Source organism: Callionymus lyra, chromosome 3, assembly GCF_982586985.1.
Source record: "Callionymus lyra chromosome 3, fCalLyr1.hap1.1, whole genome shotgun sequence".
Taxonomy (NCBI): domain Eukaryota; kingdom Metazoa; phylum Chordata; class Actinopteri; order Syngnathiformes; family Callionymidae; genus Callionymus; species Callionymus lyra.
In genome coordinates this window covers 36,357,565-36,644,977 of record NC_141820.1, presented here as the reverse complement: position 1 = coordinate 36,644,977, position 287,413 = coordinate 36,357,565, and the positions used below count along the sequence as shown (strand labels likewise).

At 41.0% G+C, this 287,413-nt stretch overlaps 7 protein-coding genes across 7 annotated transcripts; 3 read left to right on the top strand and 4 right to left on the bottom strand.

Annotated features, from left to right (window-relative positions):
• Nucleotides 1–11,411: 11,411 nt before the first annotated feature.
• ifrd1 (interferon-related developmental regulator 1) lies at nucleotides 11,412–17,147 on the top strand. The gene is made up of 12 exons (XM_087787769.1): nucleotides 11,412–11,627; nucleotides 13,268–13,372; nucleotides 13,950–14,031; nucleotides 14,631–14,755; nucleotides 14,835–14,992; nucleotides 15,061–15,111; nucleotides 15,178–15,356; nucleotides 15,425–15,533; nucleotides 15,599–15,733; nucleotides 16,455–16,583; nucleotides 16,644–16,739; nucleotides 16,803–17,147. Exons 1-12 carry the CDS (start codon nucleotides 11,597–11,599, stop codon nucleotides 16,887–16,889), a joined length of 1,287 nt encoding a protein of 428 aa, XP_087643895.1. The 5' UTR covers nucleotides 11,412–11,596; the 3' UTR covers nucleotides 16,890–17,147.
• A 24,211-nt stretch (nucleotides 17,148–41,358) lies between these two features.
• Nucleotides 41,359–50,275, bottom strand: tmem168a (transmembrane protein 168a). Its single transcript, XM_087787768.1, has 6 exons — nucleotides 50,015–50,275; nucleotides 48,509–49,404; nucleotides 47,327–47,602; nucleotides 45,997–46,139; nucleotides 43,277–43,554; nucleotides 41,359–42,979 (listed from the first exon to the last, which is right to left on the bottom strand). Exons 2-6 carry the CDS (start codon nucleotides 49,343–49,345, stop codon nucleotides 42,429–42,431), a joined length of 2,085 nt encoding a protein of 694 aa, XP_087643894.1. The 5' UTR covers nucleotides 49,346–49,404; nucleotides 50,015–50,275; the 3' UTR covers nucleotides 41,359–42,428.
• A 25,119-nt stretch (nucleotides 50,276–75,394) lies between these two features.
• Nucleotides 75,395–78,073, bottom strand: gpr85 (G protein-coupled receptor 85). Its single transcript, XM_087787767.1, has 2 exons — nucleotides 77,715–78,073; nucleotides 75,395–77,195 (listed from the first exon to the last, which is right to left on the bottom strand). Exon 2 carries the CDS (start codon nucleotides 77,021–77,023, stop codon nucleotides 75,890–75,892), a length of 1,134 nt encoding a protein of 377 aa, XP_087643893.1. The 5' UTR covers nucleotides 77,024–77,195; nucleotides 77,715–78,073; the 3' UTR covers nucleotides 75,395–75,889.
• A 2,692-nt stretch (nucleotides 78,074–80,765) lies between these two features.
• On the bottom strand, nucleotides 80,766–81,325 carry LOC148084650 (small integral membrane protein 30). The gene is made up of 2 exons (XM_087785995.1): nucleotides 81,013–81,325; nucleotides 80,766–80,950 (listed from the first exon to the last, which is right to left on the bottom strand). Exon 1 carries the CDS (start codon nucleotides 81,242–81,244, stop codon nucleotides 81,062–81,064), a length of 183 nt encoding a protein of 60 aa, XP_087642121.1. The 5' UTR covers nucleotides 81,245–81,325; the 3' UTR covers nucleotides 80,766–80,950; nucleotides 81,013–81,061.
• Nucleotides 81,326–104,067: 22,742 nt separating this feature from the next.
• On the bottom strand, nucleotides 104,068–110,291 carry ppp1r3aa (protein phosphatase 1, regulatory subunit 3Aa). Its single transcript, XM_087785617.1, has 4 exons — nucleotides 109,621–110,291; nucleotides 107,762–107,802; nucleotides 107,642–107,691; nucleotides 104,068–106,719 (listed from the first exon to the last, which is right to left on the bottom strand). The coding sequence occupies exons 1-4, from the start codon at nucleotides 110,289–110,291 to the stop codon at nucleotides 104,068–104,070; spliced, it is 3,414 nt and encodes a 1,137-aa protein (XP_087641743.1).
• A 4,849-nt stretch (nucleotides 110,292–115,140) lies between these two features.
• Nucleotides 115,141–228,133, top strand: foxp2 (forkhead box P2). Its single transcript, XM_087787772.1, has 20 exons — nucleotides 115,141–115,485; nucleotides 129,195–129,256; nucleotides 130,001–130,062; nucleotides 168,623–168,818; nucleotides 186,879–186,968; nucleotides 197,919–198,050; nucleotides 199,136–199,213; nucleotides 201,024–201,201; nucleotides 201,389–201,677; nucleotides 203,612–203,716; nucleotides 209,844–209,931; nucleotides 211,460–211,543; nucleotides 213,057–213,267; nucleotides 214,036–214,139; nucleotides 214,243–214,344; nucleotides 218,454–218,575; nucleotides 218,686–218,755; nucleotides 219,019–219,320; nucleotides 219,920–219,970; nucleotides 225,349–228,133. Exons 4-20 carry the CDS (start codon nucleotides 168,630–168,632, stop codon nucleotides 225,491–225,493), a joined length of 2,340 nt encoding a protein of 779 aa, XP_087643898.1. The 5' UTR covers nucleotides 115,141–115,485; nucleotides 129,195–129,256; nucleotides 130,001–130,062; nucleotides 168,623–168,629; the 3' UTR covers nucleotides 225,494–228,133.
• Nucleotides 228,134–249,974: 21,841 nt separating this feature from the next.
• On the top strand, nucleotides 249,975–281,961 carry mdfic (MyoD family inhibitor domain containing). Its single transcript, XM_087787766.1, has 5 exons — nucleotides 249,975–250,189; nucleotides 250,330–250,473; nucleotides 253,987–254,097; nucleotides 271,273–271,629; nucleotides 280,331–281,961. Exons 2-5 carry the CDS (start codon nucleotides 250,392–250,394, stop codon nucleotides 280,579–280,581), a joined length of 801 nt encoding a protein of 266 aa, XP_087643892.1. The 5' UTR covers nucleotides 249,975–250,189; nucleotides 250,330–250,391; the 3' UTR covers nucleotides 280,582–281,961.
• The last annotated feature ends 5,452 nt before the right edge of the window (nucleotides 281,962–287,413 follow it).

Below are 287,413 nucleotides of genomic sequence, written 5' to 3'. Positions count from 1 at the left end.
GTCAACGATGAAATTTATGTTCAACCTCCAACCAAGAAAAGCCTTTTTTTTCCATACGCAAATCTCCCTTTGGCACTTAAATGGAAACATCTGAGTATTGATGTGAGAAAATGTTTACGTAAAGTAAAAACAATGGAGAAATGTGTTGAAATAAAATGAAAACAAATACTTAAATGAGAACAGAGACTGGATGAAGTATTCGGATGTTTCAAAGGTGAAATAAATGTAGTGATAATGAAAGAAGAGAAAAATAAATAAAACATTCATCAAGTGGATAGATAAGTGGAAGCAGTATGTGGGTGGACTTATCATGAACAGATGGATGGCTTCAAGGGTGAAAAAAATAGATGGATGAACATAAAGTAATTCAGTTATATAAATGTATAAAGATAGAGGGGGAAAAGGATTCTAGGCTGAATAAATGAATGGTCAGGAAAAAGGCCAGTGTATGGATGGTAGGATGTGTTGATTGATGGGTCGATAAAGCGATACAATGATGGCGTGAGTGGAGGCATGGATGTTTTCAAGAAGTTAAGCGGATGTTTTGATAAACCTGCGCGAACACATGCGCATGGCAGCAGATGGATGAATGAATGTTAGATGAGTTGAGACTGCAGATAAGTTCCTCATCACGGATGCTGTGATTGGTGTGTCGTGGTCCTTTTGAACTGAGGTGTCTGTGTGTTTCATCACTCATGTGAAGCCACTCAGGTAAGTCACGCACACAAACACACACACACACACACACACCTTGACATTAGGCGCTCACAGGTCTGTGTGTGAGTGCAGGGTGGGGGTTGTGTGTGAGCAGGGTTGGGGTGCGGCGGAATGTTCTGCTCTTCAAATGAATAAATCATCAGCCAGAGTGAGAGAGGAGCTGCAGATCTGTCCCGGCGAGGACGACGTGTGAGTGTTCCAGAAGCAGAGCTTGAATGTTCTACATCTGCTGTCACAACACCATGATGACGGTAAACAAACAGAAATGAAGAGCACAGTCATGTGACCAGTCTAGCTGAGCTTGAAAACATTGAGATGGTAACCTATATCATCATCAGTCTAACTGTTTCCCTCACTGGGAATTGGACCCATAACTTACGGCTGCAGAGACATTATTGCTTCTGGTTGCTACACAGTGAACCAACTGATGTTAGTCAGTGGCCCAGCTGGTGCTTTAACTCCCTCGTCAGAGAGTGGGTTCTTGCTCGGCCCACTAGACTACTCACCTCTATATTTAGACTATGAGAAGGTGAGGAAGGTTCCTGCTGAGCAGCAGCACCCTGGAGAGGAGATCTCCGGTGAGGAACAGACGTTCAGAAGGGAGGAGCTCTAGACATAACCCACTCACTTGTACCTGAACTGAAGATAGCATGAACTGAAGACTGGACTGAAGATAAAATCTGGACTAAATAAAGAACCTGGACTGAAGATAAAACCTGGATCAAAAAAAGAACCTGGGCTAAGGATAGGATCTGGACTGAAGATAAAGACTGGACTAAGGATCGGATTTGGATTGAAGATAGGACCTAGATTAAGGATAGGACCTGGACTGAAGATAAAGACTGGACTAAGGATAGGACTTGGATTTAAGATAGGACCTGGATTAAGGGTAGGACCTGGACTGAAGATAAAGACTGGACTAAGGATAGGACTTGGATTTAAGATAGGACCTGGATTAAGGGTAGGACCTGGACTGAAGCTAAAGACTGGACTAAGGATAGGACTTGGATTTAAGATAGGACCTGGATTAAGGATAGGACCTGGACAAAAGATAATAAATGGACCAAATATTGGACCTGGATTGAAGGAAGGACATGGATTGATGATAGCACCTGGACAGAAGATAGGTCCTGAACTGAAGATAAAACCTGGACTAAAGAAAGAACCCGGACTAGAGATAGGACCTGGAATAAGGATAGTACCTAGATTGAAGATAGGACCTGGGCAAGATAAAGGACCTGACCTAAACATAATAACTGAACTATAGATAGGACCTGGACTAAGGATCATAACTGGGATAAGGATAGGACCTGGACTTTAGATAGGGCCTGGACTAAGGATCTTAACTGGGATAAGGATAGGTCCTGGACTGATGACAGGGCCTGGACTAAGGAAAGGACCTGGACTAAGGATTATAACTGGGATAAGGATAGGACCTAGACTAAGGAACTTAACTGGGATAAGGGAAGGACCTGCACTGAAGACAGGGCCTGGACTAAGGATAGGACCTGGACTCTATCTATGAAACCATCTATTTTAATATTCTGATCATCTATTGATATACATCATTAATGGTTGATCATCCCTCTACTCGCCCAAGCCTCCATCCCTTCATCTGTCTATTGGATTTCCAATCCACCTGTCTGTGCTTCTCCTGCTGAAATCACCTCCTCACTGTCACAACTCTGTTTCTCACCTGAAGAAGTTAAAGTCGTATTTGTTGTCCAGCGGTGGCCACTTGACCTGACAAGCTTCTGTCTTTGTGCTCAAACTGGAGGTAAACACAGATCACACAGATTCAAGTTTGAATCACAAACCTGAGCCGCGAAGCAACAAGAACAATATCCAGCACAGAAATCCATTCTGCCACGTACAGTATAACTGTTCTCTGTGGGACCCCTTTGCTGCCCCGCAACTCCCTCCTTGATGTCTACTGTCAGAAGATCCCTGAGTCATCAGAACACTTAGGTCCAATTATCCTCATCCTTGTCTCCCGCTGCTTCACCTTTGAAAGAAAATCGCTTTCAGATCCATGTGAGTGAGCAAAGACAAGTAGATCTGACCTGGGCTCAGGTTTCAGGAGCTTCTCCAGCACCTCTGATGTGGCTACTTTCATCTGCTCAGCCTCCAGCGGTTCTTCTATAGCTGCTCCTACAATCCAACCAAGAGATGCTTCAGGGTCATCAAAGTTGAACTCTGACCTCTCCAGTGGTGGGTGCTTCAGAATGAAAAACCTTTGAAACAACAAGTCTGAAACATGATGTAAGTTTAACAGTTTTCTAAGGTGTGACACATCCAGCGTGGAGGAGGAGGCAACACTCTTTGCAGGTGCTGGAATTGTCTGGTTGTCCATACACTGGAGCTTCTCTTCGGGGGTTGATATTTTAGTCTCAAGCAGACAAAGGAGGATTAACAATAAAGATACAGTTTAATAAAACAATAAAGTCCAAATACACAATCAACAAGAGTACAATATCTCCACACAATGTCCAAAAATGTAAATGTCCACCAACTCTGGGAATAAACAGGAAAGGATATAAGAACTTGGAATCACTGCCCAACTTATTGGGCACAGTGAAAGCAGGTGATGGAAATATTGCAGAGGATTGCTTGATCAGTTCTAGCCATGTGCCCTTTGTGAAGTTCACAGGGAGACAGAAGGAGAAACAGAAAGTGATAAACCAAGTACTAAATAAATAGCATTACAATAAGGCCATTATAATAGCATTTCCATCACCAAACAGCATATGAATCAACTGACCTGGGCCTGCTTTGGTTTGGGGTCCCAAGGTTGGGGTACAGCTGTGACATGCCCACCGCCACCACTTATTGTACAAGGATGAGTAAGCAAAATTTGTGTCGGCAGTCGTTGTTAGCAAGCGTCTTCCCACAATAACCTTAGGCATATCACTGTAGGAACCTTTGAAAGATATTTTTAGTCAGACTTCTTAGAGTGCGACTTTGAAGCAGCTGTTAGAAGCGTTAGAAGTGTGGAAAAAGAAACCAGGTGTCAGGAGGTTCAAGTGGGAATCAATATATCTGAAAAGTCACACATTTATTTTGAAGGAGAAGACAGTTTTGAAGAGATGTTTCAAGACTCCCACATCTGATTTGCCGCCCCCCTCTGTGCTGGATTGATCTGGACGTGATGTGGAAGCAGGAGCAGCGTGTTCTCCGGCTGTTGTCTTCCAGATTGAGTTTGTTTTTGTGACTCGCTGATCTGCGTGTCTCCCACTCTCTGCTTCTCAGCGTGGGTGAAGTATCGCAGTGAAGAACCACCTGGACCCCCGACACCCACCACCACACACACACGGACAGATGGCTACCATGGACGGTGTCAACGCGTCTTGAAAGTGTGTCTTCTCCGCCACCGACCTACTTACCTGTCTACCTGCAACACTCACGTTCACGGATGCAACACTGGCGCTCGCTTGTAGATGTCACTCATTGTCGTAACCAAAGTAATTACATTTACTATACAGAAGAAAACAATCCAAACACTTGACATCTCTCTCAGCGTTGGTTTGGAATCATTGTCACCAGGCACCGGCTGGTCTGTCCTCACTTAGGCGCTCTTTTTCTGCTGAGTGGGTGAAGGTGTGAGGAGCCAACACGGCGCCACCTACAGTCTGTTTAACATTCATGAAGCAGAGCTGCTGTCATCTCCCTGACCATGACTCAGCGGATTATGAGGCATGACTTCAATTTTCTTGAGCTCCATTCATGTTCATGCCCTCTTCTTCACCAAACTCAACATATACTATATATTTTGTGTACAACTTAAGGCCAGTATTGAAATGTCACATCTATAAAACACAGTCAAATACAATGTAAAGGTTTTTCTCTGAATAAATGTTCATAAATAATACATGTGAATTGCTACACGTCACTGAAAAACATACATTCCATATCTCCATAAAGTCTGAATATTAGATAACATAAGGAGAAGGATTTAAAACAAACCTACCTACAGAGTAAACAATTGTGTAGTTCTTCTTATGTTGTTGTGTTCAGATTACATAATGTATTTATTTTTCCAAAAAGTTCTTTCTTTTCTCATTTCGAAGGTCATAATATCTAAATTTACAATAGCGTTGACATTATTGATCCTAAAAGGAGGAAAACAAAACATTGATTGTTTTGTATTACTACTTTTTTTGAGGGCGAAGTCACAACGTTAAGAATAAAAGAAACCTAAAACAAACACTTTTGCAAAGGTGCAAATGCTTACATAATGACCCACATTTCTATAGCTTATTTAAACTTTACTTTAAACATGCTTTTAAAAATTTTCCAAAAAGGTTAGAGAGTTGTCGTGTGTAAGTCCTAATGCGTACATTTAACTTAAATAAATAACAAATCACACATATTTGAAATAATGAAAATGAATGTATGAAAAAAATGTTTCACAGATTTAATGAAATATAAAAATAAATGTAAATATTAAACATAAATAGGTAACAGGTGTTTGAAAAAGCCGTTAATATAAAGTCCTTGATGAGAAATGACGAGATTCTGAATCTAAATATGTATGTAAATGTCAGAGTTGGAGTCAAACATGTTTTGTGTGGTGTAGCTTTTATACTATCTTGAACATATGACATTCATGGGTCCCTCCTCCCCCAGCTAGCTAGGTGTGCACACAACCGCAAAGAGATGCCTCGTCTCCCTGGAGATCTTTTGATTCTTCTCTCACCATGAATCATGCATGCAGTGGGATCAAAGGTTCATACGTGATGTTTCAGGGAGAGCACATACATGTGAGCTGGTAACCATCCTCATCAAAAAGCAGCTTTTACTCGCCCGAGGGTACAGAGGGAGGAGCAGGGCCCAGCTAACGTGGCCCCGGTGAGAGCGTGCGACCTGGAGGACTGTCAATGCTGCTCTGACCACATGAAGAATCGTGGATTTTATCTTCATGGAAAAAAGTCTGATGTCAGAGTTTTTCTTTGGGAGATAATGGGTTTTCAGCACACACACACCTGGAGAGTTTATCATCATTTGAAGTTCACCATCATTTCTGAATCTTCTGCTGGCTGGTAGACTCTCTGTTAGAGATAAGAGACTCCCATAAGAACCAATGCTCCTCTCAATGGAGAGAAGTCAGTTGAGGTGGCAATTTTTTTCAAATTCCTTATGGTTGCCTTTTTTCAGAGTTGATTCAATTCAATTCAATTCAATTTTATTTAAAGTGTCTTATCATAACAAAGTGATTTCAAGACACTTTACAGTTGAAGTAAGACTATAGTTGATTAAGGAAAAACAGATCCCAGCAATTCAACAATGAGCGAAACACTGTGCACTGAGCTATGGCGAGGAAAAACTTCCTTTTAGAAGGCAGAAACCTCGAGCGGAACCAGACTCATTGTTAGCGGCCTCCTACTGTGACCGGCTGGGAGGAAGGATGGTGGGGTAGACAGATCGATAAGGAGAGGAGTGAGGGAGGATATAGTGAGAAAAAAAGGAGTGTAGGAGGGTCCATGGAGGTGCTGGAGAGAAATCGGGATCTGATGACGTGGTGAAGATCCTGGATCAGCAGCAGCTCTGGAGGTGGAGCCCTATGTGGGTTTAAACTGCACAGGTGATGAATGTAATGCAGAAAAGAAGGATATACAGAGCTCGGTGTCTAAAACTCCTCCAGCATTCTCAGCCTATAGCAGCTAAGATAAACAGTATACAGGACACGTATATCTCCTGTTTGAACTGGAAACACTTGTGTGTTCTTCCAGAAGATAGGAAAGTCTGGACCTCTTTGCTCCGGTTGCTGCCCCAGCAGTCTGACTTAGGATGAGCAGAAGATGGATGGGAGGTTAAACTCCCTACTTTTACAGTCACGTGCATTTACACAGGAGGATCACTGAACAGTGTGTTTAGTTGATTGATATCTTCTGGCTCGTGGGTAAGATTTGGGCTCAGCGGGGGGACTCCATGAGAACCTCTGTGATGACTCCATCAGAGGGTCGAGCCACCTCCTGCAGAGCTCAGAGACGAGGTGAAGCATCTCATCTCCTCTGAGGGATTAACCGGCTGATGAGCGGAAAAGTGTATGGTTTAGACTCACACCCACACTAGTTCACTGAAGAGATCCATACTGAGTCTGATATAAAATGCGAAAGTGAGTTGACATCACTTCCTGTCCGTGCAGTACAGTGTGGGTAAACAGTTTCTATCATCCTTCAAGAGGAGACTTTGAGTCTTCTGTGGGTGACACAGTGAGTTGCACGTCATCGCTGCACACATCACTGGAGCTAAATGTGTCGGCGGGAAGCAGAAGTTCAGATAGAGAACAGAAACTGTTTTTCAGACGACGGAAGGAATTGGAAAAGATGTCTGCATTTGTGGAGCAACTGAAGACTTGTGATCGAGTGACAGATGCTTCTGTGGTTGAAGACTTCCCTCTTAAGTCCTGACTCAGGCATCCGTTCTCCTACCCTGGTCTGTGAAAGGCTATTTACAAATGAAAATTACTTTCTTTTTTAGTAAGTAAGTAAAGATTATTTGTAAAGCGCATTTCTAGACCAGGTTCACAAAGTGCTTTAACAATCAAAACAATATACACTTAAAATATATAATTTAAAAGCCAAGACACATAAGAGAAACAGGAGTCCCAGAAAATCAGTGAAAAGCCTGCACGAATAAAAATGTCTTAAGATGTTTCTTGAAGGAGTCAGTAGATCCATCAAACACAGAGAGAGAAGAAGATCGTTCCAAAGCTAAGGAGCAACAGCCTGGAAGGATTTCTCTCCTTTGGTCCTGAACCGTGTGCGAGGAACCATCAGTAGATTCTGATCACCAGACCTCAGACCCCGAGCTGGGGTGTACGTCTGGATCAGATCAGTGATGTAAGGAGGAGTCTGACCATGAATAGATCTGAAAGTAAGAACCAGAATTTTAAAGTTGATCCTGAAAGAAACTGGAAGCCAGTGAAGAGTTTTAAGGATCAGACAAATGTGAGTTCCAAACAAGAAGACACAGATGCATGGTTTACAAGCTCCATATCGTGTTGTGACATAATTTGTTGTGAGATTTTACTCAGTTGAAGGAAACAGTTTCTGGTCAGTTTTCTGCAGTGTTGAACTAGATGCATGTCTTTATCAAATACAACACCCAGGTTTCTCAGGCTCAGTTTGACAGACTGACCTAAGTACCCGAGTAGTGACTCAACCCTGGAATCTTATCATCAGGTGCAATAACCAGAGTTTCAGTTTCGTCCACATTTAGCTGAAAAGTGTTTTCACTCAGCCATTGTTTGATTTCTAGCAAACAATTGACTAAGCTGTTCAGCCTCTGGGGCTCAGTTGGATCAAAAGAGCAGTAGAGCTGGATGTCATAAGCAAAAATATGGTACGACACATCAGGAAATCTCTGAATGATTTTACCGAGGGGAATCAAGTACAGCAAAAATAGTAAAAGGACCCTAAACAGAACCTTGAGGGACTCCACACAACAGATCCGCTGATTCAGAACTTAAATTTAATTACTTACTAATGCCACACTTACGTCTATCGTCCACCAGCCCCTGTGCTGCTTGATAACTTAGTTATACTGAAACAAAGAAGTCAAGATTTCCATCTTATTGTATTTAAAAATACATTTAAATTATTTTTTTTAACTTAGCTAACTTGACTAACTAACTCTGTTCTATTTAGTTATAGGAAAAAATATATGTTCATTTTAATGTAGGACTGGAGCTCAGTTGTTGTCGTCCTGATCTTTGTCCAAATAGACAAAATATCGAATAACCTGTATACTGCTCGTCTGTAATGTCCATCTTGTCATGACACCTTGACAAGAGGAATTGTTGGGAAAGAATATCCTATTCTATATTTTAAGATAGCAGAAGCTAAATGGCTAACATGCTACACAGACAGAAAAACACTCTGAGCTCACAGTATAGACAGTCGACTAGGAAATGAGTCTACTACAGGATTAAACTCAAACCATACTGAGAGAGAGGCCGGTTGTAAATATGAGATGTACCAACCAGAGTTGAACCAGAGCTGCGAGGAAATCCTCGACAATGACATTTCAGTATCTGCCTCTGGACACAAGGACATGCAACATCAGAGCCACTTGATGTGTTTTTAATCCAGTGAATCGGAAGCCTCGGCGACAATAATGTTCCTTATCAGCTCTGGGCAAGAGTGTGTGTTTCGGCAGGAGTGTGTGTCGAGGAGTGTGGGTGCGCTCCAGGGGCTTAATGGATTTTCCTCTGAACTCAGATAAGCTTGTATCTGAGGTGTAAAAAGCCCTCTGTGCAGATTTTCTGTCCGATCGCGCAACAAATTGATGGGCACGCCTTTTAATAATCCTCAGAAGAAGAAGCTAAGAAAACAATCGGACAGCCAAGTGTCACACCTGGACATGACCTGGGAGCATCCAAATAGATCAGTCAGGTGTAACTTCAGTCACTGGTTAATGAAACAAAAGCAGGTTAATCTCTCAGTTTCTCGATTTGATTGACTGAGTGTTCTGGCCCCTCTTCTTCATCCACACATCAGACTTCAGGTCCAGGTCCAATCAGAGCCACATCCAGAAGTTCTCTAATGACATGGTAGGATGCATCAGGGACAGCGAGGTTAGGAACTTAAATGAGTTACTTTGTACAGAGTGTATGTGCAGCTGAACATTTGGATTGACGGTTCAGAGTAAAATGTACTTTCTGACGAGCATGTGATCATTTATCATCTTCTGGAACCTCCTCTGCAGCGGTCTCTGTCGGCCAGTGTTCTATGCTGTGGTGTGCTGGGGTGGGAATGTGTCTAAGAGGGACTCTAACAGGTAGGACAGGTTTATGAGGCTAGCTGTCTCTGTGGTTGGCAGGAAGTTTCTGGTGACAGTTGCAGAGAAGAGCTCTTTGAACCAACTACTGTCCATCATGGATGATGTCAGCCATCCCCTGCACACTGTCATCGATGAACAGAGAAGCCAGGTGAGTGGCTGCTCCTCACAAGGTGTAAAACCAACAGACTCAACGAATCCTTCATTGCTATTACATTGTAGAACTTTGCATTTAGGTGTTGAGTAGATGACCTAAGTTTATGTTTATCATTTTTCCTGATAAATTAATGTACATTTTCCCTTTTCACTGTTTTATTGAGACGTTTAAGATCGTTAATAAACATTCAGACAGGAATTTCCATCTGACAAACGAAACCGAAAACAACAATAACAGAGTACAAAGATTCATACATTTTGTTGTCCTTAATTCAGTAAGTCATAAGTAAAGGTTTTTTTTTAGTATTGTTTTGATTGTTAAAGCGCTTTGTGACCCTGGTCTGGAAAAGCGCAATATAAATAAATATTACTTGCTTACTTACTTACTTACTTACCTCCAATAGATGTGAAAAGTCTGTCTTTGTGGGATATTCCAAAAAGGGTCCCAAATTCTTTCCAAAAACTTTTCTTTGTCCTTGAATGTATTTGTGTCTTTTCATATGGAAACATGTGTGACAGTCCTTGCATCCAGAAACCAATACTGGGTCCAGAAGTCCTCTTCCACGTCAGTGCCATACATTTTTTGGCCTGTAAAATATTTCTTGATTGATAAATACAATTTCACTCTTCGTGTAGATGTGGTTTTCCGGCTGCATACCAAGCATACATAGTAAAGGGACACATTAAAATATAATACCTTCTTCTTTGCAGTTTGTTCTTCTGTGCACTGCTTTGGTGTGACTGGAACCCTTATTTCCTAAAATAATTCTTATTAGGGAACTAATACATTCATTTATTCATTCATTGTCTACCGCTATAGCCCGGGGTCGGGGTCGCGGGGAGACTGGAGCCTATCCCAGTGTCATAGGGCGAGAGGCAGGGGACACCCTGGACAGGACGCCAGTCTGTCGCAGAACACACAAAGACGGACAATTTCCCCAAAGTTCTCAATCAACTCTGTATGTTTTTGGACTGTGGGAGGAAACCGGAGTGACCGGAACTAATACAATTACCATATAATCTAAATTGGTTTATATTAGTATATAACAGTATATTTTATCGTGTTAATTGGCTGATCTTATCTAATGGCAATGAGCTATGAACAAAAGGAACCACGAGGTGAATTTAAGCATTATGTCGCCATCTTGAGTTGGATCTGCTTATTGCATTGCTAAAAAAAAAGGCGATTAATTCGAATAAATGTTCGTCTTGATTCGGGTTTTACACATCTTAAAACTTATTTGTAACATATTCTATTCTAGAAGATGTTACATATGTTGTTTTGTTGTCACTTTTACAGGTTGGTATTACTAATAGAATGTAATGTATGAAAAAGATAGGAGCAGTCTTAACTAAACTCTGAGGCACATTAAGTATAAACGACACAAAAATAAAACGCGCTCCAGTAAATATGTAGTTGTAGAAAGACGATACTACAATAGCACGTTGAAACACCTCAGCCAGTGACATGCATGTGATGTTATGTAACCAAAGACTATTCTGATTATTGTTCTTGTTTTACTCTCGTGACTGTTATAACGTACAAAACTTCAGCTTGAATGTAGCGTTTTAAATAAGGGAGAGATCTACATTTCACACGAGTATTATTTGTTTATAGCAACAACTCACACGTTTCCCATTTGCCTCACGCTCAGACGCACGCGATATCTGTTCCCGTCATCTCATTGGGCAGCGATGCCGGGAAAATCCCGCGTGACCAGGCGCCGGTATAAATAGCGCGGGCTCCAGGATGAGAACCACAGCCCTGTTTCATGAGGGAAGATGTGTCGTCTCGGTCAACAGTTTATCGCCCAGATCGCTTCCCAGTCCTCTCTCTCCGCCGTGCCTCGAGAGTGTTTTCGTTTTACGAGACAATACAATAAAGGTTGGTCGTGTATTGGCTGATTTTCGGTGACATTTTTATACTTCTCTGCACGGAAACATGCCGAGGGCCAAGAAGAAGAACAGCCGCGGTAAGTCGCAGCGCCTTGGCCTAGCTCCCCTTCCCTGATGGGACTTGTAGTTCTCTCGTGTTGTTACGCTGTGCGTTCAACGGATCGGATTGACTAGAAAGACTACAAATGCTAACTGCTGGGTTGCGTCAAAACAAAGCACAAAGAAACATCGATTTAAAGTACTAAACGCAAAGAATGATGATTCGTTTCCTCTTTTTGGAGTCAATGGAGCTTTTTTGTACATATATGCTAGTAGTGAAGTGAGTGAGATGAGAGAAATTTCAGGTTCAAACGTTATCTGTTACTTTGCTAGCTTTAGCAACATAAGATAAACAAGCGCACGTCGCTGGTTTGTTACTTTTGTGTTACACATGGTTAATGTTGTCAAGATCTCAAGTTGTTTGAGTGAGATTCTGACCATATTAGATTTAAATCAACTTAAGTGAAAATGCATAGGGATGCTAACTGTATTATAACAAACGTGGTGTGTAGTGCTGTTCAAATCGAAGTTTAATCTAGAATCTTTTTTATAAATAGCGTTATTGTGGTGTTTTATTGTCGTGTTTTGGACTCGATGAACCTAAACAGAGGCGGGCCTTGGATCAGCTGGAGTCCACGTCAACACACCAGCAGCTGTCTAGACCACATGTCTCTTCTGGTCATGACGGAAACATTCTTCACGATTTATTATACGTGTCCACGCGTTTCTATTTGCCTATTAAACACTTTTACTTGACCAATAGATTTGTCCTAATGCTACTTCTATTGTTGCATAAGTAAAAGCTTCATTGATAAAGGAAAGTCTTTGTTTGACTGGTTTGGGCAGATTGTTGTGAATGTCAAACAATAGTTTTTGATCTCTTCGAGTTTAGTTTTGATTAAAATATTTTAATAAAAATACTGTGACCTTACACCTTTAACAAGAGTGGAGGGAAAATAGTATATTGTTCAGAGATACTTAGTTTTTTTGTTGAAAGTGACTAAAAATAACAAGATCACAAATGATTAGATAGATAAACTTTATTAATCCCTCTGGAGATCTCATTTGGAAAATTATTTATATCATGTGGAGCAGTTTAGAGATAACGTTCATGAGTCAAACCCTGAAGGACATGTGGCGAGAAGAGGAGGAAAGCGAAGAAGTTTATTTGGTGGCCTCCTCTTTCCTTCACAGGACTGTCGTTGATTAAACTTCAAAATGGCTTAAGTGTAAAACAAAAACGTGGAGGAGGAGACAAATCAGATTTTGGTCCTTGATGCCATTTCCATTTGGGCTTTTGGCTGCAGACTGGAAATATTTTTTTTATTATGTTTTTTAAATGTAGTATTCTATTCAACATAATTTCCTGGAAAAATAAATACAAATATTCATGTTTTAATTTTAGTTTACAAACAGAGGAGGTGTATAATCGCATTTTAGGAACCTTATTTTTTGTATTGCATCTCTGTTGGGATGACGGTGGTTCTTATCTCATATCCGCGTTTGTCCACCTTGAACTTGTTTACTCAGCTGACAGCGCTGGGGCCTCAAAAGTTCAGATGAACTGTGGCACTTAATCAGAACATGCTGACGATTAGATAATCTCTACCTGCAGTGACATAACACACCTGCCGAGCCTCACGTGTGCTTGTATTGACGATCTGCCATTTTTCTCCAGGGGGGCAGCACGGAGGTGTGCAGCCTTTCAGCGACGAGGACGCCTCAGTGGAGACTCTGAGCCACTGCAGCAGCTTCAGTGATCTCGCCAGTGTGGTGGACGAAGGTGAGTTTGGTCTACCTGTGGTCAGCAAACGATGACTTCCATTGAGACTGAGCTTCTATTCCTTATTCACACTGCTAACAACCTTGTGTAATTATTGTGCTAGCTTCTAAATGTTTACTCCACTATCATAATATAAAAGTCCAATATTTTAGTAAATTATACAACATGTAGAAACAAGTTGGCACACTTTATCAAAGTTTTGACTTCCATGTTTGTTTTTGCATACCCAAAACCATGTAAATGATGTCAACGATGCCAATACAATAGGATACAAAAAGCTGACTAAGGACTGCCACTTGAAATGCCATTAAGATGTCTACAACAATGGACTCGCAGTCATTGACGCAGGTTAACACCTTTGTTGTGCTTTGAGGGCAAAAAAAACGCCCAGGCACTCTAAGAATTTTGTTTGGTGCATTAGTCAAATATTTACATTGTTGCATTAACCTAAGAAGCAACACTAGTTTGACAAAAACTTAATTTTTTTTCTTTTATGTGGCATTGAATAGAATCATTACCTTGTAATCATGATGAGAATAAGCTCTAATGTTTAGTTATCTTTTTTTTTTACCACCAGGTGGCGATGTAAACGAGGATGCAGCTTTGGAAGACTTCCAGTTCAAACTGAAGGGTTTCATTGACAGCACAGTGGACAAGAGGTACAACAACCCTCTATCATTCCAGATCACGGTCACCTTGCTGACCAAACACTAGAAAATGTGCTTCTAATAAATGCATTTCTGATTGCCTTAATTGAAGATGGAAACATGTTCTTAACCTTTGTTTGAACATTTTATTATCAAGATTGAAACTTATTTATTTTATTTTTTTATTTATCATTTATTTTTTCCTCAAATTAAGAGCAAAAAGCAGCTGCTCAAGTTATTCCAGAACCTGATTTGTTCAGATTGAGTTACCTTAGTGATGATAACAAAGGGACACTAAACTGTGATTTGGTTGTATTTCTGTGGATATAATATGTGAACTAAATAATCCCGTTAGGAGCCAACAGCCATTCAGTTAAAAGGAGGAAGAGCTAAATGATAACTTCCTGTAAAACGATGTTCGTTACAGCTAACGATTAACCTGAACACATGACTTTAAAAGTCTTACTAATTGCCAAGGTTTGCTGCTATAAAGGCCAAACGATAAACTGACCTGCTGGTCAGAATTATTAAAAATACTTGGCTGGTAAACTACCAACTTGCAATGCAACCTGTTTTCTACTTGCCTTAATAATAAAAATGTTTATCCTCAGCGCAAAGACCAGACAGGGGGCGCTGGATGGACTGAAGACCGCAATGGCGACACGAATCCTGTACGAGTTTATCTCTGAAAGAAGGATGACGATCACAGACAGCATTGAACGCTGCCTGAAGAAAGGTATACCAATCTGGAGCTAGTTGTCTGTTTATATCTCATAGATTGCAGTCTTGGTAACTTGTCGCCCTCTGCTGGTCAGGTAAAGGTGATGAGCAGCGTGCTGCAGCGTCTCTGGCCTGTCTGCTCTGCATCCAGCTGGGCTCAGGCATCGAGAGTGAGGAGGTGTTGAAGACCCTTAAGCCAGTTTTCAAGAACATCCTGGCAGACGGTTCTGCTAACATCCAGGCTCGCCAGGCGGTAAGTCTTGTTCTTGCCTCTCTGACGGTGACCTTTTAAGCCATGCTAACACTGCTGTTGGCCTCCAGGTGGCGACAAGCCTTGGTCTGTGCACGCTGGTGGCAGAAGATGACATCTTGGTGAGTTCTGGTCCACATTCCCCTTGTTTCATGAAGGACAGGAAGTGATGAGTTTATCATTTGCAGGATGTGTACAGCACCATGGAGTGTTTCGAGAGTCTGTTCACACGCTCGTACGTTCGAGGGGACGGTTCCTGTCCCACCATCAGTGCCCCGACTAGCCAGCTCCACACCAACGCTCTGCTGTCCTGGGCTCTGCTGCTGACCATCTGCAGCGCCAGCCAGCTGCGGGACATCTTTCACAAGTAAGAGCAGGCTTGATTTCACGAAGTCGGGAAAGAAAATGACCATGAAATCTCCTTTTTTGTTCAAGACATCTTCCAAAACTGCCGAGTTTGTTGGACAGTGACGACGTCAACATGAGGATCGCAGCAGGGGAAACTATCGCTCTGCTCTTTGAACTCGCCCGTGACCTGGATTCTGTACGTTTGTCTGCCATAACTGTCCTCTGGTTCTAAGTGTCAATATTGACGATGTTGTTGTGCAGGAGTTTGAATACGGGGACTGGGAACAACTGTGCGACAAGCTCACCGCCCTTGCTACAGACTGCAACAAGCACAGAGCGAAGACGGACAAGAAGAAGCAGCGCTCTGTATTCCGTGATGTCCTGAGAGCTGTAGAGGTCAGAGATCACTCTATTTGTACTGTACAGTGTCATGTTAAAAAGGAGACTACAGTAAAAGGTTAAAGTAGCAATCTTGATCAGAAAACCACTTGAACAATGTTACCAACAGCTGAGGGAGTTTGAGAAAGTTACACATTGGAAGATAAAAATACTAATTGTGGCAGCCGATTTGGGTGGGTTACTTTACCCACCTAGAGTTTATACATCAGTGCCAGTACATTTATCTGCCTATACGGTGGCAAAACAGTCCAAACTAGTGGACTATATTAATTTCATGCAGAGATCAACACTTCCAGCTAATGATTATAATGATGAATGTTTGTACTTTCTATCTGACCAATGAGAATAATGAATGGGTTTCAATAATACTATGGTGGCATCATACAGAGATGACCAAATTATTAAAAACTAAAATGGCCCCTGCATCAGAGACACTTTCTATCTACTTGCCACAAAAAAAACATTTAAAAATGTAAATGTGGATGTAAAATCGAATTGGGAGGGGGAACACTTTGATGTTCAAGAATGGTGTGCACTACTAGGTATGCTATGGTTTATGATTGGAAGTCCAGTGGAAGAAAAGTGGAGTGTAGGGAGGGCCAAAGTCAATTAATCATATCCGGGCACAAAGTCTTGAGACAGTTGATGATGAAACCACTGTTTAATCACCTGACGACCTTGGTTTAAGATGGCTCACAATTGTGATTTGTGCTTCCAGGAAGGAGACTTCCAGTGTGAGAACATTCGGTTTGGAACAGAGCGCATGGCCATCGACACCTGGCAGAGGAAGAGGACCTATGATGCCTTCAGGGAGTTTGTGGGCGCAGGGATGAACTACCACCTGCAGGTATGTAACCTGATCCCGTCCTTGATACATGTGTAGACCAACCTTCATCTCTTCTCCCAGGCTAATGACTTCATCAGAGACGTGTTCGAGCTCGGCCCCCCCGTCCTGGTGGACTCCGCCACCATTAAGGCCATGAAGATCCCACGCTTTGAAAGGGTATGTGGCTCCTGCACTCTGGTTTATAGAATGTTTCCCTAAAATTCCTGGTTCTCCCAACAGCATCTCCACAACTCTGCCGCCTTCAAGGCTCGGACCAAAGCTCGCAGCAAGTTTCGAGACAAACGGGTAGATGTGGGCGAGTTCTAGACCCTTTTATCTACGTTAATATTTATCATTCCACCCTCCGCCATTCCCGTCCAGTCGACTCCTCAACATCTAACGTGATGAGGTTAATTTAATGTTTTTGTGTTTAACTTTGTAAATATGATGGTGTTGTGGTCAACTCCCTCCAATTCACCTTGTGTTTCGATGAACTCTGTTTTCCTCCCACTAAAGGGTTTTGACAAAGTGGTGTCATGATGAACTGACCGGTGGCGTTGCCTGAATAAACCATGAAAAGTTAAATTGACCGTCTCAGTCTGTTGTTGGACATCTGAATGTAAAAATGTAAACAATAATTTTTGAATGTTTGACAAAAGCATAGCACAGAAACCCAGACTGTCTTCTCTCAGTAGCAGTGACTCTAGTCTCTCCTGGATGACTGAGTCCTCCCAGAGAAAACTTCCTTTCTTTTTTACTCACTGACGGCAGGAATGTTAGTTTACTAGTCATGACTGGATCTTGCTTGTGCTCGGAGATGCTACATTATGTTACTGCAAACCCTCAGACTGGTGCGTGCCTGAGTAGGAGTGTGCTTTACAAGGTTGTTTTTGTCTCAGGATGTTCTTAAACAACACTTTGTCCAAGGCTTGATCATGGAAACCTACAGTAGAAGAGTAGGTCTTCTCTAACTCGACTATAAAAACTTTTTTTTTTTTTTTTTTTTCTGCTTTCAGTCATGTTCCGTTTTTAACGCAGGTTCTAAAGTTTCCCTTCGTTTGTGTAAAGAACTGTAACGGATTGTCAAACATGTTCCCCAAACCTTCATGAAGGTATCTAGACCTTCTCAATCAAAGTGATCATTTAATTATTACTTAATAGGTTGAGATCTCGGCAAGACCGCCTGGAGGTCCAGATGTTGCTGCTTAAGAGAAAATATCGAAACCAAATAACTGTCAGACTCGAACCTCTGTCCCATCTTGTTTTGTTTTTTTTCCAATTAAGATTTATATAAAATTCTAATGTTCATGATTCGCTTCCTCTCCTCATTACTCCTGAAAAATGACCTCCAGTCCGACAAAGGATTTCTCGCACACGCACACAGCTGTTCTTCATCCCTCACCAGGTTAATGTGATTCCTCCCTCAGCAGCTGTTTCACCTTCACATCATATTTCTCAACACCTCGCACACAAACGTCCTCCCCCTCAGTCGTCGACGACAGACACGAGCCTCAGCGGTCCTCGACGTCATTTTCGCTGATATTTGTGAGGATGATTGACGACTTCATCCATCTCCATGGTAACCCGTCATTGTGTTTTCTTGACAGCGCGTCTTCTGTCAACTTGAACACAGGATGAGTCGTTGGAAGGTTTTCCATTGATGTGTCTGTCTGCTCTCTATTGTCTGTGGCTGCACGTCAACGGCAGTGAGTCAGTGGCGACTAAAATACAATAGTAATGCAACACACTGTCAGTTATCTCATCAACATTCAGATGTTCGCATTCAGTCCTCACACTCGTCCTCATTTAATTACATGATATTTAATTACTTACTTACTTTAATTACTATTTTTTTTTCTAATTTTCTACCCACTCTGATTTTTTTCTTTGAGTATATGCTTTGATAGAAGTTTAAATTGTTAATTCGGGTCAAGAAAGCAATTAAAGGTGAACTAGGTGCACATTTAAATCAATCCATTTTATTTATAAAGAACTTTAAAAACAACAGTCAATACAAAGTGCTGTACGATGACATAAAACTGCTAAGAGAGCACAGTTAAAACGCAAAGATAAAACAATATCAAATAAAACAAGTAAAAAGCACGAAAAACAGCTCCGAGTCTCATGCTGTGTTAAAAGCCAGAGAATAAAAGTGTGTTTTAAGACCAGATTTAAAAACATTTGATTAAAAAAGTTTTCTTTAAGCTTCAATAATTCAATTGATTAAGGGATGTGTTTTAAAAAATGTTTTTTCCTTAATTTCAAACATGCCATTTTCCCGATCATAATGATTTATTTGGTTGTTTCATATTTTCTCACCGAAATAATTGTTATATTATTCCTGAGAACGAAAACATGTAGCTCCGTATCTGACCGAAAGGGGGCTCTCTCCACTAACATCTGCCTCACTGCTGCTAAAAACGTTTTGCACAGATTATTTTCTTCTACTACATTATGACCACCTCTGTACTAACGCGGCTGTGAGCACTGATGTGGGAAAAAAAGCGATTGGACGAAACTTTCACACTAGAAATGCCTCCCCTCCCTGAAGAAGTGGTTTGGACCGGCACCATATGGAAACAGAATCAAGCGATGAACATTTGTCGTGCTGAGCTCAGATGCATTACAGCCCCCACGCTGAGTGACTCACAGCTACTGTACACACACACACACACACACACCTCCCACTCAACATCCACCTCCCCTCCCCCACTCTCTCATCAGACACACCATCACGTCCAACAGGAGCTGATGAGGATGAGGATCCGCAACTATTATTTCCGAGTAAGGGAAGTATTTTAACAATATGATTTACTCATACAAACAAACAACAGCTTCAGAGGTATACTATATGACTTAGTTGCTGATTAAAAAAATCATCTAATAATAAGAGAGAGAAAAAAAGTATAATTGTTAATGATTTTTTTCGTGTTGTGTGGAACAAAAAAAACCAAAATGTTTATCTTTTTGGCGATTAAATGAAATTGAGAAATAATACATAAAATATATATTTTTTGTTTAATATTATTTACAAAGGTGTTTCTTTTTTAAATATATTGTATAAATTAAAGTATTATTATTTGAATAAATATTAAATTTTGGGGAAAAATTTAAAGATTTCTAAACATAAAAGAACACAAGAACAAGAACAGTCAATTAATTCGATAAAAACACAAATAACATGAAAATACATCAAGACTAAAAAAAAACAAGAGCAAATTAATTAACATTAAATTCTTTCTTTTTTTCTATTTATGGGAATAAAATGCATAATCTTTGATCAAGTTTTTATTTATTATAGAAATTCTCATGATTAATCATGAAAATTGTCAGATAGATTTAATAATGAACTATATTTTGTGGATTCAAGTAGTGATGGTCCGATGAAGCTTCATGAAGCAGTGTCATGTTGTTTAGAGGTCAGTAGGTGGCGCTATCAGTTTTAAAATGATGAAATGTTTCATTAGAACAGTTATTCAAAACAAAGAAAAATAGTGCAGAGACCGCCATCTAGTGGACTCTGAGAATAATGACACTGCTTCATGAAGTTTCATCAGACCATCACTATATTCAAGTCTCAAGTAAAGAAGAATAAAAAAAACGTTTTAATGGCTGTAAAGTGAGGTTGACACTAGCGCCCACTAGTGTGTCTTCTCTCGCCTACAGCCTCACACCAGCTTCACAAGAAATCCTCATGGTTTGTCAGTAGAAAGAAGTGAAATGTTGAAGAGTGCAGATGGTTTCCCTCCATGTTTCTCCTAAATCAACCCTCAATGATCTTGATTGAATCTGACGACTGTTTTTCCGGCGGACTCGACTGAGCGCTCGAGGTTTGTCAGCGTAACGAATTCACCAGGTCATCAATTAATCCGTCAATCACTCCAGCTACGTCTTCGTGTAAACAGAGGATCAGAGGAGGCGAGCCAGACCTGAATACTGAGACTCTCACGCTGGCTCTGCTTCTTCGCTGCTGAGGTTGTTGCCAAGGCTCGAAGCAAGCCTCCCGATTGGTCCGCTCGCCTCCCCGGCTGCTGGATTGGCTGCTTCTAAAAAGGAAACGACTCTGTAATTAGTGCGAGCGCTTTTTAACGAATCGTTCCTAAATAAAGAGGTACGTGTGTGTTCAAGTGTGTGTGTGAAGGTAAGATATGTGTGCGCACCATCATGACAGTGGACATGAACACACTTTCTCCGTCTGATACTCACTGATAAGCACCAATGACAAAATGTGTCCTCGGCCTAAGGGTGTGTGTATTTGTGTGTGTGTGTTGACATGCAGGACAGCGAGCATGTGTGCGAGTGGTTGTGGTAGAGCAGTGGGTTGTGTGTGCCGGATGCCTCTGGCTGTGTGAGAAGAGTATATGTGCTGAATTAAACAAGGTCATGTAGTGGGGGGTTGGCTACACACACACGCACATGCACACGCACTACCACACACACACACACACACATTCATCCTCATTATTAAAAAACTCAGACAGACTTTAAGGCAAATTCGTGAAGAGCATCCATAAAATTCTTTTTCACATCTGATGTGGGACAGACTGAAGCAGAAGTGAGAGCTGGATCCGACTTGACATTAACCTGTGAGTCATGCGTCTGAAACCTGCTACCTTCGAGTCCTACAGGCTGCAGGTTAGAGCCGCTGTTTATTTGTTTAGCAAAAGTCAAAACTTTGGGTCCCAGTGAGACTCAACCAACTCAAGTGATTCTTTACCACTTGGTCTAAAAGTGAGTTTTGACCCCGAGTGACCACCGTGGTTCGCTCTAGAACATCACGTTGGATTCTGAAAGTGGCGCTCTACATTTTGGCCCCCCGTGAAACTGAACGTCCATCAAGCTGCTCACGTTTCCTGTGAGCCGTCGAACGCACCTCCAGGTTTACGTTCAAGAAAATGGCATAAGTGGAGTGAACGTGTGATCGATGGCGCCACCGTCAGCCTCGGCTTTACTGCTCTGTCAAATGGCGGCGAACAAGATAAGAGATTATCAGCAGTAAGCTGTGCGTCGTATTTCTTTCACTTCATACCCGAGTCATTGTCACAAGCGACGACACCTTTATCGCCACACATTTACCTTTCCATCAAGTCAGACGGGGCTGCACCTCTGCTGTGTCGTGGTCGTTATGTAATTCCGTTCTGTGTTTGGAAATGGCATCGTAAAGCGTATTCACCGTCTCAGAAACAAGCGCTGGTAAATCCGGGAGAGAGGTTTCTGACTTGCTGTAACCACCCTCGTTATTCTTATTAAGTATTTATGCCTTGGTTATAGTGAACCATGACCTAAACGACACTCACGTACATGTTCACTCTCTAGGTGAGTTCACACTAAACATGGTAGTATATGTTGAGACTCACATTTGTGAGCAAAACAGACTCTGACCTTGTACAGTAAAAAAAACGCAATAACCTTAACGCCGCCTATCATGACCTAGTGAGAGTAGGACCCGATAGTTCGCCGGTCTCTGACAACAGACTCACTTCCTCATGTCAGTGGAGAGTCAAAATGGCGGATTTATCTTTGTCCAATGTGGACGTTTAAAGCAAAAGACTTGGGCTGTCTCCCATTCATCTCCTTATTACTCAAACATGTTCCTCAAGCTCAAAATTTCACCTTTGAGATTCTTCGGGACCTCCCTTGGTAATAAGTGGTATCCCAGAATGCCCTGCGCATCAAGACTCATCACTTATAGAAGCAAATAAGAATAACCCCAAGTTCTTATTCAGCACTGTAGCCAGGCTGACACAGAGCCATCAGTCCATTGAGCAGTCCATCCCTCCTCATCTCAGTAGCAGTGACTTCCTGAACTTTTTTAATGAAAAAAACGTAACTATTCGGAGAAAAAATTCAAGACCTTTTAGATTCTTCTAATACAACCGGTGCAGCCTCACTGGACACTGATTTAATTTAACTGTTAATTTTGACTCCTTTTTTACCAGTGAGTCCTCGACAACTGTCCCCGATTGTTTCCTCCTCAGAATCCACAACATGTCTTCTGGATCCTATTCCCACATGGCTAAATAAATAATTAATTTAAAATAAAATTAAATAATTGTTCCCCTTACTTAGCACTTTCATACTTGACATTATTAACTTGTCAATAACATCAGGCTATGTGCCTCAGATTGAAGTTATTAAACCTCTGCTTAAAAAAACTGCACTTGATCCAGAGGTTCTCACTCACTATACTATCTGGAGAAACACCACAGCACAGAGACCGCCCTGGTAAAGGTAAGTAACGACCTGCTGATGGCTTCTGATCAGGGTCTTGTTCTTCTAGATCTCAGTGCTGCATTTGACACGGTTGATACCAAATCCTCCTACAGAGGCTAGAAAACCATATAGGCATACGTGGAACTGCTCTAAACTTGTTAAAATTCTACCTGTTGGATAGAAAGCACTATGTACATGTCAACCACCTCTCATCGACACACACTAAGGTCAGCTATGGTGTCCCACAAGGTTCTGTTCTTGGTCCAATCCTTTTCACAATCTATATGCTCCCACTAGAGGACTTGATCAGAAGACACTCTATTAACTTTCACTGTTATGCTGATGACACCCAACTCTACTTGTCAATGAAGCCAGATGAAAGAAATCAGCTAACACAACTACAGTCCTGTATTTCAGATATCAAGTCCTGGATGACCAAAAACTTCCTTTTACCGAACTTCCTGTAGAATTTAGAATACAATTTAAAATCCTTCTCTTAACCTACAAAGATTTACATGGTCTAGCACCAACATACATTAAAGATCTAATCCAAACTTATCAACCCTCTCGGACCTTGCGATCCCTAAACTAAGATTAATTAGATATATCACAAATCTCTAAATGTAGATTTGGAGTCAGGGCCCTCAGTTTTCAAGCCCCTCTGCTGTGGAACCGACTACCGGCTTCAGTCCGGAGGGCAGACCTCCATGGACTCTCCTATACTCTCCACCTTTTTTCTCTCTCCCGGTATCCCCCCTCACTCTTCTTTCCGTCCATCTGTCTACCCCCTCTATCCTTCCTCCCAGCCGGTCACAAAAGGAGGCCGTCAACAATGAGTCTGGTTCTGCTCGAGGTTTCTGCCTTCTAAAAGGAAGTTTTTCCTCACCAACGCCACAATGTGATTTACTCATTGTTGAATTGCTGGGACCTTTTTTCTTTCTCCACTATAGTCTTACTTGAACTGTAAAGTGTCTTGAGATAACTTTGTTATGATAAGACACTTTAAATAAAATTGAATGAATTGAATTGAATTGAATTGAATTGAATTAAATTGAATTGAATTGAATTGAATTGAATTGAATTAAATTGAATTGAATTGAATTGAATTGAATTGAATTGAATTGAATTGAATTGAAGACTGAAATCAATGGAAGCTAAAACCAGGAAAACGTAGAGCAACAAATGTAAGTATTTTCTTTGTAAATAGGGAAGAAAGAATAACGAGATAACCATGTGGTTGTCTTAGTTTAATGTCAATTAATGGATCACATTCCTCTTTGTAGCTTAACCTTTTTTTTTTTTTTTTTAATATAACGATCTTTAGCCGGATGCTAAATGAGCTTCAAAATGTATTTTTCCACCCTAGTTTAATTGTTTCGTGAAGAAACAGCCAACATGCAACGACATTCATTTTAAATGTAATAATAATAAGCCGTTATATGTGGAGTTAACGATAGATTTTCACTTTAACGTTAGCGATCTTAATAGCCATGTTATAAATGTCCGTATATGTATTATTTTCTATAGGTTATTTAGTTAAATACACTGTAAACTTGTAATAAACTGAACTAATGTAAAGGCTACAGAAATAAACTTTATAACTGTAGGGTTTGACTACAACTAGTTCATAAAACCCATGTACCTACTTTGGAAGGGTATGATTCAATTGTAAAGTATGTTAATATTATATATAAATAATGTGTGGCTTGTGAACTGTTCATATTACGAAGATACTGCTGCTCTAGTGAGAAGTGACTCTGGTCCATCAGCTCGCTATGATTAATTTAATCTGTTCTTTATTTTCCTCTCTCTTCATACGTAAAATCTGGGCTCTGGTTGGTTAATTAAAATTGTCGGAGTTCAGATTTTGTCACTTTGGTGTTGTAACTACAGATTTCGTAAGAAGCCAGGTTGCCACAAACATGTATTATCACCAACTCCCATACAGTAGTGCAACAGTTTGTATAGGAAGTTCTACATTGACATGTGAACACGTTTCTTGTAGCTTTTGGTGAGAACACCCTTGAATTCTCACAATTGAATCACATGACTAGTGGTGTGAGTAGGTACTGCAGGGTTTAAGATGACAGATCTTCATTTCTTGGACAGAACCACATGGGAAATAACCTACATATCAAAACTATTTCTTGCAGTTTCTTCCAGTGATCCGTTCCAGCAAATGTACAGAAAGTCATCTCTCGTACAATCAGTGGTGAGACTCGTGGACAGAATCCTTTGGAGACAACAAGCGCTTGAGAACCTTCAAAACAAAAGAGTGAATTGAAAGAGCAATATGAGTCTGCTGGTATCGTCGATCAAAACTTCCAGAATCCATGTTGTCTGCCGATGTGGACATGAATGTGAAGATTCCCCACACCGCCGAGGACCCCTGCGAGAGCCGCGATCGATGCCCGAGGACAGCAGCAGATAAGACGCCTGAATTACTTCTTATCTTTCCAGCTGCTGCTCTTGAATTTCAATGACTCAGTCTGAGAAAATAAATCTTTCAGCGTTCTCTTCTCTGTTCTTCACAGGTGGCCTTGAGAGGGACTCTTGGGTTGGGGTCCTTCTGATGGAGGGGCCCGGAGAAAGAAATGAACTGGATCAGGAAGCAACCACCTCAGCGCTGGGAATAACACAACACCAAGTTAAGGCCTAAACATTTATTTATTATTTGAAACTGGATACTGCTGAGTCAGCGTTTGTGTGACTCACAGCTGGTCCTTCTGTCCTAACTCCTCCTCAGAGACCAGCCTGAACATCTCTCACAAAAGTTGCCTCACCAATAAGACCATAGAAGACATTCCGCTGACTCATCATGTTTGATTCAATGACCGTGCTGAACATACGAGTCACAACTTTTCAGCTGACTCAGGTGATTCATTTAAGACGGAAAAGTTACGTTTGTGTTACAATGTGTCTGCTGATGTTCGTGTCCATATCTCCACCATAAGACGCCCTGGTGGAGACGTGAGTAGAGCTTCATGATTTCAGGAACTTCCTTCAAGTTTATCCTACTGAGGTGAGTTTCTCAGACTGTTGACCGGGTTTAACTTCCTCCACAGCAACACTAACAAGTGGCACGATCACTCACTGATGTTCATTTCATCTCAACTCAAAACGCAATGCAGCCTTCAATGCAATCTTGTTTTCTTCAGGTGTTTTACTGCATCATCGTTTCCTCTCCATTACAGATGATGAGTCAGCAACATTTTCAGTGCTTCACTGCAATTTAAAGCAACTTCTATTGGAAGTTTGTTTGACTTTGTTCTTCTGTTTTCTCTTCTACGTCCGGAACCATAATGGCTGAGTCATCAGGCAGAGACACAGAATAACATTTTGGAATGTTTTTTTTAAGTTATTACCATGGCAACCAAGAGCCATTTACACAACTCAGGAAAGAAGAGAAGATTCTAGAAATGAAAAAATGGAGTTTGTCTTCATATATAAAATACTCTAGGGGGTGACAAAACGTGGAGATACAATCTTTTATAAGTGTTGTTCTTCGCCGACGGTTGGATCATCTTGTCTTTGCAACCATAACTAGAACTGACACCCAGCAATGCCAAGTATCTTATCATCGCATTGTACTGAAATTCTCTCTTTAGATCGTGAAAAAACTAAAACATAAGAAAGTTAATTTTACAGCTATGCATTGTATTTTTTGGTTAATTTCTTTCATAGGGTTGCAGGAGTGTGTTACTAGAGTCTATTTCTTTATTTAAAAAAAGACGAGATTTTTGCCACCTGTCGTGAAGAGAAGGTAAAGAGTCTGTCAGAGCTAGCTCACGGAAACAACGCGAGATGATTGACGATTAGTTCCAGAGAGAGAAAAAAGGGAAGGACAGGACGTATACATTAAAGGAAGAAGCGATGATGGACGAGATAAAGGAGGACATCAAGAGAGTGACTCGTGACTGTTCACTTGTCGATTTATTGATTTGTTCCATCCTGATCACACACTGACACCTTTGTGTCTTTTCAGGTGTGTAGTTGTGTGTCACTTTAGCTCTCAGCAGCCTCCGCGGTTAATCCACATGTATGGATGAGTTTCACTTCCTCCACCAATCCAGCCAAAGCCCAAAGGTCCGCCTGGATCAAACCTGTGGGACCAGCACTGGAACTGTGGACATGATTCAGTGAACAGAGACGAGCCGACACAGACCATTTCCACTGCACACCCTTCTTCCAGAGGACACTTGTGTGTGTCTGCGAGTGTGCATATGCATTTGTGTGTTTGCATACATATGTGAGTGTGTGTATGTGTGCTTTAGGGTGAGTGTGTATGCATGTGTTTGTCTGTTAATTTTTTCTGTGTTTGTTTATTTTTGAATGTGTGTATCCATGCATTACTCTGTGAGTGTGTATATATGTGTATGTTTGTTTGCATTAACGTGTGTGGTTTGTTTGTTTGAGCGAGTGGGCATGTGTTTGTGTGTATCTGTGAGTTTATGATTGTGTGTGTATGCATTTGTTTGTGTGTGGGCATGTGCATATATGCATGTATTTGTGTGTGGGTACACGTGTGTGTGTAAGTGTTTAATGCTTTCTGTGTGAGAATGCTTTCGTCCGTGTGTGTAGGTGTTTAAGCATGTGTTTCTCTGGTGTTTTTCGGAAAGCGTGTACACTTGGTTATTGTGTGTATTTGTTTTGATGAGTGTGTGTGTTTGTTTGTGTGAGTACACTTTGTTTGTATGTCTTAGTGTGTGTATGTGTTACAGTAAAGACTGGAATCCAGGAGAGTCCGGAACTGTACTAGTAGAGGATGGAATTCTTCTAGTGAATCGGGATCTGAATATTGGGAATCCAATCTCTACTAGGAGAATTCCAGATTCTCCTAGTAGAGATTGGAATTCTACCAGGACAATCTCCAATTCTAATAGGAGAAATCAAATAGACTGAATCATTTCACACCTAAAATTCAGCATAGGTAAGCCTACATTCAGCATTACTATTTTAGGTGAATTACTTTATGTCTATTTTTTCTATTATTCTATTCTATTCTATTTATCCTGCTGAGAAGACTGAGGGATGAAGTGGGACTGTCTGGGTCTGTGTTACAGTGGTTCTCATCATACCTTTCTGGGCGGAGTTTTAGTGTATCTGCTAATCAAATGACGCCTGAATCGGCGCATCCAGCTCTACTGCTCCTTTGATCCAACTGAGCCCCAGAGGCTGAACAGCTTAGTCAATTGTTTGCTAGAAATCAAACAATGGCTGAGTGAAAACACTGTGCAGCTAAATGTGGACAAAATTGAAACACTGGTGATTGATCCTGATGATAAGGTTCCAGGGTTGAGTCACTACTTGGGTGACTTAGGTCAGTCTGTCAAACTGAGCCTGAGAAACCTGGGTGTCATATTTGATAAAGACATGTCTCTAGTTCAACACTGCAGAAAACTGACCAGAAACTGTTTCCTTCAACTGAGAAAAATCTCTAAACTTAGGAAAATGTTGTCACAACATGATCTGGAGCTTGTAATCCATGCATTTGTGTCTTCTCGTCTGGACTATTGCAGCGAGAATTCTGACCCACTCAAGTAGAAGAACTCCCATTTCTCCGATCCTTAAAACTCTTCACTGGCTTCCAGTTTCTTTCAGGATCAACTTTAAAATTCTGGTTCTTACTTTCAGAGCTATTCATGGTCAGGCTCCTCCATACATCACTGATCTGATCCAGCCTTACACCCCAGCTCGGGCTCTGAGGTCTGTGGATCTAAAACGGTCAGAACTGGAGTACGTTCGTCGCTCCAACACGTCACTTCCGGGTCTTAATACTTTGCTTTGTGGATTTAAATGGTCAATGCAGAGTGTCACGGGTCGTTTATTCGCCACTTCAAGTCAAACAAAATGCAAGCTATGATCGATCAGACACACTTTCTGCCGGCAGCTCTACAGTTCAATAGCTCCGGGAAAACGGTCTCGAACTGTAGGAACATCGCTATATTTAAGGAAAATTTCCCCGGCCAGGGGGTCCTCTATTTTCGGCAAATGGCTCTTTCAAGTTGTCTATGTCTCGATAACCTGCAGAGAAACTTCCTAGCTTTCCATCTTGCTTGGGTGGGTGCCTTTGTCTTCCAGCCCCCCCCCTCCTGGGTGTGTCCCGCTTCGCTCTTTGTTTCACGCCCCCAGGTGTGAAAAGGCAGACGAACAGATGTTTAAATAACCGGTGTCATTTCTCTAATTCTGTTCCAATTCTGCTTGTCTTGAAAACAGTGTGTCAGTCTGAGTGAAATGTTGATTGTGAATGTGTATTCGTTAAAGCTCATAGATGAAGCTAGTCATTTATACTTTATATTTTGATTATCTTTTAGCATTCATTTAAGTATGGCGTATACGTATAGTGTGTAATAATTTTTAATCTAACAATCAGAATCTACTGATGGTTCCTCGCCCACGATTCAGGACATGTGACTCTGGAGGGTTTTATATACATTAATATACACAATAATAATTTTATCATCATTATTATATCATTATTACTACTATCATTTCAACAATGCGGAATACAAAATAATAGAACATTCAAAACGAAACTATTTGATACCAAACTTAACCTAATTTATTATAACGTACACGTTTGTAACTGACTTGCGGAAAAATATCAAATATTTTCTATGTAGGCAGAAATAAATTATAGTTCATCAAGTTTTTTTCAGGTCTGCACAAATTTGAAATTACATTTTTGAACAAACCAAAGTAAAATACGATAACGAAATAGGATTGTTTTGAGTGTCACTGTTCCTTTAAGAATGAGACAGGTGAGGGAGGGGGGAGCGAGGAGTCAGAGTTCTGATGATCCTGAAGAACTGATGTTGTTCTTATATCAGCGTAGATTTATCTTACTGTAACAGTTTTGGTTAAATAAAAAGTAAACGTAAGAAGAGGTTTGCACGTTCCCAAAAAAAAAAATCCCAAATTTATACTTTTCTTTTTTCAAAAAACTGGATTGGAATAGAATTGGAGATTGTCCTGGTAGAATTCCAATCTTTCCTAGTAAAGTTCCAGACTCTCCTGGATTCCAGTGTCTACCGTGACATATGAATGTGTTCATTCATGTGTGTGTGTGCATGCGGGCATTGATTTTGTGTGTATGTGCTCTTGTTTGTTTTTGTTTGTGTGAGTGATTGTTTGTGTTTGTGTGAGTGCATGTATTGTGTGTGTGTGTACGTTTGAGTGTATGACTGTGTGTGCCAACATCTCCATCAATCTTTGTCCATCTAATAAATGCACAAACCTGCAGCACAAAACAGTTTTTCGTTTACAGTCGTATTGAAGGTGATCGATCCACGTCTTCTGCAGCGTGTTGTCCTCGTCTGATGAGTTTCCAAAGTTGACCTTGAAGCTCTGCCTCAACATGCCTTTGAGAGGGGGGGGGGGAACAAATATGCCAGCAGAGCGACACTTGCAGTGTGTGCAGTAAGCAAGCGTTTTCGTGTGTGTGTGTTGGTGTGTGTGTGTTTGCATTTGTGTGTGTGAGATGCCAGAAAGGTCAGCAGGCAGGAATGATGAAGTCATCTGGATGAGATTCCGTTATGAGTAGAGCTGGCCAAGCACCAGAGACAAATTCACCCAAGGAGGGATTATAATCCTTGAATTCAATCTTTCTGTAGGTCACATGTATTAATGTTTGTACAACAATGATGGGTTTTATAATCTGTAGATGTTTCTAATTAACATGTGATCATCAGCAAAACAACTAGTTCTAATCCTAATCTGGTAACATTAGATCGTTGTTGTAATTTAATTTCAAATTCACTTAAAGTTACCATAAACCTAATTAAGTCATAAACTCAGATTTATAAACAGATCAGAATTATATCTTTAATCTGACTGAGATTATAATATTTAAAAGAATTAGAATCTTATTTCTGACTCGTTTATCGATAAAGTGAGTCATTCTCACAGGAATACCAAACAAATGTTGAATCCATGATGAGGTTCAGATTATATGTAACATTGAAATATGTAACATTTACAATGTTACAAGAAAAACAATGTGTGTCTATTTTCCAAAACATTTTGATGCAATCTGAATTTCTCCTACTAGAATTGGAGATTGTCCTGGTGAGCTTTTTCATTAATTCAGAAAATTTGAGAATCAACATTAAATTATTAATTGTTATTTGATTTTTGATAACATGTCATTATTTAATGAATTCATTTAACAAAGTCTTCAATTTGAAATTTATTATGATCAGATTGAAGTTTTTGAGGGTTGATTTAAAGCAAATTATTTGTAAGTAAAAAATCTTCTTTTGTTCTAAATCTTTTAAGATTCTGGGATTATCAATATCATCTCAACAGTTCTGGTTTGGTTACCATCATCTCTCTTCTCCCAGGACAGTAATTGTTCCCAAAAAGTCACCAGACAGTTTTCCTTCAGCCTGACGTGCCCCCAACCCCAGTCGTCGCGGCAACCAGAAGCACTGATGCAGCAAATAGGCAATCGTCCCCGAGCGGCCAGAACAACGACTGAAGTCGTCGGATTCATAACTCAGACAAAGTAACGACGTCGTGAAGAAACAACCTCAAGACTTTCACTCCAACACAGACCAGTCCGCTTATGGGCCTGCAGAGATGAGATGAATCTATTCATCTGATTCATTCACCCATTCATCCGATTGAATCATCCATCCATCTGTTCATCTGATTAATTCACCCATTCATCCGATTTAATCATCCATCCATCTGTTCATCTAATTCATTCACCCATTCATCCGATTTAATCATCCATCCATCTGTTCATCTGATTCATTCACCCATTCATCTGATTTAATCATCATCCATCTGTTCATCCATCCATCTGTTCATCTAATTCATTCACCCATTCATCCGATTTAATCATCCATCCATCTGTTCATCCATCCATATGTTCATCTAATTCATTCACCTATTCATCCGATTTAATCATCCATCCATCTGTTCATCTGATTCATTCACCCATTCATCTGATTTAATCATCCATCCATATGTTCATCTAATTCATTCACCCATTCATCCGATTTAATCATCCATCCATCTGTTCATCTGATTCATTCACCCATTCATCTGATTTAATCATCATCCATCTGTTCATCCATCCATCTGTTCATCTAATTCATTCACCCATTCATCCGATTTAATCATCCATCCATCTGTTCATCTGATTCATTCACCCATTCATCTGATTTAATCGTCATCCATCTGTTCATCGATCCATCTGTTCATCTGATTCATTCACCCATTCATAAGATTTAATCATCAATCCATCTGTTCATCTGATTCATCCACCCATTCATCTTTTCATCCCTTTTACTCACTAATCTATCTGTTCATCCATCCATTCATCGATCTGTTTATCAAATATATTCATCGATCCATTTGTTTATCAAATGTATTCATCTATACATCTGTTCATACAATGTATTTATTAATTCATGTTGATCCATCCATCCATCCAATTTATTAGTAAGTCAATTGCTGTCCCATTCATTTGTTCATCCATCCTTCCACCCATCATCAGTTCATCTATAATTCTGTCTTTCATGTTGCTAACTTTCATTCATGAAGACATTTATTTGTGCCTCTACGGTCCTGTGCATATGTTGTGTCCTGCACATAATGTTTTATGTGGACGACATGAATCTGTTCATTAAAGACGTCAGAGTGTGTTTTCCGACGGCGACACTTAAACGGCAGCAGAATCCTGGCCGTCTCTCCCTGATTATCGTCTGCTAGCGTGTTGCTCCGCATCGCTAAGTAGCAGCTAAACGCGTCTGTCGTGCTTGTAATTTCCGATAATGGCTTTGACATTTCAATGTCGGAGCGGCTGGGGAGTCGCCGAGCCAGCGTCTCCAAAAAATGAGAGGTGAGCGGTGGCATCAAAAATCCCTCATCCTATTACTGATCCCAGAGTGCGGGAGTGAGGGAGGAGGGAGTGAGGGAGGAGAGGGCGAGGGAGGAGAGGGCGAGGGAGGGAGCAGACAATCAGCACTTTTCAGTTCTGCTAGCTTCAGTTTACGACGAATGCTGGAGCAGTAAAACTTCACGAGGGGGTCGATAAAATTCAAGATCAAAACTGGTATTTGAGAAGAGCTTCTAGAGCAAACTATTTTGTATCAATGTTGACATAGATGTTTGACGCACGCTTTTATAAGTGATAATAAACCCAATGTAGTGTTAATGTTTGACTTGATTACAAACGTAGTCAATACTAGCTATGAAGGCTAGAATTATATGCTATGAATCCTTTTTTATCCGTTTATCCAAGAAGAAAGTTCCTCTTGGGTCAAAGATCATCTTGACGATGCATTTGAAAAACGTCATCAGTGATGGAAGATGGGATCATTGGGTCTATTTTCAGACTGCGGCTTATGTCTCAGTTCTCTTGATCCATAGCCACCTTTCTGTTCTTTCCATGGCTTCAGGTGTGGACTTGATGGCCTTCCTCTTTGTTCCCCTGTGAGTCACAGCCCTGTGGGAACTTTGCAGAAAGACTGCCGTGACTGACAGCCCACCTCCAGAGGTTTGCAGTAGGTTTTACAGTCTGAGTCTCACAAGCTCCTGGTACTTGTCACGCTTTCTCTTGTTGGCCTCGTCTGTTTGCTCTACCCATGAAAGTGAGTTCAAGAATGATCACATCTTGGCAAAGCTATTTTGTTTTGGATAGGCCTGGTAGGACGTCATTAACAACCTGGACTAAGAACCTGACCATGTACGTCTGCTTTCCAGATGTTCAACCATGTGCAGAACATTCTCCCATTTAGTCTGTGCTTCTTGTTGTTCCCACCATCCTGCTGGCTTGATCCTTCTCCACACCATGTTCATACAACTGTACAGCCATCATCCATGTGTTCATACAACTGTACATCCATAAACCATGTGTTCATACAACTGTCCATCCATCATCCATGTGTTCATACAACTGTACAGCCATCATCCATGTGTTCATACAACTGTACATCCATAAACCATGTGTTCATACAACTGTCCATCCATCATCCATGTGTTCATACAACTGTCCATCCATAAACCATGTGTTCATACAACTGTACATCCATAAACCATGTGTTCATACAACTGTCCTTCCATCATCCATGTGTTCATACAACTGTCCATCCATAAACCATGTGTTCATACAACTGTCCATCCATAAACCATGTGTTCATACAACTGTCCATCCATCTTCCATGTGTTCATACAACTGTCCATCCATAAACCATGTGTTCATACAACTGTACAGCCATCATCCATGTGTTCATACAACTGTCCATCCATAAACCATGTGTTCATACAACTGTCCATCCATAAACCATGTGTTCATACAACTGTCCATCCATCATCCATGTGTTCATACAACTGTCCATCCATAAACCATGTGTTCATACAACTGTCCATCCATCATCCATGTGTTCATACAACTGTACATCCATAAACCATGTGTTCATACAACTGTCCATCCATCATCCATGTGTTCATACAACTGTACATCCATAAACCATGTGTTCATACAACTGTACATCCATCAATCACGTGTTCATACAACTGTACATCCATCATCCATGTGTTCATACAACTGTCCATCCATAAACCATGTGTTCATACAACTGTCCATCCATCATCCATGTGTTCATACAACTGTACATCCATAAACCATGTGTTCATACAACTGTCCATCCATAAACCATGTGTTCATACAACTGTCCATCCATAAACCATGTGTTCATACAACTGTCCATCCATAAACCATGTGTTCATACAACTGTACAGCCATCATCCATGTGTTCATACAACTGTCCATCCATAAACCATGTGTTCATACAACTGTCCATCCATAAACCATGTGTTCATACAACTGTCCATCCATCATCCATGTGTTCATACAACTGTCAATCCATAAACCATGTGTTCATACAACTGTCCATCCATCATCCATGTGTTCATACAACTGTACATCCATAAACCATGTGTTCATACAACTGTTCATCCATCAATCACGTGTTCATACAACTGTACATCCATCATCCATGTGTTCATACAACTATCCATCCATAAACCATGTGTTCATACAACTGTCCATCCATAAACCATGTGTTCATACAACTGTCCATCCATCATCCATGTGTTCATACAACTGTCCATCCATAAACCATGTGTTCATACAACTGTCCATCCATCTTCCATGTGTTCATACAACTGTCCATCCATAAACCATGTGTTCATACAACTGTCCATCCATAAACCATGTGTTCATACAACTGTACAGCCATCATCCATGTGTTCATACAACTGTCCATCCATAAACCATGTGTTCATACAACTGTCCATCCATAAACCATGTGTTCATACAACTGTCCATCCATCATCCATGTGTTCATACAACTGTCCATCCATAAACCATGTGTTCATACAACTGTCCATCCATCATCCATGTGTTCATACAACTGTACATCCATAAACCATGTGTTCATACAACTGTACATCCATCAATCATGTGTTCATACAACTGTACATCCATCATCCATGTGTTCATACAACTGTCCATCCATAAACCATGTGTTCATACAACTGTCCATCCATAAACCATGTGTTCATACAACTGTCCATCCATCATCCATGTGTTCATACAACTGTCCATCCATAAACCATGTGTTCATACAACTGTCCATCCATCATCCATGTGTTCATACAACTGTACATCCATAAACCATGTGTTCATACAACTGTCCATCCATCATCCATGTGTTCATACAACTGTCCATCCATCATCCATGTGTTCATACAACTGTACATCCATAAACCATGTGTTCATACAACTGTCCATCCATCATCCATGTGTTCATACAACTGTACATCCATAAACCATGTGTTCATACAACTGTACATCCATCAATCACGTGTTCATACAACTGTACATCCATCATCCATGTGTTCATACAACTGTCCATCCATAAACCATGTGTTCATACAACTGTCCATCCATCATCCATGTGTTCATACAACTGTCCATCCATAAACCATGTGTTCATACAACTGTAAATCCATAAACCATGTGTTCATACAACTGTCCATCCATAAACCATGTGTTCATACAACTGTACATCCATCAATCACGTGTTCATACAACTGTACATCCATCATCCATGTGTTCATACAACTGTCCATCCATCATCCATGTGTTCATACAACTGTCCATCCATAAACCATGTGTTCATACAACTGTACATCCATCTATCACGTGCTCATACAACTGTACATCCATCATCCATGTGTTCATACAACTGTCCATCCATCATCCACGTGTTCATACAACTGTACATCCATAAACCATGTGTTCATACAACTGTCCATCCATAAACCATGTGTTCATACAACTGTACATCCATCAATCACGTGTTCATACAACTGTACATCCATCATCCATGTGTTCATACAACTGTCCATCCATAAACCATGTGTTCATACAACTGTCCATCCATCATCCATGTGTTCATACAACTGTCCATCCATAAACCATGTGTTCATACAACTGTACATCCATCATCCATGTGTTCATACAACTGTCCATCCATAAACCATGTGTTCATACAACTGTACATCCATCAATCACGTGTTCATACAACTGTCCATCCATCATCCATGTGTTCATACAACTGTACATCCATAAACCATGTGTTCATACAACTGTCCATCCATCATCCATGTGTTCATACAACTGTCCATCCATCATCCATGTGTTCATACAACTGTACATCCATAAACCATGTGTTCATACAACTGTCCATCCATCATCCATGTGTTCATACAACTGTACATCCATAAACCATGTGTTCATACAACTGTACATCCATCAATCACGTGTTCATACAACTGTACATCCATCATCCATGTGTTCATACAACTGTCCATCCATAAACCATGTGTTCATACAACTGTCCATCCATCATCCATGTGTTCATACAACTGTCCATCCATAAACCATGTGTTCATACAACTGTAAATCCATAAACCATGTGTTCATACAACTGTCCATCCATAAACCATGTGTTCATACAACTGTACATCCATCAATCACGTGTTCATACAACTGTACATCCATCATCCATGTGTTCATACAACTGTCCATCCATCATCCATGTGTTCATACAACTGTCCATCCATAAACCATGTGTTCATACAACTGTACATCCATCTATCACGTGCTCATACAACTGTACATCCATCATCCATGTGTTCATACAACTGTCCATCCATCATCCACGTGTTCATACAACTGTACATCCATAAACCATGTGTTCATACAACTGTCCATCGATAAACCATGTGTTCATACAACTGTACATCCATCAATCACGTGTTCATACAACTGTACATCCATCATCCATGTGTTCATACAACTGTCCATCCATAAACCATGTGTTCATACAACTGTCCATCCATCATCCATGTGTTCATACAACTGTCCATCCATAAACCATGTGTTCATACAACTGTACATCCATCATCCATGTGTTCATACAACTGTCCATCCATAAACCATGTGTTCATACAACTGTACATCCATCAATCACGTGTTCATACAACTGTCCATCCATCATCCATGTGTTCATACATCTGTCCATCCATAAACCATGTGTTCATACAACTGTACATCCATCAATCATGTGTTCATACAACTGTGCATCCATCATCCATGTGTTCGTACAACTGTCCATCCATAAACCATGTGTTCATACAACTGTACATACATCAATAATGTGTTCATACAACTGTCCATCCATCATCCATGTGTTCATACAACTGTCCATCCATAAACCATGTGTTCATACAACTGTACATCCATAAACCATGTGTTCATACAACTTTCCATCCATAAACCATGTGTTCATACAACTGTCCATCCATAAACCATGTGTTCATACAACTGTCCATCCATCATCCATGTGTTCATACAACTGTCCATCCATAAACCATGTGTTCATACAACTGTCCATCCATAAACCATGTGTTCATACAACTGTAAATCCATAAACCATGTGTTCATACAACTGTCCATCCATAAACCATGTGTTCATACAACTGTACATCCATCAATCACGTGTTCATACAACTGTACATCCATCATCCATGTGTTCATACAACTGTCCATCCATCATCCATGTGTTCATACAACTGTCCATCCATAAACCATGTGTTCATACAACTGTACATCCATCTATCACGTGCTCATACAACTGTACATCCATCATCCATGTGTTCATACAACTGTCCATCCATCATCCACGTGTTCATACAACTGTACATCCATAAACCATGTGTTCATACAACTGTCCATCCATAAACCATGTGTTCATACAACTGTACATCCATCAATCACGTGTTCATACAACTGTACATCCATCATCCATGTGTTCATACAACTGTCCATCCATAAACCATGTGTTCATACAACTGTCCATCCATCATCCATGTGTTCATACAACTGTCCATCCATAAACCATGTGTTCATACAACTGTACATCCATCATCCATGTGTTCATACAACTGTCCATCCATAAACCATGTGTTCATACAACTGTACATCCATCAATCACGTGTTCATACAACTGTCCATCCATCATCCATGTGTTCATACAACTGTCCATCCATAAACCATGTGTTCATACAACTGTACATCCATCAATCATGTGTTCATACAACTGTGCATCCATCATCCATGTGTTCGTACAACTGTCCATCCATAAACCATGTGTTCATACAACTGTACATACATCAATAATGTGTTCATACAACTGTCCATCCATCATCCATGTGTTCATACAACTGTCCATCCATAAACCATGTGTTCATACAACTGTACATCCATAAACCATGTGTTCATACAACTGTCCATCCATAAACCATGTGTTCATACAACTGTCCATCCATCATCCATGTGTTCATACAACTGTCCATCCATAAACCATGTGTTCATACAACTGTACATCCATCAATCGTGTGTTCATACAACTGAACATCCATCAATCATGTGTTCATACAACTGTGCATCCATCATCCATGTGTTCATACAACTGTCCATCCATAAACCATGTGTTCATACAACTGTACATCCATCAATCATGTGTTCATACAACTGTCCATCCATCATCCATGTGTTCATACAACTGTCCATCCATCATCCGTGTGTTCATACAACTGTCCATCCATAAACCATGTGTTCATACAACTGTACATCCATAAACAATGTGTTCATACAACTGTCCATCCATCATCCATGTGTTCATACAACTGTCCATCCATAAACCATGTGTTCATACAACTGTCCATCCATCATCCATGTGTTCATACAACTGTCCATCCATAAACCACGTGTTCATACAACTGTCCATCCATCATCCATGTGTTCATACAACTGTCCATCCATAAACCATGTGTTCATACAACTGTCCATCCATCATCCATGTGTTCATACAACTGTCCATCCATAAACCATGTGTTCATACAACTGTCCATCCATCATCCATGTGTTCATACAACTGTCCATCCATAAACCATGTGTTCATACAACTGTCCATCCATCATCCATGTGTTCATACAACTGTACATCCATAAACCATGTGTTCATACAACTGTCCATCCATCATCCATGTGTTCATACAACTGTCCATCCATAAACCATGTGTTCATACAACTGTCCATCCATCATCCATGTGTTCATACAACTGTCCATCCATAAACCATGTGTTCATACAACTGTCCATCCATAAACCATGTGTTCATACAACTGTCCATCCATCATCCATGTGTTCATACAACTGTCCATCCATAAACCATGTGTTCATACAACTGTCCATCCATCATCCATGTGTTCATACAACTGTCCATCCATAAACCATGTGTTCATACAACTGTCCATCCATCATCCATGTGTTCATACAACTGTCCATCCATCAATCATGTGTTCATACAACTGTCCATCCATCAATCATGTGTTCATACAATTGTCTATCAATCATCATGTGTTCATACAACTGTACATCCATCAACCATGTGTTCATACAACTGTCCATCCATCAATCATGTGTTCATACAGCTGTGCATCCATCAATCATGTGTTCATACAACTGTCCACCCATCAATCATGTGTTCATACAATTGTACATCCATCAATCATGTGTTCATACAACTGTCCATCCATCAATCATGTGTTCATACAGCTGTGCATCCATCAATAATGTGTTCATACAACTGTCCATCCATCAATCATGTGTTCATACAACTGTACATCCATCAATCACGTGTTCATACAACTGTCCATCCATCAATCATGTGTCCATACAACTGTCCATCTATCAATCATGTGTTCATACAACTGTACATCCATCAATCATGTGTTCATACAACTGTCCATCATAAATCATGTGTTCATACAATTGTACATCCATCAATCATGTGTTCATACAAGTGTCTATCCATCATCATGTGTTCATACAACTGTGCATCCATCAATCATGTGTTCATACAACTGTTCCATCGAATGTGCTAATTTAAGATAACTTAATAATTGAAAAGAATATATAAGTTTATGTCAGCTGCAATTTTCGTCATAATCAGAGTCAAATGACTGTCGTTTTGTAAAGGCAACTATCAAAGCTGCGACGCCACTGAAAGAGTCTGGCGTGGAGTGATTCACCTCGGACTGCGGGGACGCTGGTTGAAAAGAGCGTTCTGACTCAGCACATCCGAGGCGGTGCAGGCTCGCTTATTAGCTAATCCAGTTTAGGAGCTGAATCCAGTCGTAATCTAATAATCTCACAAATGATTCGCTCCGTATATACAAGTCCCTCTGACCTGAGCTGCTGCTGAGGATTCCAGAGCTGCAGCAGCAGGAGCTTCTCTCCTCTGTGCACACAAATGTACCAAGTCGTTTTTATCTTTAGCTTTATGTTTGTTTTGTCCAGTCAGATTCCTTCCAAGATTCCTGGTTGACAACAGCTTGTTACTGTGACGTCAACCCTCACTTTGATCAAGCAGGAAGCTGGAAACAGACTTGATGTACAGGTTTGTTCACAAAGAGTACAATGAAACATGATTCTAATGATAAACATTGAAAGTTTGAAAGAAAAAAACAACCTGAAGACTAGAAAGTCCTGAACAGATCTAATTTGAGGGGAAGTCTGAAGTTGAAATACTTCTATCCATTCACAAATTCTAACATCAAGACATATGAATTAAGTTTGAAACAGACTTGGTGTTAGTGTAAACCAGAATATCCTTGGTGGGCCAAAGGTAGACTGAAGTCAAAACAGGAATAGAAATGAACAGAACAGTCAGTAACTGAACTGATAAGATAGGAAATAGACAGACTTACTAAACTAGGGAGATGCTTAATTGGGTAGTGGCCCCAGGGCAGACCGAAGACATCATATATCAAAGACCATCTCCCATTGTTTTTCCCACTTATGCTAATAATCTAATGACTTAGTATATAACTAATTTGTGTTTGTGTTTCATTGAAGCCTTATGAGAGTAAACTGAACCTTCGACCCACAAATACCAGCGTCTAGTTTGGAAGAACTTACAGCTGTTGGAGACCTCATGGTTCAGAACCAATATATGTCACTTTATTACGCTGACATGAAACAGAGGCTTATGGGAAATCCTGTATGCATTAAAAAACCCTGCTTGACCCCGACAGGCAAACCACTGAGCGTTACACCACCGAAGAAGATGAAGATGAAGTCAAATCTCATGACAAAAAAACGACAGTGTAAGTCGAGAGTTCATTTGCAGATGATGAAGTGCGTCAATTATGATTCAGTCACAAACACATTCATTTGGTCCTCTGGCTTTTAAGAACACAGTGTTTCTCAAAGGCACTTAAAAAGTAACTGTTAAATAAGTAAACAAACATTTAAACGATTCATTTGATTGTTAAAGATACATTAGATCAGTCCACAGAATGTTCCAGAACCACCAAGTTTGAGTCTGCTAGCCATCATGCTATTGTCGACATGTTAGACATACCGTTTCAGATCCACGAGAGGCTTTGCTTCATTATTACAATGTTTCATTAGATTGTATAATAATCCCATAATGCTAATTCCATCAGGATTTACTTCAATGCATCAACAACCAGAAGAGCATCCATTAAATTGAAATTTGTTGTTGCAATAAAATTTATTAAATTGAAATTAGAGTTCATTAAAAAAAATGTGAAAAGTCAGAAATATTGCCACAAACTGTGACAATATTTAAATAGAATATTTATTTTCTTTATTAAAGAAGAAGAAATGTTGTTGTTTGATTGCATCAAAATAATGAAGTTTAACTTCAATAACAAAACCACCAAAACCATGAATATTCTAAAATTAACTATGCATTTGTATACTTAAGACATCTACCACACACAGTAGCAGGCAACTTTCATGTTGAAATTTATGAAATTGCCTGGAACATTCCGGAAAAATGCTGATCTACATAATAGAATTAGGATTGAAAAGACTTTTGATTTATAAAATATTGACAAATGGCAACAGTGGCTCCTGTGAAATATTACCGTGGTCGTACCAACAACATTCTGTGGACTCCAAAAACATCTATGTGGCTTACATGACACACTCTTGTACCACATATGAAGAGTCTACACGTCCACGTTGCATTGGAGCGCGTCTACGAATGCACCAGTTTGATTCCTTGCCCGGTGTCCAGGACAGCTGGGGGGAACCAGGCCAGTTTGCACCTCCTAAAGCAGCGCAAACAAACGCTGCACAGCCAGAAGAGGTTGAGGCCGCAGCACCAGTTGGAGAGGTGCACCATGGGATAGGTAGCCTTTGGGAAGTGCGTCTCCCAGTGCTTGGCTACGTCGCTACCCGTGGGGAGGTGCAGTGTGTAGTCGCTCCAGCGCTTGGAAACGCCATATATGGCTGTGACTGAACGACCCTTTTCTGACCACTGTGTGTCGCTGTCAGGGTTACAGTTGAACTCCACCCACTCCGAAGTGAAGTCCCCGAGCAGGGGCGCGTCCCCCAACTCGGTGTCGACGCCAGAGGACGAGAGCTCGGCCGACTGCACCGCGACATGGATCCCCTGGACCTTTCGCACCTCCTTCACCCAGGGGCCAGAGTTCTCCGTGTCCAGGACCAGGATAAGGCGGGAACAGTGGCCCCCATTCTTCTCCATCCACAACTCCAGCAGCTGGGACAGACGGAGACTCTCACCTCCTGCAAAGTTTGGGAAATTGTAGAGTTGAGCTGTAAAAGTCGACTGTTGCTTTGACAACATCGACCTTGACTACATGTCTGTCGAGGAAGACCAAAAAAGGCCAACAGTCAACAGCTTTAGAAACTTAATGTGAGGAATTTCGGAGAAATTGTTGACAAGTTAAAGTCCCACATAAAGGTAAAAAAGATCATGTTGATTTCTTGGGATCTAGCTCTACTCATGTTTTAGCTCTGAGATGAAACATTGCAGCTAAACCCCCCCTAAACTTAAGGTAAAGTGCTGAATGCAAGTGTCACCTGAGAGAGCCCAGGCCCCGGTTCCCTTGTGAGTGTGTCCACTGTAGTAGATGAGATAGGTGTCATGACGGGGTCCGTCGGCGGTGTGGAGCTCCAGGAAGCTTCGCAGTTTGTTGAGCAGGACCTCGAGCGTGACCCCGCTGGTGGAGTAGTCGCAGCCAAAGGTCTGGATCATGTGATGGGAGAAGAGACGCTGCACGTTGTTCAGCATGGCGGTTGAGCGGAGGTTCAGCTGTTCGACATGCTCTGGTGGCAGCAGGTTCGGCTGACCACTGGCACTGGGAGAGACACACAGGAGATCTTTGGATTGAAGTCAAGCAACGGGAGACATGGTCTTAGAAGTGCAAGTCTCTGATGGCAAGCTTTGCATTTTTATTCATGGGTTAAAGGTCTTGAAATGTAACTCTTGACCTGTTTGACTCTTTACACATCAATCGACCAATTGTACACAACTACTAGAGCTCCTCAGATAACTCACAGAACGGACATAAAGAAGTGGTTCTTCCCTTAGTTTGTCCTGGATGATCATTCCCCTCACCTCCATCGACAGTCTTGTTTCGTTTTATGTCGCCGTGTTCTCTGAAATGATAGCTCTGGCTCATTCTACTGGAGCTAGTTGGATGGGGGGGTGGTTGTGGTCCTCGATTAGTTATGTTGTATTTATTTTCTACAATACAGCTCAATAGTGTTTGTGAATCAACAAATGTTTTGGAAAGATCACTAGTTCCTCCAATCTCTTACTCTATGCCTTCTTCAGCCATAACTCAGAGGTCTGTCCGTCCTCAGAGATTCTACGGTTTAGGCCACTCTAGGCTTTAAGAAAAACACAAATAAAAACTGAACATGGGCCCCTTACAGGTTGGAGCCAAACGCTCCAAAACCAACCATCAAGATAGTTGTGTCTCGACATTTCCCTAAACAACCCATGATCACAGCAAAGGCCCACTATACTAGTTCCACCGACAAATGCCAGAACTTATTAGTGGTGTGAGTCCATAATGGGGGATAGATACACAGAAAGCTTCACAATCCACGTTTTCATGTTTTTCATGACCTCATGCAGGGCAAAGTCATCTTTGACCGCAGGAGACGTTTGCATAACTCGCGTTACATCACAGCCTCACGCCGCCATGGTCACCTTCACCCCGGCGGCCGACCTCGGCCCAGACTGAACCCTGATGAACATGAGGCCGTTTTGGTTGATGCCTTAACAACTACTTTGTGGAATTAAACCTGCACTTCCATTGGGAGTTAATCCTGTCTCATCAGAGAAATGAGGTTGTGGAACGTTCGCATCGAAACATTGACACTGCGGACACAGACAAGCAATACAAGTGGGTTCGTGGTCAATTTGAATTAACCTCTGGCTATAATAGGAAGCCATAACATTTATGTTGCCCTTCTGGTCTCAGAACTACAGGCTGACCCCAGATGTTCTGGGTGCGTTTGGAGTAGTTGGCGTCCACTCACAGAGGTGACAGGCTATACTTTAACATTCAGGAGACATCTTGTGCAGTTTAAAAAGAGGATGTATTTTTCCTCCGCCACCTGTATTTGCTTTTATAAAACCTCCCGCAGAGCTCTGAGCCGGACCCTCTTGTGTCTTGTGTTCTCCTCGCAGCCCCCCCTGCCCTCCCCACTCTCATCTCCCCATGGGGCTCTTGTCATTGTGGAAACACGATCTGCTGCCATCAAACTGCCGATTATACACCTCTGTATTCTCGTCATGCTCCCGGCCGTCCCTGCGGACCCCGCGAGCAGTCGTGCATACCGATCGCGGCGGCCGCGCCAGGACTTGCATTGCAAATCACCGCCGCTGCTCCGAGAGCCCGGCGATCAATAAACAAAATCTCGCAGTGACATCTTCGGAAGCCTCCGATGAGTCTGGAGATGATGAAGATGTTAATTCAGCAGCGAGCAGATGATGCTCCGAGGAAACAGCAGCGACATGTCTGCATCAGAAAACTAACTGAGCTCTGCAAACACAGAGCTTCTGGCCGCAGTAGCAACTTGGTATGCCGCAGCAGCAGCGTGGCAACGATCCCTTCAGGGGCCAAACATTAGCGCGGTATTTACGCTCAGTTATTGGCCGATTCATCCAATAGGTGCCGTGTTTACGGGGGAGAGACAGAATCAGCTCCGTGTTTGATGCCGATGCCAAAAACAGAGTGATTGTAGATGAAGGCGGCGCAGAGTCAGCAGAAACTCTCATTGAATGCTACAAAGATTAAAAGATTTTGCTTTTCACCGGGTCTGTTCTGTGTTGAGCTAAAACAACCAAGTCTTAACTCTAAGCACTTGAGCTACGTTTGCATGTTAGCTATTAAAATGGGTCACGTCATGTATCATCAAATTATTTTCTGTCATCAAGATACTGTTTCTATGATGTTTTTACTTTTCTTACCTAAACAATTTTAAATATCTACTTTAGCAATTTAGCCTTTTATTTCTATCATTGATCAATAAAGAATAAATACATTAGGCCAATTGTTTGCTCAACAAATACTGAAAAATCAATATTGGTGGATAAGGCACTGCTGGTATTTGAACCCAGGATCTCGTGTTTACACGACAGGCACTTTGACAAAGCCAAAGCGCCATATTTTATGGAAGAAAAAAATCTATACATTACGTCAACTGGAAGATATATTTGGACAAACTGGTAAAAAAAAGGTTAATTAAACACTTCTGGGCAATTTAGCTCTTCCTATCCCCAGTACCTGCAGTAGGAGGTTGGCACCACCATGGCATAGCCCACACATGTTCCTCCCAGGCAGCTGCCCAGTTCATGGAAGAGTCCATGAGCCAGGGACTCCAGGGGTAGAACCACCAGCAGGGCGGCCAGGAAGAGTCCATTGGTAGGCTGAGGACACAAACTATGGTCAAAATCTGCTGCAGCTAATGTCTATGGTGTTGAAGAAGACATGAACATATGTGACAAGACTTTAAAGGATTGATGCAGAGGTATCAGTGTTTTGTTTAAAAGGTGATGTAATGTAAGGAAATAAAAATAATGTAATTAAGCTTTTTTAATGTTGAATGAACAATAAATCATCCACATGTGTTTTTCCAAAAGATTAAAAGATAGTTATAATCCAAAAATGTTATCATATGAAAAAAGAAAGCAACTGAAATAAGCAAGAGTAAATATAAACACAAAACAAGAAGAAAAGGCTAAAAAGAAACACATACATTGAGTAGGCTTTATACAACTAATGTTATAGTTTGAAAGGTAGGCACAATTTTAATGTATCATTGCTGTATAATGTACAATCAACAAAATAAAATAAGTAAAAAATAAAGAGAAACCAAAAGTTGATCAAAGCATCACGTAATTTACATTTGATTCATGTTTATTTGATGTTGGTTAGTAGTTTTAAAGAAAGATATCATGTACATTTGTTCTTTATTTATACAATTTCTCAGGAAATAAATTGGGCAATTAAGATGGAAATCACAAAAACATAACATTTGACAAAAATTGGACAAAAATTGTAATTACACAATTTAGTCCCTGAATATAAAAAAAACTGGAGAAATGAGATACGATTCAAGTAGAATAAAAGAGTTGAAAAATAACATTTAGCCAGACGAGCAGTTTGACAACTCATTGGTTCTAGGGAGAAAATAAACTCCTCCAATGTTAAATAAAAGTCCCTCTGGAGTTTGTGGAGGGAAACATTCAAGTGAAAATGGAAATAAATGTTTAACGGCTCTCTAAAGTTCATAAACGTCTCTGTTACAGTCGAGTGCAGACTGAGGTGGACGGACTATATGGTGTGTTCAAGTGTGAGGTTATAGCTGCAGGAGTTTAAAAGTGCTGCAGATTCATTATTTATATGTAGGGGAGCATGACTCAGCATTTCAGTGCGTCGCCAATAGAACTGCCGTGGCTCTTTATTAGTCGGTTTTCTACATAAACCCATGAGTCTCAAATCTGCTGAATCAGTCTGACAAATTAAGCAATGCGTTTGTAATAAATCCTTCCAATCATGCGTCAATAAGTAGAAGAAGAAGGGAATTATTTCCTGGAAAATGGCCGCCACCTACCTGCCAGGACACGGCTCCTAGGATGACCGTGGACAGCAGGCTGAAGAAGACCAGGCGCTCAGAGATGAGGCAGAAGTGTCGAATCCCTCTGGAGGCCATGACCTGGTCCAGGCTGCGGCTGCCGGACCTCTGGGCCTGCCACACCTTCTGACAGTCGCTCAGTTTGCTGTGGAAGCCCCAGATTGTGATGACGAGGATGACATGGCAGATGGACCAGAAGAGGCCGAACAGGCAGAAGCCAGGGATGACCAGGTACCACAGTTCCAAGTGACCCAGCTGATGAGAGATGGCAGAAGATACTGAGACCAAGACTTTTTCCCCACTAAGCCATCGATCCTACTCAGAATGCTAGACGTGGTTATATTTGCAAAGTCTCCGGTTTAAAGTGGGACTTTCAGAGCCTACAACATGAAGTCTCAGAACAAGATCCATCTATGGTGAGTAAGGCTGTATTATAAGGTCTGACTGGAGCCTCGGGTAATTCATGTTATGGTTTTAGCCAGTGGACAGTTTTTCGTTCATAGATTCAAAGAAGTATCCAAATACCCTCTTCAAAAACCATACAAAGATACTTGCACAGATCACTGAGACCTTGTTGGAATCTCTGCTTATAGACCCACCACGAATCGTGATGGCTGGTTTTACAGCAAATAGATACTAGATTGATCATTGCACAAAAAAAAAATCGGGAACTCTACATATTTAAAGGTTCCGTTGGTCACATAAAATTATATGTCAGGCCCGATTTTACCCCCAAGACCTCAGGTTTGCTGTGGAATGTGGTGCTTTAAGTAATAAGTAGATGGACTGTGGCTCCTTGAGATATCTACAGAGGGAACATAGAAGAATCAAACTGTTTTGAATCAAAGGGTGCATCGTGGTCATCTAGCACATTGGGAGATAAACAATGTTCCTCAGACAACAAATTGTCGGCACATATTTTCCAGTATGAGATCAGATAAAAGCTTGCTCCTCCATGCCCTGGATGAAATATCTTAGCATCTCAGTTGTCTATTGTAGTGTTATGTGGGGCTCATATTTGGGTGGATCATTTAGATATGAGCCTTGGGGAACTCCTGCGGCTTAAAATAGCCACTGTACGTTTCAAAACAGTCCGGTTGGATTTATAAGGTAAGTCTGTAGCGTTTGTTAAACAACACTTAACACAAAAGCAGTTATTACCTTTAAGGCTGCCAACACGAAGTAGATCACTTCCACCAGACTCAAAGGTAGAAGGGAGAACCGCCTCCACAGGTTACCCATGGAGAGCATGGGCATCCAGCGTTTACTCGGCCCAAGTCCACTGAAGTACAGATCCAGTACGGGCTCACACAACAGCCGGCCCAGGAAGCAGCCCAAAGCGAATGGATTTGCGGCGATACCCAAGGCCTGGAAGAACACCAGCGAGGTTATCAACGCAAAACAGAGCAGGTTTGGTACAGCCAGGAAGGACTTCATCCTCAGGTCCACCATGAGGGCACCCAGTGCCACCACCAGGGTCGAAATTGCCACGGACTTTTGCAGCAGCAGGGTGGTGCTGGCCACCCCAAAACCCAGAAGCTCCAGGAACTCATCAGACCTCAACAAGACAGGTTTGTAGCGGACGGCGCAGCACACCCTCTCTGTGACGGCCCAGACTGCTTTCATGACAAGGCTAGCCAGGAGAAGGTAGTTAGTGACCCGTTCCTTGATGTTGCGATCCAGCGCTGGACTGTTGAGGAAGCACAGAAGTCCGAGCAGGAAACCGAACCAGAGCCTGAACAAGCTCTGGCTGGCCTTCTCCATTGCAAAGTAGTAGTGAAGGATGCTGGCGATGCCGAGTACAACAAGGCCCAGGATGAAGATGACCAGGATCATAGGCTCGCTGGTCACCTCCCAGCGCACGTACATGCCCAGACACACGGCCACCAGCAAGTTGAGGCTGGACAGGTAACCAAGGCAACGGACTGATGTAAACATGTCCATTTCTTTGGGCTTGTTTCCCGCTAGCGCCTCCTCTTCCTCCCTGTCTGGATCCATTATGAAGAAGGTGTAGGACTTGACTTGACACTTTTGGTGAGGTCACATGGCATCAGCCCCTGGAAACCACCAAAAAAAATACAAAAAGTTGAGCTTCTTAGAAGCATCACCACGATTTCATAATAGATAATACATTTTCATTTAACATGGTATTACATAAGCACACATAAGCAAAGCTACACTGTAGAAGACAAACACCAAAGTAAAGTTGTTTACCAAGCAATGATAAGTTGGAAAGCTTTATGACTGTAAAGATTTTGAATCCTACAGTGCTTGGGACTCTCATAAGTCAGTCATCAAGAAACGCTAAGAAGAAGAAAAGTTTGATGTTTAAACGTCAATATTTGGAAACTAAAACCGTCCCTTGCTTTAGAGTGAAATTAAAGGAAAAGAAAGTCAAAAGTCAAACAGGTTTAAATCCAATTAAGCTAATATTTGGGTGACATTGACTCTGTGCAAATCAAAGATTCTTCTCCCTACAAACTATTGATCACTTTAGTTTTCAATCATAAATGTTATTAAAATAAAGTTGAGTTGAGAATTACTATGACAGTTACTGTTAACGTCATTTACTTTGTAAAGTATACACATCGACTGTCTTCCCATCCTTTTAACGACTCAACTCTGTAATGACACATCCAAACGAGCACATGATCGCAGCAAACACACCTTTTTGTGCTGAAATGTCGAAGTCTGTGTTTTGTTCTACATGACAGCGGGAGGTTTCCAGAGTTGACGATGTGGCAGGAAGTTTGCTAACTAGTTAGCTTCGCTCGGGTAGCTCGCTCGATGACGACTCACGTCATCGTTATTCAGACTTTAATTAACCACGTCTGCAGAAGGAGATAAAGCTGTAAAAGTTTACTTTTAAGATTATTTTCTTACATCTTGTTTGTTTAGATCACAGCAAATCTATAGAGTTTCCGTATTCCAAAACAACGGCGAGCAGCAAGGGACAAAAATAAGGGGTTTGCGTTTGGGTTGACGTCATAATAAAACGTTTTTATCGTATCAAGATTTTATGATGTGGAATTTTAATGATATAACAAATAAATATTAACATAATAAATATATTATTTATTTAAAAATAAAATATATTGATTTAGTTCAGAACAGCTGTGGAAAGCGTCACCAGCTTCTACTCACCAAAAGCCCTCGGAGGTCAAGGAAGCAGAGGTCAAGGTCTTTGGAGACGTTCGATTGCTCTGTTGTCAGAGTGGGGTCCTAGAGATGGGGCTCGGCGTCTGGACAGGATGACGAGAGCATCAACTGAAACTATTAAAAGGAGGTGGTGGACAAGAGGACCAGAGACAACACTGAAAGCTTCATGACCAGCCATATATAACTCCAACTGCTGTTTCAAACTCCATCATGTAGGGGCCAACATTTTAAAGCATGCTGCTGGCAGTACAACATATTTAGAATGAGAACAAGAGTGTGAGAATTAATAATTCCCTGCTAGTCTCAATTTTAATCATTTATTTATTAATTGTGTCACATAAATCTTCTACAGTTATGGTCCAGATGCTAATAATTGACTCTCATAGTCTCCAGATGAATCCAGAGGCTCTTGGTTTGTGTTTTCTTTCTGAAAACAGTTTCTGAAAAAAGTAGAAAATTTAAATATAAAGAAATAACAATCATGATGAATGTTAAAAGATGCCCATTCATTGACGAGTTGGGCCGGAACTCTTGCATAAATCCTAAATTATTAATTAGTTAATACCTCTCTAGAATAACATAAAAATATAATTAAAAAAACAAATTAAAAAAACTACAAATAAAAAAATTAAACTAATATGATTGAATTAACAATTAACATGGATGTTATTAAAGTTTTGATTTTGTTCATAGTTGTTCCTGGAAAATTAGGTCTAGGTACATCTGATTCCAACATATACATCTTATATTCTTACTATCACCTTTACCTTTTCTTTTTAATTGCTGTGACACTTTCTTATTTCTTGGTAACTTACAATAAACTCTCAACTTTCTCAAAAGGAAAAATGAGCTCAAAGTTGTGGTGTTCTTTCTTCTTTGTCGCAGTAAAGTCCAGAAGTGGACCATGACCTTCTGACACATAATATTGGTTATTGTATCACCAATGGAAATATAAAAAGACTCAATCTGAACTCCATAACTCAGGCAAGTGTCTTACCCCATTTCTCCCATGTAGTTTGTAATCACGCAATCTCACGCTAATTACTTCTGCTCTGCTTCAGTTGTGCAAACACTGTACGTCCTCAATTATGGATGTTGATTTGTTGGTTTCAATATTTTAAATAGTATACTTAAAGCTTTTATCTTGCATGTTCTTTCGCCAGCATCTATTGTGTCCTCCCACTTGTGGAGATAAAACCTTCTGGTTCTGATCGCCGATAAACCCGCTCGCCTCCCGGATAAGAAGGTTATTTACCGCGTAGCAGAGGAGAAGCCTTTTAACGTTTATTTAGGCCCCTCAGCCGATAAGCGTAATGATCAGGGGATCGAGGAGAAGCAGGATTACTCAGCACCCGCAGGGGCTTTGTCAAGAATCCGTGTGTGTTCTGTAGAGATGACATAAGACATGAGTGGGAAAACTCACTTAAAAAACCATCTGAGAGGAAAATGTAAATCTGACGAGGCTCTTGGTTTGTTATCATCACAGAGATGTTCCATTAGGCCTGTCACAGTGATTCTTCACAGCAGTGGAGGAGCAGGTTTCTGGGCCTTCATGGACCAACAAAGAGAAACAATCGGGTCGCAAAAAAATGATGAGTCACATCTGAAAATGTGATGATTTAGACGCTAGAATTAAATCTCTCTTCTCTCTGACTGCTCCTCCTCCCGGGTTATCTGGAGTTGGGGGGTTCTGGCGGTCTGTCCCGCCAACAGCTGCTCATTTGTCAAACCTGAGAAAGCACAGTGGGACTCAGGAGCCCTGCCACTTTCACTGGCTCTCCTCTCCTACACATTCTGTCTTTCCACTGCTGTAGGTAGGAGCAGGAAATCTAGCGGAGCAACAGCTCCGATCCATCTGCCACCTGGGAAGGCTGTTTCCAGAACGTCCAACAAAACGCTGACTAATCTCGGCTAATTACAAAAGCAGCAGATTATTTGTGCGGCATCAAACGGAGGGTTTACATTCGGGACCCGCTGTCTTGTTAGCGTCAGTACGATTATTGCAGCGTTGTGGTTAGGATGAGGATCAGCACCTCCAAGTTCCAAATCATGGCTCAGAGCAGGATTTAAAAAATGGCGTTTATTTGAATAAATGATGGAAGTGTGTATGTACAGCAGCTATTGACATGTGATACTAAGTACAAGAACGTCGCTAACATGCTAAAGCAACTTGCTAAAGTTTGTTTACAATCATTTGTTGTTCCTTCTCTCTCTTTTTTTATCATCAGTAAACAGAGAAGTATCAGAAAAAAAGTACTGGAAAAGCTTAATTCATGCAGCTTTGTATTTAAAAATGTTAGAATAATGCCTTGCTCGTGCCCCTGACAAAGTTCACAATATTTGGAATCGCCTCATTTCTCATGTAAAAAGTAATAATACATTCAACTTGGCATGTGATTGAAGTTGTTTTTTTGTATTTTAATTTCTTTCTTAGGTTATTATTGTTTTTTAGACTTTGAATGGCTGTAATGATGCATCATGTTGGTTTGTGTGCATGTGTGTGTGCTCCATTGAACATGTTGTGTTGAAGGACATGTGCCACAATGTTGGTAGGGAAGGGTTTTTGTTTACTTTCTCTTTGTTTTAGGTTTCTTTGTGTAGTTTTTTTTTCATATATAACTACAACAAATTAAAACTTGAAAAGAAAAAAACAACACTTGATGCACCTATTTTGAATCTAACATGCCTCACTCAGAAATATTTATTTTTGTGTTTTTTGAACATTTCTTGTATCTGAGCTTGTTATGTTAGCATTTGTGTAATATATGCACCGTGGACGTTAGCCAATTGCTAACTATGTTCATTCCATCCCTATTGTTGGAAGACAACTAATGCTGCTTTAGCATTTCTTCGATTTGTTCACCACTCTTTCAGACCAGCTGGTATCAGGATGTTATAATTGTCCGTGAGACATGAAGAAGATATCATCCTCAGGATATGTCGTGGTTGATAGTCACAGTACAAATCCAAGTTGATGGAAGTCGCAGAGGGGACGAGTTAAATTAAAAGTAAAACGTTGAAATGTTGCAGTGGAGGTGTGTCGTCAGCCACAACGCTCCTCCCCCGCCCCCTGTGTCCTCGCGTCCCCCCGCTGCTGCCGTATACCCTCATGACTATCTCTATCTTCTCTTCTGTCTGAAGTTGTTCCAGACAAATCCTCGCTGCAGCTTTAGTTTCGCTTCACACCAACGCTTTTGGCAGATTATTCCATTAATTACACAACAGTGCTAATGAGGTACAAGTGGAGGTACTGAGATGGGTATCTGGGAATCGAGAGCTGAATTAACAAATGGTTTTGTCACCCAGAGACTGTGTGATGCAGAGAGGCTCTGCAGGCCTGAACCTCTGTCATTTAGTTCATGATCCACCTGCAGATGTGTCTCTTCTCCATGTCTCTGCCATGTGACTCAGCTTTTCTACCATGAGTACCTGGAGGTGATGATGTTCAGATGAACTCTTTGTGGGTCGATTGACGTATAAAGTGGAGAAATAACAACAACAAAAAATCTTTACAAATTTTACTTTGAACAGTTGATTCATGTACATCTGAGTGAGTCTTTGGGATTGGAGAGATTCTTCCACAGTACAAAGCAGACCTGAGTCACTAGAATGACTCAGAGCCGGTTCCAAGCGTTGGATCCAGCAAAAGACTCACTTGATATCAAATGAACAGCTGCTGCCAGATTCAAAGACTCACTTAGCTGGTGATGGATTAAACAATTCCATCTGAATACCAATCCAGCAAAGTGAGTCACTGTGATTATTTCAGATGATTAAATTCAGTTCATTCTGATGGACTCAGTTTGTCTCCAGCAAACCACAGGGAGGCTCAAATCCTGTCCCGCAACATACATAAATACCATTGACTCACTCCGATTGAGCCAGGAGTTTTTTTTTAGTCACAACTGATTCAGATATGTGAGTCAGTGAGTCCATAAGCCTGCTTTCACTGTGTGAATTTTCTTGCAGTAGTTGAAAAACGTGTGGTGTCCAGTGAAAGCCACAAGGATCACTCCAATGTGTATAACTTGTAAACAGTAAAATGACCAGTAAATGAGTCATGTCCACTTCCTGTCCTTAGTATTTCTGTTACTTAGGACCAGTAGAGCTTTGTAGTTCACTATACTCCCAATCAGGTATTGTTCATGCGTCTAAAGCTATTGGTTTGAGTGAGTTTACCCATGACATGACTCATAATTTCAGCTACTTTTCTGTTTTCTTATTTAACGTATGATGATGGCCACTGTGTACCACAGTTCTGAGACGAAAGATAATGAATCACATACATTTTCATCTCATCAAGATTTGATCTGAGTACCCAGAAATGCCTTGAAATCGAGGGGCTACTTTTCTGGTCCTTGTTGAACGACCTGGAACTGGTAATATATCAGCATCCACTCCTCCTGTCGGGATAACATCATCACTCGTCTACTCTCTTTCTGAGACGCAGACGAGCAGACGCTTTAATGACAGTCGACTTGCGTCAGGATGCTTCGCTGACTCCAAACACCACAACATTTTTAGAAGCCAGCAGTTTTTTTGGGGGTTTTGAGACATGGAGGGCGAAGTAGGCTGTGCTTGCATCAGGAGCAGTCAGAGGGAATGCTAAATGAGCTAATTAGACCGGGCTAACGAGAGGAATCGCTCACGCATCAGGAAAGTGGGCTGATGACTCAACCAATCTGGTTTCCTCGTATGACACACTTATTACGGAGTGTTTCCTGCCAGTGCAAGGTGAACCGTGATTGGTCGGCCATTCCTTTGGGGATTTGAGGTTTAATGGAAAACAGTTTTTGCCACTGCAAAATGAAGATTATGTAATATTGCTAACAACAAAACATGGTTCAAAACCTTTAATATAAAACATCTATATATGATGGACATGGTTTAGTCTGCACCTTTATTTGATTGGATTCACATCGCTTGCAAACTCACATCATTTTGTGTGGCCCACAGATGATTAAAGGTATTTTGTGACCTTTAAAGACGTTGAAGATAAGATAAGGAACAGTGATTATTGATGTCAACAGTCAAACAGACTTGTAATTATGGTAAAACTAATGTCCAAAGAAAGTAATTTGTTGGGAAAGAATAACAAACATAAGGTTAGTAAGATAAATAGAACTAACATCATCTAAGTCACTCTCTGCTACAGAGGGTTTGGTTAATATACATTTTGTTCGCCCCACAACTCACATTGTTAAAAGATTTTGGCCCCTTGTGTGACGGAGTTTGACACCCCTGGCTAACAGGGTATTCCACTGAGTCATGCTCACAGCCATCGCCATGACGACATGAGCTCAGAACCAATCAGGTTGGGTTAAGATCTAGGAATCTCTATCAGATGACAAACATCGAGATTTACATTTTTAAAACCAATGTCGGGTCCTGATGTCGTGAGTCATTTTGTGTGATTGTGTGAGTTTTTGTGAGATTCAGTTACTTGTGAGTAGGTGTATGTTTTGTTATTTGTCTGAGTACATGTAAAGGACAAGTGCTAGTGTTGGTGAGTGTTTAATCAGGATATTGTGTGTGTAAGGTCTGTGTAAGTTTATAAAGCTGTTAATGACTTACGTTTGTGTGCACGTGTCTCTGAAAGTGTGTGTTCAGGAGTGGTTGTGTGTGTCTCTCTGCATGGCTTAAGGCCAGTCCTTGCACATAGTAGTTTGTTTATGTGTGTGTCCACGGCTGCAGCAGCCCGGGTAGCGTCCCACTTCTCTCTCTAGAGTGCTGGTCAGCGCCGCAGGGTCATGTGAGAGGTAATAACTCAGGGAGGTCGAGTTCATCAGAACCAGAACAAACATTTGGGCTGAAGAGACTCACCAGAGTTCTGTCGTCTCTGCGGTCACTAATGGAAAACAACAACAGCAAAAAAAAAGAAACATAAAAAAAGGCTCTGAAGCGTTCAGGGACGGGTCAAGTCAGAACAACAGCTGGATGTGGACTGATGTAACGACAAACAATGTTCTACTGAATATGATTATTTCTTTGCATGTGGATTGATGCTCAAGATGTTTGGAACATAATATTTATTTCATTCAAAAAGCCAGTAATAAAATGAAAGACCTTGAAATAGCAGCGAAAGATTGATGAATAGGTTTAATTGTTATTTTTGTCCGTACTTAAGATTATGACCAAACTCATGGCCTGGATTTCTAACAATTTAAACCTTTATTCTAAAAGATAAAAAAATAGCAAAACCAATAATCATGGACATTAAGCTGTTTTAACTTTTTAACTTAACCATTAACTTGTTTTAGCATTATTGGGCTAAAATGCTAACACTTGCTGCAGCAGTAAAAAAGCAAATAAATAAACACAAACATACTATCTTGCCACCAAGAATTATTGTTACTATTGTAGAAATAGTTTGATCAGTGAGTGAAGCCAGAAACCAGTCAGACTGTCGACAGTGTGTAAGAAAGCCTCCGCCCTCAGCTCTCCACTGCAGGCGCTTTCCTTTCTCATCTTGTTTTGTTCTTTGAAGAACTTAAGATTCTTTGTTTCACTCAGGAACAGCTCAGAGCAGTGTGGGCGAAAACTCACACAGACACACACACACACACACACACACACACACACACACACACACACACACACACACACACACACACACACACACACACACACACACACACACACACACACACACAGACACACACAAACACTGGCACTAGACTTTCTCTTTATAAGTCAAACACACACGAGCTAGAAAGTATCTCAGTGGAGTGAGAGTATAAAATATTCTATCGCGGCTGACAAGCTATTTCTCTGTCCCAGTCGGGAGGATGTCCACCAGTGAAAATTGTAATTCTTTCAGCCAAGTAATAGCCATATAATTGATGTTGACGTTCATCTCTTGTGTGTTTGTGGTCTTGTTCATCACTGAAGACTCCTAACTGGAGATATTTTTTTGGATCTCATTTGTGAAAATCAGAAATAGATCCTTCAATAACTCTAGTTAAAATATGTTTTGATTAGGGATTGTGTTGGGAAGATTCTGGTGATACGACACATCACGATACACGGCCAAAAATACGATATATTCCAATACTGTAAGAACAATAATACTTGTAATACTTATATTTATCTATACATACAATAATATATACATATAATTGAATTATTAAAAAAACACAGGTGTCAAACTCATTCACACAACTGGCTAAAAACTGATTTTTTATTTTAATCTTACATTACTGTCTCAGTCTTTCCTTTTGCATAGGTTTTGCTGATTGTCTTTCCTTGGAAAGTTCAATGCACCTGGCTGGATCAGAACCCTGGCTGCTGACTTTTAAACGTCTTGGTTCCAGTCCGCAGTGTCAGAATGTACTTGCGTCTCTGCTGGTAAAGTTCCTGATTGTTCCTCCATTGTTGTGTTTTCTTCTTGGTGTTTTTGAGCTTTTTAGGGTGTATTATGTGAATATAATGTTGACCCATCCTGTGAGTATCTCCTTCAATGTTTACTTTTTGTCTGTAAGCCCCTGTTGACAGCTACATTACTTTTGATTTGCAGTACTATCTGTGTGTTTGACTGTTAAGATTTTCGAACATATTTTCGATGGTGTGTTTTCGTCCTGGTTCGGCGTCTCTTTTTGCGTCACTTTATTTTGGTTTTGGGTTCGTTTTGGCTGTTTTGTATCCTCTCTCTTGTGAGTCTCTCTACCTCTGTCAGTACAGGAATCTGGAACCTTGCAATTGAGAGATGATGTAGGGGGATCGGTCCTCATTATATAATATAAGATAAGATTACTTTATTGTTAGGGTTTTGTGGAATTACATGATTTATCTTCAAGAAAATTCAGGGACAAGTCAATGTTTAAAAGCATACCTGAACCATTTTATCACAGTTAACTCAGAGACATGGACTCTCTGATGGGTTCATCAACCCTTTATATGATTGTATTTCCATCGTTGCAGTGAACAAAACAAAACAAGCGTCTGATAAGTGTGATATCATTTATTTGTAAACTCTAAATCACTGAAAGTATAAAGATATTTTTTTAGAAGGCAATTAACTCTGGACAGAACTCTTACTAGTTGACCTCTGACCTTCTCTGCAACCTCTTTATCTTCCTTCTCTGGTCGCTGTAGCAACATTATTCTGATGCTGCCAGATATTGTTTATGCTGAATCTCAGTGTCAGATGTGGACCGAGAAAGCTCTGTGTTTGTGTACTGACAACTCTTTGTGTACTCTGCCTACTATTAGTCGTAGTTCCTTGCATGCCGTGAGATCTAGATGGTGTGACCTGCAGGAGCGAATCATTGTATTGAGTGGAACAAACCGCCCTGGAGCGTGCTCAGATCCCTGTCAGAGTCCCACTGAGGACTTTTCTGACAGACTTTCCACTCTGCTCGCTGTTGTGACGTGATGTGTGCACGAGGCTGAGAGACAACTGGTTTGAGTCTGTCTGTGGGAAAGATGATCTTGACATGAGCTGTGTGATAGGTTTCAAACTCCAGTACAGTCAATGTTTCGTGATGAAAACGAGATGCTTGGTAATTCTACTCATCTGTACCAGAAAAGTGTGTGACAGCAGTGTTACAATTTGTACACACAGGAGCGAGAGGTTTACATTAACCTGTATGAAGGTTCTTCAATTTGTAAATGTGGTTTATCCTGAATATGCATAAACTGGATTTTCTGAGCACATAAGAGTTATATTTCAGTTATATTTTCTGTGCACAAGAGGTTCACTAGTGTAGATATGAGATGAACAAATGAACATGAGAAGTTTACAAGCGTGCAAAAGAGGTTCACAAGTGTAAATATGAGATGAACAAATGAACATGAAAACTTTACAAGCGTGCACAATAGGTACACTGGTGTAGATATGAGATGAAAAAATGAACATGATAAGTTTACAAGTGTGCACAAGAAGTATATTGAATATTGTTTTGATTGTTTAAGAGCTTTGTGACCCTGGTCTAAGAAAAAAATTACTTACTTACTTAAATATTAGATGAACAAATGAACATGAGAATTTAAACATTTAAACATGCCATTGTGGAGCCTCTGCTCAAAAAGCCAGGCTCAGACCCAACTGGTCTCAGTAATTTCAGGCCTATTTCTAAGCTCCCTTTCTTGTCCAAGATCTTGGAGAAGGTGGTGTCTGAGCAGCTGTCTTTGTTCCTGGATCAGAGCGACATCCATGAGAAGTTTCAGTCTGGCTTCCACAAACATCACTCTATGGAGACAGTCTTATTGAAAGTGTCCAGTGATATCATGATGTCGGCTGACTCGGGTCAATTCACTTTTCTGGTTCTCTTGGATCTGTCCTCAGCCTTTGACACAGTTGATCACCAGATCCTGCTGAGAAGACTGAGGGATGAAGTGGGACTGTCTGGGTCTGTCTAGAATGGTTCTCATCTTACCTTTCTGGGAACAGTTACAGTGTATCTGCCAATCAAATGAGGTCTGAATCGGCAGATCTGTTGTGTGGAGTCCCTCAAGTTTCTGTTCTTGGTCCTTTATTGTTTTTGCTGTACTTGATTCCCCTCGGTAAAATCATTCAGAGATTTTCTGATGTTTCTTACCACATTTTTGCTGATGACATCCAGCTCTACTGCTCTTTTGATCCAACTGAGCCCCAGAGGCTGAACAGATTAGTCAATTATTTGCTAGAAATCAAACAATGGCTGAGTGAAAACACTCTACAGCTAAATGTGGACAAAACTGAAACTCTGGTGATTGCTCCTGATGATAAGGTTCCAGGGTTGAGTCAGTACTTGGGTGACTTAGGTCAGTCTGTCAAACTGAGCCTGAGAAACCTGGGTATTGTATTTGACAAAGACATGTATCTTGTTTAACACTGCAGAAAACTGACCAGAAATTGTTTCCTTCAACTGAGAAAAATCTCTAAATTTAGGAAAATGTTATCACAACATGGTCTAGACTCTAGAGCTTGTAATCCATTGGTTTGTGTCTTCTCGTCTGGACTATTGCAACAGTTTGTTTTCATGTCTTAACAAGAAGGAGATGTCTCGCCTGCAGTTGATTCAGAACTCTGCAGCGAAAATTCTGACCGGCTCAAGTAGGAGAACTCACATTTCTCCGATCCTTAAAACTTTTCACTGGCTTCTTTCAGGATCAACTTTAAAATTCTGGTTCTTACTTTCAGGTCTATTCATGGTCAGGCTCCTCCATACATCAGTGATCTGATCAAGACTTACACCCCAGCTCGGGCTCTGAGGTCTGTGGATCAGAATCTACTGATGGTTCCTCGCACACGGTTCAGGACCAGAGGAGAGAAATCCTTCCAGGCTGTTGCTCCTAAGCTTTGGAACGATCTTCCTCTCTCTTTTGCACTTGATGGATCTACTGACTCCTTCAAGAAACAACTTAAGACGTTTTTATTTGTTCAGGCTTTTCCTTGATTTTCTGGGATTCCTGTTGTGTTATCAGTTTTATCTTGCCCTTTAAAGTATATAATTTAATGAGTATTGTTTTGATTGTTTAAGCGCTTTGTGACCCTGGTCTGGAAAAGCGCTATATAAAAAAAAATTAGTTACTTACTTACTTACTATGAGTAGTTTACAAGTGTGCACAAGAAGTTCACTGGTGTAAATATGATATAATAATAATAATAATAATCTCTATTTATATAGCGCCTTTCTAGACCAGGGTCACAATATGAACAAATAAACATGATAAGTTTACAAGTCTTTACAAGAGGTTCGATGGTTTAAATATGAGATGAACAAATTAATTTGAGATTTTTACAAGTGTGCACAAGAGGTTCACTGGTGTAAATATAATATGAACAAATGAACATGAAAAGTTTACAAGTGTGCACAAGTGGTTCACTAGTGTAAATATGAGATGAACAAATGAACATGAGACGTTTAAAAGTGTGCACCAAAGGATCACTGGTGTAAATATGAGGTTTACTCGTAAGTGCACAAAGCCAATTTTGGATTAACAGTTTCACAGGTGTCTCCATCAAGTTCACAAGTCAGTGAGAGCTTTAGTGTTTGATTAGGTTTGAACAAGTTCACCTGAAAGGTTTTCATCGGTATGTGTGGTCTTTACATTTGGTTTCATGAATATGTTTATTAACAGCCTTTTCTGTTTGGGAGTGATTTTTTATTTTTTCATTCCTTACAATATATATTTAAATAAATAATTATAAAATGATTATTATTATTTGCATTCATTTATTCACCTTAGTTTCATCACAGAGACTGATTTTTATCAAATGTATTTTAAAACATGTTCTTTTCATCAATGTTACCCAAGAAAACCTAATTCTCTTTTCCCCTCTTTGCCTGTTCAGAGACGACATCTATTTCTCGCTGCACTCCGATTTCTTCCCCTCGACTGCTTGTGTCACATGAGATTACGACCACAGAGACCAAGACTCAGAGAGTCAGAGATGAAAAACACTTTCCACTCCACTTTTCTCCTGTTTGACAAAATACGCAGAGCTGCATCAGAACCATGTTTGGACTCTGACAGTTGAAATATCTTCAAGAATCAGAACCTGATCCTGAGTTCATCTGTGGGTCAAGTGCCTCGGTTCAGACAGGTGCATGACCCTATGGTATCAAGTCTTAATGATATTTGCTCAGCTTTATCTACTTCATTTCCCCCAAACACATCAATGTAAAAGTTCCTACTTATTTAGAAAATTAAATCAATCGTGTTAATTCAATTAAAGCATTTTTGAGTCTGATATTTTCACTTTGTGTTATTGATATATGTTGCTTTTAATCCCATATACATTTTCTAACGACATTTTTGCTTTAACTTCCTCGGACCAGAACTCTAGTGGGTTCTCTGAGCACTTCAGGCATATATCGACTCACCTTGTTTCTGGAACAATGAGAAGTGAGCGTGAGTCTGAGTCCGGGGAGAAGGCCAAGCCCTGGAGCATGTTCAGGCCAATTCTATTAACTCGGAGTAGGACGGAGAGCGAAGAAATCTGGATGGGTTTAAGTTTGGATGCTGACGCCGCCGCTCGTCTACATTATCTCATTTAAGGATATTGATTGACCCGCGCGCCGCTCACCTTTAAACACCAGCGAGGTTGTTCTCTTTAGGTCGCCATGGCTACCAGAGCTGCTTCTGCTGAGGTTTGAGGTTCACTTCTGTGAGTCCTCATTAATGCCAGAACATTTTCCTCTCTGGACCACACTGTTATCTGGTGCCACCACTCTTGTCAACGAGTGCTCTGTTCCGGCTGTTATCTCCGGTCTCTGCAGGCCAGATAAGGACGACGGCGACACGTTCACCCGCCCGTGGATTGAGCTCGCCCCGGAATCTAACCGCTTCCTCTCTACGCCTGATTTTTCCCATGGATCTGATGCTGATGTGACTCAGAGTTGACCACACTGCGATGGAACCACCAGATTGTTATGACTTCAGCAGGTGTATGTTGTCGAACATGCACCTGAGCATCGACATGAAGCCTTGACTGACTTTGTCTTCTTTTCTTGAGGACAGGATTTAAAATGTAGCTTCAAGATGAGAACCTTGTGAACTGAAGACTTGATGCTGTGACACATATGTACGTTCAGGGATATAAATACACATTTGGGCAACAGGACTTTTAGAATTTCGTTGTATATTTAAGGAGATTTAAATTTGAGAATATGCTTGAAATCTAGATCTGGATCTGAAAACTTTGTAAACACGACACTGGAATTTGTTGGGATTGCTTTACAGAAATCTACGAGTGATAATAAAACAAATGAAACAAATCAAATCAAATACAATTTATTAAATAAAATGTCAAATAAATAAATAACAAATAATTTATAAAATAATCAAACAGTCTTCATGATCCAGACAGCAGAGTGGTGAAACGATGATGACTCAACTACAGAAAGAACATCTGTGTGTCATCACCATGAATTGGAACATCTAACAATGACTATATTTCAGGATAAAGGTCTAGGTTTCATTCAAAGACCATCACTGAGACGAGGTCTCTGCATCGTCTGTCAGGGCGAAGGAAGAGTGAAGCCAGGAGACAAATGTTCATGTGAGGATGAGAATGGCTGTTCAAGGAATGGCTTCTACGATTGTGCGACAAACAATGTGAGCCTCGAGGGAGAAGCCCCTGAAGTCAGAGACTGATGAGATAAGAGAACGTCAGCGACCAGACAGGACGAGACACGAGCGGCTGATCGACACTCGTCTGACAGTCGTTGAGTCGACGCGTTTGATCAGCATCGACAGCGACGCGCCAACAGCCATGAAGACGCAGTCGTCCGTGATTGACTGTCAGATGATGTCATGTGTGTTTTCCCGCTTTAACCAAGTCTCTTTGCTGTTTACCTCATCCTGACATGGTGTTTTCTGACGCAAGGAGAACAGGATTCTCTAATATGACGGCGGAGGAAATGTAAAAATACAAGTCCTTGCAGCTGTGACTCCATCTTTAATTTCATTAATCTGGATTAATGTGGCAGCAGAATTCTTAAACGTATCATTAAATAATTAAACAGAAATGTTTTCCTATTTATTAGCTATGTATGGGTAAAAAAGTTTAAAAACCTGAGGTGAAAGATGTGCATGAGAGCGTTTGACTGCAAGTGTGCAACATTAGTGCAGATTGCCTAAAATAAACCAGGACACTCTTCAACAGCAGCAGCTTCACTGTCTTGTGTGCGTATTTGGGTCAGAGTCTGTTCGTTTGCTGTCGTGTAGAACTCACTGGAATATTACGTTTCCTGTGGTTCCCTCCATGTTTCTACTGTTTCGGTACACATGTGTATGACTAGCGCTGTACAGAACCGGCTCTGAAAGTGTACGTCACATGTCTATCCACAATCATGGGATGTGACTACTAAGTTTAAGCCGCAGTACAAATTCTCTCTTGATGTCCAGATGATCCACAATATTTCTAGTTCATCCTTTGATCTAAACTCCCCCATAGATACATTTCTCTATTTTTATCTCCTTCATGAGTCTAAATGAAGCAAACCCTCACACATGATCGCTGCCAAACTAAGCATGGTCACATATTAAATGCTTTTAAAAGTGTGCATCCCTTTTAAACATCTCATCCAGCTTAACAAGTGTAGCTAGTGTGAACTCACTACAATATCGGGACAGCAGAGAGGGACTGAAGTATATTTTACATTGGGTTGCAGGGATAAAAATATATATATATATAAAAAAAAAAAAAACATTACTTGTTGTGACTAATGAAGTCTGATTCATCAATAATGTAATGCGTTTATATTTACATGTATTTTTGTCTGGGGAAGGATGTTCTCATAGTTCAACCATACGATAAACAAACACATTTCCTTGAATAAAATGATGGTAAATCAAATTCTTATTTAACTTCCTAACCATATTTCTGATGGGTGGGTCACTAGTAGACGTGGAGAGCCTTAAAAAACAAATCTTGTTTTCGAGCTATACGTCAGTGTTGGTGGAGCGAAGTTGGCTGATGAATAATTGCAGAGCGGCAGTATTCCACCTGCCACGACAACACTGTTCTCAGGCTTCCTGATTGAGAAGACATATTTGGACACATCTTTGCACTCAGAGCGACTTAAATATTTCAAACCATCACAAACACTCGTCCTCGCGAGGATAACTGACTCAAATCTTTGGGAAAACTTTCTGGACAAGTTTAATTTCAACACGGTCTGATGACATCATGGCAACATTTGACCTGGTGAATTCCATGATTCTCCTTATTGTGATGAGCTCAGTCATCCAACACTCAGAGTAGAGCCTTTAGCACAAACTAACTTTACTTTTGTAAAATGTATCTAAATATTGTATCTAGGACAAAAAGAAAATGTTTTTTTCCACTATCACATCAGAATGTTAAGCAGCTATAATACTCTCAAATGCAATTCTACAGTCGTGAAAGAGAGACGCCCTTTGACCTCGGATAAGTGGTTAAGGATAGATGGCGGTGTAGATGGAGTAAAGGATGAAAGGAGGGTCAAAATCAGGGCTCTCAAACTCAACTACCCTACACAAGTCAACTCTTGGAGCCTGGGGGCTTTCAGTAGTGATGCTCTGATGAAGCTACATGAAGCAGTGTCATGTTGTTTAGAGGTCAGAAGGTGGCGCCATCAGTTTAAAGATGATGTGGTGTTACATTAGAACAGTTGTTCAAAACAAAGGAAAATAGTGCAGAGACAGCCATCTAGTGGACTCTGAAAATAATGACACTGCTTCATGAAGCTTCATCAGACCATCCCTACCTTTTGGCATTTTTTAATTTGTGATTTCTTTAAGTCATCTTTACTTTATTATTTAAGCTTTATATATAATTTGGTCTTTATACCATCTGACGGGAACAAAATAGAGTCCCTTGCTTTGCCCGTGCTCATTAAAACTTAATTAAAATGGAGCCGAGTATCAAATGTCACAGGCCACGAATGGCAAATTTGAGACCCCTTGACTACCTAAATTGCCCTTTACAAATAATTCAGAAAGTAGTTTGTTGAACTCGCTCTACAAGATGTTTTGCATCATCCATACTTTCAATAGTCTACCTAAGGAGTGTTGAACTTATTCATAAAAGGAAGTATGAATCTAATTGTGATATTTTCATTCTTAGAGGCTCAATCTAACCTAATTATCTTAGCGTAAGTGAGTAAGATTATTGTAAAGCACTTCAACAAACTGTTCAACAAACAAATAGTTCAGTAATAACTCTGTTATAGTTCAACAAATCAACATGAACATGAATCTACTTCATTTTATCCAACCATAGAATGGGCCTCACAAAATGACTTGGAGGGTCGCAGATGGTCTACGACATTCTTGCTCCATATTTTAAATGACCTAGTGTCTGAGAATGCTAACTTTTAGTTGGCCACGCACTTTATTATGCATATTATTTATGTGCATCCTGCCTCAAGAGAACACTTGATGAACTGCAGCTTTTTGTACATTTGCGTTGGCTTTACTTTTAAAATCCTAAAGTCGCTGGTTGGCAAAGACGATAGCTGCAAAAGGTTAGTATTGGGAAAAAACAGTTCAGGGTTATCTTCAGTCATGTTTTTCATTTTTATTTCATGATTTTTCTACTTCCGGTGAGCCTCTGAGCAGCTGCTTCGAAAGTGGGCTCCTGCTACTATTGCTAAAAAAAGTTGTTTTAACGACTAGTTATTCTCATAGTATCCTCATATATCTAAAGATATGTCTCAACATCAGAGATTCCATGGAGGAGTTTGACACTCCCGCGAGTCTATTTCCTCCTTCCCTTCTCATGGACACGGACTCTGGAATATCGAATGATCTTTCGGGTAGCAGGCGATTTCCATAAGAGATCGAGAAGGAGATCTGGAGTTCAGGTCAGGAGACAACGAGCTGCTGCGAAAAGTTGGATTTATATGTGGCGGAGAGAGGAAGAGTTTATTCATCTAAACCCCAGGTGTCAAACCGGTCCAGAAAAGGGCCAGGGTGGTGTAGGTTTTTGTTCCAAACAGTCAAGCCTGAAGACAGTAATCAATTAATTATCAGTCAGGTGTTGCTTGTTTAAGCCGACACCTGATTGGTTAACTCATATGTGCCTGACTGGTTGGAACAAAAACCTGCACCACCCTGGCCCTTTACTGGACCAGTTTGAAACCCCTGATCTTAACAAACTCTGTCCAGTAGGGAGCGCTGTCTTAGGGAAGCCTCTCTGGTCGTGGGGGAGGTCTTGCTACAGTTTATAGAGAGAGTTGTTCTTGCAAAGTATTTCAGACTCAGGAATTCACTTCTTTTGAGTCTCAGATGATCTTGGTTGGTTCTACAAGACCTTTCTATTGTGTGTCAATCTACCGTCCGCCTGGTCCTGCGGCGGTGTTCTTGAAAGACTTTAGTGACTTCATATCTTCCATTATCCTCCTCTTGGTCTTCCTTCACTGCTGTATCTTTGGGTGATATTTCGGCACTAGTGAATGAGATGAAACCATCCTCTTGCTCAGATGACGTCCTTCCTTGTAGGCTTTTTATCAAAGTATTTGATGTAATTGGCCCCTGGGTTACCAATATGGTAAACCTCTCCCTTTCCACAGGGGTTTTTCCCAATGCATTTAAATATGCCATTGTGGAGCCTCTGCTCAAAAAACCAGGCTTAGACCCAACTGACCTCAGTAATTTCAGGCCTATTTTTAAGCTCCCTTTCTTGTCCAAGATCTTGGAGAAGGTGGTGTCTAAGCAGCTGTATTTGTTCCTGGATCAGAGCGACATCCATGAGAAGTTTCAGTCTGGCTTCCGTAAACATCACTCTACAGAGAGAGCCTTACTGAAAGTGTCCAGTGACATCATGATGTCGGCAGACTCTGGTAAATACACTGTTCTGGTTCTCTTGGATCTGTCCTCAGCCTTTGACACAGTTGATCACCAGATCCTGCTGAGAAGACTGAGGGATGAAGTGGGACTGTCTGGGTCTGTGTTACAGTTAGTGATGGTCTGATGAAGCTTCATGAAGCAGTGTCATGTTGTTTGGAGGTCAGTAGGTGGCGCCATCAGTTGTCAATGATGTGATGTTTGATTAGAAAAGTTTTTCAAAACAAAGGAAAATAGTGCAGAGGCCGTCATCTAGTGGACTGGAAAATAACTGCTTAATGAAGCTTCATCAGACAATCACTAGTTACAGTAGTTCTCGTCTTACCTTTCTGGGCGCAGTTTCAGTGTATCTGCCAATCAAATGAGTTCTGAATCGGCGGATCTGTTGTGTGGAGTCCCTCAAGGTTATGTTCTGGGTCCATTAATGTTTTTGCTGTACTTGATTCCCCTCTGTAAAATCATTCAGAGATTTTCTGATGTTTCTTATCACATTTTTGCTGATGACATCCAGCTCTACTGCTCTTTTGATCCAACTGAGCCACAGAGGCTGAACAGCTTAGTCAATTGTTTGCTAGAAATCAAACAATGGCTGAGTGAAAACACTTTGCAGCTAAATGTGGACAAAACTGAAACTCCTGATGCTCCTGATGATAAGATTCCAGGGTTGAGTCAGTACTTGGGTGACTTAGGTCAGTCTGTCAAACTGAGCCTGAGAAACCTGGGTGTTGTATTTGACAAAGACATGTCTCTAGTTCAACACTGCAGAAAACTGACCAGAAACTGTTTCCTTCAACAGAAAAATCTCTAAACTTAGGAACATGATCTGGAGCTTGTAATCCATGCGTTTGTGTCTTCTCGTCTGGACTATTGTAACAGTTTATATTCATCTCTTAACAAGAAGGAGCTGTCTCGCCTACAGTTGATTCAGAACTCTGCAGCGTGAATTCTGACCCGCTCTTGTAGAAGAACTCACATTTCCCCGATCCTTAAAACTCTTCATTGGCTTCCAGTTTCTTTCAGGATCAACTTTAAAATTCTGGTTCTTACTTTCAGAGCTATTCATGGTCAGGCTCCTCCTTACATCAGTGATCAGAATCTACTGATGGTTCCTCGCACACGGTTCAGGACCAGAGGAGAGAAATCCTTCCAGGCTGTTGCTCCTAAGCTTTGGAACGATCTTCCTCTCTCTTTTGCACTTGATGGATCTACTGGCTCCTTCAAGAAACATCTTAAGACGTTTTTAGTAGTGCAGGCTTTTCCTTGATTTTCTGGAACTCCTGTGTTTGTCTCAGTGTTATCTTGAGCTTTTTAGTATCTATTTTATTGGGTATTTTTTTGATAGTTTAAGCGCTTTGTGACCCTGTTCTGGAAAAGCGCTCTATAAATATTACTTACTTACTTACTTACTTATGTATATATATATATATTTTTTTTTGTTACTTCATATCAAATTTCTAAACCATATTACAGGTGGCTCAATGTGTTTGTTCCACTCCGGCTCAGGAATATGTCTTGCCTCTTGAGTCAGAGTAGCTCTTCTGAAAATTCCGCTCTCTGCTTTTAGAATATTTTATCACATCCTTCGACCTACATTTCCCAAAACCACCTTTTTTGTGAGAATGACTTTCTGTTTGGTTAAAATAGAAAAAAGTAATTCCTTTGTTCATTTTCTGCTATAATCCTGTCGCCGGCGTCAAACTAAAATTAATCAGGGTACGTCGGGAAGCTCCAGAGACTTTTGATAAAATTGAGATTAAAAACGTTTCTCATCATTTCTCCTGTCGGATTAGTGCCCGTCAAGGAAATGGGACAGTCGAGCGAAGATCACGGCGGCGAGCTTGTCAATGTCCGCGAGGTCAAGAGAGGCCAGTGATATATTGTTGGGTCGTGTTCATGGAAGGAGGTGACACGAGGAAACAGTTTGAGAGGGCAGTAACCTTTTTCAATTGAGTTCAATTACTTTGTTGAGAATATTGCTTTTATGAATCATAACATTTTAGGACAAAATCGAATTAAATATATAAAACAAGTATAATATCTTCACCTTTAAAACATTCACAAATAAAACATTATATCATGCATTTGTATAAAACTCTTAGTTCTAAAAATATTAGTAAATAAATAGAAAAAAAAATCTCTCACCTCGTCATCAAACAAAAAGGGGGAAAAGGAATTGTGTAAAATAAATTAAACCTGTGGGACGTATTAAACCTTCATTAAAACTTTTTTGTCAGCTAAAATATTGAGAAATATGAACATCTCAACAAAAAGTGAATCCAAAAGCTGAAGATATAGACGTGAAAAGTTGATATGGTAAGATTTGATGGGAAAATTTTGAAATATTAGAAATTTACTTAATTTGATTTACTTAAACGTTTTCTCATAACTCTAAAGAAAAATTAGGAAACAAGGAAAATAATATCGTAAAAGCACAAATTAATTGCAAAAGAAATACAAAACTTACATTTTACATTTACAATTAAAATATAAGGTAATCAACATAGGTAGAAAAAAAACAATCAAAAATATTTACTGTAAAAAGTGAGAAATAAACATAAAATTTAAATAAATATAAAAAAAAAATGCAATTATAAACTAAGTTAAAGACAGTGAAAACAGTGAAACTGGAAAAAGTTTCTCAAGATAATCAAAATTGCACAAAAAGTAAACTGGCCAACACTTATATGGGTCTGCCCCAGGGACTCCTCACAGTTGGCACGCCTGGACCACCTGGGAGACAAGTCACTTTAAGAAAGTACCCAAGCTTCTTCAACTGTCTTCTCTGCCTGTGGAGGAGCAGCGGTTCTACTTTGAGTCTCTCCTGAATGACAGAGCTTCTCACCTCGAAGGCACTGACGGTCCTCGTTACATTCAGAAGGTTGAGAATAGAGAAAGTCGAGGTTAAAGAAGTGACTCATAATCTGCAGCCTCGGGTAAATTTTGGATCAAGAGATTATAATTTGTCAGGTAGAATCTGCAGTGAAGACTCCTTTTGTTATCTGGCGCGTCAATTTCCCATCATGCTCGGCTGCCCAGTATCATGGGAGCTGTAATCCCGCATGAAAGACGTCTGTAATCCCAGCTGGAGGATTAATCCCAACCTCTCCGGCAACTGGAGTGTCCACTGACCCTCCGATCATCACTCATCCTGTCGCTCTGTCGCTGATCCGGAGTCTTAGTGGAGTAAACCGCCTGTTTACTCCTCAATCCCAGATTGATCGGCTGAGAAAGAACCTGCCGTATTAAACTGTGGCGACACAGATGAGGCAACATAAAGGTGTCTACTCAGCAGGTGAGAAACACAACGGACTCAAACATCTTTGAACATCTTAAATAAAAAGTGTTATGAAACTTGTAAATAAAGTAATATAATTCATAACATAATTAATTTAATGTATAATTGTAATGGTAATGCAAACACACAATGTTTATTGAGTAAATTAAAAACAGTTTTTTGTGTGGGAATAGAAATGTTTACATAAACTTTGAAAATGAAAACAAAAAAAGATGATTGTAAGAAAACTTAATCAAATCAGGGTAAAAATGACAAATTATATTAATGTGAGGAAATATGAAGTTACATGAGTTACATATATATAAACATGTCATAACTGCGACCTTGAGACACCAACAAGTGTACTCAGTTCATACAGCGGTTGCCTGGCAACAGGAAGAGACTGAAGTGTTGTTCCCTGCCTCGCCCAGCCAACCTCTGTCAGAATCTTTGGACCAACAACCAGGGCAACACTTTTCTGAATCAGCTTCTCATCTGAGTGTCTCACAAATGACCAGAGCACAGCAGGAGTCTGCATCATGCAATTTAACCTTCAACTAAAGCCCAATTAGTCACTTTTAATTTAGATAGAACTTATAGAAATGGTCTTAAATAAAAAATGTAACATGAAAACAGATTAAAAAAGAAAATCACAATTTATATTTAAAAACGTAAACTACACGGTGTTCAGCAACAGTTGCTTAATTGAGAGACATTGAACGTGAATGCATGCAGATACAAGGAGAATTGTTTGTACTGAATTGCATGTGTATTATTAGAATTATTACTTAGAAATTAAATTAATTTAAATGAACCACTACTTTACAATGGTTTAAAGTGTGCCTATATTTTTGGGACACCCTGCATTTTAGGTGATGAAACCGAAGATGAAAAAATGGTAAAGAAAACAAAACAACAACAAACATTCAAAGCAGAATTAAACCCCCAAAGTCCAATTATTAAAATTGAAATATATTAAATGATCTATAATAATAATAAAAATGTTAAAAAAAAAAAAAAAAGGTTTTCGTTTTTAATAAGGTTATTCGATAAATAGTTCAAATATCTAGAGAATCATTAGATGATAGGAAAAAAATGAATGTATTATTATAAAGTAATTAAAAAATATCAATACAAAAAATCAGGATAACGTCATTATAATATATTACATATTTCAATAAGAAAGTTTAGTAAAAATTATATAAATTCAAATAAAAATAAAAATAAATTAAAAAAGATTTTAAATGGATCAATATTTTGCATTTTTTCCGCACATCATATAATATAGTTTATCTTCATCATACCGTTTTTATTCCTTCCTATGTTTAATTTCTGTTTAACTGAGATTTTTTTTCCTTTACGATGAGGAAAGAACGATGAAGAACTAATCATCAGTGAGTTCGCTGAATGTTTAGACCTTTGGTTTTCCATTCCAGAGATTCAAAAACTGCACGTCATTCTATGTTTATGATCGTTCATTTCCCTTGCTTCTCTTGAGGGAGAGGTTCTACTTTGAGTCTCTCTTGGTCGACAAAGCTCACTGTACAGTCATGTAAACAATCATTAGAGCAGTTTTGTTAATTTCAAACAAGGTTATGCAACTAGTAGTAACTCCTGTTTCTATTATGTGACTAAATGAATGTAAGAACTAATTATCAACAATATCTATATATCAGTGATTAAATGAAATATAAGTATATTCTTCTCATTATATTTGTAAAAAAAACAAATGTACCTTTAGTTGTACCACACATTCGAATCAACAACACATTAAAGTTGCCAGAATCATTTTGGAATTTGGTTCAGTTTTCTTGCCACCATTGACCAAAACTGAACAGTGTTTGTGTTTGAACCTCAAAAGCTCAGAATCACCAGTTTAACAAACGTTTACATTTTGGAAAATTGTTTTTTTTTTATTGTCAAAAAAGCAACAGGTTACACAGTTAACTTTCAGCAAATGCAAATCCCAAACTGCCCTAACATTCGGGACTTTTTAGGAATCCAAAAATCCAAAAAGAAAGACCAAAAGGAAAGACTCACACACGTACACACACCATCTATCGATAATATACAAAAGAGGAAACACAGAATAAATATTAAGAATGGCCGCGAGAGAGAATCAGTCAGGATGTCAAACACCTGCTGCGCCTTCAACTGTCTCCACTTCTTTGACTTTTACAGTTTTTACAAATTGTGCAAGTTTCATACTAAGGCTCTGGTCTTGAAGTGGTCTGATACACACACACACACATACACACACACCCCCACACACCCCCACCCACACACCCCCACACACCCCCACCCACACAGAAACACACACACACACACACACACACACACACACACACACACACACACACACACACACACACACACACACACACACACACACACACACACACACTCATGTATACACGCATGCACACATGCACACATGCACACACACACCCCTGCACAAACACATGCACACACACGAATGCACACACTTGTATACACACCACACACCTACACACACACACACCTATACATGCATGCACACGTGCACACATTCCCCTACACACCCCTGCAAAAACACATGCACGCACACATGTATACACACACTCACACACCTGCACACACAGTCACGGGCACAGTCACACTGACAACTGACAACCCTGGCTCGCGGTGCAGCAAGCAGTCATTGAGGTGTAAACAATCGCACAATCAGGATTTTGCCAGTGACACAAATATGCCCATACATAGACACATACGCAGAGACACTCTCACACAAACGATTCAAACACATTCTGGGCACTCTTCTGATACACTCTCATGCACAAACACACACACAAGCAGGTTACTGGCAACCTCATTTAGAAACCTACATTGTTACACACAATGACACACAGATCCACAATGAACTGTGTACAAACAGTCAATTCAACAATATCTGACACACATGAAAACAAACACATCCACTTTTGTGTGCACACATTCTGACACACACTCCCTGCCACACAATTAGTCAGATACACACTGGCTTATTTTGAGACACACTCAAAAACAGGCTAAATACACAACTGGTTTAAGATAAAAAAGTCAGGCTTTAACACACACACAACAAAACCACACACAAAAATAGGACATCTTGAAATCCATCCCTGCACACACTCAGTACACACACACACACAATCTGACACACTTTAACATATGCAGTGCACAAACACACCGAGGGACTAACACACACAGGAACACACTCAAACAGCTGAGGCCAGTAATGAGAGACACACTCTGACACACTTTCCAATTTGGAATCTTAAGAGACACACACAGACACACAAATTAAATAAATATACACATAGAGGACACACTCTCCAGACACACATAAATACATTCACCAAAGGATTCACACACCTTTACACACAATGATTCACACATGCTCTCATAAAATAAAGTACACAATCACTTACCCAGCTGACACACCACTCTCACACAACATACACATACTTCACACCATACATCCCTGATTCCATATATACAGTCAAGAAAACACTTAATCCACTGTAACGCACACACACCTTTACTCCTGGATATTGATGCATACTGACATGCTACACTCTCATACCCACACACACACACATGCATACCTTCATACACACAAACTCATACACATACACAGGCACACACACATACCTACCCATGCATACATAAAGACAAACGCATACATGCACACACACACACAAGCATACACATACCTGCACACCTGCACACACACACACACACACACACACACACACACACACACACACACACACACACACACACACACACACACACACACACACACACACACACACACACACACACACACACACACACACACACACACATCTCTCACTTGGTTTCATTGTTGTCACAATATGGAGTTTTTGGGTTGTGAGTCCCACACAAACACGGACCATCATCAGTTTCCAGCTTCACAACCAAAACAAACAAGAACAAAAAGTTTGTCTCGCGTCATTAAAGCCAAAAATTTCACGTCAATCCTCCGGAAATCTTCAAGAACCAGATCCAAGAGTTTAAGGCAAACACACCCGGAGTGACATTGGCAAAACTGGAACATGATGTTTGGAGATCTTAACGTTTAATGTCAGTGTCTCTTTTGTTTGTCCTTCAAAGCAACATTAGGAAAGAAAACATCCTTCAATCTTTTTTTCTTTTTTTTGATCGTCAAAATAATGTCAGACAGGACGAATGGATCGTAAAACTACAAGAAATCATCGCAAAGTTCAAAAGCACACACTGTATACCCACGCCCACGCCCCCAACCCTAAACCCCGCCCACATCTGTCAACCACCCCACCACCTTCAAGCCCCGCCCACCACCCCAAACCGTAAAAAGATATCACTTACATCGAAACCATTTAAATCCTCTCGTGACGTATTCCAACACGTTTGCTCTACTTACAGCGATCGTGGAGTCTGTTGCGAGTAATTGTTTTTGAAAAATGTTTGACAAAGAAAGAAAAAAAAGCATCTTTACATCTTCTTTTAGTGCAACTCTTAAAAAATGTAAAACCAGAGATTCCTCCAGAGTTTTTTCAGACAGGATCACTCAAAAATATCCAAAGGTTTTTTTTGTCTTTTTTTTCCCCCACAACGACAGCCTGGTGTTGGACTCCAAACCCAGGAGACTCCATGATACTGTATTCCTTATCCAGGCCCCGTTTCTAGCCACCCCTGGTGGAGGGGGTGGGGAAGGATGTCCTAACCCAACCAGGGTGAAGAAGTAGAAACGTGCTGTACAACTGGGTGTCCGAACCCAGATCAAGATCAATCAGGGAAACCAAAACAAGAAAAAGCGTAAACCTTCATATAACGCAATAGGGTTCCCTGGGTAGCCTGGATTTTCTGCAGTACAGCAGCGTTGTGCTAAAGCAGCGCCGCAGCTCTCGGTTGGAGAAGATGCAGATGAAAGGGTTGACCCCGGCCTGCGCGAAGCTCATCCACACGGCAGCTGTCAGGTAGCCCGCAGGGACAACTGGGCCCCTGGCAAACACTCGCCAGTAGCAGGCGACCAGATAGGGGCCCCACAGTGCCAAGAAGAAAAACGTCATGATGTAGAACATCCTACTAATCCTCTTCTCAGTCTTAAACTCATCCAGAACCAGAAGACGGCGTCTACCAGCCGCGTTGCTGTTCTGACGGATTCCCAGCAATGTCGGCGGCGTCGGGCCTCTTCCGAATCCAGCTAGCCAGTTGGCCGCAGCTTGCCCACTCGCCCCTGGACCGTGGAAAGTCCAATTCTGGCTCACGGCGGGTACGAACTGGACTGGCTTCATCTTCCGACGGTCGTGTACGAAGAATATGAGCTTGAGGTAAACTAGCTGTGTGGCGAGAAGGATGAGTGCCAGCAGAAGCATAAAGCCTAGTGAGTCGTTGGCCCGGAATGACCGGTGCTGGAAAGTGCACTGGTCCTCCTCGTGGATGAACGAGTATGTCCCCACGTCTAGAACTGGAGGGAACGCCATCGCCACGGACAGCGTCCACACCATGCAGATGATGGCGAGGCAGGTCCAGAATGTCAACCTCTTGGTGTAGAAGCGGTGGTGGGCGATGGCCAGGTAGCGGGTGACGCTGACGCAGAAGAGCATAAACGCTGTGTGAAAGCAGGACAGCACGCCCAAGAAGGCGATCACCTTGCAGGTCAGCGTGCCGTAGCTCCACGCCGAACCATTCTTGACCGATGTGAAGACGAAGGGGAAGCAGATGGCCGAGCGGAGGATGTCGGAGGCGCACAGGTCCAGCAGGAAGTAGTAGGGGGCCCGGTGAAGACTCTTGTCCTTGACCAGCAGGATGGAGATCAGGAGGTTCCCGACCACTCCGACGCCGATGATGAAACCAAGCGAAGTCAATTTGAGGAAGGTGGCGAGAGGAGAGACATTCTGCAAGATGGTGTGGTCCCCTGCATGGCTATAGTTCGCCATAGATGGAGGAGGGATCATAAAGATAGTGGAACAGCTTCAGCCAAGTATCATGATCTGGAGGCGGCGATGGTGGTGTTGGTGGTGACGGGGGGAGGCATTAAATCCATTTGGCGCTGGGCTTTGAAGAGGTTTCCATGCATGTATGCCACCTCTCCTCTAAGGCATCCTTTGTTCCTTTGTCTCATCACACCTACAAAGAAAACACAATCCCTGAAAGATCATCATCCACCATCAGCATCTGCCGAGTCAAAGCGTCGCACATTACGCGGGAGGGAACCAAAAAACAGAAAAGCACCTCGGGTGGGATTTGAGTGGACATTTTGGGCGCAGATGCAGCGGTTGTAGCTCACACCCTGCAGAGGAGAAGCAGTAGAGAAAAGCCTCGACTAAACTCGCCCTGGCTGTGTGTGCGCGTCGTGGAACATCGACGGAGGGCGAGAACATAACAAAGCCTCCATGTTTGCGTCTGACTGAGATGATCTCATTACACTGTGTTTCGATGATGGAGCGACGATCGAATCATACGCAGAAATATTCAGATGTGTGTTCGTGAAGCGTCGGCCGAGCGCTCGCATCTCCTCGCGTCGTTATCCTCAAGTCAAAAGCGAGCGTCGACAAGAATTTCCCGGAATCGTCGCGGAGTAAAAGGCCGAGAGAAAATCAAAGCGGCAAAATAATCAAACTGATCGCCATCGATCCGGAATCTTACCTGTTGATGACGAGATCCGATCCCTGCTGGCGCTTATTTACATGGCACGAGTCTCGTTTTGGTGATTTTAAAAACGCCTGGTTTGTTGTCTGCCCCCCTTTTTTCCTCCACGGTGAATATCATACAGTAAACGGCGCCCAGTGCGCATGCGCTCTGCATCCCTATTTGTGATCCAAGACGCGTCTTGTCTCTTGTTGCAGCAGCAGCAGCAGCTCCGTCTCTCTCATCCACCGCTGCTGCTGCCGGACTGTAACGCGTTACTCCGGCATTTACCGTCTCCCCTGGCAACGGCAGCTTGTTGGGATCGATGATTGGACCTCGACTTATCAGCAGAATCCCCCCAAAACACACTTGACTGGCTCATGCAGATCCGTGGAGAGTGGACACGAGCAGAAGGAGGAGAGAGGGAAGGAGCGCCTGCAGATGTGATGTCATGACAACAACGTGTAACATGACGACACGCGACGTTATTGATGCAGAAAGAACATTATTGCGGTTTATTTAAAAGTGAGAATGAGGTGATGAAATGAAAATAATATAAACCATAATAAAATGTTTAATTATGTTGAAGGCCTGGTTTAAGAGATTGAATCGTGGGGGCGGCGGGTGAAGTTAAAAAGCCCTAATTTTCCTTCCAGTTCTAGTGGTCAAATATTGTTCCCAGAGAAAAGTGAGAGATTTATACCCCAGAGCCTCCTCCCTGTGGAACATTTAACCAGAAGGGGTTCAAGCAAAGTAAACCCCCATCCCATCCTGGTCACAACAGGGGGCGGTCAACACTGAGTCTGGTTCTGCTGGAGGTTTCTGCCTTCTAAAAGGTTTCTTTACGACAATATCATCTTACTTAGACTGTAAAGTGTCTTGAGATAACTTTGTTTGTTGCTAAGTATCTTGAACTAAGATCAGATATTTCTACAGAGCCCTCGTCACTGATAACTCTAGAATGATCTGTCTGTTCCTCTCACAGCCTCCTCCAATCACTAGACCCAAAGACACGCTTTGAGACCCTGGTCTAGAAAAGCGCCCTACAAATATAAATTAGTTATTTACTTATTTACACTTGAACTCCTGCATCCTCAGCCGTGACAGATCGTTCCAACCTTTTCAGACACACCTGGGCTGATGAAGCTTCCTGAAGCAGTGTCATTGTTTTCAATGAGAGAGTCCACTAGATGGCGGTCTCTGCACTATTTACCTTTGATTAGAACAAATGTTCTAATGAAACAAAATTGTTTCGACACTGATGGCGCCACTTTCCGACCTCTAAACAACGTGACACTGCTTCATTAAGCTTCATTAGCACATCACCCCCCCACAGAACCATGGCCACAGACTTAGAGCAACAGATTCTCACTCTTTTATTATTCTAATCAAAATCAAAATAAAAGACGATGATGTAATTCTTCTAAAACTGCATCAACACTTCAGTTTGAGTCTTCCTGTAATAGCCTGGCTGCAGTTAGAAGATCAGAGGGATCTGGACCAGGAGCACGACAGCGGGGCTAACCAGGGCGAGACTCTTCACCCCCAGTTGGAGCAGTGTTCTGGCTGCTCTGTATTATTGACGAGCTCCTCGTTGTTTCCCTGCATCAGCCGGCATGATGAATTCATGGACCGGTCTGACCCGAAGTCTCAGGGACACGGGTCGCTGTTTGTCTGAAAGCCGCGGCTCTTAAACACAAGTATCATACATGCAGCAGATGTGTTGCCGCTCCCGGAAAACCAGGACGCCACCGATGCTTCTGCATTTTTAACCAGTGAAGAGGAAAAAGACTGTTGTTGTCACTGCTGTGCAGCCCTCCAGAGCAGCTAGTCGAGGACTGGATTCAATGAGATGACACGAGGTTGACACACCAGGCGCCTCCTGGATCCAGATAAAGAAAACACATTTCCCAGCTTAGTTTACCAGTGACCTTTGATGAGGGTAGTCTTCCTCCTCTTTCCAGCAGGGAAGTATCTTTACCCTGGATAACACGGATCTGTGGATCCAGATGCTAGCATTAGAGATGGGTCAGTCGCCCTACAGCCTGATTTCTTTGCTCTGTAGTAGAAAAAATATTGTATTGTTTTTAAAAAAAAAAATCAGATAAATTCCAATATATTTCGTTTTAAATGAATTATTCTAAATAAAGTTTTGAAGAAAAAAACAACATCTCGATGACGTCACGGGTTGGATCCAGTTTGTCCTCCAAATAATAAGAATCCTTGGTGAGCTTGCAAAAGTGAACAATCACTCTGGCAAAGCTTGTAAACATTTGAATCCATCATCATAATTCCAAGGTTGAGACTCCAGACATCCATCAGCCGAGAGGCCACGTCCTCATATTGTTCGTCGTAAAAAAAGTGATTTCATCTGGAAAATTAATTTGGCAACACGAAGGGTTTGAAAATTAAAGCGCTGATTTTATTTGGACGGTAGAGTTTGAGGTGAACGAGAGTAGTGGTGCGGAGCGAAAGAGATTTATCTTCAGGGTGAAGCTGCTGATGAGAACTGAGGAGGAAGATTCTCGGGTCTTCAAGTGTAAAAGTATAAACCTAATGTGACCTTTTGGTGTTGAGAAAAGTTACATTGTATTAGATCAAACACTCGGGTTCTCCAATTATAACGTTGGTCATGGGCCACCAACTTTTTCAAGATGAAACGAATATGCTCGAATACATTCATTCAATTGTTTATTTGGGCTTTAGTCAGGCTTCTTTGGGCTCAAGGCCTGGATGGACAAAAAAGATCACACATACACGGACAATTAAGAATCATCAATTAATCACCTATTGTTTTTGGAAAGTTCATCAAAACCAGTTTTAAGTAAAAAGATATTGCAACATGAATTTCTGACAGAAAAGTTAATGTTTTAAGAATGCTTTTGCAGGTATGAGCATTAAGATATATAAATAAAAGACAGGATGTTTCAAATGACAATGAATGAACCCACAGTTATTATAAGAATCCCGTCTGTGAGTCTGTAAGTTCAAATTACTTTCATTCACATCATTTCTTATCAATTATTGTTGTCGGTGTCAAAGTAAAAGGTCAAATAATCAGGAAAACAATTGTGTAACACTGTTTATTTGGCTGCTAACAGTGTTCTTTGGTTGCTTTGTTGTTCTTTAAGTTCACACAATAAAGAAAAAGGAAACATAGTGAGTGATTGTTGGTCTTTGGTTTCTTTTCTGTTCTCTTGTTGTTCACTGGAACTTCCGCGTCCGCAGATCACGTGATAAAAGTTGATGGCAGTCTGTGGACATAAAGTTCAGATCCTGGTCTCTGCGTGTTTCAAACTCCTCGCAGGATTCAAACCCTCTGAACGTCTCCATGATGGACTTCCCGCCCGGGAGGAGCCGCTCCTTCACAGCCGATCAGAGCGCCTCCGGGAGTACCAGCCGAGGCAGACGCAGACCCCCACCAGGGTCAGCACGGTGCCCAGCAGCAGCGCCAGAGCGTCCCCGGCATCGTAGGCCTCCACCGGGGAGATCCCGCAGAGAAACATCAGGCAGATCGCCGCGATGAAGCGTGAGAGTCCCGCAGTCATGCTGGAGCCGTGTTGACTTCCTGGAACAGGCGAGTCACGTGACTGTCGCGTCAGCTTCCGGGTTCGTCGCGACAATTTCAGCAGTTGATGTAAAAAACTGTCGAAACAATTTAACTTCTCAAATGGACGTTATATACCCTTTCTTTTGTGTTGTCATGAATTATTTCATCTTTTGTTTCGATGATATAATATTTTATATTTCATCTAAACTTTTGTTTTAACCTGGATATTAAGGTATGACATTAAAATATTTTTGGAACAATATTTGAAATGTTCTTTTCTTAGTGAGTTGTTTTTAGTTTCCCCATTATCTTTGATTATTTTCTTCCATAAATAATAATAATAATTATGATTATTTCTGCTATTTCTTGATAGTTAAATCTTTTTAAATATTTATCTGACATATTTTAAAGGATTCAATGGCATACATTCAATTCTCTTGAGCAACATTGATTTATTAGGCCCTAAAGAGACAGTAATATAAATGCTAAACCTTATTATAAAAATAATTATTTGAAAGAATTACAGTTAAAAATATGTTCATTTGTTATTTTTACTTTACCTTACTAAGTAAATGTGTGCAAAAGTGTCATTTTTTTGCATGACTGCATGGTAAAACATTGTAAATTAAGTAGTTAGTATAATTACAAAATTACCTTTACATTTTTTTTCAAATGCCCCAAATTGCATAATCATCTGCAATGAATGTACAATTTGGGGCGTTTGACACAACTTTTGGAGTTTATAGAGGAGATGTAAATTAAAATATTTATCAGGGTGATTTTTTTAAATCCGTGTAAAATTTTGTGGATGATGATTTGATCTTAACCGGTCTCAAATGTAGGTCAAACAAACAACATATCACAACAATGAAAGACATCCATGGGAGAGAGAAATAACTCGTGGTAGACCTCCCACTGAGTAGAAGTTCAGGCAAACATTCACCTCTCTAGACTTAAGTCTGCGGCCAAGCGCTGTCCAAGGTCCTGAACACTGGGAAGCGTTGTTAAGTTGTCTTCAGGTCCCCATAAACCCCCAACACTAGACCATGAACAGTCTCTCTGTAACAATATCAACTGCACATGCTACAAGGTTCAGGCAAATTGTTTCTAATTTATTAATATGTCATGGTTTTTTACTCTTTTATTTCTGTTGGAAATTATGACGGTAATCACCATGATTTATGTGAGTGTTATTCATCAACCCTGCATGTGCCCACGTTCAAACCCGTGTGTGTATCAACGTGTGCGTGTCCTCAGCAGGCACCTTGTTTGTAATTAAATGAGCACAGACGAGTCAAAGTAAACACAGTGACTTTGTGGAATGTTGCGCGTCCGGTCAACCTGTTCGCAGTCGGCTGACGAAGAGGAACAAAATGTCCCACTGCTTGCACTTCACACTTCCTCGTCGTACAGTGGAGCTCCAGCAGAGTGTTTGGCTGTTTGACTTATACACACACACATTGGGAGCAAAGAGACACACACTCACGAACAGGCCTACCTATTCAGGGCAGCTTCACGCCATTCTCCAACTTTGACTTGGGTTTCACTCCTTCATATTCCATAGCTGAATCCAATGATGAGTTAACGGGGCTGTACCCTACATGTGTTTGATGCAGAGACTAGGCTGCCATATATTATCAGCTCCGCTGATGATGAAAAATGGGCCAGTTCAGTTATTGGGTCAATTGTAGATGCAAAAGAAAAGATTGTTATTATTATTATTATTATTATTATTATTATAAGAAGATGTTTTTGTAAAGTTGTGGTTGTGGTGGTTCTAGTCACACTGGTAGAAGGTCTATTGTCTGTGTCAAAAGGAGCTGGAGGTTATGATGAGAAAAAATTGTAAAAAGGTACATTGGAAGAAGGAAAAGCATGTTTCTCATAACAAAAACATGTCCTAAATCAATATAAACGGTGGATCCACAGAAAGAAGAGCGTGTTTTGGTATGATTTTGACGGGTTAAAGTCAATTAAATGTCATTTAGGAAGAAAAAGTTCTGGATTCAGTAGATTGAAGCGTTAAAGACAATTGAGCGCTTGAGGAGCCTCTGGCTTTCGGATAAGATAATACCATGATGAGGGTTTGGCATCGAGAACCGTTTTCAATTAAGAGCAAATGACATGATGATAAAAGAGTATATTGTGTTAGAACTGTGATTCTGGACTCTCTTGTTCATCTTTAAAGGCTAACACGAGGTTTGGCACCTCCTGTCAATTATAAATCAAATCAAGAATATTGTTGATTGATTTAACACAACCCGTGAAGAATTGTTAAGACTTGTACTTGAGCATGATAATAGGAGCCAGAACAGTTAAATTTCATGAAGACACCTGAAAAGATTCATGCCAAAGAGAAGTTCAGATGAATCAGGCTTGTGTACTTGAGTCAGAACCAATGTGGGTCCCTAAACTGAGAGCCAACAAATAGCAGCGGCTCCCCGGGTGGTTATTCTACTCTTAGCCAGAGCCCATGAATCAACATAGTAGTGGAAGAAACACAACTGCAACATTTCTAATCAGAAGAAGATGTCTTGCTCGCCCCTCCAATACTCATATACCAGCGCTTTCCATAAGTGACGAGTCTATAGGGCTATCCTCCCTCAGGATCACTCTTTATTTAAATGTACCACGACATCGACATCTTAACACTGTAACTTTCAGCTCCTCTCAAAATCCTCGTGCACGGATGGATACATTTTGTTCACAAATCCTAATTACAACGTAAAATTCAACCACTGTTCTTTTTTTCTTCCATGGAGCTATTCGCAATCCCCGACAGATTCATTTTGTGGTTTTTGAGCACGGCTCGCTGCAGTAGCAGTGATTATCCCAATCTCAGCAGTGGTGGTAATTGATCAGTGGGAGGATGAGAGATTATCCACAAATGTGTTTGTTTAACAGGCCAGAACATTGACATTCATCCGTCCTGCTAATGTGTTTACGATTAACCGCTGCTCCTGAAGGCCTCGGATCTGTTTGTGTATTTCCACGAAGCCATTCTGATGCAATGTGAAGAGTGAAAGAAAGTGCAGTGTTTGGTTTCTCTCGTCTTTTCCTACAGGGAAAAAATCATCCCTCAACGTCCTTCAGCAAACGCCAATTGGGGTTCTGTTCAGTTCCAGTTAAAATCCCTTTTATGATCCTTCTAAGTTGTGCTTTGACTTTAAGAAACTTCCCCCTCTGTAGATTTGGCAGCTCGTTGGAATCCTTGAATGGAAGACACTCAATAAAACTTCCATCTCAATTTTTCTCTGGCATGGAGAGTTAATCTGGCTGATGACGCTCTAATAAAAACAATAAGACACGAGCACTGACTGTGTTTCAGAAGCGGTTTGCTATAATCTATTTATGGATTCTATTTATTCTTTCTAGTAAACAGACAGCCAAGATTAATTTTTTGTGCAGTCAAGAGATCCAGATTTCTCTTTTCACAGATGCCTTCTTTAGGGCTTTCCTGGAATACCGTGTATTCCAGAAGAAGTGTATTCCTGGATTAAATGATTCCTGGATTACAAATTTCCTGGTCAACTGGGAGACATTATCTGTCCTGAGTAGGTCAGGGACTCATCCTGGTTAAACATAAAAAAAGGCTTCCAGGAGACATCCTGACATGGCCTTATTGGAGAATATGTCCAAAATATTGATAGTATTCAAGTTCGTTACAGGCTCACTTACTGTGTTCTGATGTCTCAACATCTTACTTTTTGTCTGTACATACTTTGATCTTAAATTATTTATTTTGCCATTTATTTATTTGGGATAAAAACATTTTTATACTATTGTTTATAATTTTGCTTATTAAGTATTTAAAAAAAAATATCCTGCATCACACAATACTAAAAGCCCCCATATTCGGCTTCTTTTCATACTTTGAGCTCCTTTAAAAAAGAACAAGTTAAGGATCAGGATGGAGCCTGGTAGATTTTTTTGTTTCTACTCTGTCTGGTCATTGGTTTGGGTATTTGTTTCCCCTTTATTGTCTGAAATCTCGACTTCACATTTTTATCGTGCTTTATCTTTCTACAACCCCCTGCTGTGACGCTGGCCCATTCACCGACCTTAGATATTAAATTAGACATTAAATCAGAAGCTCATTAATCTAGGACATTGGTCCTCAACCCCTTGTCCTGGGACCGGTACCAGTCCGTGAGAAATTTGTTACTGGGCTGAAAGAAAGAAAAAATTCCCCCCCAAATAATCTTTTCTATTGATTATTACTGCAAGTGTTATATTTTGACAAAAACACCAAAAAAACATTGACAAGGGAATATGAGCAAAAGACAAAATATTTAGAGAATACAAAATTTGTTTTAGAGTCCAGATGGATGGAGAAAATAGTGAGGGAGGATACAGCCAGAAAATAATGCAGAAAAGAAGGATACACAGAGAGAGAGAGCACAAAATTAAAACTCATCCAACAATCTAAGCCTATAGCAGCTAAGAAAAACAAAAAGGGCTGATTCAGGAAGAGCCCGAGTAAGTACAAATTTTATCAAGATTAAAGTTTTAAGATTGTTTTTAAACATAGAGAGGGTGTCTGCCCTCCAGAATGAAGCCGGTAGTTGGTTCCACAGTAGAGGGGCTTGAAAACTGAAGGCCCTGGCTCCAAATCAGCATTAGGGGATTTTTACTGACCCTCTTAATGGTATTTTAGTGGGATAGCACCGGAATACTTTCTGGTAGTGATGATCTGATGCAGCTTCATGAAGCACTGTCATTTCTTTGACGTCTCTTCACTATTATATAACTGTTCTAATGAAACATCACATCATGTTTAAACTGATGGCGCCACCTACTGACCTTTAAACAACATGACACTGCTTCATTAGCACATCACTTTCTGGGTAAGGTTAGTCTGGAATTATTTTCTTCAACTGCTGCACCTGCAACCTGACATTGTATAAGACAATAAAATGAAAGGTGTAATTCTCCATCACGTCTACCCTCCTGAGTTAACAGCTCAGGTGATTGTGTCTTCTCCAAAATCCAATTCAAATGCAGCAAAAATCATTGACTCGAGATTAATTATGCCCTGAAATTGGTTGCTCAGGAAACTCTGAAAAGCTGACCCTGTAAGCGATTGCTGCCTTTGTGTTGCTTCACTGCACTATCCATAATGAATTGTACGGAGTGGAAAATGACCACTGATGAAATGAATGGATTTTTCCTTGTCTCTCGTCGCTGCCGCTGTACAATGTACGACTTAAAAGGCCATGAATCAACAGCAGGAAATACAGGCTTGGATTTAACTAACGTCGACTTTCTTTGTTCTCAAGCAGACATTTCGAAGAATATCATAAAACCGAATGTGATGCTGATAGGGCTCTGCTCCAGAGTCAAGATAATTATTTAGGTGGAGATATGCAGTGGAATCAAGAAGAGACGTAGTAAGTCATAGTAATGGATGAGTGAGTCACAACAGGATGGGCAAGCTTGACAAAAATATCTCTGAATGATCTCTTATTCAGATAAAATGTGAAAAATAGCTTCGCTCAAACTTGACAGAAACCAATCCACTAACTCTTCTCAAAGATGCTGGATCACAGTTCCTGTCGTCTGGCCGTTCGGATGCATGTGCTGAGCTCGTTGCAGAGGCGATCGATCCGAGCCTAAAGAAATGAGATGAGATCCAGCCGACGATCCACCTACAGAGTAATTGGGCTGAGTGAGCCAGCAGAACCGGTCTCGATAAATAGGTCAAAGAAACAAGTTGTTTACAGCAGCGACCCGACAAGATACACGAGGGACGAGCGAGCTCCGGTTTGGCCTGGAAAGCACAATACGGTGGTGAGTCAGTGCTGGAATATTTAGGACATCTCCACTCCTACAGTCCCAACACAAATAACTGCAACTCTCAAAAAGGGTTTAGAGTCTGTCAAAAGTGGCTCTAGGAAATAAAGAAGTCAATCATGGGGAAAAAAAGGTGGTCATACTAACCTTTTAGCTCCTAGAGATGACATGATTCATTTGACTGGACCAATGACAAATGGCCAATATTCATTTCTAGGTCAGGTGTCTTCAACCTTTTATTGCAGAGTGTTAAAATGGAACTATTATGGAAGGAAGAACTGACCTTAAAGGTCCATCTGTTCTCTACTGCTTATCCAAGGTTCTGTTGCAGGGGCAGCAGCCTGAGAAAAGAGGGCCAGGCTTTGCTTTATAAGGTCAAACATGCCTGGGGTCTACACCCATGTCTTGAACATGCCTCAAGGGAGGCTTCCAGTAGTCAACCATTGTTAAGTACATCTCACCCTAACAGCGTGAACTTGTTCCTTTGATTTGAGAAAACCACAGTACATTTGGAATAATGGCAAGCTGGACTTCTCAAGAAGTGAATGTTATGAATGAATAATATGCATAAAATAAAATTGTTTTCAGACTTTCATCAGCGGAAATAATTAAATTATCTATTTTCTTTGTGCAGCCTCAACCTGTACTGGGAAATAGACGTGTTAGGAGCCTATAATCTGGGCCACTGGGTTCTAAGTTATTCATTATCAAGCTTCTTTGTTTAACTCAGAGGTCCCAAATTTGCAGCCAGCTGGCCACTTTAAATCCATAAAAAGTTATTCTACGGCCCTGCATTTGATGTCTTATATTTTATGAATGCAGTCTACAATCTTCTCAAAAATGTTATCATCAAAAAGGTTAAATAAATAATAAATAAACACATACAAAAAATCCACAAGAAATGTAATCAAATTTGAATCAAAGATATGCAGAAAAAGCTACTTGAAGATCGCCAGCCTGGTGTCTCGACGAGAGTTTATCTCTGGTGACAGACCTTGGTCTAGGTCATCTTAAAGGAGCTGTAATATCCAAGCTTGTTGCTGAGTCAATCGTAAGATACTGTTGTGACGGAAGTTCAAAACATAAGAGAAGAATACATTTTCAATCTGACAAAACCTGACTTGCATAGTCTGTCTCTTGATTCCCTCCCTGATAGACACACACGTCCTGTCTTGGATCAGATCGCTGCAGAGCGTCGCCTCCATTTACTCCTGAACTCGTTCCAGTGCATTTTCTGCAAATGAGCCGTCAGCGTCTGAAATTAACGAGGCACGCTGATCGCTCTGCCTGTAATTAGAAAGTGCAGCTGGACGACGGCAAGCAGCCTTTTTTCCCCTAGATTTCAGCTGACGTCTGTTCTCTCTGCAGGTCAGCTGATGTAGAGGACCGGCGCCCGTGACTGCCCATGTCAGAGGAGAATGTCTCTCAGAACTCAGTGAGGTCCGTTAAAATTCCGATGAGTCAAATGAGTCAAACTATCAAAAATAATGAGTCACACTAACCATGAAATGAAGATACTGGGTTAAGAACTTAAAGATGTTGAGATAATGAGTCAAAATATCAACCTAATTGATGGCATCACTGAGTCTTTCCCTCTCACTGGTCTCACATGCTGAGCGAAGAGAACGTGCTCAGCTGAGAGAGATTGAACCTGACCTGGGAGACTCGTGAGGCTTCGGGCCGAGTCAGCAATCACACTTGCATCCGCTGTTTGTGTTCCTGTCCAGATATCAGCCTAACTGAACATTGTCGAGACCCACGGGGGGCTACACTCACGTAGAGGTAGTTGGCAGAGGAGGACGCAACCTTGAAAAAAAGCTGAGATCTCATGGGAACTCCAGGGAACGGCGAGCTTAAGAGAGCAGAACGATCGCTACTTCTTTTCATGCAGCGCTAAGTCTGCGCTGGGTTGAGGTCTCGTACCGGATCGGACGCCTGAAGTGCATCACTCGTGTTAACAAGGTTATTTTATTTTCAGTCGTGGGAAATATGAATATGATGATATTATCTGGTGTGACTCAGATCTGTGGCAGTGAGTGATACCATTAATAAGGCTGGTTTGTCACTTCCTGCTCCCTTTAGGCCACTTGAGTAGAGATCTATATAATTTTATCAGAAAACATTACAACCTTATTTCATGTATTTTATGTCCCTATTTGGATCATCTCATAAACTGCATCTAAATGCCATTCTCTTCCACATCAGATACAACTCCACCCTGGATCATACTAGAACCCGTTGTTGCCGACCTGTTTATTTCCTGTCTGCCTCACTCTCACACGGATCTCGAAGTTACAACTCGTTCTGTTCTCAGACTCGTCTGCTTGACAAATGACCTTGTTCCCAGTTCCTGCTAATACGTACTCTTCCTCCGACACTTCTACCTAACTGTGTTAAATCGTCATGTGTCTTGACTCATTCTACTGGAAACGGATTGTCATTTCCTTCTGGGTCCTTCTTGGCCCGCTGAATATTTTTGGGTCCAGTGGTTCAGACATTTTGTCATCATGACACCTTGTCTTCATAGTGAGGTTTTAAAACTGATAACTGGGTGTTGAGATTTGGGTGATATCATTGACTAGAAAAGAAAAAGGGATTTGATTAGAAGGACTTGTCCAATTAAAGCTTTGCAACGGCAACAGAACAGCGAACTTGTCAGACTTATTTGGAGGGAGGACGAAACGTGACATTTCAAAAGTTTAAAAGGTGGTCAAATCTGGCATTTCACAGACTCCACACGTCTGTATCTCTGCAATGGCCCGACTTAAGAGGGACATACTCTCTGTAAAGGGCATCCTTACAAGAGTCATTCATAGTCTTAAACTCACATTTGCTTTCGGCTGGTTTGACTGTTTTAAAGAGGGCCTTTCCTTTTGTCTCAGCTCTCTTTTTATTGCCACGGATCGGTGCAGCCTCTATCCACCTGTCGATCTGCCACTCAACTCTTCATTAGTCTTTACTCTTGGGGCACGATCTCAATTTCTGAATAGTTAAAAGAAAAACAAAAGGTTATTAGTAAGCTGTTGGAACATTTTTGATGATATTGTTTCTGACCTCATGTTGGCCACACAATTACAGTAAAAAGGAGTATAAGGATTAAAGGAGCAGGTTGACATCCTATAAACTTCTCAGTTACGCTGGGAAATGAGAAGGCGTAGGACAGATGTCCAGAGTTGGGAGGAAGCTTAGCCATCATTTTGGACGATGACGATCAAGTGTTTCTGTCCAACATGTCGGACCGGTATCACTTCAAAATAAAGAACATGCAGGCTATTTGGATTGGACTGCACGACATGGTCATAGAAAACATATTTTACTGGGTTGATGGACACCTCATGACCAGAGCTTACTGGCGGGAATACGAACCTAACAACTGTCAGGCCGATTGGATCAGCGACAACTGGGATGATATTTGTCGGAATTCTCGTCATTATGTCTGACAGGCTAAAGGTTTTATATAAATATATAACATGTGTGTTATAATGTCTTAAGTTTACTGTGTGTAAGTACACTTTCTAATACAATTCGATTATTATATTATTATTACTTACTTACTTAAAAGAGCCTTGTGTGGCCCCCGTGCTTTGTGCTGGTCTCATATAAAATTACCTGAAAGTGATAGCTCACCTATAATTTACTCATTTTCTACTCACCATCATGACGGCTAGGGTTTAGGATTAGGAGGAGTAATCTGTTGCTTTTTAGAGTGATAGACAAAATGTATGTTCATTTTACTGAAGCGACTGGAGCTCAGCCGCTTCATCTTCGACCAAAATGACACTTAAAACATCCAAATACCTCCGTACTGCTCGTCTGTAACGTCCATCTTGTATTTAAGCCTCAACAAATGGAATTGTTCCAAAAAAAATTGAACAAGTCTGTATTTTGAATGTAATTACATTTTTGCCAATAACTCTAAAAAGTAACATTGTAATATTGTAATATTGCTATAAGTCATATTTCTATAAATTGTAGATGTAAAATACCAAATAAAAGTCAAAGGGGGGGGTCATTAGTTGAGGGCAGATGACGGTGAGTGGCAGAATTGAGGACAGCAGTACTGACGGTGGCGTTGTCGTTATTTAAGTAAGTAAGTAAGTAAGTAATTTATATTTATTGAGCGTTTTTCCAGACCAGGGTCACAAAACGCTTCAAACAAAGCAACAATCAAACAATGCCCAATAAAATATCTACTTAAAAGGTCAAGATAACACGGAGGACAACACAGTCTTACATTTGACCTCCTACACACCCTCCTATATTTTTTCACAAAGTTATTTTCTGTGAGTACAAAAGTAATTTTGGTTCTGAGACCATATGTTGAGAAAAGCTAATTCCAAGGCTCCTGATTGGTGTTTTTGCTTGAGGGAATGTTGAAAGTGGCTTCCCTGCTTTTCATTTCTGCAGCTACAGACTCTCACTCAGCTTGTTTTGGCACCTTCACACCTCCTAACTGCGCTTGAGGAACACACATGGCGGCAAGGATTAACGGAAGTCGTGTTATTCCAGGTGACGCCCGCCACCGTCGATATCATCTTCTCTCCTCACGCTCGGATCGTGGAGTCGTGTAAGGTTATCTCCGCGACGGTTCAATCCCGGTCGTAATGAGGCCGAAGCGGCGAGCGGAATATTAAGGATGTTAAGATGCCCTCGGTGAGCAATCTGGAATTAAAAAGTGATGAATTACTTATAGACATTTAAGGTCCTATACAACCCGCGTTCTGTGCTGGTGGGTGTGGATCTGTCTGTAGAGGTACGAGTTTGAAAAACTTGAGTAACGCCTAACAGCTGAGATCAAATCTTTATTTCCATCAGCGATGGTTTCTCTCTCTGCTGGCGAGCGTCTGTCCTTGGTTCAACCTGCCCCCGAAACGAGTTTACATTTGCATGCATTAGCGCTCTCCCGTGGCTCGCCTGTTACCCGCTGTGCCATCGAGTCTGATTAATGATCCAAGTGTGCCACTTCTCACAGCAGCGAGCGCCCGCCTGCCTTCTCACATCAAACATCTGAGTTTGGGCAGAAACAGCTCCAATTTCATCTCACAGTGAATCTGAAAAACATTCGCTTGCCTTCACAGACTGATGTTGGAGGCTTGGTGAACAGTTACTTTAAATTGCACCTTCACAAATCAACACAAAAACAGTCCAGGGAAAAGGATCAGAGCATCTTATTTTCTCCAATGTCTTGTTCATTTTAATGGCTGGTACAACATGAAGTATCATCGCCGAGACGGACGATTATGAGGTTTTTCGTTGGAGTATTCTTTCTTGACAGTTTGCACTATAGAAACCTTTCATATTGGTCCAAGAACTTTCCTTTTTTCCACTGTGTCTCAAATAAATGTTTGATCTCAGTTCCTTGTTGTCAGCGCAGACCACATTCTGTTGTACGGTTGTTGGTGCTTAGTGTGCCTCCTCTTTTTGGCCCCCAATCCGGCTTGTTTATATCAGGGATTTGCCTTTTGAAAATACTTTTGGTACTTACATTACCATGACAAGTGGCCAGTTCATCAGGTTTAATCTAATTTTGAATTTTTTTTGTTTAGTCTTTTAAACAAGGGACTCATTTTAAAGTCTGGTCTTAATCATCTTAAAAATATATTTCTATTATATTGTAAGTAAGCAAGTAAGTAATTTATATTTATATAGCGCTTTTCCAGACCAGGGTCTTAAAACGCTTAAACAATCAAAACAATACGAAAATATATACTTATTGTATTTTATCAAGAATATTTGCAAATCATCAACTTTTAATCAAGAAACCTAAAAGAGATAATGTGTAAGGTACAAATTAAAATCCCAAGATGCTGTTTCAAATAAGTAATGTTTTTCCTATATTATATATACTCATTCATTCATTTTCTTTACCGTTTAATCCCTTACGGGTGTCTCGACGGGGCTGGAACCTATCCCAGACTCTATATAAATCCTAATCTGTATTAGATACACAACATCTTGACCAGATGTCGAATCTGTGGCCCGCAGGCCCTTTGCGGCATTGGATATGATATTCCGTGCAGGAAAATCAAAGAACAGTTTAGGAATAAAGATGATCACTTCAAATCTCATCATTTTCTTTGATAATTAGATTAAGAGTAGTTCAGATGGAACAGAGTTCTAATTAAAGCTTGCATTAAATTAAACAATAATGGCCCATAATCACAGGTCACACAAAGATCCTCTAGACGCTACTTTTTACAACAATCTGTTTCAAAGTTGTACAGAAAAAACAGTTGAAAGACGCTCCAGCCTCTACAATAATTGACCTATGGTGGCCCCCCGGCCAGTTGAGGTTCAGACCCCTGACTGAGATGGTCTTCTGATCTTTGTTGTCCAATGTTATTGCTAATGACTGAAGCTAGTTCAAACTAGTATGACTGGTGCCATCATCTGATGAGTAGATCAACCTACACCCACAACGATCTTCGTTCTGATCGGATAACTTCTCCATCAATGTTCACTGCTCATTATAATTTGACCCAGTTATCGTCATAAGAGAAGATTTGTTTTAAAATGTTGTTTAGTTTGATAAACACAAACTGTTGCTCTTAGTTAACAGATCTGTTCATAAACTACTGATGTTTTCCTGTAATTTGTTTGAAAATAATTATCTTGTTCACAGCGAGGCTGTTGTGGAAAACAGAGAACCAACAATGCAGACGAACATCCATCACAGTGTCATCATCTCCTAGTGTGTCGCGCTGGTTTTATGTTGCGTGTACAAATTGCCTGACTGCAGCGGTCATTAGGCGTCACCGTCCTGGTGTTTATGAACCATGTGGCATTTGTTCCACAGCTGAGGTGGGAGATGGAGACTGAGGAGGAGGAAGGTTTGGGGTAGCCGTGGAAACCCTTCCTTCGTTGGATCATTAGTGTGCTGCGATTGGTGGAGTCAATGCCGTGCTCTCGGTTGCATCATCTGCTACACGGAATATACCTCTCACGTTCTTGGTTTTTCTCTTTCTCTCACTCTCTCCTTCCCTCTGCTGTCTCCCACGGGTGAATCTTCAGATGGAATTTCCATCCCCCTGTAAAAACAAAGAGGGGAAAGAAGGAAGACGGAGGCTTCCTTTCCTCTGTATTTCTATTGTCGTCACAATCACGGCTCTCAAACCTGTCCTGGCTGCTAGGACCGAGATGGTCTCAGATGCTGCCTGGTCTGCGTGGACTGGGCTGAACCCTGTCGAACTTGGGATGCTGCGTGCTCTGATTTCCAGGTGAATCATTGGACTAATCCAGAAGTGAAGATGTCTGTTGCTATGCAACCAGATCAGTCATGCCTGGCTTTTAGGCATGAATTTGCACTAATAGACCGTTTTACTCCAGTTTGTGACTCACTTGGTTCTCCTACAACAAAGTTTGTGGGTTGAATGGTTAAAGTTCAAATTCAGGACAGGAAGATTCAAAGTGCAACTAACTGATTTAAGTGTGTCTTAAATAGATGTTGGACCCTATTGTGCTCATCAGTATGTGTCTGTTTGTACAGAACCCCCCTATCATTGATATATTTACATTAGAAAATGTGCTGAAGCCCCGTCCGCTTAGTTTTTTTGGAGATGAAATCTTGTTTACCATAACCACACCCACTCTGCTGTGATTGGTCAAGCATCAAGGTTTGTCACTGCGCATCATCAATCCTGGAAGTCTCCACCTTCAAGGGACTCATTGTATAAACAAAGCTGGTGTGATTACAGCTGGCGGCAGAAGAAGTGAAGCAAACTCAACTCTCGTAACCTCTCGTTCGCCCAGAATTCATACAGGGAAGAACTTTATAAAGTAATAACGTGAAAACATGCTCATGAGGGGACTTTTGTAGCAGAATAAGAGGTTTTCACATAAGTTGTCTTTTAAAGTTTACTTTCTACATAGTGTAGTTAAAGTGGCTCAGAGTCGTTGCTGCTAAAAAAATAGTCATTTTTTGCTTATATTAACAAGTAAGATCTTGCAAGAGTGCAAGCGATTCAAACCATATACAGGTTCTTCAGTTGGGGTTGTTTGAGTGTTCAAATACGACATCAATGAAAGATAGTAAACGACAAAGGTGGCTGCAGGGTCATTACAGTCTATACACTTCAGTTAGCAGTGACCCCCTGGACAGTTACCGTTACTGTGATGTCAGGAACATCCTGTAACGCTGATGGCCCTGTAACAACTGAAGAGGTTGAAGGTCTTATGTTGAAGGGATGACACCAAAAATGAGAGGATGAGAAAGCTTGGTAATCTTCTTCAGATTGAGTTTTTAGAATGGCTTGTGAGGCGGTGACTGACTAGTTATGCAATGTAGTTGTGGCGATGAACACACTGTGTTGCCATGGTGAGAATGGTGAGGCTCTGTCTAATGAGTCATTTAGCTCCGTCCACAGCGCCGCTATGTTCTGGACTCATCTTTGGCCCTCTTTGATCCGGCACTGACACTCTCTGACACCTGAAGCCTGATGTGTTATGTGTTTCGTGACATCATTATCGTTCGATCTGAGTGGCAACGACGGATGTCTATGAGGAAAAACCTCAAAGCTAATGTTTAACAGCCAGGCCGAGAATCAGCTCCTACTGATCCAAGGGTCGAATATCTGGTCCAGGTCAGAGGAGATAATCTTCAGCCTTGTGGCGACTTCTAGTTTTTTGGGGTCTTTGACAAATTGTATGATCATATTTTTTTTCCATATTTTGTGTTTTTTAAATCAGCATTTATTTTCTCAGTCAAGTTTAATTTCCCTCCTTCTCAATAACTTCTATAACTCAGACATTCCAAAGATGCTGGTGTCACTATTGTGAAGGTTCTCGTGGTGATGTGGTTGATCATTTCTCTCACATGAGCTGAGCTCTAAACATCAGTGTGAAAGTGAAGCACTGAACTGAAAAAGTGTCGGAACACAGCGTGAAGAATAGAATAATATTTCCCGTCCTTGTTTCACCTCTTCATCCCGACACCGCTCTGGACCTTCAAGGGTTTCGTTATTTTCTCATTATTCAGTTCTCTTCACAGTTCCTGGGTTTAGGAGCATGATATGTGTTCGCTGTAATCCCCTCAGTGTTTGATTCATCCTCAGTTGACCCCACTTCTTTCCCCATCGTTCCTCTGCAGCGCCACGATGGCTGTCTTCAGACTTCAAAAGCCTTTTGTTTTCGGTTCTTGTCATCTCTACCTGCTACCTGAGGCCACCTCGCTCCACTTCTCCACTGTCTCCCCCCAAATGTGAACCCCAAAGGTGTTTCTGTGATGTTGAGGTGAATGGAGAGAAGAAAAGAGAGATAAATAAAGGGTGACTGAAGCCTTTTCTATCGATGCAAAGACAGTCGCCATGGCAACACAGCAGTCTTCTCCTTCCCTCTCCCTCTTCTTATTCTCATTATGAAATGTTTCCTCTGATGGAGCATTGATAGACGTGGACTTCATAAGCTCCACCTCATGTTGTCGAGGTGAAGATGGAGTGCAGGTCAGGGAAGCTGACAGCAGCCAGCTAAGGAGCTGTTTCCTCTCACCTGCCACTCAAGTCTGAGGGGAGAGTGCTCAAGTCTCAGCTCCACCAAATCTGTCAGACTTCCGCTTTATACCATCACACACACACACACACACACACACACACACACACACACACACACACACACACACACACACACACACACACACACACACACACACACACACACACACACACACACACGCACATACACACACACACACACACACACACACACACACACACACACACACACACACACACAAACACGCAAGCACCCACACACAAACACACACACACACGCAAACACCCACACACACACACGCAAGCACCCACACACACATACACACACACACACACACACACACACACACACACACACACACACACACACACACACACACACACACACACACACACACACCCCACACACACACACACACGCACACACGCAAACACCCCCACACACACACACACACACACACACACACACACACACACACACACACCCCACACACACACACACACGCACACACGCAAACACCCACACACACACACACACACACACACACACACACACACACACACACACACACACACACACACACACACACACACACACACACACACACACACACTTACAGTCGTACCCGCATTTGACTGCTGAGGCGATTGCTTGCTCAGCTTGCTAAGTTGCGCTGGGGAGAAACGTAAAGAACAAAATCTGTAGCATTCTCCATTAGGTTATAGTAGAAACATCAATAATTATAACAATAGTTTATTATTAATATTAATATTTTAATTAACTTTTTTCTTGTTTGTGTGTTTGTGTCCAATAATAACAAATGCATTTTTTTATATACTAAAGGTTCATGGGATAAAATTAAATGGTTGATACAATATTTTATTTTATTTGGATTTTACAAAAACGTTTTAAAATATATATCTAACTCTCCATGTTTCAAATCTTGAAGTCTTCATCTCCAAGAGGCAGTAAATCCCTCATCATGACCTTGTTTTGAAGCTATTACTATAACATTTTGACTTGTTTGAAATCTCAACGAAGTCCATAATGACGTAATAAGGGTATTCACTCCTCTTCCAGCCAGCTGTAATCACGCCCACTTTGTTTATACAACGATGGAGGTGGAGACTTCCGGGATTGATGACGCATGGTGAACATTGATGTTTGACCAATAACAGCAGAGTGTGTGAGATTATGGCAAACAAGATTTACTCTCCAGAAAAACAAAGTAATGTAAAGTAAGTAATGTAATAGAGTTTTGTACAAACAGACACATACTGATGAATAACTGAACTGAAACATCAATTTAAGAGGCACTTAAATCAACACATTAGTTACTCTTTAATATTTTCAAAACACTTATTATTAATCATTTTACTTCTATCGTCAGCATATGCAATTGATGAATGGCAAACATTTTGTTCAGTTGAATATTTATAATTTATTTTGTCAACTGATGATTTTTGCTTCTAAAGTTCAAATTCTTTTTTTTTACTTCAATCCAGCAGTTTCATTTTCCAATACTCGCTCTTGCTCTCATTGCTGTTTCTGGTGTTGCCATGGTAACTGCAGGTAGATGTTGAAAACCTTTTGATGAGTGTTTCTGATGTAACGCAAAGACTTTATTAATAAATGTTGCATGAAAGTCTTTGGTATAAAATTATTTCTTAAATTTTTTCTCAACGTGTGAGAAAAAAAAACAACCTTTAAAGTTCATAAAGTATTGTTATTGAATAAAAAGTCTAGTGGAAACTGCAATCCCCAGAGGAGTGTTAACAAAAGAGGACACTCAGTGTTCTTGAGACGTGGTACTGAAAAGCAGGTGGTACTGGGACGGCCACCCAAACTAACACACTAACAGGAAGTAATGCGTGGGAAGATGCAAAAATGCAACGGGACCTCAGCATGCATGAAGCCACAACCACCTGCAAGAGAGGGCAAAAAAAGAAGGTAGTGCATAGCGGAGAGGCAGAAGACGGAGAAGGACGCCAGTCGGTAGGTACTGGTCCTCTCAGTGTCTGTTCCACTCCTCAAGCCAAAGGAGCGTCTCTTATAACTCTACCCCAGGGACCCAACCTTTGAGAGAGAGGGTGAAATGGCCCCCAGCAAATAACAACACAGCATAGAACAACCTGGACCTTGGCAGAGTTCTGAAGTCCACATCGGCAGGAACAGCCAGAGGAAATTCGACAGTGTGACGACTCTGATCCTCACTGTGGCTCAGAATGACTGCAACCGAACTCCTGGTGTACAACCTAACAGGAGGGCAGGAAAGAACATGTAGCTGAGAGAAAATCGAGACTCTCACCATCAGTATAGGCAAGCTAATGCAGAAAAAAGAAGGCCATAATACAGCTTAGCGCCGAACTATGAGAACAGAAGCAAGGACTCAGTAGAGCAGAGAAGTCTCTTCAAATGAGAAATAATTATTTCAAGTCAGCTCAGTTGATCTAGGACCTATACAGGTTCAACAAACCCTGTTGGGCAAAGCAATGTCTGGGGGATTGACTAGCCTTAAAGCAGCTGTGGATGAGTACCTCAAAGAGAGCCTCAGTGACACCCTTAGGAACCAAACCTTGCTTATTCTCCCAAAGATCGGAAGAATTGAGCTCATCTGGATAAGCTTGACCACAGAGAGCGAAAGTGGATGTCCAGAACATTGCACAGAAAGCCCATGATCTGCTGAATTGCAAAATATATGAGTGAAAGATATAATTCCATCATCCTGGAAGGTAGCAGGATCCAAGGAAGCATTGCAAAGCAAAGGGAAGCTCATTCAATTGGCTCCTGGTTATTTCATCTCCCATCAGCTTTCTTCACACACATATTAAAAAAAGAGAAAAAGACTGAATTAATCATTTCTCAACATGACCGCACATCCTTGGAGGGGGGACTTTACCCACTTTTGACAGTGGGGGAAAACAGGTTCTAGACATCGTTTAATGCCTAGGCTTATCATACTTGAGAAGTTTGTGTCTAGAGATGATGTTAACGACTGTGTCGCTTGTGTGAGAGACTGTGGTGTCAAAGCGTAACAAAGTTTTCTACCGTTTCTTCAGAAAATGACTTGTATCTGTGACGTGAAGAGCAGTTAGCTACAACTCTTTCTGTGTCCCGAACTAATGAGACGATTAATTCTCCACTTTTAATTTAGAGTCCAACTTTAGTATTTCAGTTTGCTTGCTTGTTCATGTGCGTCTGATTGTGCTTTAGACTGTGTGTACCTGTGCATATGTATACGTGTGCTTAGATTAATAAGACTTTGACCGTCTGTCTTTGTGTGTCTAGACTGCAGACTGACAGATAGAAGTTAAGTAGCAATTTAAAGAATCTTATTTTAGATCAAACTCCACTTCAAAGTTCTTAAAGGCAACCACACGCATGCATGCACACACACACACCTATACTCACACATGCGCACACACAGACACACACACACACACCTAACTACACACAGACACACTCACTCTCTCGGGAATATGAAAAGTAGCACACACTATAAACACTCCTGTGTGATCTTTTAAGATTTAACAGAACTCTAACAAAACAGCAGAGCCAAGTCTGAGGTACTGATAATAACTCCAGCCCAACACACACATGGAGGAAGACACACACACGGACAGATGAACACACAAACACAAATTAGGACTTAATTTCTGGTTCTTGTTTTGCTCTTCACAGTTGACTGAGAACACCAGGACGAGACGTTCCCACAGAAGCGACGTGTGTGATTCAGTCTGTTAGTGTGTGTCTGTGTGTGTGTAAGCTTTAATTTACATTTTGTTCATGCCTGTGTGTGTTTATTTGTGCATAAATGTAATACACACTCCTTTACATGAAGGTGTGAGTCGTAGTTGCTCTGGGCGACAAACACATGGAGGACCACCATGTTGTTGGCACACACACACAAACACACTCATTGTAGTTGTGTGTCAAGTAAAGGTAAAACAGAAAACATTGTGTTTTTCTTCTTTATCACTTGGTATCACTGGGCCCTGACAAGCTGCCATCAAACACATGAGACATTATACACAAACTAGCGACACACATGATGTAGAACATGAAAGCTGGGATCATACCCGATTCATTGACAGATGTCGACAGCTTCATTGCCTGCATTAGACGTTTATTCACAGCAGAACCAAAAAGAAAAATAGAAAAACAAAAGCGTGATGATGCAGAATTACAGTTAAGATTTAGTGTGTTTTCTCCTTCAGCTCAAGGAGAGATTGATAGAAAGACAAAATGAGTAAATGTTTTTTATTCAATAATATCATTTTTCCTTATTTGTCACCAAATAACTAAACTTCAACTGTATATTTTCAGATTACTAGTGTTGATGGAATGTTTAGCATGGGTTTATATAGAAACAAGAATAATTGGAAAACCAAATAACAAGAAAAGAAAGAAAGAAGGAAAAGCAAATAAACTAAGAAAGGGGGGAGAAGAAGAAGAGAAGAAAGTAAGTTGAAGATGATAATAATAATAATAATAATAATAATAATAATAATCATATTCAATAAACAAAATGAATATATAATAACACACTTTTAGATGCTAAATATTCATTCAGTATTGCACTTCAACATTTATCACACATTCTTATGGTGCGTTCAATGACACGACCGGCGTTCTCCAGCACCTAAGATCACTATTATGCCATCATGATTGACAGATATTGTGCCTCTTTTAGGGTGTTGATGGTTGTTGATGGATCTGTGGGTTCCATCGTGACCTTCAGTCTCTCGACAGCCAGGAAGCATTTCTGAAAGTCGCCCAGGACGACCGTGACGTCCCCGCAAGTGCTCGCCAAATCCATCGTGTCAGGATTCCTGTCCGTCCCAGTGACGGAGAAGCCAGCGGACATCTGGGGACGTCGAGGTTTTTCGGGGAGAAGTTATTTTTGTCAGAACAAACGTGGTTCCCTTGACCTGCGATGGTCGACGCACTGTCAGGTCCTGAGCTCGTCATCATTTTAGGCCCCTCAGGGCCGCGAACATTCGAGTGTCCCCGTCCACCTCCACGTCCCCAGACTGGTCGCTCGACCTGCTGATCCACTCACTCTGAACACATCCAGAAAAGCGGGTCAGATTTTCTGTTCATGAATTTACGTGAGATAAACAAGGTGGTTCGTCGCAAGCAGGTCTGCACTGACCTCTGCTGGATAATAAGCGACATTGCATAACCAGATACAAAACGGGCAAAAACAATTTGTCCCATACAATTGATACATAAACACGTCCCCATGCTTTACTTGGCAGACGTTTGATTAAAGAGTACATTTGAAGACTAAACAATGAAAATATAAGCTGTAAGTATTTATTAAAAGAACCCAAAGAGCCAACATGTTATACAATTGTATTTATAGTGTCAAACCATAATAGATTTTTTTCAAAATGTTCTGTTTAAATAACACTATATTTACTGTTATGCATGTATGGTAAAGAAGAGAGGGGACTGTAGAGCCATGGAGAGGATCCTAGATCGTAAAGAAGGTCCTGGATCTAGCAGGTGCTCCAGAGGTGCTGTGACATTGGAGCACTTGAGATGGAGAGGAAGAGAAAGAGCTAGGAGTCTAAAAACTCATCCTCCAGCAATCTGAACCTTTATCATCATGACTAATAGCTGGTCCATGCAGAACCTGAGTTAGTCCTGAATATAGGTTTATGAACAAAGGGAAGTACTCTTAAACAAATTTAGCAAATTAAGTTTGAGTTACCCTTGACATCTATTCATAAAGTTACTTATTTCACATCAAAAAGTGATTAAAATATTGAATTATGCGTAAAAGTTTTTTTTAATAATAATCATTTTTAATTCTTATATAACTATATTTCCAATGTTTAAAATATGTCATATATTAGCCGTAACTTTTACATTATTCCCTTTCCGTGTATTGTCTCTTTCTCTATGTGCACTTAAACTTAGATTCTTAAACCTAAACACAACATGAACCAAATGTATATTTGCATTTAGTAGATAAGCAGGCACAATCCACATGACAAATGTCAGTATTTATGCTTATCCTATATACATTTTTAATAGCATATATTTGTTATTGTAAAAATGAAAATTCATGATTAAAAGAACATTTCAGTCTAGACCTTTAGAGGGCTAAGGTTGGAGGGGAGGGTTGGTGATTTGAAGATGTCTGAGATCTGTGGATATACAGTATGTATGATGGTGATATGTATGTTTACAGACATAATTCAGTTGAAAAACATGCAGATGGAAATGTATAAGTCGATATTTCAGAAGGTTCAATTGGTTGACGATTGACAGTGATGTCTCCTCCCAGCACAAGTAGCTGATAGAGATCATGAAGGGAATACATAGATAAACTGGATATTACTCACTACTTACTATGATGATCAACTTGTTAAGTCATCACTCCTCTGGTGCAAACATGGTTCTCAACCACCTCCACAGATCTGTTGCTCTAACCTTTGACCTGAATGTCCCCTCATGTAAGCTCTTGGCACTGCTGGCTCCGCTCCAGCTTCAACATACCTCAGACAGGATCAAGTGACTCTGAGGTCCAGAGTCACAGAGTCGGAGTCAGTGCAGAGTATTTCGACCACACTACAGTAGTGTTGTACTAACTGCCCAATCATGACCACTTGGTTATAAAGCCATGGCCAGGGCTGAGATGAACCCATGAGTCACACAATAGCTCGTCTGCTTTTCAGTCCTGGAGCTGCAGAAAAAACATCTTATATTTTGTTTGTTATGGAATTGATATGTGTGATGACAATGGAGTCCACTAGAGGGCTATCTGGAGCAGTTCCACAGCATCAAACCATGAACTTGTTGATGCAAATAATAATAATCGTATAATAATTATTGTAATATAGTGGTTAGGTGAGTTCATAAAGTGAAGAAAGATTTATTTATTATGAAAAAAAGTGATTCAATCATTATAAACCACAGTTGTAATTTTCATATTTTTAATTAACCCTAGTTAATTTCACACCATCAAAAACCAATCAAAAACAAATGTTCACAATTCTTGGGTCGCTCCACTATGTTTGCAGTGTGTCTTACAAACCCAGGTCAGCATCCACTAGAGGGGGCACAGGCTGCAGTCAGTGGTTCAGGAGCAATCCGGGTTATTGTTGTGAAGATTTTGCAGTGATATGGGTAGTAGCTGGGTTTCTAGCTTTTCAAGAGTTCACAAGATGGCAGAAGTGCTGTTTTGATATGTGCCAGACATGGAGTGGTAATGAGTCATGCAGCTGTTGAATTCCTTACATCCGAGATGCAATAACAGATGGGGTTCTCAAGGAAAACATTTGGGTATTTTCCGGATATCACATATTGAGGTGGTCCAAAGTGAATACTCCAGGCGCTGTCTATACGCCTGTTGAGCAGGTTAGTGATGCTAAGCGCAGCGCATACTTCTCTAAATGTAACTCTTACTAACATAAGGTCAATCTTTAAATGCACTGAAATGTGTTGGAAGATTTTAATGACACGCTAGCGTTAGGGCTATTTTGGACAAGAGCTTGTTTAAACATATTTCCGGCCTATACCGGTCATCTCTCAAGTCCCTCTACTCTTGTCCATTGGAACCCCCCTCCACTTGTAGAAGCACCAGAAGGTTGATAAAACGTAGAGAGCAAAGAACACCTGAAAGTCAAAGATCCAGATGAAGACAAAGAATCCGGTGACAAACAAACCTGTGATGAAAGCGTTAGTGAGGTGACTGAATATGTATAGTAGGCTCCACCACATCAGTCCTTTATCCTCTTTGGATTTCTTTATTGGTGGACCATGATGGGGGGCAGAGTCAAGTGAGTCCTGGTCAACTTGTAAGGTAATGACTCTTTCTTGTAACAAGGTACTCTTTATTTGGTCTTTAAACAAGTTGGATGTTTGGGCACTGGGACTCAACCCCAAGAGGTTAGGACTTAAAGAATCTATTGCTTTCAACTTGGATTGTTTTGCGTCATCCAGGGCCTCATTTGTCGTATCCCTCTTTGAGAGTGGTATTTGCTGGGTGCTTGACTGCTCAGCATTCCCACGTGATGTATCTGTTACGTTGTTACATCGTCCAACAACATTCCCGGTCTGTCTGCTCAGAGGAGCCAAAGAGGTGTTGAAATCTTGACTTAGATGAGCTCTTAAAGTCAAGTGCGACTGTAGTTTGGGGTAAAACGTATCAGGTTCCACTCCGGCCCTTGTGACTCTCTGGGCAGATGAGAAGTCATCACGACTTGACAGCGATATCATCTGGCTAGATAAAACAGATCCACTTAATGTCTCTGATTCCTTCTCCAGATGATAATACGCCTCAGCTGGTTTACAGTTTGAGGCATCAGTCATGTGATGATGTGCCACAAAGTTTCTGTCATGTACAACCTTGCTCTGATTCCCTGCAGGCGTTGATTGATTTTCTTCGGTCTCCTGAACAATATTGTTAAAGACATCATTGAAACTTGTTTGGTGATGACATGTACTATGTCTACCTGTGATCTGACCAAAAACCTCCTCCCAAACCCCCCTGAAGAGATTTTCAACAAGGCTTACAATAAAAGACTGGTCTGGTGCTGCTTCTGTGGTGCCCTTTAGCAACATTATTTCAGAGCCAACAATGTCCTTTGCTTTTCTTTGAATCGATGTGTCCTTCCTCTCACCTGCAGCCTTGAGCCCCTCCCTTCCTTCTTCTGTTGTGCTGATAACCTCCTGGCTTGTGTGTGATGTGTCGAGCTGAAGCCCTGCATTTGTTTTACCGCTGACGTCCTTATTCTGACTCTTTATTTCCTCCTCCAAAAAGGTCCATCTTGTTTGTAGCACCTCTGGTGGTTTAAAAGTGCATTTATCTGCTGAAGGATGCTTGAGAGACTCTTTATCGGAGGCTTTCTGGATGAAAACCTCTTCCCAAACCCCTTTGATAACATTCTCTACAAATCCTTCCAACCACTTTTCTGGTTTGACTACCGTGAACATCTCTTTCATATCTGTTTCACACGGACCGCTGACAATCGACCAGGCTTCCTTTGTTTTCCTAAAAGTATTATCCTTGCTGCCATGATCCATAACTATTCTCTCTACTGTTTTGGTTGTTGAGACTGTTCGGATCCTTGTTTTTCCAGTTACTTCGTCATTTGTGACGTCCTGAATCTTTTCCAGGACCTTAGACTGGGTTGTACGAACCTCTTGCTTCTCTTGAATTACTCCACTGAGGTTAACATCTCCTGGCTGTGTGTCTGAGTTCTCCACTTTCTGTTTTAGTCTGCTGTCTCCTTGCTTTTCATTTATCCTCTGGAACACATCCGCTCCCAACTGAGTTGCAGTCTTTGTTTTAAAATAGGCTCCTCGCAAAGCTCCTTGTCCACCGTCCAAGTGTTTATCCAGTGAATGGTATCCAGGCTTTGAATGTTTTGATTCTCTCTGTTCTTTAGTCTCAGCCATTTGATTGTTTTCTTGAGACACACATTGTATCTTGTGATTCTGAAAAGGCATTTCTGCGCATTGGTTTTCAACAACTGTACCATACAAGATCTGCTCAGGTAGGGCTGATGCCTGATCCTGGGAAACTTTCTCAAATTTTACTTTGTGTAAAGGTAGGTCATCCAAATCTGTTTCATCAGCCTTGTCACTTGAAGGATGAGCTGCTTGGGTTGACCCCAGTGTGAATTCACTTTCACTCAAACCTTGGTTCAATAGCTTACAGTTCTTAGCTATACCTTCATCCCATTCTTCTCGTGCTGATGTTTCTCCAGTTAAAGATTCTTTCTCAGGCTCTACAAGGAGGAAGTCTTTCAGCTCTTCAGTCTTGATCTGTTGACTAACTGATCTTTTAGAAGGACTAACAGATGTAGCCATCTGCAGCCAATCAGATTCGAGGGCGATTGACTCTTCCCTGTCAGCAGGCCTGTTTAAGAATGCCCGCCACGAATCGTCCACCAGTGTTCCCTCACTGCTGTTCTGAATTGGCTCTGACTGTGTGTCATTCGTAGCAACTTTGGAAGGTTCTCCTAGGATAGCAGCTGATTTAGAACCGTCCCCATCTCTCCAATCCAGTGTGAGCAAAGGAATCTGGTGGTAAGTTAGAATCTGTGAAGGCTTGTCCTGTTTCCCGTGACTCTGCAGGTCTCTCAGATCGCACCTCTTTTCTCCACGCCTCTCCGACAGCAGGTCCTGCACGCGTGCCAGTCGTGCTGCTCTCTGCCGTCGCTTCTGGCATTCCACCTGTTGGGGGAGGACACAAGTCACAGGTCAGTGCATGATCAGGGGGCGTGCAACACAGGGGGCGTGATCTATTTGGGTTTAGGGGTCAAAATCGCATCTCACGTGACTGACTGGTTCTACTCTGTAACCGCTCTCAGGAAAACGAGACTTCCAGAGCGTTCTTTGCCCAATTACTCACAAAAGTAGGATTTTACATCATATTTTTTGCTGTTACGTTTGTTGTTGTTAACAACTCTGATTGTTATAGTCAGATTTCAGTGTTTATTTCTGCTGATCCATCTCCAAACACTTATCGATAAAGCTATATAGTTTAGCTGCACACAGTGTGCGGTGCACGTGTTGGCACTCTGCATATATATTAATAGTGTCATGGGACCTGTTTCCGTGGCTTCAGGTTTGCTGACCTGCCACGACCCTTTCTGACCGACGTGGACGCGATCCAAATCTGTCTGGCACTTGCTGAGGTTCAGCAAGGGTTTTGAACCCGCTGACCAGCCGCGGGGTGACCTGGACTCGGTTGAACTGATGTCATCATGATGCTTACGTCAACTATTTATTGCATTTAGGATATAAGTGTGTGGTTTAAGTGGTCAGATGACAGAAAACAAACTTGAGTCTCTTTCTTTTATCCTAATGAGTTCCTGTAGCACAAGTTCCTTTAACAGGTTGAGGTATACCTAGGGCAACGGTCCTATAGTAGAATCCCAAATTCCCCTTTATCATTAGCTCAAAAATAGGAAAGCCACCTCTGGAAATGCTTCAAACAATCTCCACGCAAGAAAGCTGACACAGCAATACTGCAGAGAAGATCCAGAAGGTCCTCGACACGTTGAGTTTATACTTTTATTCATATTTTTACTGAAATCACTGAGCGGGAATGTCTGTGACGTCTCTGAAACATGTTGTTGGTCAGGATCCTCACCAAAGTCCTCTGATCCCTGAGGAGTAATGTGGAGTCCTGCATGGTCCCCCCTGAGACATAAAGTTGTTGTTAGAGCTCTTTTAAAATGTGAACGGGACAATTTGAAAGGCTCAACATTACCATTAAAGCTGCTCCGGCTTTCTCTTTCAGTGCTTCTTTTCCTGAAACAAAAAAATATAATAAATAGGTCATAGTAAGAAGAGTTATCACATTTACAAATAAAGTTCCTTGTTCTAGATATAGTCGAGTTATTTGTAATATTCTTGATCTTTAGCATTTTATTTTCCATTTTTATGTTTCAGTTACATTTGTTTTCTATTCAAGCCATCCTCCACTACCTTCATTGAAAATAAATAAATACATTAATTAAAAAAATGTGATCTTTTATGGATATTTGCTTGTGACTCAGACCACCCTAGGAGATATTCTATCAAATTGTGTTATTCATTGATTTTGACAATGTTTCTGCAACATTCTGTCTAGTAATGTAATTTCAATCCAAAGAAACAGTCCAAATTAACTTTATCTGTTTACCTTTTTTCTCAAAACTACTCATTATTATCTGGTGCCCTTTGTGTATTAGTTGTGGTTGTGTTTACTGACATCGAACCATATTCATGTGGTACTCTGGTAAATCTGTTTAGTATGACTTAGGAAGACTATGAAACTGCACTGCGAAACTGCATAGTATTACCCTGAAAGGCTTTTTTAGTCAGGAGCCTTGCAGAGTAATACTACTGTAATCATATGCGTCATAGCTCAGATGGTAGAGTGGTTGCCTGCAGTCCAATAGGTTGCAGGTTCAATCCCAGCTCCAGACAAGCTTGTGTTGTTGTGTCCCTGAGCAAGACACTTTACCCTGATTGCTCCTGAGGGCAGATTCGGCGCCATGTGGTGCAGCCTACTCCCATCAGTATGTGTGAATGGCTGTCAAAGCGCTTTATGACCCTGGTCTAGAAAGGCGCTATATAAATAGAGATTATTATTATATATGAAAATAGGCCTGTTTATTGATATTGTCCCTTATTGTGAGAACATGAATGCATTCATGAAGATTTTCTTTTCTTCTAAATGTGTTTCCTTCTGCCTTAAACAATTACAAGATTGTGGTCAGTGCTGCTGTGTATGAACATCAAGTTAAACACGGTCAAAAGTATGAGAGACTCAAGCCTGTGTATCACAGGAGGACCAAATATTCACAGTTAAGCGAAACCATGTGAGAGTCTACAAGTTAAATGTACATTTCCCTGTGGTGGGCCCTAATGTCACCACATTTATACATCTTCTAAACAAACACATTGTTATCAGAAAAGTCAATACCCAGCATTTAGTAGATGTTTTTGAATTGGCTCTTTTTCCTGTTTACCAAAGTTGAAACACCGGAGCAACATGACTGCTAGCATCAGTAAAGACACTCAAACCCTTTCACTACATTAATGATTCAAGGATAGGATCGAATTCAAGTATCTGAGATCCTGTCCTGGAGTGAGGGCATGGTGGGAGACCAGTCCATATACTTTTCTCCTCCCACCTGTGGTCACAAACTTTTAGAAGTGACTGAAAGGGGATGGCTGGTGTTTTCTTGGCAGAAGATTGAATCCTCTCCTCCAAGAGGTCCCAGATAAAGCAACTGATAAGAGCGCTTACGTGACAGTCACAATGTAGAACCTCAGCTCCTCTGCATTGAGACGTAAAGATAGGACTGTCACAGGAGTCATGGGAGAACGTGGAGAGTGAGGTCTGAGGTGATTGACAGATTTATGTCTGTTGTGGAAACTGTGTTTTAAACATCCCAAGCTCTGTGCACCTAATATTAAAGGAAAACATATGTTTGTCTTTTTCTATCATAATATAATGATATAAATGTTCTGTTGAACCTTTAGTAAAAATAAACAAGTGATTCCATCAGCTATTATGGTTTTCTGGTGTCTTCAACTTTCTGACAGTCATCATGAAGTTTATGTTGAAGCATTTCTCACCTGTTAGCTTTCAGACAGCTTTTTTTGCCTGCTTGACCTTCACTGTTCTCCTGCCCCTCCTTTGCTGCCCCCCTCTGATGGCAGAATATCACATAGTTCCCGCCATTGTTGTTGGCCCAGAAGCTTCCAACGGGCGTCTCATATCGCAGACAGAACTCCAGCCTGGTTCCTTCCCTCTCGAAGGGAGGTACCAGTGTGTAGCTGAAGGTGAACCGGTCCGTCCTGCGATCACTCGATCCCGGCACGTAGTCCGCGAGAAGGTCAAAATAGCTGCTCCAGTCGTCCACGGTCACACGGGCGAAGACAGATTTGTCGTAGCAAAGGTTGACCACCCGGACGAACCCCCGTAGTGTGGTGGTGCCACGGATCAGCTCGATGCTCTCCAGCTCCACCTGCTGCAGCTCCAGCTTCTGATCCAGCTCCTCTGGATTTGAGGGTACCGTGAACACACACGACACATAGTAGTCCTCTACCGCAGGTGACCCTGCAGAGCTCGCCTCGATGTCCTCAAACTCCTTGACAGATACCAGGTCCAATCCGAAGGCATCAGCAAAGGAGACCTTCCTCCGCACGACTGGGGCGGGTTCTGGTTCTGATTCGTCCTCTGTGTCCTCTTCTGTGGAAGAGCAGACCGGAAACACCTTCTCTTCTTCGCGCTCTGAGGCCTCCATCGTCCCCTTTCTTGAAGAGCTGGCACACTGAACTTCTCTGGTCAAAGTCTCAGGCTGCAAGTCCAGACTGAGAGCCCAGTGGAGGTGATCTGGTATAAAAGGCAGCAGGAGGGACGTGACTAGACAGATGGAGTCTGGTTACACAGCCCAACAGTGTGAGGCTGAGCCAGAACTATTATTAGACTTCTTGTAGCTGACCTGGGAAACAGAGAAACAGTAGCAGGGGGGTGTTGGGGGGATTTCTTAAATGACCTCAAACATGCTAAAGAAAGTTGTGTTACTGTTTGACGATATCTTTTAGATAAAGCAGCAAAAACACATCCACTTCTAGATCCTCATCGAGACCAAGTCAAGTCCACAGAATGACTCAGCATCTTTGTATTGATTCACTGGTGTTCAGCTGTTGAAATGGTTCCGGTGAAAAGTTCTGAAAGAAATCTTGTAAAAATGTATTTTCATTATTATAGGTTTGATTGCCTTTTGAAGATGTTTCCATTTTTACAGACTTTTGTGGCTAAACTGTGTGTGTATGAGACAGCAGGCGTAATGAGTACCTGGGTTCAGGTGTGAAGCACAGGTGCTGTGCTTCAATACAGGGATTCAGTTACGACTCTTTATATACATGTTTTTTATTATGAACTTTTGTATTGTCAATTCACAGCAAACACAGATGACATATCCATAATATGTAGTATACATACACCCAGGTACTCCTAGTTCAGGTCACCCATCAAGTAGATATAAGAAACACAGTAATACAAAGGCAAATGAAACGAAAAAAAAACAAACAAACAAAAAAGACAGAAAACAGAAAAAAACAAAAAAACAAAACATCAAAAACCTTTACCTTGAGACAAATTAAGATATAGCTAAACATTCAGTTCGACAATATCTGTATTCAGATTGGGCATCTCAATTATACTTTTAGTTCTTCAGAACTGAAACAAAAGAAAAGATGAGGAGGAAGAGAAGTAGAACAAATCCACAAAAACAAATCACAACTGTATTACAATGCTATTACAAAGGTAATTGCTCACCAACCAACCAGTTCTTGACCGTAATAATGAATGACAGGGGACCATCTTTTTTCAAACAAAGGGACTTTAAGTTGCAGTTGGGCAGTCATTTTTTCCATCTGGTAAACCATGTTTCCATTGATCCAATGTTGGTGGGTTTATTTTCATCCAGTGAATTATGATCATTTTTCTTGCAGTTAACAACAGTATGTGTAGTAAATAGAGTTGGTCTTTGGTATACAAATATTCTTTTGATACATCAAGAAGATGTAGAGGAACAGTAGAGGGTCCAGAGGAATGTCTTTTGCCATGATAGTCTTGATCTCGCCCCCAATATTTGTCCAACATGTCTTTATGTTTGGACAGTCCCAAAATATGTGAGAGTGATCACCAACCATTCCACACTTCCTCCAACACATATCATTGGTGCCATCTTTAAACTTACTGGCCACTAACGGAGTTCGAAAGAACCTCATTTTTATTTTCCAATCAAATTCTTTCCATATTTGGCTTCCGATTCCTTTATGGCAGCCTGCAACCTTATTTTCCCAAATGTCATCTTCCAAAATAGTATTCAATTCAAGTTCCCATTATATACATGTTTAATGTCCATTAATTAAGGATTATCTTACGAGATATTAAGAAAATCCTGAGGAAAATCATTCTCATCATCAATATTTTCTTGAAAGTTAAATTATATGGTGTTATTTTTCAAACAGATGTGATCACATGGTCTTGAAATGTCATTAATAAATAAAATCAGGAACTATTTTGTTGTCAGCAGTAATGTACTGATGATGACGTTGACGTGTGATTGATGGCACCAAGTGTGTAATGAGTTATAGAATTATTCCATGACTTCCTGTAAACGAGCCTACAATGATGAATTGAAAGTAATAGGGAAAAAATATTGAGGACTTATTTTTAAACACATGTCCTCACTCAACCTGAGGTCAGATATCTTGACTGTGGTGCTGTTGGTTGGTCAGCATGAGGAGACAGGTGGACAGAGAGAGCACCGAGAACATAGACAGGAGGTCTAATCAAGAGAAGACAGACAGAAAAATGTAAATAATAAGACAGGTTGAGAGGCAATGAAAAGAGAGGTTGTTCAAGAGAGAAAAGTGAGACAAACATGTTATCTATGAGGGGATGGGTGGACGGACAGATCCATGGGTAGAAGGAGAGGATGTTAAGAGACGGACAGATAAAAAAACAAACAAAATGATGGATAGGTAGACAGGAGGAAAGACAGGCAAAGGAGAAGAAAGGCAGATCAACATTGACAAGCAGTCAGAGAGACAGGCAGATATGTCTGGTCAGACAGACGGCAAGACCAACAGTACGACCGATCAAAAGATAGTCAACAGGTAGACAGGTTTTTTTTTCTTACAGTTCAATGTATTTTAGTGTTTTGTGATTTTCAAGACATTTCCTATTAGCCTCCAGTCGTGGTTCAGCAACAAATTTATTTATTTAAAGGGACTTAGCATGTTCATCAACATAAACATGTAAATACTCCACCATAGTTCATGGCACATCAAAATATAAAAAAGGATTAGAAAAGCAATGACAATCAAGGACAAGATCATCCTCGAACTTTTAAAAAGTTAAAAGAGTCATTGGTGGACACAACCCTGGTTCATCTTTGGTCAAAGTTCAAGTTGAATTTCGAATAGAGTTTCTAATATGAGCTGTTATGTTCTTTTAAACTTTTTCCTTAGTTCCTTTAACTTATAGAACCTGTTGACCGAATGCTGTGTGCCTGAAAGGTACTACACAGTCACCATGAGCAAAGGTTTTGGTACTTTAACACTGGTTCTGAATTTACATTGAGGGATGTTTGAATTTCTTTTAAATTAAACATGCTGGTTTAATTTTTTTTTGGTAGAATTTTTTTAATTATAAGGCGATGAGGAAATGAGAATTTTTTTTTTTTTTATCAAATATTTTTTAAGCTTTTGGTCTTCACCCAAGTGTTATCTCTGGGTCAAGGTGACCCAGGAGGAAAAATGTGACCCAGAGACAACACAAGGGTTAAAAAAAAAAGTTAAGATTTACAATTTCTGATTTTTAAAAGATACAATGATCTTCAATGTTTTTATTCGTATTGTTCTCAATGTTCGTTCTTTGCATTACTGACTGATTTAATTCCAAAACAAACAATAAAGTACACATTTTTTATGCTTAAACAATCAGTCACACACCATAATCATCAGGTGCCCTGAGATTGTGTAAATGGGGAGGGTTATAGTTGTGAGGGTCACGGTTACATAACAGAAAGGTCAAATATGATCTTGTGTCTAATTTTGCTTTCAGGCCCAAACAAACATCTCGTCAAGAGAACAAGATGACAGAGTAGAACAATTGTGGAAGTTTCTCTTACTAATGTCTCTTTACCAGTTAGTAAAGTAATTTGAAAAGTAACATATAAAAAAATAATTTACAGTTTTAATTAACATGTTGCACAAAAAAAACGTATTTTCGCCTGTTTATTATATGAATACTAAAGTTAATACTACAAACCTAAGATATAATTATATATTTATGATATCTTTTCATTACTATTGAAAAAGTGATTGTATTTTGGTTTGTGACGCAGACACGCCAGTAGATGGTAGTATATGACCAGAGCAGGAATCCTCACAGACACTCCGCTCATCTAAATGAAACCGCATTTCTCTGAATACGTACATTTCAAGAAAATAGCGATAAATCAATAAATCATTTACAGAGACCACACATATGTTGCTGTTTTACACACAAAAATAGTGGATTTAATGACGTCATTGAAGTTGAACTAATGCTTGAAATATAAGTAAGAATATGATCCGATTTAGTAAAATCTCAGTGTTTGACTGAATGTTAAATGACGAAACCCTCACTCTGACTTAAAGTAATTATAACAATAAAAAAGGAAAATACTGGGTGATTTGGCGGTTTTATGTTCCAGTGGCTATTAAAACATTAAATTATGAATCATGTGGTCTGAGCAGCAGGATTCATGCAACAGTCACATTTATCAAATACATAATATAAATAATATACATCAAATATAATGTGAGCAGCACTGCTGGAGAGCCTTGCATTTTTAAAATCCTTCCCTTTTCCCACAAAATCATCTGGATGTTAATTTCACTGGAAGTAAAATGAAGAAAAGACAGATGAGAATTTTTGATGATGTGGTATTAATGATTTAACGCATTGAGGGATCTTTTTATGTCCTGCCAGTGTGATAAAACCGGATTAATAAAGCTCATTTATGGTGTAATATAACATTCCCTGCAAATATATGTTTTGAATTTAACTAAGAGCAATCGAGTGAGGATGAAGACAACAAAAAAAACAATATCTACTTACCTGGTGTGATGTGCGTTTATAGCGATGATCCATATTAAAGTAAATGTAAAGGTTGTTTTTCTTATTTTTGTTACACGATTGTTTATGTAAGAATTTAAAGCTAATAATTAAACAACTTGAAAATCCCCAAATAGCTGGCAATTGAAACTTGTGACAAACTGATATAAATACAATGAAAAACACACAAATGTCAAGTCGTTGTGGTGTACGTTTTCTGGTTTGCTTTATAAAAACATCTATACATTTACATTTAATCAATTATTTGCACTCATTGCCGGAAGTGAATTTAAGATAACACGTACACAAATACATTTTGTAATAAAATCAATAAAAAGGCAACTAAACATTTTTATTTGAATGATCTTTTTAAGTATAAATGATCCTAAACATTTTGGAATCTTGGCAACAATTAACTTTTAATGCCTTAACGAGCAGGTGGTCCTGACGTCACACGGGGTCGCAGTGCGCCCAAAAATAACAACACACCTCCGCGCGCAAGCAAGTGCCTCCCTGAGGTGCTTCTCTTAGTCCCAAACAGTGTCTGAAACAGCCAAAAAAAATAACAAGCCGCGTCTTCATCTTCGTCAGTCATACACTTTTCTCTCAGTTGGAAGCAGAGAAAGTGTGTGTGTGTGTTTGTGTGTGTGTGTATATGTGTGTGTGTCCGGCAGCGGAGGAATATACGAGCCGCCGTTACCCTCCGTTTATTTACTCACCGCGCTTGTTGTCGGCTCTCGCTTCGTCATGGTCAACCCGGACAGTGACGTGTGAAGGAATCTCACCTGGACTCGGACAACTCATCCTCACCTGCCTCCACGGTCAGTCATCTCTCTTTTAACTCTTGTCTTTTAATATTTACTACAAAAAAAGCCGCGTCCACTTTTCTACTGAGAGCGGGAGCAAGTTAGCGGCGGTGTCTCCACTCTCGTGCTAACTTCTATTTCAACACATGTTTTTCTTTAATTCTAAATAAAATACAAACTTTAGCTCCTGAAATGTCTGAATATAACTGAACTGTAATTAAATGCACAATGTGGTTGGATTGGTTTCTTATTATTTTATTATAATCCTAGTTTAAAAGCATTTTATATTTAGCATAAATATTTCAAAATGGAGATCGTACATAATGCTGGGATCTTTGTGGAATAAAATGTGTACACTTTTCATTACACTATCTCAAAAGATAATTTAATAAAGATTAAATATACAACAAAAAATATGTTTGTCCTAAAAACAAAGTCTGGTGTGTGACTTATTTTAAATATGTATATTTGAAAGGTTTTAGACGGTGAACTGTAGAGTGTTATTACGACAATATTATTTTTCAGTCAGTGGTTTAATCTGAATTATTGTTTGAATACATTTATCAAAAGTAAGCATCATAAATACAAATAATGTGTTGTTTGGAAAAACTAAAGTTAATTTCTCGGTTTTATGATGTAAATCGTGCTACAGAGAAATGTATAATTTAGTTTGAATTAATGTCTATCATGATTTTAACTTACACCCACGTTTTGTGATTTGGTAGAAGTAAATACAATTTTTCAACAAATAAATATTTAAGTGTGAAAATGGTAATCATAACAAAGTGTCGTAAAGGTGTGACAATCACTCTAATAGGTTTTTTCTTCTCTTTTATAATGTTCTGAATCCTATCGACAGCTATTCATGTGTTGCTTGGACAGTTATTTTCTTAAAATATAATCGAACATTTAGTGGATGTAACTGTCCTTAAAACTACAAATATAAACGTCATTCTTGACTATTTTACCGTAGCATATACAGTCTCATATCCTAAAGCGATCAACTTCATTTTTTCTGAAGCAAAATGTGAGGATTAAAAATGCTTCTTGATGTGCTGTCCCTTCTGTGGAGACATTCATGTGTTGAATCAATAGTTCTCCCTTTTTCATTTTATATCTAAAAAAATATATCTTTATTTAAATGTTATTTTCCGAGTATTAATTAATAACAGGATCTGATTGATTTACTCCAAACCTTCATTTCAGCATTTCAGCTCCATTTCTAAAAAGACAAATTCTTCATTCAAATGTGTATGTTTGCTGAGAGCTGGTAACTGCAGAGTGTGTCAGGAGGGCTGGGGTCTCCTGATCTCTTTTAACCTCTAGATCATCCTAAGAGCCGTTCAGGTGTTTCCTCCCGGTGGTGCAGGTGTGCGCCGCTTCTCCCCTCGGCACCTCAGACGACCGCCTCGACTTAAAACACAAAGCCCCTTGAAGACCCACCCGACCTTCCCTTCCCTCTGTAGTCCTAATGTAAAACATGCGTGCGCTCCATTCTGCTGTCTTCACTTAGTGAAATCAGCTGTAATGAAATAATTAGTCGTCCTTCTTTTCAATTAACATTTCATTTCATAAAGATGAAAATCGCCAAAGTAAGTCTGCCTGAGTTATCAAAAATGAAAGATTGAATTTCTCATTTAAAGACGAATATAGAACACTTTTATTAATTATCCCCTTTTTGAGAAGACTACAATAATCATAAACTGTAAACAAACATCATCCTAGACATTCCTTTGTGATTTTTTAATATATTAATTATTAACAAATTTAATGGAGTTCAGAATTATACAGTACTGCACAAAAAGGCAACAAGAATATGAATTCTGTAAAATCTAATACAAATTTCAGAATCAACTAGAAATGAGAAATACAATTGTTTTCATAAAAAAAATGTTTTAATGATAATTATAATTCTTTTTATATATGATGTTATTATTATTGTATCTCAATGTTTTAATATTTCTATTTCCAATTGTCATGTTGGATTTTGCATTTACATTTTGAACACTCATGTTGACATCCCACACGGTAACTGGAACCTTCTTTGTAGCACATGAACGCATCATCTGTTGGAAACGTTTCCTTAATTCAACAAAATGGAGACCAACTATCCCCTTAGAAGAACAGTACAGTCTGAACCACGCTACTTCTCACATCTATTGAATATGTTTCATCTTTGTTGAATTTCCGGCGAGGTTTTACCTTGACGGGGTCATTTATTAAAACCAAATAATAAAAGAGGATTTATTTTTACCTCCATCAGGATGCTCGTTATGACCGTGACTCTCTTGTGTCCGGTCTGCTTGATTGCTGCATTTATCATCCAGCGCTGCTGCTGTACATTATGGTAATAGCAGAATAAATGTCCTCCACTGGATTAATGCTTGTAACCTGTCAAATGTTCCGATCGTTTATCAGGATTAGGACTTGGCTCGTTGGTTTGATGCTATGAGTTAATCTGGAAATGAACCGGGTGGAAAATCTGGTAGTTGGTGCACCACAGCAGAAGTTTAAAGAAGAGAGGTGATTATCTGGACGAGACAAGACAATAATGTTGTTGGAATCCAGCCATAAAAAACATGGCCACACATGGAGTAGCTTTCATTATCGGGATTGATTTATATAAATGGTTTTGTAAATGTCACAATTCACTTTTGAATCCAACTTTGTTAAATTGTCCAACTGAGACAATGGACTTCGACAATTAGAAGAGCTTGTTGGACACAGGACTGCGGGGCAGAGGTCAGTCATTGGTAAACTGGTTGTCTCAACAGGAATTGGGGAATTTAAGGTTGTTGTGCTTAAGTCAGGAGTCACTGGGAGCTCTGGCAGTATTAAGTGTTTTTTTTCTGTCTGTGTAGCATTTTCATAAACTTGTCGGAACAATTCCTAATATTAAGGCTTCATTATGAGACGGACATTACAGACGAGCCGTACGGAGGTACTTGAAAAATTTTGTTCCATTTGCGACACTAAAATGGACATTTCTGCCTTTAACTCCAAAACAGATTACTGAAATAAAATAATCCCAACCCCGAGTTGACATGACAGTGAGTACAAAATGAGTGAAATTTGAATTTTGGGTGAAGTATTACTTAAAGGTACCCAATGATTGCTTTATTGTAACAGTTGTAGTTGTCTGCTCATTTTATCTTAAGTGTTCAATTATACATCACCTATTGCTGTTCGTCAATCACTTCATGCGGCTTTTCTGATCAGGCAAAGAGACACTTCAAAGAGGAACTCCCTCTCCCCGGATGCCTGATCCAAGTGTCTTTGGAAAGGGTCCCATCTGAGCGGACAGATAAAATCCCCTGGTGTGTCCCAACCTTGTGCCTACACTTCCTCACTGTTACCCAGAACACTCCACACCGTATGGGTTTATGGAAACTTAATTAATGCTATTCCCAGGTTGAAAAAGTTCAAGAAAGGAAACATTAAGAAAATGAAGTTTACGGAACATTATATGGTACACTCTGGATCTGAGGTATCACAAAGTCACAGTGATCGTCTTAAAACTCCAGTAAATAGCTTTCGGAAAACCCCAAACCTTCAGCATTTACTTGCTAAATTCCCAAATATCTTAAGACTGTCTCAAACTGTTACTTGGTACTGGATCGAATCGGAACAAACATACTGTACTTAAAGAACTTTGACCAGAAATCTACATGATACTTGATCATCCAAATGAAAAACATTCTGCTATAGAACATGAAAGTGTGTACAGTCATTATTCTTTATGGATTATACGATATAATCTCTCCTGCGTGTCCTGGGTCTTCTTTTTGAAGAGCTGGAGCAGGGCATTCTCAAACTCGGGTATTCTGCCTCATTAAAACTGAGAAACTTAGTGCAGGACTTTGATCTTCTGTTTTCTGATGAGATTAATTTTCTAAAACAAAACCAAATACATCCAGTGGTTGCAGCGCCCGGCCATGTTTTCTGATGAAGGAATGTCCAGAAAATCTTTGAGTAATTCTGTATCTCAGGAAGGCGAGGTCTAGATGGTGGTTGTCAATTTGTTAGTCAAAAATTGATTGAATATACTTAGACATGTAGCACATGATACTTTTAATGGAGGCAACTCAAATTAAGCATGAAGGGCTGGTCTGTTTTTTTATTCATATGTAAGCTTGTCTCTCGAGGAGTCATTTTCATTCCAGTGATGGACAGCCGGATGTCATGCTAAAGAAGATGGTAAATGAACAGAGCTGAAATTACACTACAAGGTCTTTAAGGATATGACAAATGACCATTTGAAAAATAAATGTATGTGCTCCACACCACATTCCTCTGTTTACTGACCCACCACTTCACTCTCCTTTCATTTGAAATATGACAATCAAAGTTAAAATGTGTGTTCATAAGTCAAACTATACTGTTGTAAGTGGTCACTTCATTTATCCGATTCAAATGAATCTTCCTTTTTTTTGGATTTCTCTTCTGAGCTTAAGGCAATTAAATGTCAAATCTTCAGATTTTATCGCTTCACAGCAACGTTGCCATGACAACCTCCGTGCGAGTTAAAGCAACCAGAAGTGATCAAGTTCTTTCCTCCTTCCTCTCCCTCCCCTTCTCCCGTAAGACTGGAATTTATGTTGACAGTTTTGGCCTTTTATTGCACTTTTGTGCTGCGCAAAAGTATTTGTTTACCGGGATCATATGCTTGGAGCTGTCAGCCTGGCAGAGGCTGACGGGAAGATAAAAGAGTGTTTTACACGCTTAAGAGGCGCTCGCTGTAATTACCCACATCGCCATAATGATGTTTTGTGTGCCCCAGTTAGAGAGAGTCTCGAGACTTTTTTAGTTCCGCTCTGGGTCACCTCTTCTTAAGCTGGACTTGCAACCCATAAGACCCAGGAGAGGGGCTTTGTCAGTGAGGGGATCGGGATTAGATGTTAGATACTGTCCGATGAAAGTGGTCATAACTACTCAATATTAGACCTTTCCTGTTAGTGTTTTGTGAGATGACGTATTCAAGATTATGCTTCTTGATTTACGATACAAAAGGTTGGTGATTTGTGGTGCCAGTCAAGATAACTCCCCACATTGGGGAAATAGACGGTTCAGTGGATATAATCTGATGTTTTAAACACCTGGTACCCACGGAACTTTTCTATAGTCCTGGAATTGTCTCTTTGACAACCAGAGAATGCAAAGTGGACGTTTTTGAATTAAATGTGAGAAACGTTGATTAAGGTATTTTTTGTACGAGTATCCTGGTCATGTGTTTTTAATAAACTTAAAATCTCAATTATATTTACCTATCAATATATTAAAAGTAAAGTTTTACTTCTGATTACATCCTGATTACATCCTTACATCCTGCAATATGAAATTCAGATATGAGACTTAAAAGACTTTAAACATTTTCTTTTAGAAATTATTAACGGACTGAGGTCTTGGAAAAGGCAATCTTTTGAAATGCAAAAAGAAACACATCTTCCCTTGTTCCCTGTTAAAAGTATGAAGATGAAACAAGGCAGTGACTGATGCACGTTTCTGTCTGTCATAGTAAGGAAAGAGTTAAGCTGAAATAAAAACATGAAAAAAGAGTATTTATTGGTCCATTACTACAGTACTGTAAGCAGTGTCCGGACTCTCTTGGAGAGAGGGTGAAAAGCTTATTCAGAGAGACAGGAATTAGAACCAGTGCTCCTTCAAATGAGGCCAGTTGTGGTAACTTGGGCATCTTGCCTCCTCTTGTGAGGTGTTCTAGGCAACTGGAATTAGGTCTTTGGGAACAGCCAGGGAATATTTGAACGCTTTGGTATTCCTCCAAGGTGTTTCCTCTTGACTTCGAAGGCTTCCGTCAACCTCCGATGGATCCTTTTGCTTTCTTTCTTGCTTTGTTATGTACTTGTTTTGGAGTTTTACTCTTTAGGTACATTATAAACAAATTGCACAAATACAAATGTAACATCCACCACCTATAGTAGGAATAAACAATATGGTATATGGATACCTCAACGTTTCCACCCGATATCTAAATACAGATATGAATTTAGTGACTTTAATTAAAACTCACTAACAGTTATAGATAAATGAAGTAGACACCAACAGCTTTAGTCAGCTTTTCCTTAACCCTGTAGCCCAATACAAGGGATACCAAACACATTTGTTTTCGGGCCTCTGGGTCACCTTTACCCTGAGAAAACACAAGAGTGTATATTAAACTAAAACTACTGGGAAGAGAAACAACAATGCAATATTTTATAGTCTTCAAAAGTTAACATTACAAGTAAAACTACTCTTTTTACTATCGTACTTACCTCTTTATTAATGGTATACTTAATAACGTCTGTCATGTCTTTGCGTCGGCTGGGCCAAGACAATAAAAACCTTTTAAAGTGTAATGTTTCTGAATGCGTAATGTTCATTTCCTTTGTGTTCGAGCAATAGTCTCATGGTATGATGGACCTGGCGTGAGTTAATGTGAAAGACGTGAGGGTCAGTTGTGGTGGAAGGCAAGGTCGTTGTGGTGGGGCTGCGTTTAGCCGCTAGCCTGTCACTCGTAAATAGTCCAGTGAGACAACACAGCGCCTGCCAGCAGTGGTGACTAATCATTGAAGTCACAACAGAATTGTTTGTTTCCCAAAAGAGGCAGAACCCAATTAATTTGTGCATTATTTGACCTGACGGACGTCAGTGATTGATTGTTTGAACTAAGCTGCCGACAAACGAGCGTTAAATATTGATTTGTTGTATTCTGCCTCTCCTGGTGCGCTGACATCTCCAAGGAGCTTTTCACTTTACCAGAAGAGAGAGAGAAAAAAAACAGTGTGTTTGAGAGATGTTGTTGTGTGAGGAGAAAAAAACACAGACGTGGGGTGGGGGGCATTGGAGGGTTTGTGACAGTAAGGGTTTTTGACAAGCACATTAGGCTGCAGAAAGAGCATCCAGCTCCAGGCTGAGGGCATATGGTGCTGCCTTCTGCTGGCGTTGCTGGAGACCAAGTTACAACACTGGCACAGGGTCACGACTGTCTCAGGTTTGTTCCTTCTGTCTGGCTCATCTAAATAAAAACAGGAGGTAGAAGTAGGGGGTGGAGCAGTTGAAGTAATTTTTTCGGGGGAAATTATCAATGTTTCTCCAATTTGTCATTCTGATAAACCCTATCTGGGCCACACCAGAAAAAATAGCGATTAACAAATTCCAGAGATAATGTTGATCTATAGTTCCATAATATAATTGAAATCCTGAAGTTGTCAATATTATTCGCAGTTTCAAAAATAATATGAGGGGATATTGGAGGAGAAAGTCATTGTAGGGCTGGAATTAAATTACATCCATAGACTGTATAATATATGGACTAAGTATGTGTGACATGACTGTCTGTAATTGAACTGTATTTTTGAAATCAATGAGCCATCTTGGAAATGTCATCTTATGGTCTGGCCAGACTCGGGTCATAAGACGTAGTTTAGAAAGGCGGATTTATAACGTTTAACCCTGAGCCCATTTAGTTTTAGCTGTGAAGGCGAATAGGCTCTTTTGACAGTCTAGGCAACAGACAGCATCAGCAGGATATCTACTTTGTGCACTTGCACTTTGGGCTCACTCCTCAAAACCAGATGTTAGCCATCAAGCCAGTCATATATCAAGTTCAAAAAGTATTTTACACACAAGCTCATGCACCGAGCTATAATTAAAATACAAAATCTGCAAAATGTAAAAAGTAAGCTGCAGTGACTGTTTGCAGATCTGGACCTTACTAACTATTAATGACTTCTGTAGATGTGACCTAGCTGATCTTAGGGTTATATTTACGATAAAGAAAACATTGCCCTGAATAAAAAGATGCCTGGTCTCAATAACCCAGTTATTGACTATATATTTTAATGTTCTTCATTTTGTTTAGTCTAAAACGTGTATGCAATAGATCTTTGTAGTAAGTAGACGAAAAGAAAATCTAAAATTTAAACTTTACTATAAGTTAAATCACATAATCTTTAGACAATGCATCCATAAGGGCTTAAGGTCTCAAAGTTATTGACATTGTCTCCTACGTAGCTCCCTTCAGGCTGCAAAGTTTAAAAAGTTGACCAAACTGTAAAAAAAAAACTTTTTTAGATTGCTACAGATGGAGTACAGGTCTGGTCTGATGCATTTGGTCTGTAAGTACTTTTTTCTTTATAGGTAGAAGAAAAAAAAGACTTTACTTTAAAACTCTTCCATAATTCCAAAATGAAATGCAGGGACGCCACCGCAAAAACAAGATCAGTTTAGTGAATTCTGTCTGAGCACATCAGAACAACCACGTTGTGTTCTCAGATTACGGACTCAAATCCTTCTCCAAACAACACTCTCACCGCAGCAGCTCTGCCGGTGCTTCATCTCTCATGTGTAGAGGATGGAATCGGATGATGTGGGAGACGAGTCAGGGTTGCGGTCTGAAGACGACGGATCGCCGGGCAGCTAATTACAGGCTACCGTGTACATTTTCCCCCAGATCACAGCTACAGGCTCGGGTGCAACTCCGGAAAGGCCACAACATATGGTCGCAGCAAAACAATGGTTTATTTTTATGATATTTGACGAGCGTTTTTTAATTCAGATTGTCACTTCTGGCAAGCGGCGAGGCAGATGGTGCAGACCGGAGTGCCCATCAGAGCCTAAATACCTCCAGGCAGCTGTTGGCCATAAACTTTTTTTTTTCCTTCTCCTGTTTTTTCCTTGCGCTTCCTCTCTTTGACACAGCTCAGGTCAAGAGGAGTCAAACCTGTTACAACACCTGTTTCTGCATATGCAAATCTGTTGTTTTGTCATTTCATTAGGCAGGGCAAAAAGACGGGGGTCCCTTGTGGTTGCAAATGCGGCTGGCACCGGGCCCAGTTGGCAGAAGAGCGCCGCTCCAGGCTAGAGCGAGGGGAGGGAAGTCGCTATTCAGAGTGACTCAGATGCCTTCACACTGCCTTCATCTGAATATCTCATTCAGCAGTTACCGCTAGATCATGGAAATATTGAGTTCTTTTTATGAATGAGTTTGGATGATGACATTCAATTACACAGTGTCTGCTAACTCCATTAGTAATTGGTACATTTGTTCCCTTATTATAGGTCATGTCTACTTTCTAGCTAAAGACCAGGGACGTCTTATTGAAAATATATTCCAAAAGAATGATATTCTTCAACAACAATCAACTTTGAACTATTTCTTACATGTGCAAAATGATATTGTCAACTCCCAACTCTTCAATAGACTTGGACTAAAAATGAGGTCCTGTCCTGACCTGAGGTCACTAGTTTTATCTGATGCCCTCTTTGTACACAATCTATATTGAATACACTGAGTACCACAAAAATTACATATCTAATGTCATTTTGGTTGCATGCTTATTTGAATGTTTGTACCTACAGAGCTCTCCCACTTATTAGAAGCTTATCAAAATTCCACAGTAAGATAGATTGCCAAATTAATATTCTTCACTGAACTTAATCAACTCTTTCTCCGTATTCCCTCTAGTTTCTTTTTCCCCCAACTATAACAAGCTGCTTTTCACCACGCATAAAGTACGAATCCCAGCCCTTTCTCCATCTTCCCCGCGGCTGAATGACAAGGGACATACCCACCCACCTCCAAAATGGGTCCACGCGTGTCTGGCACACGCCACATCCCGACGCCCCTCCTCCTTCCATCCTCATCCCTTCATCATCTGGCGCTCTCCCGCAGCGTACGCCTCTTAACCACATGTGCCAGCACCAGGTTTGCTCTTGCTCCAGGGCTAATTGTTCACTGGTAAACTGCATGCTTGTTGGTCGGGGTCCCCCGCCTTCATCCAGACGCACTCAGATGCCGGTGTTTGTCAGTAGGAGGGGTACAGATCATGATCTCTCCATGCAGTTTATTTTCTCTGCCTAAGTCTGCAGATTGTCGGTTGTAATCCGGCCTCTGCGCTGAATGCAACAAATACACCATGAAATTAAAGGTTATTGCGGCAGCGTAATGTAAAAGCTCTGTGCAAGATTACTGGAGCCGCTGGCAGACCTGCCGAGGATCTGGGAGACATGACGGCACAGTGTGCTTTTTCCGAAAATCTCCTGACAGTCCAGGAATCTTCCTCCCCCCCCCCCCGTCACAGCTGGTGATTATCGTTTCTTACCAGATATCTATTAAACTGCTTTGATTTTCTCTCGCTTGAAAAGTCTTTTTGAAAAGTGGCTTAGCTCTTCTGAAGCTATTTTCCTCAGGTTTTCCAGATGCAGGTTCTATCCTGAGGACGGGTCAATGTCGCTCACAGGTTAATGTTCTCGTACTCGGAAAATGTTACCTATTTAATTCCAATGAGCATTTTGCTTTACCATGGTCTCGTCTGTCCAGTTACGGTCCTTATTCTGATACTCTGATATCTAATGTATTTATAATATTTGCATATTCTTGTTATTTTACCTTTCATACATACTGTCAAATATGAACATCCCTCTTGCTCATTTCTCATCGTCCTCTATGCTTTTATTACACATAGTCAGGAGCCAAACGTTTGTTTTGTTGCTCTTCTACCATGAAACCTATAATTTAGCAGTTAAATATGACTCCCTGATATATCTTTTGTTTTCATATCGCTCTCACTGTTTCACTTTCCTATGCCTTGGTGGGTTCGATTTGCACTTCTTGTCGCCTCTTTCGCCACACAGGCAGCTTTAATGCCCGGCCTCACAAGCCCCTTCTGATAGGGGAGAGTTCATTAGAGATGTGCCTTTGATGGGCAGCCTTTTCATGTGACTACCGGATTCTCAAATACCTTGATGTCGGAGCTTAAGAAGGCATTGTGCAGTAAGCCCTCCATTTGATGCGACTTATTTAGATCTGCATACTAAATCAGGGGGGAGTAAATAACCAGCCAGCAGATGGAAGCAAGAAGATAAGGTGATGCCGAACAATCGCATTTGTATTTTGTTATGATGTTGACAGCAGCTAAAATTCACTAATCTAGCACTACTGATCTGCATTTCAAAGAAATCTCATTTAGCGGCCGGGAGGATAAAGTTCCACTCTTTGTGTCCGTTTTATTGCATTCTTCACTAATTTATCTGGCTGCAGATTTAACGTGCGAGGGCCCGGTGGTGGGAGTGGGCACCGGCACATTGCACAGGGGGTCTTAAATACTGTGAAAGCAGTTACGTCTAGACTGTGAGCTGAGGGTAATTACACGTCTGACCATGAATAGAAGGAGTTTGAAGACTCATCTTTCTTCAAGCAGGCCTGAATTGCTCGACGGAGGAAGATAAGGAGTCCCCACTGAAATTTCACAAGTGACTTTCCACAACGCCCCCTTCCTTTTCTCCTCCTCCCATCCAACACAGAGGATGGTATTTACTTCAGAGATAAAGTTATTGTGTACAGTAATCTGACTTGTTAGCATAATGTCCTCTTTCATCTCAGGTCCTCCTTTTTTTCTGCCATGTGGAGGTATTTGTGGTCTGGGTCTTTAAATAGTTTATCTTGACTTAGAGCGGCGCTTCTTTATGTAAATATCAGCCTATTGCATTGTTAGTCCTTCATGAATCTTCAATGGTTTTGCCGCATTGACGAGTAGATAGAATTTACCAATGGGTTTCTATTTGGCACAAAGCTGCACGCCGTGTTTGTAAGTCCCCAACAATCTGAGGTCATATGGGCTGAACAGTATTTTAATTTATTTATCGTTGAATAAATTACAGTGGGGAAAGTTGACTGAATAGACAGTTTTTAGATTACAGTAACATTTGATATAAAACCTTCAAAGAGCTTATGGTTGTGTCCCTCTAAAGACATCTCAAACCTGGGCTTGTTGATCCATTATGGAAAAGGATTTTATTAGTTAAAAAGGCACAAGCCTCTTTGGGTGTCCAAAACATACAGTATTTTACTTTGTCACCCTTTGTTGAGTTGCTGGGATCTGTTTTTCTTTTCTCCAATATAGTCTTACCTAAACTGTGTCTTGAGATAACTTTGTTATGATAAGAAGCTTTAAATAAAAATGAATTGAATTTTGGTTAAGGAAATAATAAAACAAATACACAGTTTCATTTTAGAGATACTATACAGACACATCTTGGTTCGTAAGTATATATTGAACCTGGTGTCTTGCTTCAATCTTCCATGTTTGAATCCATTTTGTTCTCTGAGACTTTGTGGGTATTAATGACATTTTGGCCTTCATTCTGGCTAAGATGGGGAAGGTAAAGTGTATATGATAATTCCATTCATCTGCCTTTTCCAGGGAAAAGCTTTGAAACATTTAAAATGTCTGATCTTTACGAAATGTTTTATTAATGTAAAAGAAGAAGCTTGCGTGGACAAGCATGTTAACTTTGGAATCACAGATAGATATATATATATATATTTTTATTTTGTTATTACCAGTGATTTTAACAGGATAAAGAATCTGGCTGACTTTAAAACAAACTAAACACTAACCTTTAATGGCCTGGATTTTCTTTAAGTATTTTTGTAGAATTAAATAAAATGTTGCATATTTTATTAAAAAAAATACTTTGAGCTGCTCAAGTTTGTTAACTCGCTCTAATTAGGGGAAATGTAGTGGAGCTGGACGGAAACCATTTCCTACTTGTACACATGTGTGCCTGTTCAAACCCAAGATATTTGCCCAAAACATGAAAAGAAAAGCTCAACAGAGCACATCAGAGTAAAGTTGAAAACCGTGCTGAATATTTTTTTTTTTGAAAATGCCCTTGCGGCCCCTGAGGTCACATTACAAAAATGTGACCCGGTGCCTAAAACTGCCAGCATATGCTTGTGTGTACCCCGCATCTCAGCTTGTGCGCAGCTCTGAGACAAGACCTCGCTCATTTAGAGCACTTTCAGTCATGACAGACCCCTGGGCCATGGGACGTTTCATCTGAACAGTTGGTGCTGACACAATTGAGAAAACAAAGTTGCTTTGCGAACGATACTATAAAATATGGGGACAAAATGTGGTTTTATTGTCGCAACTAAGAAAGTGCTTTAACCTTTTCTACATGTGTTTTTCTCTCGCACACAACATTCCCACCCCCTCCTCGCTCCGCTCCTTCATCTCCCACTCCACCATGCAACATTTTCCAACGACTCAAAAAATGAAAAATTATAGCAGTTGGCATGTTTTGTTTTCAACTGAGGGCCTTTTTTACAGTTCAGAGAGCACATTCCTTAGAATTCTGCCGTCACTGGTTGCCTGTAGGGGTCATTGGAATTCTGGGAGAATAAAGCTGAAGAAGCCTGGTGTGCTGGTTAGTTTCAGACTTGGATGATAAAACTACTTTTTTCACATCAGATTTGGCAGTTTAATTGATGAAGAGTCACTATCAGATGTGGTGTGATTAACACACACGTCTTAAATTAGTGGTTTGGTCAAACATCTAAATGGTGGAAAAATCAATGTTGTGATTTACTCGATGCCCAGAGCTCCAGCCTTCAGGCAATTTTTTTAACGATTGTGTGTGCTCGCGTGTGTGTGTGTGTGTGGGAGGAGGGAACATCGCTCACACTTAACTGTACATTTACAGTTTTTTAACACACACTCAAATCCAGGTGCTCTTTCTTTTTCAAAGAAGTTTAAAGCTTTAACCGTCAGCCTTAGTTCAGAATGTGCAACATCCCTCTGCCACATGTCAGCACAGCTACCCGAGGTTCTCAGGAAAAGTTTCGGATAAAAAACAGAAATCACAGTAAATAATGCGGCTAAGCTATTTCAACATTCTTTGCAACTTTTAACATTTCATTATCTCTTTGTTCTCTTTAGGTTTCTGACTCAGAAGACCAATCCTGTCCTAGAGAGACGCATGTTTGAAGTTTTCCTGTCAGGTGAGTGTCTGACAAATGCATATTGACTCAATTTATGGAACCAGTAAGTAATGCACTTTAGACACCTTGATTTCATAAACTGTCCTAACCCACAGATCCAGTCTCGTATCATAAGTTTTGGACTGCAACTGGAAATGAATAGATTCCTAATCGTATTACAGAGACATTAACACATTGAAACCAGACCTTATGAGTTACTTAAGTAGATTCTGGGATGAAAGCCTAAACTGCAGACTAGTCAAAATCACTGTTAATCTTCCTCCAATTGTGTTTTTGACTCACTAAGAAGAAAATGTTCCAGTTGATTGTCAGAATTACAAATCGGCATCAGCAGCAGGAAACTACTGGAAATACTGGAGGTTGTTTTTGTTTTGGACTTATAAGTCCGAGAGTTTTCTCGAATGCACCTTTGGGTGTGTTGATGTGGGAAAAACACTGCGAGATGTTCAGGTTGTTGTGGTTGAGAATCACAGTGACCCTTACTGTTGTAGATAAAGAAGGAGGAGAGATGCTCCCTCGACACATGAGTTGGTATGTTGGCACAAACAAACATGTTGAAGAGGATAAAGAAGATCATACTTGACGTTTCGCCCTCCGTCAAGAACCAGAAGTTGAATGTGTTTAATTCTGATTTAATCAAAAGCACATTTATCGCACATGACAACACCCCCCCCTATCTGTGTGTACAGCAAAAGTATATAACTTTTCTATTTTAAAATGAATAATCTCTGTTTGTGCCTCCAGGATGAATATGAAGAGTGTGCAGTAATCAAAACAACCAGACATTGAAGAACCGTAAAAACCCGGTATGTGGATTGACCTTTCTCTGATTTGCCTCAATTGTTTTGCCGTCTGTGAGACATAATGACGTTTGCGGGGTCTATAACAACACAACACATGTCGGAAGTGATTTAACGAAGACATGATGCTAAGTCATTCAGCTGTCAAATAACTAATTTAGATGGAATTACTCTAAGAAGGTGGGAGCTTTAGAAAAGTTTCTTGAGTAGGATTTACATATATTCACTTTCATACATACATACGTACTTTCATCTTACCTATGATGCAGTTTTACTTCATCACGTGTGATAATATGACATCATTCTGAATGTGATAAACAAAACGCATGTGTTGAAGGGAGACTATTTCTGTAACTTGTAACAAAGGTATTTTTTAACCTACTTTATTTGAAGATGTATATGCTGATATTAGCTTAATGAAATGAATGAAATTTTATTTAGAAAACTTTGCTTTACAGTGCACTTACTTGCGCAGTGCGCACATTTCAACTGTCTCAAATCAAACACTGCTGCTACGCACTTAGCAGAAAGGACCCGAGAACTTCTACTACTTTCAAATGTTGATTGCACCCGGCCATTGGAACCCAATCGTCGACACTTGACAGCGCTTTTTTCGCCATTTGAAACAATTAAGTTGTGTTTCATTGTGTTATTATTGTTGTTTTGTTTCATTTTTGCTGGTATCGGCTCTGGAGATGTGTCATCCGCATCCTCCTAGTGACGTATCTTCGGTTTAGCAACGTAGCTCTAGACGTAGAATCATCTACGTCACTAATATGGCGGCCGTTGAGGGTGGAAAGTGTCCATTGATTTACACTCTGTTTTCTGACCATTTAAATTCGCCAATTGAGTGCCCATAGCGCACAAAATCTTTGCACACTATTCAGTGTGAATGCAATTATACTCAAAATATTAAGTGTAAGTGCAGAAGAAGATTTGGGACACACCACTGGTCTAGAGATTAAGCTAGCATTTAGCCAAGATAGTAGAACTGGATTTCAGGTAGACTGAAATGTCGAACTTTACACAGTGAAGGTCCATTTGCTACTGATTCCTTCTGAGCTCAGTTACAGAAAAACAAAAAATTCCATTTCACAAGCCAACTCACTTTTTGGGGAGCTTTTAATCTTAAAAACATTGGATTTTGTGTGCCTAATAATTGGAAGAATATTCATGAATAAAGGTAGAGTACAAACAGTTGCCTCTAGTAAAGCACAGCTTTCCCCTCAAGAAGAGAGCTGTTCTTCTTCTTCCTTGTAAAATAGCACAATTGAATCGTAAAAGCAGAGGAAGAGAAAGAAAGGTGTGCAAAATATGAAGTTGGGGAACACTCCCTTACACTGAGTTCCTGACTGAAATATTTGAAAAGTTTCCAACCAGGACCTCATCTATGCTCCTCCACTTCCAGGATTTAAGCTCTCAGCTTCTATCTTCAAAGACAAACTGGAATATGTGCTCGCTCCAAAATCTCTTATCACTGTGGTCGGCTTGACTTTCCGACTTTAGATATACATTGAAAAAAATCTGCGTCAACTAATCTGTGGCTGCTTCGCTGGGACTGCTCGTCTCTCTGCTCACATTTCCACTCAGGAATTGATTTCTTGTCGAAGATCAGAGCCACAGTAGTTCCTAGCGGATTGTAGACCTCCTTGGGTCTTTACCCGGGGCACTGGGAGGAGCGAATCAAAGTGAGCAAGATGATTCCCCACAGACAGAGTCCATTGTCTGACTCCGGATTGGCAGTCAAGGTGAAACTCCAGGGTGGGGGTGCGAGGCTAAACGGAGATCAGGCAAAGAACCCCCACTTTTTTTTTCTTTATCCTTATCCACCATTAACCCCGCTGCCCCCGGTGTGTGGCAGAGATCAGGGCCAGTGGTCAATCCCCTATTCACTGACGCCCTTGAATATTTTAAGTTAAGCCCCTCGCGTAACAAAAAAGTCATCAAAGGTTTTTCCCTCCTGGTCTCCTTCCCGGGGAATCTGCCACCAACCTGCCGCCCCCTCCTCTCTTTCCCTCCACTGTTTTGTCTTCACACTTCTGGAGAAGTTCTCTGGAAGTTGCCCAAGTTTCCATATTTTGAATTAATGAGGTTCTGGGTCGGATGGTGTCACTCTGTGAGCAAATTGGAGCAATGGCGTCCAGAACTCGGCTCAGATCAGGTTTTTTTGTTTTCACTGGACTTCAAGTTGTGCAGAGAAAATGTTTTTGACACATGATCTGTTCTTTCTTCACCGTTTTCCCTCTGCTCTTCATTTGGGAATGTTCCACATGTGACCCGTCACCGCTCCAAGACACGGCATATATCCCATGACCTAATGCGACATTTACAAATTTGATCTTTTTATTTTTGTGGGTTGTTTTTCAAAAGCGCCCTATTTATTTTGAAAACCAAATGACTGAAGCTGTTTCAACAAAGTCTTCAGTTACTGAGCATATTTACACATCTGGCCTCATCTGGACTGAATGTTTATCTGAGACAGCTGTACATGTATGTGATTTTAGTATTTTGACATATCTCAGAGCTGGTATAGAGTTCTCTAGGTTTTGCTACCAGTTCAATATGAAACAATTTAAATGTGTGTTTATATATGAAAGTATGTAGAAAATATGTTTTTAAATACAAATACTTGATCTAAAATAATAATAATAATAACATGTTACTTATGAAAAATACTTTTTAAATGTAAATGTGCATCACAAATATTTCTGGAAGCCAGAAGGAAGACATTTGTTTTTGGGCCTTCGGGTCACCTTGACCCTGAGATAACACAAGGGTTAGAGACAAACATACATGTATATCGATTGTTTATGCATTGATTTCTTATTTACTGCACATTAACAAACACACCAAGTCAATGGTGTTGTGGCTTTTTGTTTTACTCATTTACATCATACAAAAAGCTTTAAAATATTTATTACAAATAAAAAATTGATCTGACCTTAGATGAATGGATAGATGGATTTATATTCTTATAAATTTGAAGTGTTTGAAGCAAACACTTCCTAAAAGGCCAAGTTATCTCACTTAAAGTCAAAATCTTTTGTGTCGATTTAAACTTTAAAATATTGTTTCATATGAGTGTTATTATGTGTTTAATTTGGCAAAAGCTCATGTTGTTTGAGTCATTTATGAATAGCAGACATGCTGTCATCCTACACTTCTTCAAGATGTTTAAAAGTTCCTACAGAGGAAAGACTTCATCTGTGGATGTAAAAATATCAGAATCCTGCGGCATGTCATCTCAACTCTCCAACTTATCAGCTCCTTTAAATAAACCTTCCGAAAATGACGGATCACTAAACCTCCTCGCAAAACTTTTTATAAACAAGCGGCCAGCTCCAGTTTCATCAGTTATTCTTCCCTCTGCAATTAAATGGTCGTACTCTGCCTAAGAAGCTCCAATTGGATGGCTCTCGTCCACAACCTCAGCTTCTTGTGTCATCAGAGCAGCTTGACTTCAGCGTGAACTCCCACGTCAGGTGGTAAGAATTACGAGGGACGCAGGTGATGGCGTTGGATGACTCGGTCAAGCAAACTTCTCCGCCGCTGATTGTCTTGACAGGTTGAACTAGTGTGTTATCGCCAAACTGTCACGGCGCCTCGTTTCTCTTGTGCTGCGTTTATGTTAGCTCCTCACAGCCTCTGCTTAAGAGAGACGTCGTCGTGACATTAACCAAAACTACGGCTTCTCAGCCTGCCCTTTTTTTTATTCCCAGCCGTGATTGGGTGACAAATCAGTAGGTTTTGTATCCCGAATGTAAACATGAGTGGAAGTGGTTTCCTGGAAACAAGAGTCTATTTTTGCAAGTTCATTCAGGGCAGTGTCACACTGCCAAGATCTTTTTTTTGATTCCACCCAAGCTCCAAGTTGTATTCTGATAATATCTTACAGGCAAGTAAAAATATCAACTATTATCAGAGCTGCCAAGTGTCACGTTTTGAGTGCGTTTTAAACTATAAACCAGTCTAGTTTGAAGAAACGTATATTATATATACATGTATTCTGATTCATTTATTTCTTTTTTTGTTATTATTCATAATTTATATAAAATTTGATAACTTAATAGACAGATGTTTACGGTACTATAAATCTATAAAACTTACCTTCACCTAAAAAAAGAAAACTTCAAAACGTCGTCTTGACAGACTTACTGCATCTTGTAGAGGAAGAATTCAACATTTGAAACATCGAGTGAGTCAGGAAAGTTGGGTGTAAATTTAAGTTTAATTGACATTAAATATATTTCTTTGCACAGTTCGTCCTGAAGCCTAAATCTCACTCTTGTCATTTTCTGAAACTTAATAGATCTGCATTGTAAACCCTCCTGAAGTCACTAGTTACCAATCCAGCTAGCTATTAGCTTGCAAGCCTGTATTAGCGCAGCAGTTGGTGATTCATACATTTACCTGGAGAAAGTTCTTTTTTCAATTTAATTCATTATGACTAGAGGAAACTCAATCACGACCTATCCATTTCCTCATATTTCTTCCTAACTTCTTCATCTTTGTGTGTTTTGTCTATTGTACTTTCAATCTGACAACTTAAAGAGAGGGAAAGCAAGAGAGGCTGAGTTAGATGATGGGAAAGATAAACAGTGAGCGAGAAAGAGCAGGAAAGTGGGAAAGAAGAAGACAGAGAGCCAAGCAGAGCAGGCCAACAAGGAAGAGGAGAAAAGGATATTAGAGACACGCATCAAAAAAAAGGGTGACAGCACAGACAAGAGAGCAAGTGTGAACGATAGAACATGTGAGATAAGGAGATGTAGCAAGAAGTAAAAAAAAAACAGTGGGTGAAGGAAGTGCAAGAGTAAAAGTGGTGTGATAGAAAGTAAGAGCGTAGGTACCAAAATAAAGGAAAGTAAGAGATTAAGCTGGAAGAAGAGGGCAGTGAAAGTAGAGGAGAAAAAGCAAAAGAGGCACAAGGATGGAAACCTCACCTCAGACCCGAGTCTCTCATACATTGGGTAGGTTTAACTATACAAAGCTGCTCTAACAATCTATAACATATACTAATAAGATGTCTTACTGTTTGTAGTCATTAATGTAAACATAAAACAAGGTTTATAAAGTGCAGTATAAATCCAACGTTAATAATATTTTATGATTCCATGACACAGTGACTATTGGGTTTGTCTGGGGGTAGATATTACAAGATTATAACTGAAATAACTTAATCTAGTTTCAAGATTCTGAAATGTCATTAATGTTAGGGTTGTGTAATGTTAGTATCAGAAATACGTTTAGTCTACAGTATAGGAGGATTGAAGGATTATTGTAAGGCATCACAGTCTTTACATATTTTCAAAATAAAACAATGTAATCATTTATAATAATAAGATTTATCACTAAATATTAGAGTGCTTAGATTTAGTGCCTGTAATACTTCAAAAAGCTTCTTATTAGTTTACATACTTTTTAAAACTCTTGTTCAAGGTTCAGTCCAAGAAACTAAGTCATTATCTGAATGTGATTTAATACTTTTAGCATTAACAAGTGATTCATGGATTTTTGACTTGTTCTAACCAACATCTAACTTTCTATAAAGGTCTAAATATAATGCATTATTAGCACAATCATAAGACAAATACATTCTGATGTCTCTCAACTAATTGATAACAGAACGCAGGAGTCTGGACTTCAGTAAACCTCCAGCCAAGACGGTGCAACTACCTGTATGTCGCTGGGAGGCACCCGAGTGTGTGACACTACACACACACACACACAGACTCAGCATTCTGGATTTGGGTCACAGAGCTGACAGACAATGGAATGTGAATGTGTGTATGTTGACAAACTCCACTGCACTCTGAATGGGGTTTGTGATTACACCTCATCATGCTCCCTGCTCTCCCCCCTCGCCACGACTCTCCCTCTCTCACCGCTCGTGCCTCCCGGGCAATCATGTGGTCACACTACCTGACTCCTCGCTGCTCAAGAGTGCAGTTGACAAAAACAGCCCGAGGCCCGTCATGTGGAAAAGATTCAGTCGGCGCACGGCATATATATTGAAGGCCCCCCCGCCCCTCTTCTTCTCACCGTCCACCCTCAACTTTCCCTCACTCACTTCACTCACCGATGGGTGTTTCCTCCTCCCGCTCACCTGTGAAGGGAAACATCCTCTCCAGGATATTTTTGTGTTCTCAAACTTCATCTCGCACCTCTCTTGTCATGTTCCACACAGCCGGCAGGCAGGCAAACACGCTCAGCTGTCAATCATCTGGGCGGTCCCGGCCTGTTGAGCTGCTCACCTGTGTTTATTGGACACACCGCCGGGGAGAACACCTTGTCTGCTTCCTTCAACACCTTTTTTTTCTTTTTAATTTCCCCGGCTTCTGTCTATGGCTCTAGCTCCCGCCTTTCTTTGTTTCCCCGTTTTCTTCTGCACAGTTGTCCGTTTATTTTCTGGACGGCGGCTGAGAGCGAGTGATCATCTGGCCGCCGCACCTGACTGAGCACATACATGCGCCTCCACCGCCAGAGTGATTGAAACTAGTGTCCCAAAGTTAGGAATGTTCACTCAGGCATCGTATTGCAGGCGCAGTAAATAAACTGGGCCGTCGTGGGAGAGATGGCGACCGATACCCTGGTGACCAGTAGACAAGGACTCACAAGAGATTTTTATTCCTACGTTAAATCTATCGATTAAGGACTTCAAACTTCAACGGACAGACTTGCCTGTAACGCTGCGATATAAAATCTATAGTCAAATGACTCCATCTTGAGTTTTACGTTCTTTGTCAGGAAAGCTCGTGTTCAGAAACCTTAAATCATTCCTACAAACTAAAGATAACACTTAGCCATTGTCTTAAAATGTACATGTCAAAATGTGTTCCAACAGAAACAGAAAGATGTATCAAAAATACTTCCTATTCCTAAATTATTTAATGATTTATTATTTGTAAAATATTCAAAAGTAGTATATAAATATGTTTTAAAAATATAATTGCAAATCACCTTCATACATGTGCAGCTGCATTATATATTTATTTTTATTCAAACATGCAAATTAAATATAGTCATGTTAATTATTGTTATTATAAATATATTTTTCTTTGTGCCATCACAACACAATTTATTATGTAAATGATTTTCTTTACATGACTTCCCTCTGATAATCTCTGATGCACTGAATTAATCATTTGGGTTGAACAACCTCGTCATCAACTGGTAGATCACGATTGACATATTGAGCATTGCTGGTCTGAATAATCTCTTAAATTTCCAACCATCCATCTTGCTGATTTCACTTTGCTGATTGCACCTGCCCCTGTTTCACAGCTTCTTGTTAAGAATTCAGTGAAGGTGACATGGACGTCTTGAAAACTAGGAGTCATTTTGACCCTTTATTCTCCTATATGTCCTGGTGGTTACCAAGCAACTTGATTCAGAAACATAATCAACATCAGCATCTACTGTATTAGTTATTTTACGTGTTGAACAAAAGTTTGTTGGAATGCTATTTACCAGTGGAATATTCATCTGGAGCTAAAGCCATTTGTCTTTAAGACCTATGTCTTCTTTTGCTCACCACTAGGTTAGTCTGAGTAACTAGTGAACATCCAGAAAGAAACACAAATGGATACTTGGGGATTGTCTATGTCAGTGTGAAAAACTCTTGAACTTTGTCGAACATTTTGTGTGAATCTTCATGATTAGTCGCTGAAAGAGCAGCAACCTTTCACCCAAGGGGACATCCACCTGAAATCCATTTTGCTCTCAAGCTCTTTAATGCGTCCTTTCTTCCAGAACTTCTTTCAAACCTTCTTTCAGTCAATTGAAGCGCTGGTTAAGCATATTGGTTAAATCCAGGCGCTGACCCTGTCAGGTTTGAATCTCCAGGTCCTCAGAATGAAGCCTCAGTTTTTAGAGTGGTAGTGAAGCGGACGACAGCGTTCATAATTCCAGGCTGTATTATGTAAAAGCACCTTGTACTCACCGTTGTTCCATTCTCCGTGGTAAAGTGGTATAGGTGACATGGTAATACATTTGCTTTGTGCCTGGTGATAAATACTCTGGTGGCTCTTTCTCACTCGGCTGCCTCTGAATGTCCTCGGACAGTATTGTCAAAGGCACACGGGGTCATTCAAAACCGCCTTTTGTCAAATATTTTTTCTCATTTATTTAGTGAATAGTCAGCGGGGCCAAGAAGAAAGAGACTTTTACATTATGGAAATGACGGAATGGCTCATAATCTCCCACATATTCATCACGACAGACATTGGACCCCTTGTGATAGCGGCCCGCTATCAGCCATTGTTCCCGCGCCGGCGCACTGTTCCCCTCAATGGGCGAGTACGAGCCGTAATCCTGTTCTCCTTGTAGAATGACAATGTTTACCAGCGATCGTTCAATACAGAGCCGGCGGCTCGACACACATCCGCCCGTCAGTGAAAGAAGCTGGTTATTGTCGCTCCTTTTGGGATTGAAATATTTGCCTTTTGGTTTTTCTTTCGATTAGTTGAAGCTTCAACATTGTTGCCTGTCAATTTAACTTCAAATTAATTACTGATTTGCCCTCTAAAAACTTGGAATGCCTCGAATAACATTCCAAACCAAATAACGAAATAAAGAAATCTGTTTAGTTGAACAAATAAATAATTTCATTAATCATAGCAACTAATTGAAGCAAGATTGTTCACTGACATGTAGAACGTATTGACTTCCAACAAAGTTCCTTGTTGGTTGCTGTTCATTATTTATTTATTTAAATATCTGTGGGAGGCTTTTAAAGTGTTTTAAAATACAATCTAATGATTTATGTAAATGTGTGTCCAGGACCATGTACATTAAAGCCGCACTCAGACTATAACCTTGGACTGTCTGACTGCAGCTGCAACGTTGACAGAAATGGTCGTAATGGTACAACTTTCATTCAAAATAATTTGACAGACAGTGACAGACATCCATGCAGAGCACAAAGTTGCCTTTTCGTCTATCAACCTCATATATTTAAATCAGCCATCATTATGACTTACAAGAAACATTAATGTTTCCTGTCAAAGTTTAGATTTTTCTGGAGGTTCTCAAGTGATCCTATAAAAACATTAAAGTAGTTAAGTGAGGAAATTGAGTTTATACCAGTTATAAGTGAAGCCATCATATAATACTTCCCTCACTGGCCTGTTTGGTTCCTGACAGCTTCTGGGGAATCCCTGTCCGTCAATAGTGTTTATTTCCGTGTTTGTGACAACCAGCCCAGTCAACCCCCCCCCCCCAGTTGTCTCCTGCAGAAAATGAATAGCAGTCGCTGCGACCCCGGGCGAACCCTCCTCGCGTGCAGTCAGTTAAATGGTTTGTAAGACGTTTAATTACCAAATGCTATAATCGTTACTCATCTCATCATTAGACGTGGGATATTAAGCGAGCGGGCTCCCCTGGGCCCCCCGTGTTTCACAGATCAATAGATTTAGATGGCGCTCGCAGGGGGGCTGAGGGGGCTTGATGGAGGGGAGCCGAGGAGGGTGGCAGTTAAAAACACTTTTGATATGAACATTGTTCCTGTGATGAACACTGGTGACATCCACTCATTTATTTATGCAATTAGCTTTTGTATCCTGTTAATTACACAAATGTTTCTTTCTGGGCCACGTTTGTGTCTCATAATGGTCGGTAGCACCGGCGGTACACTCGGCCAAATACCTGCTGAATCCTTATATGAGGAAGTCATGGTGGTTGTTGAAAGACCCCACAAATAGTGCTTGTATCTAAAGTGCCAATGAAGAAGAATCTCAGTGGCAACCTGATGAGCCAATGTTTTGTACCTAACATAGGCTAAATATTTATCTTGCACCAGATAAAGCCAATGAATGTTTTTGCAAAAGCATGTTTGTAGCCATGGTGAAGATGTAGCATTTGAGGAAAAGGTCATAGCTGACGTTTCGCTGAAACATTTTTCTTGGAATAGTTGACATGAGGTGTAGTTAAAGGCTCTAAATGTTGAAGTGCTAATGTAGTTCAGCTGCCATTAAAGCGCAGTAAGCTAAGTTACAGATCAAGCTGACACTAGATCAGTGCAGGTACCTGAAGCTTAGATGTAACAATATTGCTAAGACGGCAGTTTTTTCCATTCATCATAGGCGTATAAAAAATAGAACAATAGTTTCCTGCTCCGCTTTCTAGTCTTTACCACGCAGGCTAACGTCCCTCGCTGCAGCAGGGACTGTCTAATACTTCATTTCCGTGGAGGCACATGAGACAATGAAGACAAGGTTACCACACCCCGAGCCTCTGTCGTGGGATGCCCACTAGCTGCCAAGCTTTGTCTGAAAGCATCGCCTAGATTACTAATGTGGCTCACACACGCCACTGAGATCCGCAGTGCCCGAACATCCCAGCGAAAGTTGGGCTGAGTGGCGTTTTGGGACTTGAGTCACTATTCAGTGCAGCGACCGTCAGGAGCCGAGTTAATTGTCCATTATCTGCTATTACCTCCCCCCTCTGTTTCTCCCTCACTCACCCCTCAACACCAGCCCTGGCTTAATGTTAAGATTCTAATGCTCCAAATGGGGATGGGTGATATGAAAAAAATATTGTATCACGATATGCAAGATTTGATATCAACATAACATACCATATACCACGACATACTGTTCAACATACAGCGGAAACAACTTTTATTTTGGAACCATGTTGTCATGATTTCAAAATTTCAGTATTAGATATAAATACTAGTAGATTTTTTGATGCTTCGATAACATTTACTATGGGGTGTTTTTATTTATTAAATAACATCACCAACAATGAATAATATTACTATTACTATTACTATATAATATTTATTATTCATTCATTATTCAATATCATTCAAACTGTGGCAACGAGCACCTCAAGTATAAAATGTCTTATAAATGTGCAAGGAAAGTAAAAACTATGTACTGTAGATGGAATTTGATCCATCCACAGAAACTGTTCAACTTTTAACTTGAATGTAGGTCATATTTTCTTTGCCTTTCAAAAACTTCTGTGACTTTTGGCTGCAGTCTGTGACTCTCTCGTTGCAGGTTTCTGAGGGTTAAGAATAAGTCCACATTCATTCGCTTTGAATCTCAAGTATTTTTAAATGTGAAAGCGTGGCAGGTTTATATTATTATATAATAACAGGAGGTGTCATTGTTCTGAAGACAACGCGGTTCTTCTTTGGCGCTCACAATTGACTCTTGTATTCGGTACTCACAGACTCGATATGATTTACCCAAGTTGTATCAAAGTGTCTGTTCTTCACTGGGAAAAATGGCTTGAGTTGAGAAAATGACGATGGAAACGACAAAGAAAAATGAATAGACATTTTTTATCTTTGTCTGAAAATGTATTTGAATTTGTTGATGCACAGTTTAAACATCTAAAATAAACTGTTGTTTTTATTAAATATTTTATTAAAAACTTAAATGAATGAAAGTAAATGAAATAAATCGATTGTATTAAGGTTACTTTTGTAAAAAAAAGTAGTAGAAAAAGGAAATTTCTGATTCTTCCATTAGATTTTGTAATTTGGTAATAAAGACATTAACTGTACTGCAGAGCAGGAAAGCTGCCTCATACATTTATTTTGGTCTTGATGTTTTCTGCATGCATGAGGGTTAACTGAGCTGGAATAGGTCTGGATGGATGTGCCTGGGGAGGAGGGGTGAGGAGGAGGAGGTCAAGATCATATGAAGTGCTCAGTAGCAGGACGTGTTGGTCTGGTGGCTTCGTCTCGTAAAGAGGCGATACATCACAATGAAGAATAACTGGAGCTTGCATTCTAGTGCGGAGCGCGTCATAAATAAAGGTGTAGCGCGTATAATTGGGCCTCTTTCACTGAGTGCCGTCGCGGCGGCGGCGGGGAGGGGGATCGCTCCACTGGAGATGAGAAATGGAAATCTGTGTACTGGTAAATAGATAATCACACAAAAGTAATTGAGGTTTTCAAACCCCAATCTCGCCTGCCAGCGTGAGCTCGTTTGCATGTTAATCACGCCGTCATCACAGGGAAGTGCCTCGCCCGCCACCATCATCGGCTTTTTAATTGCATTTAAAATGTCGCGGAGGTGGAACACGTGTAATTCAGGCAGAACCGTGTCCGAATCAATGGCCAGTACAGAGACGCTCCGGCCGGCGGCCATTGTTGGAAGAGCCCCGGCTTCCAACAGTGTTTTGTCACGACTCCTCTGGGATTTTTGTAAATGGATCCTTTCGTTTTCTAATAGAATAATCACACTTGTAAGTTTATTAAGGACACGTTAGATTTGTATTTATTTTTGAGAACTATAGCTACTTCTTCTTCAGTGGTCTTCAACTGTTAATGGTGATCAGTGGTAGCTGTTGCAATGGCAATATAAACAAACAAATGAAATAAGTAGCTTACACACGTAATAAATTCACGAGCACTGTTTACCAGTGTGTAAAAGTGAAGTTCAAAATAAAAACAAATTACTTATTGAGAAGGCAAAGGCCTGTAACCCACTAAAAGTCTCCAGACCAAACCTTGAAGAACCACTGCTTTACAGTACATTAGTTAAAAACTTAAATACACACAATATTTCTTAAGCTCATTAATGTAATGGTGACTTTCTCTCAAGCAAAGACCCACCTTTTGTGCTTTAGGCAGACCAGACAGTTAGTGTAAAAACGTAAACACAGTCATGTCCATGCCAACACAGCTTAGGTATGATTTTCCAATAAATATTACGCAAACCAAAGGATGTTAACAACATGTAGGTGAAAGGCCGTAGACAGTTCCAACATAAATAGACCAGAAACATCGCTGAAAATGTAGAAGTTAAGTGGACTTGCATGCCTGTTATACTACAATAGTCGCACTTACGATTGAAATCTTGACTTGAAAACTTGATCTCCTGCTGGAGACATGATAAACTACTTTAGGAGGTGTTTATTGTTCCCTTCTTCATCATCACATGCTCAAACAACTTCTCTGTGATGTTCCCTCAATCCCTACAGCTGGTCTAGACCTGGTCCCTTGCTGGTGCCAGCTCTTCAAACTGTAGGATTTCAATGACTTTTTAAGGACATCTCAGATCCAGTTGTTGTTATTCTCCAAAGCTTTAAAAGGCTCTGAATTAGTGAACTCGAGACTTCTCAGCACATCAGTGTTTTGGGAGAATCTATCACAAGCACCCTGCCGCTACAAAAGCTGGAAAAATAAAAGGCACAACGAAATATGGCCAATGGTTTATTTTCTTTCATCAGCAGCTGTTTGGGCGTATAAATTACCAAGATGATGTTTCCATAACGCAGCCGAGGGCACTCCAGAGAGGGGAAACCTGCAAAACAGACCTGTTTAATTTTTCATGGAGGTGGACCATCAGGAGCAATAAGCCAATACCCCCGCACCTCCTTTTTTTTTTCCAGACGCCTTCCATACCACTGCATCGCACCATAACCAAAGCCCCTCTTACTTTCTCAGATAGAAAAAAAGTTCTGCCGAGACCTACATGAAAGGAAGGAACTGTTGAAATGTTAATTTTACCATCTGCTGTCGAGGCCCGCTACCTTTTTTTTTTTTTTTCTTTTTTTTTTTGGTGTGTGTTTTCTTTCTTCCCTGCCTTCTTTAATCCCCAGTAGTTCTGTTCTGTTTCATGAACGTGCCGCGATTTTAGCTGTTTGAAGTCATAGGGTCTTGCAGGGCAGTCGAGTCCTTTGACTGTCAGAAAATACAAAGTCACAGGCTCAGTGGTGGAGACTGTCCCATTAGTTTCCTGTTTAGACCGGCTCCCTCTTGGTACACACAGCTTTCGTATGATCATCTCCAATACCAGGCCATATCTGGTGTGTAATAAAGGGCAAAAAAAAAACAATACAAATTTTTTATACAAGAAAAAAATATGATCTATCGTTTTCTCTAATAATATTTATTTATTTACATTCTAACTCTTCCCTCCTATTATTTTTAAATAAATAACCTAACCTAAAATACATCAAACAAAACCATTACTATTTATTTACAATATTTCAAGTCAGTTTGTTGTTTCAGTTTTACTTAAAACCGACCTCAATACATTTGTTTTTCTGATGCAATAATAAGGTAGAAGCATCAATGTGAACATTTTTTGTAGTTCCATTTTTCCAATTATTTAATACCTGTTAGTCATTAACTGTAGTCCAAGTGTATATTTTATATTTTTTCTTTAATTTAGCTGTCATTAATGTTTTTTTTTATTATAATATTGATCTTGGTACTCTAATGAAAATTTGTGAAAATTAAAGATTTATTATCGTGAAGCTAAATATAATCGTAAATCTAAGAATGGTGAGAAATTCATTTCATTGCTAAAACGTTTCCTCACTTATTCCCACGAAGACCACCAAAAGGCTTTGAACATATTTGGGCAACATGGTTTAAAACTAGTTTATTCCATCCACCCATTTTCCTAATCATCAGTCGGCCTAAAACATTCATATCTGCATTGTATTGCCACGTTCAACAAATTGTGGACAACCTTATGAGCAATTGCACCGACAGGTGCTTCGAGGGAAACATCTGTGGTGGATTAGTGTCACTTCCTCATGTTCTACTCCTTTCACATATTACATAGAGACACGTCTACATAATCATTTGTCGTCATTTCACCTCAGAATCATCGCTCCTCTAGGATTTCCCTCCTGTTATTTTTTTCCAACAAGTCTTTGGGGACTTATTTAGTGTGTTTATCTAAATGCTGACGACTTGAATGGTTTGTTTACAAGACCCCAGAGCTTTTTATCTGCCTTTTTTCTTCCTCAGTAAACATTATTGTTCCAGTAAACCTCAACAATTCACTTGAAGTACATTTTTTTTCCTTCTGTGAATACGACAATGTGAACATTTAGCCAACGTGAGTAGATGCCATCTAGATCGTTGGCAATTAGGCCGAGATATCCTGTGTGCGAAGTTGCTTAGCATTTTCTTTGGCCGAGAGCGGATTGTTTAGTCTGCTCTCATTGTGAGCCGCTTCAGTGTTTGCAGAGCGCTGTGGGGGAAGAAAGAAGAAAAAAAATAGAGCGGGGGCCTTCTTCTCTATTTATTTATTTCCCCTCCCTGGCCGGCCTTGGAGCTCGGAATCTGAATTCTCTCTGAGCGTTTTTTAAGTGTGGCTGCTGAAATCTAGACTCTGTATGACCTCACCGCGCCGCCTGTGTTTCATTAATGACCAGCCCTGTGGTTTTCTTTTTTTTGTAAAGGGGGGAAGAGGAATATTTTTCATATGACACCGCCTTGCATTAGTGCCGAGCGGCAGCTGCACCGCCCGCAAAACCATCCAATTTTGTGGCTTTGAAAGGTGTGAAAAGTTCAGCTCCCTATAGCAAGCCTTGCATTTATAATTACAGTTCATGCACGTGTGAGCGCCAGTCTGCGGGAACTACTGAAGACTAGTAAAAGCACCCCTGTTCTTAAAAAAAGAGAAAAGTCACCTGCTAATGAAACATTTGTCTTTCATTCACCCACTTGTATATGGAGTTCAAAGTAAGACATCCAGCTAACATCTACCAGGTAGCGCTCTGACGCTCCAACATCTGGCAGATGAAGTATTTTCTTTGCAGATTGATTGATTTCCCAGGATTTTTTTGTCTTACTGGAAGCTCCTCTCACAGCAGCCATTTACTTAAGAAGTATGCAAAAATTTTGCAGACACATGCGGGAAGGCTTTGCACCCCTCCTCTGCTCTGCAACCCAGACACTAGACTACTGTAACTCTGTTTGGTACCTTGCAGGATATTGAATATCCAAAGGGAAACCTCAGATTTGTCCTGAAAACAAAGAGTCCTTGTGCTGCCCTCCTCTTTTTTCTTTCTTTTTTCCTTCTCTCAGTGTCAACACCATTTAAGGAATGATACTTTGTTCGCTGGGTTTTGGTTGATCGATTTGTGGCGTCTGGAAACGGACATGTCCATAACCTTTCTCTAGATAAAACCAATCATCACTTTTAGCCTGATACACCCTTGCATACCAGATGAGCCACACATGCCTAAGGCAAGTGCACCTTGTGGTTAAGGCAATCTCAATGATCCTTGGAAGGCCCAATCTTTGTGTATCATCAACTCAAGAGGCCACCAGACCAGACCCACTTATCCCACCTGTAAAAACTCTTTACAAGTATACAATCCCAGTTGCCCAAATCATTTTTCATTGTTTATATACCTCTTACTTAAGAAAAATGACAATAGAGATTCCTCAGATGAACAATAATATAGGTTATGCAAGTGTAAAGGGACACTAACGGACCACATTTAAAAATGTGAGTCCATATTTTAGGAGCAGGATCAGGGGATATTATTTTGCAGAGTCAAATGTGGGCTCTGAAAAAAGAACACACCAGTATGCAACCGATTCATCTTCAAAGATCTACCTACAAAGACAAGGTACTCCAGGTAAAGGAAACCTCAGCCATGTAGATAACTCTCCTGCCAGGAGCTTTTTCGGATGAGGTAATCAGGTCAAAAATGTATCACACAAGTGCCAGAGAATATTCTTACCATGGGAGTCAACAACAACTTTCTTATCAGGGAAATGCATATGCAAGTAAACCAGGTACATACAAACACGAAGGGCCAAATATACACATTAAAACACCTGCGTTGATAAAAGACCACTCTTCATTCTTCACCTGTGTGGATTGTTGACAGCTGGTATTACTCTTCAGGGAAAAAGTAAAAACAAAATTCCTGAGATTGAGCGTGGGGCTATATCAGTGCAGTCAGTTCCGGTTGATCCGTGCAAGCGTGTTCTTGTCACCCTGGATACAAAGATTGAAGTTTAGGGAAAGTGAACGAAAGCGATGACCTCATGGTCCCGCTACGCGCCTCAAGTGGAGCCTTCTGTTTGTTTGGGAAGTCGTTTCCCAGAGCAGCCGCTGACACGCTCTCCAACGTCGGAAACTTTTCCCATGTTTTCCCAAACAGTTGAGATGCAGGAACAGAAGTTAACAACTGTTCGAATGATAATTGGGTGCCAATTGAGAATGATCTCTGGTGACGGCAGTCTTGCACAAATAGCAGTGTTTGTGTCTTAGATGTGAAATGTTTGCGCTGGAAACAATTTTGTCTTCTTTGGTGCTCTGAAGTAATTTGTAGCTTCTGCATAAACACCATCAACCATCGGTAAACTAATTAAACTGAAGCCAAAGAAACATTAATATCATCAATAACTCGTGCTTTTGTCTTTCTATTAGCTTGACCTCATTAAACAAGTTGGATTTCTGAAACTTTATCAAGAAAAACATTTTCTTGTTCCCACTTTTCGCATGATCAAGTAAAAATAAATGTCCAACACTATCGCTATAAGATTTTTCCAAATGTTTATGATTTTAAATATATTATAATATGAACGCAATGAAAGCACCTTTTTGCCATTTTTGCACAGTATGTGACGTATATTATCAAATGACCAGTTCACTTTATGGTAGTGCTGAAGATGAAAAATGTACGGGTATTGATACCAATACCTTTTCTCTGATATCGGTTCCTGAACGTTTTTCTGATACAATTTTCTTAAATATTTTCTAACAAAAGGAGAATGAAATTTCATGGAGTACAAATCTTCAGTTTCATTTTAAGCATTGATAAATTTCTACTCCACTCCCTTCAGGGGCTTCCAAGTGTCACGGATCAGCCTCAATATCATTTTACAATCCTGTTTCAATGTGGTCTGGAAATGTCCCTCATCTTCTCGCCAACTTGTGCTCCAAGAGGTTTGAAGCACTTTGTGATTATCTTCAGCCCACGTTAGCAGACTACTCAAATGTAGCTTCGCTTGTCAACATATGTTGAGCAGTTTTTCACGGTCTCAGAGAGAGTAGATGATGTGTTGTTCAGCTTCAGATATAAAATGGAACTGGGTACCTAAATTCTTGTCCTCTGACAGAAAAAGCTCTGAATCCTGAGAAGAAGAAGAGGGTTACTATATTAAGAAGCCCTGTGTCTGCACTTGGTCCAGCACAGACTTTGTTTGCCTAATGGGAGGGCAGGCTCAGGCTTTGAAGCTCAGGTGCAACATTAGTGAATATGAAAAACCAAACAAGGATCAGATCTTTGAGTGGAATTTTTCATCTCCTCTGTGTTTTCAATTTCTTCGTCCGCTGTCCACTTTCTTCCCTGGCACTTTGAAAATGGCCACCAGCTCGATTCTGTTTTGATAAATTGAACATCTCGTCCTATTTCTTTTTTTTTTAAAGTCATCAGCCTTTCTCACCACTCAGTGCGCCAAACGCCAGCGGCTTTTAGCAACCGCAGACGGCCTGATAAGTGGCTCAATCCTGGAGCATTTTTTTGTTAGCAGAGGTTTAATAGCGACCGTATAATGAATTATAATGTATTCTCTCGCATTGCAAATTTCCTTTAATACAACTCTGCTGCCTAAGCAGGAGCTGCAAGAATAAAAACCTTGTTTGATTGCAGCTGCCTTTTAAAAAATACAAATCAATTATGTGATTTTTAAGTAGTTGGACTACTTTTTCCACTTCTCTTTCTGCAATTGGCCAAATGGAAGCAAACATGCACCGTTTCCAGACTTTGAAAGATGGTTTGTGGTCATGTGTGGACACTCATTCATGTGTAGAGAAAAGAAATCTGAACATGTGGCGCTGGTGAAAATCGGTTTATGAATTATCTTTCATTGAAATATCTTTGAATAACGCCGTGTACACGCTCATCATCTCCACAACTGCGGGAAAAGTTTAAACTTGTTGCTGAAGTAGTTTTTTAGGGGGGGAAAATTGGTGTCTTCAGCAGGTGTATCAGGGAATCACAGTTGTCTCGGCTGGAGCGCTTGTCTCGCCCCCGGTGCTGTTTAGGCGAATATAAAATAGTAATTTTATTACTCGCCACATCTTCTCCTCAGAAGCCATTTCGTTTCCGCCTTTCACCGCCGCTGAAGACTTCATTTGATCTGCCGCCTCCGACCGCTCGGTTTATTTTCATTTGGAAAACACATTTACAGGTGCAGGATAGGATGTGAAGAGGGTGGGGGGGTCTTTTTATCACACGAGAGGTCCTCCTGCAGGAATCCTACACGGCAGATTGTTCCCAGCTAAACTTTTGATTTCCTTTGGTTTGCGGCACTTTTCTATAGAAAAAGAAACTTGCAGTGAGACGTCGGGTCTGTCCCACCGAATATTTGAGGGAAAGTGAACGTCCTCAAAACCCTGCCACACTTTTGTCCGCAGTGACACATGTCTGACAAAACTCATCGTAAAATGATTCAATATACTTTCTATATTTTTACTTTAACAGGAAGAGTGTTATGACAAAGTGCAATAGGAGGGAATCAAGTGAAGGGAAGGACGAGGTTAGGGAGCGGTCTTCATGGACGATGGTGTTGGTGATTTGTTGTGAGAGTAAAGAGGACGTTAGAGATGAAGGAAGCTTTAGAGTAAACTTTTAGAGAGATTGACAAAAAGAAAAAAAAGGAACTAAAGTTGTACTTTTTTAGAGATGACGATACTTGGGAAATTGAGATGACAAATCAGCTAATATGGGTCAATAGATTTGGTAAATTAGGGAGTATGAGCAAGATCAAAAGAGAAGGTTTTTTTTGCTGTGGCTTCCGTTTTTAGCCTTTGAGGAGTCAATGTTTTCCTTTTTTTATATATATTTTATCTCTTTCCCTTCACTATAGCACATTTTTTTATACATTTAATTAAAATATAAAGTTTAAAAGTATGGAGAAGAATATGACTTTTATGGAAATTTTAACAAGGTGGCATTGTATAAGGAAGGACAAGTGTGTTTTTTTTCTTTAAGTTTTCCAATGCTTTTATTTAGTTTAAATGATGGTTAGAGATTAGAGCAGTGACACAATTCATGATTCGCCCTGTAATAAATCCTTCTTCCGTCATACTTAAATCATTTTTCAGGAGTCCGCCGTGGCTCTCAGACACCGGTGCATCTGGGTTTCCTTTAGCTTCCTTTGAAAGTTGCTTGCAAAAGCGCGCGGTTTATTAGCCAGCCCACTTAGCCCATCCAGATGTAGCCAGTCACTTGAGAAGTTCTCGTAAACTTTAAATCGGGCACATCGTCCATCGCACAGCTGAACCTTTCATATTTAAGTCCACGGACTGAATCCTGAACAATCTGGCCACATTTTTATTCCCAAATCCCCCCACCCCTCCCTCCCCACCACCTTTACCTGCTCCAGCGAGTGACAACATCCTTATGTCACAGTCAAAAAAACCCTCTCGTCTCAATTCTCTATGTCTTCTCTGCCTTATGTTATTACTCTTTTTTTAAAAGGTTGGAATGAAGGGAAGGGACGCTGGGCTTGGTTCCACACAATGAATTACCTCCAGATGTAATCCCCCCCCCTCCCCGCCCTTCGCCCTCAAATTAGTGGCTAGTAAAAATTAGGTCTAAATTAGCGGAGGTGTGGAGAATAGAGAGTTGAAATTTCAATTTAATGAGTTTATTATTCTTCGCAGGAACACCGTTTTCCCGAATTCATTTGACTGCTTTTTTTAAAGGTGTAATTGGTGTCTTGTTGAAGGCTGTTTTTTGGATGAATGGACTGGCGCCTTGTCAGCAGTAAGTCAGAAGTCAGTCAGAGGAAGCTTCATTCCCAAACTCTTCCCATTATCTCTCTCCTGCTGGTGCTTTCCTGTCAATCTTGTTTTTCTCAAGTGTTTGGTCGCTTAAGAATTCAGTGTGAGGTGGTTTTTGTGAAATTATTAATTAACAAGACATTCATATTTAAATGTCTTTATCCGTTTTTTTTTTTTATTGAATTGTTATTGGTGTAATATTTGAGTGTTGAATTTTCTGTCATATAACCGTTTTATGTCAATGAAAATGATAGAGAACGGTTACATGACATAAAAAGGGCAGAAGCCTCTTGATTTTTCTGGGGCCCTGGTAGTTGAGAGTCATAGTACTGTAGAAGTGTCAGCACCAATAAGTAGCTCACATGGTTCAATTAACCAGGATTTGTGTATTTGATTTCCTACATTTGAGTATCCTACGCACTGTCTAGAAGATTCTATTGCTCCTTTTTGTGGTTTGACGGTTGACGTAAAACCGTGGTATAAAACTTGCGGCCCTTGAAAATATATTTTGATGTCTACGTTGTTATAAGTGCGGGACGAGCAAGAGACTCCATCTTTGTACACTATCAGATGGTTGAGGAATGAAAATCCTCACGTCAAATGTTGGATTTGTATAGTTATTGGTTCTATAGTTAAGATGGTTATAAGGTATGAGATGTCTGAACCACCAAGATTTCTTCAGAGGAGCTTCTATTTCTAGCTGAGCTGTTATAACAAACTCTGATCACATGTGCTTCATAAAGATACTTTCTTCAGCCTTTGCTCGAAAATACAAGGAGGATTTTCGCTTCCGACACCATCCAGGTCGTCTCCGCGTCGATTTTCAGTCTGCACCCATGTTTGTAATCAACACGTCCCTCACAATCTGACGCTCAAATGTTCTTCTGCAACTCTTTCTTCTAATCGGATCTGCTTGTAGAAGCGAGAGTCTAGGCTGAGAGAGAGATTCCTCAGCGCCGTCTGTGATTGGAGCCTCGCTGTATTTGACTCTGATCTAGCAGGAAAAAAGAGGGAAGTAGGATGCCGAGCGTTTTCTTTTCATCTAAATCCCGGTGAACAGGTAAACTGCTGTGAGCTGCACTTGCTTGGCCAAGTCCTCCCGTCTCAGCTTTGATTCTCGCGACTCGTTTAATTCCAACACGCCTTTTGAAGAAAAGCTTTTGTGTGGCCGAGGGAGGGATGAGAGAAGAGGCCAATTTAACCTGGAGTGGCCGTTCTGCCAGCTCCTTCGCTTCAAGAGCCGCTGCGAACCGTCAGAGTTCTGTCGCTAGAATCTGATTTTTATTCTCCGCCGTAATGTATACTTTAATTCCCGTTCTGTACGCCGTCAGGAACAGAGGCATATCCAGATGTTGCTTGGATGAGCTTTTGTCAGTTCTTGGTCCAGGCTCTATTCACAACTGAAGCATCATGTTGGGTCTTTGGACTTGTACACAAACAAGAATTTCATAGTGAAAATTAAATCAATAAATATAACCAGATAAGCATGGACACAATGCATATCACTGCCAAGGAGATATGTGCTTGAGGTGGAATTATTTTTAATTTATTTTCGTACATACAGATGAAACTATGGACCCCTTTCTCCTCCTCTTTTTTCTCTTCTGGATATGACGCCTCAGAAATACATATTGCTATTGTGGATTAATTCATCTGTTTCAGTTTCATATTTGCCAGCAGATGTGATACTACCAAACAAAAATCTGAAAACTAGATGTTTTTAGAAAAAACTATAAGAGGTTTTAAATAAAATAATTTAAATTTAAAATGAAGATACTATGCTTTGGAAAACCGAAAAAGAAAGATAAAAAAAGTGGAATTGAAACCTTAAACCAGAAAGGTTTCACTTCTTAATCTAGTTTAATGTTCTATAACACCACCTTTAATACATCCTCTTATTTCCCATTATCCACTACCTGCTAATAACTACTTCCTCAAAAATCTATTTTCATATTTTAATATTTTGGCAAATGTTTGTGTTGTTTTGCTTATGACCAGACGAGAGGTAGATAAACATGGTGGAGGCGAAGCATCAGTTCAAGTCTGAAAGATTAAACACAACTAGCACCTGTGAAGAGGAAATAAAGTGATGAATAGAAGACGGAGTAGAAATCAGTGGGAAGAGACAAAGAAAGGCGTCTGAGCACTCCACATCTCATCGGCGCCACCTCCCTCGCCATTGAGAGCCAAATGAAGTGATTCCGTCTGAAATATGCGGAGCAGCTCCTGACAACTCTCACGCAAGCATAACAAATATTTCTCAAGAGCCAAACACACTCACTTGTGCCTCTTCCTAAAAACGGCCCAAAAGCGTCTCGACGGGTCACCGCGGCGCTTTGGGTCACATGATCGTGTCCGGAGAGGAGAGTCTGTTAAGACGGTGATTATATAAGTGCTCCAGTGGCGTTTTTTTAATTTGCTGTATCCATGGCAACCTCCCGACCCCCCGCTCCAAATGAAATGCCTATTAAGTGGCCGATAATGACGGCGCCCAAATATATTTGCATATGCAGGAATAAAGAGCCGTGATGAAGAGAGGCTCCGCCGTGAAGAGATATTTTAGGAAAACATTATCTCTATTGAGAGCGTCGATGAGAGGACTTTAGGAGCAGATTAAAAAAGGATAAAAAGGTTTAATTGGTTTAATGTCAGAGAGGTTTGAAAAAGAAATCATATTGAAATAAAATATTTTTGATGAGGAGGTTAATGACATTTAAATGTTTTTTTGTATTAACTCTGTCTGGAATATTGAAATGTTTTACTCAATTAAAAGATAAATAGTGAATTAACACTGTTTATAATATAATAATTAAATAAAAACTATTTAAAACCTAGATCTTAAATACATTTGACACATGAAAATAAGATATTTATTTAAAACCATATCTTTATTTGTCTGAATTATTCTGCTGCAAAAGATACAATGGTCACAATGGTTACAACATTATTGTATTATTAAATAAATAATACAATGCTTATAAATTCTTTTTGGATCATTATATTAAATATTATTGATTTTAAATAGTCTCTTTTCCTTATTAAGTGAGAATGAAGAAAATATGAAAAAGGAAAAGAATATGTTTTAGAAATTAGTGCAGCTCTTGAAATGAAAACTACAAAAGGTTTTCAATGATGGGCAAGTCATATGATACAATATAAAATAAAATGGTGAAAAAGACAAAAAAGAAAAAAACATTTGGACAATCGTTGCAAATCCAAACTCTAAGAGTTGAGAACACTGAGAGGTGCGTCACGCTGGCTTAAGCTGGAAATGAATAGTTAGCTCGATTATGTGCACGTCAACTGGGAAACAAGAGCGGTGCTGGGAGATGAGTGGCATTGTCAGGACGCCCCCCCCCTCTACCCAGCCTCACACACACACCCCCTCCCTTGTGACATTGCTGCTTCCAGTGTTGGTAACCAGCTGCTGCCACCGTCACTACAGACGCTGGTGGGTCTGTTTGTCTCTGTTAACCTTGGCGGCGCTAGAGGAGGATCAACACCTGAAGGGAGGGGGTTCAGAGGGGGCTCAAACAATGCCCACTGAAGTCGTGTCAGACTTTCTCAGGCCTCCAGTTTGTCTTCTCCAGCCAGTGTGTTTATTAAAAAGCAGCCTGGGAGCGACGACTATGCAAAGGTTGCAATTAAGAGCTTCGGTTTCTCTCCTGCTGGCTGTGCGGAGACGTTGGGGTGTGATGGTGACCTCACACCGCCGCAGAGATGATGTGCCATCGTGAAGTTCAATCGGTGTTTACTCGCCCGGGTTGAGCGCTGTACTGGTAAATAACTGTAAAACATGTCGTCTGGCTGGCAGTCTTTTTTTGTGGCATCGTACAAGTGGTTACACATGATTCTACTACGAGTTAATGTAGTCGTTATGTGATTATATTTAGGAGAGCAGTGTTACAAGCTTCCTACAGTCTTTTCTTCAGGAGTCATTTGAAATAAACATGTAATTTCTTAGGTAGAGTAAGAAATTCGTTTGAGGTAAAATTTTGATTTTTTTTTTTTTATCAAAAGGTAATTTTTCAGGCTAATAGGTTTTTAAAAAACTGACTGTGCTGCTTCCACCTCTAAAATGGCATTAATTTAACTCTAAAAGGCAGAAGGCAATGAATCAATTGAAACAGGGAATGGTTTTTAATTTCATCTTTTAATTACAGTTTGTGTTTTATTCTGTGTTGTCCGGCCAGTCTCACAAGTGCTGTGATAGCTAAGGACCTAAAGCATACAGCTCTAAGCTGCTTTTTTTTTCTTCTGGTAGGCAATGTTCATTATTGTATTTTAATTTCTACACATGGGTGGGTGATAAGATCAAATCATCTGGATTTACATGGATACACATAAATAATGGATGCTACTCTGAGTACATATATGATGTGACTACATGAATATAGATGACTGTAGCGGCGACGAGCTAGTCAATAAAAGATGCTGTCTTCATGTATGTACACAATACAAAGAGAGAACGATTCTCCGTTTGCTAATAATGCCGACGGTTCGGGAGAGTAACCATTGAAGCCAGTTAGGACGGGTCACATCTTGTTATGTTAATCTTAGTGAGTTGCCTAACGTAACCTTAATAACGTAACGTAACGATTAATATATGATTTCATAACGTTTTGTCAGCAGCTATAACAACCTGTATTTCCTCAATGGGGTAAGAATAAAGGCATATCTTATTTAAGGAGGAGAGCACGGTGCAGACCCAGGACACAGCGAATACATTATGTCTGCGTCGACCTGGGAGCACCTTATTAAAGTCCGGGCTTTCTTTGACGGCTGATGTTTCTTCTATGCAGATGATGTGTTTGGACTGTTGCTGACGTGATGATCCGTTGACGGGTCGGCAGCAAACCATCGTAATGAGATTGAATCTAATCTGGTCGTGGTTGATGAGATGTGAGGTTGATGAAGACGGGTGATTACAATGATGATTTTGTGTTCCACGACGACGTGAGTGGGTGATTATATTGAGTGAAGCCCTTTTCATTCATATGGAGATGGTTTTTTTATGCTGGATATATGGAGGGTGAAACTTAAAATACAGTTGGAGCTACAGGCCAAATCAAATATGTATTTGACAGTTATTTGTTCAACAATAAATGTATTATAAATGTTTATTCTGTAGCATACTTGGCTCCTTGTTTTGCTCTGATATGAGGTCCCACTGTCAGAAGATAAAGCTCTCCATTTACTGGTCCATCGATGATCCTCCTGACATCTATGGTCAACTTTGTGACTCGAAGATCATGTATACAAGTTTTTACAGTCGTTCAGGAGAGACTCAAAGAAGAACCACTTATCCTCCATATGGAGAGAAGCCAGTTGAGGTGACTCACATTTTTAGGATAACCCATGCACCCCTTCCTCTGGAGGTCTTTCTGTTATTTTCAAATAGGGGGGAGACCTCGGGGCAGACCCATGACACTAGGATAGCTTATGTCTCCTGTTTGACTTGGGAAAACCTCAGTGTTCTCTTAAAGGAGGTGAAATAGTCTTCTGGGGAGAGTCAAGTCCAGATGTCTTTGCTCCGACTGCTGCCCCCGCGACCTAACCTCGGATGAGTGGATGGATTGATGGCTTAGGTGTCATAGAATAAATTATTTTTTCTCACCACAGATACTCCCTCAAAATACAAGCTGTTATTTATGCATATTTGTTTTTTTGTTGTTGACATTTTTGGTATTCTTTATTGGTATAATCCTAATACTCTCAGGTGAAAACACTGTGATCTAGTGGAGGGAGGCTGTCACTTCACAGGATGTCTACCTGCTGTTAGGATGGGTTAGGATGTAAAGTTTATAGCTCTGATATTGTTTCTGTGTTATAATTTAAAAATGTGGTAGTTGAGTTTGAAGTTTTGATTGTGTGGGCATTTTGACAAGATGATAGTGTTGCTGCAAAATAAGTCTTGATGTCTTGAATGATGACTTTAAAGGGTGAGTGATACCATCCTGAGCGTTCATGTCCTTTATTTGGATGACGGGATTCGACCCCGTTCACCTGAGGAAGTGAGTCCTCGTAAACAGCATGTTGGTGCTTCCTCGTGTGCACGTGCAGGTGCCTATCTGAGATGATCAGCCCCGTCAGCAGCTCTTCACTGAATTCTTCTGCTCGATTGACTCGCTTCTGTCGACGCAGCTCAAAGTTTAAAAAAAAAAAAAAGTCTCGACTACCGAGTGTCCCGGCGAGCTGGTGGCAGATGGACCATCTCTCTGCATCTGCCGCCAGCAGACTTGGGGGTCTTTGTGCCGGCTCTCGGGGGCAGACGCAGCCTTTTCTTCCTTCCAGTGGATTCCTGTCTGCTGGAGCGACGAGCAGAAACATCTGTGAAACGAGAGACAAAAGGGGGTTAACAAACATTTATGTTTGCCGTGGAGGGGGCGCTAAGAAAAACTCCATCATATTGTTGGAGTCCACTGGTGAGGCTTGATCTCTTCTGTAGTCCACTTGTGCAGACTCGGCTGAGGTCGGAGGATCTTTTAACCCTTCGTGGCTTCACATTTGGATGCGGGAACCCACAGCCCCTCCTCTGGTGTCACGTCACATTACTCTGTGCCACTGACGCCATGATTAATATTCAGATGATTTCTGTCTTTGTACGCATCCTTCGCTTCATGGAGTCATTGTAACTTTCAGGCTGTTGTTCAGACGACACGGTTAAACTTAATTAATTAATATTATTCCCAGTTTAGATTTTGTCTTTGACGTGATTATTACTCAACTGTACATTGTACAAATGAAACCACGGTAACTTACATGTGATAAAAGACGATGTGACAAACATTACATTATCCATGTTTTTCATTGAAATAATGAAAATATTATTGTGATAACTGACTTCTTAACGCAGTTTGCACTAATTAAGCAATAAAATAAATAAACACTTTATTTAAATTATGGAATTTTTATATTTATATTAAAAAAGTTATTATTATTATTTTATTTATTTTTTACTATAGAATGAACAAGTATTTACGTGATCATGAAGTGTTTTTTATTATTATAATATATAGTATTAGTTTATCCTCGGATGATCAAGTCATTCATGTTTTTTTTATTTAAAATTCATTTTAGATTCACATACATATGCACCTGTTTTATTTATTTTTTAACGTCTTGAACAATGTATATGCTGTGTGTATATTCAGAATACATTTATTTTGTAGTTAAATAAGTTTCTATTTATGTAAAGAGGACGAGAAAAGATTCAGATCATATTTACATCTTCCACACGTCTGAAGATGAAATGATTCCAGGTCAGAACACTGAGTTCCCTCTTCGTGAAGATGATCTAGTCACTAAGTTTATATCATTTTATGTTATGCTTGAGAGACATTGTTGACGATGATAAATCCGGGTGCGACGCTTCAACTGGTTCTATGATCTTAAATATAAAACGGTGAATAGTGGGCGTCGGTTCAGGTTTTCTCCATAACGATCAAATTTAAAAAGTGAAAAAGAAAGTTTGTGTTTTTGACAAATATTAGCTAATATTTTTCAAAAGCATCCGATATGAACCCCCAAACCCCCCCTCCCCTGTTGGATTCCTCTACAAAACGCCTCCTCTGACAGCCCCCTTTTTTTCTCTCTCTCTCCTCCACGCCACCGCACACACTTTCTACACACACTGCCAACTCTCGCCACCCTCCTCCCCTCTCGAACAGCCCCCTCTGCCTCCCCCCTCTCCCCCTCCACCCCACCGATCAAGCCTCTGGTTTTTGTGTACTATTGGTCCTCGGGCGTCAAAACAATCCAGCGGGGGCTGCTGACGGGTTTTAATTAGGCGGCGCTGCAACTGTCTCTCAGACGGGACCGGGCGGAGGTCGCGGCGGTGAAACACAAATACTCGTAAACTACTTTTTCTTTTGGTACCTTTTCTTCCTCCGCGTCTTTTTTCGCTTCTTCTGAGAGTACTTCTTCAAATGCCCGTGGCCGCGGAGCGACGGAGTGGATCTGCGGTGGTTCTCGAGGTAGGTGCGTCTCTAATGGTTGTGAAGGGCTTCACCTCCTTCTGCACGCGCACTCCAGCCGGATAAAAGATCCACATACCTCTCGTGGTCCGGTCGCCTCCTCGCGAGTGTGCTGTGGAGCTGCCCCGACGAGTGTGTGTGCGCGCGCGCGTGTGTGTGTGTGTGTGTGAGAGAGAGAGGGAGGCGAAGTGTGTTTTCGCCCCGCAGAGAAAAGCGGTGAGAGAGCGCGCAGGGAAGTGCGACTTTTAGAACGGAGGAGAGCCTGCGCGTGCGTGCGTGCGTGTGCGAGAGAGAGAGGGTGTGTGTGCCAATCGAACATCATTCGTAATAATTAAAAAAAATAGTCTTAAACACCACGAACTTAGTTAGTGTCGTAGTTTCGTTTCTGAATTCACACGAGTTTTGGAGCAGGAGATTTTAGGGCTCACACACACACACACACACACACACACACACGCTTTAAATACAACTTGTGAAAAAGTTGAACAACATTTGCAAATTGTAAAATGTACTTTTTCTGAGGGCGCACGACACTGTCGTCCACTTGTTACTGCTCACCGTGCGGCTCCAGCAGAGGGGGAGCCGACGAGCTGTCAACGCGAAGTGGGGTCCCCTCTCACACACACACGCGCGCCAGACACACACACTCTGATCCAGGGAGTAGAAAAAGTAAAATAAGTAATAACCGTCATCATGTAATTGTCAATAAAAAAAAAATCTAAATTGTCATTACAACCTTTTATACGCACACTTTATAGTGCAAGCGTAATTACAATCATATTGTTGTGTAATTGTAATGAAACCCATCATGTTTTTTTAACTCTTAAAATAATTGTGAGAATTACCCAAAATCCAATTAAATGTTTCCCAATTTTCACACGCGCTTAAAACTCTTTCTCAGTTTCCAACTTTCTTTTCACGCCCGGGCGAAATGTCACACATGTGTTAGTGCACAAATATTGCGCTCGTTTCAAACTCACTTTTGAGAGTTTTCTATTTATCTGTATGTCCGACTGGTGCTGGTGTGTGTGTGTGAGGGGGGGTGGAGGGGGTCCCGGGTCGGTAATTGTCCCGGTGACAAGTGAAAATGATAGAATAATTGTCACCAGAGAGCTTTTCTGCCTCTTTTTTTTTAAACGGGGGGCGAAGGGTGACTTAGGTATGCATGAATGGCACGAGGTGGCGAGGGAGGAGGTGATGGAGGCGGGGGCTCCAGGGGCAGATGAGGGGGGGGTGGGGGGGGTGTAGCAGTGGCAAGAAAAAAAGAAAAGAAGGGTGGGGGGGGGGGCGGCTTGTTTATGATGCCGTCCCCCATAAACACGGCTGGAGTGATGACACAGATAGTGTTGCCTCTCCACGCGCTGACACCAGACCCTCTGCGGCGGCGGAAGCGGCGGTCCAGCTCACCTGCAGGTACTGAGAGAGAGAGAGTCAGCCGTCCATCCGTCAACTCCATCCCGCGTGCGTGTGTGTGTCGCTCGTGCTGGCGAACTTCTGTGGAGTGTGTGTGTGTGTGTGTGTGTGTGTGTGTGTGTGTGTGTGTGTGTGTGTCAATCACCCATCATTCAAAAATCGACGACTAATTATTGGAAGCTGACGAGTGATTTGTTTACTTAAATATTGATGAGTGGGTGAGGGGGGGGGGGGGGCACGGGGGGCGTGGGGCTCACTATTAACATTTCATAGAGCTTTGTGCAGGAATGCGAGGGGGGGGGGGTCTTCATAATTTAATACTCTAATGCATAATGAGCTGCGTGATTAGCTCGCACCCACCACTTTTTTTTTCTCCTCCCGAGTCTTCGTCTGGATTTATGTTCTTCCTAAAATAAAAATGTTTGCGCCAATTAAGCGGCTGTTTGTTTGCGCGCGCCGCTAATTGTGATGTAATTAAACGCGCGCGGTTAATGACGCGACCACCGTACACGCCGCTGCCTCATTTGCATGAGCTCCCACCTGCAGGTCCTCCTCTCCTTCGCCGCTCTGCTCTCTTCCTTTGTCTCAACTGTCATATCACTCCATTTCTCTAAATGACTGTAATTGCAATTCTTCCCGCGTAACATGAGATGTTTTACTTCTTTTTTTTTAAAACAAAAGCACTTTGGATTTGAAATAGTTAATAACTGCAAATACTCAAATGTCATCTTTATTTATTTTCAGTATTCTTAATTTATTTTTGATTGACTACAGTGCCCGCTAAACTGAATAACCATTGACTAATATTGTAATTATGAGTGTTATTTAATTTTAATCTAATGTCTAAACTAACATTTAAAATAATTTTCCAATACATCGTTTTTTTCCTCCAAAAGTGCTGCTGTCACACACACTTCCTAATAATGGAGCTCTTTTGTTTCATAACAGGTCAAGAGGCAATTACACACAAGAAGGTGATAAAAGGAAATTTGACGCGTCTCTGTCGATCGAAAGATTTTCTCCTATTTCAGCTGATATAAAAGATCAAAGATCTTAACTTTTAAATCCCTTAAATCTACCGACACACGTTGACCGGCACTTCCAGTCAAACAAACAAACTTTTTTGTCACATCATTTTGGGTGATTAAACTTAAAATAAAAAAAACATCCTCACAACTCGACGGCTCTGAGAAACCATCACGGTGTGTGTTTTTGTGATTCCAATTTGCCTCACACTCATCCGAGCAATTTTCATGGTTTCAGGCAACAGCTGTCGATCCGTTTTTCCACGTCTCTGGAAGCTTTTTTCACCTCTGATTACGTCTAAACACCTTCATCATCGGCAGAATTGAAAAAAAAATGATCAATTAAGTTTGAAAATTCTGGTTATGTAGTTTTTGGACATATCTAGAGATGCAGAGATCAGCAGTTTTCGGGCGATTGGGTGTGTTTCTTTGTCTGCTTCTGAAGCTCAACATGGATATTAGGATGGAGAACTTAAATATTTAGTTAAAGGATCAAGCAATATATCTGAAGGATACATTCTGCTGAGATTGTCACGGCTGGCTCTTCATATCATCTCACTGCAGTTCACCGGCTCAGGGTTTTAACCGTTTTAACATGTCGATTGTTCTACTTTGTCAGAAAAGATAAATATTAACTAATCTCGCATGACAAAAACACACTTTACATTTTCTTTTTTTTTACGGATTTAAGCTAAACACATTTTAACAAATATCTTTTTAATCAAAACAAAATTATAAAATACATTTTGGTTCAAGAAATTCTTTTTAATGGATTCTTTATAGCAAAAAAAAAAAAGAACATGAATGATTTTTTTTTTCTGCGTCCGTCTTTGTTTTCGGTAATATTTCTTCTCTCTTGAAAGAGGCGATGATGTCGCGGTGCCGTCCTGCTGCTCCACGTCTAATTGGTTACATAAATCTCCTCTGCGATTGAGCATTGTCGAGCGCCATCTTCACCCTTATTTACCAATTCATTAAGATCTGCGGTCGCGGGGCTGCTGGGAGGGAATGACGACATCAATCAGCGGCGCCGACATAATGGCCCTAATCACGCAGGAATAACTGGAAACGTCACAGTGAGATATGTCTCGACGCTCCTCGCGCCCATCCAACGGATCCGGAGAGCAGGACGTCCTCGGCGCAGTAATTATCTCCTCAGAGTTCTCCCGACGAGCCGCTCTCACCAGCTCCCGTCCGAGAACTTCCAGCAGCTTTATAAAGAGTCGCCAGTCGCCTCCTCTGCTGAAGATGATTGGACGAGACGTGCAGGCCTCCCCCCTCTTTATAGGTCAATTAGCCCTGATTAGGTGGGTTGAGTTAATTAATGCAATTGGCAAATATGCAGATGAGGGGTGGGCTGTCGGTGCTCACGCGCCGAACAGCTGCTGAAGTGAGGCTGGCACAGCAGCCTCGCTCGTCTGGCTTTCTATTTTTAGTTCAAACAGCTGAACAAGTTTCCTCGTGGAAAGTTCATCGATAAGAGTCGCACAAGAGACGTAGGTGTTCTCAGGTGATTGTTGTGTTTGGGATTCTTTTCAAGTTGTTTTCGGTCGCTCCGGGATCCTACCCTGGTTAGCCCTGAAGTTCACGTATAGATCTTTAGGCTTCCTGTTTCTTCCTTCGCGGTGCTCTTATGCTGACGGAAGAGCTGCTGATTCTTCACCGGCTCCTGCTGATCCCGTCAGCTGACGCCAACGTTTCTGGGTGAAGGAGTCTCAGTGCTTACCACAGCTTCTCCAGTGACGTTACTTAGGTGGACCATCACTCATCTGGGGCATAAACCATATCGTCGTCGTCATCCTGGTGGGGTCGCCGCTCCTAGATCCATCCTTTCAGTCCCCACGACACGACCCTTGCGCTGCAGTGCCGACATCCCACCCACTGGAGTTTGCTGCAGGTTCTGACGCCACGCTTTGAAAATGCTCACACACTCTTCCAAAATTGATAAACGTCTATTTGTGTGTTTGTGAATAACACTGGTGTGAAAACGGAAAGATTAAATTCCCCCCATTCAGCGTTATTGGATCGACAGCGTGGCGAACGTATAGTCCCCTTGTCGTTCAAATAAAACTGAATTTGTATTAACACGATATCGCGCTCAGGTTTCACCAGCGCAACGCTTACATTTGATTGAACACACACTTTTACACTCGCGCCGTCTCTTTGTCATTTCCCTCCATTCACTGGCGCAGTCAAATAGTCTCCCACTTTTATCTACCGCTGCCTCATCTGCTCGTTGTAAATAGAAGCGAATTAAGTTCTCCAACCTTCTCCAACGTTTCCGATCACAGAATTTATTGAAGAAGAATTGAGGTTTTCTCCAGTCGGACGCCAGATAACCACATTTGATTCTGTTGCTTTGAATAATCCCCACAAAAAAGTCCATTATTCTTTTCACAGAGCCCACTCCTGATTTTGTAAATATGATTTCTGCCCCCCCTCCGATCCCGCCGAAGCAATCTGAAGCGCTTTTGAATTCCTCTATCTGAGAGCATTAACATACACAGGTTCATGAGAAATAGTCATTAATGCGCTTTCATGGCGGCTCTTTAGTGCCCGGAAAGGAAGCCTTTAATTCTCGGGCGCCGCTGCCGGCTGCTAATCCAGCTCGCCGACGCTGGTGTCGGGACAGAAGACTCACCTGAAAATGAGCACAAACATCAAAATGACAATCAGAGATTATATTTTTAGAGGAATCCTGAATCTGTGCTCTGTCTGTGAAGCCATGAACATGAAAGAATGTTCCGTCAGTGAGACCGGACGGACTTTAGGGAGGCTGGTGTTTACCCTTTTGCCCAACAGACCATGGGTGTAGAGGATTTAATCAAACCTGGACCCTCCCTCCACAGGCCAGGGTTAATCCCTTCATTGTACACTTTTTCTCTACTTTTATTTTTTCTTTTTGTTTTCTGGCGTCATTTGATATCGTGCCATTTCGTTATCGTCTCTCTATCCAGATTGTGTTGGTCTATAAGTGTCTAAACAAAAGTACACCGTTTTTAACACCCGCAACGTATCGTATCGTTGTTTATCACATTAAATACATGCTTGTGACCACTTGGGGGCGACATTGCATTCTTTACGAATGACAAAACTTAAAATTCGGCATGTTTTTAGTAGCTGACGAAGTGGAAATGATTAAAAGTTGAGTGAAAATAGGGGTTTTGTGGTACGAAATTTGGGAAATAAAAGAAAATTCAAATGCGCATGGAAAAAAAACGGATACAAAAACGCTAAATGGCGTTTTGAGTTAGGTGGTTTTGACCCTCTAGCCTACCGTAGTGCACACAAATAAAGGAAGACAGGGAACTAGCGTAATATGAATCAAACAAAATTGTCCATGTTGAGAAACTGTAACAAACAAAACCAAAAATCTAACCAAGAGGTTTTGTCTCAAAGCTAAGCAAGTACTGGAGAGGCTTGGATTGTCTTGGTGTAATTGCAAGAAAACGTTTTTTTTTTTTTTTTAGTTTTCATCTGCGATTGGTGATTTGATTTTAGTGTTTCCCATTTTTTATATTCATATTTTTATTACTCTGTGGATTAGATACACCTCAGCTTGAACATATAAATGAATGACAATCTCAACCTCTACAACCTTTCAACAATCTTTGACCCCCAACTGCGAAAAGTTTTCCGACACGACCCTCAGGAGCAACTTCCCATCGTGACTCCGATGATTTCCAGGAAGGAGAGAAGCGTCACTGCTCTAACAAAAGCACGTAGAAATAATCCGACTCTCCGAAATGAGGAACGTTCCACTGTGCACTCTGCCAAACAATTCATTATTAGCAAAACGCATCGTTAGCTTCTGTGAATTAGCCGTGGTATCATTTTGACCCCGGCGTCAGAAGAGCTGATGTGTAAGCTCTCCCTAAAATATATTTCCAATCTGATAATCATTTAAAATGCACGGCAGCATTTTTGTCGGCACACACGTGGCATTTTGATTTATTAAGCAATCTGAAGTGTGGGATGACAAGCCCTCGCCCTTGCTCACATACTTCTTTATTTGCACAGAAACTTACAGCAATGATGAATTAATTTCACTCATGCACACAATCTGTGATTATTTTAAACGATGAGGGAGCGTGAAGAGCCGACCGACTGTGAAATGTCATTCCTGCTATTATTATACTTTCTTGTTTTGATCTGGCAGGCCCCCCGATTTTCACCTGGCAGACGTTGAGACCTTTGTCTTTAGAGGAAAAATTAAATCCAAATAATAACATAAAATAATTGGAAAATAAAAATATTAAACAATTATTGCATCAAAAGAGAATTTGAAATAAAATTGGAATCAAATCAGGAACATGACAACATTGAGTTAATTGTCACGTTATATACTTTTTTTCATGAATATCTATTTTAATATTAAGAGGTAAATAAGATAAAGGCATAAACTAAATATACTCTGAATGTTTTTTGAGTTGAAAACATTTATTTTGTAAATCTATTATTTTGTTGTTATGGCAGAATGATTCATCAGTATGTAAAATATAATACATCATAAATTAAATGTTTTTTTAAATCAATTTATTTATTATGCTGTTTCACATAGTAGGTGAACATTTTATAATATACATTTTAACCATACAAAATGTAAGTTAATGAACAAGACCCAGATTTCTTAAGATGATCCTACTTTTGACACAATTTATAGTGTTGATGTGAGATTGGATGAGATTCTTGAAGAGTTCGTTATTTTTAATGCATTTTTTTTATTTCAATCTCTAATCGTCCTGTCAAATACTGTCAAGTCAACAGCTGACCTTTGACCCCACACTATCGAACTATACTGTAGCTATAAATTGCTCTTGTTTAGAATTTGGAGGAGCTGCTGCTTATGATGGAAGTGGTTTGAGCGTGAGAACATGGATTTGATGTTGTGTGTGTTTAGGTGTGTGTCCTCCAGACAGCTGTGTGTTGTCAGCAGATGGATGGCCATGTCAGTGTGTGTGTTTACTGCACATGATGGAGCGGCAGACAGGACAGGTAATGAGGCCACATTAGTGCTTCTAGAGCTCCAAACAAAGATGGAAGAGTCTTCACCCTCGACACGTGCGTGCGTGTGTGTGTGTGTGTGTGTGTGTGTGTGTGTGTCCTGGCATGATTGTCGCTTTGAAGATGAAAGAAAGATTTTTACAATTACCCAGTGAAGTGTGCCTTGGATCATTGTGTGAAGTTATGCGTGCCTCACTCACACAGCAGTAACCCCCCGGAACATACACCAGATCCTTCCGACCCAGTTGGTCCAGGGCGGACTGGTGCCCCCTCCGGGTGGTGACACACACATGTACTGTACACACACTTGTGGGGTCACACTCTCTCTTGCCCTCGGGTGCTCAGTAGTGACACCACCAGTCCATACAGTAGTGAGATTGTGTGTGTTCATATGTCCTTTTGTGTGTGTCATTGTTCTTGTGATTCTCTCTGATCATTTGTTTGTCAGTGTTTGTGTTGCTTTTGTTTCTCTGTTTGTGTGTTATTGTGTGTCTGTGCCTTTACTTGCAAAGTGTGTGTGTTTATGTGCATTAGTGCTAAACATTTTATGCAACAGTTCATGTTGCTTTCTTCGCGTTCATGTCACATGTTTGTATGTCAGTGTGTGTGTGTGTGTGTCCATATTGCTATCTAGTGTTTCTAATTGACACTTTAATTGGCAGATGTGAGCGTCGACTTTAGATGGCTAATTAATTTATCTCAGCGCTGTCATCGAGGTTAAAGCCTTTATCTGATAGCTGCACACACACACACACACACACACACACACACACACACACACACACACACTGCATACATCACCAGTGCACACCTCGTAAGTGGGAGGAGGCTCGTTATCATATTCAAATGATTTCCCATTAATATTAATGTGATTGACTTGTTTCTTGATATTTATTCCTTTTCATTTATTTATCGTCGTCTGCTACTTTAATTTTTTATGAACGCCCGGTTGAGATTATAATCTAAAAATTGTATTTAAATTGTTGAATTGTTAAACATTTTAAGTAAAATCAGTGAATTAGTCGAGATTTAACTCCCATGTTCAGGCTCAATTAAAAAATAATTAAAATGGGAAAGGAAATTTAAAATAAAAAAATATCTATTGTTATTAGTTTAAAAAAATATTTTGGTCATTAGAAAAAAATTATTTTCTCAGACATTGTTTGTTAGACTTGGTTTCGTGGTGGTTCTGTAGGTCAGCTGGTCCATGCCTGTCCCGGGTCGGCGGTCCAATGGACCGGTCTCTGAGCAGAACACTGTTCTCTGCGGAGCGTCCATGTAAAATTGATGCCTCATTTGAATACATATTAGCAGGCTGGTCGCGGCCCGGACTACACCGAATTCATCACTGGATTGTGTGTCACATGGTGCCAGTCTCACCCCCTCCCTCCCTGCCCTCCTCCCCCGTCTTCCTCTCCTCTCTCCATCAGTGTGTGTGTGTTAAACAGGAGGCCTGTTTGCTCCTCTTATTTACTCGTGTCCTGGGCAGCTGCCTCCCCCCTTCATCTCTTCTCACCCACTTTCACCCACCTCCACCACAACGCTTCTCCATTTTCTCTCTCACCGCCCCCCCTCACCTCCCCCGACACCCCCCTCTTCTGTTTGTCCTCCTCCAACCCGTGTCCTGTTTTTCTGAAGTGTGGACTTTCTTCAACACCATCTACACACACACAGTCAAAAAGGTACAATTAAACACACCTTCATCAGGAGTGCTACACACTCGCACATCTATGATCGCAAAATAATTCACACTGTCGTGCTCACTCGAGGCACGTTTACACTCATGCTTACACTCACACACATAAATAAACCTTTAACAAAACATAGATCAAGATCCTGCTAATGAACACACACCCCACGATCACACAAACAAATTCTTTCCTAAACTACATAAACATTTGTGTTTAGCTCTTGCAAAGTGATTTAATTTGTGATTTTGTTGCTGTTTTGATGATTTAATGTATTTAAGAAACATATTGACTAAGAGGTACACCGTGTGTGTGTGTGTGTCAGGGTGTGTGTGTGTGTAACGTGGCAATAATGTGACATCATTTATTCTACTATTCAATTCGTAACAGTGAACGGTCGCAGCTCATTTCTTTTATTGCTCCTAATTTCTCTCCTCACTAAATGATGGTTCCTTCATCACGAGTCACTCTGGTTTATAGCCTCAGCTACGTGATCCTATTGCAAAAAAACAAGTCATCGTAAAAACCTACTTTCATTATTCATTATTTAGTTTCAACATTAATGGATCATATTTTTAATACATCTTTATATAGCCAGGTTTATGTGACTCCGCCCACTCTTCCCATTTAAAAAGATTTGTTAGCTTGTGTTTAAATATCTGAAAATATATTTTAGACTTAAACATTCAGGAGGTTCAATATTGATTATTAACGTTGTCTCTTTGTATCCCTTCATTTGCACAGTGAATGCATAATTGCACCCCTCCCCCCTGCCTCCCTCCTCTCCCCCTGCTCTCCTTTAAATGCTTTAATTTGCACAAAAGGGTGGGGGCGATAAAAAGAAATGTATAAGAGTAGCAAAATAAAGAGGGGAGGACCGGCGTGTGTTTGTGGAGGAGGGGGGGGGTGAGGAAGAAGAGCCCTAACTGGTGCCTCTTAATCACTTCTAGGTTTGAAATGATGATGATGATGATGCAGGAGTCGGCCGCGGAGACAATAAGCAACAGTTCAATGAGTCAAAATGGAATGAGCGCCCTGAGCGGCAGCCAATTAGAGGCTGGCAGTCGAGACGGCAGATCAAGTGCTGGTGACACCGGCAGTGGAGAAGTAAGCACAGTCGGGCTGCTGCATCTGCAACAACAGCAGGTAAGTTGTCGTCCTCCCCGTCTGTCTCTCGCGTCTGTCTCTCTCTCTCTCGGCTGCCTCGTCCGTGGCCGACTCTGTCTGCTCGTGGTTCTGCTCGTGGTTCTGCTGGGGGAGCTGCTGAAGTCACTCTTGTTGTTGCTTAGTTGTTGTTGTTTATGTGTGAGGCCACGTGTAGAGATGCGTGGTCACTACCAGCAGAGGGCCTCCTAGTCCACCAGCTCCAGACTCTGCACTTTTAATGTACTTTTCGTCGACTGTTCAGATTGTTGCTAACAAGAGAGGAATGTGACGGAGAGGTTTTAGGGACCGCGAGTGTAGGGGGGAGTTGTGAAAGTCAGGCGCCCGGCGGTGTAAAAGAGTCAAGTGCTGCCGGTGTCTCTTCACGCCGAATGATGGCTTTGACAGCTCGGAGAAAAGAGCAGTGGGTGGGGGGGGAGGTGAGGGTCGAGGGGTCGTGGGCGCAGGCTTTAGGGGGGTTTGAGGGTGTTTTCCATGTGTGCATGTGCAGCTGAAGCCCTGTGGTGAGTTGGTTCGGGTGAGTGAGGAGGTGCCCTGCAGCCCCCCCACTCTCTCTCTTTCTCTTTCTCCCGATCCTGGACCCCGTCGGTGGTCTCATTCACCAGGACTCCTCACTTTCAATTGGATCCTTGCTGCAGATCTGACCTGCAAAGTTTATTTTCCTCATACATCTGGTTAACGCAGACTCTTGTAATCAGAAGAAACCGTTTTTCTTTACATATTTTGTGTAGCTGGTGTCAGTTAAGGCTTCTGCAACATCAAGTAAAATACTGCTTACAATGTACAATTTAGTTGAAAAAAGACCAAACATAAAATCTATATTTTATATTTATTAATTATTTCAATTAATTTTCTGTATATTTAATAAAACAGTGTATACTATATGTATATAAAAACGGTTATGGACAAAACATTTAGTTTGATTTATTTATTAAATGTTTAGACCTTTTACATTAATTCAAACATTTTTATTATTATTTATATGTTTTAATTATGTCTGTAATTGTTTGTTTTTGTTCATTTTTTGTAAACAAATCAAAGTAGGTTTTCCTCATTTGAAATGAGATTTAAAGATGCAGATGTACTGCAGGACAAACCAAAACAATAAATACACAGTAAAAGTTTTATATCAAAATAAGGTTCAAACTGAGATGCTAAATCAGCTGAGATGCTAGTTTAGGCTCCTGAATCACACAGACGACCGCGGCATGTGGCGTTGGGATGAATGTGGGGGTGTACTCGGGGTGTATGACAGTCCACGTCGAGTGATAAAAAAAGAGGCCCAGCCCCTGAGTGGCCTCGGTGGGCCGCAGACAGACACATTGAAATGAGCGGTCCAGCTAACAGGTCTCCAGAGGCTTTTTAAAAACAGAGGCTGTTAACTTCACACACGTCCTGTGGCTCCACAACGTCCACCTCAAGTATAAAAGAGACAGAGGAATTTGATTATGAAAATACTGAACCGGTCCCAGTCCCACAGCTGTCCAGGTGTGCACTGGTAGCTCAGGAGCACATGTGGTCACCTGGTCTATGTTGTTCTTCCTAGCACCGTTAAAAACTGGCCTGAACATAACAAGTTGTTAATGAATAGTTGAGATGTTGTACTACTACTGTAGCGTGTGCTTTGGATACAGTAGCATGTTTGTTGGAATAGCACTGCAGCTACTGGTACAGACCATTAGCTTGTCAGTGTTTTATTATGTCATGTTATCTGTCTCAGTTGTAACATTAGCAGTTCAGTTGCAAGCTCTACTTCATTGGTACACAGAAATACTTGTTAGCACTCCAGTATGATGACTGCTCCAGCCCAATATACAGACATTTTAAGTATCAGATTAGTACCAAAGTTACAAGTTAATCTTTCTATTTAGTGTTTAATTGACCTTTGAACTTCAATAGCTTTCATTAGCAGTTTGTGTTGTCACTTCTGTTACCTTTAGTTTTCATTGGTGTTCTTGCGTGTACATTGCGTGTTCTACATTAGAACTTGGTTTCTTTGATATGTGTGATTCCTATCAATAACTTTATATTTATTAGCTCTTAATTCAACATTTAATTCCTCGGGTGTATAAAGATTGAGAATGCAGAATTTTTTTTTCTCTAGACCTGAAAAAACCCCATAGTTGGCGATTACCAATTGTATAGCAATTGTTATTGTAATGCTGACCCAAGATCAGGAAAGATTGGCACTTGCTGAATTGTCTCTTTTTTGGTTCCCTTTGAGCAGCTAAAGAGCTAACTAAAGAGATCAGCTCTATGCAGCTGCTAATAATTGTAGCTCTGAACTTTCTTCTGAGTGAAAAACTGATTATTATTATTATTATAAATGTCAGTTCTGTTTAAAATATTTTCAATTTGTTTTTTCTTGGATCCAAAAATATTAATTTGCACAATAGTAATGCCCTATATTTATATGGTCAGCACACAGTTACAGCTATAAATACAATGCTTACTAAAGATTAGCATAATACATTTATTTGGTGTTTTGGTTTCTGGCCTCATTTTCAGTTTTCCATTTTGGCCATGAATTTCAACTCCGGTGTATCCCCCAAAAAAACCTACGGTGTCGAACTTCACACTTAAAAAGTTTGTTTTTAAAGAAAAAAAATAAAAAATATGTAGTAATAAGTCGTTCATGCTGTTGTAAAATGAAATGGTGTAATTTTCAAGCCATACACGGGGTGACATTGAGGGGTCCGCCGGGTATAAGAGCTGCTCATCACTGTGAGGCAGCGGGGGGGGGAAGGGGGGGACGAGGGGGGTGATTAATAATAAGCACTGATGAATTCTCCACCGTCCCTCTGGGTTCTGCTATTACCTCCCGACGTCCCGCTCCCCACCCCTCGATACCACCTGCAGCTATAATTAGAAAAAAACATCTTAAGGTCTCCGGCCTGCGATTCCACCCGAAGGCTTCCAGGACTCGCATCATGGCCAAAGTTCCCGCCCGTAATTATTCCTCGTTCCATGCAAATTAGCTCTGAAACGCTTCGTTACGCTCGGAAATTAAAATATCCGTAGTTCGTATTTCTGTGTTTTAAGTAAATTTGTTTTCACATAGACTCGCATAACACACAAGCTTCATCATGAACTGTGTTGTGTAACAGTTCATCATCAGTTCATCTCGTAACACACACAACCATTAACCTATACTAGTATGTGTTTTCTTATTTTCGATGTAAAAGTAACCTTATTTATTCTATTTCCTTTGGATTTTTATTTTTAAATAGTGTGTGACACTGCAGGCTTTATTTTCCCATGTTGGTTTCTAGTTCTTATAGTTCTTATCTTCTGGGAAAGAATATTTGAGTTCAACATTTTACCTGTAAAGATGAACAATCTGCCATGTAACCGACAGAATATCTTGGTGACAATCCTCAGAAAATCTAGAGATTTGCACAATTAGGCGAAAAAAATGGCCTTACTCACCTTTGCCAAAAACTCCAATAAGTGTAATGACGCCGACATTCCAGTAGGTGAGATGGGATATTAAAATGTTAATCTTTAAAGACATTTTCTTACTTTAGTGTCTATCACAGTGATGAGCTGGTTGTTATGAAGCCGTCGTTCCCTCAGCAATCATCTTTAAAACACCTGATGAGCAGAGATTTGCCCCAGTTCCTCCCCAAACATCCATCAATCATCGCAATCCTATTTAGAGGAATTAAATATTCTGGATTATTAGTCCATCAATCCTGGTTAAACCCATGGCGTAGCAGCGTAATCAACTAACGGCCTCTTCATCTTTCACATTCAGAGATCAATACATCATCCACACTCGCGCGCACACACTACAGCAATATATAAAAAATGGATAAATCAATTTCCGACATGAGCTCAGCAGTTTTCGCTGCCTGCGATGCTGGAGCTTTTATGGTGATCATTGTGTCGGGTAATTAGTGTGTGCGACATTCATCATCATCCGCTCTGATTCATATCTGCGGCCGGCAAATTGCAATCAGATACAGCGAGCATCTAATCTGCAATCTCAAATCAAATTAGGCCTATTTAGACAACCTCGGGTGCAGGGGGTGGCGAAACCCGGGCGGGAATTACTAGGCCCCGAGTTCAATTGTGACATTAGTCATTGCGATACAAGAGTATTTATTATGAGATCATTTAGCCAAAGTATGAGGAGGAGCCCTGTCAGGGAGTATCATCATCATCTGTCTGTCTAGCTTTTCCGTGTGGGATCCTAAGTCTGCAGTAGACTGCTGCGTTTCACTGCACTAGATCATGTGCTAGCGACTGCCAAGTAGATGGTCATCTCCTGTTCAGAGAGCTCTAGATGTGAGTCTGGATAATGTTGTTAATCAAAACCTTTTTTAAGGTTCATAAATACTGGATACTGGAACTAACTGCTGGTAGTCCAAGCATCTACAAGACAAGTGAAAAGATTGGTACTAGCTAAAGTTTTAGCTTGGATGCCTCTGCAATGAGGGTCTGTCCTTGTTTTGTACACACAGCGTTTGTTCCCAGGTTATCTCACAAAGGACGTTTGCCTCCCTTAGAAAACTCCTTCCAATCCATTATGCTTACTGTCAAGGATGGCTGTCAAGACATGTGGTACTAGGTACAGGTCCTGACAACAGTAATGAAAATTATACCTTTCAGAACTGAACAATACAGCTCATGGACCTTAATGTTATCATATATTTCCAGCAGAAAAAAAACAACCTTTTAAGGAACGATAGTTTTATAATAGATATGTACTGAAGGGAAAATGTGTTCTCAAGATTTCCCCATCCATGTTTCTAAACCGTGAAGATTAAACCATTTTGTTTTCGCTGAAGAGGCGATTCACACAACCCTCGTCTTATCTGTGTCTAAGACACGTCCACCACCTGCGCTGTGCTAAATAAATTAAGTATGTTGGCATAAATTACATGCTCCAAAGTGCTTACCCACCTAAGGGATGCGGTACGAGACAAAGGTCCGATGTGAGCGCGACAGCAATTAACCTGCATCCCCTCGCTTTAGGAGACAAGAGGACGTGGACTCTGTCAGCATTTGGAGGAAAATACTTTTCATTTTGAAGGAAAGGGAAATTTCTCCCTGAAAGTGAAGCGCTGAATATTCCTCTGCTTGTTTAGATACTCAATAACCATGACAGCAGTGCTTTACCATCCTGCAAACAGGCCTGGAGCGCCTCAACTCCTCCGTCCTTCACCTGCCTCTCCTTCTGTCTGAGCGCACCCTTTCCTTTCACCAACACACACACCAAAGATGCAAATCTATGCTTTGCCCTTGAGCATAATTTAAAGGCCTAATCACCCACACTGTCCCTTTTGGACAGCAAAATGGAAGCACAGTGGGAGGATGGTGTCGCTCATTTACACCCTTACACAAAGAAGCTCATTAGGTTTATCTTCCGGGCCTGAGATTGCCCCACTCAAGTGTGTAAATAAGACGCCGGCCCACCGGCCCGACGCATCAATCACCTCGCCGGACAGAAGAAAGACCGTCGCTGAAATATGAACTCTTTCATGAAAGGGCTGGAGGAGATAAGGGGGTTATTTTCTACCGCAAATGTTCAGAAGTACGTCTTTGTCAGGATGATTTGTCCTCCTCCGTGCGAAACTGCCCCTGGCCCGGTCTTTATTTTTGACTTATTTACAATAAGCCATCCTTTCTGCTGTCTGAACTCGAACCCCTAATGCTGTGGAGACAGAGGTCCGATGACGCGGAGAAGGCTCTGTGTTGGAGGATGTAGAACTCCATAGTTTTTTGATTGACCTGTTTAGAAAAACTGGGGCTGATGAAGAGCAAGTCAGGCAGTAATAATATTAGTTTTTATGTTCTTTTTGTGGTTGTACTACCAGGTGGCCATTCACAGTAAAATGATTACAGAGATGTGTGTGTGAAAGATTGGTTGTTTGTCTACACTGGTTACTGTCCAGGATGTCCTAAAGTAGCTGTGATAGACTCCCTAAATTAACTCTAATTCCTGTTTGGATGAGCACAAATAATAATGTATTTGAGATTATTAGTTGTCATATGTTTCCCCTCAAACCCAAAATGTTGTACGATTTATGTTGTTTTATACTCTTAACCAACGTGTTCTTATGCTTAAACAAGAGGACAATGATTATAGATACAGTGAAAAGCTGACAAACAAAAGGAGCACTTTTCAAAGATGCAAAATACTTTTCTGTGGACTCATCCCAACAAACTGTGTATGTTTGCCTGGATTCTTGACTTTTGGGAGAACCTGATGCACTGTGATTGTCTATTCATATACTTTCCTACCTTATTCGAATAGCTCCTATTGTGATTTACCTCTTTCTATTAAACTTGACTGCACCTCAGTGGAAATCTTACACAGGAGTAAACGAAATAACGGAATCTCCCAAAGCAGTGCTGAATCAATCGTGCTTTAGGACAGAAACCATCAGCAGCAGGAGATATTTCTGCCGCACACGCTTGGATGGAGCCACACGTGATCATGAAAAATTATTTCCCTTGTTCTCTGAAAAGGTGTCTCCAGCTTTTATGTTTGACTTATTTACAATGAGAGCCATCCTTCCCACCGTCTCCTGTCGGTCCCCGCTGAGTAGTACATACAGGGCCGGTGACATATGGGCCCGCAGATCCACTCTGGCGATGACACTGAAGATATAGTGTGTGAATGACAGCATGGTTCCTGTTTGCTCAGCCCCTTCCCCTGACGAAACACAGTATTATTCTATTATCCTCTACCTCCTCCATCCTCGCTGCCATCCGTCCTCGTCTTATTCTCCTGCACGGAGGAACCCGGCCTGTCCGTCTCATGTTTAAGACACATTACATGCGGCCTCCTGGAATTTACAGTGGCGCTCTCTCAGTAACTCCATTTCGTGGCGTTCTTCCCCAAGAGAGCGGCAAAATGTCAAGGCATGAAAGAGAAAAGGAGGAGAGAAGAAGGAGTGGATGCAAGGAAGAGGATTTAAAGAGCAGATGACGGAGGTATTGAGAGGAGCCAAATGTGCTGGAAATAAACATTTATGGGCGTTTTATGCCTGAACGGTTCGGGGCTGTGAAGGTAGAAGGACGCTAGGAAGCACTAAAAAGAGTTGGCATCGGTCGTCCGTCATGTGCAGGTGTGTTAGGAGCCTCTACACAAGAATAGCTGCTCGGTTTTACTGCCTTAAAAGTCACAAGGACATTGAGTAAACCAAATGAACTAAAACAAGAGCATGCGTACATACGGTTTGAACTTAAGGTTTCTAACCATGGTCAAGTAGGATTGTCAGGAGATTTTTAACTAACCCTGGATGGCTTTTTTCACATACCAAATGAATAATCATCTGTCATTGATTCTGCCAAGTTTTCAAAAACTGCTGCAATCAAAACGAGTCCTCTGCTTGGATTAGGATGGACAAACTACGTCACTTACATGTAAAACACTTTATTCTTCAGCAGGTATATAGGCTCTAGCAAGTCACTGTGTATCAGTTGTTAGTCTAGACTCTAGAGGGTGGAACCAGACCCTTCTGCAAAAATACTAAATGCTCTTAAATGACCAACTTTCATTGTCCAACCAAGTCTTGACCTTCTTCGTGACAGAGTGACCCACAAATCTCTATAAGAAGTGTAAAAACCTTGGGCATTGTTGCTACTTGCTAATATCAAATCTTGAGATGGATGTTTTGAACACCTAAATTGATAATTTTTTCTTATCTTTATGATTTTCTGTGTGACATACAGGAGGTACTGAGAATATTTATTGGTAATTCTTCATAGTTTATCACAGGGGTGGTCAACATGGTTCAAGTCAGTCATGTAAAATGCTTCACAGTGTATATAATTTGTCAGTTTTAGACTTGCAATTTGACCATTACTTTTTGATATTTCTGTTGTTTATTCAAAAATGTGTGCATCAGATGACAGATGGACAAGACTCTGTACATCCATTTTCTAGACCTCTAATTTCATTCCTTTTTTTTACAAAAAGAAAATAAACATGTCACAGTTAAGTTAATAAAAGCAGTTTATAAAACGGTCCTTGGAGGACGCCCGAGTGTAAAATAGTCTCCCAACTCAATCTCGCCTTCATCTTTTGACCTCGCCTCTTTTCTTTTCTATTTTTCCTGAGTAGCACATTACCCAGCTGATAAATGAACTTGACTCAGGGTGAACCACCTCGGTTTAAATAAGACGCAGCCATTCAGCGGCTCATAGTCTCGCGATCACAGTCCAGGCCCTGGATCAATGGTCACTTCACAACTCATTTCCTTTTGTACGCCTCCCTAACTGCCCCTGCTTCAGCTCTGGGAAATAAATGGCACTGGATCTATAAGTCCACTCACACAAACACGTACACAGCGCCGCATGCACACAAGCACACTCCAGCTCCAGCTCGATACCCGCCGCTGTAATTTATTTGCCTGGCTGGTGAGAGGTGTATCATCTTTTGTGGGCCTCACAATCGAAAACAGGCATTCTGTCATTGTTTGTTGCCACTCCCCTGTCATCGGCTTAAACAGAGCGACCGTCGTTAATATGGCAGGGTGGCACTTTACTGTCACATCACCTGAATATATACATGTAAATACCTCTGTTTGCTTGTAATGTGCCGTTAACGGGAGCAGAGCACACAAGGTGATGCATTCCTGCCTGCCTCTGTGTAAACTCGCCCCTTCCCCCTGACTGAAATGAAAAAACCCAAGTGGCTTACAGTCATTTGATAGGCCGCGACACCACTATCCATTTAACAGAGCTTAAAAATCCTACATATGCATATGCCGGCTGTCTTAAGCTGACAACCAAAAGACAGGATTTGCTAGAAGGCAGCTTTGGAGTGTTGTGAATTTAACAAGCATGTCTAGTATTACAGTTTCGCTCCGCTTTAGCCATGAATAGTAACAAATCAGAGTCTGAGACGACGGTTTGTTGTGGATGCTGCCCCCCTCCTCCTCCTCGCCTCCTGAACTCATTTCAAAATGACTCGGAATCGGGCTAATATGACGAGCCGCAGAATCGCTAATGACATCGAGCAGATTCCAGGTATCATCAAAGTTTTCCCAACTTTCAGCGTCACTCAGATTACCTTCATCCCTGACCCATTTTCCGAGAGCGTGTCTTTCTCCAATGTTGTTTGTAGATGTAATTCCACCCGACTGCAAGCAGGAGATGCTCTTCATACGACCCCCGCCACTCCGTCCAGAAGCCTGTATACATATGTAAGAGAGCCAGTCAGCCCTCACGTCTTTGCAGCTTTTCATACAAATGCGGTAAATAAGCTTGTGCTGCCGGGAATTGAAGGATCCAAACAGACGAGTTGACTGACATGTTACTTAGAGTTGGCTTTGCTGCTCTTCACTGGAGGCTTTACCTCTGGAACTACTGGGTTTACAGCCAATTTTAAAGGCCTTCGATTGCTGTCAAGGTGTTCTGACGTCTGTATCAGATGGATGTTTACATGCTGGATTATGAGCGGACCTCCCGTGATATCTGCTTAAGATGGTCAAGCTGATCTGTTATAAAAGACTCAGAACATGCAGTAGCTATGGTCGGATCATGGCTGTAGTATTTCTACATTAGAATAACTTTTTACTCCTTTTAATAACTAACTATTTTTGTTTGAAGTTAGAGGAGGACAGTGAGACCTTCTATACATCAGATGTCCTTTCTCAAGTGTATTTTACTTTCAATGTCCACTGTGTCAGTCACAGTGGTTTATGTGGCGATCTAGGGAAGCTCTGCTCAGGCTTCAGTACTTATTGAGACAGAACGGTAGTTTTAAGGACATTTGAAGGTTGATACATAGCTGCCCTATGCCTGCCAGTTCTTTGGCATTGGTCCAGCTGTAATAACTGTTGATGTGCCTGAAATACCGAGTAATGACCATAGACTTGCAGAAAACACTGCTCTTGAGTAAATTCCCTATTTTAAAGCTTTGATGAGGATCGAAGTGATAAACAACATGCAACCACTTGTTGTCAGCTCGACAACATGTCAACTTGAATTCTCTAAAACTTGAACAACAACAACAACCACAGCTACTCCTCAACTACCTGCCATTCGTGATCAGGACTTAACGGCTTCTTATTTACCCTCGTAGGACTTAGCCTGTTTCAATTGATCAGCGATAGCACTGGAAAGCTGCTTGTTCCACCCCGATAACGCCGACGCCACAAGCATATGCACATCATGCTTTGTGGGCTCAGCGCAGCACTTCAAGCTCCACTAGACACTAAGCTGATATTGGTTTCACGCCGGTTGCAAAATCTGAATGAAGAACGCGCCAGCTGATTTGATTTCTTCTGCATATGCATTCATCAGAAGTTTACATGATAAATATACATTAGCCGGCCGGCGCGGCCAAGCTTGGTATTGCTTTAGCGATACCATTCTTCATACATACCCTGTCACCCGTTTGGACTTCATCACCCAATTCACCGCGATAATCGAGATCTGCTGTGAACTAGAAATGGATTTGTTTTCAGAAAACCTCTTTCTAGCAGGCAAAACATGCTTTTGTTGGCCCATGAGGAGAAAATCCATCGGCTCCATTTTTCAAACAGTTTGCGTGTCATGACATCATTTTTAGTCTTGAACAAACACAATCTTTCTCTCCGTTCAGTGCTTGTCTCGCTTTCACCGCGATCTAATTATTCGTCTTTGACACAAATTTCAACCAGTGCTTTTATTTTTTAATAACCACAGTAATTGCCACGTCCTCCTGCGGAGTGATCACGCTTTTGGCACATTTATCAAAGCTCAGCCAACACACACAAAAAGAAGGGGGGGCTCGTCACATAGGCGAGCGTAAGTGTGCGACAGAGTGATAAATTTTTCTTGTTAGGAGAAATTACATCCACTAACTTGAGCTACTTCAGCATGAAATTGAAAAAGAACAGTTGTGGTGAATTTCCATTCTTGATTCAATGAGAGATGCAGATTAGCCCCTCGGAGATCTGGCCCGCCGGCACTCGCTGTTGCTTGCTCTCAGGAGCGTGATATGGAATGCTGTTTAGGGAAGTATGAAGAATGCCTCAATCTGTCGGTGAGGAATCGCAGGTGGGTTCTGCAGTGTGTCGCCTGACAGGTCCTGTAGTAACCAGAGACGGTGTAGTCAGTGTCAGAGAGCTGTGGAGTATTTATTTCTTCCTTCATGATGATTCAAGATCATGCTTTCAACAACCACATCATGAACATTTGCTTTAAGATGATCTGTGATCTTATAGGATCTTGTTGTGGAATCTGCCCTTGACCAGCTCAATGGCCAGCCAAGATCAGTTACCTAATGGAAAGAATTCAAGATTAGATTAAGGAGGAAAAAGTGGCTAATGATCCAAGTCCTTAATAAGTCGGTATATAGATGGTCTTCTTGAATACTAGAGCTAGCATTGCAGTTGAATGTCAATACATTCTCAGGTTTAGGTTTCCGTTTTGGTTTGGTTAATGACCACACATGTAGCTGAGGCAGGATCACGGTCTTCAATCCAGGTCAACCACCGTACATGTAAAGAAATTCTTTAATATCCTACATGTGTTTCAGTTTCCTTGCTGATACAAGTCTGGAATCTCTCAACCATTGCACCGTCTCCTGGAGAGGGTTTGTAGTGGGGAGGCGGGGGAGTCGGGAACACTGATTGATAGACGCTGCATGTCAGCGAGGACGGCAGATAACTGTATCTTCTCCAGCTCACTTAAAGGTCAAACACGCATCCTCGTAATTGGAATATTCAGCCGACGGAGGTGTGAAGATCGCTGGAGGGGAGAATCGGAAAAGACGTTACGTAAGAGACAAGGAAAAAGCGGAGAAACAATCACCATGTTAATTACGGAAGCATTATGATACCTGGCTGCTCCTCGCTTCTTGAAAATGACTTGATTTCATAGACATATTTTTTTAAGTTTCAAAAGATTTAACTTGAACACTTAGGTACTGTTGGGATTCAGTTCATAAACCAGATAACCCGATAAATATTCAGAAACTGACATAATATTCTAAGATCATGATTTTGTTTTTTGTAGTTTTGTAGCTTTGTTGAAGGCCAGGAACATACTCTTTTGGTGCTGGTCAGCTCCCTGATAAACCTTCTGATAACATTCATTGGAATACATTTCACTTAGTTGGTAAAGCATTGTTGTACATGTTAACCATCACCATCAACTGTCACAAATGTCCTTTTGAAAGTAATCTCTGTGTCTGCAGCTCAGTTCAGCATGAGAGCATTACCAGCTCAGTCTCCTCTCTAATCGACCCGTCAACAGGGTAACACTTACACTCAGCAGTTAACCTGATCTCCGAGACCGACTCATGGCTCGGGCTTATTGACCCAGAGGCCCCAAGACACAACCAATGAGGGAGTCACACAGGTAGATAAACCAGCGCTCATGCAAACCACATGCAGCTCAGAATATTCTTCTGTGTTTTTGAGCTGAGATAGTGGTCCGCTACTTCTTCACTTATTGACTCTCTGTTGACCCCCATATGAGCGCTTTCAACTTCCAACAGCAACTATTGCTGTTGACAAGACTCACAGCTTCTGCCTCTCGCTTCTCCTGTCCAGTTGCTCAGTCGCCTCAGGCCATGTTTTCTTTCCAGGAGCTTCCTAATAAGAGCTTGTCAACAAAGAGAGAAAAAACCACTCCATTGTCAGGAGCGAGGAGTCGACGCTGATATTTCCTGACATGCAGCTGTTGAAGCTCATTTAGTGGCTGAAAAGAAGCTTTGATTACTTTCTTGTTTGTAGTGCAGTTCAAGTTGTGGATGTTCAGTGTGTTGACAGCCATGGTTAAAAGAGAACTGAAATCTTAATGACAAAGCTATCACAAATGCAGCCTACTTTAAATCTTTAAAATGTCAACTTTTGATGATAAGAGTTAATATTGAGATATTGTCAACTGTACCTTAACAAATTAGTCATATGGTAAAAATAAAGGCACACTCAGATTTGTGTGAAAAGTATTTTAGGTACAACTTCTCATTGGTTAATCTGCTTGTGATTGACTCAGTTACTCAGTTACTCAGTTTAGTCAGTTAGTGCACTAAAATAGTGACATGAATCCATATACCATCCATAGACTCACCAGAACACCTCTCTCATCAATATCAATAACTATATTGTATGTTTTCATTTGCCAAACTTCGGTAAGAACCGTTAGAAGTTCATATGTCGACAGGAAATTCAGCACAGCCACAATACAAGCTTTATCAATCTTGTATTGTCGCTGTGTTTAGATCAATGCACCGGACACTTGACCTCTACTTCCTTATAGTCCAAATCGCACAAATACCATCGCACTCCTTTCTTCCGTCTGTCTCTATTTTCCCTTTGTGATGGTTGGTATTGTGGCACTCCTCAGCTGTCAGCCTCTAAAAGACTTCCAGGAGAGCGGCAGTAGATAAAGAGCGCTGCTGAATGGGCTCGCTGTCACCTTATCTGAGTGGCGCCGGGTCAGAGGAAAGACTCGGTTTTCGGCAGCCAAGGGAGATGAAGAGGAGTCGCGGCCCACGGTTCACGCTCCGGTGCTTTCAATCACGGTGCCTGCTGATTCCACGGCCGTACGTGTTAACACAACTGCCGCCAGATAGCGGAGCTCAGGAAGCTAGCAACACGTGGTGACAATGCTAATATTTGCGGGTTAAATATTCCAATATCACTTTCAACTTCAAGAATGTTTAGTTTCTTCTCCATCCCATTGTTTTTTTTTCATAAGTCTTCGTGGAAGCATTTTGAGAACTAAATATCGCCCAAGGTAAAAGAAAAAAGTTGTTGAAAAATGATATTTGTGAAAAGTTAATTGACATAGAAGTGATTATTTCTCTGTTATTTCCTGATATCATCCTTAAGTCATCAACAAAAGCTTGCTGTTAGCATAGTTGACATGTAGGGCCTTTTTTTTTGCACACTTGAGTTTTATCGCAGGTCTTCTGTACTACATGTATTGGAATAATAAACATTTACTCAGTCATGAAACTTCCTTTCCCGCTCTCAAACCCTCTTAATCTGAAATCGTTCTTCTTTGAAAACAAAGCCCCTCCCCCTTCACTTCGGCGAGCAGCACTCGCTTCTTTCTTCTTGGGCTAGGAGCGAGCAAACTCATCTCACCAACCCTCTGGGGAGGGCGTCGCCATGCAGCTCTGTTTACTGTGGCAGAAAGTTAATATAAATTTTCATCAGTGGGGGAAGTTTACACGTACGATTCTATTTGTCCTTCATTATTAGCACCTGAGTCTGGCAAGGGAAGCGTAATTGTCTACAGACGCAGCCAAATAGATGCAAGGGAAAGGCAAATAAGCCCCAAAAATAATTTAATGCTTGTGTGTTGCAATCTGCCGCTGAAGGAATTCTTAATCTAGAAAATCAATAAACAAGAGGCAGCAGGGGGGGACAATAGGAATTATTATTGTGATATGAGGACTTGAGGAGGCGGCGGGGGGGGGAGGGAGGGTGAGGAGAATCCAAAGAGCACTTGAGCAGAAAATATGAAACGTTTATTTGAGGGAATTCCTTGATGGGAACAATATGTGACAACAAAGCATCCAAACCAGTTTCCTGTTGTGGATCAGGAACATGCATGCTTTATGTCCATCCAGACCCAAACCACTCTCCCAGGGCTTGTTTTGATTTATACAATCCTATATTAAAATACTTGCTTCCAGTCTGGCCATGTTGCTTTCTGATTTATAAGGGTTCTGACAACAGGTCATATTTTATTGTACTGATGTAGTTGCGCATAGGAGAGTCTGGTTTGTATCACAGGATCCACTTGCTCTTGAACAGTCATGGAACCTGAAGTACAATTTATTGATTCTGGATTAAAAAACATTTCAGAATGAAAAATCTTGACTTGATCTGCGTCTCTATCTGTCTAATTTCATTTACAGATCTACACTTGCTACTATTTCGAGGACAACCAAGTCTTCAAACTAGAAATAGTCTTCATAGAGCCTTTAATACGTTTTTAAAACTTTTTCTCCGTTCTAGAAAAAGTCAATATTTTCAGCAATGACCGTATCAACAGTTTCTGTTCAGATAGCTTCTTTACCTTTAGGTCTGGATTGTTGGACTAGTTACTTCTCCTCCGTCTTCTGACGTGTGTTCGAGTCAGCGGTTGCTTCTTCTCCACATTTGTGTGTTTTTGGTACCAGTGTTGGACCAGGAGCTGTCAGGGCTGTCGGCACAACTCTGGTTGCTGACTTCCCTGTGACAAACACAACTCCTGCAAACACACAGTGTCTCCGAAAGACTCATTTCTTATTGATCAGCAGCTGACGCGGCATGTTTACAGGCCTGTTTCGTCACCCCGCTACCTGCCACACGCTGCTAATAACAACAACTCCCTGTCTGACCCGAGCCAGGAAGTGATCTGCACTGTCCAAACACACTGTCACAGCCCATCAGATGTGTCCAATTCCGACGTTGCGGCAGTCTCCGGGTGGATTTGACAAATAATAACACAAAGAAGTGTATTCCGCCCTTGCCAATGAGCAATCTCAAGATTTGTAATGGCTCGACTGGCTCACTGGCGCAGCCGGCTAATGTTTTCATGCTTGTTTAAGGTCTTTGCATGCTCGGTACAAAGGTGCTTTGTGACGCCGCACCTTATTACCCCGCTCTGTGTGGAGTTTAAACACCGGGTCTGGATTCTCCGTCGTCCCCCTCCCCATCCCTCCCTCTCCACATGCCTATTAATGCGGCGGCGGAATGCCTGTGTAAACATTCTTGTTTCTCCGTCCGTTTCGCATAATGGCGGCCCGTATCGCCTTTCTCCTGACCCCACTATCTGAAACCAATTACCTCGGATCCATTTGGGCTGAATCTTATTTTCATAAGGATCCCGGTGTCGTGGCTGTGTGTGTTATTTTCCCTCCTTCTCCATCCTCAGTGATGGATATCAACATCAAATATGCCTCTGAGTGCCTTGTTATTTATATAGTCGGGCCAGCGCTCTTTTTTTTTCTCTCTTTTACCCTGTCTTGCTCCTTCGTTTCCTAAGAATGTGTCACATTGTGCTGTTTATTCAACGTGCGCATTAAGAGAGTTTGGCTTGTCATTTTTCCCTGCATAGCAACCAGGTTAAATAGACGGATTCTTTTCTCCTTCAGCAAAGTTTGGTAACTTTTCCAACCCTTACCATTTCAGGAGTTCTCTTACGTCTGGCAGAGTTTTTGCTGTTTTAGAGTGGACTAAAGATTCATCTAATGAAGCCGTACATAAATACAGATGCTTCTTAAATAGAAAGAACTTCATATAATTTGATGTGCAACAGAGAAGAGCAAAGATCACCTACGATTATAAAATTGGCATAGACATAAGCAGTGATTAAAATGGTTGCTGCTTTGAGTCACACTCGTTTAAATCAAGCGAAGGCAAGGGTGTCATGACAATGAAGGGAAGAAAGAAGCAGGTTATCAAAAGTTGGGAATCGCTGATCTAAATGGATGTTGGTATATGACACCGTTACAGTGATGACAGGGAATTCAAATGGAATCACATGTGCTATACACCTCTTTAACTTCAAAACTGACTTCAGACGTGTGAATCTCTTTCCTTTGTGGAGTTTTTCGCAAAGTTTTTTTAGGACTGTAGCAACATCATATTGTCACATCATCTTTGTTCTCCTTACACTTGATATCATTCAACTGAGTTAGACAAGGCTGTCATTTGTACATTTGCAAGACTCGGATCAAGTTGTTCAAGAGTCATATTTGTAGTTTTTGACTTTTATTTGAGTAGACGATCATAAAACTGCACACACACCACTACATGGATATTAAAAAATTGAACTGGCCAAACCCAGACGGACTAAGCGTCACACAAATGTTATTTTTACTTTTGAATGAAACCCCTCTTACACTTAAGGAGGATTTCCTATAGCAGCTAACTACTGTAGAGTTTGAGACTTCAGTGTGTGTCGCCTTCCAGCACACACACACAAACACACAGACACGCACACGCCGCAGTGGCGACACAGCTCTTCTTACTGAGGAGACAGATCAATGCATTTAGGACCGAGTGTAACGTGTTTGTTTACTTGAGTTCGGAAAGTCTGGCTCCTACCAAGCAGACACGCACATGCACGTGCACGCACTCGTGCACGCAACCTCTCTTTTCATAATTGATCGGGGTGGCTGCCTCCCTGAGGGGATAAGACATGGCAACTTTTTTATTCCTGCTCTCTCCTCAATCTCATTCCTGCGCCTCCTCACACTCTCCTCCCTCTCTTCCTCGTGTTTGCTTAGCAGCTCAATGTACCAGTTCAAACATTGTTCCCACCCGCTGGCGCCGTACACCAGTCCTGTCGAGGCGGCCGTCGTCATGGATACTGTCAAGCGACCCGCAACTTAAAAAAACTCGCTGGCTGGCTCCGGCTGTTCTCCATCAAACGGAGAGAAGCTGTGAAGTTGTTGTGTTGTTTCCTGCAGTTGTGGTGTTGCAGGATCCTCTTTACTCGCAACACTTTCATCCATCTGCTCAGAAGAGTCAAATAACTTGTTAAAACTTGTAAAACTACTTATTTTACAGAAACTTATGTTGTGGTGGGCGATGAGAACATGGCTGTTGCACAAACATCTTAAGACATTTTTATTCGTGCAGGCTTGTCCTTGATTTTCTCGAACTCCTGTGTTGTTTGCAGTGTTATCTTGACCTTTTAAGTATATATTTTATTGAGTTTTGTTTTGATTGTTTAAGCGCTTTGTGACCCTGGTGTGGAAAAGCGCTCTACAAATACAAATTACTGACTTACTCACAAGTCTCAGGGTTGAACATTGGACCTATTGGAGTGAATCTTCTATGTTTTCCATTGCTTGTCTACCTGCTCCAGTTTCCTCCCATACAAACATCTTGCTTAATTATTAGATAGAGTGTGAGTGGTTACAGAAAATATACAGTCAATAAACATGGAATTACCAGCATTAAAACTTCAGCACTACAAACACACAAATAATGATGATTCTTTATTGACAAACTAGAATGAAAATGAACCTCCTCCTACGCTCATAAGACAACTCAAATATGTTATTTAGACTCATCTTTTATTGGAATCATTTCTGCTGTCACTTTCTAACCCACGTTCCGTTTGTTTCCCTGTCTTGTGTTGCAGGCTCTACAAGCGGCGAGGCAATTACTCCTGCAGCAGCCAGGAAGCGGTCTGAAGTCTCCAAAGAGCCAGGACAAGCAGCGTCCACTACAGGTGACGCCGCCCCGTCTAATCTCTTAAGTCCATCCATAATACATGCTCTCCGAAAAAGATTTCCTCTGTTCCGCAAGTGTGTTTGATTTGTCGACACAATCCCCCAACCTGTCGGCAGAATCCTAAAGACAGACGGACAAGTCACAGAGAGGCGGTACTATTGCACCGACAACAAGGATGATGACACAATTGCAACAGCTTTGATCCAATATATTTATAACCAGTAATTATTCTACAATAATGAATATTTGATCAAACTTCCACTTGAGTATGCAGTAGTGCTTGACAGTATGATATAATTTTATATGATCCTTGTATACACATATAAAACATCTAGAATGATGATCAGCTCCTCCAAGTCTGTGATCATAGTTCTCAGCCAGAGGATAAAAGGTGTCGAGGTTGGAGATTCTTCCTTTAGAGGTGGAATTATTAAATATCTTAAGGTCTTGTAAGTTATGGGAAGATGGAGTACCAGATGGTCAGATTGCAGTTGACCTACAAGTTTTGGGTAGCAACTCCCTCGACAACATCACAGATAAAAAGCACATTTCTATTGTAGGCCGATGGAAAGCGGCCCTTTGTGTCACACTGTACTCTTTCACGTCATTGAACTGGATGCTGCTCCATTTCAACAGACTTTCATTAAAGTCACCTTTGAAATAAACACCTTGTCCAGTTTTCGATTTTATGTAAAAACCTTTAGGTTGGTCAACAGAGTTAACAAAATTAGCTTGAAAGCTTACATCCTCAAAGTGACCTAAATAACCTAAAATAAATTGACATGATCTTATTTTTAATTGATGATGCCATTTTGTGTATTCTAGTCGAGCTGGGGGAAAACCAGCTAACATCTTTGATGGAACTTAATTAGGTACACAGGGTTGTGAGCCCAATTGAAGGTGTTGCCGTTGTGTGACTGAAAAAATATCAGCGTGAGAGCTTGATGCCAATTTCTCCGTCATTAATGGAATCTGCAGATCCCCTAATGAGGTAAACCGTTGCACCTCGATAGCACTTATTAGCAGAGAGAGGACACAAACTCCCTCTACACCGCCTCAAATAGGCCAGAAAGAAGTATCATAAAAAAATAACACAGGGCAGATGTCAGGGGAGCTTATGTAATTAAAAAAAAACAGAGCAGTGGCCTTGTTGACTCAAACCATTGCAACGGAATGAGAAGAATCTCCACAACAGTAAGGGCGGCTGCAATGTTTTAATATGTGTACGTGTGAGCACTTACTAGCGTGACCTTTTCCAAATTACTGACAACAGAAATAGACGTCTGTGTGGATCAATGAGGTAAATTGGCGGCGACAAGTGGAAGTGACAAGCAGTTAAAATTAGCCGCCGCTTGACTTTCAGATAACAAGGAACCTTCCGGTGCTTCAGAGTCGCGTAACTTCAATCTCCGACTCGTCAAATATATTTGGCAGGTAACCTTTGAAAGTAACATAAGTGCGCAACTATGTCATTTTTGAGTTTCCTCACAACCAATGTGATGAAACAGAAACGCCTTGATACTTCAGGACTCATCAAGTTGGGTGTAGGGACACAAAGTCCAAAAACGTCTCGTGGTGATTAGCGGCCGTCACTGTTGTGGGGCTTGTCGGTAAGTTTCTAGTGTTTATCATAGTTTTTAGTATTCCGGGTTGGTAAGATGCTGCCAGGATTTTTATTTAATCATTTGGGGAAGTTCTAATTAATTGGAAAAACTATTCTCCCTACTGTTGGTCCATTTAGTCTGCTCGCTTAAGGTTCCTTAGCGACGTTCAATTCTTCAAGAATAGTTGCTCATAATTTCAGGAGTGGAAAATTAAATTGACTTGAGGATTTAATCGCTTCACGTCTGCTTTGTTCTGCAGAATACGTTTGTAATTATCTTCATGTTCAACAAACTCCCCGTTAAGCAGGCCAAGACTTTTCCCAAATTGAAAATAAGTTGCACTGTTGTTCTTGTTGTTTGTCAAAGGTAACCAGTAGCAACACCTCAGCAGTGTTCAGACCCTTACCAGGGCTTCAGACCAGAAGCTGAGGATGTGTTCCAGGGGTGGATACAAGTATCACCATATAATTGTTTATTTCAATGTGAGCCATGGGTTTTTTACAAATGTACTAATTCCCATTCCCAAAAACAGAACTCTGGTAGAGAAGTATCGACTGTTTATACACAATAAGGCTCGTGTAACAGTTGCTGCTGTTACTATATAATATCAATCCTTTTCCACACATCTGCTGTTGGAAACATATGGATTGTAGGCCCCAATCCCGCCTTTGACTTCTCCAGCTTTTATTTACATCTTCACATCTCTCATGCTTGAGGAGGAGCTGGACTCACAAAGCAAGATCAAGAACTGCCTTCTGGATCTTTTTGTTTTCTGCACAAATCTTCTAATTTCAAATGACATTTTAGCTCCACTGTGCAAATATCACTTTATGATGCCACTGACTCGAGTTTGATTAAACCTTCTTGTTTTGAGTTTGTTGTTTTCTTCATGGTTCTATTTTTACAGCAAGGTTGTTGAAGTAGCAAGAAGTTGTTTAAGCAGTTGAAAAAGAGGAGGATCACTTTGAATTAACACTCTTTCACAGAAATGCTTGAACTCAGTGTACAGTAAATGTTGGATTACAGTTGAAAATTCTACAATTGTACGTTAATGATGTAGATAGTGCAGATGCACTACAAACATGCTGTTTATTGTATCTGTGATGTTGTTCAGTCAGTCACTATCCACAACTCGGGTCAATGAAAATACCGACTTTCATATTTTATCGAGCTGTGACAAGACATGTAGGCCCTGGCCAGCACGCTCATATGACTTGAAGGCTTGCTTTGTTGTTAAAGGCAGCAGTGTCTTTGAACGTTTCCATGGATAAATACTGTTACTCCCTACACCTTTCATAGTTTCCTTCTTTCTGGCGTGCAAAGACTTAATCTCAGCAGTTTCATCCTGCAAGCCAACCATATTTTTTAAGGAACCTACACATATTTAGTCAGGAATAGCTTTAACACATCAGTAAGTTCTGGAATGTTCATGCGTCTCTCTCGCGTTTTTGTAAACCATCACTCTTTTGTTTGCTTGTTACTTAGCCGTACCGCTCACAGTTTCCATTCGAATCAACATCATATCAAATATTTAGATCTCCTCAATCTTATCTATTAAGCCTTCTGCTTCTTCTACAGACTTTGTGTCTCAGAAACCCATTATTTACCTAGATTAAACTGTTGCTTTGGGCTTGTGCTGAATGTTTTATCGGCTCTCCATCATGCCACATGTATCTCCACAAGAGAAATCATGTGGATTGATCCCCACGTGATTAGCACATGGTAAGCAAGAATGGGATTAATATTAGCATGACACCCCGCTTATGACACAGATACGACAAATCCTCCGCCAGCCATTTTGTCTCGAGTTCTCCCATCTCTGGTATTTAAGGGAAGGAAACGATCCATAGATCACGGCATGTAAATTATTTAGTACACAAGTATCTAAGTGGCTCGGCTTGCAGTTTTAATTACGCATATTAGTGGCTAAAGGCTCTCGCCTGACTAATTCTATCCGCTCATCTTGGGAGTTGATGAAGCCGAAGCAGCTTTAGAGACACAGTCTCACAAACACACACAAACACACAAACTACATCTCCACATTTGCGTAATGTGACAGGTCTATTATTACACAGTAAGCCCACGGGAGCACTCAATAAACACCTATTTCTCCCTGTAAATCCCTCCACCGCCGCAGCGCTGCTTACACGGCTCTCCAGCAGCACACGGCATCCTCTCGCCTCCCGTCCTCCATCACCTGCATCCTCCCCGGCCCCCGCTCCACCATGCATTTATACACTGACATTTAGAATACAAATAAAGAAACGCGGACAAGGAGAGGCGGCGAGGATTAAGGAGGCCTACCAATGTGACACTCGTTTCATGTACATAATGCATCCACACGCTCTCATACACATCACCACATGACAGTTGGGGAAGTTTTATTTGGCTTAGTGTGACTATACACCACATGTATTTATTAGCGGATTTATTAAATGTCATTGATGATAAACAGTTTCAGGGGGATTTTAGGCGAAATAAAACTATTTCCGTGGAGCTGATGAGAACTCAGAAAATATGAATTCCACAAGTCAGCAGTTCAACCTTTGGTCAATTTATAACCAATTATATCTAGCTTCTCTGTGGCAGAAGGATTGGACAGCAATATATTATATACACTAGACTGCAAGACATGGGATTGGGACTAGAGAGAGAAATGCCATTGAAGAAGAAAGTTTTCAGTCTCAGTTTGTAAGTTGTGCTAATTATAGGTTTAGTTCATGATTTCCTAAATTGCAGTTTCGCTACACTATTCTGCCAAACTAACCATAGAAACAAATTTATTTTTGATCATGTTGTTTCTGTTTTGCTCTTTGTTTTGGCAGTCCCAGCCCAGAAGATAATAATAAGAATGTTTCAGACATTGAGCAGACATTTGTGTCCAGTGCTGCTCCACTCAGTCTCTGCCATCCTCAGAAGACTTCAGAAAATATTGGTCATTTTTGCAAACTGAACACAATCTGACCAGGAAAAGGGAGGTAGTTTTTATAAATACATTCCTCAGTATATACCACTGCTTTACCCACATAGATTATCTTTCATCCAGGTCAAAGTTGTTCTCAAGATACCGAAATGCTTTGGGTTTATTAAATGGAAGTGATGTTGAATCTCACACACGCTGCACTTTCTGCAAGTCAGATTGGTTGTGGGCACCGGGCCGTCCTCGCAGCCGTCACACTTTCAAAGGTCAGGTCTGCACACTTCCCGCACCGAGCCAATATCGTCTCGATAGCAGCTTGCTCATCAGCCTCGGAAGGAAAAAGGCGGCACATGGCTGACTCTTGATGCGTGTGGCTAAAGGATGTAGTTCACATTTACATTTCCAAAAACGCCTCTGGTTGGATCTGAAAATAGAGAATCAGGGCAACAGAATTAAAGAAAGGAAATATGATGTTATTCATGAGGAAAACTTCTGTTGACTCCGAAAGAGCAGAAGGGGGGAGTCGTCAGCACATTTTTAGTCAAACAGCCTCGCTTTTATCACCAGAAAACAAGATTTCTTTTCCTCCCCTGCATCTCCCTCTGTCTTTTTTCCCCTCCCGCATTTACAACACCTACAGGACAAGATTGCTAAATTGCGAGGACAGAGCAGGTTCATCATTGTGATGCAAAAGAAGTTGAAATGCAACCCCAAGGCAAGGTAGCTGAGTTTGGCGGGGAGGAAAAGGAGGGGGGATCAAGTGGAAGTAAGAGGGCTTTGATGTAGCAGCAACAAATTTACCTTGTGACAGAAGATACATGGGAGCAATAAACGAGTTATACCAGCCCTTACACATGCAATCAGATGATTCTGGCCTGGGTGTTAATTGGATCCTAACTGGCAGATCTGATACGCCCGGGCCCCGGCGGTCAGGAGGAAAGCTTTTCCAAGTGATGAACTATAATTCACTGAGCTGCTTGAAGCACTTGTAATTTACTGTGTGTCACTGATGAAGAGGCTGATCCAGTGGAGGCCATATTACCTGCAACATCAGAGGTGGCTAACACCCTCCCCCCGCACCCTCTTTCGATCACTTTCCTTCCATTTCTCCCCTCTCTGCACTTTTTCAAAAGTGCTCACCTGCAGGGCTGAGAGGAATCGGGGTCGTCTGATGACAACGGTGTTAACCTGCAGTCAAGCAAACAAGAAGGAACTTCAGGGAGCAAAAGCCATAGTTTATTAAAATCATTTAGACGGATGCTGCTTCACAGTCAACAGATATTTTCAATCTCAAATTAATGTTGGGGCAGAGTTGAACTGCATCAGCTGACTGAGAATACAGATGTCTGTTTTACACAAAGCTAGAAAAAAAATCAATATAAAATATTCTAAAAAGCCTTAAATATAATTCCTATTTAAATGTTTGTTAAATCTTTTGAGACTTAACTTCCCTGTTGATGTTTAAGAAGAGACTGATATCCCTTCTACTACTGAGGACTTTTTTTTTAATAATATTCCATCTTCTATATCAGCTCAGGTAACAAGTTGTGTAATACTTTTCCAGGATCAAAGCCACCTGAATGGGGTTCCCAATTTTCTTCTGGCGCCATCATCATTATTGTAACCTTTATTTTTTTTTTATCAACATGTATCATAGCATAGACGATCAAAGAAAACTTAAAAGGGTTAAAACCCATTTTGCATTTCAGCTCATCTTTGCACGTCGAGAAGAATCAGTATGGAAATTGTTCTAAGCTCTTCTCCTCGGGCGTTGCATATTTTACATGATGGTTCGTCATGATAAATTGCCAGCGAGCGCCAAGATAGAAATTGATTTAGGGAAAACATTGGGTAATCTACTTAGCTGGAGTCCTGACAATCTGAAGTATTGATCAGTGCAAGATGAATACATGTGTTTGAAGGCGACGTGAGCGTCATTTAACAGACTAAACACTGCAGAACACTTGAACTTCAGGGACAGTTGCGGTTTCCCAGGGGGTTTGGTGGTCTTCGGGAAGAAAGACTCCTGGCTATCAATAACCAAACAGCTGCAATTGGCAGTAATTGGATAGTAAATGAGCAGTGTCAGTTAAGAGAGAGCCGAGAGGTCAGAAGTCCATAGGCCACAAGGGAGGTCTGAGTTTTGGATCTACAGGCCACTCGGGATACTCAGGAGATTGAGATAAAACACACAGAAGGACCCTGGGTTCTCTCTTAATGCCTCTCTGCCACTCCATCTCTTTTTTTCAGCCTACATCCAAGCAAGTGGCTTAATTAGCGGTGACTTTCCCTCAACAAGGATCCGCAGTAATTACACAGCAAAAGACCTTTCCAATTCTCCTCGCATTTATCTTAGCGTCCGGCCCTTTACAGCCATCCTTGGTCATTGATAACCTCCCGGTGTTCCGTGCCCCCTCTGTGTTTACTGCCGACATCTCATCCAGCTGTTGATTACTGCTAAGCAAGCAGCATACAGGACCAGTGAACAAAGAGAATTCCTTTTTTCAGACCTCGCTGAAGTTGGATTAGTTATCGGAGATGATGGGGATATTTAAGTTCTTGTGTTAAAATCTTTGTTCAGATGTAATGTTAAGTAAGTAAGTAAGTAATAGTTATTTGTAAAGCGCCTTTCTAGACCAAGGTCACAAGGCACTTGAACAATCAAAACAATACACATTTAAAAATACCTAAACATTTAAAAACTCTAAAAGGCCAAGACATAAGACAAACACAGAAGTTCCAGAAGATTAGGAAAAAGGCTGCACAAATAAAAAAGTCTTAAGATGCTTCTTAAAGGAGAAGACTCCATCAACTGCAGAGGGAGGGGAAGATGTTCCAAATGTTAGCAACATTTGTTATCTGCTGGTGCTTTGATGTTTTGAGCTAGCTTTAGTCACCCTTTAGCTGAGTACCAGTGGCCAAAAAGTACCAGAATTATGGGACACGAGGAGTATTTTGTGAGGTTTTAATTAAGAAACCAAATGAACTGCTTGTGTTTGGGGGCAAGGTAAGGGTTGGCTAACAGGTTTGAGACTAAGTTGAAACTCCCTTTCCTATTTGGATATTGGTTGTGCTTACAAATAAATATAATTATTAAATCAGAAACAGGGTTGCAGCTACCAAACAAGTGTCATTCTGCCAAACTTCCTCATGACGTGCTCTTGAATCTATGTGACACCAAAGCATTCAGGCGGTTATTAAATAGCACCTTCACAGTCTCAAATATCTGGTCTCTTCCGGTTGAGCCTTCGTTGTCGTCGGAGGAGCTTGACCTTTTCAGAGGCGTTAAAGAAGCCAGTTACAGGCGGCTGGTGTGACAAGAGCGGCGTAATGACCTGCTTGTTCCGCGGAGGGCCCCGACCTGCAACTGCTCATCAGGAGCCAATTTAAAGGTCCTTTGTTTTTGCTCTTCATCTTTATTTTTGACAACTTCTAAGAAGAAACTGGGGTCCAAATGGCACACATAATGCAGTGTTGAGGTTATTTCTGGTAAGAATCGTCACATTCACCTCACCCTTTTCACGAACACTTGTCGGGAGAAATATCACTGCTGCAACGGTTCTTGCGTTGTTTCTTTGTGGGTTCTCTGGCTCTTGTCATATTAAATTGCCACAGGATAGACACTAAATATAAGACTTCAAAACCTACTAACTCAAGTTATAGAACACTTTTCAACTGCGTCACATTTAACATTTTCTTTAACATGTTCTTATCTTGGCCGTGTTGTGCTCTTAAAAGTTCCATCTATCATCATGTGATCTATGCACAGACTAGTCATAATTCCACTTCTTCTTCAAAGATCTCCATTAAGGTGGTGTCAAAATAAATGTCATCAACTTAAGTTGATGGGATGATAGCTTACGGAAGAATCTGATATTAGACAGTTTTCACTGAAATCCCATTAAGAGGTGTGAAGCGGCGAAATCAGCGTCCGGTCGTTCACCGGGGCTCCTCTCCTGCATGTTTGTGACACGCCACATAAATGCTCATTAATTTCATCCTCTCGTGGCAAAATCACTTTGGGGCAAAAGCAATTCAGCCTCCTGTTCCTTTCAATTCAGGGCCCGCGTCAATCAAGAACTGGGGCTGCATCCCCCTGAACGGAGGTGTTATATCCCTGCAATTATCATGTCATATACTCTAAAATGTAAATGAACGTGTGTGTAAAATTAAATTTATGGGTTGTCAGTGAAGAATAAGAACCAGCATAGCAATTACTTATCTGCTTTCATCTGTGCGCCTCTGATACGTCAAGCAGAAAAACATGCAGAATTATCTTCCCAGCGTTTGTCGCAATGGACCTAGGACGCCGCCTTGCCTTTTCCTTCATCCTCGGCTTGCTTTGTGGAAAGCTTTTAAAAGTATAGACGTGAACATCAAGTTGTTTGTGTTTTTGTTCCGCATTATTCATTTACATTTGGCCATGGAACCACTTAGACAGCAAAAGAAACACTTTGATGCCTCCTTGTGAAATTCAAATCCAATTTATATATGTATAAACGCAGACGTGTACATTCGTAGGAGCATCTTTGAGCTGGAGGCCAATTAATCCTCCTAAATTGTTCACCTTTAAGGTTGTTTCTCTACTGCGCTCGTCCCATTGTCATGCCGTCCCACGCGAGCCCAGGAGTGACTGTGGGGTAATTACTTACCTTGCAAATGCACCTCGAAGGGTTAATAACGTTGAAGGTGTAAGCACTGAATTTGCATAATTACTCACGGACTGTTTAATTTGCAACTTTGACGGCTTTTGTTCCGGCGCGTATTGTGAGATGCATTTTCTGCCTCTCTTTTTGTTATTGCACGGGACGAGATAAGAGAAGGGATGGTGGTGCGACGTCCTCCTCTCGCTGCTTCCCCGGTGCAGCCAGCGCCACCCCGCCACCACCTTTCCTCCGAGTCCCTTCTCTCGGTTAATGAACAATGGAAGCAGGATTTGTTTGAATATGAATATGAATGTGCGCGGGGCCGGCTGGAAGTTGACCTTCAGCTGTGATTTTCAGTTCATCAGGATTAGTCAAGGCGGGCGATCAGGAGCCACTAATGCATAATGACTTCTAAAATGAAAAATGTGTAGTGACCATGCAAATGTCTCGGCTAATCAAAGAGGGGGGGTGGGGTACCTGGGTAGAGGGGAGCTAAACAAGGACGTGTCAAGGCCTGACAGTGAGGGAGCGAGAGAGGGGAGACATGCGTGGAAAGTAATCAAGGCAGCTTGATTAGCTTTGCGATGAGGACGGGGATGTCTTATTGGCCCCCTGACACTTGGTAAAGACTTGCGACTGTCATGGCAGCTCACCGCCAAACGCTGTCGCAATTAGTGTCAGCCGAGGTGTTTCTGTGTATTGATGTTTTTATTGTTTCCCGTGGCAGCCAGTCACGGAGACGAGATGCAGCGGCGAGTTATTATTGCGAGCAATGCTCAGCACTTTTCTGAGGCAAACTCCCCCAGTGAATCTAGCCTGACAGTAAGAGCAGAACCACTAGCATAGTTTGACTAAGAATGACATTTTCCTAGACTTAAATAGTAAAAGTTGTATCTTAAATCCAGTCGAGCAGTCGACACCACCGTAACGGCTACTATTAATACCAGAAGCATTGTCCAATGATGGTCTCCATAGGGTTGTTTCTTGTGACTTCTAGCACAGCGAGGGTCACCTGTGAGTTCTAGACTTATGGCATACTTTGCTATTCAATAGCTGCAAGTTTTACAGCGAGTGTAAATCTGCTGATGTGGCATCCTTGCAAGTTGTTATGGCCAACCATATCTGTTATCAAGGTCCTTTGCTAGCCACTCTGACGCTCAGATATCAACAACCAAAATTTATTCTCTTAGATAATCTCTTAGCGAGTGTAAAAACATTGTCTTGTGTGTCTATAAGTTCCTGCAGAACAACGGAGAAGGAAGAGAGGAGTGAACTCTAGATCAACTCTAATGAGGAAATGTAAAGTGTAGCAACCATGTTTTCCTCCACACTTCCTTCCCTCTTGACGTGTCAAACCAACACCAAGTGAACCTACAACCTCGCAGCCTAAACCCATCACATCCCACTGATTGCACAGCGATGTGTCCACTTCATCAGCACGCTTTTAATCAACTTGGGACCCGTGCCGTTTCATGCTGGCACGCCATGGCAGCGGCACTGATAGGCGCTAAAGTGAAGGGGGGGTTCAAGGGTCCAGCTAATTAAGGTCTACATCTATTTAAAACCCGCACTCCTCTCAGCCAGGAGGAGGAAAGGAAAATAAAATGAGCAAACACAAGAGCGCTGCACCCGTCTGTCCTTCAGCGTCTCCTCCAGGCTGCCGAACGTCGCCACCATGAGAGGCCTCTCTGGCCACAATTATGGCAATCCCTAAAGATCCACGCCACATCTCTAAAAACCCTTTTTCCTATCTTCTGTTCCCTCTCACCCACCTCCAGGTGTCATTGGCCATGATGAGTCCCCAGGTGATCACACCTCAACAGATGCAGCAGATCCTCCAGCAGCAGGTTCTTTCTCCGCAGCAGCTCCAGGCACTGCTCCAGCAGCAGCAGGCCGTCATGCTGCAGCAGGTATGACTTCCAAAGATCCCTTTCTTATACCCAACACTCACTACATTATGAGGCCTTCACTGAAGGGACAGTTTGATCCAAGAGTAGGAGTCAGACTTTTGTATTTACATGAGATTGAAGATGTAAGTCTCTGCAAAAGTAAAGGTTTTCTTCTTCAAAAGTATCTTACAGTTCTTTCAACTGTAGAGGTCCGTCTTGGTTCATCTTTTCTTCAGAATGGAGGAATGAAACCTGGAAAACCTTCACATTAAAGATGGAACTAACATTAGAGAAGATGCCTTTGATGTTCAGAAACGAGAGGAAGTTTTTTTTTTTTCAAAAACTTCAAACATTCATTCTAAGACTTCCAAATATTGATAAACTCATGTGTCCCAAGGATCTGGTCAAACCTCACACAGGCGGTTGCTATAGTGACCTTTATGATGTTTCCAAACATATTCTTCGCGATCATTTTCCTGTGCAGAGGTGGAACTCCAGTCAGTCTCCAAAGACATGTGTCTCGATTCTGCCACCTCACCCACCACCTCCGTCCTTGACACGTTTACCACAACATTCACAAATTGACTCGCTCATTCTCGTCTCCTCTAATTAACGGCCCTCCAGTCAGCCCTGGGTTCTCGTCTCTGACAACCGTCCATCAGGGACCGCTGTTGTCGTCCGGAAAGTGGCGGCTGACGGATGATGTAAGAGTCCGACTGGTGTCTTCATTACACGAAGGAGAATATTTTAATTATTCCGCTGCTTGTTTGCTGACTCTGCAGAATTATACAATATCTCCCCTTCGCTTGAATCCCGACTCTCCAACTCAGACACATCTTCTCAATGAATAGAAAACATCTGGCTGCCAAATGAAGCCATCACAGATAGAATCGTCGTCCCCTACAGTTCAGTGTAAAGTCCATCTGTGGAATGAGTCAAAGCCAGCCGCTGTCAAAAGTCAAATTTACGAGGTGCAAGAGTGTCAGTAAATACTTAATTATGAGCAGAGCTCAGTAAATCACTCACGTTTAGACAAGAAACAAAAGCAGGAATTTCAGAGATGATTTGTGTGTTAATGTGCACGTCTGTGTGTGCAACATCTGCAGGAGTTTTATAAGAAGCAGCAGGAGCAGCTCCATCTACAGCTTCTGCAGCAGCAGCATCCTGGCAAGCAAGCGAAAGAGGTGAGTCGGTTCAACACCAGTATTGTTGTGTTATACTGCTGATACTAATTGAAATAACAGGTTGAGGTCAAACTTATGCTCGACACAGAACTTCTTGTGACACTTTCTGAATAATGTACAGTACAGGCGATCTGGAAAAATTTGCCCTAAAAAATTCAAAACATTCAGTCTTCTTCAAAATGTTTGGATTTGGTGAAAATATCTGGTCTATATCCTTGTTTCCTTTTTTGAAAGATTTCTCTGCGATGCCAACTGGTGTTGTTTAGTGACACACTCAGCCGTTTACAGTGTGCCGTGACACTCTTCGGTTGCGGTTGACCCGTCAGTGGATCAAAAGATTCAAACTCGCAGTCTTTTATTGAAGCATGAATATTTTACGAAGGGTCCGACTCTCTAACGAAGCAGCGGCGGAGCTGGGAAAACTTGTGGGCGGTGAAGTTCCGACATACAATCCTCATAAATCACTCTGATGGACAGATGGTCGACGTATTCTCCCAGTGACTCATGTTTCTGTTGAATTGATCAGAGGAACAGTACAAACAGCTGTTCTCTACACATGGTCCATTATTGCTCCCCTCCAGTCCGGCACCGCTGACCCCCCGGTGGCTTTGTTTCTGTTTGGATTTGTGAATTCATTTTTTTTCTTTTCCTGCCGCCATCAAACATGGAATAGAAATTGCTCCGTTATTTCTCCAGAGACGGTGCAAGAAGGCGGCCGTCCACTTCAACGCATCACTTCATTATTCACCCTGTTTTCCAGTGAACGCACCACAAGTTCTACTCTCCCTTCCTCCCACTCCAGTAGCTCCCCCACTGCTCCCAGGAGCTTGACCACCGCCATGCATGTGTGTATAGGTTCATACGCAAATATTGAGAATGTCAGCAGTGAGCTAAATCAAAATCAGTTGGTCGCTATGTTAGCTCTCATGATATCCCAGTCATAGCCACTAGCACTCCTGCTACATTAGCTCTACGGCAGCTAAAATACAAAAAACCTTTGGCTACACATGTGGTTTACTATCAAGTTTGCATTGTGCAGGTCAGTCCATCACAAAACAAGCTTTGCTAAGATCATATAAATGAGTTCATGGTTGGATCAAAGCTTTCTGGTTTGGTGTTTGTTCTACAGGAGATCAATCAACATCTTTATTTTTGTGAAAAACAAGGTTTTTACTATAAACCCATGGTGATCGTGACATCAATTTGTTATTTGTTTATTTTAAATTATTTTATTGTAGAAGTAATTAACTTCCAATGTTTGTATCCGTCAATGATGATGCCTGGATAAGACAGATTCTGAAATATCTTTTAAAATAAAGATTATTGCATTATTATGCATGGGTTCTTAGCTTTACGTCAAACCTTGAATGAGATTCGTAACTGAATAGAACATAGTTCAGGGGTGATAAACTCAAGGGCTTAACTTATCTTAACTGAACCTTCTATTAACAGGAGTATCATTTTTATATTATATTATGTTTTATTCTTGGAATAATACCGGTAACTCTGTTGCTTCATGTCGAAACAGTTTCCTCACTGACGACAATAAACTTTGTTACTTACCCTAAACAATAGCATAAGTCAAAATGTTTCACGCAAGTGATGTAGAAGATTTTCACACTTTAAACAAGAGTCTGACAAATGGAAAAACAGGATAAATACATTTGTTTTGAGCAACTTCCATGGGACAGGAGTTGAGGTACATTCTGTTCTGAGGTGACAGCGTCCACCTCCTCTCCTCTGTCATTAGCACCTGTGTAATCGTCTTCCTCTCCTCTCCTCTGCGCTCTCCTCTCAACAGCAGCAGCAGCAGCAGCAGCAGCAACAGCTCGCTGCCCAGCAGCTTGTCTTCCAGCAGCAGATCCTGCAGATGCAGCAGCTCCAGCAGCAGCAGCACCTGCTCAACATGCAGCGGCAGGGCCTGCTGTCGCTGCCTGGGCCGGCGCCTGGCCAGGCCGCGCTGCCTGGACAGACGCTGCCCCAGCAAGGTATGCTAAAAGGTCAGAGATTTCTATGATTCAGTGTTTCTTTCACCAGCCTGTCATTGTTTGTTTCACTATCCGTCACTTAACCTCCCGTCCAATTGTCGTTCATCTTGTCTGATTCCCTTCTTTTTGTTGTTGAGTTGTATCCAGTGCACCCGCTCTTAACTCATCGAGGTCCCGTCCATCCCAGCAGGTCTGAGTCCTGCTGAGCTGCAGCAGTTATGGAAGGACGTGACCGGAGCCGGTAACCACTGCATGGAAGACAACGACATCAAACACAGCAGCGGTGGCAACGGTACAGCGGTCGGTGGCGGCGGAGGTCTGGACCTCTCAACCACCAACAACAACTCAACGTCAACTACCTCCTCGTCAAACCCTCCCAAAACGTCACCGCCACTCTCACACCACTCCATCGTCAACGGACAGTCGCCCGCCCTCAACCACAGAAGAGAGCGCGAGCGGGACCGGGAGAGAGAGAAGTAGGCCTTTTTTTTATCTCACTCGGTTGCATCTTAAAGTCGGAATTTGTGCACGAAATGGAAGCAGCTAGGTTGTTCTCCGGGGTTGCCAGTCGTACCCTGACTTGTTCCATTACCAAGCAACGCTCAAGAACTCCCTCTCATCATAATCCTGGACCGTTTGTATCTGAAAGCAACAGGAGAAAAAGATCTTGGAGTGTATTTAATAGCAACAAGTTTTCAGTCCACCATCATGAGAGGATTTGTTCGCCGTCACAAGAACCAACAAAAGATGTTTGTCTCTGCGATGCAGCGTCGGCTCCTTGACAACACAGACAATGTTGTTTTGTTTATTTGTGCAATCGTTTATTAACATTGTGCTTATATTGATATGAAAACAAGAGTGTTGTTCTCCCCAAAGAGCAGAGCACACAAGATATCAAAGACTCACAACAAGCCTCTCCAGCAGCCGCGACAAGCTAACCTCCTTGTACATTAAGTATTTAGAGCCTCCACTTCCTTTCTTTTTTTCTCTTTGCCTTTTGAAAATTACCTCCCCGGCTGGCTTGTCATGTAAACAGAATACGTGATGCCTTGAGTGGCGTTTCCAGGATGTTTATCCGTGTGATGGCGTGTTTTATAAAATGTGCCCGCCACCAAAACACTGACGTTCACGTAGCGGGCGCATGCATAATTCAAAGGCTTTTCTTTTGCGATATTATAATAAGGACTTAGCGTAGCGGCGGCGTGGAGGCTTGCCGGGGAATGTGAGGTGGAAGTGCTGTGTAATTGGTTTAAAGTAGATGCTATCTCTCCGGCACTGGTGAACAACAGGCTTGAAAAAGATATCTAGGAGGGAAAGAGGGCGAGTCTGTAGAGGAGAGAGAGGAGTTTTTCATCTGCTGCTGTCCCGGAGGGGCGTGAGCAGCGGCTCATAATGATCGAACAAGAGTGTTGTCGGAGGCCCTGCTTACCAACATGGATCGATGCGAGGAAATTCCTCCTGAAAAACGGTGTATGAGACACACGCTCACACACAGGAAAGGTTAAACTGTCATCTTTAATAGGACGAGTGGTCTCAGCAGGGTCATCACTTATTTGGATGCCATTTGAACATCTCCGCTCGCCCGTCCTTGGAGAACACTAGTTACTGCCGATATTAATCTTCCGCTGTTTTTAATGTTCAGGCTCCCATGCAATAAAGATTGTCAAGAAGAGAAATAAGTGAAGTGAGCCAAAGTTTCAGTTAAGTGTAAATCTAAAGAGGATTTATGTCTGGAATTCGGTTGTAAATTTACAGTTTAACTGCCAGACTGAATTTTTTTTCACACACTGGTGACTTAATTAACTGAATTTTAACATGGAATTGTCTTTCTAACCTTACAACTTATAATTAAAAATGTTGGTTGAGTTTGTTCAATTCTTGTGATATCTCAGTAACACTTGACAATGAACACTTACTGTAGCTATTTACAAAAACAAATGTGTTTGTGGTAACCCTTGTGTTGTCGCTCTATCATGGTGAACGACCTCCCTGGATTCCAGAAAAACATTCGCACTAGTGGAGGTCGTTCATCTTGACCTGGAGACAACACAAGGGAAACCACAAACACATTTATTTTCTGGCCTTCGGGTCACCTTGACTCTGAGATGACCTAAGGGTTAAGAAGTCTGCACTATTCACCAATAGCAGGATATCTTTCATAATTTAGAATGGCATACAGTTTTCTTTACACTATTTTAATTAAAAAAAATGTTTTTCTTTATTTTATACATATATATATCTATGTTTTTTATTGTTATTATTGTAACTGTCAAGAAACCATCACTTCCTGGTTATAGATTAATGTCATTAAACCTGTTTCACATTATTTAAAAAAATGAATTGGGAAGGCGATAAAGAGTCGACCCTTTAATGACCGATTTAACCTAATAGTATTTCTTTTTTTATCCAGTTCACAACATGAAGAGAACGGCGGCGTCCACCCTCTGTATGGACATGGCGTCTGCAAATGGCCCGGCTGCGAGAGCATCTGCGAGGACTTCGGACAATTCCTGAAGTAAGACTTCTGCATGGCTTGTGTATTTTTAAGGTCATTTTCAGATGTCTTTGTTGCGCACGAGGCGCCCTTTCTTCGTCACCAGTGGGTTTCATTAGCTGGCTTGTAATTGGTCGGCTTTGTTGCGTGCGAACAGGAGTCGGGGGAGGGGGATCAGCGAGACAAAGGTGTTTGTGGCGATGCCAGTTATCACGTCGTCACCTGCTGATTCGTCACACTTCGCCTGCTCTCACGCCGTGAAGAAAAATATTTTAATTAAAGTTCCACAGAAGAATCGTGTCGGAAGCAGACAAAGATCTCAACGACAAAGACGAGGAAACATTCTTGACTCTTAGACTCGCTAGCAGTTCGTGATTCACACAAGCATGTTCACACTTTTATTTAGGATCCTCTAGGAAAAGTTAGCATTCTTTGTAGACCAACTACCCAAAAAGATACACTTGCTGCATGGCTATATCCCGAGTCTCTCCTGGATGACCACCCTCTCTGGTCCAGGCTGGCCTGCCTCAGCAGCGTCATGTGTGCCTCAGTAAAGCAGCTGTTCCAGATGTAAGCGCTCCTCTGAATAATAAAGGGCGTCATGATTATTTATTTTCTCCGCCGCCTCCGAACATTAATCCGCACTTTCACACGCCGTCACCGTCGCCGTAATTGACAGCAAATGGATGTAAATGAATCAGAGGTGAACGCACACGTGACAACAGGCGCCCTGACGAGCACGTTATTGCTTATCCCCTGCGGAAAATGCAGCACACAGGCGCGCATCAGTGTCAATATCAATCTCGGCGGCGGACACAAAGGTAACATGAAGGTACCTGACACCGTGCTCATGAGCGGGCCAGAGTTTGTTCTGCAGCTTGGGAGGAAATGTGAGTGTGAGACAGCATCAGTGTACCGGATTATCAGTTCACTTCCTTAAAAGAAGAGTGAGGAAAGTGTGTGTACGCTACAGATACTGCGTCTGGCTAGCTTAGCAGGTTATTTAGGTGAGACTGCGAGATACTTCCAACCAAGTAAGCTGGGGAACGTTGCACTGATGCAGTCGGGAGAAAAAGAAAACCGTTTATGTCGGAGCACAACAAGCGTCATACACCCAGCTATCGACAAAAACACGACAGGAAAAAAAAAGCTTGTCAGCACAACAAAGATGGCGGGTCGGTTGCCGAGTGTCACCGCGAGTCCTTTGATGTTCAGCAGAGATGCCATTCACGCGCACTCAGCCACGCGCAGCTTAAACGGGGTTACATAAAGCGGGTGTCAGATTTAGATGACAGTCTGGGGCTGGGGCGGGGTTCTTGGAAGTGGGGGCCCCTCTAGTCACGTCAGCACCGCCGCAGGAGCCGGGATCAGTGGCGCCGACGCGTTTAGTCGTCTATTGTTTTGCGGCGCAGAGGAACTTGTCAAGATCAGCGTTTAGTTGCCTTTTAAGTGCTCTCACCTGGAAGAGCTTTTCCTGCAGGTGCCTGGCATCCCAAATTAGCTGTGTGTGTGTGTGTGTAGTGTGTGTGTGCAGCGACATTAATAATGCAGCAGGCGCCTTGTGTGGATGGTAAATAAAAGTGTAATTAATGCGAGTCAAGAAAAGTCACATGTTTTATTTACGATCCATTATTGTGTGTTTGCGTCTGCTGGTCAGACGCACCAGAGCGAGTCACATGACTTAAAATGATTCATTTGTTTCTCTTCATCGTGACCGATCGTAGAACTGACCTGCTAGTGCTCTAGTTGAACACGTTAGTTTTAGTCACTTGAGAGAACCTGTGAGTCACACATAGAGCGAATCAAGTCACTCAGACTGACTAGTCTAACCAACAAAACCATGTCAAATGTCCAAGTCAGTGGCTGACTTTTCTTGGAGTGAATTTAATCAGAACATTCCATGACACGAGTTGAAGTCTGCATGAATGTTTTGTATGAACTGATCTGATATTCCATATGTCCACAAACTTACTTCCGTTAAATTTGAACAGTAAATGAGTTTGAAACCATTTAGAAGTGAACAAATATTGACTTCCCTGTTGCACTACAAGATCGCCTTTATGACATCATGAAAAACTTTCCTGTTGCTTCATCAGAATAAGAAACCTTTATTATAATTTTTTAATTGTGGCGGTACATAATTAAAGAATGAAATAAGATAATATGCAAAATAAGCGATTGAAAAACAAAACCATTTCAATGTAAATAACATTTCAGCTTCATATCAGACAAAAAATTGGACATATAAGCCTGTTCACATCCCCAAAATATATTTTCAAATATATTTCAGAGAACAACAGACAAATATAGTAACTGGTCTGTACTTCATACAAGACGTCAACATAACAACAACGCAACACAAAAATAAGCACCAGGGTCAAAACTGAACCTTTGCGACCAACACATCAGATAAACAATTGTGACAGTCATTATCAATTCCATAACAATGCAGTTCATATAAATATCTAATGACATCTTGTTTATTATCATGTCACGACACTTCATCTTTAGCCTCTGCTTAACAAACATTTACTGTCGTGTAGTATGATGCTAGTAATTGATGCAATTGACTCATTAACCCAAATCACTTTGTGACTCATTACGGTTGCTCGGTAACTCCAGCACTGCGCTACGACACAGTTGTTACGAGTCCTCGTTATGAGACATCACACTCTCGTCAGCGCCGCCACCGCTCCACTAAACCACAACATCGGTCAGCCGGAGCTCAACGTCACGAGTCGAGCGACGGAGAGGAGCAGCGAGAGGCGGCGATGAGGAGGAGGAGGAGGAAGATGTCTGCCTAATTGCTGTTTCAGAAAGCAAAAAGAAAAAAAGAAAGAGAGGGCATTTCATTAATCATTTAATCACGTCGCTCGCAGGATGAGGGAACTAATGTTGCAAATACCCTTTTCATTCCGCTGCCCACAACGCTATCGCTGCACTTGATGTATGGCTGGTGTCAGGAATTACAGCTGCTTCAAAAGCAGCAGGCGCCGCTCGCCGTCCCTCAAGATACCTCATTACAAAACAGTGGGGCGGGGGTCTTTTTTAAGTTAGGCCCCTCGCCGACAACAACGACACATTGTTGTGTGTCCGACAGACAGAAGACCCGTCCCCGTCCAGTTAGCGCAACGTTTATGAAATATTGAAGTGGAAGAGAGTCCTGCTGCACATTAATGTCATCACACGACTCAGGAGCTAGGAAGGGCGGGGGAGACCAAACAATCAACTGATAAAGACAAAGAAACTTTAATTTTATATAAGGAAATACAATTGAATGAGCGATAACTTGTTCTACTCTTGTATGGTGGATGCAAAGATGAAAACTGCATGCAAGCATGCTAACACAAAAAAAAACTACTTTGATCAGGGCCTAAAGGTGTCCGTCAGGAGGCCCTGTTTGAGCCCTGAGCCTGACATACAGTGTGACGCTAGCTAACATAAGTGGTGCTAGCAGCAGGATTCGAGACGGATGGACGGAATGTTGTATGTTAGAACCATCTTCTTCTGCTATATGATGAATCTCCAGCAGGCAGCCAGACACGGCTGCACTTCCTGCTAATTGTACGTGTGTGTCATCAGGGCCGTGCAAACACCCGGCTGAGATCTGCTTCCTGTCTAGACGTCACACATACTAGAGCAAACATGCTCCCCGGCGCAGAGATGCAAAGAGGCGACCTCCGTTTTAAAGGTCTTGTCACAGTGCAGCAGACATGTGGAGGGCTTAGGGGGGGGCGCCCGGGCAGATGGGGGGGTTCCAGCTTCATACAGAGACCACGACACTCATCGCTGCCTTGTGGGTTTAATTAGCGAAGGGTTAGTGACGTGCAGGTTAGCCGCCGAGCTCGCCATTTGAATGCGTGTGTATGCGTGTTCATCGGAGCGTCTCTTCAAGGTGGGAGGACATTGATTTACAGAGGTCGCACGAGGTGAAGTCAACGAGAGTCTCTGAAGTCCAGCCCGACTCACAATGTTGTGCAACATTTCTTAACGAAGCAATTAAAGCGCCTTGTTTGGAGAGGAGGAGATGGATGAGTAAACAATTCTTACCAATTAACAAAACAAGAACTCACCCGCATGTTACGTCTTATTATATTTGGGGGTTCTCTTGAATCCTTTTGTGGCGTTATTAATGTTTTGGAAAACAACTTCTGATCATATGCTGATAAATCTTATTTTGATTTGACCCTTCATGAGTGTCATTATTGTAGAAGCAGGAGGGTTAATTTAACCCAGTCTGCAGTTTGAGCAACTCTGATCCAGTTTAGTAGTCTTGAATTTTCAGTCACTCCTGTAAAGATGGTATTAAAAAAAGGACTGCTCTGAACAACAATTGTTTGAGAGTCTCTGTATAGTTGTTGCTTCTCCATGTAGTGACTATACTTTTTCACCGGCTTGGGAACACCTCCCTCGCAGGGGGTCTAGGGCTTCTACATGACCTGCTTATGGAACATAAGTATATATATTTATCTTGTTATTGGCAGCAGAGGGATTACTTTCTTCTCCAACAAGAGGTTTTTAGTGTTGCAGCAATCAGTGTATGGTGTGTACAGTGAGTGTAGGGGTGTGATTGTGCATCCCCCTCACTCCCACCCCTCCTAATGCACTGGAGGCAGCACTGTAAATGATCATTGAAGGGTCTGCCAGCTAAACCTATAATTACTGCAGATAAAGTGGCAGCTCTGGCATTTGGTTCCTCCTCAGAAGCTTTTGTGAGTTTGTCACCGATGATCGCGGGCGCCGAGGCTCATTACTCTGCATCACAACACTTTTTCCCGCCTGTATTTTTCTTTCCGTCGGATAAAAAAGGTCTCACTTAATGGCGAGTCTCTTATTGTGTCCCGCAGACAAAATCCAATCAAGACGGCAACAAAAAGGAAAAAATAATCGACCGTTTTCTCCGTCTGGCTTTTCTGTTTCTTCCTAATGAGGCGGCAGACGCATTAACTCCGTCCGGATGAAGCCGCCGCAGTCGAGGATGCTTTTGTGTCAAATGTTAAATTGTGTGTATTGTTTTGCTTGAAGGCGGGGAAGACAAAGCCATTCTTCCTTTCATTTGCTGGAGTTTGAAACCTGCGCGGGTCCATTGTCATGTTAAACACCGGCGTCACACACCAGCGTGTAACTTCTAATTACCTCGTTTGAGGGTCGAACAATGCGGACGAACGGCCGCGGTGACGACAACACAACAGAGCTGAAGTTGATACCGTAATCAGCGCCCGCCTGTTTTGATTCAATTAATTTAATCTGTCGCTGTCACACACGAGTCGTTCGGAGGAAACATCAGCTGGATAAACAATTAAAAGATAATTGCTCATTATATAACTCACCAGTTATTTATGTTGAGCGGTGACGTTGTCAGTGGGAGGACTTGAGGACATGAATTGAAACCCAGTACAGGCATGATTTTTTTTCACAAGGACTTACCCTTGAGATCCTAAAAGTCCCTGTGCTATCAGGAACCAATAAATTGTGGCCTCCCATCTAGTATAAGTGAAAGAAAAATATCAAGGATTTTAAACAATTATCCAGAAATATGTTGGCAGAAATAACACTTTTTGCTCCCAAGCAAAGATACAACCAGAAGCAAAGGCCCCACAGACTGCAGAGACACAAGTTTCACTGGTGTAAAAAGGGGGCGCTCTTCCTTCCCTAGTATAGCTTTTACAGCAAGAACATAACTCAGCACCTGTGACTAGATGACAAGAGACTAGATGTGGATGAGACCAGACCGTTAATGGCAAAGATCACTGACGATGACTGGGACCTACTGGTACCTATGGTTTGGTGGGTGTTTGTTGATGCCCAGGGTTGAGAAGATGTCTATAAACCCATAGTTACAACCTTAAAATACTGGCTTGGGAGATGTTACATTAGGTATATCGACGTACACTACAGTTCTGCCTACAATGTTGCAGCCCTTTTCCTAACAGAAGAATATATCACTGGTTGCTTGAGGTACCAGGTTGAGGTTCAACCAGACTCTAGATATGAGATGTTTCAGCATGTTGAAGGGAAGTCGTTCATGATAGACAATACTTCATCCTGTGTGTTGCATCGTAAAGATCTTCGTGCTTCTTGGGACTTCTTCAAGATAAGAGGCAAGATCTGGTCTTGTCTAACGGTGTCTCTGTCTTCTCCTCTCCAGACATCTAAACAACGAGCACGCCCTGGACGACCGGAGCACAGCCCAGTGTCGAGTCCAGATGCAGGTGGTCCAGCAGCTGGAAATACAAGTAAGTTCCCCAGAAACTTAAGCGCCCCAATAAACTTTCTCCATCAAACGCTCCAGCGGTGGACCGAGCCACGGTCTGCACACATGCAACACCTGCCGGATCCAACAAAGCCCGCAGACAAAAGAATCCTTGGGCCGTGTGCGGAAAGCCATTATGGCGGTTTTAATTGAATTAAGCGAGCGATTCATTTTCTATTGCTTCCCTTCTTAACGCCCCCCACGTCCTCTCCTCCTTATTTCCAATTAATAATGAGCGCATCTCTGCAGCGCCGCGTGTTAATTAACTGCACTTTGCACCTGAAGAAGCTGAAAAGGAGGGAACTATTTTCGGGAGGTGGAGCGTGACCTTATTAAGAAGTCACGCTGGCGAGATAATGAGAGTGCTGATTGAGCGACGACGCTGCTCGCCACCTCCGGAAACAAATAGACCAGTGTTTAGGAGCAGGAAGATGTCGAGTCAAGCGACATCTAGTGGTGAGCACACTCGGCAAGTGAGTCGACTTAACATGGAGCACTTGTGGTCCATCAGATTCCATGATGTTGTCCAGTTGGACTTCTTTTTAAATGGAGCAGGGCATGAGAGCAGGAATGGTAAGAGGCCATACAAGTGAAAATCCTTTAAGTCTGGATCCAGACAGAACTCCAGAACACAAATGTCATCATCTGATCCTTGTTCTGTCGACATCATTCCCTAAACATGTAACTTCAATATGTTGAGAACCGTTCATTATTTCGATCGGTGGCAATAAAGTGTTTTTACTGTGTATTCTTTAGTTAAATTATTAAGAAAATCTTGCCTCTCTAGCTAAACTAAACCGCACTCTTCATCCTGGTCTTCATCTTCATCCTGCAGTAGCGAGCATCATCTGTGTTTTTCCCCTCGTGTTTATGAGTGTGTGCGCACTGTGGGCTGCAGACCTTCACGTCGGACCCTGTCACAGTGCTTCTCAACTAGATTGATGACAGGCGACTGTCGGGACCACTAACTGGACCAGGGGGGCGGCTCCATTTGGCAGCCAGTGCGTTCGACCCCGTCACCCCTAGCAGCTCGGAGCCCCTAACAGAGTCCATAGGACTTTGAGTCGACACTCAGGACTCTAATTTATGACCCTGCAGCTTGTTACTGTCAGTGCCGGACTGACCCAAATTCTGCTATTGACAAAAAGATGAAATGCTATTTGTTTAGCCTGACCTGTCCCCCCCCCCCCCCCCCCAGACACTGGTGGTCCCCAGAGAACTCCAGCAGAAGTTTGTGATCACACGGTCTTTATTTGTACCATAATCCATCTCCATCATCATGTCTTACTGGGGAAATGGGCTGATAACCTTATTTCTTGTTTTTTCTTTCATATTTAAATAGAAAAAATGCTTAAATAAAATAAAAAATATAGATTATTTATTGATATATATTCCTATCCAAAATAGCTCAAACATTTAGATGTACAAAGAAATACTGTTGCAAAAGTTAAGAAAGTCAATGTAAATACTTTTTCATAATAATAATACAATCTTCTTCTCTTTGTCCTCAGCTCTCTAAAGAGCGGGAGCGTCTACAGGCCATGATGACCCACTTGCACATGCGACCCTCGGAACCCAAGTCCTCCCCCAAACCGGTGAGTGCATATTGTCCACGGCGCCCGACGGCAGATGTAATTCACTCTCATCGCTGGTTTGATCGCCGCTCATCTCCGTGTGATGGATATAATGGCCACAACAACTCGCGGCTGCTCGCCCAGATCGCCAGTCCAGGCGAGGCGGCGGCACTTGAAGGTATAATGATGAGCCAAGACGAGCCATTTCGTCAACAAACATCTGAAAATAACAGCCTGGGTTCTGAGTCTCGGCTGTGGCGAGATTGGCTACAAAATAAGTCTCATGAGGTCAAGCAAGTCTTTGATACTACGTTTTTATATCAACTGTCCAGACAAAGACCTGGTTTAAATCAGGGACCAAACCTGAGCTCCTCCTTGTCTGAGTCTAATGTTTGCTTTGGTTAGAGCTTATTTATAGAATGTGTTATGTTTTTATTCTGTTCTTAGTGATGAAGATAATAGATGTTTTGTGCGATCAGTTGCCTTTAAGCTAGCTAGTGTCTCTTTTTACCAAGCTAGTCCTAAATCCACTTGAAGTTGAAACTATCAGCTTCTCAGTGAGCGTGTTTCACGATCTCCGGCCCGACCGTCCCCCTCCTTCCTCCCCCTCGTTACTGTAGCAGCTCATTAAGGCCAAGTGGACTTCTAATTACCATCAGACGGCTCCCAAGTATTTCAAACTTGACATTTGGTCGTATTTATCAACACGCTCTACAAATGACCGGCGCTCTACAGCTCCACTCGTCCATCTCCCAACCCCCCCCCAACACCTCGACGCCCAATTCCCCTCACTCTCTTTTCAAGTTTTCTTCCTCTCTCGGCCGCACTCCACTTGTGGACTCACAATTAAGGCAATTTGGTTTGAATATGTATAACGATGTCATTACCATTCCGGCTAAATTAGCGCTGAGACTAAAAGGTCAGTTAGGAATTTTCCAGTCGGTTAGCGGCGCTCACATGAGATTTAGTGAAGGGAAGGAAGACGGTGAACGATTAGGAAAATGGATGAGCGCAGGAGTCCAGACTAATAAACGTCCCAACAACTCTATGTTTTAAGTTATTGGATACTTTGGTGTCACTTATTGGCGTGTCGTTTAGTCAGAATGTTTGCTCATTACTCAATTGATGTCTTGTAAGCAGGGTGAAAAAGAAACTCGATGTAGTATTTAGAATTCAAAAAATATAATTTCCGGCTTTAAAGTTGAAAATAAAGGTCAAGCCATAACACGAGTTCCTGGACCCGACTGCTCATGTTGTTACTTCATGATTGACAGTTGAACTCAACTGGCTGATTATCTCCCCCACAAACCAGGAGCAGATGTGTGAGGGGGTGAGGCAGGAGAGAGTGATAGAGAGAGATGGACCATGCAGACGACCGTTGGATAATCAGGAACATCATGCTCTGATTACAAATCTTGTGATACAATTTGGGGGTCGTAATTAGCAGACGCCGGCTGGATCCACGAACCTGGTTGAGGGGGGTCGGAGCTTTCACAGACCCCTGAGTAAGACTCTTCCTTCCCTCTTTCCGCAGCTCAACCTGGTCTCCAGCGTCACCATGTCTAAGAACCTGCCCTCGGCGTCACCCCCCAACTTACCTCAGACCCCCACCACGCCCACGGCACCCATCACACCCATGGCAGCCATGCCACAGGTGCCCTCCGTGCTGGGCGGTGCCAACGTACCCAGCATGGGGGCCATGCGCAGACGCCACTCGGACAAGTACTCCATGCCACTCACGTCAGGTAGGACCAACTACACAACAACAAGCACAACAAAGAGATCCACTGACATGCACACTTAAACATACTAAAGCACAGGCATTGTAAAGTACACACAAAGTCATACAGACTTACACATTAAATGACATGAACATAACACACATGACATGGTCGACTCATACAAGCTCATCTTTAACAAAAAACAAATGTTTATGTTGATAGCGTATGTCATGCATGTAGATATGACCCATAAATAGACAAATACACTCTCAACATACACATTTGCATGTTGTGTACACTGACACAAACACACAACACAATATATCATTCACACAAGAGCATGTGATCTTTCGGCACAAAAACACATCAGTGTCGTTTAGTCAACACAGACGTGCCTTTAATCACGTAAACACACACTTCCTGTGAGCATCAATTTTACATGCTTGTTAATTAAGTTGAAATAACGATGTTTAAATGAAATACAATATTTATGACTCTCTGCGAGCTTTGCATTTTTAAATGCCGCGCTTTGATGTTTGTATTTACGGCATGTGTGTTTAGCGAGCGTTAATTATTCAGGCCGGCCTAACGAACGACACGCTGCGGCGTTTTCTGGCGTGTTTAGGATTCTCGCGAGAGAAATTAATTAAAAATGCATTTTGTACAGAGTTGATGATTTGATGTGACCCCACCCTCTTCTCCTCCTCCCAAACCCCCCTCTGTCCCCCCTCTTTTAATTTGATAAAAGCTTGATTCTCTTCCTGAAGGATTAAAATTTACCAATTATTTCAGGTGGTGACACAGTATTTATTTTTCCAGAGATTGCCCCAAACTACGAGTTTTATAAGAACGCAGATGTCAGACCGCCGTTCACGTACGCCACCCTCATTAGACAGGTGAGTGGGAGGAAAATAACGTGCATGATTAGCTGCCGATGAATGACTCTCCCGTGTGTCAGTGAAGACGTTAGTAACTCATGATGATGTCATCTCCTGGCAGGCTATCATGGACTCTGCAGACATGCAGCTAACGCTTAACGAAATCTACAGCTGGTTCACGCGCACCTTCGCCTACTTCAGACGCAACGCAGCCACCTGGAAGGTAATCTCAAGGCCAGACTTGCCTAAAAACATTTGTCTATACGTATGATTAGATCCACGTTTTTCAACTAAAGTGTCGATTTAAGTGTGTCTTAAATAGATGTTGGATCTCTATTGTACTCATCAGTATGTGTCTGTTTGTACAAAACTCTCTTTTCATTCAAATATTTACCTTAGAATATGTGCTTAAGCCCCGCCCCCTGAAAACACCCATTTTCTGGGGAAGAAATCTTATTTACAATTACCTCACACCCTGAGGTCTAGCATTGAGGTTCATCACCACGCGTAATCAATCCAGGAAGTCTCCATCTCCACAAGACCCTTTGTATAAAAAGGACATACAGTAATTACATCTGGCTGGAGGCCATTATTACGTCATAATGGACTTCGCTCTCGTAACCTCTCTTTCGCCAAGATTTTAGATAGGGCGGGACCTTATAAAGTAATAACTTCAAAACAGAACATCATCATGATGAGGGACTTACTGCATCTTGGAGATAAATACTTGGGGAAGTTGGTTCACATTAGCTATTGATACAAAAACTTTTTTAATAAAAAAAACTATCTTGGGTTATGTCTAGATATCAGTTCTTAAATCAAAACTCTAAAGCAAATTATTATTATAGAAACTATAGAAGTCATCTTAATGATATTTAGTCACAGTTTCGCAGAATGTGGTCACAGAATATTAGTCACAAAACATAGCATTTTGAAAAGCAGCGTTCTAAGAAGTAACATCTTGAAAACCAGCAGGAGTGAAAGCTAGAAAACATGAACGTTAGAAAACCTGGTCAGTATCCTGAAAGCTAGTTAATGTGGAAGCAGGTTTCCTAAAAGCAGCTTCCTGAAACTTGTCAAACATGGAAGCTAGTGTCCCAGAAACAACTCGATTGGATTCTATTGAATTCCAGTTCTAGTTCTTGAGTAAGCCCACTTGTCACTCTGCTGAGTTGTAGCAACATCTCAACCCTCAGTAATAAAATCTATTGCATTTGTGTTCAGCTCCTTGTGTCGACCTCTGAAGGCATTCTTCTCGTAGGACCGCTGGACGCTTCATCAGGCCGTTAAAGAGTTAATTAGGCAAAAGTATTTTTCCCTGCGATCACTTGACATAATTAATAGCAGCGGCCGCAGAGAAATCATAATTCAGTGGCATGTGAGCGATTAGCGCTCTTCAACGTTGCCTCTTTATTTATTTCCCGTTTGGAAGTGACAGCTGAGAGAACGCCTCCATTTTCTTTCTTTTTTCCTCCTTCATTTAGAGCAATTAATAGCAGCGTGTTGAGAGGAGCGGCGAGCGCTCTGACGCTCTAATTATACAGCAGCCACTCCATCATCAGCAGCTTTTGTTAACAGAGCTCCCCGCTCCACCCCCGCCTTCCCGGGATGCCGCCTCCCCCGGAATATCATTGGTTAATTAGCCAAGAAAAATGGCTGTTTGCTTATTATTAACCAGCCCGGAAGTGAAAATACACACGGAATTAAACACACTGAGCTGTGGTGCGTTCGAGTGCTTGGAAAATAATGTGCTTTGTTAAAGCTAAAAGTTGAACATTTTGGAATAAGTCAATTACAAAGTCGATTAAAAAAAACATTCTACACTATTAGGTTTTATTAAAAGCTAATGCTAGCTGAATGTATTAGGATAAAGATTGTGTTCCTCGATGCCTATATATATATATATATATATATATAAATGTATATATATATATATATATATATATATATATATATATATATATATATATATATATATATATATATTCATCAACCTTTTGTTGTTAGCAATGCTTCTAGTAGACTTCACCACTCTTTGTAGAAATATGGTTGTGTGAGCAGACTTGTCATGATTATTGCGGCTATTACTATTACAGCTTGTATTTAGCTTAGCATCACTGGAACTGTTGGAAGCAGAATATTGCTTCATATAAAATTTAAACTTGTCAAGTGTTAGGAAATGTATATCAAAAAATGTATTGAATATTAAATAAAAAAAATGTAATCTTCAATTAAAAATATTTATATATGTTAAGTATAATTAAGCAAAAACTACAATGATTGGCTATCCTGAATGTAGCTGTTACCAAAACATGACTACCTTAGCTTTTATCAACCTCAGGGTCACATTCTTTTTTGGAACACAAATTATTCTGTTGTACGAAGAGTGTTCAGCATCGAATCCAGCTACATTACAGTGTGAGTCCATCGACGATGTGGACTCAGTTTCAAACATGGTCTGCACAAAGAGCCGTCAGCTGATGAGGAAGTGTTTTAATCTGTCTCCACCATAGTGCTGGTGGTGGACACGCGCCGGGCGGGAGGGGTCTGCAGAGGAGGGGCCGTCAGTCGCTCATCTGCATGCAAGACGCGTCTCCAGCTTTAGTTAAAAAAGTGAATTAATTTGGATTTGGGATGCAAATGAGCGTCGGGGCACGGACAGTCCGTGGACACAAGCGTGCTCGGCTGGAAATAAGGAAGTGGGGAAAACTCCATATTTACATTCCTTTGTGCGTCGCCACGGTGATTAACGCAGAGAATTTGTTTAAAGGAAGAGAATGAAAGGTAGTTTAATATCTCATCAGCTTAGAAGAATCTTCCCTCTCCCTCCTCTTCCCTTCTTTCTTCCTCCTCTCATCCAGAAGCTTATTAGTTCTAACTATATAGCATGCATAATAAAACTGCTCATTTGCTCATTAATATTAAAATTATCATATTCACAGCCACGGGCATTAAGATCAATCAAATCCAGGGATTTTCAGGTCAGATGCGAGATCTGCTTATGAGTTTTTTTCTCCTCCCGAAACCCTTTTTTTCTGGCAGAAAGAGCAGCGGGATGATAAATATGAGCGGCAGGGATATTAAAGCCGTCGTTATTATTTGTGGAGTCTGATGCATGTTTTAATTATGGAGCCCAGACTCCGCCGCGGCCCTTCATCTCCACAACACGGAATCATCGTCATGTGATCGCTGCTGCTGCCGTTGTCACGCCTCGCGACCTTTGTTGTGTCACAATTGAGCATTACACACATTTGCATATATTCACATGGAGACACAAACACACTGATACACACAGTCAGCTGCACAAACAAAAGAGCAAACATTAAACTATAGACGCTCTCTGTTTACATCACCAGTAACACACTCATAAATACATATAGACACTGATGGTAATAATGAGATTCACACGTATACACACATTTGTTAAGTCGCTGGCCTATAAACACACACACATACATTTAAGTCCCATTTTAAATGAATAGATACACACACGCTTTTAAACACTACGATGAACACGCATGTTCACACACACATTTCTACACACTTTATTGAAATATCACACATCTGAATTCGCACACAAATACAAAACTAACAAGCATTGGACACACAAACATTCTTTTTATCTCTTGAACACGCACACATTTTTTAAACCTGCGCTGAGGTTACGACACAAATAACTAATATGACACACACATTTCAATGACCGTTTTCTTTGTTACACACTAGTTAAATACACACACATTCATATGCCTAAATAAACTTTACTGACACTATGACTTTAACACACAAATCATGTACACGCTTGTAAAAAAGACCCACATTTACAAACACGATAACATACTTATGTTGAAATAGACATTTGCACAATTCATAAAGACACACACACACGTTTATAACATATGTCTATACATAAAGATACACATTTACAGACTTCAAACTGTGATACACAACTGACAAAACATTTGTTGACCATTAAATATATATTTTCTGAAATAAACCCACATAAGTGGATTAGCGTATTTTCTTGAAAACCAAGGTGAACACAAACCAACATCCTTGAGCACACACACATGAACATGAAAGAAGGAGCGAGTGTTAAGACACACACTTGTCATCAGCGAGGTGCATTAAGACGCTGGTGCTCCTGACATGGACGGCTGCACTTATGTCCTGCACTGATTAGCTCCTTTTAGCAGCCTCACTTTGATTGAGACGTGCCGCACTTGTGCCGTATAATTAAATCAGCCGCGCCGAGGTTTTCCACGCTTGCAGAAACCTACTTCAGCTCGTGGACGGAGAGAGTGACGCTCTGGCCCGTGTGTGTTTCCGCAGAACGCCGTCCGCCACAACCTCAGTCTGCACAAGTGCTTTGTGCGCGTGGAGAACGTGAAGGGAGCCGTGTGGACGGTGGACGAGATCGAGTACCAGAAGCGCCGCTCGCAAAAGATCACAGGGTAAGAACCGGTGCCCAGCCAGACCCCTGTGTGTCAGCAACAGATAACTCAAGTGGTAAATGCTAGCGTGTGAAAGAGTCCTGGTGTGACTAACAAGTTGTGTTTCTCAGGAGCCCGTCCCTGGTCAAGAACCTTCCCTCCAGCCTCGGCTACGGAACCGCACTCAACGCCAGCTTACAGGTCAGAACCGGCACCTTCTGTTGTTTGTCTCGCTCCTGGACTCGACAGGTTGATGGCGGCGTGCGAGGACGCGCATGAATATTGATGGCGGCTGTCATGAAAGATTTGGCTCGCCGGCTGCGCGGCGCTCATGGCAGAAAGTTTAATATTTAATCAGCCGATATAAGTTTAATGCTCGGCAGGCAAAAGTGTCAGGAGTTCTGCTCTCAGGAGGAAGACGCGTGGTCACTGTGATTCTGAGCGCTTCCTCTCCCTGCCTGCAGGCGGCGCTCGCAGAGACCTCGCTCCCCCTGCTGGGCACCCCAGGACTCATGAACAGCGGCGCCACCGGTCCGATGGGCTGCCACGGCCTCCTGGGCGGCGACCCGTCTGGACTCATGGGAGGAAGTCCACCCGGGCTGCTCGGAGGAAGCCCGTCGGGTCTCCTGGGCGGAAGCCCACCCGGAACCATCAGCAGCAGCCCCCCCACTCTGCTGCACTCAAACCACGAGGAGATGAACGGGTCGCTGGACCACCTGGACACCAACGGACACAGCAGTCCGGGTTACTCCCCCCCAGTACACATGTGAGTCCACTTCTCCAAACTTTATTCACAACAATTTCAGTGAGTCATGTGATCGTTTCAATGGCCTAGATGTAGCTTGTCAAGTTTTAGGATTTTTATTTCAGTTTATTGTTATACCTGTGAAGTTCCCTATATCATGATGAGTAAATCCTCCTTTACATTAATTTATTTTCTTTTTTTTTTATCTTAAGGACATTTTGCTTATAGTGCAATACAACATTTTTGTTATTTTGTATTTGTTTAATTTTTTTAATAATATTTTAATAATCTTTCTCATAATTAAAATGGAAATAATTGTAAAAATTAAGGTTTATTTTATTTGTTATCCAGTTTTATTATTTCAATTTCTACATTTTTGTTATCATCATTTTAGTAATATATGTTCATTTAATAATTTGATATGATGAGAAGAAATATATATCAGTATATGATGCTAATTGCGTACTGTTGTTTTCCCAGTTGTAAACTGGAGCGTTTAGAAGCGCCAGGCGTGATGTTAGCCGAGCGTTGAGTGACACATGTGGAAGCTGCTGGAGCTTCTCTGACTGACTTGATCGTGTCCCTGTTGTTAGTTTAATGGCCTGATATTTGACCCACAGCGGCGTTTTGGGCTCCAGTTTGACCCGAGGCTACAGATCAGTCTTCACATGGTACGAGACCTCCGCCACTCTTCTTCTCCTTCTGTCCTTCCCAGCAGCAGCTCGCGTCCGGCGTTAATATTAACGCGCTGCTGTCTTTAGCTTCCTGTGCTCTCCCTGGATGTGGACTCATGCCACATTCATGACCTCGCTGTGTTTTTTCCCAATGTTTGTGAGGAAAAGAAACCGGATTGGACGTCAAACTTGTTTTTTCTGCCTCTCGTCCCGCGACCACGACATCCTCAAAATGGAAGAAATATGTTTTTCGCCGGCGTCTTTTCTCCAGGACGGGCGTAAATAATGGAGGAGGCCGTCACGCGGAGCTAAAGAGAACATCACCTTAAAGGCCTCTCTCAGGAGAGGATACCTCGGCACAAATTAGACAAACCTCCTCTTCCTCCTCTGCCGGAGGTTAACGCCGCCTGTTTAACCGCATACCCATTGCCTCGGGCTGGGCCAACGCTTTACGTGCTTGCAACCCAGCAGTGTTCACCCTGAGGGGCCCGAATAAAGAATCACCGCAGCAGAAATTAGCTTCACTCGCTCACATCAAAGCTAAAACTTACAAGATTAAAATTCTGTATTTACTGACTCTACGCTACCAATGTGATGCTGAATTACTCCCTGTTCCTGCATTACTATCTGTAGACGTATGCTCTTTCAGTCAGAAGAGGCTTTTATTGTGGAGGAGGTTGAACCTGGTCGAGAGACTCACGTCTCGACTGACACAAGTCAGATCTGATGCATGTAACTGAGCAGCTCTATGAGTCAGATCCTCTGTGTGACTCATTCATCAGTGGAACAGTCTGGTCTGATCTGTGTTTGACTTTATCAGTCGCTCAAGTGATAGTGACTCATTTACAAGAAGCCACTTCCTGTCCCGTAACTCAAATCAAAGACTTATTTAGTGAATCCGACCCTCTTTTCATGAAGATCCCTGAGTTGCATTAGCAGTGATCAACCAGCATATTAACAGATAGCTTGGTCTTGACTCACTTAAAGTCCTCGTCACTTCCTGTGAAGGAACAGAGAGAGTGGGTTGGACTCCATGAGTCCCACAGATGTGTCACTTTCAAAGAGGAAGTCGGAGTCCTACACAGTACATTATTAATTTTAAATAAACACATTTAAAAGGCGTTTTGATTATGGGTTGTGCATAAGAACACAACTTGTTTTTTAATACAGTCACGAGAAGAGATGAAAAGACGTAGAAACCTCTGCGACTCTGGATTGTCTCGCAGCCGCTAATGAATCATAGCGAGGTGTTGTAAACGTCTTTGATCCCCTCCAGGTCTTCTCTCCTCCCCGTCCCATCATGTCTCTGGACTAATGACCTTATTTGCATCCCCGACATACCTCTGCACCATCTCTGCGGCTAATCACCCGCTGATGTGAGCGCACACTCACATATTTATGACACAGTCCGCCGTTTACGCCGGAGCCGCGCGGTAATAGCAGCTCCACATTAAGTGCTAAATGAGTCGAGTTTTTAATAAAACGTTCCCCGAATCGCTTTTTTATCCCTCCGTGGCGAACAAACCCCGGTTTGATTGTTGACGTCCATCATCGCTCCGGCGGACATCGTTGACAACAACGAAGCGTTTGTAGACGAGAACAAACATGAGTGTTTGGCACGTCTGATTAAAAAAGAACGGCTAAGATGGCTGCGCTTTATATTGTTGTGAATCATAAAAATTATTAGCAAAACTGTAATTTACATTTTAAACAAAATAACAGTCTAAATGGAATATTATGATCATTTAGAACCATCGTTCTGTAATAATCCATTAATAAAATTATTCAAAACGTAAACAAAAAACTGGAAATTTCAAAGTTCAGAACGTCTACTCAAATCATTATTTTAAGGCTGAGTCTGAATAAGTGTCAAAGTTGAGTGAGTTTAACATTAAACATTGATAAAATTATATATAAATTAGTGAGGGAGGATTTGATACTATAGTTACACAACTGTGAGAGTCAAGTGTAGACATTTTAATGATGAAAGTCTTTAAAAACTATAGTCCATTAACCTCAGATTAGGTCAAATGTTAAGACCATCAGATACGTTCATGTTTATAAAAATAACAACAATAATAACAATAACAAAGACAGCACTCATCTCTGCTCCTTCCTCGCCGCATTCTGAATATTAATCTACAGTATCGTCTGATGAATATTAACGTCATCTGCACCTTTTAAAAATCTCTTCAATTCCACCCCCCCTCCTGGTGCGGCCATGAGACGCGTCCTAATGTACTCCAGCTTGATAACCCCCCTGCTCCTGTGCAGTCTGGAGGGACTGATGCATCCGAAGTGTCAGGAATAATTAGGTTTGTCAGATTTAGCCTCTCCCCGGCCCCAGATCATGTTCTGCCTTGTTTGTGTGTGACAGCATTATTATTCTCTCCTGCCGCCCACTCGAGCGCCGTCCTGCAGGGTGCAGGCTCGCATCCCGGGCCGCAGCCGCTGGACGGCAGCTGAAGATATTCATCCATTCACAGTTGAAAACATGGATCACAGTGTCCACGGCAACTGCCAGGGCTGAAGTTGATTAATGGCAGAACCTCGCTGCCGGTTTTTCCTCTTGAGGAGCGACACGCACAGGCGCCGCATATTAACGAGCAGCTTTCTATTAACTAGATAAAAAAGCTTCTGCCTTTGCTCCGGGGGACTGGGGATGAGATATTCTCCATTATTTATCATGTGGCCTGTTTCCCCCCTCTTGGCCCCCCTTCTCTCCCCCGTTTCTTTTCATGTATTTCAACCTGGTGTCATCAGTAAACTTCTAAATGCCAAACATGTCCCAGCTTATCGTACGAACACGCGTCGCCTTTTCTCCCATGCAAGTTTCATGTGGCGGCTCGCGAGGCTTCGTGTCAAATTAGCATCCAGCTAAACAACACGCTTGTTACATCGCAGGAGAAGCACTTGTAATGGCCTTTTGGTGCAACTAAATATTTGTCTGCTGGCGCAATGTTCCCACTGTCTATGTGTGTTCCCACTGTCTGTGTATGTTCCCACTGTCTATGTATGTTCCCACTGTCTGTGTATGTTCCCACTGTCTATGTATGTTCCCACTGTCTATGTATGTTCCCTATGTTCCCACTGTCTATGTATGTTCCCACTGTCTGTGTATGTTCCCACTGTCTATGTATGTTCCCACTGTCTGTGTATGTTCCCTATGTTCCCACTGTCTATGTATGTTCCCACTGTCTATGTATGTTCCCACTGTCTGTGTATGTTCCCACTGTCTTTGTTTGTTCCCACTGTCTCTGTATGTTCCCACTGTCTCTATATGTTCCCACTGTCTCTGTATGTTCCAACTGTCTCTGTATGTTCCCACTGTCTCTATGTTCCCACTGTCTGTGTATGTTCCCACTGTCTCTGAATGTTCCCACTGTCTCTTTATCTTCCCGCTTTTTTCTGAATGTTCCCACTGTCTCTGTTCCCACTGTCTGTGTATGTTTCTACTGTCTGTGTATTTTCCCACTGTCTCTGTTACCATTGTCTTTGTATGTTCCCACTGTCCAAATGTCCCCACTGTCTGTGTATGTTCCCATTGTCTATTTATGTTCCCACTCTATCTGAATGTACCAACCGTCTGTGTATGTTCCCACTGTTTCTGTTTGTTCCCACTATCTTTGAGTGTTCCCACAGTCTGTTTATGTTCCCAGTTTCTCCATATGTTCTCATTGTCTCTGTTCCCACGCTCTGTGTATGTTCCCACTGTCTGTGTATTTTCCCACTGTCTCTGTTCCCATTGTCTTTGTATGTTCACACTGTCCACATGTTCCACTGTCTCTGTTTGTTCCCACTGTCTCTGAATGTTCCCACTGTCTGCGTATGTTCCCACTGACTCGAATGTTACCACTGTCTGTGTATTTTCCCACTGTCTGTGCGTGTTCCCACTGTTTTTGTATGTTCCCAGTCTCTTCATATCTTTCCACTGTCTCCATATGTTCCCACTGTCTCCATATGTTCCCACTGTCTCTGAATGTTCGCACTGTCTCCCTATTTTCACAGTGTTTAAATGTTCCCAGTTCCTCCATATGTTCCCAGTGTCTCTTTATGTTCCCACTGTCTCTTTATATTCCCACTGTCTCTGAATGTTCCCAGTTCCTCCATATGTTCCCACTGGCTCTGAATGTTCCCACTGTCTCTGAGTGTTCCCACTGTCTGTGTATGTTCCCACTGTCTCTGAATGTCCCTAGTTCCTCCATATGTTCCCAGTGTCTCTGAATGTTCCCACTGTCTTTGTATGTCCCCACTGTCTCTGAATGTTCCCACTGTCTATGTATGTTCCCACTGTCTCTGAATGTCCCCACTGTCTCTGAATGTTCCCACTGTCTATGTATGTCCCCACTGTCTCTGAATGTTCCCACTGTCTATGTATGTCCCCACTGTCTCTGAATGTTCCCACTGTCTCTGAATGTTCCCACTGTCTCCCTATTTTCCCAGTGTCTGAATGTTACCAATTCCTCCATATGTTCCCACTGTCTCTGTGTGTTCCCACTGTCTTTGTATGTTCCCAGTGTCTGAATGTTCCCAGTTCCTCCATGTGTTCCCACTGTCTCTCTATGTCCCCACTGTCTGTGTATGTTCCCACAGTCTGTGTATTTTCCCACTGTCTGTGTATGTTCCCACTGTCTCTTTATGTTCCTGCTTTCTCTGAATGTTCCCACTGTCTCTGTATTTTCCCACTGTCTCTGTATTTTCCCACTGTCTCTGTATTTTCCCACTGTCTTGTATCTTCCCACTGTCTCTGAATGTTCCCAGTTCCTCCATATGTCCCCACTGTCTCTGAGTGTTCCCACTGACTTTGTATGTTCCCGCTGACTTTGTATGTTCCCGCTGACTTTGTATGTTCCCGCTGACTTTGTATGTTCCCGCTGTCTCTGAATGTTCCCACTGTCTCCCTATTTTCCCAGTGTCTGAATGTTACCAATTCCTCCATATGTTCCCAGTGTCTCTGTATTTTCCTACTAACTATATCTCTAATTTAAAAAAAGTACAATAATGATCTTTTCAAGATGACATTTTTCATTTGTTTTCACTTACAGTATTTTTGATTCAAAGGTTTAGCTTTTATATGACTAGAGTTCTGAAAAATGTTATGATAACAAGTTTTTCTAATTTCATTTATGTCGTTTTATTTTCAGAACAAAAGTGGTTTTAGTCTCTGTGTTGTACATTGTTTTGAGTCGCTCAATTTTTTATGCTTTTTTCGTTGGACAATTTGTGATCGTTACTAAGAACTGATCAGCACTTTAATGTCAGATTCTATTTTTATTTTAATACATTTCACTGAATATTTTTGACAATGTAAAATTCCAACATTGCTTTTAGTTTGTATTGTTTTCACTGGTCGCTCACACCTGCTTCTCTTCCAGGCCACCGGTGCACGTGAAGGAAGAACCCTTGAACATGGACGACGTGGACTGTCCGATGTCGCTGGTGACGACGGCCAACCACAGTCCGGAGCTGGACGACGACCGGGAGCTGGAGGAGGGGAACTTGTCGGAGGACCTGGAGTGACTAGGACACGTTTTTTGTCCAGTCATCCCGCCGCACTACTTCTCCCACACTGACTAGAAACCACTCCCCGCCGATCCTCCTTCACCACTGGGACTATTTATTGAGCATGCATCCGGACAGAAGGAACTCTCGTGGAGACCTTCAGACGCCAGAGAGAGACCGGACGGGCATGAGATGTCTGTCGGGTCAAGACTGGTCAGCGTCGGCGAGGCCGCACAGGACGACGGAGCGAGTCTGAGCGTCATATACTGCCAAAAACACGGTTTCATGTGAATACTCTAGTTGTTGCTGTCTCCAGACGATTGCTGGTTCAATTCCTCAGTTGCACACCACATGTCCCCCAAATTTCTGTCACTGCCTGTTTGTCGCTTCCTACGTTCCTTCCTTTTTTTCCGGTTTCTTTGAACCTCCGAGCCGCGTCATCACGAGCCGTCCGAGAGAAAACACCGGCCCGAGAGGGACGAGGCGGTGACCGGTCAGAGCCGGCGTGTTGTGCAGCATTCTCTCCTCTCACGCTTCTTCATCTCCTCGTCGGGAAAAAAGCTTTGTCTACCTGAAAACAGTCGCAGGCAACAGCTACAAACCAAAGCTAACGTAAGCGAAGGCTTCTGGACGGGAGCCGCCCACCAAACCGCTCCGACTTCAGTACAAAGAGACGCTTTCTGTTCCGATTAAACTACCTTCAAATAACTCTGGGATTGTTTCGCATTTACCCCAAAAACAGCGACCAGGAGACGAAAAAAAGAAAAAGGGGGGACGTGATGTGTAATTGTGATGTAGCGCTGGATGCTAACAGTGACTCATGACCAAAATGTGTATGTGCACTCCATGTGTTCTGAACCAGGTGAAATATTTAAAAGTGGCAGTTGTGTTCCCATAAAAAAGTAGAAAACTTCGCTAACCAAACAATATCTAGTGAAGCCAAATAATCTCATGTGGAAATGACGAGGTCGGGTCGACGGCGAACAAAAGATCGCGATAGAGATTCGATCTTGTCATTTCTTCGCAGTTTAAGTCATCTCCAAAAGTTGTCGCTTTAAAGGTCTTTTCTGTTTTCAGTAGGGTTGGGTGCCGAACACAAAGCTGTTGAAGCTGCTTTCAGCTTTCTTTTTCATAAACTAACAAAGTTGTACACGCCCGAGAATGAATGCTAGTTTGACCCAGATAGCAGCAAGTAACTAGACTGAACCACCAATCTGTTCCCAGAGGAATTCTACATATATTTAAATTTCCGGAAGACTCCAAAAAACCCATTTGGATCTGGGCTAGAGATGAGACCAGGTTCTGTTCCCCGGTTCAAACATCCAGTTCTGGCTTGACCTGGTTTGTGGTGCAATAAAAAATGATGGCACATTCCTGGATTCAGGAATGATTTCACGTGAAGTCTAAGACTCTCTCAACATGGTCATCGTTACCACATACATGTTCTTGCGTGCGGTACCCAACCCTAGTACTCAGTAAACCAAAGTTACACAAAGTTCTGCCTCCTCTTGTACTAGATACACAAAACAACTCCACTGAGGCTAGCTAGCATCTTGTCGCGCGGACACCGCTGCAGTTTGCTGCTCCAAGAGGAACAAACTCGCTTCAATGACTGACGCGTCATATTACAGCTTTACGAAGGTGGCTAAGTTCTAAACTAACGTACCAAATAACAAGAACGCGATCTTTCAACGTACTAAAAAAAGGGTTTCCCACTTTACCCGAAAAAAAGAATCTCTCTGAAAGCTTCTACCTCTTCACCAGACGATTTCAATTCTGCACGCTCCGACACAAGGCAACGTTTACATTCCCCGCGACCCGGAAAGCTAGCATCGTTACGTCCTGAGAAACTTCGTAGAGGGATGATGTAGATTCAGCCAGCGAGGGAGTTCTGTGTTTCGAAAACATGCATGTGGAAAAAAAAGACTGGAAACAATAAAAATCGGGACGAAATATACAGACGTTACCTCAAAGTTCCCGGACGGTCCGCCACAGAAATGTTACCTGTAGAGTGCATGTTTTTTTGTTTTTTGTATAAATGAAAAATAGTTGCTTGCACATGAACACCAGGAAGACCTCCAGAACTGATCTCCACTAGATTTTAGGATTGTCTGGACTTTCTGGCTTTAATTTGTCTGTATTTTGATAACTGTGCATACTTATGTATAAACGAAAACGGAAAAAAAAAATGTCGGTGGATGAGTTTGCCGATCTTCTTTTCTATAAGAGAAAATATCTGTGTTTCTTTCTGGGATTTTTACTGTTTCATTGCTCGCTCGATAGCAAACCTGCTTTTCTGCATCTGCTTTGCGTAGCTGTAAGGCTTTAACCTGACGTGTGTATTTATTGCTTGTACCTCTGTGGAGACTTTGACGAAACATTATGACCGGCAGTCATGTATCCTTTCTACGGCTTAATAAGTGCGACTCGCACCCTTCTATGTATACAGTCCATTGGAACTGTAGCAAACATTTATGTACTTGGTGGTTTTATTTCCCACTTTCTGTTGGAGGTTATGAGTTCCATCCCATTACTGTGTACTGTGTCCGAGGTTCTCCGGCGTTTAGAAGGTCATGGTTGAGAATTGTTCTTATTTTCTGTATTCATGGCATTTCACTGCTGAGTAAAATAAAGGACCAAAACTTGGAATTTCAGAAATCTCCTTTATTTCATATTTGTTCGCCATCCTGGCACCCAGGACTGGAGCGACACCTCAATAAGTCAGCAACCTCAGCATTCGCATGAGACCCACTGATCATAAGTGTTTGACTCGTATCTACATCAACTATTCACGAGCCACTAGAAGAAATTTTCGAAATTTCAGCGAATGAGAGGTTACGAGAGTGGAGTCCATTCAGATGTAATAATGTCTTCACTACACCCTTGGCCAGCTGTAATCACGCACCTCTTTGTTTATACAACAAGTCCCTTGGATTTGAAGACTTCCTGGATTGATGACACACGTTGACAAACCCTAATTTTTTTTTAACCAATAACAGAAGAGTGTAATTATTGTAAACAAGATTTAATCTCCAGAAGATTTCAATCTCAAGAAAAAAAGAGTTGAAAAGATGGAAAGAGAGTTTTGTACAAACAGACACATACTGATGAATACAATAGAGAAGGGATGGGCAATTAAAATCCTTCAAGGGCCACATTAAATTTTGTGAATGTTAGGGGCCGTCAAGCAAAAAGACGAAAAAATCCCTAAAAAAAAGGACATGCGTCATTAGACCATGACATTTATTAAGATAAATAAGCTGCAATTGTATTCTTCTTATAGATTAGTTTTTTTCAAAACATTTCTTCAATTAACATAAAACAATGTTTTGAGTGGTTAATATATATTTGAAAAATTACACACAAAAAGGAGGAAAGTGTTATGTGAAAATGTAAATGAATAATAAATACAAAATGCATTTGTTAATGCATTAGAACCATTTATACATGATCATACTTTGACATTACAAGGGCCTCATAAATAAAGTCAAAGGGCCGCATGTGGCCCCCAGGCCGCACTTTGCCCAGGTCTGCAATAGAGTCTAAGATCTACTTCAGACACTTTAGTTTCCCTTTAAGTCGCAGTCTAATGAACACAACTGTAAACAGTCCTAATAAGCACCTGGTTGACTAGAACGCGACTCGTCTGGACCCACGTTGCCGTCAGCCGACCATCCCTGAGATTCAAAGAGACCCTGGCGATCCCATTAACGTGTGCATTTGAACACGTTCCAGTTGCTGACCCAGGACTCGCCGGGAGACTTTGAATGATGTCCGGGTGTCCTTCGATGGTTATGCTGGTGCAGACTCTTCTCCTGGGGTCCCCAGAGACGCCCCGGGTTCTCCAGGACCAGCTCCCTTCATGAGAGACTCGGGCAGCAGCCTGTTAGCCCCCCAGCACCAGTGTTCCACAGCATTAACCATCGTCCTGTTTGTCAAGTGTTTGTGAGGGAGTTACACTCGTACACAACCAGGGGCCGTCAGCGGCTCCACGACTCTGGATGGATTTCTTAAAGTGAAGGACGAAGACTTGATGGAAGTGATAGTTAATGTGAGCACGATTATTTCAACCATTACTGTCGTCAAGTTAAAATTCTTCACTAAATCTTTGTTTAAATGTTTTTTTCTTTTATGCGTTGTAGTCCTCATACTGATGACCTCATTTATTATAAATCATGAAAATGAAAACTAAATATTTATATAGTTTTCGATAAATTTATAATATTTAACTCGATTTTATCAGTTAAATAATACATTTATTATGATCATTGAAAAAATACTTATTTTTTGGTGTAAATATGTTTAATTTTGAAAAAAACTTTTAATTTGATTCATTTTAGCTGGAAAGTGTTATTTATTCATTTTATTTTTGTGTTATATTGTAATCATTTTTTATCCATTTTCATTGTGTTTCATTTTTTGATGATATTAACAAATCCAAACTTAACTTTAACTGATGAACATACATTTTAGTGCATTTTTTAAATAAAAACAAAAATGGTTAAACGGTTATCAATAAATAATTAAATACAATACTAAAATAAAAAAAACAATAATCATCATTATGTTAAAATAATTGAAAACTAATATTAATAATAAGAGAGAATTGCAGAAAATCCTTAAAAACTTCTATTAAGAATTGTCTGTCACTTCTTGTTTTTTACTGTAATGTGCTTTGAAATTCACTTCCTCTTTGGATTTCCTGTTTCCTGGTCAGCGAAGGCTCCAGGATTACTTTGTGAAGGTTTCAGTTGTGTTTGTTGGTAAATCTATAACAAGCACTTATGTCGGACTTGTTAACATCTCACGGGTCCTACAGAGTCTTTTGGACTCACAATAACCACCATGAACGTCTCTGTATCTAAACTTGATTTCTCTTTCTTTTTATATTCGTCCACAAAGGCTAGAACGAGGCTCGTTCTCCCGTGTTATTATTACTACAATAGTGTATAATACAACAATAGTGTGGCTCATTTTCTTAATTTCCTCTTTCTAATGAAGGTTTTAAACTAGAACTTTATCAAGTTAAATCCTTCTTAAAGCCACAATTCCTCCAATGGTTTTTTACTTATTTTAGCCCTTAACAGTATCTGTCCAATTTTAACAAATCTGTTGCAATCGGACAAAAAATTACTCCGTTTTTGTCTCTAAAACTAAACTCCAAGGCCTTTGCATTTTTCTTTTAAATTATTTTTCCACTGTATTGTGTCTTATAAAAACTCCAGGCATCGCGGGCACTAATAACTTTTATTCCCTTGTTTCGAACCCCTAGAGAGACTTGAAAGTGTCCTGACCTCACAAGATCCCGAGCGACCCTGTGAGTTCACTTCCTCCAGACTCCACCGACCACTGCCACGGAAGTCAGTTTGAATCTGCAGACCCTGCTCTGACCTCCAGCCAGCCTGACCCGCCAGTGCGAGTCCGCTCCTCAGACCCGGCGCCTCAGGACGGGCAGGACGACCCTCGTACAATTATGCCGCCTCGGGCCCTCGTTGAGTTTGTCATCATCGTCCCAGCAGCGACGTTCCTAATCTAGGTTTGGGAGATGTTTGGCTCAAGGGCACGTAGGTTCAGAGGAAGAGTTTGATGTGACGGCAGCAGATCCGAGGAGTGGACCTGGACTCAAGCTGTTGGACCCGACCCAGGATCTCATCCCCACACACAAAGTACCCAAGTGAACATCCTGGTCTCTGATAGAGGTCCCCTGGAAGGTCACGCTGATGACCTTGGTTCCTTACGATTCCCATGTTTCCTGCATGAGAAAAGGCCAATCAAGCCGAACAACTTGCTGAAGATTCTAACGACATGTGAGCGCGGCGCTGTAATCACGCCTCACGCGCGGCGTGCTAATGCTGGCGGACAGCGGCGGATCGCGCTCACTAGCTCGCTTCATTAGCGTGTCGTTCCTGCTCCACATCAGAGGCTTTAATTGTGACGCGGAATATTCACGGCGTTCCGAGGACGACTAATCAAAGTGGATCCACTTGTATTATTAATACCCCAAATCAGCCGCTTGCTTTTTTAATAAATAAAAGAATACAGACGCACAAATCAGCTGTCAGTTGTTAGTGCCGACCTGGCACGTACCCCCCCTCAGCACCCCCGCTCCGTCACTCAACCAGATTTAAAAAGAAGAAGAAAAAGGGTTATTAAAAATACATTCAAGGAAAGTCATGTGACCTTGTGCAGGCCACGCCCACCACACACCTGGACCCTCAAATGAAACATGAAAACGATCTTCAAGACGTATGGACTGGTTGAATGTGTTGTCGTCCCACTGTGTGTAACAGACACAAAGACACACACCTTCATGAATAAAAACACACAAGAAAACTCACAAACATCTAAGCAGAGACACACACTCAACATTGATGAAGTAACCCACAATGACACACATACAGCCCTGGGACCGTGTCTCTGAATGTCACCAATATAACTCTCATGATGCATTTAACCATTAAAGTTCATATTTGTGAGCGTCTTATTTAGTTTCGCTGACTCCATTGAAGCTGAGAGACTTTAAAACTAAATTAGATACTGTGGACTTAAAAAAAAAAAACGGAGGTTTTGTGTGGCATGTTTGGTATGGACTTTATCCAAAGATAAAATTAATACCAGAAACGGTTTTAATTTCAATCGTATAAAAAAGAGATAAGACTAAGAAAAATACAATAGAATATTTAAAAACTACAATATCAACCAACATTTATATTTTCATGATAATAAACTTAAGTCCTTTTTTTTAAATCTAGCCAATCACAGAAGGAACCTCGTAATATTAACCAATCAGAAGCAAAAAAAAGGCGGTTCTATCTTTTATTACTAGAAATAAATGTTCGGCTTTCAAATTAAGAGCATTGAATCAGCTGCGTCTTCCTTGTAATCCTTTACTATCACGGTCATATTGTATACTGTTAAAATCCACGTTTACTAAAACTTTTTTTAAATTATTTATTAGTTCATTCATTTTTTCTATATCTTGATTTTTTAAAACAAAGTTTGATTTTCAGCCAATTGAGAGGTCTCAGATCATTAAATATGGGAGGTTAAAGATTTAGAATATAGAATTTTAAATAAACAGTTTATAAGTCGTATGATATTGTCAAAGATGACAGATTTATGCTATTACTGGCATTGAGGACATGAGGACAGTCTAAAATCATTTAAATTGTCGTAGACCATGCGTGTGAGTGTGTGTGTGTGTGTGTGTGTGTGTGTGTGTGTGTGTGTGTGTGTGTGTGTGTGTGTGTGTGTATGTGTGTGTGTGTGTGTGTGTGTGTGTGTGTGTGTGTGTGTGAAGAAGGCTGTTGAGATGTGAAATAACCAGTAGCCAATTGAATAAGTTTCAATTTAGGGTTTATATACTTGTAAAACTGACACTAAAGACTCAGTGCCTCACCAACCATGAACCTCACGTCACTGATACACACTCTTACGTACTCTTACTTTTACTCGAAAAAAAAGCACGACAACAACCGTGTGCGAAAATAGAAAACAAAGCACAAAATAAAGAAAACATTTTTGGTTTATCTGTCAGAGGAAGACTTTTTAGGCCCCCAGTGTTAAGCGGAGATCAGGTTCTGAAGTGTCTCCATCACAAACACAGACGGTAGAAGAAGAAAGTGGAGTGAGATCCAGTCTCATGACGGAGAGCGACAGTTTTAATCTGTTGCCCGATGTCCAAGTCCAGGTCATCTCTATTACCTGGGCCGATATGTTGCGCTGCTGCCCGAACACACGTGTCACCTCGACGAGATGATATTCCCGACCCCCCCTCCTGTCCAACCCTTTTTGATCCCACATTTGCATTCCTGCGCCTCCAGGCCACTGAATTATGAGGAGGAGATTTTACTCTTCTCGTCTCCTCCTCCACCTGAGGAACCTCACACTCCACCTCCAACGTCTGCTCTGCTCACAACAACGAACACAAGGCCTGCCAGGAAGGGGCGCTTCATGAGGTGACCTCTATTGTACACTGTGCGATGATCTGATGTGACTACACAAAACCACTAGAGGGCACTGTCAAAACAAATATTCACTTTTCCTTCAAGTTGTGATGTCTTTTTTCAGAAAATATTTCTTTTTACTTTGAGCATAAAAACCCTTTTTTTTGGTATAAGACAATCACAGAGAACTACATTAGCATTTAGCTTCAACAGTTAGCGACGTCTGTAGATGTTTGTCTGTTTTTTTTGTTTGTGCTCCTTCATCCTCGTGCTCTTCCTCTCCGTCGATTGCTCTTGTCCATCGACCTCTTGTTGTCTTCATGAACTGAATCCGAAAAAGAAAGCTTCAAAATTCTGTCAACCTACAACAGGCGTTGTTGGCTATTCATATACTCGAGGGCTATAGTATCGCCGTGGCGACGACCTCATCATCATGTGAGGTACAGGTTGGCGGCCGTTGTAAACGGGAGTGTGTGTTTTCTCTTATCTTGTTGACCAGCGACCTCACACAGATGCTTCTCTTATCTGCAACATGCTGGTCATGTGACCTGGCTGGATCAAACCTGAGGAGGTGAAAATGGCCTTGTTGTGTCTGACCTGTTACTACTTCCCAACACAGTGTAGCGCCCCCCACTGGCTGTTGTGCACATTGTATTGTAGTATTTACTTCTTGTGACATGGTTTGGCAGTGGTTTTTTTTTTACTTTTCTCTTTTATAACTTTTTTGGGTGTATTATTTCACGACAAAATGATTTAAATTAACTAATAAATAATTAATAAGAATTAATTACATCATTTAAATAAATGTTGTTAATGGAGGTACATTGCTGCCACAAGAAAATTGAATGGGTAAAATTAAAATTTGAAATTTTGAATTTTTATTAAAATGTTGTGGTTTTTGCATTTGATTAATGTTTTTATAATAATTGAATTAATTAATTTTAATTCTTAGGGTCAAGGTGACCCGATGGCTTAAAAACGAATGTGTTTATGTTATCCTTTGTGTTGTCTCTGGGTCAAGACCATGAGATTAAACAAGGTTAAATAAATGATATACTCAAAGGTGTCCTTTGTTTTTTAAAACTACATTTACTGAATCAAATATTTAAAATAAATTACTTTATCTTCTTTCAAATTCAACACAGAAATGTTGTTAAAATATTGCACCCAGACAATACCAAAAGAGGACCAAGCTTCTCGATCTATCAGTCATGTGATCGCCTGCGTGTCTCATGATTGGCTGAATCTTTTTTTTTTATTCAATTTATTTTTTTTAAACAAATTCAACATTTCAATATGGAAGTTGTTGAATTAAATTATCCAAAAAAGTTTAAACATTTGACATATAAAACTTAACTATTGTCCTGATGGCACTGAACATTATTATTAAGATTAGGAGTTTATCATTATGAATTGATTTGAATCATTTTTCTCTGGAAAGCAAACCACAAATGAGCGATAAAAAACAGTTGCGGATTAAAACATAGTTACTCGACCTGAAGTTTAAAACATTTTCTGTGGGCAAAAAAAAGTGAACTTATACAAGATAAGTTTCCTTGAAACCGACTGAGGCACTAGTGACCATGTATTGTATTTCAAGATTAGGTTTTTCTGTTCAGTTGTGGCCCACAGTGTCAACAAGAAAACTAACAAATTCCAGCCAATCAGCTACACCTAACTGGCCAAACAAGGACGACCTTTGTCAAGAGAGAGGATGGGATCAAAAATAGGTCAAACTGAAGTTCCCCCTGAGCTTGACTCAAGAGGTATATTTTAGTAGTTCTTCTTACCTGAACCTTCAGGCTTCTACTACCTAAAAAAGGAATAATTCCCAAAGCCTCCTAAACAACTGTGGTGTCAGTCGACATGGGGAACATCAAAACATTTGTGTTTACAACATCGCAGCGGCGCCGATTAAATCTGCTCAATTATTCAAACGTTTATCTGCTGGCGGCGCGCCCGGGGACTTTCTCATCAAGACTCCTATTTGCTTTAAATTAGCAGTGTCAAGTGCGCCGCTGTAAAATCATTAAAGATTTATCAATCCAAAATCTGTTTGGGTTGATTTGCCTGTTAATTGGCAAGAAGGCGTCTCGTGGCGCCGCAAACACGCCGAGCTGAACTGCAAACACCAGGAGCTGCAGCTCCGCCTTCTGAGCGGCTCCCCTGGCCAGAACATTATGACCAGCTGTTGCTGCACTTCCAGCTTGTTTCAGAGAAAATACTCAATTGGACGCCTTCCTAGTGAGGCGTTGTGTTGGGTGGAGGCCCTGGGGCAGACCAAGAATATGCAAGGAACGCCTTTAAAATACCTTTGTACCTTGTGTGTGTTGTTTCGGTTTATTTTCTGTACATGTGTTTGTTTTTGTATGTTTTCATGTGTGTTTTATCTGTGTGGTTGGTTCACATGTGTGAGTGTGTCCGATTGTGTTTGTTTGTGAGTGCATGCGAGTTTCTGTGTATTCTGGTTTGGATATGTTTTATGTGTGAGTGTATGTGTGTCTTTGTTTGAGTGTATGTGTGAACGTGTGTGAGATTGTGTTTTTTCTGTGTATATGAGTCTGTGTTTTGTGTGTGCATGTGTGTTTTTTTGTGTGATTGCTAGTGTATGTCATTATTTGTGTGTTTATGTTTATGTTTCTAAGTATGTATTTGTTTGTGTGTTTTTCTTTGTGAGTGTCTGGGTGTCTTTGTTTGTGTATATGTCTGTGTTTATGTATTTATGTGTATGTTTGTGTTTGTGTGTTTGTTTGTGTTCTTTGTTTGTGTGTGTATATGGGTGATAATGTGTTTGTGTATATATGTGTGTTTATGTATTTTTGTATATTTGTGTGTTTGTTTGTGTTCTTTGTTTATGTGTGTGTGTGTGTGTCTGTTTTGTGTGTGTTAGTCTATGTCTTTCCATCCCTCATATTCCCACACTCCTTCCTCCTCCTCTTCCTCCGGGTGTTCTTCATCACTTTTCTCTCCACCACACTGATGATGTCATCATTCCCTCTCCACTGATCCATGAAAATGGAGTCTGTAAGTGTGTGTGTGCACATGTGTGTGTTTTATAGGGGGTGGAGTGTGAGAGTGTGTGTTTATGAGAAGTTTAGAGTTCTGTTGTTTCCAGGTGGGTCGCACAGATCCCGCCCTCCGAGACCTGTCCTGGTTCCGAGCCCACCAGGACGACCATTAATGTATTCATGATATTTATATATTTAAATATATTTATGAGCACTTCAGCCCACCAGAGGGGGGAGGGGGGCTTAATGACTTGCAAATGAGGGCTAATGTCTTTGTTCTGATTTAGTTCCAAATGGTGCAGAACTCCTTCACGCGTGGCGAGTGTTTGACCCGGTTCTATTGCACAAAAGTTGCTCAATTTTTCTTCCACTTATCTAGTCATCAAGGTTGTTGAGCCCAGATGTGGAGGACACCCTGGAAAGGAGGCCAGTCGGTGAAATGAAACAAACCAAACGAACCTACAGACAATTTACTCAGTTGACCCTCTGACTTTTTGAAATGTGGGGGAGTACCCGGAGGAAACTAGTATCGGGAGAGGAACTCTGAACTGTTTCCTCAAGTTGAAATTGAATCAATATCCTTCTTCCCTAGAGTAGAGTGTGTTTCTCTTGTCTATCAATGTCTAAAGCAGTCCAGGGAAAATGTGGCCCTTTGTGCATTTATGTGGCCCTCAGAGTAGAACAATACTTCTGATTGGAGTAGAAAAACATTTTAATGTGACCTTACTTACTCTTCATTTGTACTGGGGTTTTCCTCATTCCTTTTATTTTGTTATGTTTTAGGGGTGGAAATCCTTTTTAATCCTCAAAATGTATTTGAAAAGTACTTCCTAATAAAGTACATTAATGCTCTGTTATTCACATGTTTCTTCAACAATTCATAACAATATATATTTTTTGAAAGCTGTGAATAAATAAAAAACAAAGCATTTTACATCATATCTATTAGATGGATGATCAGTAAGATATTTCGCTTTTTTATTTATTGTCAATATAATTTCTTTATTCAGCATGTTATCAACAGCACAGCTATGTAAGTAAGTAAGTAAATTATATTTGTAGAGCGATTTTCCAGACCAGGGTCACAAAGCGCTTAAACAATCAAAACAAAACTCAATATGATCATCATATCAATATGTGTACAAGTCGATGTTAAAAGGTCAGTTAAAAAGAGGTAATATCTCATCCATGCCTACATTTTTAAATTAACAGACTTAAGTAAATGTATGGTTATCTGTATGGTAATTTTCTTATTTTTCTTATTTTTATAGTTGCATAATACATCTGGGATGCTAGTATACACCCATTTCTAATGGGTGAAGCCTTGGCCTGGGAGAGAGGTCATCAGGTGGTCCCCAACCTTCACTGGGCCTTTCGACCCTTAACCACAACGCCCTCTAGTTGGTGGGTCTGCAGTGACTGGCTATTTTGATTATTTTTATAGATATTTACTGTATAAATCTCACAGCGAGAAGTTTGTCAATTTACGTCATGACCTGATCACACTCGTTGATGCAGCACTTTGTTTGTCACTAGTATTTTCTGAAGAGTTGGGTTTCAGTACGGTAGTTCAATCCATGTTGGTGACTCTCAGGATGTGTGTGTGTCCCAGAACACCTTAGACGAAGTTTGAGAAACCAGAGTTTTGTTTCTGTTTTTGCCGATCCATGCAGAGCTGCAGTCCAGGAGATGGTCGCTGGATGTTGATGAGGTTCTGTTTACTCATCGGTCGAGTCTGGATCCTGGGGTTTGGCATCTCCTGTGGAGAACTTCCTTCTTCGTGGCTCAAACCTTGTGTGAACCAGGATTCAGTCATTTCAACTCAGTTAATGACTCGGATGTGTTTCTGTCGACGCAAAGACTCAGACGCCTCCAGCTGCTTCTGTGATCCGCCGCCATAATCATATTTACCATAAACCAGTGGAGGTTCGCCAAAGTCCCCGCGGCGCCTCATTAATAATCCAATTTTCCGCCGTTTGTTCCGTCTGCAGACAAACAACAACAATTATTTAACAGTCGGTTAGCGGCGATCCCCTGGAGTTCGGCATCTAGTGTTGGATTGGATTAATGTTGCTCCCCGTGCGGTTAACCGCCGCCGCCGAGACGACATCATCAAATTAGAGAATCAGAGGAAATCTCCGCTACTGTCGCTCTGAGATCTAATTATTGAAACATAACAAACACACAATCCTTTTTGATCACACACACACCGAGTCCTGCTTCATCACAGTTCATGTGCACGTGCGTTAAATGTTTGAGAAAAGCATCCATTTTCAAAACATGGGTTTCAAACTTGTGGCCTGCGGGCCTTAATATTGTTGTTTACTGGATATCAAAGCCATCAAAGCCTTTTATAAGATAGTCCGTAATAGTCCATCTGTTTGATAAAACTGAGAATCTGATCTAAAAGTGCTTTAATTTCTTGAAAAACAACATATATTAGAAAATGTGCTTAAGCGCCGGCCTCTGAAAACACTGTTTTTCTGAAGATAAAATCTTGTTTACCGCAACCACACCCACCCTGCTGTGATTGGTCAAACATCAATTTTTGCCACGGACTGTCATCAATCTAGGAAGTCTCCCCCTTCAAGGAACTCGTTCTATAAACAAAGCGGGCGTGATTACAGCTGGCTGGAGGAGGAATGAACACCATTTTTACATTTTAATAGACTCCACTTTCGTAACCTCTTGTTCGCTGAGATTTCAGACGGGGGAGAACTGAATAAAGTAATCACTTGTAAACATCATCATGATCATGACTTAGTGCATCTTGGAGAAGAAGACTTCAACATTTGAAACATGTGAGTCAGGAGAGTTGGGTTTTCACATTAGCTATACAAAACATATAGATTAAAAACTTCTCAATAAAACATAAAATTATAAAATGAATCCATTATAAACCTGACAAAAAGTCATGAATTCACAAAGAAAGACTAAAGTAGCCCACTGCTGTTTCTCTTGCTCCGTATTTGACGTTCTCCTCGTCCTCTCTGCCGATTCATCAAATGTTTGTCTTGCTACAAAATTGATTCATGTGTTCACACTTGAGTCTGTTAATCCGTCTCTCTTGAACGTCCCACTTCAATTAATTTGAGTCGGTCGTTTACTTTCCCTCCAAATCTGGTGCTCTTCACGGCGCTGACGTGTGGCGCCGCGTTGACGAGCATAATGAGAGTCTGATTTTGAAAAATGTTCCTTTCATACGTCACCTGTGTCTTCTCAACAGTTCAAGGTTTGAAAGGCTGTATCTCCGCAGGTCTTTTATTCATGTGCTTTCATGGGGAATTGGTGAGAACCACGGTCTACAACTCATAGTTTATCTTCTTCAGGGGTTGTCACTGCGATTCAAGGCTCCACTTTCAAGCTGAGAAATAAACATGTTTTGATCTGGATTGAGTGTGATTTACGTCCGAGAGCTCCAGCAGAGATTTTTATTGATTCTCCGGCTCTGATACTTCTCTTGTTTCTTCCGACCCTCCAGCTGTGCCAGCTTCAGACGGTCCGAGTCCTGCAAGCGCCGCCGCGCAGGAAACCAGATGTTGAATAAGTTCGGCGGGGCTGAGAGTATCCAGATCAGGAGTCAAACTCGCTCACAGCACAGAAAAGTTGTGGGCGCCTCGGGGGTTGTTCCGCTGTCAGAGCGTAAATGACGGCTAAGAGTGGACGTGCTGAAGTTTCACCTCAGCTTTTATCACATCGGAGCTCATGAATGGGAGACAGCTTCTCTGCAGCTGCCAAATAACTGTACCTCCAACACCAATCAACCTAAACATTATGACCCCCTGCCAAGTAGTCCACGCTCTTTCTTTTGGCTGTTTCTTTGCAGGTCATTGAGAGATTGTTGTCGGATATCTGAAACTGACTGTGGATGTTACGTAGTCGAGCCGCCAGAGCTAAAGTTTTTAGTGTGGGTGCATCATTTTGGAAAAACATTTTCATCTTCTTCCAAAAAGACACTTAAAAACATCCTATAACCTCCATACTGCTCTTCTGTAACGTCCATCTTGTATTGAAGCCTCGACATGAGTCATTGTTACGGAAAGCCTTCAACAAGTCTATAATTTAAACTTGTTTGTAGCAGAAGCTAAAAGACTAACATGCTTCACAGACAGGAAACACTACATCCTGCACAAGTGTAGACAGTAGACACAGAGAACTATATTTACCCTGTTTTACAGACCAGCACTATGGAGGGATTTGTATGTCTTTTTGGACGAAGAAAACAGAGCTCTATTGCAACAGTCAAATGGAAATACATCTCTGCCTGTAACTCCAATAAGACATGCATCACTTTGAAAATAATCCCAACCCTTAGTCGACACGAGAGAATTTTTGAGTGAACTATCACTTTAAGGGTCTTTCAGTTGTTTTTTTAATGCATGTCTTTGATCCAAATTTGATTTATAATGTATGCTTTCATTCTTCCCACTTTGGGGGAATTTAGGTATTGTTGTTAAATGTTTTATGTATTATTGTGTGGTTTCACTGTGAGTTTAACCTTTGATTTTTTTTTTTTTAGTTGCATCTTAACAATGTTATCAAACCTATATAAATAATATTTGATGTGATGATCCTTTTTTCATGAACACCTGATGTTCAAGAGTCTCTTGTTCTGCCTAGACAATAAATGGGGGGGCATAAGATTTCATGTCACAGGACTAATATGTAGAAGATATGCTGGTTTTGTGAGCTTTGTGTTGAAATATTGGTAAATCTAGAGTTTCTCACTTCCATGTGTGTCTCTCAAACATTCTTTTTGTGTAACAACTCAAAATAAATCAACACAATAACATTCATTCAAGTATTCATGATGTGATGATGTCCTAGCGAATCACAAACCTCCTTTTACCAGGCAGAAACCTTGAGTAGAACATGTTGATAACACCACAATCCTGATGTTTAGTCATGGTCAGACAACAGAGAACAGCTGATACAAAGACAGTTTCTTTTAACTGTGTTTTTACTTCGACACATGCTCTTCCTCTCGCAACTAAAATAAATATCATGAAATAATCATTTTAATGTCATACAGCCACAGCAGTAACATTGTTTCTTAGTTTAGCATGCCTCGCATTGTTTGTTTTCTAGTTGGTTTATCCTCTAACAAGTTTATACTTGATAAAAATGACAGCAGGACTAATATAAACAGAGAATTCTATGACGACAACAGTAGCATTGATGTCCACAACAATGGAGAAGAGAGTGTTTTATAACATGCTGCACAATATGTCCTTCTCTCTGAAAACCCTTTTGATCAATGATTCATTTCTCATCTCTGATTCTCTTTCTTTTGGTTGGTTTAACCTATTTTAACATGGTCATCTGACTTTAACCTTTTTGTTTATTTGATATAAGTAAAATCCCCTTTATTCAGTTCTCCAGTGATATTTGACACAACAACGCCCCTGCCCTCAGAGCATCAGCATTTTCTCGCTCCTATTTTAGTCCTTTCATTACCGTGGCAGTGTCATGGCTGCTGCTCACCTTTAGCTGGGGTTTGTCTTTAATTATTGGCGGCGAGGAGCACGAGGCCCAGCTCATCAACTGGATAAATATTTGACCACTGCTCCATAAATTGGCATTGGGGGTTTATTTTAACGTTCTGTCCGAGCCAGACATCCGCATGCACGGCGAATTCGGCTCTCTGCAGGTGTGCGCCGCCTTCCTCAGCGTGCGGTAAATTAAAACTCACATTTCTGTTGGGGAAATTGAGAGATTCCACTCTCCTCCTGAATTTGTCTTATTTAATTATAACCCATGTCAAAGCCTAATCTTGGGAGCTTAAGCTGGCTGGCCAATTAATCAAGGGTCGGGATGTTTGCGGAGACGTGTGCGTCTGCATTCTCGCCTGCTGCATGAATTTAGATCTTTGTTTGTGTCTCTTTGTCGAGGGAAGGAGTGATCTCCCCTCCACCGGGGGGGTTCGCTAACAGGACTCGTGGGTGCGAGCGCGGTAGCAGGACTCACTTCCCACTGTGACTTCAGCCAGGGTTCGCTTTTGCGTGGCTTATGCTAATCGCTGATCTGCGAGGGATCATGGGAATCCAAACAGTCTGACGTTTGTGATTATCTCTCGCACGTTTGACAACAGGGAAGGACAAAGAAGACACAGGAGTGACACGACGCCGTTTCTCCTGACGGGACTGCAGAAGTTGCTAATCCTTGTTCAAAGTCACAATGTTGATCGGCAAACACGTCGGCGTGAAGGTTGCTCGGATCACGGTGTTGTCTCCACAATAAATCACTGTTGTGCAGATGTGTCAAAGTCGACTGGAGAGTGTGAAACATTGCTGTGTGAGTGTGTTGACAGACAATGTTTAATGAACAAACTCAAGCTTGATGACGGCGCTAACACCATGACGACTTGCTAGGACAACAGTACAACACTCCAAGGTCAACCGGGTTTGCAGAAGAAGGTTCTATTAATGTGGGAGTTGTTGTAGCGTAAAAGTAAATGTAACAAAACAACAATTAAACTCTTCAAATGGTCCTAAACCAGTTAACTAAGTGTGGTGAGTACAAAAGTGGCTTAAAATCCTTGTGGTTGATCACTTATTATTTGAACTAACCATTGTCTTATCTCAGGGTCAACGTTACACAAACGCTCGGAAACAAATGTGTTTGTAGTATCCCTTGTGTCGCCTCTGGGTCAAGGTGAACGACCTCCCTGGCTTCCAGATATACATATGCAGTGGTGGAGGTCATTCACAAGAGACAACACAAGAGATAACACAAACTCATTTTTCTTTCTGCATTCGGGTCACCTTCACCCTGAGATAACGCAAGGATTCAATCTTTTTTTTCCCTTTAATTAAATGATTAGTTTTTAATGGTGACAACGTCTTCAACACATATACTTGTGCCATCGAGAGTTCACCAGAGATGGAAATTTATGCTTTTTGAGCAGTGAGAATTTGCTTTAAAGCTAAGCAACATTTTCTTCCAGTGAGATTATATTATACACTAAAAGTGGCCTTTGAATCTTTAGTTTAAGTATGACAATGTAGTTAATTGTTACTATTATGAACTAATTAAATAATTTAGGAAACATCACGGAAATATTAATACAGTAAATAATGAGGGACAAATAATTTAAAAAGTCTAAAAATAAATGATATTTTATTAATAAAATTTTAAATGAAGGAACACACTAGAAACTGAGCACTGCCAGACTACCACCCATGAAGACGCCTCTAACCTTGCCTATGCCAAAAGCCCAATAGCTAGGAAGGATATTTAGAACCTGATCCTAGTGTGCAATGTAAATACATTTTAAAATAGGAAATTCCTGTTTTCATGCTTTCATTAGCGACAATCAAGCTTTTCTGATTCTAAAACAGGAATTCATAGAATAAAGTTACGTATTGACAACAACTATTTTAACAGGTAACCTTAAACTAAGAACACATTTCAGTGTCATTTCAGTGCCGAGACAGATACAGGGAGAAGGCTGCATGTCTTTGCTCAAGTCTGCCCTTTCCATGCACCATTGTCAGAACAACATCATCGGGGCGTGACTTTTAGAGAACCTTTTGGGTTGTTCTGATTTTGAAGGTGATTTTTGAGTTTTAGAAGAAGTTTCTTATATATTGATTCATTCAGTCACATGGACCATAAATGCGGATTAAATTGGACCAAAAGTTAAACCAACACAGATTCAAGCATGTGTTTCAACTGTAGCCAGCGTGTCCAGGTCAGTGAGAGGCCGGCGTGTGGATCATGCACACATGCTGACTGTTCACACGGACCTTCACACCTGAGTGGCAGGTGAAGTCATTTATTTGCTTGACCCACATGTTGCTGCATGCTGCTTTCTCTCATGGAAAACTGGATGAATCCAGAATCATCTGTAATGAGAAAGAACACATATACGGCTTGATTAATAGAATTCCACTGTTTCATTTTTAATCACCTTCTCCGACTCGAGATATCGTCCAAACTTCCTGTTGAACACTAATCACTCGGTTGAATCCAAAAATCTAACGACTGTGTTCTGTCGCTAAATAATCCGTCTGTCAAACAGACCCGGAGGTTTTTGATCCTTTAAAAGTGGACTTAACATAGTGTTATTAATCATGCCAGGTTTCCTGGATCGCACCGGTGTCACGGTCAGCTTCAAACAACCTTTCCTGTGAAGTCCGACTTATTCCACGTGTGGAGCGAGGAGTCCAGATCTTTGAAGGTTTGATCACCAGCAAGTGCCAGATCTTAAAACCACCACAGCAGGACTGATGTCAAAGAGGAAGTTTCATTTCCACTCACGTGGATGGATAGTGAGTAAAGCCTGTTAGAGTGAAGAAGTCGACAATAAAGTGAAATAATGACTTTGTCTGTTTCATCAAAGTATCTTATTGATCATGGAACTCTTGACCATTTTGTCAAACTTCTTGTTAACACCATTTAAAATTTGGAAGAAACAATAATAAAGAAGCTGGATCACATGAAACTAAAGAAGTGACCCTAGTAGAAAAACTAAACAAATAGTTGCACAACACATCATAAATAACATACACATTTACTTTACAACCATTTGTTAAAATGTAAATAAACCATTAAATGTAGGGTTTCATTTTTTCTAATTTTTCTAAATGCAGACTGTGGCCAAAGTCCCACTTACAAAGTTTATGGGTGTGCATCGCTGGAATCTTTGAAATATTGGAAAAACTGAAAGAATTGTTGCTGTATATGTGCACCACAAAGACACAAACAACAACTACATTGTCGTACTTATTAAGAAGGAAGACGACCATCGTAGCATCAGTTTTCAGCGTTTCCTTATCTTTCTTAGTTGACGTTATTGATACCAACTCTAGACTAGTCCTGCTCCTAAACCACTTTTCTCTTTTCAGGAAACCTCCTTCCAGTCTTATCCATTGTTGTTAATTTGCTAACAAGTCGTGCCTCTATTTCGCTCTGCATCCATGTCTGTCATGTGCAAAGGCGGAGAGTGATTGACACATCAGCCTTCAACAGTCTTAAGATGAAGGCTTAATTCTATTGGCTGAGCTACTATTACTTTGTTTCTCTAGACCTCTTCATGCGTTCATCAGGTTATTAAGGATGTTCCAAGCAATACAATCACAGTAAGGACCATAACTGACACTATAGAGTGTCTTTGTTTATATAGTTTTGAACACAACAAATAACTAAAGAACAAGTCAAAAAAGTGCATCATCTAACATTGACATCCAGAGAAAACTAATGACACAAATTAATTAATTTAATGAAACACAAAACCAAAGCAGAACTAAACAACAAAAAACACATCAACTGAGATCCACTAAACACAAACAAACAGTAAAGAAAGCTTTAATAAAATATGAATTACAAATTTAATCCGTAGAACCGCACACTTAACCAAACTCAACAACAAAATGTTTACAAAAAAAATACTCAATTTTAACAAAAATTCATCCCACTTTCTCTCTCCTCGCTCACAGCAGAGGCTGTTTTCCTCACAGCTGTCACTCAATATCATTTTTTATCTTCTCTCATACAGTTTTATTCAAACTGTCTTTAAACTGTGTGTGTGTGTGTGTGTGTGTGTGTGTGTGTGTGTGTGAGAAAGCAGCAACATATTGTCTTGTTTGTTTCCAGATAGCAGAGTCAGAGGATTAGACTTGTGTTGGAGTCGCTCCAGTAAACCGGCAGCTCACCGAACAAACAAATGAAGTCAACAGAGAGACGTTTCCGCCTCTTACGAGATGCTACAGTGATGCTGCAGCTGACACAGCGTGACAGCCAAGCGTGTCTACAGCGTTTGACTTGTTGTGAGGAGGGTGGGTGAAGGGGGGGTTGACAGTGCGCACATGATCACACACAAGATAATGTTTGTCAGCAGCAACAACGGTGGAGACAGACGACGCAGATTGATTTCACGCTGCAAGTAAAAGAGCTTTCTGCCGGTACTTCAAGTAGTGCTTATGTCAATCAGCCGGAACATTATGACCGCCTGCCGCTCATTGTGCTGGTGCCTCTTTTTGAAAGTAGCATAAGTAATGATGCCGCGCATCCATTCATCCCTTCATCCAATTTACTCCACTTCTCCGAGCGTCACCAGTGCAGCCGTGCCAGCAAACACACCCAGACTTCCTTCTTTAGAAACATTTATCAGCTGTCCAGGGCTACTACTGAGGTGCCCAGGTCAATACACAAACATAATCTCTCCAGTATCTAAAGTTTAAATAAATACAGATGTTTTAAATTAGTCATATTCAGCACTACTCTCTCTTTATGCACCTGAACTCACCTGCCAAAGCCCCTTATGGATACACTGTTTAGACCCGAAACATAATGACAAAACACAATACAAAGTATATGGAAAAATCCAAAAATTAGGACATTTCTTTTCTTGACAAAATTCTTTAAAATAATAAAAAATTGGGACAACTAAGATCTCCTTGAAGTTTGCTGAAAAATAATTAAATGGTAGATATCTATAAGCACATTGTATATAAGTAATTTATTTGTTATTAAACTAAATATTTAAGCAAAACATTTAAAGGGCAACACATGTTAAAATAAAACTTTCCTGACTCACACATTTCAAATATTGAAGTCTTCCTCTTCAAGATGCAGTAAGTCTCTCATCATGAGGATGTTTTTAAGTTTTTACTTCATAAAGTTCTCCCCCGTCTAAAAATCTCAGCGAACAAGAGGTTACAAGAGCAATATCCATTATGACATAATAATGGTCTTCACTCCTCCTCAAGCCAGCTGTAATCATGTCCCGCTTTGTTTATACAACGAGTCCCTTGCAGGTGGAGACTTCCATGATTAATGACATGCGGTGACAAAGACTGATGCTGGACCAATCACTACAAAGTGGGTGTGGTTATGCTAAACAAGACTTGATAACCAGAAAAACCAAGTGTTTTCAGTGGGCGGGGCTTAAGCACATTCTCTAATGTAAATAAATCAATTAAAAGAGAGTTTTGTACAAACAGACACATACTGATGATGCAATAGATTAAATCAACACATTAGTTGACCATTTACTTAGATTTTGCTTCTTTTTTTAAAAAGATTTTTTTTTATTTTATTATAATTGTGTCATTAATTTTACTTTGTCTGGAAATGTTGTATTAGTGCCAGTTGGGAACTTGTGAACAAGGCTCCACAAATACAACTATGTGAATTGTCACCCATAATGGATTGGTTTATTCTCTCCATGTGGATGACGAGTGGTTCTACTCTTCTCTTGAATGACTGAGATCTTGACCTTATCTCAAAGAGAGTCCAGACCGATAAAGAGTTCTTCGGGCCGCTTGAATCAACCTATCCTATCGGTGACCAAAGTGAGAGTATGAAGATAGATGGACTGATAAAGGGAGAGCTTTGTCTTTCGTGTGAGTTAATATGAAATATTAATAACATTAACGGTAAACGGTAAAAAGTCTGTCAGGCTCTTTGGTGTGAATGTACTTTCATGAACTTGATGTTAATAGTGGCTAACGTTTATTTAAACTTTAAATACTTTTGAACTTTGCAATGCTCAAGCAGTAAATTTCGCCCCCAAACAAAACCATGTTTGGTAATAGGCTAGATTGAAATGTAGCCACTTGTACAAGACTTAAAGTACCCCAAGTATACTTCTCAACAAAAAAACGCACATCAGGAATACAGGCCAAAGTGGCCATATATAATTCACATTAAGTAAAGGGATGGTGGCCTCACGCTGTGTCCTCTGTGGAGTCACCGGGGTATTGTTAGAGCGCTCCAGCTCAGGCTGATTGCCATCATAGCCATTGAACCCTGTTGGTAACAGTGTAAGTGAGATTTAAGCCTGGCTAACACGAGAGTGTGGAGGTGATTGATGTGAAATATGCCCTCCCTCATTGACTGGCTGAACTCCATTTTCTGCTCCTAATGCAGAAATCACTCCGGGTCCGCGGCATAATGATTTACGATGAATCTGTGTCAATGTTGAACTCTGCAAACCCCACGTAATCCATCTTGCAGATATAGCTACCTACCCACCCCACCCAGCTCTCGCCCCGGCCGTCCCTCGCCTTTGCATCGGGAAGTGAAAGAACTCAACCCCCCCTGCTCTCTCCTCTCCCTTTCCGTCTATATGTGTTGAATCTATTACAGCGCTGATGTGTAATCACAGAGGACCCCCGCACCCCTCACACTGTAATTACCTGGATACAGATACTCCCACCAGCTGCTGGATCCAAGAACTCTAATAACCAGCATGCAGTGCTCTTAGCCCATCTGGGTGGTCGTGTCGAGAGACGCGCCCTGGATGGAAAAATTGATAAAATTGCGTTTAAGTAATGAGATTTTGACCTTGCAAAACGCCGCGGTTCAACCAGGTAGATTGATGCTGCCTCGCTGCTCTCGCACTTCCATGTGTTCCGACTCAGAGGTCATAATTGTGTTCACGTCGTCGGCTCAGACCAAGAAAAGTTGTCTCCTGCAAAGACGCTCCTAACTTTTTGTTGAGCTGCCAGTTACGGAGACAGTTTTCCGTGTAGAAAGTAACAAAGTATTATAGAGACTGGTTTTGTACTAGTGATGGGTTGATGAGGCCACATGATGCCACATCAGTTGTTTGATGCTGTATCGTGATGCAGTGTCTTCATTTTGAAAGGCCACTAGATGGCACTCACGGTTTGAAAATGATGCCATATTTGATTGAGTTAGTAGAGCCAAATATTATAATGCAGAGAGTGACATCTAGTGGTCACTCAAAATTAAGACACTGCATCATGAGACAGCTTAAAAGGGAGCTAAATGTAAATAAAACAACCAATGCTACCATAAGGCCTTATCAACCCATCACTGGTCTGTACTGTACATAATGATTTATGCAATGTTTTATTATAATACATTTTTACTAGAGCCTCACTGGATTTCAATATTATTCTACAATGTCTCACAGTTGCTCCCCAAAAATGTCAATACTCACAGGGAAGACTGGACGTTTGTATTTCAGCTGCTGCCCCCATGACCTGACCTTGGATAAACAGAGGGAAATGAACGTTGCTTAAACATATAAAACTGGGCAAAACTAGCAAACTATTCCACTGGGAGAGTTCCTTCCTGTAATGAGGTCATACATGTGACCTTCCTTGACGATGATTAAGCAGAAATAAAGGCAAAAACCTGCAAACATTTTGGTCGTATTCTTGACCACAAGTCATGACCTATTTGACCAGAAACATATCAGTATGTCTTAGGTTTTAGTCGGAGCTCAGAGTGACGTCAATATCCACTTGTTCCACTTGCGACACAGTTGGCTCCTAAAATAAAACATTCTAAACAAAGCTCTTAATTTATAATTCCGTAATTTCCAAATGTGAACTCGGAATTTAAGATGTTCCACTTTCTTTGGGAAAAACAAGATGGAAAAATGGTTGAGAGTCAATTGGAGTAGACACACTTCCTCCAGTACACAAAGGTGCACGTTTTTTTTTAAATTTTTCCTATCAACTATTTTAAAATGGAGAAGGTTGGACGCTGACAGGAAGGTAACTAGCATAATTGAAAGAGTTTCAACATAAAGGGGAGGAGGAGGAGGTTGTTTCCAGAGAGCTGCAGACGCGCTGGAATCCGGATATGATGAAAAAGTTGGAGACGAACTGATTCTCAAAAAGAAAAAAAAAAGAAAAAATCGCACGACGTTCGAAACTTCCTCCACTTCTGCGCCTCAATACAACAACTTCCTCCAACTTTTACGGAGTCTTCATCCACTGACGGAGGACAGGGAGGCGAGGAGCCAGATGGAGAGGTTCTAGACTGGACATGTTTGAAAGGTAAAGAGTAATGATGGTGGGAGAGAGAGAGACACTGTGTTTGTAGAGGTTTGTGAGGAACACGGCGAGTTGAAGGAAGTTTCCAGAAACTTCTCACTGCTCGACGTCACTCGAGCAACGTGTGTGTGTGTGTTTTATAGCGCAGAGGAGTGAGGACACGGGGGACCTTGTTGTTCTGAGGGCTCCAGAGACGAGGGTCTCGATGTCCACGGAGACTGAGGTCGCTCCTGCAGACGCAGGGCAGAGAGGGGACCTTCTGCCGGAGACCCCGCTGCTGTCAGACGGTAGGAGAGCACTTTCTTTCTGTCCTTCAGACACTTTTGTTTATTAACTGCTCACTTAATGCTTGTAGGCTCACGAGGGTTGATGTTATGTTCGGGAAACTTGTGTTTTGTTCGTGTAACTTTTGGGGAATAAATCTAAACTTGGTTAGCATGTAGCATTAGCATACATCAGCGTTTGCTAGTTTAGTTGAGAATTCATTGGTAACACTTTCTATAAACGTCTCATGAACACTATATTATAACATACATTATATATACATTCATATGAACTGTGTTAAGTGGGGACACTGTCTTGTAATAGCATTATAATAACAAATAACATAACATTGCATAAGAAAAAACATTTTCAAATAACCGAATACAGTTGTGATTTCACTCTGAATAACAGTATGATGACCATAGATGTATAATCTTAAAGTCCAGCACTTGTAATACTTGTAATAAGTTGACACACATGGTTATTTGAATATTGTTTTGATTGTTTAAGCGCTTTGTGACCCTGGTCTAGAAAAGCGCTATACAAATAAAAATTACTTACTTACTTACGTATAAGCTTTTATCAATGCATTTCAAACAAACCTTCACAGAAAGCGTTGCCGGTTTATTTATCTTTGCCTTAACAACCTAAACTCAAAACAAGCAAATAAAGCCAGTCGACACAGTACGCTAAACTTGAGTTTGTTGTTGTTATTCCATGACACTACTTTAACTTTAAGATGCGTTATCCAATCCTTATTTCTGGTGACCACATGTATTTACAGCTACTCATCAGTCTAAATGGCTTTTATTATCAATTTTATGATGGACTATTTGGTACAGTAACAACTGCAGCAAGTGGTTCTGATGTTTATAAATAATTTAGCATTACACTACATACCTAGCTTGCAACTTGCTGTAATCCCACATATTCGAGTCATTGATCTAAAAAGGGTCCGTAACAAGACTGATAATCGTCATTCCTATGGGTTTTGAAAGTACTTATTGTGGTTTGTGTAGCTTCTTGGTAGTTGAGTGTTAGAGATTGTTGGTTGATATGAGATGTGAATTGATATTGACATAGTACATATGTACATAAAAAGGTTAAAATTATATTATTTAAACCAAGAGTTCAAAGTATAATATAAGTAGTGCTTTACATAATCAGGTATAATTTTGACACAAGAAGGACACCATACAACTTAAACATGAGAAAACAATATAATCGATATAGCATAATTATAAAAAAAAGTATATATAGTATATATCCATTTTAACCTATATATCCAATCTGTCCGAGTACTTTTTTTTATTGTTTTTAATTCTATATAGAAGAACATACAACAGCATTATGAACTAATTAGGGCCGTCATTAAAAATATAAAATAAATAAAAGTCAAAGAAAGTTGTAATAATATTTAATTCCAAAAGAATATCAGGTTGTTTTTTTCTGGGCCATATCAACTATATATTGGTTATGTCATGGTAACGCATTCACAGACAGAAGAAACCGTTGTGTCCTCAAAAATATTTGTCATTTCTGAGGTAGAAATCACCACTTTGACACTTAGTGTCAGAGGTTTCTCGACTCCTTCACCAGCCGGACTAGTTACATCTACAATGATGTCACACCTTCTGAAAAAGAACAATTACTTGTGATAATTGTTCCAAATCGGGTTTGCTTTGCTTTTCAACGAGGAGTCAAAGATCACTGCAGCTCTTATCGACGATCCACTATCAGGCCTGTCCTCTTAAATTACATTCATATGGTTTTTAGTTTACACCCGGATTAATGCGATGATAATATTTTTGCTTTATTTTCGCCTTCAAAGTGTGAAATAAACGTCTTGGTGACTATTAACAGAAACCACAGCCAATTATAGTTTTTAATTAACTTTCTAGTTGCCCCTCAGATTATCACATGTAAAATAAGCTTACCCCTTCCCCCTCCTTTTCATTTTTTCTTCAAACAACCAATGAACCGTTAACCATCCTATTTATACCGAGCATCATTATGGCTCTGTCAAAAAAATAGCAAAGTAGGACAAAGTAAGCAATCACTCGGGCTGCTGGATTGGATTTTCACTGGGTCTTCAAAGACTGGATTTTCCCTCTCAGGGGACTATAGATGTACTGAGAACAGAGCAATTTATTTCTAACTGCGATCACTAAATACCGCGATGCATCAGGCCGTCGTGCCGCCAACTCCACCACCATACATCAGCGGCAAGCAGAGATATTTGTGTCGCATCCATCTGGAGCTGCTGGCCGGCGTTCTGTCGTTCCACTTCCCATTTATCACGGCGCTCAAATAGAGAGTGTAGGGGCGAACCATACATCCAGCCCTGCAAGGAGATGTTGTTCTCTTGTGTGAGGTCATTTTTCATGAATTTACTTTACTTGGGTGTAACCAAACAATTGTTGGTTGTTTGTTCAAGTCTGCCTAAAACATTTGAGGCAAATGTCAAACTGCTAAGAAAAGCTCAACTCTTAAAAAATGAGTAATGAAAGTTTTATTTACTGACAGAAACATTGCAGAGATGAGTTAATGTGTCTCTGGTGCTTTCGGTGCAACTATCAGGCTTTCGAGTTGTTTTCCAGCGTAGATGAATGTGTTCTTTATGGCTGTCTGAGGGAGCTTGGCAGGTAGAGCAGGGCCTCGAGTGCAGAGAGAGAAAATCAGATCCAGAATTCTGGCAAAGAACTCACCTCAACGCCATAGCCATGTTTTGAACCGTGGCTTCCAAGCCTCTGCACCTTCTGACTTCTACTGCTGTTTTGTCCGCTGAGCTCAACCTTTCAGCTCAATCTTAGGCTTGATTAGTTTCAATACAGAAGATATTGATCATGTAAAAAACAAAGCTGAGATTACATGTCGTAAAATGTGCATCAGCTACAGTTTCCATGTGCAGAAGTTGACCCGTATAGGGTTAAAAATACATACACTTGGATCTGAATTTGACAAATCTGAGTTGACTCTGGCATACAAGCTTAACTAGACTATGGTTACTGCTTTGGTAAATTGGTGACTCTTGGTACAGTGCAGTATAAAGTACAGTATGTAAATGAAAAAAAGAAATAGATTGACTATATTGATAGAAATGTATTCTATGCAACAGACCCCATTATTATTTAAGAAAGCACTGCATTTTGGTTCTGTTGATTGTCCATACAAAAATGGTTTGGGCAGGTGAGGCTTTTTAAAAATCGGTTTACCCCTAGAAAAGAACTAAAGTGAGTTAACCGCATGCAAGAGAGAAAGTTGTTTCACTGCCTGATTCAACTTCATCGAATGCTAATCCTGTCTTGACAGCAGCTACTTATGTGTGAAAATTCTCCAATGAAAAGGCCATATTTTTGTGGAGGACTTAATGACTGTTGAAAAACAAGTCACAAAGATGTAACATTACTTACTGAACTGAAATCGCTCTGGGTATCATGACATCATCTGAAATTAGTGCGGAAGTGAACAATCCTTGTGTATAACACGTTGTTGCCCTGTGAGAATAACATTTGTTTTTGTGCTTTTCATTGCAGATGTCCACGGCAATGGACTTTCAGGAAAAACACTGTTACCGTGGAATCCAGCAACAGAAGGACCAAATCATGTCACCAAAGACAAGCTCAATAATCTCAACCCTGTAATAAGTAAGTCCTGCCTGCACTATGTGATTGATGGACCGTGTTGTCATTAGGTGTTTAACGCTTTGTTTTTGTGGCACCATGTTTTTCTCGAGAATTCAGATGGTCTTTTACTTTAAATACGAGTGCCAGCTTTTCCTATTGAATTAATATTGCCTCCACACCGTCGGCACTTGGCAACCAAGCGGCCAACATTCTACCACGCTGACCAGACCTTGGCTTACTTCTGCTTCCACATGTTTTGTGAAGTGAGGAAATCCTGCTTGTGGTTGTGGACTTGTGCTGGTGTGGCAGCTGCAAGGCTCTTGCCGATCTGGGAAAGATTTGTCCCCCGCCAGAAGCTTTTTTCTTCTCAGCTTTTAATCATGGAAGACGCCGGTATTGTCTTCATGTTGTCAACAGGCAACGGAAAGTTGGTATTGTTGTGACACCGTTCAGAATTTTCCTGTCGTTCCTAGTTTGTGAACGTGGACAATTCTGCGTGTTACGAGATGTCTTCAACAAGATATTTATTCACCTTTTCACTGAAAAGGTGATTTCTAAGTATGCGTGGTGCAGAATGGAGTCATTTCCGAGACAGATCATTGGTGTTTAGGACTTCTGGCAAGCTGCTGGACAGGAACCACATTGAGAGGCTTGAGAAAAACATAATTTAAACAATAATTAAAAAATTTAACATTTATTTAATAATTAATTATATTTAAAAATAAATAAAATGAAACTTGGTTGATTAGTTTAGTGGTTCAAGTCCCTGCATGAGAGAGAACATAGAGTGGACTGGTACTGTAGCAATACACTTATCTCACGATAATCATTACGATAAATTCATCTAACAATACGATATGGTATATTTTTGAAACACTTTCATCGTTTCGCAATGATTTTAGGGAAACCTGAATTTTAGTGAAATGTTCCACTATCTTTAGAATTTAGAATTGTAAGCCAACATCAGCTTTAAAAGCAGCTGGAGTCGGTTGTATACAATCCTTTCGTCCTCAGTCATCGGCATTATCTCAAAGGACTTTATTGTTCCTTTAGCTGTGGAGGACGTATAGACTGCTGTGGCATCTAGTTGCTGGATGTTTAAAACAAAGTTTGTTTTAAAGACACTTCATGAAATATAAATAAACCAAAAAAGAGCTATGATAATATAATAATAATATATGGTTTGAAAGCAAAACAAATGATGTCTTTTCTCCAATCCATTGCTGTTGAATATCCACATAGCATTGTAACAAAACATTGATTTATATTAATGTATCAATTTCTTCTCACATCCCTAGTGTCGATGTCAGTGCTTTTGGGTATTTTCTGAACTGGGAAAATGTAAGATATGAGATTTGACCACATTCGGACTTACATGATCTAAAAAGCGCATGGAGCATGTGTTGTGTAAAAGATGATGACAAATGACAAACATCATGTGCATATGTTCATAAATTAAAAGGTTGTAAAATAAAAAGGTATCTATTGTTGACTATAATAAAGCTAAGATAAAGAAGCGGGCACCAAAACAATTATAATCAACAGCCCATCACAATGTTTGTCCTCTGACATAAATTTTAATATCCAAATATAATGACATGTTCTCTAACAATCATTTGGTGATTAGATGTCTGGTTAGTTTTGAGAGTGTGATTTTGACTTAATGAACTATTTGATGGTGTAACAATGCCACAGCGTGTAGGTCATGAAGTGCATGTGAAAGGAAATGCTAATAGCAGCTGATTGCTTCCATCCAGGTCGGCACTGTGCGATCTTTCCAGCACTGTTTGTGCTCAACTATTCTTTTGTCTCCAGGTTGTTAACTTCTCCAGCCTGCCTCTTTAATTCAGGTATGAAGTGTAACTAATAACAAAGGCAACGAACAAGAACGGAATCCGTTTTGTCAAATACGCAGAACATGCTATGAATTTGAGGGATTAAAAGGTGACTAAATCAGTTATTTTTACTTGTTATATTATTATTCTAATGGTTTCTAGAGAAATTGTGAGAAATATATGTTTACGGTTTATCTTGAATCTCCTAAAACTTCAAATAAACTCATGCTCAAGTTTTTCCAAATGCGACCACTGGTGGTTGATTAATAAGACAAGGTTTTAAGTTTAAACTTGAATTAGCTGAATCCATTGTTTTGAAGGCGGCACAGGTTCTTCTTTGAACTCACAGCACACATGTGTATACTGTCCCAGGCGTTTTAGCCATTACATCATGTCCCCTGCCTCTCGCCCTATGAAACTGGGATAGGCTCCAGTCTCCCCTCGACCCCCACTAAGGATTAAGCGATAGAAAATGAATGAATGAATCATGTCTTTTGTATTCACGGGACCAACAATAGTTGGTGAGGCAGTATAGTTAGTTAGTGTCGATTTGGTACTGCAGTATCGGTTCTTATGACGCTAGTCTAACTTGATATCTTGATTGAGGCAACTTTTGGAGTGACCCTCGGTCTTTGTTAAGTTAGTAAATCCATATTTGTAATGTAAATGTGTGAGAGTGGTTGTTTGTCTAGATGTTTTCTGTCACTCCAGAGTGTCCCTCGTCTCTCACTACTGTTGTTGGGATAACCACCAGCCTCCCAAGTTCATTGTTTTCAACAAGTAGAGTGTCATGCTCAGATTTAGGGCTTTTGTGTTAACCTCCTTGTGTCAACGACCCTTGCCGAGAGCCAGCGTGGCGGGGTGAGGGGGGCCATGAGACCGCTGCTTGTTGGGATAATTGAGAGCACTCTTCAGCGCTCAAACAGGAAATCAATAAGAAATCATCTAACTGCTCCACGCTGCCCTCGACCACACATGCACGCACACATGCACACCCTCTGGCAGTGTAAATCCTGTGTACACTCACTTTTCACAATAACAGGATGCCTGTTAAGATGTTGTTACACAAGCAATGATCTGATTTCACGTCTGAGATGTTGGTTTTGACAAGTTGTCATCCTCTGCAGCTGCTCTCTATCGGCAGGAACTTAGACATAAAATACATTTTTGGTGACAAAGTTTAACTTTACCAGCAGAATATTTGAAGTCCTGGGAACACCACATGGAACCACTGTGTCATTACACAACACATCTGATCTTGTTTTGGTGAGATCTGGTGAGGGATGCGTTTTCCTGTTTGCGCAAACATTTCCAGGATAAAGACAACATCACGTTTTTATGCAGGTCTTTATCAGTTCAGAATGAGATTAGATAAAACGTAATGCTCAACATAAAGCCAACTCAGGCTCCATGATCTTGAAATCATCCATAGGAGCCAACATTTGCTCTTTGTCCCTCTGAGATCCACCGCTGATCCAGTCCACGGTAGAAATAAATTGCAACCACTAAGCAGCCGTTTGAGAAGTTTAATCGTCACATGATTCACTGGATGTCAAATACTTTTAAATGTTTCGGCTTTATACGATGACCTCACCGCCTTTCATTTCTTATTTTTTTTAATCCACACTTGGAAAGGAATGTCAAATAACGCCACTCTCGTCTTCAAGGAAATGCATTAGTATGGCCATTGTGTGAGGCCCTGATTGGGCTGGTAGTAACACACCTTCAAGGTTATTACCTGCGTGCAGACATGACCTATCGAGTAGGGAATTTGTGACCCTGATAAATGTAGTCAGATGGATTTTAGTAATGGAAAGGTGCCATATGGCTTCACCTGTACGTGTGGAAGGATTATGCAAGGGATTGTACTCAAATCTGGTCTTTGCTTGTTCACTGCTGATCCGTCATTATAGTGATTGATAAAGAAACACAGTTTGAACAGCAGCTCTTGAATTTCCGCATCTTTATTTTTTATTTTATTGAATATTCCAGCCTTTCAATTAGATACAACCATCCCCAGACTCACGCATAAAGTCCTCTCGGTTTACAGTGGATGCATGTGCCAAGCCTCGGATTGCGGCGGTTAAACCAAAACCTTTTTTTTTGTTAATATAAGTAAGTATATTTACCTTTAAAAATAGACGATCCAACGAGTGATGATCCAATCAAAACAACGGATGTAGTGTTTTGAAGATTGCTGGATTAAACTAATGTAATACTCAGATTCAGAATATTTCATTATTTAAGTTAGGTAGTTAGGGTTGAAAAAGATTGGGGGACTCTGGACTTCCAAAGTTAGTAAAAACGTGTCTTCACAGAAGGTTATGCTCACTGGTTATGTTGTTATTATGTTAACTAATGTTATTTAACATCTGCAAATACATTTTTAATTGGTAAATTCCCTGAATGCACTTCACATAAATATATATACTGATTTATTGTATCAATTATTATTAATATACTTTACTATCAAATATAATCAATAAGCAAACAAAGAGTGTGAGAACATACGATGATTATTGATAAAAGTTTAAGAAATTTGTCAGAAATGTTAATATGGTGAGTTAAATGGCAGTTTTATTCTCCGGCTGATTGCTATTCAGAAGTTGCTCCAGTCCTTTAAGACTTTTTAATCCTAAGACACTTTTCTCCCTCTCACAGTGAACTCTTGCAACAACATGATTGTTGTTACGTGAGATCCATATCTGCTTTGTGCTCCCCTGAGAGCTGTCTGTGCAGGAATAATGTGTCTAAAGTAGAGACCCATTATCAACCCGCAGCCTTATTTTCAAGTGATTACTAACCATTGGGTCAGGAAATCAAAAACTGAATAAATAGGGTGAAACGCTATCGCCGGGGTTGATTAAAATGGCCTTTGTAATTCTACCTCTGTTGTAATTATTTTCTCATTGTCTTGCTGTAGATAGATTTCATATGGGACATTTCAAGTGCGTTAATTAGCATATTTTACCCAAAGTGCCCGGGTCTATTCACAGCTAATTCTTCTCTTTTTTCACTCAAAGATATTCAAACTGCTTGAGCCGAATGACTAGATACGCACACAGTCCTTCAAGGAGTTTTTGAGTACTTGTGATCGACACCCGACAACATCTATAGATTAGATTGTGAAGAGTCTATTTTACGTCATCTTAGCAGAGACGAGAGTCCTTCACTTGTTTTAACATCAATTAGCTTTTGTGTTTTTGTGATGAAGCACAAAGAACCAGAGGATGTACTTGGTTATTTTTCTTACAAAGGATAAAAAGTACGAGACAATTGTTATGCACATCCAAAAATAAAGATATTGGGCGTGCATGTTTGGGTGTGAATAGACTAATGGAAGCTAGTGTTGTCAAATCTAAAGGCTTTAATTAATCATAATGTTTAATTCTTTTCAAACTATCATGTCCATGATTCTGTTACAAAAAGAAAACGTGTGTGATGTATTTCACATTGCCAAAGAAAAAAGAAAAAATATTCGCTATCATTTTAATTACACATTTAATGAAAAAATGCCCTTTCTACTTACTGCTTAGTTGTGTTTCCAACTCGATTTGTGACTTTCTATATTACCAGTTTTAATTGGACTGCCTAATTTACCATTATTTATAGAATCTATAGAATATGTATTATTAGTTGGTTCACATATTTGGCATGTTTGCTTAGTGTGTTTGTTTCACTTTGATAGTATATCAAGTATTTATTGTGCTTTAGAGTTTGATAGAGGTTTTCTCCAAGTCAAAGATTAACCCTGGTAATCTTGCGCCCTTGCTAATTTAGCCAAGCACATATCCTTCTTTATTTCTTCTTTCTATATTTGTCTTTTTGATTCACGAATTGGTTAGGAAGATCCATCTTCTTAGCGGCACTGTTAAAGAAAGACGTGTTTCAAAATTCACTTTTTAAAATAATAAGCAATGCTCAATGAAGAAAAAAAAGGAATAATAATTTAAGTATTCCACACAATTCTGCATATTGACAAACTCAATAAATCAAGATATATTCAACTGAAAGAAACATGCCTCAACTATTGCTGCGCTGATCGTCATACCCAAATGACGCATTCAAGGAAATAGGAATTTTATAACGAAATGAGAAAACAAAAAATAATATAAAAACAGTTTTAGCTCCAATAAACTAAGTAATACATATTGGCCCCTTAACAACTACAGATAAAAAATCCAACAATTTGATCGAACTCAGAAAAGCCCATCAATAGCTTATTAGAAGTGTTTTTGACGTTATTTTAAGGTTCTTTTAAGAAGGCTGTTAAAAAAGCATCTGGGAAACACTCGCATCTAAGTTGTCCTTCTTAGCCAAACCCTTCTTAAGAGCCTTCTTAAGTCCTTAAGAACGAATCTGGGAAAGCAGGCCAAAATCTGTATTAACCACGTGCCAACTCACGTTCAGAACTCCTATAGTTTATCAGCTTCAAGTTTCTTCTTTGCCATTCTCAGTTTGTACTTCCCAGCGAGGCGAAATCAGGTTAAATCAGTCTTTCTTAGAACAACTAGTTTAAGTCGACTCATTTGGGACTCCCTTGTTCACCTCCCTAGTTGAGTTTAATTATTTAAATGTTGACCAAATCAATTACAATATTCTGTTTCTATGATAAAAAAAAACAGTAGTTTTTATGGCTCCAGATACCAACCGGTATCCAGATACCCACCACATAACAAAAAATGACGAATGTGAAATATCAGATGCAACAACGATATCACTAAGACTCGGTTAGTAGTTAAAATGCAAAGTTTAAAAAATGACAAAATGATCAGTAAAAAATAATTATCGCCTCCTTATGCCCTAAGCTGGTTTAACTTACTAAATGTATTGGCTCTGCCTCTGTTTATGGACTCCACAGTTGAAGGGGGTGCACCAGAGAAAACATCAGCAGTTCAATTGAGAGCGTAGCGGGGGATTACAGGGGCTATACGAGGGTTTTGGCTCCAACATTAAGGTTAACACATTTTTCTATTACTGGGCTCTGAGCTTGTGTCACCATCGTCACTGTTGACCCCCTCGAGCTTCCATTTTGCCCCCTTCGTGTTTGCAGGTTCAGTGGCTCCTCTTCGAGGTCATTCTGTCGAGCTCTCTGATCACCGAAGGGTGACAGAGGCTGGACCAGGGGACGGATCCCGTCCAACCAGTGGATACAACCCCCTCCTCCTCCTCGCCTCCACTTGATTCAAGTGAGAGCTGAAATCGATCCGGGCGTCTCCGTGTTTAAAGTCAGAGCTGCGCTGCTGTCCCGAAGGCTGATCTCTTAGCTTAAGGTCTTGATTGGCATCCCGGAGAAGTGAGGCGGTGACCCTTAGCTGTCCCATTAGCAGAGGGTTAATGCTGAGATTGATACCGAGCAAATAAAGGAACTCTGAGTCTGGCTCTTTTGATAGACTGTCGATCCTCTCTTTGACCTGGAGATGAACCTCAAGTGGTATCTGGACTCACAGGAGTGTAGGCCAACGGGTGCTTGATCCTCTTCTGGTGAATCTGCAGATCAATGTCAGAGATGAGAGCAGGTCACTGCCCCAGACCTAGACCTGTTATATCAACGTTTTAACACAACAACGTTTAATGATAAAACTGTTGTAAGGAGTTTGTTGTTTCCAAAAATACATGAAGTCATCAAAAGCAGTTAAGTCGCTGTTGCTGGTAGTAGATTAGTAAATAATAATGTCCTTTGTCGTGTCATAGCAGATTAATTACAAACTACATAAATCAAAGCTAAGATTGACTTCCAAATTGACGGTTATCCTTTTATTAGCTTGCTTGTTAGCAACACAATGAAGCACCAGTGTGGGCCCCGAGGCAAAGGTTTTAGACTAAATGCTAGTTGATTGAAAGTCAACGCAGAGAAGCACTGCTGTTAAATGAAACGTGATTTAATTAATATGAAATTTGTTCCTCATGTATTTGATTATACAAAACGTGCCAATAGTGTGTTATTCTTGAATATCTAAATTGAACATGTGATCAAAGAAATATGACCAGAGGATTAAGAACTTAAATTAGATAAGGTTAAAGAAATATATAAGCAGGTATATCAATAAGAGTCAGATGACACTCTCAGGGACGCTCATATTACACATATGGATATTTACAATACCAGAAAAAGCTGGTATTGTTGTATTTTTTGTGTCCTGGTACCAAATTTTCTACCAAAGTATTGGTTCTTGTGACGATATATAAATATATATACAATATATATAAAACAGGGTTCCTTATTGTGCTGAGGATCCAGTTGGAAATGAAAAGAAAATACTATTAGCCTTTGGTAAAACTAACCTGTAATTCCAGATTATTTTATTTTTTAACTCAATGGAATCAATAAAATATGCTATGTTGTTATCCATTTGGAATTATGATACGAGACTCCTTGAATGCTGTTGGAACCCAGGTTATTGTTGAAAGTGAAGTTTTTCAGAGGTCCCTGAACCCATCACCCTAACTCAAGAGGCTCTCTTAGAGTTTATCTGGAACAGCTTCAGATGCATGTTTGGTGTGTGTCTCTGTTTCAATCCCATGGCCTTTTTTTTTATTTGCACGCCTGTGCCTCTGTGCGTGCGCACGCAGTTGGCAATGAATTTCAAACAACTTCCTGTGGAACTTCGACTTGAGCGCAGAGATTATTTGAAGCTGGTGGAATATTTGAGTCATGGATGTAACAGAAACTGAAAATACTCCCTCCCCTTTGTCCCCCCTCCCTCTCTGTTGCTCCGTTTTTGTTTTCAGCGAGAGGGTGGAGCGCTTCTGTTTTTTTTCTTTCTTTTTTTTTGGGGGATCCTGGCAGCTCCCTCAGGCCTGCTCTGAGTCACGTTCATAATTGATCTTTCTAGAAATGGAGGTATCTCGCTGTGTAAAGCTCCAGTCTCTGCAGATAAAAGGTTGAAGCTTCATGCAGAAACAGACTTGTACAAATTTAGGAGTTGAGGAGTCATTTAGTCTCACAGTCGCTCGGTTTTATAGAAGCTTCCAACTGCTTCCTTGATGTCTCGCTATATTAGCTGCACTCAAATTAGCACGCTGCCAAATTCCACACCAGAGTGGCCTGAGCTGCAGGGTGAGAGGGGGCGTGATGAGGTGGGGTGAGCAACTTGCCTCCTCAACCTGATTCATGTAAAAGAAAATGGCATCTCATCAGGACTTTTAATGATTCAGATAGCAGTCAGACATATTAATCGGCAAAAATGTTCACTTTAAGAATCAAAGGATAATTGATGAACGCCCGCAACACACTCTGACACACACACCTCATGGACTCGCTAAGAGCTTCACATCGCCAAACTCCAGCTCTAGTCTTTCAAGTTCTCAACTGTAAAATGTAATTAAGCAGAACAAGGTCCAGGGGGGTTCGTTTTTTTTACACTCAATCAACGGCCAAATTTCAAATTAGTAAATCCCCCATCTCCCTTTTGTTGAGGGGCTGGAGGAAAATGGTGGGAGTGAGTTATTAGAAACAAAATGAAGGGCTTCATTCAAGTGTCAGTTTCTCTTCAGTCGACAAATGAGAGGGACCATGACGGAGAATTAGAATTGAGAGTAATGAAAAAAGGATTTGATGATGCAGGTTTGTGTCATTTGTATCTCTTTAACTTGTACACAACTCAATATCTAATTTTCTGATAAGTTGCCTCCTCAAAAAAGCTGTTAGGCTAGATCCAAATGTTCCATGCAGAAATCCATTTTATTCCTATTATCTGAGATCGGGATGCAAGCGGAGCATTTGAAATCAAGAGGCCTCCACTTGCGCTTCTCAAGAGAACTGGTGAGACATCATATTTCCATGTGTCCTAAATCGGTACTGAGGTCTCCTCCCAGTCAGACAAGTCAGCAGGAAAGTGTCCAAGACACGTTGTAACAAGATACTCAGCAACCTCACCTGGTTACCCTTGTATTGAATCAAACCCTGTATTTTATTTCACTTTTAAGTAAACAATGAATACTGATTTATAGGTTTGAGATGTTTGACGTAACAACTCCATGTGCCAACAATGGTACGTGCATTGAGTCTCACTTGACAACAGAATTCTGAATTAAAAAGTATATAAAATCGGGCTTATACTTACATTTTATAAATATATCGGGGTAAGTATTCCTGTCTAAGATAATTTGACACTTGGTTTGGTTCTTTAAGAAAATAATGAACCACAGTCTGATAATTTGTCAAAGCTTATTTGAATTTATACTTGATCTATTTATTTCAGCAATTTCTGGACATTTTCAAACACGAGCATGTGCACATGCAGATCATATCACATTGGTTGATGTTCTATCTGGGCAGGTAATTTAGCTGTCCTCAGCGGCTGTCCCCATCTTCATTTTATCTTGAATAAATACAAAATGGTGTTGGCAAAGTGACACGGCCAGAATTACCAAGTGATGTCTGGAGTCACATTCTGTCCAATATTAGATCTAATAAGTGACATTTGTGTTAGCCGATGTCAGCTCGACATCCACCCTGTGCAAAGACAAAATGACATAAATTGTCTGTCACTCTTCTTTCCCGGAGTCGTTGTTGTAATTCAGACGGGATGATAACTTTGATTTTGTACCAGGCTCCAGGGAGAACGATACTTACAGCGTATAAAGAGACAGTTGCAGTTTATAATGCCAGTTTATTTATGATCATCCATCTGTGTTCCTACTCTCATCTATAGTCCAAGACCAACTTTGTGTCCAAAAGAAAGATTGATACAAGTGGCACAAATGTCTTTACTCTGTCTGGACTCTCTCTTAGAGATAAGGTTTGGAGCTAAATCATTCACGAGAGACTCAAAGTAGAACATCTGCTCATCCACATGGAGAGAGCTGAGATGAGTCGACTGGAACCTTTTCAGTTAAACACCTGGAAGCCTATCTCTGGAGTTGTTCCATGCATGACCGAGAGGAGACCTTGGGACAGATCCAGAACAAGTTGGAGAGACTTTTTCTTCTGCCTTTTCTGCAAATACTTCAGAGCTGTAGGAGGTTTCTGGGGAGAGGAAAGTTTGGACCTCTTTCTTGGGCTGCTGCCTTTACATCTTGACCAGGGGTAAACAAACAGTGGGTGATAGATCCCCAAGAAAAAAACGTTTAAAACCAAAAAATAAAAACGGTATCCAAACCCACATTTATGAATGTGCATGAATAAATCCTTAAACCTTCATCTCAAAGACCACACAGTAAGGTGATTGAGAGGAGATTCAGGCCACACATGTAGAGAGAACCTAACATTTTCTTGAGTTTGTGTAGACTGTACAGTTAATGTGTGTGGTTATACAAATTGGATTTTGGAAAAAGTATTTTAAAATCATGTTATGATGGTGCTGGAGTAGAACTTCTAAAAGGTATATGACTGAAAGGTCTTGACTTGAAAAGTTGAAAAACATTCTGTACCATAAAAACTGTATACATGAGAAACATAGAAACAATTATTGAAAAAAAAAACGAAATAGTACATAAAAGACACTGTAGGAAAAAAAAAATGAACATAAAGTTAAGTCAGTCATAATTTAAAGTATCTTAATGTAACTTTCTAGAATTCCAACGTCAGGAAAAGTGCATCATCTGCCGCTTGTCAACGCCTCATTCAAACATCTGTTCTTGTTGTTCTTTCCATCCTGGTGACGGGCAGAGTCCTCATCCAGAGTTTAGAAGGTCAAATGGTAAACGAGGCTTTTGATACGCCCAAGGAAATTTTCCAATCAGAGCTCTTTGTAATAACATTCACAGCCCCCCTCTTGCTCTGTGCGGGCGATAATTCCCCTGGTTTGGCGTCTATAAATACGAACAGTGGAAGACGTATAATTTCTAATGAGAAAATAGATCCCTTTGGATTGAAAGGCAGGGGGCTGTTGCACGCATATTTGTTAGGAGGAGAGATGATACCTCGGGCTGTTTTGGTGCCGAGAGCTGGGGGTGGTGGGACTGGTGAGGGGACTCGGGCTAGGTCATTGCACATTTGCTAAATTAGCATTTCAATCATTCAGGTGCTTGAGCAGAACATATACATGTTTTTTACTAGCAGAGATAAACAATGACAGCCGTCATGTTCAGTCGCCTCGACTGTGTCGTGTTTCCTGTACAAAATTCTAATTTTGCAAAATACATTTGCATTATTATCACGACTTAGTCTTGAGAAGGCTTAATCTACTGAATATTGTGGCCTTTTTTACGACAGTAAAACTATTGCTGCACCAATACGACTTGTATTGTTTTGCTACCGATATGGATACCTGGACTTTGAGCATTGACTGATACAGATGTCGATTGGAAACCAGTATTACAATATTAATCTTCTTGTCCTATGCTGAGATAACACTGATAATGCTTTGAATAAAATGAAAAAATGACTGAAAAGGGAACTACAAAGTCTGTATTTATTCATGCCATGAATCGTTTAAATGAATTTTAAGTACATAACAAAAATACATTTAAATATTAAACTTGTCAAGGACTGTTAAAATGTTGTAACAGCATACTGTATATACAGTATATACAGTATGTATATCTACCGTAGCTTAAAAGGCTTCTTGAGCAATATTGAGCATTCTCAGGTTAACAGAGAGATGTAGTCTCTCCAATGTATCCTGCGTCCGCCCCAGGCCTCCCTCTGGATTGAACCTCACACTAGAGGACTTTAGGAGACAGTCAACCCTTCCCACTCTGACCGTGTTAAAAAAGTGTTTGTTTAGTTTAGCTAATGGGAGAGCCAGCTCTAATCTTACAACAGCCACATTTTTGGAACACAAACTTCATATTGGGAAAGGAACGTTGTCCTTCCCCAGCACAGCTGCTGAGTGAAGTGGGCCCTTTAAGAAAAGAGGCTGATATTGTATTCAGTGTAAACTTGTGTAATTCGGCTATTAGGAGATTAAAACAAGATGAGAATGCTGCTGTTTATTTGGCCGACATGATGTGACATTTGCATAACCGCATGCCTCCTCTGATGGGCATTCTAATAAGCTTCAGCAAACACCGCCGCCCTCGTTCCGCCACCGTCTCGTGGGCATTAATATTAAAAAGCTGAGAGATAGAAAAGCAGGCAGCTTTGGTGGTTATCTGGTCGACTCCCGGCCTTTTTATAGTTTTTCCTGGCGAGCAAATGAGAAACTCCACCGTGGCCTGTTTGACCTCTCAGCTACACTTTCAGGTTCCGGGCTATTTTCAAATTCTTGTTTGTGCGGCTCGCTCTCATTCGTTCATGCATATTCCATCTCGCTACCTGTGTGTGTTTGACTAGTGACATACCCCGGCGTTTGTGTGCACGCTCCTCCTTTTTTCCTCAGTCTTTTGGGTGCAATTTTGTTCTTCCCTCCTGCAGGACCTATTTTCCGTGACAAAAACCGAGGTGTTTATATACTCGGTTTTACATACAGAGCGATCCCCGGCTCTCTCCTGACGCTCCAGCGCTCGGTCCCTGTGTGGCGCAGCCGCTGAAGACTCGGTGACAAATGGCAATTATATTTGTGTGTTCTTCATGAATCCATCAAACACTGGCCTTTTAAAAATGCTCCCCAGATATTTGAGGCTGTCAGCTACTAGTAGCTGCGACCAAATTGGGATGCTGCTTAGACAGTCAAGAAGCACTCACCCCGAGTTTCCCCTGTGATGTGTGTGACAGCGTGTGCAGAGGAGTACCATGTTTTATTCAACTACAAATGTACACTCTCAACAGTTGTTGATGTGCTGGAAATAGGGCGGTTACGAGTCCAATTTGAAGCGTAGCTGTACGCACGTGTGCGTCCATATCCTCTCGCAGGAACTGGCTGTTTAATGCGACCTGTCAGGTTGTTTCCAGTGATCTCTGCAGCATCACAACATTTGCTTTCTGTTGGGACATGTTGGGGGGGGGACTTCTTATCTCCCCAACATCCCCTTCCCTTTCACATGGGCTATGGATGAGGAGTTCGAGATTCTTTTCATTTTAAATCTCCAGGGGTTAAATCAATACAACAATGTTTTTTCTGAATTGTCCAATTCCAGCTTGAGACACCTAAACTTTGTAATTGACAGTCATAAAAATACAATTGAGTACTTAGGAATTACCGTCACCACATCTTAGAAGCCACTTTTTGGGGCAAGATGTCGTCGATGGTGTCCCTAGGCTGTAAATTGCTCACTCCCCTGTCTTTGTAAATACCTGCTTATTACAATTTGTTTGGCAAAAAGGTTAACATCTTAAGTCTTTGATCACAGGAACCGTGTGTGTCACATGCCTGTTATTATCTTAAGGTGGATTTCTTGGTTAATTAGAATCTGGAAAAGTCACACCTGAAATCCTATTGTTGATCTGAACTTCATGTTGTTGGATTAATTTGTGCTTTTCCTGGCCTTCTTTAGTTTGCGGTTCTATCTTAAAAGTTTTTTCCTAGACTTGGTCGTACAGAACAACTCCAACGTATTTTCTTTTCATTCTATATCTGCTCAGCCACATGAGTCCGTCCATCTCTGACAGAATTATCATTAACATGATCAATGATTATGAATATTCAACCGCGCCGTCTATTCGTCTCTGTCACCGTGTTCATCAAGATAAAAATAGAAGACCTGCTTCTTCTTCTCCAGATGACGTTGCTCTTCAGAATTGATGGACTTTGTGGGCTCTCAAATAACAATTTAAACTGGATGAAATTAAAAGTTAAAGTTGCACAGTAGGTTAGGTTGTTTGTCTTTATGAGTTTATGTGTCAGTTTGCAATTCAGAAAATATGTTTAATCACTTTTGGGATCATTAAAATACCTTTTGAACGGAATTCTTAAAAAAAATAAAAATAACCTGTGTTTAATAGTTTACATAAAAGGTCCCATATTTAATTTTAGTTGAATTTTAAATGGCAATATTTGAATCATACAGATGTTAATCTAAGCTTTCTGTGCTGGACGTGAACTTCAGGTATCTTAACTGCAGAAGGTGATCAAGACAATGGCTACGCTAGTTGGTTCTTACTTAGTTGCTGTCGGTTTTATACTTTAAGTGATTAAAGCAATGATTTTGATAAGGAGTTGTTTTCATAAGACACAAGGATCAGTGTTGAAGTGTTTTGGTACGAGGTGGATCATAACAGCAACATTGTTTCTGCAATGATGGATTTCAGCCCTCTTCATGTTAGTCCATAACTGAATCCTGGTGGTCTTGTTTTAGCGCATAGCAAATGGAATCTCTAATTCTAAAGTGTGTACTTGTTTTGTTGGAGGTGAAGTGAGTGTATAGGAAACTGATGTGTTCCATTAATTGCTCTGTTTCACTGCAGGAGTCCTGGGGTGATGTTCTAAAGTCAGATCCCACACTTGTTCGCTGAAAAACTGTCTGCAGAAAAACAAATCTGTCGAAATGCTTTTTAGAGGTTTGCTGGTTATTTACCATGGGGGAGTGAATGATTCCATTTTAACAGGGATGAGTAAGAGTCAGAGTTTCCTTTGGGCCCTGTTGATGTCCGATTGAGTTTTCCAGATTTACTCACACAAAATCCACTTAGACTTATAAAAGTCACACAGTAGAGATAAGAAAGTTTTGTGTTTTTACAGAAACTGACACATGCATTATTTAGTCTTTAACCTTTCTATTATTACATTTTTAAGTTTCATTCGTTTTTCATCATTTTGTCTTTCTCCCAGACAGCAGACTTAACTTATGGCGATTTTGTTAGCTCCATCAAGCAGAACCTTTGTCTCACTGGAGCCCTTCGTAGCACAATGGAATAAAGACAAGGTCCTTTAGGTCCAACACTATGGTTCTTTGGAGTTCACTAGGTTAAAGTAGAACATCTTCTCAACAAGGTTAAGCCAGCTTCGGTGGTTTGGGCTTCTGGATTTCATCATATATTCTGGAAGCCACTTTAGTGGTCTATCTTACTTTGAGGAAGTCACAGGGCAGATCTTAGACATACCGAAGTGATAAGGTCCCTCACTTGACCTGGGAACATCTTGGTAGAAGAGTGGAAGCAGGTTTTCTACAGAGAGTGACGTCTGGCATGTTGAAAAATGTCAATAAACAAAGAGTAAATAGCTAATGAAATATTGACACAATCATAGAAGAGAAATTGTCAAGATTGTATCAAACATTTCTTAGTGTTTTGTTGTGCACTGCCTGGAAGAGAGATCCGGTGCGTCCATGGATAGTGGCAGGTGGTGTTCCAACGGAGAACATGGACTGCTGCTCCACATGTGCGGCCAACTACAAGCCTTTGTTCAGAGATGCAGAAATTGTTAATGGCCGGCCTGTTAAGGTGTTAATACTACCTGTATGGAAAGAAAGAGTATCGAGTCAAAGTTAAACTGCAATGAATAATTCAGAAAGGCCCGGGCGTGCTCTCACTTTGATGTGCATGGAAGAAAAACTCCCGGTAGAGCTGAATGTGCAGGAAAATGCCACATCCTCATCCCTCTTGTTCATCAGTCAGGTCGTCGTCTCCTGACTTTCCGCGACTGTCACACACTCGACGAGGACATCTCGGAGCGTTTTTTTGCAGGAGCGCAGATCATTACGCCTGCAGACGGCAGCTATTTTGTATACGCGCGCTATCACACACATTCATCTCGCGTCGCGTTTTAACTCACCCGAGTCTTGACAACGACTGTCAGCGTTTCTGATCCGGCGTTTCTATCTCTCCGCTCATCTCCAGTTGAAGTGTTTGCCATGTGATCAATATGGCGTGGGGAGGATTTGCAGAGAATTATTTCAAGATCGCAGGTTCATAACATCACATCTCGACATTGAAAAAGTGAAGACTGCTGACAAAAGTTCTTCTTCAGTCCAAATAAGTTGCAGGTTTACAGAGCTCCGTCATGTACCGAAGAAAAAGTTTAGTTCACTTTGAAATCGACACTTATCAACACCAAAGATTGTCTTTCCACGTCACCTGGCTCACAAACTTCACTTGACTGTTGAAACTCATGTTCTGATTTAAAACATCCATTTAACTCATTAAACTCTCTTTATTTCTCTTTGTTCTTGTTCTTGTTTTATTTTGATTTATGTTTTATGAAAAATTGCTGTATTTTCTGTGGCTATTGGAAAAAAAAATTTCCCGAAGGAGACCTCCTGAGGGATCAATAAAGTTTTACCTTTCCTTACCTTACCTTATTTAGCCTTCTGGTATTTAAAACGTTCTTTATCGTACACACACATGTATTGGCTATAAAGTCCTTCCACCCTTTCAATCATTCACAAAAAGGTGATGGTTAGTGTCATGTACTGTAAATAATGGTTTCTCACATTTTACCATTATCTTTTAAAGTCAAAGGTTTTCGGACTGTGAGGTTGTAACATTTTAAGTACTCATGTTGTAATGGACAAATGGTATAAGAGCAGAGAAAAACAACACCTTACCTTATGTTCATTATGAATAAGTTGTAATTTAACTCTTCTCTTCTCCCTCCAGCTCAACCCCGTTCCAACTCTCAGTCCTCGGACCTACAACTCCCAGTAAAAGACCAAAACGGAATTCGCCTAAATACCCCGGTCACACCAGGGTTAAGTAGCTCTAATGGAATCCACCCAGTCATTGGTGCAACTGGAACCACATGCACATGCAAGTGTGGCGCCTCAACTGTTCCAGTCTCCGATGTAACAGCGCCGGTTGCCTCCGCTACAGTGGAGCAGCCAAAGAAGCATCCGTCCACACCGGTGTCCCAGAGGATGCAGAGAAAGTTGAGGTCCAGCCTGTCGGTCAACAGCGACAGCAGCCGGCGCAGCAAAGGGAGCTCCACTGGCTCACAGAAACCTCCGCTGCCAGAGGGTGAGTGTGTGATCTCAGAAGCTGCCTGCTAACATGCTAACACACACTAATTGCTATCAAACTAATCTTTTCTGACCGTGCATTTACTGACTGCCAACTCAACTTACAAAACGCCACAAAACCTGAAGACACCTTCTAAAAACCGAGTTTACACAAAATCACATTTTCAATATAGTGACTATGTTTAAAATATATACATACCGTATATACTGTATATATACAGATATTTTAACATCCTTTAAAGTTTGAATGTCTCGATTATGTCATGCTGTCCTGGAGCGGTACAACTCCAAACTGGACAACAACAATGGATTGAGTCCTTCCAAGTGAACCAGTGACTTGTGTATTTTCTTGCAGAATATTTTCCTGATGTTAGAAATAAAGAGTGTCTTATTGTGTCAGGTCTCAGTGCTGCTGTGTATGTTCAGTGTTATGATCTGCAATCATGACACTGGAACGTTAACTTATTTGACTTATCTCAGAACCATGGGAACTAGGTTAAACCTGGTCAGAATTCTGAGGGACTCCTGCTATAGCTATGCTATATGTGGTCTTAGCCTGTGCTGTGGTTAACACTGACCTAAGGTGTCAGAAATTGAATAGTTGTTGACACATTGTTTTCAAGTTTAAAACAGGTGTATGAAATTATATCAGTGCCCTCAAAATATTGCTTTATAAATAAAACAGAATTGTGGAATTAAACATTTCAAAGTTCGTTTTTTATTAAAACAACAACATAATAAGAATGTATGTCATTGAATGCAATAATTAATAAAACATATATTAATGAATGATTATATTCATGAATTTGTATTTTGAAAGGTTGAATTATTCTATCAAACATCTGTATGAATACATTTAAATCATTTCAAATTCTGTGTTGTCAGTTAGCACTTTTATACCAATATTTTTATATTGAATTTCTGATTTTTAATTAGAAGGGAATACTGTATCAAACTCAATGTGATTTTCTTTTTGAAAATATTTTATTTTTAACTTAATATTCTGTTAAAATGGGTTTAAAATAAAGAAAAACCATTCCAGACAGTTTACTATTGAGTTGTCCTGCTGCTTGAGGAAAGAATTGAAGACAAAAAAAGAATTGTCAGATATCACATCTTGCTGTTATCCCCGAAAAATCTTATCAGAGCTTATTTCTATTTGATGTACATAGAAGTTGTGGAAAAGTCTCAGTGGAGATGGACAGGGATCTGCTCAGAACCTTCTCTGTAACAGCCCTCAAATATGGTGGTGAGTGAGAATCTGATGAACAGTAGTGAGAAGTGTGATCCCCTGATCTGCAGTGCAACAGAGAACACAACAAGAACTGCAGCTATTCTTGGAAGTAATACCTTCACATGATGTACGTCTGTTACCCTCTCTCACCTTTTTAATGACAAAGGTGTTTATCCTCCCCGTCAAATTCATGACAACCATCGCCTACTCCCGTGGGTTTTATTTTCCTTAAAAACAAGTTCATCAACAGCTCGACATGCAGGGAAGCCGTCACTTTGTCAGGTGAGAGGTCGAGGTGAGTCCAGTAATGAAGGCGGGCGGGTTGTGGTGGAGATAGGTGTGACCGGCTAACGAGGCCAGCGAGTGCAGGGTGCCTATTAAAAGTCGTGACCAGCCGTTGTCGGGCCCCTCACACCTTCGCTCGGGCCTCTCTGCATCAGCCTTCATCCCGTCAGTGCCGCCCCGGCCCTCATTAACAGGCCGCCTCCTGCTACTCAGCGCGCTGCTGTGTTTGTGGACATGCAGATGTTTCCTCTCGACGCCTGCAAGTCATGTATAATTCTGATTGAAGAGTTTAGCTCAATGTGAGCAGATGAATCTAATAATAGCCGCTGTGAGATGAAGGGATGAAGACGTTACAAGTTTGTCTTCATTATGGTGAATTCACACCCAATGCCACTTTGACGACACTACCTGTGCTACTGAGTGATTGCTAGCTTCTGACGACAGATAAAAGAGTATGTCACTCTTCTCTGGATAGGTCTTAAAAATTGCGGATTTAAGCATCAATAAAGTAAAAGTACACATAAAGCCTGCACCTCAAACTTGGACATTTTATTTCTTCTTTTTGTGCATCTCTTCATATGTCAATGATTAATCTGTGCTTTGATTTGTTTTTTGTGGCTGTTGTCAAAGTCAAGTATCGACAGGTGTGTGAGAAATGCATCGATGATGAGATCATGTAGCTAAAATGTGTTGCATCTCTCTCTCCCATTTAGTAGCATAATAGCTTGAGTGCCCCAATAGCAACTCTATACTATAAATATGTAAGGTAGATTCAAGGTGCATCTGATTTAATTTGTAGATTCAATTTGCAGGTGAATTCAGTATGCATCGGCTCTAGCCTTGTTTTGTATCGGCAAATGCAATGGTAACATAAATTTCCGAGGCACCCTAAAAGCACCAACGCGAGACAAAAAACTTGAACAAAGATGGATGCGCGAACATCAAATTTTAACTTGACATCAGGCCATATTCAAACAATGCCGTGGATCTATCAAATATGTTGGCAGCACGACTAACAGTGTATCGAGATGCTAATCGAATTGGCCTTAGTTGTGGAGATATATATCCATAATCTATTTTTATAAACTGGACCATGTCTGTTACATTAACCAGCAGAAGTCCTTATCCACTTCAGGAAGGTTCACTCCAGTCCTCAACTTGCAGAAGATCACTAACTTCCTTGATTCTCTCCTGACGTTTGGAAGAGTTCTTGTTCTTCTAGCGGTTTGAACTCATTTCTCAGATAAATACAAACCACAAGTCTGTCATCGACTTTGAACAGGAATGTCACAAAAGGTGTATGTATCAGTAGACTCCATGGATTTGATCTCCGAAAACAACGAAAAAAATTGTACAACTATCATGTAACACATTAAGATGACTGTAGAAAAGGATGATCATAAAATGGAAGAAAAAATGTGAATTTTCTTAGTCTTTATCTTAATTTCTGGGAGTGTGTGTCCTCCAATGCTCAGCTAAAGCAGCTGTGATGAACTCAGCCATCCATTACTATCTTAAGGGAATAGGCTTAAGATAATGCATTGATTAATTTTCATTTGGATGTTCTGATTCGTTAAGTTTCAACAGATTCTAATATTTGTTTTAAGTTCCCATTTCTAAGTGTTTTTGTTTTCTCCGCCTGCTCATTCACCCCGAGGCCTTATGCTGTTTAGTCTCTGTATGTGGGCGTTTACCCGCGGGTGAGGATGAGAGCCAGAGATGATGTTCTTAAAAAATTGATAAAAAGTCATGTCGAGATATAAACGAGGAGGAGGAGGCGGCGTCAGATCTTTATTTGATGACGCGCTGCTTGAAATATGCATTAGCTGGAGGTTGCAGCGAGCAAAACAACACATCCACAACACCTCGGCAGCAGAGACGCACACCAGAGATATTCCAAACACTTTTTTCCCTCCAACATCTTAATTGGCAAAGACCCAGAGAGGGAGCAAGCGAGCGGGTAGAGGAGGAGGACATAAAAACCAGCGGCAGCTCAACAAGTCTCTCTCATTATGGCTTTTGTGTTGCTTATTTGCAGACGCCAGCCCTCAGAATCAATATGCCTGCTCTCAAGTATTTATTTCCCCGCGGTAAAAAGCCAAGCTGTTGTGTTTGAATGTTTACATGGATTAACATAATCTGTTTGCCTGTGAAATTAGCCTCCTAAACAGCTCCCCGAACACGGGAAATAAAAAGGCGAGAGCCAGCTCAGGGGATCCTGCTCCTCCCCGTGTTTCTTGGCACGCGCTGCTGGCAGATCTGTGATAACACTTCTTATTTACTACTCCGCTTTTGTTTCTGCGTGTCATCCAGCTGCTGTTGGGCTTAATTGTGTGTAATCAAGATTTTCAAGCAGCTTAAGTCTCATTGATCTGACGCCAACCCTCCAGAGTTTTTGGGGGGCTGATTGTTGCGTAATAGCACAGAAGTCTGGCTTGGGTCCAGCTTCCTTTGCTAACAGTGACAACTCCAGTGAATCCATGTGGCGGGAAGGACCGGGTCAGCCAGGGATACCTCATCTGTCTTAGTCAGACCCTACTGCGCCATAACTGAAGTGCTTGAAGACATTTCTGCAGTTCCTCAGCGTTAACTATAACATTTAGCACAACTTTTTTACGATTTAGAAAAATATCAAGTGATTTTGCCCTCCCCGGGATTTAAGATATATTGTCCTCATGTGCAAAAAGCCCTGATCCTCATGACGTCACTTGCAGGAGATAATGATCCTTCAGCTTTCTTCTACTGACATTTAGCAAGATTAGATAGGACATCTTGTCCTCACGTCATCTTGTGAGTTGTCATAGAGCATCACAGCACATTAAGGTGATGTCGGTGACTCAATGGACACGACAATTTGTTGACACCTGACAGATTTGTTAATTACAGACATCCCTCGATGCTAGTTACAAATAAGCAAGAGGTTGTTCTGGTGCTGGAGATTTATTTTCTGCCCAGCCATTGAACATCTCAGACTCTGATCTTTACTTTACTTTTTGTCTTTCTTTTGAATACCCCTCGTCCCCCTCAACACTCGTCCATCTACGGCGGACTGGAGTCATCTCCGCTGGGGTTTCGGCTTTAGGTGTTTTGACTTTCTTCCCCGTCATACATTCCAAAGTGAGTGTCCCCCCGAGTCTGATCTGTCCGTCTTGAGGGCCACTGAGACCCGGTCTGATCAATCCTTCTGTTTATCTCTACGGCTCTCGCTGTCCGACTCTCGAATGTTTTGCACAGCTTGCTGCTCCGAGGCTCAGCCGGCTTGTTTTGTGTCATAGTGCCCCCCCACTCCCCTCCATCTTTCTTATGTTAGCTTTCCAGATGTCTCTGGGTATTTCCTCTGAGACCATCCGCGCAAACTGTGAGCTTCATCACAATAAAACATTGTCAGTGTGCTGCTCTGTCCGTCTGTTGGTTGGTTTCACTCCGTCTCTCTGTCTTCATGGAGATCTGCCTCGCGTCCAGCTCTCTTGTGTACAGCCTACGACCCCCCAGCACACACACACACACACACACACACTCTCCCCCCTGTCCTCCTCCTACACCTCCTCGCTGGCCTCTCTAAGATCCAGACTAATCGCTGGTGGTGAATTATACATCCAAGTGAATAGCTGAGAAGCTGGCCGCTGCCTAATGTGTTTTCCGGGTTCTGGCGGTCCAATGTTGCCGACGTGGGCCCAGTTTTTACCCTCTGGGTCCTTCAAAGTTTGTTCTGTGAACTTTGAGGTTTTGTTCTTACAGCTGTGGCCCGCGGAGCAGTTTGTAGCACCGCAAGCAGAACCTGCACTGTATGTGAAGACTGCTCCTGTGTGCTGCTGAGACTTCAGATCATCTGAATCATAATATCATTAGAATGTTAACTATGAATTAAAAACCATCATGTTCCAGGAGAATTTCATTGCTCATTTTTGTAAACGGCTGACGCCAAGGTGTAGAATCAGCTCCCTTTCCAAAACTACATTGGCTTTATTCAAATACTTTCAAAGCAATTTACTTTGTTGCATATATAGGAGTTACATTAAATGGTAAGTAAGTAAGTAAATGGACGTCAGAACTGGTCTGTGTGCATGTACAATGTTGATTAGTAAATATAAAATTGAAATTTTTATATTGACATTAAAAAAGAATCATTTGACAGCTATTGGAAAAAGATAGATAAACAGGAATAACTACTAATTCATGTTATTAACAAGTGACAATGGGTGAAATATGATGTTACAAATCAAATAGACGAAAAACTGACACCAATAAGATAAAATGAGCCAAAAATGTTAAGAAAGTATACAAGGTTAGCAATAAGGAAAATTTAGGATAATATTAACAATCAATAAAGGCCAGATTTTAAATGAAAGACAATATAATTATAAAGTCAAAGATTTAATGAAAACTCATCCATCATCATTTACCTTTATTTGTAGACAATATTGTGATTTTTAAATTCAGTGCTATTGTATAGATTAATATCAAAACATACAGAAGACACAAAAAAAACAAAAAAAAACATATTATAAAGATACGTTTATCTTAAAATAAAATGTAAACAATTTACTAAGAGATATTGCCTGGCCTTAAGGACCCCAATTTTGTCCACAATGTTGATGTAGATGTGGAAGTATTAATAGCTTTAATAGAGGAATCCATGAAAATATTTCCGATTTTCTTTTTTGTTTTTCTGAAAAATGTTTTAGAAGCAAATGAGAAATATGTATTAGTTAAATAAGATCATCATCTGTCTAGTACATTTTGGAGTCAATAAAGCGTATTATTAAGATATAACCTAAATTCATTACTGAGAAATGTAACAAGTTTTAGTAAGATCATGGACATGTTGAGTATAATGACATACATTTGGTGTTCAGTGTTGTGGTTAATGAGTTATGAAAATGATTACCAAAATATTGCATTCAAATATTTCAAAGAAATATGTGATGAAGACATTGTATTTAGAGTAGTTATGTAGAGGTGATTTTATTATTACGTGACATGCATTGGCCATTAGCTTTGTAGATTTTAGGAATGAAGACATGATAAACGATTTGTGCCCCAACTTCATGCTAAATTGAAGGACGATCCCTCAAACACTGTCTCGCCGCCTGACCTTATAGAGAACCATTCAAGGCATTTTAAAGTGAAACGCATTTGTTGATAGTTAACGTATATATGACTTTAAATTGTTCAATTTTATAACTATAAGCCTTTTACTCTTACCAACATGCACCATCCAAATCAATAAGTCAATATCATGCTACCTTTTTTTCGTGTCTAAATGTAAATATTGTTGACAAGTTAAGTAGTTTTACCCACGTCCAGATACAGCTGGTCTCTGAGTGCGACACGAGAGCGTCAGAGAGAAGGGGGATCGATAACTTGTGAAGCCCAAGTTTAAACATACAGTAACTCAAATGGTTGCTTTTGCCACCAAATATTCATCCCAGGCGAGTTCAGGTTTCAGTCGTTGTGATCCAAGTTGTAAAAGCTATGAGACCAGCTCATCAGAGGTCAACAGGTCAGATATGCAAAGTTTTACTTTAGGACCCAGCCGTCCAGGTGATATCCACGGTCTCAGGTGTTTGATGAAAGTGTTGAGTTTTGCAGCCGCCGCAAAGAGAGTTTGCCTGGTAGACATTTGAAAAGATGAATCTGTTTCCCGTCTCTGATATGGACGAATCCTTCAAACCATCTTCAGAAGACCCCCGCACGCTACCCCCCGCTCGTTTCAAGTTGAACATCTTGTTTGTATCACAGCTGGCTTCTGGTCAGCTCTGCGGCCCTGAACTGTGGAAAATAAGAAAGAAAAGCCTGTACTTTGATTAATCAAACATGAGCATACAGCGGACCCCCTGCTCCCCCTCCACCTCTATACCCCCTCTAACCCAATCAGCGGCGGCCGCCTCTGACGGCTGGAGACGGCCTGATGAAAGTTATGCAAATGCATCGTGTTTGTAATGCTATTTTTCTGCATCCGTCCACATCATGTCTGCTTAACGCTCAGAAGCAGCTGCGCGGCGCCGGTCGGCTTCAAACGCCGTTGACGGTCAGAGTGAGGTGGCGTCGCTGAGCGATATTTAGCCTGACTGACTGCTGATGCTCTCGCCGAGGCTGAGGCGTACACCCCTACAGCTCACTTCCTGCTCACCCACCAGCCTCTGCACGCATGGTGTCACATCAACAGACCTGTCTGTCGCTCAAACTCCCGAACGCTATCTGTTGCAGAGGTCGCCGTGTCACACCGATGGTGTCGTTTTGTAGTTTTTACTTTCTTGCTGTGGCGGGGAGTTTCTGTCACGTGCACGTCTGACAACCGCTCATCAAATAATTATTTGAATCAATGTTGAAGAGGTCGGAGCAGAACACATAAAATGATACACAAACACACACACATGCATACTGCTTATGTAGACTTAACTAAAAACACTGCTGGCTATGTAGTAACCGGACACACAATACATACCTACACACACAAAAAGTGTACACACATACACACATGTTAACACAAACTTACATGAACACATGCAAACATACACACACACATACAAACACGGATACGGATACACACACACACACATGCCTAAAAGCATTGTTTATTTCAGCACAATGTCATAGATATTAATTGGTTATTATCAAGGAAACATGGAAAATTTCTAGATATTAGTTCAAATGAAACTCTAAAGATATATTCCTATTATTATGATTATAAGATAATAAATACACCAAATTCTGATCAACAACGCATTGAAGAGAACAGTCTGCTAGAATTGAATTGTACATGTCAATATAAACAGATATTAAGTGTTTTATGTAATTACAGTATAAAAGTGGAATATATATATATATATATATATATATATATATATATATACTGTATACACAGCTAAAGCTTAGCAAGTAACCTTTCAAAGCTTGTGGTTCCATTCCTCTCCACCCGTGGATCAGGCTCACATCAGACTGACAAGCTGCTCATGTAACCTTCCAAATGAATGATCAAGAACTTTCATCCTCCTGGTGGCCGACTGACTTCTCTGATCTTCTGTGATCAGCACGTGCATGATGATGATCTCACACTAATCAAATCCGCCGTGGGGTTCGTCCTCGCTACCTCTTCTCCTGCTGCTAACACCGTCGGCTCACCTCTGAGATGTGATTTTGGACATGATTGTCAAGTGGTTGCTGTCGTTGCATCCAGACTGCTGCGTCCACTGCATCCTGGCCTGCCTCTTCTGCGAGTTCCTGACGCTGTGCAACATGGTGGTGACACAGGCGTCCTGCGGCACTTGCACCCCAGAGGCGTGCTGCTGCTGCTGCTGCGGCGAAGAGATGGGCGACGACTGCAACTGCCCCTGCGACATGGACTGTGGCATCATGGATGCCTGCTGCGAGTCATCCGACTGCCTGGAAATCTGTATGGAGTGCTGCGGAATCTGCTTCCCTACATAAGACAGGAAGCTGCAGATGTATATCAATGACCGTCCTTTTATTTTGATAGATGTGAAGTACCCACAACTGCTTGTGGTGTAGTTATCTTAAGTATTATTCAGTGTTTGTTCAGTATTCAGATCAGAACGTGTTTCATTTTGCTTGCTAACTAGCAACTATCTTAATGACAGTTTAGCATCTTGACAGTCCCACCCATCACTGAAGTGTGACTCTTTAGGACGGTAACGTTTTTCCAGGCTACTCCATATTTACCTAACTTCCAAAGACAGATCTGATAGTCAATCCCTAAAAAACAAACTTGAAGTATAATGTAAGTATAAGAGTTAAGTAAAAGTCACATAGTTACAATATTTTTTTCCTTAAAACACCCTCTTTGACTGCTTAGACTTTGTTAATATTAGTCTCACTCATCTTGAATCAGCACTTTTGGATTTAGTTGACATCCACGGTGCTTATGGTGTTGGTAGTGATGGACCAATCGATTGTGCTTTGATAGTTTGCTAGAGACATAAAATAGACTTAGCGATTTGAGGGTGGTTTTATGGTTTACTCAACAACGAAGCTTCCCAGTATTCAGGACCTTGGACAGCACTTCTGAAAAAAAAGTTTATGTTGAAAAAAATCAAGCTGAACACAATCATCATTTTAAAACAAAGAGCTACACTGACATTTACTCTGATTACTCTCACTTTCTTCTCTCTTTGTTTATCTTTAGCCTATGTACAACACTGTTACAAATGAACTGAACTACATTCCTAAAAAACACAACATTTTAAAATCTCAAGCTATTTTCCTTTATTATTGTTGGTAAACTTACCTGGAGACTCTAAGGGGCATCGGAAGAACTTCATCTCATTCCTGAGTCAACTGGAAGCAGCTCATGAATTTGACAATGTATATGATGGCTGAGATAAACTGCCACACAACGTGTTGCACAAAGTTCCTGCGATAACATTCCAAAGAAGTCATATGATGCCTACTCCCACTGACTGGAAGGAAAAAAGTGTAATGTCAAAAATAAAGTGGACCAAAGAACGTTTGGTAAATAAAATGTTGATAGTCTATTTTGATAAAGTTTTATATTTCCCCTTGTGTTTGTGTTATTAAAAGTAAGTCTAGTTCCAGAGATCTGCTAAGTTTCTGTTAGCAATAAACCTGCCTGCTAAACCAGCCAAAACACAGACTCTAACTTAAGAGGTTGAACTTAAAATGAAGTGAGGAAAGTGTCTGAAGTACTTTATATTCATAATGTGAAGATCTAAACATGTGGAACGTCTTCATCCTCTTTGTCTCTTGTTTGTCTTGATGCTCCTCTTTTCCATTGTACAATAGCATATGCAGATTGTTTTGTGAAATAATAAACAAATGACTCAACTGGAACACTCTGTTTTGGTTTCTTTACTTCTTTTGTTTAGCAATTTGACCCATGACTAATTCAAAGTCTACAGAGCTGAAGCCTTACTTAAAACAGCTGTCACCCATCTTTGTACACAGTTTGGTTTCCAAAATATAAAATATTGTCTCCTTAATATTTTATACATGCAACTGCCTTGTTTTGACATCTTCTGCCCTTTTGAACAGTCACGACCTTTAAGGCATCGTTAAAGTTTAACTCACTTTCTACTCACCCTAATGTTGACACGGAGAGTTTTTTGGGAGTTAAAGGGGGTCGTGCCAGGTTATAGTGAATATCCATAAGACAGTCGCAAACTGGATCACACCATAATTCTTTAAAATACCTTGGTACTGCTTGATCAAATCAGTCTATATTTTGAACCTGTTTGTAGTAGAGGCCAACAGTGTTTGTATAGTTCAAAGAGCTGACACAGCGGTAGCCTCTGCTAAAAAAAAAGCTTAAAATACTTAATTATTTCATTATTTTTGGAACAATTTCACATGTTGGGGATTCAATACAGGAGCGACATTAAAGACGAATATTAGTATCTATTTGTTGTTTGTTTCTTTTTGGATGAAGAAAAGTGAGCGACCCATGTAACCATGTAACAAATGGACAGGGATGACTTTTCCCAACCCTTTGAGAAAATAAAAATGAGTTAAGTTTTTATTTTTGAAATAGCCTTTTAAGTATTATTTCAATTATGCTCTTCTTTGCAACTTTGACCAGGTGTAAGACTTTTGTATTAATTTCAATCATGCCTCTTACTATTTCTGGGAGAAAAGCCAGTAACAAATGTTTTTATACTTCCAAAGTGCTGTTTCTAGTGATGGGTTGATGACGCCTTATGATACAGCATCAGCTGTTTGATGCTGTATCATGATGCAGAGCCTTCATTTTGAAAGGCCACTAGATGGCACTCTCAGCATTATTATATGTGGCTCTGATCTGCAAACTTAATGAAACCTGGCAAAAAACAGCTAATGCTGTATCTAGAGGCCTCATCAACACATTGCTAACTGCTTTAAAATAATTCTCTAAGCTTGTGTCCTAAAACAAGAAACACTATTATACACAAAACTCAACATATGAACAAACATATAGATTTTAAGACAATTTCTCAAATGTAAACAAAGTTAGTTCACAATAACAGCGGACATTTGAAGCTTTTGAGTATGAAACAACATATATTCAGGAAAAGCTGGGTTTAAACCCAGATTTCTGACACTCTGAGCCCTGGACATGAGTTTCTGTAATATTGCCAAAGAAATGCTGTGTTCCTAATAGAACTGTTATTGACATGTGTGGGCCTTCGTGAGGCTTGTCTATATATTAACCAAGTTATTTCTAACACATTTTATCTAATGGTAAGCAATCCCAGCTGACACCAACTGTAGTGTAGAAGATATAACTCACACTCAACCAGTTGGATAATCATAAGCTGGACGACTGAGAACCTTCATGGAGAGATGTAACTGTGTTTACTGGTGAATTGAACATACATTCTTTTTTATTGGTAAACCCTAGCCGATGCCAATTGTCCAGGAAAGAAACCAACAACGTCAGAACTTGATGAAATCCTTTTGTGAAATGCATCTTTGTTCACCTGATGCATCCAGGAGGTGGTGTTGCAGCAGGAACAAGAAAACATGAGCGTCGACAGTCTGTGGGGTCGTTAGGGAGCACAGACCTCCCGCCGGCTGGAACAGCAGTATGACCTTCTGTCGACACCACCCCCTGTTAACCCCTCAATTAACCTCCACAGCAGCCCCCCCACTGCTGGAGCAGAGTGGCGACCCCTCCGCACCCCCCCTCCCCTCCCTTTATTATCTATCATCACTTCTTTTTATCATTTTGTGCATGGCTGCACTAGCCGCAAGGAAATTACCATCTTATTTCACTAATGCGTTCCTGGAAGTGTCCAGAAAAATTCTCTCACTCGCTCAGAAAAATCAAGATAATAAAAAAGTGCAGGTGCGATGACCTTTTCTCTCCGTCTTCTCTTTCCCACTCCTGTAATCAATCCCCTTCTGAGCGCTCGCCGTGCGTCGGATTGTAGTGGCACAATTAACAGCAGCTCTATTGTTTCTGTTTGCCACAATCACCTCAAGGTCGTTTCTCCTTTTAATATTAAATCAATGCCGGCAACTCGCCGCTCCTTTCATCCCCGCCACACAATAAGGATCCGTTTCCCTCACTTGGAAGCGTTGGTTTGTCATATTTTATGGAAATCAGACGGGTGAATTGCTGGCTGATATAACCCGATTATAATTACACACCGTGCCTCTAATTAGAGAGGACATGAGGCGTGCACGAGAACGTGCGACACTTCTTTGTGCTCGCCATCTGTTTTTTATCCCTTCCCTCTTCATGTTACATCAATGCTTGTTTTTATAAGAGCTCCTGCATGTGCTTTTTCTCCGGCTCGCTGTCAGTCCTCCAGATCTATAATAACCGTCATTATCTCAGCTCAGGTGAATCATTTTGATATATTTATGATGCTGTCGCCGCGTCGTTACAGGTAATTACGGCAATAGAGTAACTGTCAGCGTGTCAGAGCGTCAGGGAAGTGCGAGCGTCGCCGCGTAACATCCGTGAGACTGATAATCCCTCAGGGAGGAGACAACAGCACAACACGACCGGAGCTGTTGTCGAGGAAGTCAGAGTCATTCATATCCATCCAAGTCTCCAGAGACGTATCGTCCTGCTTAAAGTTTTCTTCGTCCAAACCAGCTCCAGAAAGTCTCTGAATCAAGATGCTTTCTCTATGGAGTTTTGTCTGTGGAATTTTTGGACACTCTGGTTTTTGTCACACAAAAACATATATTAAATAATCTAAACTGTCAATCTTCTGTGCTTGCGGGATTGTGCTGTCTTTATGTGACTTATTACTGAATATGTCCAAAGTGTCAATCAAACCCTTTATTATCCGAGACAAACTTCAAGAGCAGTTGATGAATGTTGGATCAGAGAGTTTGTTCGACCCATGTGTACCCTTGTCACCAAACTCACAAAAAGACTTTCCCTGTCTGTTATATTGCAGGTCCACGTCTCCATCAGATCAGCGCTCTCACCCAAAACTCTTCAGGAGGGCGAAGGAAAGATGCCTGGAGTTCAGGTGACGTCACGTTCCATCAACACACTCAGGTATGGACCTCATCAGCTCCCTCGCTCATTCCGGGGTCATTACCCGGAGACTCAAACTGAGTGTGACGCGAGAAGCCTCCACGCTTCATTTCAGATTTGTTTGTTTGTTCCACCAGCTACGAAAATCAAACCATTGAAGTTTCTGTGTTTACATCTAAATCATGTCAGAGCAGCAACCCGGCAACAAAACCATTTGTATTCTTTGTTCCGTCTCGTGTGCGCTAACAAAGCACGACGCCGCTCGCACCTTAAATATTTAAAGACCCCCTTTTGCTGGATCGGTGCGAGAGGCCTTCTAATCTCCTTGTTACCTGGAGGCGTCGCCACGGTAAACACGGAGATGACACGTGGCGGTTAGCGAGATCAGGAGCGACGCGTGAGGTTCAAAAGATGCCAGAGGAGGCGACAACATCTGCCTGCTCCGAGAATCACAGACGTCAAATCTTCCTTTTCTTCTCTGGGAACGCACCTGCCCCCCCCCACCATCCCGGAGATGCATCTTTTTTGTCTCAGCGAGTCGATTCAAGTCGCACGACTTACTGCGCCGAGGCTTTGTCTGCGAGGCAGTGGGCCATGTGAGAGGCAAATTGAGGAGGACGTGAGGACCAGCGATGCCTGTTTACCTGCTTGTTCATTCTCCTTGAGCTATAAATTACATGTCAGCGTTTGTTACATGTCATCATCTGACGCACCGGCGTTCTATCGTGCCTCTTTTTGTGTTTGTTCCTGGCGTCACTTAAATGAATCTCCTGCCTGCTGTCGTCTATATCACCACATGATTGGCAGGATGGTGTTCCGGCGCATCACGCAGCACCATGGAGCAAGACGTAGAAGACTCGATTCATGGATCTGTCAAATCTAAAAAAATATTCCCTATAAAGGAACGGATTAGCCTTAATGGGTGTTGGGGGCAGCGGTCTATATAAAGAGACCTGCTTCTCTCAAGTAAAATCCATTGAATACACACTAGAGGGCGAAGACAACCAGATACAATGTCTAAGCTACCATGACTTCCTCCCTCACTCTTCCCTCCGTCCATCCTTCCTCCCCCATCCTCCCTCCCAGCCGGTCACAGCAGGAGGCCATCAACATTGAGTTTGGTTTTGCTCGAGGTTTCTGCCTTCTAAAAGGAAGTTTTTCCTCGCCAACGCCGTGATTGAGTCGCTGGATCTTGGTCTTACTTCAACTGTAAGGTGTCTTGAGATAACGTTGTTATGATAAGACACTTAAAATACAATTGAATGAATTGAATTGAATTGAATTGAATTCTACTTTGAGTCTCTCTTGGGTCACAGAGTGATCCTGAAGACAGACGTTTTCTCTCCTTCCATTGGTCCATCAATGACAATTTGGAATAATCCAAACATCCTCTGGATTATTATTGAAGACACCACATGTAAATATTTGTGTTTCCCTTTAAAAAACTAAGCAAATCAGATGACTTCTTTGCTTAGCGGGAGCTGATCATCATATTACCAGATCTATACAGATACATAGACTCATAAAAACATTTTGTTGTTAAACTCATTTGTGTGAATAGGCTGTCCAGGGAAGTGTCGTTCGTCGAAAAAAGGTCAGCGTCATCCATACTCACTTAAACGTCAATCACTGGCTCTGCCTCTGTTAAGTTGTTAAACTTTAATCTCGTAGAAGTCCCATGAGCCCGTAGAAATCAAACGCTTTTTTAATCACTTTCTTTTTGTGATACATTAATTCTCTGTCTGGGAAATGTATGATTAAAGGATGGAAGTGGTTTGATTTAATCCGAGTATCTTCATAACTAACGTTGTGTGTTTGTGACAGCGGCACACACACAAATATGTGAGAGAAGCACGTTGGCAACATCAGGAGAAAGATTAAACAAGCCTCATATCTCCTTGCTAATAAACACTTGTAATTGTTTGTCAGATGCGTTTAGACGCTGAACAACAAACAGCAACAACAACCCCCTCCACGTCCTCCCCTCGCTCCGCACCAGAACCACCAGATGCTTCTCTGCCACGTGTTTATCTGCCCGTCAGCGCTCCGTAATTGTTTCATCTGCTACAAATAAACACGTCGCCTGTTGAATCTTTGTTTACGTGCCACTCAGCAACCGCTTTTTTTCCGCTGATGTCACTGATAGAGAAGTAAACGGCTGTTTTTCCCGGGACTCCTGGGAATTGGAAGAGTATACAGGTGTGCTTTGTCAACACCTGCTCACATCTGGAGGTGCGAGGTGTGAAGAGGAGAAAATATACGTCAGCGACACATGTGCTCGTACAGGTGCAGCGTCCTTATCTGCGTCCT

Coding starts and splice junctions, on each gene's coding strand:
- ifrd1 (XM_087787769.1), top strand. CDS start 11,597: ATGCCGAGGGCCAAGAAGAAGAACAGCCGCG. Junction 14,993..15,060: donor ACATCCAGGCTCGCCAGGCG/GTAAGTCTTGTT, acceptor GTTGGCCTCCAG/GTGGCGACAAGCCTTGGTCT. Junction 15,357..15,424: donor CTGCGGGACATCTTTCACAA/GTAAGAGCAGGC, acceptor TTTTTGTTCAAG/ACATCTTCCAAAACTGCCGA.
- LOC148084650 (XM_087785995.1), bottom strand. CDS start 81,244: ATGACTGCGGGACTCTCACGCTTCATCGCGGCGATCTGCCTGATGTTT.
- tmem168a (XM_087787768.1), bottom strand. CDS start 49,345: ATGGATCCAGACAGGGAGGAAGAGGAGGCGCTAGCGGGAAACAAGCCC. Junction 43,555..45,996: donor GTGCCAACCTCCTACTGCAG/GTACTGGGGATA, acceptor TGTCTCTCCCAG/TGCCAGTGGTCAGCCGAACC. Junction 42,980..43,276: donor CGGGGCCTGGGCTCTCTCAG/GTGACACTTGCA, acceptor CAAACTTTGCAG/GAGGTGAGAGTCTCCGTCTG.
- mdfic (XM_087787766.1), top strand. CDS start 250,392: ATGTCCACGGAGACTGAGGTCGCTCCTGCAGACGCAGGGCAGAGAGGG. Junction 250,474..253,986: donor GACCCCGCTGCTGTCAGACG/GTAGGAGAGCAC, acceptor TTTTCATTGCAG/ATGTCCACGGCAATGGACTT. Junction 254,098..271,272: donor TAATCTCAACCCTGTAATAA/GTAAGTCCTGCC, acceptor TTCTCCCTCCAG/CTCAACCCCGTTCCAACTCT.
- ppp1r3aa (XM_087785617.1), bottom strand. CDS start 110,291: ATGGAGGCCTCAGAGCGCGAAGAAGAGAAGGTGTTTCCGGTCTGCTCT. Junction 107,692..107,761: donor AAGCCGGAGCAGCTTTAATG/GTAATGTTGAGC, acceptor TTTATGTCTCAG/GGGGGACCATGCAGGACTCC. Junction 106,720..107,641: donor TCAGGGATCAGAGGACTTTG/GTGAGGATCCTG, acceptor CTCCCCCAACAG/GTGGAATGCCAGAAGCGACG.
- foxp2 (XM_087787772.1), top strand. CDS start 168,630: ATGATGATGATGATGATGCAGGAGTCGGCCGCGGAGACAATAAGCAAC. Junction 211,544..213,056: donor CCAAGTCCTCCCCCAAACCG/GTGAGTGCATAT, acceptor CTCTTTCCGCAG/CTCAACCTGGTCTCCAGCGT. Junction 219,971..225,348: donor TACAGATCAGTCTTCACATG/GTACGAGACCTC, acceptor CTTCTCTTCCAG/GCCACCGGTGCACGTGAAGG.
- gpr85 (XM_087787767.1), bottom strand. CDS start 77,023: ATGATCCCTCCTCCATCTATGGCGAACTATAGCCATGCAGGGGACCAC.